This window comes from Thamnophis sirtalis, unplaced genomic scaffold, assembly GCF_051295495.1.
Source record: "Thamnophis sirtalis isolate CommonGarterSnake01/CBP01778 unplaced genomic scaffold, rThaSir2_p1.2 scaffold_9, whole genome shotgun sequence".
Lineage (NCBI taxonomy): Eukaryota > Metazoa > Chordata > Lepidosauria > Squamata > Natricidae > Thamnophis > Thamnophis sirtalis.
Genome location: NW_028261389.1, coordinates 27,716,132 through 27,942,421, shown reverse-complemented (window position 1 = coordinate 27,942,421; position 226,290 = coordinate 27,716,132). Strand labels below are relative to the sequence as shown.

The following is a 226,290-nucleotide window of genomic DNA, read 5'->3' as shown; positions in this document are numbered from 1 at the left end:
TGGGTCGCCCGAAGAGAAGAGGAGTCGTGGCAGGCGGTTTTTCCCCCCCTTTCTTGGAAAGACAAGCGTTTCTGCCAGGAAACCAAGCAGGGCAACCGACACAGATCCGTGCTGTAATACCAGAATTTGGTGCAATCCAAATGGGCGGGACGGGTGGGGGGGGGTGCTAATTACAACGGGCGACTGTAGAAAAAACTATGTTGGGTATTAAAGAAAGAACGCCTGGTAAAGCGCAGGAAGTTTTCTTCTCCCGCTTCTGTTCTTCCTTATGCACCTCTCACGCATAATAGACATGGAAGGAGCAGCGTGGGGGAAGGGAATCTGAAGCGTGGAAAACCTTGGTTTGGGAGTCTGCAATTCCCATAGACCACCCCTTTCCATTGTTTTCCTGGAACTTCATTCAACCCCCTGATGGTAAGAGCATCCATCCCTCCTGCACCTATTTGGGTCTTCAACCTGATGCATTAAGCAGACTAAGCAGGTGCTTAGGGCACCAGGCCCAGAAGGGGCACCACAAAGTTGAGAAAGGGGAAAAAAACCAATGAAGATTTGTACAGTATGTACAAAGGAGGTGCACTAAGATTTGTCAGTGCTTAGGGCACCAGTGAGACTTAATCCACCACTGACCTGATGCACTCCAGAATTGTCATCCAGACCTTGGAAGAAGGTGGGAACCAGATCTTCATGGCCCATCTTTATCCTTCATATACACACACAAACATTCACCCACCATTCACACTGCTTTCTTCCACCTCATTCTTTCTTCTGCTGGTCTTTTGAAGCCAGTAATCTGGAAGTGTGTGTGTAAAACCTAAAGACTGGCATAACTCTTGGGATTATCTGTTTGAATTGATTATTCGCCTTGAGTACAAAACTCCTCTGGATTAAGACAGCAGGGCAGCTGTAGGGGCAACCATCCCTTCCTCCAATTAGCAATACCAGTTCACAGATTTAAATTTCAACCGGACCCTCTTCATCGGCCTTTTTCTCCTGATTCATTCCAGCCAATCTCATAAAACAAAGGCTATTTTTCAAAGATCCTTGTTTGACTTTTGTGGGTGAAAACTTGCAAAAGTTCTCATTTGGCTGTCTCTCTTATGACGTGTATCTTGAACTCTGATAAATGTCAAAGTCCTTGCTGCAGTTTTATCAGAAGCCATAAAAGAAATGAGGTGAGTTCTCCAGGGATTCCATTTTATTAGGAGCCCCCACGGCCCTACTAGGAGTTCATCTTGTTAAGGCTCCTGTAAGTCAATTGCCTCTCTATTAAGCATCTGCAGGGAAAACCATTTTGCAACTTTTAACAAGTGTGTGTGAGTGTGTGTGTGAGAGTGTGTGTGTGCATGAGCGTGCACAGGCACATACCTTTGAGCCAGTTTTTGACTTGTGACAATTGCTTGGAAAAATCCCTGCAGCTTTCTTAGCAAGATTTTGCAATTAATTTACCATTGCCTTCCTTGGGTTGAAAGAGACTGGCCCAAGGTCACCAGATCTGGCCTGATGCCTTCACCACTACAATAAATTGCTCTCTTTTCTTACTTGATTTTTCTTAATTTATTAGCAATTTACAGAAATATTTATCCCTGCAGTTTACAGACATCTTGGTTCATTTACTGCATTTTCTCTCCTGGTAGTACTCAATGCATCCATCTCTAGATGTGCTTTTTCAAGAGGCAACTGGACTTTCTGGGGTGTTTTTTTTTAAAGGAGATTTTGCTTCTCATCCAAGAAGCTTCTTCAGTTCTCAGAAGCTTCTTGGATGAGAAGCAAAAGTCTCCAAAGAAAAACCAGAAAGTCCATTTGCCTCTTGAAAAAGCATCTTTGGAACAACCATGACCTGGATGACTGAGAATCTCCATAGACATCTGTCTCCAGACAAAAACGTAAGTCTGTCCTCTCTCTCTCTCTCTCTCTCTCTCTCTCTCTCTCTCTCTCTCTCTCCCTCCCTCCCTCCCTCCCTCCCTCCCTCCCTCCCTCTCTCCTCCTCTCCCTCTCCCTCTCCCTCCCCCCCTCTCTCTCCCTCTCTCCTCTCTCCCTCTCCTCAACAATCCAGTGATTGTTGGGTTAAGAGAGAGTGACTGGCCCAAGGTCATCCAGTTAGTTTTCATATCTAAGCTTAAACCAGAACTCACAATCTCTTGGTTTCTCTTAACCAATACAACAAACTGGCTCTATGCATTTAAACTGGAATTTTTGGTCATCGTATATTTATCTTTTTAATTATTTGTTAGCTGCCCACAGTAAGCAAACAAACAAACAAACAAATATTGAGTAAGGCTATACCCAGATGGGTCAAATTTGAAATTTGAACAGGAATGTCATTGTGAACTACAGATGAATTATAGAGATTAAGGACATCTTTGATCTTGGTGTAGTTTAATGGTTAGAATACTTGACCAAGATGGAGAAAATTTAGTTTCAATCTCAAATATAATACAAAATTTCAATAAAGCATATGAATGTAGAATAGTCACTATTTTGCTATCAAATGCCTTCTTATGTTCATAGATAGAGTAAAATGGTGGGGGAGGGGAACGGACCCTGTTTGGAGGGAAGCAGAATATCTATAGCCTGGATTAGGATATAATCTTTTGGCAAATAAGTAAAAGCAACCAAGATTATAGGGAAGAATTCACATGAAAAAGACCATTATATGCATACCGGGCATGCCAAATTCATGGTCTCTACATACATTGCTGAATTACAATTCCTATGAGTCTCAACAATTTAGCTATTGTAAAAGAATATTGGAAAATATAATATAATTGGAAAGTGTCATATATTGCTGCTCCTGGCATACATAGATACCTGTGCATCAGATCCAAGGTAGGAGCATGCAAAAACTTGGTACGTCAATAATCTGTTGACTCTAAATGTATCAATACAGTAGAGCTTTCACTCTAGAAAATGACGCCCAAAGGACACAAAAAGGGTGGTTTCCTTTAAGTAAAAATACAACAAATGTCAATAAAATTATACAAGCATCTTTACAGAAACACTGTACTGGCATGACTAGCACTGAAGATGTTATCCAGTTTGGATAATGAAACATCTGCAAGAAAACAACCAAGCTTAGAAAGCAGCAAGGACCCCTCAGTTCAACCCTCAGCTACAACTATTCTCCTTTATTAGAAAGATTGGAATCAGAAATACTAGTGTTCCACCCACTCCCTGCACACATGCACACATACACACACTAATTCTAAAAAGATTTTAGCCATCTGGCAAACTTTCTGAGAATAATTTTGAGGTACAAAGCAGGAAGATATAATTATGATTTCCCTGAGTGATCTCTAAATGATCAGCATTTTGCAAATGGTGCAGCATACTTTACTTTTTGTTCTTTCTATTTAGACTGGTTACGGCTTCCCTTTGCACGCCCCACTGGCTTCTGCAATTTGAGCATTATATTTCAGAGCATTATGCTTTTGATCTCTTTATCTTTTATCTTCTATCTGTGCTTTTTTCTTTATTCTAGAGTGTGTCCCTTTTGTTCCAAGAATGATCAGCAGGAATAATGTATTACATTTCCTCAAGTCCTTACTTTTGTAATTTTCTTCCTACTGAAAATTGGTCTGATACTCTTTGTCCTTGTTTAAATGACTTTGTAAGATCTATGTTTTTCTCAGGTTTTCTTTGACTGGTTTTTACCCCCTTTTTATTGTTAAGCACATTTATTGAAATTTCTCGCACTTTCCATTTCCACCTTTTCTTTGTGATTAATGCCATCTTTAACGCTTTTGTTTTCTCCTGATTTTACAGTCCCTAAAGCAGGAATTGTTGTTATAATTATTATAGAAGAAGAAGAAAGAAGAAGAGAGGAGGAGGAGGAGGAGGAGGAGGAGGAGGAGGAGGAGGAGGAGGAGGAGGAGGAGGAGGAGGGGAGGAGGAAAAATACCTGATCATTTTAAGTAATATATATATTCAGGATCCAAAAGAATATATTGGAAAGAGTGAATACTAGGAACATGTATTAAGCTATACATCATATTGAGCGCAGAGGCCTTGTTTTGAGATAGGTGACTATAGCTGCAGTTTTAGAACAGAGCACAAGGGAAGATAATCTATTGGGCTAAGTTCTGAATCCAACTGACCAGAAACTATTAGAAAAGACCTTTTCAGCCAGTGTGTAAAAGATAAATTGCTGAAAGCATTTAATAAGATCATATGCAACTTTAGGAAAAAGACATTTGAACAAACTCAAGATGTCCTTACAATGAAACCGAAAGGGGTATTTGCAGCTTATTTTAAAGCACTACAGTGGCTCATTCACAATATATGTGAAAGAAGGGAATTGCAGGAGGAAGGTGCCTTAGAATTTGAAAGACCAACTAAAGAAGGGAAAATACGTCCTATATTACAGATGTTTTGATTAAATGAGAAGCAAAAGCATAAGATCTAGTAAAATAAATCTAGATTTTTTAACCTAATTGGTTTTTGGCATGGGGCTGAATATTGTTTCAAGAATTAACCTTTTGCATAGTCTTGCTGCCATATATAACCATTCTATATTTTCCTACAGTTTCCTCCATCTATTTTCCTTCCATTACTAGAAATAATCCATTAAGCAAGAGAAGCAGGAATGGAAGCCAAGTGGCTTGGATAGAGTTGGGGAAGCTAGGTGGAGCCCATCCTCTAAAAACCTGAATGGTGGGGAAATAAGCAAGGGCTACTTATGGAAGGCAACCTCTTTTGACCTATAAACAAGTGAGGTGGCTGCACAATGCAAGTCTTGTCTGGAACAGCAAAGCAGACCAAATGCAAGACAAGCCCTGCTTCCCACTGCCCTCCCCCCTCTCCTCTCGGCGGTATTTAATTCACAATACAAAAAAGATGAATGGAGAGGTACAGCTCTGTCTGCGGAAATGGGAAAAGCTGAGCTCCTCTTTAGAACTAGCCACTGAGAGAGCGGGATTTATTATTTACAGGGCGGGAGTCAGGAGTTTATTCATGGGGTGACCTTGGGCAAATTCCTTCTGCTGTCTTGGAATCTGCCTTACAGATTAATGCTGAGAATAGTGTGGAAGAAGGGAGGGAGGGAGGGAAGGAAGGAAGATAGGAAGGAAGGAAGATAAAAAGGAGAGAGGGAGGGAAGGAAGGAAGGAAAGAAGATAGGAAGGAAGGAAGATTGGAAGGAAGGAAGGAACTTTGCTATCTCTTTGCAAGGATCTTCCAGGCTCGGATGAAAGATAGGAGCGATCTTACAACTAGTCCCTGATTTTTTTAAAAATAGTGCTGGTTTTGGCATTGGGCCGTTTTTTTCTGCTGCACTGCTTTCCCCACCTCACCTCACCCCCTCCCGTTTCTCCGTGCCCTCAATGGCCGCCACCCCCATCCCCCCCCCCAAAAAAAACAAGTCTTGATTCTTGACCGGGTCTTGGTCTCTTTGCAAAGTGGCGCGCCTGGCCGAGCGACCCGCAGAACTGTGCGCGCCTCGTCGCACTTCTGCCGCTGCTGCTGCTGCTGTTGGCAGTGGTGGTGGCTGGCACGGGTCCAGCCTTATCCCGGTGTGCCATCCCCGCCCAGCACTGCAGCTCTGGTCATATGAGCACAAGCGAGGAGAAGGGCACTTTCCCCCTCCCCCTCCATCTGAAGTCTTCCCTTGCACTTTCTCTCCCGCTCTTTCCCCCAAACAGTTGCGAGGATGGCGATGGCTGACTTGTTCGCCGGCGAGGAGATCAAGAAGATGTTGAGAGCCTTTGCGGGTGAGCCTTCCCAACGGGGCAGGAAGGGATGGGAGCGGGAAGGTCCGGGTGGCTGGCAAAAGTGGAGCTCCAGGGAGGCGCGGCGGGGAGAAGGGAGAGAGGGCTGGGTGGCGCCCAGCCTAAGCGGGCACAGCCGGGACGAGTCCGGGGACGAGTCTCTGCGCCAACTTCCTTGAGTGGGAAGGAAAGCTTGTCCAAGGGGAGACGCTGGGAGGCTGCTGCTGCTATGCCGCGCTAGCGGAGACCGCATGTTTTATTTGCCCAAGGAAGAGAGTCCAAAGGAAGTTTCTGGCTTTACCCTTCACCCAGGGACGCGCTACATCTTGTGCACTGCAGCTTCCGCAAAGCCCGACTCTACCACCCCCGGACATGTAAAAGTTGCCCTGCCAACAAACCTGGAGAATGCGAGGTTGCTCCGTTTTTAGTAATATTCTCTTTTGTTTTCCAATCTTTCCAAGAGTTTCAATATCTTGTCATAGACTTGGTTAATTTTTATTTTATTTGCTTTCCAGAAGACAGCTTATTTTTAGGGGGGGGGGTCAATTACTTTCAATTAAGTCACTTACAAGGGCAGAATGAAGACATGCATGGTCAAATTTCCTTGCCACTTGCCATACTTATTTGATGTTGGCATCGAGTGGTTAGTTTTTGTCCCGAGATGGGGATTCTGGGCACAATAGATGCCCCATGGTGACCATGAGCTCAAGAGGCAGAAATGTCAGGTTAAAACACAACCAGGCCCAGGGTCAGCTTATTCTACTTTTGGGGGGGAGGGGAGGAAAGAATCCACAGAGGTCTGGTGCAAGAAAGAAGAATGGCAAGCTCCCACACATTGCCAGCTGCATCAGAAAGATTATTTCTCCTTAGCATGCAAACCAGATCTGCTGGATTTCCTTCGATCAAAGATGCAAGAGATCTCGTCTCCTGGCTTCTTCGATATCTTCCCACACTAATGTCTCAAATTCTCACTTCAGTGAACATGTCTTCGATGTATTATGTTCCTTTGATATTATACGTTTTACTACACTTTGGTAATACAATTATTATTCCTTGGTTTGCTTCTGTTGTATGAACTTTTAAGTCACACAATTCTCTGGGAAATTCCATTTAACTTCAGTGTGCCCAGACTGCAGATGGCTGTACCATTGTCAAGTAATACCATTGGGCATGGCTGAACATAGAACTGTCTGGTTTAGCATTATGAAGTCTGGTGCCCTTCAAATATATTAGACTGCATGGTCAACATTGTCTGTTTTTCCCCCTCCAAAATCTGGATTAGTTTACCGTAGAAGACAAATCTGGACTAGAAGTCTCATTCCAGCAAGCCACTGCTATTTCACCCAAGTGTTTTCAGGGCTCTTCACTTCTATGGGATTTTATTTTTCTCTGTATTAGTTATATCCCACCTTTATTTATTTTTACAGTTCAGGGTATGTACATAATGTTCCTTTTTCCTGCTTTTCACCACAACAACAATCCTGTGAGGTAGGTTGAGTTGAAGGGAGTGACTGATCCAAAGCCATCCGCAAGGCTAGAACTTAACAGTCTTACAGTTTTGGTCCGGCAACTTAAAGCACTGCCCCAAACCAGCTCTCTGGAATTGTCACTCTCTCAAACCATCTGCTATCTTATGGTCACGACAGGAATGAGCAGACATCAAACTTACAAAATCCACTTCATTAAAAAAAAGACCCCTATGATCTATAAATCAACTCCAAATAAAAGCATAGCAGCTTCATGGCTGGACAGATGCTTGCGATTAAAAAAAAATTCCTTAATCCATGAATTTATTTTCAGCAACACAACTGAATTCAGAGTTTAGTTATGGAATGATTTTTCTTCATCCCCTAAATTGGGAAAGAGGAGTCTGTTTCATTTTGAGAGGCAGAAATCTGATCATTCCACCAGAGAAAGAGAAATGGGCTTCCATTGTCCAGTTGTGGGATAATGTATGCTTCTCTGTGTATATTTGCTTAATGCAAGTAACAGGCTAAATGGTATCCTTCCCCCTTTTTAGTTAAACACTGCAATTTTTGTGTGATTTTTTTTTGCTGTGACCTTGGGTAAATGCCCTGAATGAAACAGTAGCAATCGCACAAGGAAAGTGTGCCATAGAACAGATTCCTCCAGGAGTGGACTGATTTCCAACTCACATCTTCCTCCTCTTTCTGTTCATTGATTTCCTCTAAATTTACATGCAGTGCCAGAAAAAGAAATTTGTCCAAATGAAAGACATTGCCAATCAGAGCACCTCTTAAAGGCCCTGGATCAGATTTCCCCATTACCTCTCCTGGATGTAAAAACCAAGGTGACAATTATTTCAGTATTTAAACTGAGCCATTTAAACTCTTGAGGATTATATCAACATTATTAATGTTCTTACTGTTGTTGTGTGAGGTGTGTGCATAAGAGAGAGGGGGGAGGGAGAGACAAGCTCATGTCATGGCTGTGATATAGTACAAAGCCTGTTTTATAGCAGTCTCCTAAATAGTATCTCACCACCTCTATGCACACCGTGAGATAATTTATACAAAATGTACACTGGAGAAAACCTTAAGCAAATAGCTATTTGTCAACCCCCTTTAATTCTAGCCTTCCCTCCTGTTTAGGATGTAGACAGCAATTTTGAAATATGGAAATTAAGGAAACAGTCTTCTGCACTCTTGATTGACAATGGGAAATTCTCCCAGGACTTTTTTTTTCTGCTACAGAATGATGGTTAAAATATCTGTTGCCTTGTCTTCCCTTCTCTTAGGACTCATAATATGCTGATTTAATAGAACATTTCTTACTTTCTTATTTTCTTGCAATGACTACGTCTTTTCTTGTAGAACTCTGGACATCCAGTGGACTTCAGAAAAACCCCTTTCTTGTTCTCTGGGCTATAACCAGGCCACTGAACTGCTAGATCCTATATCCGTCCATTTCCCCCCCCCCCAAAAAAAAACCCTTAAATTCTTGGATTACAGTTTAAAGTACTTCTTTCTTTACAACCTGAAGTGTCTGGAATCTTTTGTGTGAAACTGTGTGAATATCATGCAATCATGAATATATTAATCTCCTGTGTTACATCTAGTTTAGTCCTCATTTGCAAATGTTCACACATAGCTCTATTAGGCAGCTGGGACATATCTGTAGAGTGCAAGGGGAGGGGAGAGAGAGACAGAGAGATGACAGACAGAGAAAGATGAAGAGAAGTGATGATTATCTTTCAGCATCTTAGGCTGGATTCCCGATCAGGTCCTAAAATGTAACTGAAAGCAAGTAAGATGACCTGGATGACTTTGGGTTAGTCAGCCTCTTTTGGCACAGCCCACCTCTCAGGATTCTTGCAGTGGGGGACATAGGAGACTAAAGCATTAATTATGGTACCTTGGGTTTTATAAAATAAAGATGGAATATAAACCTATTAAAAATTATAACAACATTACTACTGGCTTTGGACTTAGTGGGAAAGCACTTGTGGTACTTAAGAAGTAAGCAAAAAATAAAACAAAAAGATAAAACATTGGCTGTAAATACCATGAAGCAGGGATCTTCACTGCAAATGGTACGGTACAATTACCGTGTTGGCGCAGTGGTTAGAATACGGTATTGCAGGTTAATTTCGCTGACAGCAGTTCGGCAGTTCAATTCTTACCGACTCAAGGTTGATTCAGCCTTCCATCCAGTGGTGGGTTCTGGCAGCCACTACTGCTGGTTTGCTCAGGGATATGCTGCACAAGCATTCACAGTACAACAAAAATTGCTATGCGCATGCACAGAAGCAAAAAACAACATGGCGGCACCTATGGCAGCACCTGGAAAATCGGTTTGGGCCTGGCAGGCCTGGATCACTGCTGGTTCAAGCAACCCAGGCTGCCAAGCTACTACTGGTTTGGCCGAACCCAAACCAGTGGTGGTAAGAACCCACCACTGCTTCCATCCTTCTAGGGTCAGTAAAATGAGGACCCATATTGTTGAAGGCAATAAGCTGACTCTGTAAACCACTTAGAGAGGGCTGTAAAGCACTGTGAAGCAGTATATAAGTTTGCTATCGCTATGTAAATAATTCAGAATAACAATACATATATGCCTGGTCAATAGAATAGAATAGGATTCTTTATTGCCCAAGTGTGATTGGACACACAAGGAATTTGAGAGCATATGCTCTCAGTGTACATAAAGAAAAAATAAAATATATTCATCAAGAATCATAAGATGCGACACTTAGTGATAGTCAGAGGATACTAATAAGCAATCAAATCATTCTAGGAAACAATAAAAACAATATAAGTTGTAAAGATATAAGCAACATGGATATAGCCATAAGTGGGAAGAGATAGGTACTAGTAAGGATGAGAAGAAGAATAGTAATACAGTCTTAGTAATTAATTTGACAGTGTTGTGGGAATTAGTTGTTTGGCAGAATGATGATATTTGGGACAAAACTGTCCTTGTGTCTTCTTGTTTTGATGTGCAGCGCCCTATAGCGAATAGATCATGGATTCTTACCATTCCCGTTTTAACACTGTCTTAACTCTCTTCCTTCTTAAAAACTAAAGTTACATTTGCATCCTTTTCAGTTTCATGTTCCCTACTGTGCTTTTCAAAATACCACAAAAATAGTCTTATTGTCTCCATTATGGTTGTGTAGTGCTGCACCAAAAATTTAGAGATGGTGCCTCAATCAAGGCAGAAGATGAAAATAGTATCCAATAGACAACAGCAATTCTTTAAAGCAACTACATCATTTCCTAGGATTGTGACGTTGCCCTCTGTGGTTGTGGTCTGATCTTTGGGAAAGACATGGCTGTTTTATAGAACTGAAGATATGTGTTATCTTCATAATCCTGTGGGCACTAAAGCACCCTTTTGGAATAGCAATAGCACTTAGACTTAGTGCTTTATAGCCCTCTCTAAGCAGTTTACAGAGTCAACCTATTGCCCCAACAATCTGGGTCCTTGTTTTACCAACCTCGGAAGGATGGAAAGCTAGTCAATCTTGATCCTGGTGAGATTTGGTCTGCCAAATTGCAGGCAGCCAGCAGTTATAGCCTTCAGTACTGCATTCTAACCACTGTGCCACCACGGCTCTTTGAATCACATCCAAAGTCTACTCCCTGATATTCATAGGTTCATTTTCCCAATTGCAGTGTCAATTGGCATGAGGATGTAACTGCAAGCTAATGGTCTCTTTTGTTCACATATTGCTGGCCACATCTAATTTGTAAGGTAATCAATTTGCAGTCATCCCTTAGCAGTCCCAATTAAAAGCAGTTTTATTTCATATAAAGTGACAAGGTCCTGCCATAATAAGATAGGTACAATCCATGCCTGTGTTCAAAGCAATTAGATAAGAAGTCTTGTTTCTGGAGTTGTCAAAGTGTGTATCTATCTACGTGCATCTATATGGTCGTCTATTCACTATCTAGTCCATGATGCTTTCCAAGGGAATATTCAAGCATTTTGTGCTATGTAAAGTACTAGATACTCCTAAAAATAAATAAAACAAGGAAGAAAAGCAAGGAGCAAAGTGAATCTGTACAAGCTAGAAAGCAGGAGATGGTGAGTTCAAGTCCTACCTTAGTCATGAAAGCCAACTGGGTGACTTTGGGCCAATCACTCTCACTCTCAACCACACCTACCTCAAAGGGTTGTTGTTATGAGGAAATAAGAGGAGGAAGGTGGTTGAACGTGTTCACTATCTTGAGTTATTTGTAAAAATAATAAAAATAGGACACAGATGAACAATAGAATAAAAATAAATAAATAAATAAAATGTGTCAGATTACACACAGCAGCATCAATTTTGCTAGTTACAATCACCTATTTTTTGCATTCTTCCTGCCAACAGATGACCTTGATTTGGTGATGTCTCACACTATTGAGTTAAAGTACTATCCATCTATCCATTCATCTATCCATCCATGAATCATAAACTTTGTTGCTTGCATTGCCAATCCCTACCCTGTCTCCACTGCATCTGTTTCAAATCACTGCCAAATTCTATTTGGTTATTTATGAGCATAGCAATCATTAAAGGCAAGGTTAACATTATTTGCTTTATCTTGCTTGCTTCCTGTTTCAGCCAGTGGGAAAAAGATACATCAGGGCACACTAAGAGGAATGGGATTGGTTTGCCTTCAAGACTTTGTGTAGGCTAGTCCAGTCTAGCTTTTCTACCATTTTTGCACAAGTTGGGTACCGGGAGGGAGGGAGGGAGGGAGGGAGGGAGGGAGGGAGGGAGGAAGGAAGGAAGGAAGGAAGGAAGGAAGGAAGGAAGGAAGGAAGGAGAAACCCCTTGAAAATAGGAAGGTAGGGCAAAAGCAGAGAGAGAATGCTGGATAGTGACTACAGGGAAGATGATTAGCTTGCACTTTCCAGTACTCCCCAAATATATTTATCATCACTTCTGGCAGTCGGATAGGGTTTTCTAGAGTTATGCTCTGCTGTAATATCCTTACAATACCAGCAAAATCATATCAGCCATCACTTCCTTCTCTTTTCTCTTGAATACATGTTCCACCATAGGGTTGCTATTGCTCAGCAGTGGAAGCAATAGATCAGAGATGCGAGAAATGGGCTGCCACAAAGAAGGAGGAGTCAAGGTATTCTCCAAAGCATCTGAGGGTAGGACAAGAAGCAATGGGTGGAAACTAATCAAGGAGAAAAGCAACCTAGAACTAAGGAGAAATTTCCTGACAGAACAATTAATCAGTGGAACAATTTGCTTCCAGAAGTTGTAAATCCTCCAACACTGGATGTTTTTAAGAGATTGGATAACCACTTGTCTGAAGTGGTGTAGGGTTTCCCGTCTAAGCAGTGGGTTGGACTAGAAGACCTCCAAGGTCCCTTCCAACTCTGTTATTCTATTCTATTCTATTCTATTCTATTCCATTCCATTCCTATTCCTATTTCTAAATTTCTTGTTCATTATATATGATCTATATGATCCCTGTATAGGTAGGTATACCATATCTTCACAAAGTTCTGTCCTCAGTCAACATGTTATTTACATAAATCTTATTTATATAAATGTCTCTATTTACATAAATCTCATCAGCCAGATAGTGTTTCTCTCTCTGATTCTCCGAAGACGTGCATGGATGGATCCCATTTTCAAACACTATAGTCACAGAATGGGACAACTCACCGTGGTCAACTCTCCGCAGCCAACTCACCATGGGCCAACTAACAATGGCCAACTTGCCATGGGACAACAATTACCCCCATATATAAAAAATGGTGGAAATGAAGAAAGGATGCCAAGGGAGAGACTAAATGAAATGTGAATGACAAAAATTAAAATAGTGTTTTAATTATTTTAAATAATTAAATTGAATTGCTGAATTGTCCTGTGACGAGTTGGGCGTGGTGAATGGTCCCACAGTGAGTTGGCTGTGGCGAATTGACTGTGGCAAGGCAGTTGTGACCATCGTGATGCCCAGGTTTCTGCAGGTATCCCCTAGCCTGCAGACCTCGGATCATTTGAGTAACACAGTGAAGTGAAGGAAGACAAGTGACACAGAGGTTTGGTTAAACTGCCCATTACTACCATCTGTCATGTGGAAATAACATGTTTTAAAACAGTGTTTAGTGTACTGTATTTTTATTTACTACTGTTTACGTTGTTTGACAGCTGCTTTGGGAAGATTGATGTCCTCAAAAGAAGATCAATCTATCAATCAATAACAAAAAAAACCAAACAACTCAAGGGCGAAGTGAAGGCACAGGGTGTAGTACAAGTTAATGTTTGGCTACCATAGATTAACAGGGCTCTCTTCTTACTGTGTGTGTGCGTGCATGCGTGTGTGCATGCATGCATGCATGCATATAGATTGGATTTCTGCAATCTGTATGAGAAGCTGCAGTCCTAACGTATCTGTAAGAAACTTGAATAAGTAAAGCTGAGATAGGTACTAACAGCTGGTCAGTTTTGATTACAATGTTATTTACATTTGGAGGATGAACTATCTCCACTGAGAAGTATTCCATTTACAATTATTTGCTCCAACTAAGATTCCACTCATTGGCATAGTTAAATCACCTAACTTTGCTTCCCCCCAAAAAAAGAAAATATTGAACAATCATGCATCAATTAATTGCTCCTATACTGTGACAATGAATGGACCATGTCTTCTACAAAAAGGGGAAAAAATTGCTCATGCAAACTGAATTCTGTTCATCTTCCTGCAGCTACCAATTCTTTTGACTACAAGAAATTCTTTGAGATGTTGGGATTGAAAAATAAAAGCCTCCAAGAACTGAAAATGTTTTTTAGCATTCTGGATACAGATAAAAATGGTTATCTTGAACCCGGTGAAATACGGTAAGCAAAGATTAATATTCCTTTCATAACATGTACCAATTGAAATGTGCTATATGCTAGTAATGTGGAATGCAGATTGATATTTTTGACGCTGTTTGGCGACTATCAGAAAAATGCAGGCAGAGTTGATAATCTCCCATAATTCTAGCCATACTGAAAGTATAGCTATCTATACTACTCTCTGTTACTAATAAATCAGATGTAATATTCTCATTAAATAAATAAAATCAGAACAGAATCTGAATTTAAAATTCTGAACTAAATTAAAATGTTATTTCTAATACAAATTCTAACGAATGTAGAATGAATTCTGCTGTTGATCACAATTTTCTATTTCTTAAACTACCGTAATTAACTAAATTAACTACACATGTTTGCATATTGGTTTTTAACTTGTTTTTTTTTACCTGTTATGAACCACCAAGAATTACTTACATGAAATGGGCAGACATAAAATCAAATAAATCAAAATAATGTTTTTTCCCTGCAGCCCATCAAACAGGTAAAATCTATTATTTATTTGTGTTGACTTTTCAGACATTTCTCATGATGTTGAACTAAAATCTATTCTCCTGAAACTTAACTCCATTAAATCTATTCTGGTTTTAAGTCCATTAAGAGTCCATCTACTCTTTTCTGTGGAAAAACTCTGTAGGGCAGCTTCAAGCCAATAGAGCTTGAATTACAGATACTGAGAATGGCTCGAAATAACCACTATAGCATCTGAAATTGTGTTTTTTCTAGTTGCATTCTCTTCCTTGTTAAGTACCTCACATGTGACAATGTCCTTTCCTAGGCAAATTTAAGGTCATTCATTCAAGGTTTTCCCCCTCTAGTCTTGTACTAGAATACAAACATAAAATAAAGAGAAAGCACGTAAATCTAGACAAGTCAGAGAGGAAGATGTTAAAGGTGATCTAGTCATCTAGTCACAAACTGAAGAATATTCCTGGATTAGTGTATTCTCATGTTTAAGTCATTCACTTACTTAACTCCTAGTCAAGTAAGTGAATGACTTAAACATGAGAATACACTAATCCAGGAATATTCTTCAGTTTGTGAATGCAGCAGAAGTATACTTTCCCATCAAACCGCTTTGCATTCTGCTGTAATCCACTCCACTAAAGAACCAAAGTTCCTTTTCTAAAAGGCAACTGGACTTCCTTGGTTTTTTTCCCTTGAAGATGTTTTGCTTCTCATCCAAGAAGCTTCTTCAGTTCATGATTAACTGAATGGATGAGAAGTGAAACATTTTCAAGCAAAAACCAAAAAAGGTCACTTGGAAAAGCACCTTTGGGACAACCATGATCTGGATGATTGAGAATCTCTATAGCAGTGTTTCTCAACCTTGGCTACTTGAAGATGTCTGGACTTCAACTCCCAGAATTCCCCAGCCAGCGAATGCTGGGAGTTGAAGTCCAGACATCTTCAAGTAGCCAAGGTTGAGAAACACTGCTCTATAGACATTCCACTTGAATATCAATTTTCCACAAAGATGACCTTCAGAACAATTTAGAAATTTGAGGTGATCCAAAATGGAGGAGGGTGCTCTTTATTGGGTGCTGACTTCTGCAAGCACAAAAGCATTTGTCCTATAAAATTCAGTCGTTGCCATTAGTCCCAGGGTGGTCAATCATTAAAGTCCTCTGTGCTTTATGTCTTACACACTGAAGAACCTGTTTCATTCCTTATATGACTTCCCTCCTCAATAAGCTACGATGTAGAGAAATATTTTTTTCTTGGAAACTAGACTAGACAGATGAGATGTATTTTAAAAATCAATTTCATTCTATGACTAAGCCTGCATTTAGAATACAGTGCCTATACCTGCCTACTAGATATGTTACACTGAACCCTTTAATTTGCGTGGATTTTTTTTTAAAAAAATACAATTTGTTTCTTTCTGTTGTTCAATCATACGGATGTTACTGACTCTTAAGATCCAGATGAGATCAGTTTTTATATTTTTTTCAGTTTTCCCCCCAAAACTATTTTTACCATTTTTTGAAAGGAAATAAAATTTTATAGGTATATAACAAATATAAATGTTTATAAAACCATTACCTCTGGAAATAATTCTTCTGTTATTTTCCTTTCCATTCACAGGGTGATGTTGCAGATTTTTTCTCCCAATAGCAGGCGTCTCACTGAAAAAGAAACCCAGGAATTCATGGGTGCTGGAGATAAAGACCAGGATGGCAAAATAGGCATTGATGGTAAGTGTGCTGTCCTGGACTAATCACCATTTGTACCAGAAGTTCAGAATTAAATAACCTGAACTAATAAGCATTATGCATTCAAAGACAGTGTTAAAATCATAAGGCTAGAAGGGGCTGTTCAGGCCATGAAGTCTTGCTCAGTCCAGAAATCCAAATTATAGTATCCCCCAAATATTATAATTTAGATTTCAGGGTATTTGAACAGATGCAATGAAAGGATTTGACCCCTCTCTCATATAATGGTTCTACTATCAAGCCGCTTCTGTGTCAGTAGATATGTGTCAGTTCAGTTTTATCAATTATTTTAGTCAACAAAATGTTACTCTAATCTCATTTTCTCAAGACTAAATATTAGGCCTGCAAGGGACAAGACAGATTGGTTTGTGATGAACCACTTTGTACCAGAGACAATGCAATTCCCTCTGAGATAACACAATTTCTTTCAAAGAGGCACCTCATGTCAACTCACAAATCTTCCTGACCTCATGCTCTCCAGAAATGTTAGGATTACAACTCCCAAAATTCCTAATCAGCAACGGCAGCCACAGATGGCTGGGAATGAAATAGAAATAGAAATAGAAAAACATAAGAAACTGCTTTGTAAGTTTCATCCTTGATCTAACTAGCCTAGTACAATGGGACCTTGGGTGCCAACCAGGACTTTGGTCGGCACCCGATTAGTTTGTGACCAGAAGCAAGACTGACTGTGCATGCGCGCGCACAAAAAAAATGGTGCAGAAGGTGAAATTGCTGCGGCAGGGAAAATCGCCGCAGCTGTGTTTATTCGTCACCCATGGATGTGTTCGTGACCTGAATGCAACATTTAGCAGATTTTTCGGTCAGCACCCAAATTGTTTGTGGTCTGAGCTGTTTGGAACCCGAGGTCCTACTGTATAGTCAACACTAACTCAGACCTGGTGTTGCTAGATGGATTGATGTTTTCCCACTCCTATCTGGACAGTGTAGAAATTAAATATGAGACAACTTTCTGCACAGGAAATGCGTGATATATCACTTACCCTAGTGGTGGGTTCCTGCCGGCCTTATTACTGGTTCAGCACCCAAAAATTTTTGCGTGCATGCACATTTGCACTCAAAAAGGTCTGTGCATGCGCACAACATTAAAAAAGAAAAAAAATTACATTTTTTCAATGAAGATTGTTCTGTGCATGTGCAGAACAGAAAATCAAGATGGCGCCTCCAAGGATCGAACTGGTACGGTCATATGTCCAGCCGAGTTACTACCTATTCAGCCGAACTGGTCCGAACCTGGAAGAACCCACCTCTGTCTTACCCTTGGTTGCTGTAAGACAGGGAAACCAACGAACTTGGTTGCGTCTGTCCTAGCTATCTCTTCTGTATATTAACCATTTATTTCCTTCTTGTTTTTATCATTCCTTCAGAATTTATTGTCCTGGTGAATCAATCATAAAGGTTTGGAACCATCCGAGTCCTTATCTATCATTTACTACCTGATTCCACTTGTTTGTATGGGCCTCTTTAGTTCTCCACCTGTTCATCTATCTTGTTCTATACTTCAACTGTCCGCTGCAGTCCTGTAACACTGTAATTGTGCTGGAAATGCTCTTAAAATAATAAAGGTCACATCAATCTGGATTCTTGTCTCACTGTTTCTCTTATGTTATTTTGGCAGGAAGGGGAAGGGACACTGTGAGAGGATTGGGAAAACATTATTTCAGTAAAGGTATATTGCAAGTGGGCCTAATTTAATCTCATCATATCTTGTTATTGCTTTCTGGTAAAGCTGATTTCTTCTTCCAGAATATATACATATACGTGTTCATAGGAACTTTACAAATCTACAGTGATAGCAGTTACAAAACTTCATTTGACAGCCAATTCCTTTAAGTGAAATTGTCACAATACTTTACAATATTTTTTACCTGTTTTGGATTTTGCTGATTTATAAAAAATGATCGGTGACTATTTCCCCAATCATATGTTCAGGGAATTTTGCATGTCTGGAAGATACCTTATGCACAGCCTTTGCAACTATTTCAACCAAAGGCAGTCAGACAGTCAGTTCTAGAATGGAAAATGTCTAGCAGCAGTGCCAGTAAGTAGCTTGTATGGGAAACAAAATGATTCATACTACTTCCCAAAAATTCAGATGAACAGAAAAGAAACAGCTTTACTGAGATTTTTGTGCAGCTAATACCATTCTTGCCTTAGGAGGGAAATGCTGTAGAGTTTATCCTTCCAAAGCAACAGAATTTTATTCTAGATGTTATCCATTGCAAGAGAAGTTTTCATGTGAAACACAAACATTTTTCTTCCTCCTGAATCATTGCTGTTCTCTGCAGCAAATTTCTGACACTGTCAGAAATTTCTGACACTTATCAGAAACTGAGAAGTGCCTGTTATTTTCTGTAGATATTTATGCTCACAGCTGCTTGTGTCCTGATCACTTCCTGAATGGACTACTGTAATGTCTATGGAGATTCTCAGTCATCCAGGTGTTGGTGTTTTTCCAAGAGGCAACTCCACTTTCTGGTTTTTACTTGAAGACATTTTGCTTCTCATTCAAGAAGCTTCTTCAGCTTCAACTTTGCATGCCACACAATGCTGGCAAGCACTTGCAGTGGTGGGAATTTTACATGCCATGATTCAGCTGCCAATCTGTCACTTTTCTATTGCTGTAAACATTGTTAAACGTGAACTGTCTAGGTTAGAAATTAATTGTATTGTGACATTTTCATATTCCAATAGAAAACAATATATGAGCTCAGGGTTGAACTGTGGAAACCTTGGTGCTCTCTGAGCTTGGTTGTTTGCTTGCAGACATTTCATTAGCCAATTGGATAACATCTGATGATCGGTATCACTACTTATGTTACTAAGTAGAAATAGAAAAACAGAGTTAGAAGGGACGTCAGAGGTCTTCTAGTCCAACCCACTTCAGAAAAATGATTATCCAATCTCTTCTTTAAAACTTCCAGTGTTGGAGCATTTACAACTTCTGGAAGCAAATTGTTCCACTGATTAATTATTCTAACCTGTGGTGAGATTCAGCCAGTTTGAACCTATTTGGGAGAATTAGCTGTTAACTTTCTAACCAGTTTGGAGAACCGGTTGTTGGAAAAAATCTCATTTTGTTTTTTCCCCCTATACAGGGCTAATCTTGTAAGGAAAGCAGGAAGGGAAAATTCTGGTGTTGTTACTAGCCTAATCTTTATTTCCCTGCTTACAGAAACTGCCTCTCCGGTTAACCCTTATTACATTGTAACAGCTAAGATGAAGTGCCCATCAATGTGAGTGACATTGAGTTGGCCACGCCCACCCAGTCACATGACCACCGAGCCACGCCTACCCAGCTAGTCATTAGGGCAGAGAACCGGTTGTTAAATTATTTGAATCCCACCACTGGTTCTAACTGTCAGGAAATTTCTCCTCAGTTCTAGGTCGCTTCTCTCATTGATTAGTTTCCACCCATTGCTTCTTGTCCTACCCTCAGGTGCTTTGGAGAATAGCTTGACTTCCTCTTCTTTGTGACAGCCCCTGAGATATCGGAACACTGTTATCATGTCACCCCTAGTCCTTCTTTTCATCAGACTAGACATACCCAGCAGTGGTGGGTTTCAAAAATTGTTCGAGCCTACTCTGTGGGTGTGGCCTCCTTTGTGGGAGTGGCTTGCCACCCATGTGACCAGATATGAAGATGCTGATGACACTTGTCAGAACCACCTTAAATTACCTCACACACAGCACTGGCATGCATAAGAATATGATGTAAAATTGTTTTTTAAAAGGCATCTTTGGTTTGCGTTAAAACAACTTCAACACACGCAATATTCTGATTGTACCACAAATGCAGTAGTCATCCTTACCTTTCACAGAGGCACTGAGTTTTATAAATATGAGCTTGATAGGGTGTAGAATAATCATATCCAAGGACCAGTGGTGGGTTTCAAAAAATTTTGGAACCTCTTCTGTAGATGTGGCCTGCTTTCCGGGTCCACTGGTGGAACCTCTTCTAACCGGTTCGGTAGATTTGATGAAACGATTCTACCGAATACGTGCGAACTGGTAGGAACCCACCTCTGATACCCAGTTCCAGCAACTGTAGGGTAATGAAACATCTGCAAGCAAATAACTAACCTCAGAGAGCACCAATGATTCCAGAGTTTTTGTATTTTCTGCAATTTGTATGCAGAGGTTCCCTGAGAGTTCAACATTATTTCATGGTTTCCTCTATGGCGAACAAATTGAGAAAAGCTGTTCTAGGGGGCTGTATGCAAAACCAAGGAACTATCAATTTGCTGGAAAACCAGGTAGACATGGTGCAGGCTTCTGCAGAGCTCTGAATAGGGAATAGGGAAAGCTTATGTGTTATATTAAAGGTGGGGAAAAATTTGAAATGATTTATCTTGATCTGACTTTTTTTCCACCTCAAAAATTGGCATTTTAACAGAGGTATGTAGATTTTTTTTTTATATCCACTGTAACTCTTTTCTACAATAATTCTAGAGACATTCAGGATATTATTGATGTTTTTCTATCACAAGATACTGGAAAAAAATCAAGCTACAACCTTGTAATAGTTTGGGTTACTGGGAATGTGGCCATTGAGAAGCACTGGTCACTGCAAATTTTGCAGAACAAATTAAGGTGAATGGAGTGGATAGGGATAAAGGAATCTGTCTTGCTGTCTGCACACCCATCTATCCGTTTGGGGAGGGAGGGTTAAGAAAGAAACTTCATATTTTTTCAGATTAAATAACATTGTATTTACATGTAAAATACATTCATCCAAAAATGGAAGATGTAAACATTAACATTACTTTAATGTCACCTACCACTACAATGTTCCTTCTCAATTATTTCTGCTGCCTCACCTTTGAGAAATACTACACATATTAGCATGTATTTTATTGAATACTATAGTTCACTTTCCATTAATTTTCAGCAATTAGTGGGATTTTATTTTTCATTTCAGTTCTCTTCTATGTAATTCTGGGACAGAAGGAGAAGGTATTAGGAAACAGTTTCTGGACTCTGTGGCACTAATATACATAGTACTAGGGCCATAATATATCCTCTAGTTTAAAATAATGGCTATGGATAAAGGGTTACCATGAATCAATATGTGACAAAAGTCATGTAGAATTCCATTGGATTGTCTGCCAAGAAATAATTGCACTGCCCAGCCAATTCATTTATCTGCCACCATATCTACGATGCCATATATGCACAATACAGAAGAGTTATCTGAATGTTAGCAGTGATATATAATACTGTTCAGAAATCATTCCCTGAAATAGGATGAAATCTATGGTGGAAACAGAGTTGTGTCACCACTGAATATTTTGATTTATATGATACATGTTCAAAAACCCAGATCACCTTCCTTCTCTCTAACCTCAGTAGATTACCTTGGGATCAAATAATTTTCAAATCAATGCAAATTGCCTTGAACTCCATGGAAGAATAACAAATAGAAATATGGTAAAAATTCAACAAGATATCACTTTCACAGTCATTTGTGAAATGGCTTATCTAAGCAATGGCATCAAAAGCACGCTAAATGTTGTTCTGTAATTATGTAATTTATTTTTCTCCATTGAGGATTGGGTTGTCACTGAATAATAGGCTATGAAAAACATCAATCTTTCCTAAAATATATTTCTAGTTTATAAATAAAGCAACAGAACAGAGAGAAAAGTCTTTCTGGCATTCATTTCATTTCAAGTTCTACATGTCGTAGGAATCATAGGAAGGGGAGATGGGAAGGATGTTAATTGGCTTTACCCTCCTCTGGATTGATTCATTGGTTCTTGATGTCAACATTTCAGCTGACAACCCAACGAAAGCAAGTACGGCTGAGACGATCCAATCTCTTTCTGCAAAAACTTTATTGAGTACATCATATCGGTACAGATGAGGGCAAAACAGAGGTGGATTGCCATTTTTTTTACTACTGGTTCAAGCGCACTTGCGCAACACTTCTGCACATGTGCAGAAGCATCTGGGTGGGCGAACAGAGCCTCCTGCCACCGCTACTACCGGTTTGGCCGAACTGGGAACAATTACCACTGGGGTAAAACCAGATCTAACCATTTCCCGTGCAAACCCTATTAAAGTTAAAGTCCAGGTCTTCCCTTCCCACTATTAAACCAAGTCACATTGTCCAATGGAGTTCCCCGGTATTGTTGTGAGAAAGTCTTTTGGCTTTGGTAAACATTTCCTTGGTTCTCACGACTGACGTCTTGATGTCTGGAAGCTACCGCATTTTTCGGCGTATAAGACACTTTTTCCCCTCTAAAAGAGGGTGAAAATTTGTGTGTCTTATAGACCGAATGTAGCCAAAAACGCGAGGCACAGAGGAGGCGATGGTCTGTGGCAATCCCTGCAGCCTGGAACAGCTGATTGGGGGCATTCTGGGAGGCCAAGCCACCCGCCAATCAGCTGCTCATACTGAATCAGGCTGCCATAATGTGCTGAAGCTGACCTGGCTGTTGGCTATTTGCTGCAAGGACATGTCAGAGTTTGCAGCAACAATCACATTCAGAAAGCACACACCAGTAACTGATTCAGCAGGATTCAATCACTACTCTTTATATATACTGTATTTTTCAGAGTATAAGATGCACCTTTTCCACCTCAAAAAGAGGGTGAAAATCTGGGTGCATCTTATACAATGAATACAGCATTTTTGCCTTACCAAAACTGCTCCTGGGAGGCTGGGGAGGGCAAAACCGAGCAAAAAATGACCCATTTTTGCTCATTTTTGCACTCCCCTGCCCAGCCTCCAGGAGCACACTACAAACCTCCCAAAGCCTCTGCGTGTCCTTTTTTTTTTTTTTTTGTGCAAAAAAACACAGTTTTTGCAAAAAAAACAGGTCGTTTTTTGCTTGTTTTTGCTAGCCAGATGAATACCATGGATGCTGGTAGGCAGAGGTAGAATTTTTTTTCTTATTTTCCTCCCCAAAAACTAAGGTGCATCTTATACTCTGGTACATCTTATAGTCTGAAAAATATGATAAGTTCTATCTCCCCTTTCCCTCTCCCCATAGTCGGTTGGCAAGCTGAGAAGCAATAGTAGTTGCAACCGCAAAAGCGCCTTTTGAAGCTTGACACTTGATACCTTGGATGGATCTCTCCTGGAAGGAAGGGAATCTGCTATCCTCCTCCTTTTCTGGAGTCTATTCTATTTCTGAAGAGTCTACATATAACTTCATTCTGTGACTGTATAATTCTAAAACGAGAGCGAAATATAGGTGAATATCTACACTCTCTGTTGCACATGTTCACCATATGACACATGAGATGATGTAGCATGGAAACCTATATGTTCTCTTGCCACAATTCAAATCAATAGAAAGGGGACCATTAAAAGCATTGAACTTTCTTTTTCCTGTGGCACATAAAAAGCAGGCTAAAGCAAAAGAATTCACTTTGAAAATGCAATGGAGATTTTTAAAAAAAATAAGATCTTTGATTGGGAAAAAAAAAAAAGAACTCCGTGTCAGGTAAGTCTCCATGAAAACAGTCTTCCACAAGTCCACCTCCTCTGAGAAGTCCTTTTTCTGGCCTTATTCCGTTCAGAAAACAGACTCTCTAGAGACAAGCTTACCCAAAACTATGTCTTCCTGATGCAGCATAAGCCACTGAATGCCCTAATATTCTGCCTTAGAGGAAAGGAAATACCAATATGTCATTGGGCTAATGCAACTCACAGCCAAATTGTTCCTTGTGCCAATTGGAAGCCCTTCGCTCCAGTGAGTACGTGCGGCAGTCGTATATGCTGCACGCACACACTCCTTTTCAGGATTGGTTCAGCTGGCTTCTATCTAACAGAGTATCTACATCACAGATGTAGATACTACTCATACATCCCAAATGCTGACACAGATCAGCGTACGGCTATCTTGGACAGGTTCGTGCAACGCTGAGGCCCTGTTGGGCCACTTTAACATCTAATCCACACACTGCCTCAAAAATCGGAGATGATCACCCCTTAGTTCTTTAGGCTGACACATACCAGCAGCTTTCCTCTCTCTCCTGTGATCAAGACTGACATCTCAGGTTTTGAAAACTAAATCTCATTTTCTCAATACAGGATTGTGAATTCAGAAAGTGTCTTAAAGCATCTTTTTCTCAGCAACCACTGACCTCCCATGGCCAAAAGGTGGCACTGCATTATCTTTAAGTCAAATTATTGGCCTTTGGCAATAATTAACAGTACAATGTAAAATGCTTACAATCAACAAGCCTAGGTTAAATTGTTAACGCAGTTGGTGTTTTTATCCCCATTCCCTATGGACAATTCTAGAGAGCGTCATCTTTCTCCCATAGCAATAAATAGGTTCTGCCTGAGTGCAGTCCAACTGAGCAGAACGTTTACAATAATAACAAACACAGAGATTACCTTTATCTTTCTTACTTTGCCGGAGGTATTGAAAACAGCTGATTTTTCCTGAGTCATACTGAAGTTTGTTCTAAGTCCAGCATCATCAATCATGACTAGCAGCAATTTCAAGGGAGCCAGTGAGGTTAAGGCATTTTCCCATCCTGCTATCTGAGATCAGAACTGGCATAAAGTTGAACATATAGCAGGAATGGGTATTGAGTTGTGGAGTGTTTTTTAAGGTAACTCTTGTTCATTAATTTTAAGGCAATAATTAGGTGAAGCAGTGTTATGCCAAACTCAGCATTATTTGGATTCCTTCCCTTTAAAATCATGGCAATGGGATAGGTTAGTAATAAAGCATGATTTTACATTTCTTGTAATAATATGCAAGGGAGAAAAACCAGTCCCTCACAAGCTGTTTCTGGTTTCTTTAAAGATCTCTTAATTTGATGGAGAAAATCCGAATAAAAGCTGGTCTTTCTTATATTTTAGAAAATATTTTATTGGTGAAATATAACAACTACAACAGGAACAAAATGCAATGGTGACAATATAAAAATCCTACATGCACCATCATGATTAAAATAAAGAGAAAAGAAAACTAATACTATAGAAATCAGGTAGTATTGATTTGTATCAATACGGGATTCTTTTAACAATATTCAGTATGGATCAAATTGTTACTTTTTACGGTAGCTACCAGCATTAATGGGAGCAGGTAGACAGAAAATCTAGGTCTCCTTTGCACGCATGCCCAATCTGAATTGCAATATTGCCCAATTGTTTGATATCACATGTGTGCATAATGTTCTGACCTGGGTCTTCGCAGAAGCAAGAAACAGACTCCTCGCAAAGAAAAAATCCTCTTTAATTACGCCTTGGGATTTGACTGAATTCACCAACAGAAAGTCCAGGCAAGAGTCCTAAGAAGAGTTAACTGAAGCAATAGTCCTTATCAGCTTGTTAAGATAAATGCAAGATTGTGAGCTCCCAGCCAGAAGGCTGCAAATTAAGTCAAAGAAATAGACAAACCTCAGTTCCAGCAAGGCAGTCTTTGTCCCATGAAACATACAAGGAGCAAACTTTCTAGAAATACAGTTGTCTGCTACAACCACTCCTCCCTTTTCCTCCTATTTATTCCCCAGTCAGGGAGGGGCTATTCAGCATCCATGTTTGTTTTCCTTCCCGAGCGGACTCATTGTCCTCCATTGTTCACCTCTCCTATCAGCTCTGCACATCCGCACATCTGGAACAGGCCGCAGCTGTTCTTCATTTCTGACTCCAAAGGCAGCTGCCTCTCCAGTGGCTGGGAAATGCTGGACAGCCCTGGGTTTATCTCTGTGTCTGACGCTGAGCATCCATCAGAGCTCCAGAACTGGCCCAAGTTCTTTCCCAACCATCATCCGAGTTTGCCGCCAGCTCTGCTGGCAGGTGGTGGGCCACAACACATAGTAGGAGACAATAGTGCACACATATTGTTAATAGAGGAGGTTCGTCCTTTCGGAAAGCTGCCTCTGGAAGTGAGACAGGGCACTCATGTAATAGTGGTGAGGAAACTGTTCTTCTCTGCTGTCTATTTTTTATGGATAATCTGGTTTCATACAGTAACAACAGTCTGAAGTCTTAAACATATAGCCCTGTTGTTTGGCTGCTGATCCTTCCCTAGTACCCTAGACCAGGGGTGTCAAACTCACGGCGTCATGTGACATATTTTTCCCTTCGCTAAACCGGGTGTGGGTGTGACCAGCAGGGGGCACATCTGGTCCACAGTCTGTGAGTTTGACAGCCCTGCTCTAGACCATCCCTCTGCGGACTTGGGATATTACGCATACTTCTACTGAAAGTAATATAGAACTATAGCAGGACTGACTTCCACATCACTTTGCACAAACTTCTTAAGTAGGATTGATTCAGACCTGCAGCTAAGTTTATAGGATAATAATTATTCATTAATCAAGTTATGCCTATAAATATATAAATTAGCTCCATACAACTTTCATTTGATTTTTTTTTCAATGGCTCTAAATTGTGGTGTTATTATTTGTTCCACACTGGTCAATAACAGGTTGATTTGTCCTTTTTAAAAGTCAATTTATAATCAATATTCTTGAAATTAACCTGATAGAAAAGACATTACAGCGAGCATTAATTAAAGCAGTATAAGCCTGGGACTATGGTACAATGCATTTCCTAGACCCTACTGAGCATACACATATCACATGGCTTGTCTATGAGATTATTTAAGGACAGCATTGATTCAGATAAATGCTCCCTTGCCACTGCCATCCACATAGCAAGACACCTGCCCTACCTGTCATATATATGATCCATCTGGCACACTATATTGAAAAGCAAAGCAGGTAGTCCTTGAAACACAGTCAAGAAAAACTCTTGGTTTTTCTTGGGCTTGCCAGAGCTGACACCATGCTTATCTTCTAGTGGAAAGAAAGCAATAGGGAAAAAAATAACATGTCCAGATGATTAAGCAGAAAGGTGCAACACAGCATTCATTATGAGATAAAAAATAGAAAATCCACCCCACACACCCACTTCAGATCATACATCCAAGTTATCTGCACACTTTCAAGATAATCAGCTTGCTTCTTTATAAGTAGCAAAATTATTGTCTCCCTGTTAACGGTCTCCCAAGCCCTCATACATTTTCATGAAATGTTTACAAAGAAGGAGAAATGGTATTTGGAGGCATCATTCAGTATTATATTCAGTAATTACAACCTGCTATTGTAGAATTAGTAATCAATTTCTTTGGAAGATGCAGGCAGTTCTAAAAGAAATGTAGGTCAAACTTGCTCACACAGGGACTAAACTATATTCTGACTGTTAGGCACATAAATTAGGCATCGTACTTATTGCAATAATCTATTGATGTGTGATTATGCAAGAACAAGAGTTACGCTTGGCCTAGCAACCTAAACACAAAACTTGCAAATAATGGGGAGTGTGGAACCTGGAACTTTACCCTGAATATTATTTTCAATATTTTCCAGCTGTGAGAATCAGTATCTAATATAACAGAGTCATAGAGGGAAAATAATAAGAAAATTTATTCTATCCAGTGAACCAGATACCTCATAATTTTACTGAGGTAGAAATTTGCTGCTATTCCATTAGCTTTTGGATAATATGGACACATATCTTAACACCTGTGCAATGCACATAAAAAAGAAGCAGTGCCTGGCTGCATCTTGATTTTTTTTTCAAAATGCAGATACCCTCTTCCAAGCATAAAAATGAATGATTGTAGCATTGAATAAACAAATGTTAAACTAAATAAAAATTTATATCTTTATAATCTGATCCAAATGCCCTTTGGAATCCAATAAACCCTATTAGGCATTTGGGGTGGACTAGTAGAACAGAATTCCCTCTCTGCAGAGATCTGTTACAATGAACCCCACAGAAATAAGAGATTGTGCTATACATTTGTAAACCTGGTGATTTCTACTCCCCTGCAGAAATTTCTCCTATTGTTGTGTTCTAAATTTCATATCTCAAACAAAGAATGAAGACACATTAGAGAAACACTAAATAGCATTATTTCATTTGGCTGCTAAGATATGTTTCAATGCATCTACCTCCTTGTACCTGTCTAAATCAAAGGATGAATTACTAGTAAATGAAAATAAAGATTTTGTGCTATTGTCTTCCAAGTATTTTATTTTGCTGATACTTTTACAGTTGGCTGCTTGTCCTAACATTTGTGATTTACCGTACTCCAGCTTCAATTCATACTCACCAACTTTAGAATTCACATTGGATGGTTTTCTCATTAGAGAACGTTCTGGGCAGAAATGTGATCAGAATTTACATAGGGTTTTTATTCTTTTGGCTCATGAAAATACATCTCAAATTCTGGACATGTAGCAGTTTAGATGATACGTGGCATTTTTTGCTGTATCAGAACTGTCCTTCTGCCCTTGCCCTTTAATCTTCAATGATAATCAAGAAAAGATTATTAGTAAATGCTATCCTCTTTATATTTTATTAAACAGCTCCCAAGTGTTACAGTGATATTAACTCTTGCTTCCTCTACCTAGCACTTCTACAGTATCAAAATATAATTCATAACTAAATTGATGATGATGATGATGATGATGATGATGATGATGATGATGATGATTCTCCTTCATCACTCTACATATGCAAGTGCAGGGATAATGTATTTGCAACTTCAGATAGCTTGAAGTAAAATTTCTATGGTATATCCCTTGACTTTTTGTTCCTTTATTTTTAATCCTAAAGGCAGAGCTGTTCAACATAATTTTACTGTGAATTCCCAGTCTTCTTTATACTTAATCATAGATCCCTTTTCAATGTGCTCCTTGACTTTCAATACTAAGATTGGAAATCATTCATATTTTCAGCTATCAGAGTAGTATCATCAGTACAGCTTAGCTTATTGATGTTTCTTCCTCTAGTTTTAAAAAATGATGGTCATCTTTTTCCAATTCCTCAATATACATTTAGCATATAACATATAAGTGGAATAAATCGGAAGAAATTATAACTGTGGTTTAACAAACCATAGATAAACAAGCCATGGCTTAGACTGAAGTGTCTATTTAGTTTAAATATTCTCTGCAGGTGCTTTTTCTCCTGTCTTTTCTTTTTTACTAATCACACTGTTCATTCTATGACAGCCTTTTAGGTATTTGAAAACTGCTAGTCACATTTAATCCAAAGTATTATTAAATGAACCTGAAAAAATTGAAGGCAATAGAAAATAGAAAAATCAAGGCAAGAATACAAGACAAGATGTCTTAGAGTCTCAATGAGATTATGACCATAAAAATATAGGTGAACTGTTGCTCAGATCAGTTCAATTCAGGCTACAAAGAGATGGAGCAAATGAATATCAAATATCCAAACTATGGACATTATGTCATGTAAACCCAAAATTCAAAGCTAAATAGCTGAATAAACTATGATTAATTTACCCACAAGTATGCCTTTGTAGTTTCTCTTGTATCATATTCAAACTCACGTTTGCCTTTCATAAATGTATAATCCCTGCAAATAAAATTCTTAATATAAATTTTATTGGTAATAGCAAAAGTTATAAACCTTGCAGAATGGTTTCATCATCAATGATTTTCATGTTTTGTTTGGCTATTGTCCTTCTTTTGGAATTTCTTCTTTTTTCCCCAGTGTCATTTTTTAGCACTGACTGACTGCTTCTTAGAGTGGACTGGCAGGTTTTTGAAGACACTGATTTTAGAGTAATGAAAGAAATGTCCTTCTGGGTTTGGCTCCAAGTGGGGAAAAAGTCACTGGAGACATGGAGGCTGCATGGAAATAGGGTTTATTGTTGGACAGGACGACATGGCTTGAGTCCTGAACAGAAAAGGTGATTGCATGCTTCAATGTTGGTGGAGAAGAAGAGAAGGGCTGAGGAAGGGGCTTGCCAGGCTTTTTATAACCTGTTCAGTCCCACCTCTCTGTTTCCTGTTCCTGTGTAAGAAATGTATTCTGATTGGTTGTCAGACTCCCATGGGGCCATGCAGGGGCAACTCTCTAGGCTGTGTTTTGAATCTAGGTTTGGTTGAGTTCTCAGATGCCATGTGGTCAGTTGGGGCCAATATTATCATGCTTTCCTGTAGCTGAAGTGGAGAAGTCTTTATTATGTAAAGTGGACTAGCTTGGTCTTCTTAATGGCCCATTAACAAAGTGGGGATGGGCAGGAAGCTACAGGCAGCTATTCTGTCTTTTAAAACATGTTTCTTTATTTTCACATCCAGAGAAATATTCTGCCTTTTCAATATTTCCTAGGATATTTCATTTTTCTGGGAGAGGGCTGGATGATAACTTCCTACAAGAGCATACTCAGAGAATAAGTTATACTGGGACTGTAATTATGCCCTTTTTTTGCTAGCCTTGTGTCTCACACTGCCTCACCGTTTTGTAAAATAAAAACAAAACTGTTAACTTCTTCAGAAAAGAAAGTGAAGTATAGTGTGAATTGAATCTTAAGAAATGAGTACAAGAGGGAATTGAACTATATCTTGGAGGTTCCAAGGGAATATCATAGGCAACTTTTCTGTTATGCCAAGCTTTTCCCAAACTTCCTTGAGAGCTGCTACCTTGACCCTGTCAGTCAGAGAATCAATGCATCTTAAAAGGTTTTGCTACCGCAGAACTGTTTCCAATTTGGAAAAAAATAAACACTGCGATGCCGGATAAAAGGAAGCATCCATTTTACAATTCAAGAGATTCATTTTCTTATTTCAGCTGTTATGATTTAATTTCACCATCCAAAATGCATTACTTTTATGGCATTTGGCTTACGTAAGAGATCCAGCTTGCTGCTATGGTCTAATTGAGATCAACCCTGGATTCAGGATTTGAGGAAGACTTAAATCATCTTCCATTCTGTCCCCCACAAAGGATCTTGACAATAAGGGCAGCTTTCCAGAAGCTGGAACAGGTAAAGAAGTTAGGAAAAAATATTCCTGCAAACAGATATGTTGGCCTTAGTGTGTTTTGTGAGATCAAGATCAACTGTTCCATTTTGAACTCCTTCAAGAAAAGGAAATTATTCTGGTAAAATAATACGAATAATAATGGTGATGGTGATGGTTTCGTTTCGGCTTTTACTTAGGAAGCCATGAAGGGAGCCCTGGGTGGGCTGATAGCAGAGGCTGCTCAGCAGATAAGTCAACCAGAAGCCGTTTCTGCTCCTCACAGATTTGAGGGCAGTGGCTTGCACAAGCTTTAAATGGGGCTGTCAGTCAATCACAGCGAAAGGGAGAAAGAAGGCAAGAGTGGTTGAGGCCAACGGTCGTTGGAGAAATGCCTCGAACGCGGAGCAGCCTCAATCCCTCGCTGCCCTTTCCTAAAGCAGGAGGGGGGGAGGGGGGAGCGGCTGCAGTAGAGTACGCAGGCGTCAAAAACTCAGTTAACCTTGCGTGGAGCGAGCCAGACGCGAGAAAGTACATGAGAGCTAAAGAGCGGTGTGAGAAAGTCCATTATTGAGAACGGCGGGGGGCGGGGATGAAAGCGACGGTTCATTCTATTCTCCATCGCTTTGTGGCCTACCTGGACACTCCAGAGAAAGCACAACTAAATATGCAAATGGTTCTCTCATCAATCACAACAAACTTTTATTTAAAGATTGATAAACAAGCAAAACACTCTTTTTATCCAAATGGTACAATCCATCTGCATTTTAACCAATCATAAAATACTCTCTTAGGGGTATCATAAATTACCGGGTAGAACTAAAACGCTAAGGCCAACGCACGCTAAGATTGTAGCTTTGAATGACATCATCCTTTTGCCTGAGAGTCGGAGGGGGCAGGACGGCGTCACGCCGCTGGAGAAGAGATTGACCATCGACCTTATCAATCACAAACTGATTTTGTTTTGAGCGGCATATGCTGAAAACCAATGCACCGAAGCCATGGACGGCCCTCTTGGCCCAAAGGCGGGAAAACATGAAAGTGACAGCCAATGGAAACGGTCTGGCGAAGCGCTTAACCAATCGCCTTTTGCTATTTGGAATCCTCCGATGGAAGGCATCGGCGAATGAACGGAAGGGTAGCGGGGTCCTTCGTGTGCTGTTGCTAAGAGAGCTTCGGCTTGTGTTTCCCTGCGACTGAGAGGAAAAGGCGGTTTTTGTGTCCTCCACAGTGGAACTCATAACAGCCTTTTTTTCTAGCAGGATCTCCAGAGGGACTCACACTCTCTCTCTCTCTTCCCTACATCAAACCCCCCCCCCCCCGGATTTCCATGAGTGCGTGATGTCTCGGGAGTCCATTTAATTTTCAAAATCTCAGTCCTTGTAAATGCACGTCTCTTCCTCCAGCTTCCCCGAAGGCCCATTTTTATGGTGAAGATCAATACAGGTCATGGTGAAACTGGCGGCCAAATGCATCGTGGCGGGTGAGTCCCTAAACTGGCCACCACGGTTTTCAGTTGTATCATCATCATCTTTTAAATAAGGCCTGGATAATCCTAAATCAAGACTTGGGTCAGGAAACTCAGTTACTTCCCAGCGGTTTCCTATCTTAAACATTGCACTTAAAATGAATTGGGTAATTTGGAAATGAGGATTCTGCTTGATTCACAGTAGGCTGAGATTCCTCCTAACACTTAAATTGAGCAGCCGAGTGATAAGATTGGCTCCTTTGGCTTAGTGTCAGTACTGGTATATTCAGTAAACTATTAACACTTTGCTTAGTCTTACTCAGGGGAATTGTGGATCCAATCGTTTGCTAGTTGCTACTTTGAAACAATTCAGGCTGGAGTTTTTCCAGTCTTAAACCTAAGGATGCCAGCACTCTGAAACTTTTGAGATTTCCTTCACGCAAGTCATGTGTTCTACTGTTGTGCTAAAAATTTTAACCAGTAAGGATTACTTGCAAGGCAGGTGGATGGAGCACACATAATTTCCTTACCTTTGTAGGACAGTGTTCTTTCCCTACATGTCTGTTAGTTTGAGTGTCTTTTAGATGTCTCTAAATCCAAGGTTTTTCAAACTTAAGGCTGCAGAACCTGTTAGCTGAAAAATAATTCCCAGAACACCAATAAAGACTTTTTTTTCCTGGTTTCTATTAGTTTCTCTCAAAACCTATCAAAATATATACATTGCCAAGATCTACACTGCATTGGCACAGGGTTTGCACTGCAGTGGGTGATGAGAATCAGGGTGAATTAGAACAGTAAATTAAGACAGACATAGGGTGTGTTAATGGTGGAGAAAGGTGGTAAGGGTAGCTGGGTAAATGTCTGTAGTATGACATAGGCAATTATATAAGAAAAATACCTCAACCCCAAATTGTGGGATGTATATCTGTTCTAAGTAAGGTCTGTACCACATACAGGCCACGAGGTCATTGGCATTTTTTTTTAAAATCACTAGAAAAAACTGCCACCCTAAAAAACACTGCTAAGCACCTCTTTTTATTATTTGTGCCCTTTTTTGCCCATTTTCAGCTTCATAGTATCAGTTCTGAGGTATTTGATGATTACAACTACTGTCAAGTCATCATAGATTAAAATAGTATTCTAATGGGAGCTTTATTGTTTAATTTTGTTCCTAATTATTTCAAGCATGGAATTTGTCCCACATACTGATATTAAAGAGGATACTGGAGGTTGGTGCTTCATTCTGTAGCATGCCTGCTAACTATTTAACATCAAGCTTCTTTTTTAAAAAACTAAATTAAATTCAAATCAGCCAGGAAACCTGGAGGGTATTATACCCTTGATTCATCCTTGAATTTCTATGGGTTTCCTTTTCTGTGGAAAGCCTAATATAAATATAGGCTTGTTTAACATAGACAATAATAATAAAATGGAAGATAACTCATGATTTCTTAAGTAGAAATGGCTTAATCAAAGAGCTTTTTCATCCATTTGTGATGCAGGTGATTCAACTGTGGGGAAGACTGCTTTGGTCCAGATGTTCTGCAATGATGGGGCTCATTTTCAGAAAAACTATACTTTGGTGAGCCTTATGATAGACTGAGAGATACTGAGGAACTAAGTATTAATTATGATCCTTAAAATCAATATTAGAACAATTTTTTAAAAATGCTAGAATCAGTTTATACCCAGTTATTTTCAGGTGGGAAAACTATTCAGTTCCATTTTTACACATACACACAAACACACACACACACACAGAGAATGGGCATCCCTACAGAGGCCTGTTTATATAGAAGCTCAACTGGATCTGGCAAATATAATGCCGATCTGATCTGTATACTTTATACCCATACTCAAGTAATATAGAATTAACTTTAAAGGCTTTTAGTAAAGAAGATATTTAAATTAAATGAATAAATCATTTTTTCAGCCTAATTTTGTTTTTTCAGCCAAGATTTTAGAATTAAATATGAGTTTCTCTGACTGAAAAATATCTAGCACTGGGTATTGTAAAGGGTCACTTGAGAGACCTAACAAGTTGTAAAATAAACTGATTTTATTATTGATATATTTTCCATGTTCTGATCGTTAAGACAGTGGGAGTGGAACTATTGGTGAAGACAGTACCTATTCCAGGAACAAATGATAGCGTGGTAAGATTGGCTATGATATATATATATATATATTAAAACTCCTTGAACAGACAGTTTTCTCAGAAATATTATTTGTGTTTTGTTACTTTTAGCTATTTGTGTTCAGCTGCATGTGGAACTTTAATATTGGCTTTGTAGAATGACCCTTCATTGTCTATGAATCTTTTAATCTGAATTTCTCCCAGATTAAAAAAATAGAAAAAGTCAAAATTAATTGCATTGTTATTTCAAATTTATTGAAATTTGAAATTATAAATTTCAATAAACTCCCATGAACTCTGGGTGACTTATAAATACCAAAACAGTAACAGCAGTTAAAAATACAAAGTACCATAGGGACCACAAACTAAGGCAATCATAACAATAACAAATCGAACCAAAACAGGCTCACAAACACATCATCCTAAAATAATGGCCAAAGCCAAGTCTTAAAGGTGTTTCATATCTCCAGGAGAGAGGGAGATGTCTATACTTCTGGAAAGATGCTGTCTAGAGAATAGAGCGATAAGAAGGAAGGCACACTTCTTAGTCCTATAAAACAACACCTTTTAATAAAGATCTGGAGCATACCCACTCTGCCAGAACATATTGGTGGTCCCAAAAAATTGGAGATAGGCAGGCCCTAAGATATCGAGGCCCTAAGCTATTAAAGGCTTTATAGGTAATAACCAGCATATTAAATTGCACCTGAAATCTATTGGCAACCAATCACCATAATAGCAATGGTGGTGGGTATCCTGAGAGGCATCCATTAATGTTTGCAGTTCTTCATTTTGTATCAACTTTAGCTTCCAAATGGTCTTCAGGGGCAATTCCAGGGTACAAAGGAATATAATTATTATTGCGATTACAATAATCCAGTTGTGCAAATTACTTACTTCATTTTTTGATGCTATAGAGGTAGTCCTCGACTTACAACAATTTTTAAGTGACCATTTGAAGTTACAATGGCACTGAAAAAAGTGACTTATCACTATTTTTCACACTTACGACCATTACGCATCCCCACAGTCACATGAATAAAATAGAGATGCTGGGCAACTGACTTGTGTTTATGATGGTTGCTGTATCCCAAGGCCACGTGATCCCCTTTTGCAACCTTCTGACGAGCAAAATCAATGGGAAAACCAGATTCACTTAACAACCATGCTAATTTAACAACTGCAGTGATTCGCTTAAGAAAAGTGGCAAGAAAAGTCGTAAAATGAGGCAAAACTCACTTAACAAATTTCTCACTTAACATACATTTTGGTCTCATTTGTGGCTCAGTTGAGGGCTATCTGTATATTTGCCTTCTCCAGTCTTTTTTAAATACAAATTGCATTATGTAAGCTTAATAAATATTATAACTATCTCAATTTGCATGGAATATTCAACATAGTATTTTTGTTAGAAGTATTTTGGCTTTTGTATATATTTGTTTGAGCCAAATGTTTTAAAGGTGGTTTTTGTGTCATCAGAAAACCCAGTAAGAGGAGAATGCATGAATATATTCACAACACAACCTATGTGAATTTTTTTTACATCTTTTGTGCCAAATTTATTTTAAGATCTCATAGTCATTGAAAGTCTTGTATTTTTGCACCAGAAATATGTAACTGTTAAATTGCTATTTTCATTACAGTATGCATTAAGTTAACTGGGAATAATAACTGGACCTATTGGTTTATGTAAAGAAAAGTTGTTCAAGATCTATGGACCATTCCTTGAACTCACTCCATTGCAGCTGTGTATTGTGGTGACTCAGCACCACAGGCTAGCTCTTGAGGGAAGAGGGGGCATGCGAGAATGGCATCTTTGCAACTTAGGTATGGCCTGGAGCTATTCTGTCTATGGAGTGTGAATTTATGATTTAACTCAATAAATTACATGTATCTTTTATGCTGCAAGCTGATTAGCTGCTTGCGGAAAGAGACATTTCCCCACAGCTGTGGCTGAAAATTCTAAAATTCAGAAGCTGTTCTGAACTATGGAATATTTTTTAATTAAACAATATATTTGTTCTCTTTTCAGGAATTCTTCCTCTTTGATTCAGCAGGCAAAGAACTCTTTTCTGAAATACTAGATAAATTGGCAAGTGTAAAAATCTTTATTTACCTGTCTTTTCTCCTGAAATATCTGCTGTTTACTTGGATGCTATGATTCTTATTTTAAAATGTTTCTATTGTATTTGTTTTATTTCAGTTATAGTATATGTCAGTTATAGTATATATCACTTAATTTTTGAGACTGTACAATATAGAAGATATAGAACAATTTTTTTCACAAAATAGAAAAATGTCGGGAGAAAATAAGTACCATCTCACAAATCAGACAATCTAGCAGGAGGTGCACCTACTCTACCCCAAGGCCAAGGGAAAAAGCTTGATCTTAAGGGCTTGTCTAAACAAGGTTGGGGAAACAGACATATGACTCTCTAGGGGGAATGTCATTTCAGAGCACAGCCACTGTCACAAAGAGGCTCTATTTTCAGAGTTCCATTAGGGTGGAATTGCTTAGTAGACTCTTGAGTATGCCAGATCAGCAAATAGTTCCTAAAATATCTAGTCTCTATGCCATGAAGGTCCTTATAAGTGATAACCAGCACCTTCAATTCTACATGGAAGACAGTTGAAGCTTCCAAATGGTCTTTAAGAACAACCCCAGATAGAGCACACACTGCAGTGGCTCAAATGCAAGATTACCAAAGTTCAAGTCCATTACCAAAGAAATTAGATAAACTAAGAAATTCTGTGTCTAGGGGGGTGGGGTTTGGCCCATCAGGACTCCCATCTGACCTATGAAACCAGAAAGCTCCCGGAAAGCAATACCAGTTCCTCACTAGGCAGTTCCCAAGCCTTTGTTCATGTGTTGCCTTTCCCAGTATAAAAAATGTCAAAGAATAAAACTGGCTGCTTAAAACTGCCTTATTTGCTGAGTTTCTTACCTGAATACATTTCACTCCTTTCCTCTGTCTGTGTAGAAAAAAAAAGGGCAGAGATGGATTGTTTTAAGGGGTGCAGCTTTGTGGAAGAAAACCATAACCCATCATTTGGAGGTGTCCTAGAGAGCAAATATACCTGTTTAGAAGAAAACATGCTATACGTCTCCATGCAGTGGTAGCTGGTCTGATACTTGTGCTAGAAAGTTCAGTTGTGTTATTTTCTATATCTTAATTGTTCAGAGATCTTGAATATGTATTCTTGTTTTGCAAGTTTAAAACACAGAAGTAGCTGTAACTGTTTTAATTTGTTTTTCTTAATTGATAATTCAAAGAGTAAAGGTAACCCACATTTACTTAACAATGTCTCTAATTTTTTTAAAAAGTAGAAAGTTTAATTGCAATTAAAGGCATCATTTCTCTTCCTCTTAAGTTATTTCTATCTTGAATCAAATCACTTTGTTTCCTTGAACATGGTTGATATTCCAGACTTTAAAACAAATGAACTCTTATTAAATGTTGTTTTGTTCATTCCTACATTTTTGGATACATGTTCCCTTTTATTAAATAAATGATATTTCCAAATGGAATGGATTCTGGATTTTTGTAAAAAAAAAAAAAAGACTATTTTAAACTGGATTTTATTATGCTTCTTCTACAACAATATTTTGTCATTTTTCATACAGGATATGGATGATTTATTTCAGCATAATTTATAGTGTTTTCCTTTTACTATATAGTGGGAACAGCCCAATACCCTGTGCATTGTGTACGATGTCACCAATGAGCAATCTTTCAATAACTCTGCTAAGTGGCTAGAAAAGCTGAGAATCCAAACATCAGGCATTCATACTCCAGGTAGAAAATTTTAATATATATAAAATGTATATATATTATAAATTTGCATACATGCATATATATTTTGTTTCTACATCTCATACTCCTCAAATATGCTGGAAAACAGAACCTTAATGCCAAACAATTGCTTTCTTCAGTTTACTCAGACATGCATTGCAGAATTGTTAAATTTATATTCTAGCTTATTCCTTTGTGATCCTTTTCTCTTGATAAATGTCAGACAACTCTTGTTAGCTTGCTTATCTGTAACAATCCAATATTTTCTTTTCTTTTTCTTTTTTTTTAGGTGTCCTGGTGGGCAATAAGATTGATTTAAGTGATAGGAGAGTTGTAGAGCGCAAACAAGCACAACAGTGGGCAGAAGCAAATGGCCTGGAATACTGTGAAATATCAGTAGTGAGTAGCTTTACTTTACTGGATCTATCTAAATGCATTTATTTTCATTTTGAGGAAAGGCTGGATTACTTTGGTTGATTTATGCAGTAGCTTGATGAAATAATTCTATTCATCCATTTGTAATTGTTTCTTTTTCTCTTTACAGAAAGAGATGGAAAATTTTGAAGCTCCTTTTCACATTGTGGCAAATTCTTTCCACCGATTGTACAAAGAGAAAGTAGAAATTTTTCATTCATTGGTATGAGGGGTCCTTAAGTACAATATGGTGAATTTTAAAATAAAACATACTGACTAACAGGCAAAATCATATGAAAATGGAAAGTAGGTTTTTGTTGAATGGTCATTGAGAATTATAATTCTTCAATTATTATTTCAGATCTCATCTGCTTATTGTTTTTCCTGTGATGGATCTTTTTACAAGAAACATTGTTTTTGATTCTCATTTTTGCATGTATTCAGAGTTTAAATACTTTGAAATATTTGACAAATCTATCAAGGAGAAATCTATCAAAAATTAATAAACATGCCATTACTCTGGACATTTCAACAACCCGGACAATCTGTTTCTTACAATTGAGTTATATCAAGAAATTGTTATTCAGAAATCAATATAAAAGATATATTTCAACTTTAGTTTTCTAAAGGTAGAAATTCATAATCCTTAAGAATCTTTTCTGCAACTTTTTTCTGCCATCTCGAAATATCATTTGCTGGAGTTCTATTTGAATGTTAGTAACTAAACCATTGTTATAGGCCTTTTTTGTTGCCTTTTGTAACTGCAGGGGTACCAATTATTTTAATGGAGGAAAAAGGTTGAAATGCCACTTTCCACAATGTCATTCTTAATTCTATATTCTAAAAACATTGCAGGTTAGTAGATCAATTTGCCAGGTTTTTTTCATATCTTACTAATATTGTTCATATCATGAAACACTAACTGGTGGACTTTTTAACATCACCATAATGGTATACAAAGAATCTGCTGGGAATAATAAAGAGTGATTGTATTTTGAACTGAAAATTATACTGAAAGACTTGTCATAATGAGCTGGGGGCTCAGAGCAGGTCATGACATATAGTTCTGAAAGATCCTATTGTTGTTGTTTTTTAAAAGCCTTTCAATAATGATTCTGCCAGCTAGAAATGGAACAGAAATCCATCATAGATTTAATTTCACACAAAAATGATAGAAATCCACAGATACTGAATTTGGTATCTTACTACATACAAAATGAGTGAACCAAAAATGAGGTTGGTGCATTGCTTGGGTAAATTTGAATTATATGAAAAGGGTAGGATTTCAAACTATCAGGTCTTCAATGCTACCAGAGGGGAAAACATTTTATTCTGTTGCAAGAAATGGATCCTTCTGCCTAAGTTTCCTTGCTTCTAATTTACTTGAGTTGCTTTCCAAAACTGTTGCTCTTCTTGAAATAGCTTTCTTTCTTTCTTTCTTTTTTTCTTCTTGCTCAGTGCTCTTTGCAAAAGGTCATCTGGCTCATTAAGAAAGCAAAATCTGCAATTTAAAGACCATATCAAACGTTTTTCAACAAGTTTGAGTTGAATAGTTAGGTCACAAGCTACACTATTCTGAGTGTATCAATATTTAATTAAATGTATCTTTCAGATTTAAATCTGGTAACTCTACCCTAGGGCTGTGCACCTTTCCTGACCACCTGAATCTGTATGTTTAGACACACAGCAATTTTAAATTACCGTTGAAATTGCTGCACAAAGCCTTTGAAAGATACAGCTTTCTTGACACTTGAGCAATAGGGTTGATGGCACGCCTTGGTTATTTCACGAAGTGCTTTGCACAGCCCAGCTGTACCCTGCTGTATCCCACACACATACTTATTAATATTAACATTGCTACATGTTGCTGGATGCTTAGGAGACATCAACAGGTAACGAATACATTAATTATTTCAGTATATACAGTTAGCTATGTTTGGGTAACTCCAAGAGGATATTGCATTCCTCTTATTCCTACCATTGTTGACTTTCATATTCTAAGTGCACTTTAAGCTGAAATAATTGTTAGAGAAAATTGCAAATTGAGAGTGTTGGGCAGTTTGGCAAATACTATATTTCCAGTCCTGCATTGGAAGTTAGAATTGTGAAAGATTTTCCATTCATGGTCTTGTTATGATGATCCTGAAAGAAGATTTATTTATATTTGGGTTATTCAGATATAAAGTTTTCTTAACCTTTGTGAGCTACTGTCCTATTTGTACTTGTCAGATGGCAGCGTAAATGAAAAAAGGTGCGATTGTGTGTGATGTTCGTTTGACGATACTGCTTTTCCAAGGACTAAAGGAACAATGGTCAAGTTCAGGTCAGCAAGCAAGTAGGCAGGCATGGAATCTTTGGTGGATTTGATGAATTTGTGCTTTTAAAAATCCATGCAAGTTTTTTTTAAAAAACTGGCAGATCATTTCTTAGAATTGATCTATTATGCCCACTCGTATAGTAAAATGTATATGAATTAAATCCAAGCCATTGATAACCATTGATTGTGATTGCAAAATGAGCTCAGAGGCCACATGGAACATTGCATGTAGTTAATGGCAGAAATAACACAATATGATTGACAGAGCAATCTACGCCTGAAATGGCTTATTTCATGTCATAATGGAGACAGCCCAGTCCAACTTCATACTTGGTTCTGGATTGACATTAAGAAAAGCCAATCCATAATCTAACATAGGAAAAACATAAATATTTGTAACTTGAAATATAACATCTGTATGTAACCTAGACTCTACCAAGATTCACATCAATATGTGAACATACTTTTTTTAGCCACCATTCTTTAAAAACTTTTCTTTAAAATGTTTGTATTTTGTAGGAACAATTAACAAGTAAATGATGCAGCAATAAAAGTCTTTACATTTCTATTCCAAATTTTGTTTATGGCTAATAAGCCCGCCCACTTTTTGATTAATTTCTAGCATTCCTTGCCTCTTAAATTTTATATACTGATTTCAATATTTTATTGCACAGACTTCTTCTGTGAGACTGACACACAGCTCTTAAATATAAACAAATGTATGATTGTGTCAAAGGGGCAGATTAAACTCTGCTTTAGTGGGAGAGTGTTACATACACAAGGTGAGTCTAAACAAAACTCTTTCTATTCTCTATATTATCATGGTTGGAGATCTAAGAATGGTTTTCTTAGGCAAGAATTGAACCACAACAGCTGCCACTGCTGTTGATAGTTGATAGTGCTTGAATTCAGCCTAGTACTGAACAGAATATAGCAGTAATTTTGACAATTTTTAAGATTAAAATCATAATCCCTAACCCTTCCTTTTTTTAGGATATAATAACTCAATATTGTTCCCTTTTGCATCAAAGAGAATCAAAATGAGATATTCTTGAATTTACTTTTTTTCACTCTCTCTCTCCCTCCCTCCCTCCCTCCCTCCCTTCCCCCCTTCTCTCTCGTTGCTGTTTATGTAATCATTCTTGCAATGCTCCTTTAACATTATCTTCATACTACACTACATATGGTGTGGCTTTCATTCCTTACGGATAGGAAAAATGGCTAAACAGAAGTGACAGCTAGCAGAAGAGAAGGGATAGAGAGCACATAGTTAAAGAAGACTTCATGGGAGCAGGCTACTTTCGATAAACTTGTTTTTCTTCACCAAGCAAAAATTGTACTAATTTTTTACTGGGTCTGGTTTATTACTTATAAATGTCATCTTTTTGGAAAATATTACAAATTTTAGCACTGGGCATGAGTCTTTTACCCTGTTCATAAAGCCCATCATCTCTAAATGTTGTCCTGTTTTTAGCTGACCAAGAATATTTTTATATAAAATCCTAGATAGAGTTTAGGATTTCTCCAGCCAATGGTATGTTCCAGTTGATACTGACACCAAAATTATTATTTACTTCACAGTCCTAGGAAAGGATTGAAATGTGATAATCAAGAGTATTAATATGAGTTAAAATATATTTGAATTAGGGTTATCCTAAGCAGACATCCCCTTCATTCTCCTAGCAAGACTGCTTTCATTTATTTTACCATCTGCTCTTCAGTGCTGGAGATGATGCTGGAGATATGTGACTTGGGGCACTCAGGCGGAAACTGGCCTGCACAAGGCCAGGCATGTGTTTGTCTCCTAGCAATGCAGCGGTCAGCAACAAAAAAAAATTGCTGCCATATCGGAGAACAAGTGCTTGGAAATATTTGAGATGCAACAAGATGGGCTGTAGGAAGGCAAGATTTGGGGAAGATCAGGAGACAAGAACTGTGGTACGAAGGCAGGATGATAGGCTACATGCAGATGTAGTAAAAGATTAAATAACCAGATCATTTAAAGATATTGAGATATTAGAAGACAGGGATACGTGGAGTTGGTAGTTGCTGACAAAATGACTTCATCTGTCCTTCTAGCAATGAGGAAATAGGAACAGTATTGAATCAAGACTGATGGTTGGAAATGCCATTACAAAGCAAGAACAATTCTACCACATGTGGTGGTTAAAAACCTCAAAGGTACCCTAAAGAAATAATCAGCATATTCAAATGATTCCAAACAATACATTTCAAACTGCAGCCATGTTTTTTTTATTAGGTATGATTCCAGAAACAAACAAACAAAAATCACAGCTTGCTAAGATATTTGTTAACAATTGCAAAAGCAAACTTGTCACAACACACTAAAAAAGAAATCTTGATGATGTCAGATTGGAAAACTAAAATTGGAGCATGAGCTGTAATGGCAAAATGGACAGTATATCTGGGTCAACTACTACATGACCCAGACAGCAGGTCTTTTCGGAATTTCTGTATTATATGAGGATATTTTGTGCAAATGGTTCTTGTGGCTGTAATATCAGTGATAATTCTCACATTCTTCTGAAGTAAGGGTACCACCAAGAAAGCCTCCAGAGATGTGGCTTTAATGCACAGGTAAACAGGAAGTTATTATCAAGCATTGGGTGGTATCAGCAGGGCCCCTTCTGTTAACATGTTTTCACCATAATTTGGGGACCTCACCATCTTCCCAAGCAATTGGAACTTCATTAACAGGAATGAGCATGTTTGGATGGACTATATGGCTGATGAAGTAAAAGCAGATCCAACAGTTAGTTTGATTGCTGACAGCTGACTAACATTGAAAGATATTCTTTCCTCCTTAAGATCTCAGTTTCCATGAAGGAGCAGGATGAAATGGGTGAGCTTCATAGCTTCTTAAACACCACCTGCCAAGGAGCCAAGAGAAGGTGTTGGAATTGGAACTGAGGCTTCACCACAAGTCCTCAAGCTGTTAATACATCAATTTAATGCATCAGATGATGCCTATTGACAGATCTGTTAGGACATGTATACAGATGTCCTAACATGATTTTATATAGCATGAGGAACTGATAGCCAAAGGAACTGCAGTGATTTGCTTAATGACTGGTAACGTTGTATAGCAGGATGAAACTCACTTAACAATTGTCCTGCTTAGCAAAGGAAAATTGAGGCTTAAGTGTGGTCATAAGTTGAGGATTACCTGAAACAGCATTGCTTTTTATTCCTCTGCAAATGCAAATATGTAGGGAATATACATACTTATATCTGTGATATATCTCATGTTTATATTAACTCTCCACAAAACCAGTCATTTCCTTAAATATGGACACTTATGCATAGTGTGATAATTCATTTTTACTTAAAATTTAATTGTTAACCAGGTTTAGATTCCATGAAACTTAGTTTTAATATCAATCAAACTATAGGAACTAGCAGAAGCTAAAAATGGTTTGTCTTTAAGGGGATGTTGTCTTGTTGCTTATGAATAAATACTGATCTCTAACTAGTAGAGTTTGTTTTAGCTAATGTTGTTTGTAATGAAATTTAGCTTTATGGTGCATTTCTTAGCAACTAATGTCTTAGAAACTGAAGTCTAGCTAGGATTATGTTTCATAAGCTCATTTATCTTTTCGATTATTTTCTTTGAAGATAGTGTATGTGTGTAGTGTGCTATTAAGTCTTTTTTGACAAAGCAGTTCTGCTTGCTTTTGTAAATCCACATGATCCGTCCTCGTTTACTCAAGTTTGCTTTTCATGCTTGTGTATCTTAATATGCCACTCAACTGTATAGAGGAGACACATTAACTCAGCTGTAGTTTAAAAGGGTAAAAGTAATTAAGGTTCCTCTTTTTAATTTTATAGATGTCATATCAGTTTGGTCATACAAATAATTGATGAGTAATGGCAATTTCAGGGAGAAATATTTCCATCAAATCCATATTAGTTGGTCTGTATGCAAGTTACAGCAGTCAAAGAGACTCTGTGGCAGAAATGTTGGCATTCTGAACAAATTAGACAGCACTTTGTAATTGGTTATGATGTGTTGATATATGGTGTTATTCCTGCAGCCTGAATGCATTTTTTTTCAAAGCTGACCCAAAAAATTTTGCTATCAGAATTCTACATCCCCCTCTCTCATTTTAACATACTGAAAAGTCCATCTGCACTATTTACACAACAATTCCTGTCTTCATCTAAAATATGGAATTCCTTTTATCAGCTTTACAGAAGCAGCTCCAACTTGGTTTTAAATGTGCTTTATTTCACTATTTTTTAAAAATCCATGACATGAGAACCCAAGGTAGCTTATACACGAAGTTCCCTACTTTTATCTCAGAACAGGAACTTTAGGAAGTGAATTGTACTAAAAGTGATAGTCACAAAACTACTGAAAGATCTCGTGTTAATTGGGACATGATTCTAGGTTTCTCTGGTTCCAGTCCAATATTTCAATCACTTGATTGCACTGGCTTATGCATCTGAATGAACAATACTACTGATATGCTTATTGCCTGTGCATTTCAAACTGCAGTTCATACTGGTTACTTTTAAATGTTTCATTCAGAGGAACATTGTGAAAATGTTTTCTTTTTTCTTTTTGTGTTAATTTATTAGTATTATTTTGTCATTCTTCCTGGTTTCTCTTCCTCTGTACTAATGTACAGTATGTCACTTCTGTTCCTTTATATAATGCTTCTAGTATACAGTATTACTCTCAGCTCTGTATTTACCCCTTCTAGGTCCCTTTTACCTCCTTTTAGTCCATCTCCTTCTGTTGCTATTGAAGTAAAGTGAGAATACTGTCAGCATCATAAGGGGACAAGCTGTAAAACTGCAAATCCCAGCGGGTTAAGTTGTGATCCATTTCATTTCTACTTTGTCCTTGAATGTGCAAAGGTGTTTATTCAAGGGGGAGGGGCTGTACTGTATTTGTGTCAAAAGAGAATACAGCCCAGAACAAATAGAGCTAACGATGAATATAGGCCAATTATAGATAAGACTCTGTGTAAAACTGGAGTATCTTGTGGTTTTGGGCAAGCTACCAAGAACATGGCATATAGCAGAAATCACATGGATAAAATATATTGGATGCTTCATCCTTCAGTTGAAGATGTGTTACTTGCATGTGCAGCTATTATAAAAGGACAATCACTACTTTTCTGCAAAAGGCAATCATAGCAGTTCTTTGATTCATTGCATGTAAGATAAAGATTGTCTCAAGATTAATTTGGCTTCTTACAACAGCATGAACACTTTCTGACTTATGGTTCACTCCAAAACATGACTATGGATATCTTATATTCCCCTTTTCCAGTAAGAAGGTTAAAAATGAAAAATAAGAATAACTCAGGATAACCATTAAAATTCAGTTAAAATCACAATCAATTAAAAGGTGTTGCACCCAGTCAATATTCAAAATAACAAAACATAATCCGTCAAAGGGGGACTTATATCAGTCGTTCCCAGGACCTGCTTAGTCTGGTGTTAATGGCTTTCTTAGATGGGAACTACAACTGAGACACTTCAGCTTCATGGCCCTGAAGATGATTGTTTTTAACAAAACGAACCCAGAGCCTGCCTAACCCTGACTATACGTTATGAAAAATTCATACAGCATAATTGGTAATTAATAGGGAGGGCAATTTTTCGTGTTTTACCACTAGCTATATGGAGAAGCTCCATTGAAACCAATATATATGGAAGAAAGGTAGGTTATAAAATATGAATAGATATGATCCTGGACACTATTTGATGTTATGTCTATCAACAGAACAGTTGGAATGACATATGTTTTTCATTTCTTATCCCTTTCTATTATATTTAAGACTGTGGCCCTGAAAACAGTAGATAATTTTGAATATGTAGAGGTTTACTTCTGAGTAAATACATATGGAATTGTAGCATAAATTGGGAAGGGAGAACATAATCAGTTTTTATATATACAATATTACTGATTAAGTTTCTGACTATTTTGTCATAACAGTAAATATGATTAGTCACAGTCAGCCAGATGTTTTGGTTGGATTTGGCATTTTTATCCACCAGAGTCCTTCCCAAGGACCTGGGAAAGGCAGTTGTGGATGTTTGATGGTGTTAAAGATACGATCGTAAGATGTAAATTGTTCCAAGTAAAGCTGCCTTTTGCAAATCACTGTTGGTGATTTGTCAATGTAGATGATGTTCAAATGATGCTCCAGATGTTTTGGGATTGCCTATTACCTGTTGGTATTATCTTTGATGTCTGGGGCACAGTTGTTCTATTTGCAAGTTTGTGTATTTTGTTATTTTTTTTAAATACAAAAACTTGCAAATAGAGGTAGAAAAACTGTGGCAAATACATCAAACATACTACCAATGGTAATGGGCCCTTTGCATGCAATCCCAAAACACATTTACATTTTTCTTCCATTCTGTTGTCTCCAGGCACTGCAACATCCACAATTCAGACTTTCTGCCTGTTGCTAGTCTGATTTTTGAAATCCCAGGGCACTTTATTTTCTTTATTTCCTATTATTTTGTCTATTTTATGGTTCCACCAGTTTTTGCTTGCAGACAAATAGTATTCCTTGCAGATATTTCAATCCACCATGGTTGCTAGTTTGTCATCCATTGTTTGTAGTCGGTCTATAGCTGGTTGTTCTTGTGTTGTAGAAAAATGTTACATATTTGTGAAATTTCATCTTTTGAATTTTTTACTTTTGAAAATGTCTCATTGCAAATAGACATATTTTTGTGTATTTATGAAAAGATGTAGCTTTAGAAAAGACATACTGTTCGAATTCAGAGATAACTACATATAATACTTCATCTGATAAAGTAGTTTTCATTTTCCCACATTCCCATCCAGTAGATGGGTTAGTTACTTTGTAGGTTGTAATTTCCCATCCAAATCTTCAAAAATTTGTCTATTCTCCCTTACTATTCTCCTACAATACCTAGCAGTTCCATGGATATTTCAGTAAATTGGCAACAGTAAAGATCTTGATACACATACATTTTTTTTTTACAAAATGTATAAACAGATGCTGCCAGATTTTTGGCCTCCAGACAGTTCTGCTTAACACATACCGCATTCTTAATAACATGACATAGCACAATGGCCTAAAGAGGAAGAGTGATAATGACAACAATTGATTACACATTGAAACCCAGCAACTAAAATTCTTGCCACTTTGTTAACAGGATTGCTTAAAAACTGCCCATGAATAAAAACCAGCTACGTCAATATACATTGTGATGCAAATGTGGAATCAGCTATTATTTTCTGTAAAATTAGAGGGAATTCCACTTGCACTGACATTTAACTATTGAGTTCAGATTCATTTCCTTATTAATTTGTATAGACCATTTCTTTCCACTCATGGTCCTTACACCAATTTAGAGTTTTATACATGGTAAACCATGCGTTCAGAAGCATCTGGAAATGAACTGAAGTCAAAAATAGATTAGACAAATGAATTTAAAAAAAATCAGGTGCTTCAAAGGCAGAAAGCAAGACACTGTTTCGCAGAGCTTCAACACACCCTTGATCTCCCATCCATACTTATGATATTAATGAGAACAACTGTGAGAACAACACTGGGCGTTCTGCCTATTTCTTAGGATTACAGCCAACTCTGAACTGGATTTAAATTAAAAGAATTCAGATTTTGAAAAATGTGGTAACTTTCTTTGGCCATATCCTGGCTTCCTCTCACCCCTATTATCAAAAACTAATCACAAATATTGAGCCAGTGGGATTGAAATGACTTCCAAGTTGATTAAAAAGATAGTACTTTTTTAATTTTAGAAATTCAGCACTGCCCCCATTTTGCTTTTAATGCAAATCAGTTAAGTGGCAACATTATAGAAATAGCATTTTCTATTTATTTTCTGCTTCTGCCTTACAGGGTTTTTGTTTTCATTTTTGTGATGTGATCTGCGGTTTCTCCTGTTATATTTTTCTTACAACTATTACCCCAGAAGTCTCAGAAAGAGCAACTGGCCCAATGTCACTGGAAGGATGCCATTTATGGTTTGCTAGTTCAGTGTTTTTCAACCACTGTGCCACGGCACACTAGTGTGCCGTGACATAGTGTAAGGTGTGCCGTGGGAAAAACACTTTATATATAGTCAATATAGGAACAGAGTTAAATTTTTTTAACATTTTCTAATGGTGGTGTGCCTCGTGATTTTTTTCATGAAAAAAGTGTGCCTTTGCACAAAAAAGGTTGAAAAACACTGTGCTAGTTCATAGTCTTAACAGCTCAACTAATACACCAGACTGCTTTTTGTTATATCTTTGAGTTTCCTTCAGTAGCTCTTATCTTAATTGTCAAGTTTCTTATTTTAGTTAGTTTGTTAAGGGTTAGTTTTCCTTGGTATTGTATCTATGTTTAGATGCAAAATCAGTTTCCTATCAGAATACTACAGGTAGTCTTCATCTAATGACCACAATGGGGACCTGCAGTAAGTAAACATAATGACTTTACAAACTTTCCTTCACTCTGCAGATTGTAAATACAATTTTACTTTTTTGATCACCTTTAAAATTGTGAACGGTTGCTAAATGAGTTGGTCGCTAAATGAGGACTACCTGTGTGCTATTTGTCTTCTAAGTGAATATTGCTTGTAGAGTCCTCACTGAGTTTATAAAGTTTTGATTTGTCTGCTTCTTTTACCGAGGTTGTTTCTGTCTCTGAAAAATCAAACATAGCTAATGAAATGCAGAATTACTATTTTGTTAGGTAAAGATTCTATTGAAACAAACTCAGCTCCTGGTTTCCATGTTGTTCGATTGTGGGAGAGGGGGGGGGGATGCCAAAATGATTGGCTGCTGGTTTCCCAATCTATTCTACAACCCTTTTCCGATTACTAGGTCTTGTCTCTTTAAATGTTCACTGCCACAATTCTTTTTGACCATTGGGATTTTTATCTAACAACACTCTAGAAATTATGTTTTTAGGCTTAGGATATCAGAGAACGAGAAGAATCTATAGCAGGGCTGCCGTGGGCCGGACACATCCCGTGCTTGCCATGCTCACACACCACCACCACCACCACCCGGTTTAGTGAAGGGAGGAAAACAGAGGTGGTATTTGGCAGGTTCTGACCACTTCTGGAGAACCAGTAGCGGAAAGTTTTAATAGTTCAGAGAACCAGTAAATACCACCTCTGACTGGCCCCACCTCCATCTATTCTCTGCCTCCCGAGTCCCAGCTGATCAGGAAGGAATGAGGATTTTGCAATAACCTTCCCCTGGAGTGGGGAGGGGATGTAGATTTTACAGTATCATTCCCTTGCCACGCCCACCAAGCCACGCCCACAGAATTGGTAGTAAAAACATTTGAATCCCACCACTGGGAGAAAAATCCTAGTACGTCATGTAACAACAATGTGACGACGTGAGTTTGACATCCCTGATCTATAGCAACTCACTCCTCCAGCCTAAGCAGGTTCTGCATCTGATGATCAAAGACAAAGAATGGGACCAAGCAATAACCTTTTGATTAGAGTTTTAAGGAAGGATGTAAACAGGAAAGTTGATTTGTTGCTATTAGCTACGATGCTGTAATAATGCAGGCTTGTTCCTAAATTTTGAAATGCCAGAAGGTGAGAGTGAACAAAAGTCAAGAGTTTTTAATGTTTGCCTTATAGTTGTCTTGGAAAAATATTCAGGGTTAGCCAGCGTCTATGATAAAATTGTAAGCTGAGTTTCAAGGACCAGTGGGCTTCTTTGTGGTGGCAGGTTTTTTTTTTTATTATTACTCCCCACAAGCTGTTTCTGGCTGGCAAGTGTGCTTTGCACAGAATTCAGGTAATGAAGTTTCTTAGAAGGGGTTCTAGTTTGTAAGTATTACGCCGAGATGGAAACTGTGGGAAGTAGCTTCAGCAAATCAAGAAACACCTGATTTGTCTTTTTCTTTGCCGTCTGCACATGAGAAATAATCAGCATTTTGTTTTCATTTCATTTTATTCTGGTCACAAGACCAGTGCTGCCAACAGTGTACTTAATTATAAGAAACTGAATAAAATACAAAGTACTGAAATTAAAACTAAATTAACAGCAAAGGGATAAAAAAGTGACAGATCAATGACTGCATTCAGCATTTGAACAATTGTTAACAGGTAACAAACTGTAACACAAAACTTAGCAATTTTGGAATTGTTCATTGCACATGTATCTACTAACAGATGAAATACATAAAAGTGCTGGCAATTGAGCTTGTAATGAAAGTAGGCTTAGTATACTTGTAGTAACAGCAACATAGAAAGGATTTTTATTTAAAGAGTAGGGACAGTTTCAGATTTGCACATCACAGAACAAAAGAAATGTTAAATAAAAAATGTATGCAATGTCACTGCTCTGTAAGACTCATTAGCCCAATTCCAGCTTTAATGTATTTGCATTTTCATTGCCCTCACATTGATATATAATATCCTCTCATTTTGTGATTCTCTCATTTTTCTTATGTCCTGCCCTTTAGATGGAAAATTCTAAGCTTCGCTGCATCATAAATATTTATTTAATCAGAAATTATTGTCTTACTTCATTCTATCAGCATGTTGAATAACATGGCTAGCAAATTCTGCTATTGCTGGAGTCTTCAAATTTTGTTGGACTTTTTTTTTTTTTTAAAGGAAAGAAGGCATTTATGGGAGAATGCAGAAGCAATCCTCTGAATTATAAAAGATGTCTCTACTGGAAAATCAAAAAATATTCCAGAGTTCATGTTTATCTTTTGCATTCATACCTAAAACTCCATTTCTAATATCAGTACATTGCTTATTTTTACAACCTAGGGTTGACTTAGCTGTATGTAATGTACACTTCAATTCTTAGTTTGAAATGCCAACAAGCTTGCAAGAAAAGGTACAATGAAGAGCTTTAAAAAAATAAACATTAGTTTCTGCTTGATTTTTCTTCCTCATTTTCTGATTCCTTTGGTATTAAACTGTCACAAACAATAGTTTCTTTGGAAAAGATTATCAACATTTCTTTTCCAGAGAAAGAGGTCTCCACCTCTCCCTGCCTGCCTCCCTCTCTCTCCCTCCCTTCCTGCTTCATTCTCTCTCTCTCTCTCTCTCTCTCTCTCTCTCTCTCTCTCTCTCTCTCTCTCTCTCTCTCTCTCTCTCTCTCTCTCTCTCTCTCTCTCCCTCTCCCTCCCTCCCTCCCTCCCTCTCATAAACACACACACACTCACACACAAACCCTCCCTCACAGGGTTGTTGTTTTGGGGACAGTAGGAGAAGTAAGCTGTGTTTGACATGTTTGCTGCCTTGAGTTATTTATAAACATAATGAAGACTAGATACAAATAATCAATTAATAAAATCTGTCAATTACCTTGGTATTTCAATACATGACATCACCTCTTTGAAAAACATCCATGAGATATGCTCCTTAATGTTTCCCCCTCTACAACAGTGTTCTTGGGCAAGGGTTGCTCTAGCAAATACTGATAACTAAGTATATATACTGTTTCCAACCTTGCCTCTTCTACAATAAGGCCATCAGATGTCTGAATCAAGGCATAACATCATGCAGCTTGTTAGATAATAAGTCATTATATTTGCTGCATTGTATTATCGTTAAATCATAGCTATATGTCTCTTACTACATCTAACAAAGCCTGATATATTATGTCACAATCCAAAAGTCAACACTATTTATCAAGGCTCACTGTTCTGTTTTATACTCAAGTTCTGACCAGTTCTGGAGAACCGGTAGTAGAAATTTTGAGTAGTTCAGAGAACCAGTAAATACCACCTTTGGCCCCCTCCCTATCTATTCTCTGCCTCCCGAGTCCCAGCTGATCGGGAGGGAATGGGGATTTTGCAGTAACTTTCCCCTGCCATGCCCACCAAGCCACACTCAAGCCACGCCCACAGAACCGTTAGCAAAAAAAAATCGAACCCCACCACTGAACCTAAGTATTTCTTTGCAGGGATAAAACTCCCTAAGATTTCCATGTCAGATATTTGTAATAAGGATGTTCTGATTATGGGTGTATCAACGTTTTTCAGCAGTGCATAATAAGTTGAGAGTAGATTTTCCTCCAGTTTCAGAGCATTGTACATTACAGATAGCTTCATTTAAAAATAAGAATTCCCTGCTTAATTTGATTTGCAGCCAAAAAAAGTATTTTATTTGTAAAATATCTCTCTTTTCCTTGTATGTCTACGGATGAGAGAAAGACCATAGCTTTTGGCATAATTGTATAATAATTCATAAATATGAATTTTAATATTCAGTCTGATTTCTCTCACAGAATTTACCTATATTCCTGACAAACTCCCCCCCCCCCCCATATACACACACAGAAAACCATTATTTCAGCTGGTATGCTTTATTAACAGGCTGCCCTCTATTTAGAACTAATGGCTGACAAGCATTGATTTATTCCCTTCTCTTATTGATTAGGCAGCTGCTGAATGTTCACATCCCACCAAAACATGCAAAGAGAAAGGAGATAAAAACAGTTCAGAAACAAACTCTCATGCAGATAGTGTGATTCATTGTTCCAAAACTACACAGAACAGAACAGGACTCTCTGAACTCCACTCATTAGGGTGCTCAATCACAGCGGCCACAAGAACACAACTTTCTTGGCAACAACATAGAAGTGCTTTGCTATTTAAAGGGAGGGGGGAAATAGTGGGTAAAAGTCTCATTTGGGATAGGTATTTCATGGGATAGATAAATTTTACATTTGCTAGTTCAAAATACTTGCTACGTTCCAGAATGCTCATTAAATTATCTGTATCCCACTGCCGAGTCTCAGTTGACAGTAATGAAGAGTCTATTCCATATAACAATCCACTGGTAATTGTCTCCACAATAAAACAACATTGTCCCAGTGGACATTTGGAAAACGCTGAAAGAATTTCAACATTTTCTAGTCAAGTTAAAAAAATGTTTACCTACGTTGTTTGAGGTTATGCAGTAAGGGGGTATTAAAAAGAGTAGTTATTTGGTTTTTATGTGGGTCTACTGAGCTCCTATTTCTAATAGGTTAAAAAGCATATATGATTGTCCGAATTTGGAGAAAGATAGACTTAATCTTTTATCTTGCCTTTTCTCTGTAATTATTACGCTGTTTATTACGATGGCTAATAATTAAACTTCTTAAACTGCTATTAGTAGAAAATAGCACTCATATAGTAGCAAATATAAAAACCTGTGTAATCTCAAAAGTAGGAGAAGACAACATGAATCTTGCTTGCTAAAACTTAAAATCCAAAGCACTTATGGGGACTTCTTTACAAGTAAATCTGTGCATAGTATTGTACATATTATGCAGGAAAAGAAAAATTGAAAAAAATGTAATTTGAAAAGGGGACATTGATATTTGAAAAACTATTTGTTTTAGAATAATTTAAGAATGAGAAAAATGTTATTAATTTATAAATGTGGGAAGTAATTCAAGAAAAGGAATCTAGGTAAATTATGGAAGAAACCAGAGTGACCAAAGAAATAAAGTGTGGCACTAAAAACATTTGTATGAATGGCAAGGAAAATTCTGCAGTGAATTATGATAAGAATTACCAGCCAAAATTGACCTTTCAGATATAAAACTGAATCGGTGAACTGAAAAGCTGAAATGGTGGGTGAAAACTCTTAAAGGTCAGAAGTTCTATCCATTGGCAGATAGCAATATGAACAAATGGTGTTGAGAAGACAATTATGGATGGGGAGATTGAAATGTTTTCTCATTATTATTATTATTACATAAGAATTATTATTATTATTAGGCATATACTGTTGAGGCCTCTTGGTAATTTATTAAAAATGTTGGCAGAAACGTTTGTCTTACACTGCTGTATTCCTGTTCACTTCAGCAGAATTTCAGAAATGGAAAGGGCCACTGAAAAGCAACAAAGCCAATAAAATAATTGTATTATCTCTCATCAATTCAGTTACTACTCTTAAATTCAGTTACAAGCATAGGTTCAACCTACCGGTATTTGCCAGTACTGTGAAAATGTAGATGCTGTTAGACTTGATTCTGGTATTTGTTAGACCTGACAAATGTCCTGCCCTGTTTTATTTAATCAGTCAGAGGAATCCCTAAAATATCCAAATTAAATCATAGCATTTTACATTGCACACTTAACAGACAAATTGAAATAGAAGGGATTGATTTAATTTTTTGTTTAATCTTAACCCTCATTTGTCTCATCCAATTCCTTCCTACCATAACTATTTGAAATAAAATGTAACAGCACTGCTTGAAATTACCCCTTTCAAAAGAGAAATCATTTGAGATCATTCTTTCCTTGATCTGCATTTTAGATGTACCTATAAAACTACCCTAGGTTCATGGTTTGGTTTAACAACTATTGAGTGCATATTAGAATATGCATTCAGATCTGAGAATGTTTTCAGACTAGGCAAAAGCACATTAAACTTATATGGATATTATGAAAAGGTCCTGAAGTACTGCATATTTGCTGCAATTGATTTGAGACCACAAATTTAATGGATTCCAGTCTTTGACGTTTTGGGATTATGTGATCCCATTTTCTGGCCATCTCTCTTTGAAAGCTAATGAAAGATCCATCAATAAATATTTGATGTAGAATTACACTGCAGAATTGCTCTGAGTGTGATCAGAGTAATTGTCGCTGTTTCCTGTCTCAGAAATCTCTTTGCACCCTATAATCTTTTTTGGGAGTACCGTATGTTTTTGAGAGAACAAAAGATATTCTGTTCATTTTCCATAATTGTGGAGGTTAGAACGCTAATATTCTTCACCTAAACTTCTGAACTTACTTGATTTTACTGCCAAAGTGGTCTGTCTCCTCTTGCTCCAGAGTTTATTATTACCTTTGGCTCTCTTCATTAAGAATTTAATTAATTATTGCAACCAAAGGCAACAAAATTATTTTTAAAAGCACATTATATAAATTCTATTGACCCTATAAATTGTTTTTGATATTCACTGTTCTTCACTGCAATCCCATATTCTTCTTTACTACGATCTCCATTTCTGCAGTTAAATTCAGATAAGTAACAGTTTTACTAACAGTAGTAATGATTTCTGTCAACTTTTAGAGTCATCCAGACATCACTGTGCTAAAATAATAACTGTGTAGATAGCTTTATTATTTCAGCAATAATGTAAAGACGCTGAAGGTGAATAATTCAGAAATGTCAAATCATGGATCCAGATTTATTTATTTATTTATTTATTTATTTATTTATTTATTTATTTATTTATTTATTTATTTATTTATTTATTTATTTATTTATTTATTTATTGGGGCAGGAGAGGATGAAATTATGTAGTCACCCATTTTATGCAGCATAACCATGGGCATATAACAAACAATAGTAAAATAGTAGTAAGGATGATAATAACAACAGAACAACTGTGGCAAAAGAAAGCAAAGATAGTACCAATTATAATAGTCTCATACTAAATCAATGTTTGTGAATTGTGTGGAAAGGCCTTTAAATCTCTGGAGAAAGCTAAGAGGTGAGTGCCTGCCTGATCTCAGGAAGAAGGGCATTCCAGAAGGAAGGGGCAGCTACAGAGAAAGTGCAATGCCTGGGTCCCACTAGATGGCATCATGTAACGGAAGGAACCAGAAGTATGCCCACCCTTTTAGACCTAGTGGAACCCTTAAAGAGAGACTGTCCAACAAATCACCTGGTCCTAAAGCCACTCTGGGCTTTATAGATGATGAGCAATTTCACCTGTAATATAACAACAAATGTATAGGATTCATTGCTATAATTAAAAGTTGGTGAATTCTGACAAAGATTAAGCATTTCCTATTTTAACATACAGTTTACATGCACTAAATCATGCTGATTTTCTGTATATGATAAAGGAGGATACCTCCAGCAATGGATAAATAATATAATACTGTATATACTCAAGTATAAGCCTAGTTTTTCAGCCCACTTTTTGAGCTGAAAAAAGCCGCCTCGGCTTATACTCGAGTCAGTGAAAAATTTGCCCGAAATGGAGGAGAAAAAGGGGCGGGGCCATGCCGCTGGGTGACGCTCGTGAATGGCCCAGCGCCCCTGAGTTTCCCCTCCCTCTGTGTCAGTTTGCCGCGCAGCGTGCACCGCACCATCCCCCCTCCTCACGTTCTAATGTAATGCAGGGCTATCTTACGATTCTCCTTCCTCCCCCTCCTGCCGCTCTGCAACGATGTCCCACCTCCTCCTTGTTATGGCAAGCAGCCACATAGCGATGTCCCACCTCCTCTGGTACAGTGATCCAATGATAGGAATCAATGTGCCGTGTGTCATAGGAGGCGGGACATCATCATCACAGCGGGACATCAGCATCATGAGGTGAGTGAAGTATTTCATTGAATACACCGGTATTGTGTGATAATAATTTGTTATGCAGAGCAAATTTTTACAATGGCTACTGTATATTTAATGGGCACAGGCAGGCTGTATATGTTATTCAATGGGCAATGGCATTATTGGTATCTATTTTTATTTTTGAAATTTATCGGTAGCTGCTGCATTTCCCACCCTAGGCTTATACTCGAGTCAATAACTTTTCCATTTTTTTGTGGTAAAATTAGGTGCCTCGGCTTATATTCGGGTCGGCCTATACTCGAGTATATACGGTAATTGCATCTGGAGGTGAAGAGAAACATTCTCACAAACTCCTCTTAAGTGGGATGACACATTCCACTCTAACACTTGCCTGTGTTGTGGAATTGGAGTAATTCCACACTTGGATAACTTGCGGATGTATAGTACTCAGATTCTAATTTCCAGAATTCCTAGCAAGAATGATCAGCTGACCCCCCTAGAGTATAATTGTGTTGTTGAACTACTACAATAAGCTAGGCTGTATATGTCTGTATATCAGATTCAGGTTTTCAGTGAATAAAACAAGTCACTGTTTTAAGTAGACCCAAGATTTTAAGGAAATCTTTTGGGGCTGAGTCTCAGATCCTATTGAGTGCTCAACTGCAGATTGGCAGAAAAGGCTCTTATTTTTTTTATTTATTATTAAATTTATATTGCCACCTATTCACCCATGGCAACTCAAGGCAGCTTACAAAATATAAAAACCACATCTAAAAACAATAAAACTAATAAAAAATCAAATACATTAATGTAATGAAATCACCCCCCATCTCCCGCCCCAGCGACAGCTGATCACACGAGCCATTGAATGGGCTCCATCCCGCTCTGGGTTCTTATGAATACACTTTGGTTTGTACCAATTCTATTCATTCTATAAATGGTGGCTAACTGAGTCTGCATTTCTAAAACAAGTAGGGAAGAAAGAATGGCCTTAAGGGACAAAAGGAGGAGCTGCTACCAAGGCCATGATTAGATAACAGAAACCTGAGTCTGGGGCAGGAATGTAACCTGAGTAAATGTCTCAGATAAGACAGCCTCCCTAGTTATGACAAAGATAAAGAGAGGGAGACGTGTACTCAGACTTGCAAATTTCCTTTACTGTAGCCTTACAATAAAAATAGTACTGACCTACATGATATCATGCTAATCTGATCTACCTTGAAGGGTTGACACATCCAGAGAATGTCAGATCCAGGAATATCTCAAAAGATCAGAATCCTCTGTTTAGCTTTGATGTACCCAGAAGCGCATTCCTCCTCAGGGAACTCCATATCCACATGATACTAAGGACCATACTGACTGGGAATTATAGCAGCCCTATATATTACACCCAAAATAAAGAAAATCAGAGCGTGCTAATTTAAAATATGCATACCATGTAACAATTCTCTCAGGTTAAGCCCAACTCCTAAGAACTGCATCCATGCAGTTTTTTAAGCAGCATTATGGAAATGATTTGCCATGGTCTTCTTTCAGTTTTCATTTCCCATTCAGATACTAGCAGGGCCTTTCCTGATTAGGTTCTGACATCAGGTAATGTCAGATGCATGCTGTCACTATTAAAGCAAAAAACAAACAAACACCCAACCAAATATTTTATTATAGGATTAATTAAAAAATGAAGTGAAGCAAAGGAAAATAATCTAGGTGGAAAAATGGGTTGATTTCCAAATATTTCATTACCAGGCAAGGTAACATTTTTAGTGGAGTTCAGGGGATGTCAGTGTTCTCTTATTTATAAGGGCTTCGTGTAGTCAGTAGGTCTTTGTGATTGTCAGGTGTGGGTGTGTCAAGTAAGGGTCTTGTAATGGGTCAGGTGTGAGTCATCAGTGGGAGTCTTGTGATGGGGAGGTTGCTTCAGGTGTGGGTCATTGGGAGGTGAAGTACTGGTCATAGGGGGAGGGAACGCTTGCATGGGTTGGTTGAGGATTGGTGCTGTCTCTGGCTAGCTGTGCATTGAATTTGGATTTGTAGTCTGGTTGTAGAAGGACACTGACATCCCCTAAACTCCACTGAAGATGTTACCTAGCTTGAGAATGAAATGTTTGGAAACCATCTCACAAGCTCAGAGAATGAACCTTCACTCTCTTCCTATACCGGAGTTACAGATATTCACCATTATTGAAAATAAACAGACAGAATAGAAGAAAAGCAGAGCAAAAACATTAGAAGCTGTGGGTCTCCTATTTTCTTATTCGCTTTCTGAGTTCCTCTTCTTGTTTTGGCATGTGCTAAGCTCAAAAGGAACACACTGCGAAACCAGGCCCCAAATAGCATGTGTTCTTGTAGTTGAAGTTTGTGCAAAGCAATATAAGATGGCAAAATTAAGGCACTCCTGACGTGGAATTGGCATAGCTCTCATGTACAAACATAATGCCAGTTTCATTACAGGTAGTCCTCAATTTATGATCACTGTTGGACTGGAACTTCTGTTCCTAACAATGTGGTCATTTAGTGAGTCATTACCTGGCCACATCTGCTTTTATGACCTTTTTGCTATGGTCATTAAGTGAAATGTGATCATTAAGTGAATCCAGCTTCTCTTATTGACTTTGCTGGTTGGGCGGGTCACAAAAAGTAATCACATGACCTTGGGATGCTCTAAACATCATAAATATATGTTGGTTGCACAGCACTCAAATCATGATCACATCACTGTGGGAATGCTGCAACAGTGATAAGTGCAAGGATACATCAAAAGTCACTCTTTTCAGCATCATCATAACTTCAAATGGTTGCTAAATGAATATTTTTAAATTGAGGACTACCTGTAATACTTTCCTCTAAATGAACCTTTTAGAGTGGTTCCTGTGGAGACATACACTTAGAAAAATAGACTTAGATATTGATCAGCTATATTGATTTTTTTTCAAGGACTGCCCAGTGGACTGGATTATTTCTACTTGTATTTGTAGTATTGCACGTCAGGAAAAATAATGTTTTCATGTATATAATCCCATAGTATCTTTCCTAGTGGTCGTTCCTTGGGAACAAATACTGAATCAGAAGAGTCCACTGAATCATCAGATCAAAGTCTGTTTTAGTGTGGGAAGTGAAATCGAGACCCTAAATTTAACGTTGAAAGAGGCAACTTGATATCTGCTCCCAAAGATAGTTCTTCCTCAGTCAAAGAGAACTCCAAATATCCTGGACACCTCTGGCTTCCCAGAGCACACTCACCAGGAAAAACTCAACATAAAAGAATATGCTAAAGTTCATGATGGCAAGCTCAAGAGCTCATATTTTAACCAACATTTTTCAATCATGGTTGTAAAACCTGGGCAAACCAGAGTGAAAAGCAAAGAAATCAAGATGTTTTATGAAAATAACAAGAGTTTGGATCACTCCAAATACCTGGGCATCCTTAAAAGTCCAACTCAGTGGCAGAAATGCCATTAAGACAATTAACATCTGGGGAAATCCAGTCATTAGATACATAGAGCTAGAATACAGCACTGGACTCAAGCTCATTGAGAGGCACTGGGTAGGAAGACTAGAAAAACAATAACAATGAACCATGCCTCTCATCCACACAACAGTGTTGAAGATTTGTCTTACCAAGGAGCATAGGTGAATGTGGAGTACACCAGACAGTGTGCAAGTACACCAGACGGTTGTGCAAGTACAAGTACAACCAGACAGGTTGTGCAAGTACAACCAGACAGTTAAATGAGATAAATGGTCATTGGAAGATTATCTGAAGGACAGTGAAGAAGATGCACTGTAGCTAGTACACTAAGAAAGTTTACTGAATATCAGAGACAAGAATAACCTACTAGAAGAATATAAAAGAGACAAGGCAATGCAAAGTATCACATGGCCAGTACATACACACATTAAATTAAAAACTAACAGGAAAAGCTGAGAATTGCAAAATCTGGGAATAGCTAAGAGCAGTAAAGTTTAAGGAGAGAGAGGGCTACTCCTGCCTGCACAAGATCAAGTCTTAAGAACAAATACGTACCAAGCCAGAATTGAGATGACAGCAAGAGACAGCAAATGCTGCCTCAGCAAAGAAGCTGAAGAAACAGTGGGCCACCTAGTTAGCTGCTGCAATGCCAAGCAACTGGTCTCCATTTTCCAGACTCCCTGTAAAGCCTATCGCCTGGGAATGGAACAAAGCTAAATAGAGCAGTTATGAAATACCTCCTCCCAATTTTTCACTGTGTTTGATGGTGTGAATTGTAGGTGAATATACCACCAATTTGGTGGGTGAGAACAGAACAACTCAAGGATACAAAAAACAGTATTGTGATTTGACGTCTCCTTTATTCCCCTTGTTCCTTATGGGAGCTGAAGTCGGCAGCTTTCCCCCAAAAAAGTGATGGTATTTGCCAGGACTGAAGAATGGGGCTCCCCCACCCACCTACCTTCCCATGCTATAATATATCTTAGTTTATGAACAGAGAAATGGTGCTTAGCCAACAGCAAAGAACTCCTTGGAAAGGCTGGCACCTCTGCGAAGCAAGTGGGATCAGAAACTATTTGCTTACTAATAATTTTGCAAACTGGGTAAGAGAATAACATCAGTTGTGAAAACTGGCAAGGTTAATTGTGAAACACAGATATAGAAAGGAATAATAGCAATTTTGAAAAGCACACCAGAATGTTAGGAAACATAGCCCTGTCACAGAAATTATGCTTATACTAAAAGTTTGAATTCTGAACCAATATTTTTTAAATGGCAGAACTGGGATTTCTTTGGATGTTATTGATAACCTGACCATTCAATGTCAACAGTTTAGCTGTTCATGAGTTTCCTATCTTAAAAGAGAGAGTGAAGCTCATGTGCTCAGATTGCTACAGGATGTGGTCAAAAAAGTCAAATGGCAGTGTGAACTGCCAGTGTAAATGTGTGAACATAAAAAAGAGGAAGTTTAAAAACACTATTCTGACCTCTAAACTTTCCACTAATTTTGTCTTAAAGTAAAGATAAAGGTTTCCCTCGCACATATGTGCTAGTTGTTCCTGACTCTAGAGGATGGTGCTCATCTCTGTTTCAAAGTCGAGGCAGCGCTGTCCGAAGACATCTCCGTGGTCATGTGGCCGGAATAACTAAATGCCAAAGGTGCACAGAACAGTGTTACCTTCCCACCAAAGGTCATTCCTATTTTTTTCTACAAGCATTTTTACATGCTTTCGAACTGCTAGTTGGCAGAAGCTAGGACAAGTAACGAGAGCTCACTCCATTATGCAGCGCTAGGGATTCGAACCGCCGAACTGCCAACCTTTCTGATTGACAGCTCAGTGTCTTAGCCAGTGAACACCACAACCCTCATTTTGCCTTGGGGTTGTGTATATTTTAAAACTCTGTACATTTTAGAATTGTCCAGCTGTCTTTTTGTGACACTTGGTTAGAAGACATCCCTCTAAAAGAGAAATGTACACTTGAACAGTATGAAATAAAACTATTTTAAAAAAAAGGAGAGACAAAGTGATGCATCTCCTCCTCATAGCATCACACTTCACACAAAAAAAAGGACGATAACTTCCAAACGGAACAGGTGTCAGTAATAGTTCTTGTTGTCAGTGTCGTGCCAGCCCACGGACTTGAAGTGTGTTTATTATTTCAGTTTGGCATAAAGGTTGTCCCTCCTGCTGACTTCAAAATGCCATTCAAGTTCATCAGAGTTATCCCAAACTATAAATCTACCCAATTCAGAATTCTTCCATTTAACAGAATGTGCTGAACTAAAATCTCAGGACAGGTATATTACCTTGCGTTCAAATGGAGGCTTTGTTACAATAAAGCCAATCAGGCTTCTGTTGGCTCAATCTATGTGATACATCTCCCAAATCAGGAACAGTTTGATGAGTGTCAAAAGAATTAGAAATAGAGTGCTGGGTAAGATGGAGAAATCTGCTCAGAGTTAACCACTCCAATTTTTACCTTAAACTACACAATTCTTCTGTTCAGCTATTATAGGCCATGACCTAGTCCTGACATACATCTAAGCTCATCCACGGATAAAGAAAGGGTTCAACAGAACTGTTTTTAGATATGTCTGCTACATAGCTTCTTCAGAATCTTCTAGCCAGTTCAATGAATAGCATTTACACCACCAGCATAAAAAGGAATTAATACAGCAATTCTGCAGTCATGATCTTCTACATTTTTATTTAAGCAACTATTCAACTTCTGTAATTTCATCAATACGCAAATTCCTAGAGGCATTTAGAGAGCATCCAGTGATGATGTGATATAAAGTTTCAAGCCAAAACTCTGCAAAACTATGCTTTATGGTGCAAAAATTCATTATGTTATTTAAATAATCTCTTTCTCTGATGTAAGAAAAACAACTGAAAGGAGAGTTTTGTACTAGTGTGATGATAATTAGAGGAACTATTTAATCCTTTCAAAGACTTTTAATTTATTCTTTTATTGCTTTCAAAAGAGTGACAAAAAACAATTAGAAAAATGCACAGATGAAAATACATACCTTGTCAAAGGGGAAAAAAACACGGAAAGTGTAATCCTTTTCAAATCTGTTTTCTCCTTCCAATTACCTCTCCCACTCGCCAACAAATTATTCTCCTTTTTAGATTCAGATGTGTGCTGGCACTTCTGTTTTGCCATGTTCTTGTTTTTATATATATATTTATACTAAAGGTAAAGATTTCTCTGTCCCATCATGTCCAGCATGGTGTTCATCTCTGTTTCTTAGCTGAAGGAGTCAGCATTTTCTGAAGATGCTTCCATGGTCATGTGCAGAAGTGGTATTCTGCCAGTTCAGACTGGTTTGCCTGAACCAGTAGCAGAAATTGTGGGTGGGAATGGGCCAGCCCACCCATCCTGGCTCTATGACATCCCATTTAGGCACTTTTTTTGGTCAAAGTGCATGCGCGGAAGGCTGAGCACATGCACGGATGGGCGCTCACATTTGCGAACCACCCCCGGTCATGTGGCAGGCATGACTATATGCTGAGGCACACGGAATGCTGTTACCTTCCTACTGAAGTGGTACCTATTTATCTACTCACATTTGCATGCTTTCAAACTACTAGGTAGGCAGGAACTGGGGCAAGTAATAGAAGCTTACCCTGTCGCAAGGTGCTAAGATCTCAGACTCAGGCAGGTCAGCTTCCCTTCTGTCTTAGATCAAACAGAATTAAGACAGAGTCAGATTATGTTTTTTTTTTAAATAGTTTTCTTCCCAGACTTAATTCATGTTGTATTAAATTTTTAAGCAAAGAAATGGTGCATATCCAACAGCAAAGAACTCCTTGGAGAGGCTAGCACCTTTGCAAAGCAAGTGGCATCAGAAACTGTCTTGTTCCTCTCAGTGGGTGGACCATATTTGTTTACTGATAATTTTGCAAACTGGGTAAGAGAATAACATCAGTTTTGAAAACTGGCCAGGTTACATTTGAAACACAGATATAGAAAGGAATAATACCGGTAGCAATTTTGAAAGGACACCAGAATTTTAGGAAACAGCCCTGTCACAGAAAGTAAGCTTATACTAAAAGTGTGAATGGTTCCAAAAATCTCACTGATGGTCCAGAGAATACCATGACCAGTATTGATTTATATCAAATGCAACCAAGCAATCAAGCAGGGCAAGGAGATGTGTGCTCCCTTAATCTAGATCCTGCTGCAATTCATCTACAAGAACTATTCAACCTTTTTCTGTTTTCTACCCTGTACCAAACCCAGACTGGAAGGGCTCCATATAAATTGCTTCATGCATGGCCATTTGTGGCTTCCACTCCAGTGCAAGGATCATGTATGTAGCTGATGGAGTTCATCTTGCAAACATTTCCTCAGAGTTCACAAGTTTGAATCTCAAATCACCTGTCATGAGACTTCACCAACCCAACTCAGAATGAATATGGGTGGTTTTGTTTTGAAAGTGTTTTGCAAATAGGTCATAGTACCCTAAAGAAAATTCCCACTCTATTACTCCCCAAAAGGAAATAGGTAACCCTAAACAGAGTATTTGCTTGCAACCCAAAGTTGCAGTAACTGTAGGGAGATGTCAACCCTTACCTCCTGGTTACAGTCAATTATATTTGCTCTTTGTCTTTTTCCTATAACTCTGCGTGTCCCTTATGACATTTAATTTTCTCAGTAATTCAAGAAATTCCCTAGGTTGATTACCCACAGAGGCCACTCAAGAGAAATCCTGTTAAGCACTTTCATCCTCTCCTTACTGTCAGCCAGACATCTGATAGAACAGTATGTCAGATTGTTGGCAAACTCCACAACTTCATTCTGAAAATGATCAGAATCCATAAAGCAACTCATACAGATCCTCCTAATTTATCTTCCTAACAGAGTCATCTAACCAGGAAGTTGCATATCCATGACAAAGGAGATGACCTCCATCTCCAAATCAAACTCCTATTATTTTACAGTAAAAGATGGATCCCAAGTCTGTTTGTTTGTTTGTATCCCACCTTTATTATTTTTACAAACAACTCAAATATCCAACACAACTTCCTCCCCTTATTTTCCCCACAAGAACCCTGTGAGTTGAGTTGGGCTGAGAGAGTGACTGGCCCAAGGTCACCCAGCTGGCTTTTCATAGCTAAAGGATTAGAACTCTCAGTCTCCTGCTTTCTAGCCTAGCCTAGACCAAGCTGGCTCAAACTGGTTCCCCTATGCAGTTCAGGCTATGATAATTTGGGATGAATCCACAGTTGACATGAAATCTATGACATCTAAACCTATCCTGTTCTCCTACCGGGGTATCAAAATTAAGAATTCCCTGCACCAGGGGCTGGGGGACCCATCATTATCCTAAGCATGAAGTCAAACAACTTTACTAAAAGGATGCTGAAGCAGTACATCAACAACACCTCTACCTTATCCTGGCATCCAAATCCATAAATAGGATGCCACATCCAGCTACTTGTGGAATGCAACAACTGCCCACTAATGATTAAATGGGGTTTAATCATTATATGGGTAATCCTCAAGATCTTAAACGAGTAATCTTAAAGAATGATGAATATTTCTCATATTGTATACGACAGATCATTGTATATGACTCTGGCAGGTAAATCATTTATCTTTCACATACTGATTAATGGAAATCAGATCCTTGAATGATTGTTTAACCAAACCTGCTCAGCCTTTAAAGAGAGAAGGAGAGAGAGCAAGAAAGGCTAACGGGATTATGAAAATGTAACACAACTCAATCTCATCTACAAATTCACCTTCCCCACAAAGTCTTCTGACAAAATTGCACTGGTCTTTCCAGTCTATTTAATTTTCTGATGTATTAAATTATTTAGAGATAAATAAAATAGATTGGATCAGAAATCCCAAAGGTGCTTTTTCAGGAAGCAACTGGACTTTCTTGTTTTTTCTTTTGAAGACATTTCACTTCTCATCCAAGAAGCTTCTTCAGCTTTACAGGATAGTGGGGAATGGAAGGATTTATATTCCTTGCAGACAACTGATCATTTACATCCTTTTAGAGGGTATTGAAGCACTTGTAGGTTTATCTGTGTCCTCAGGGTCACCTGAGTAGTGCTCCTGGTCTTGTAGTCTGCAATTGGATCAGAAAGCAGATGAAAACCATATAGTGTCCTTTACTGTTATATTAATTAGTGTTTATATGTTTTAGAGTTTTCACATATTTCTTGGGTCCATTATTAACTAATTACAATTGGAAAAAAGATGGAAAGACAATGAACTATAACAAATTTATTTGTTAAATGTTTTATGATCTAATGGTTATCACCTTTGTTTAGAAGAAAGAAATCTCAATGTTGGAATTTCACAAAATAGTTTGTTATACAATACCCACTGTTGAGGCAGCATGTCAAATCTTAACATGGCTTAGGAAAGGAATGCAATTATTGTGTTCATGTAACTTTCTATAACCAAACGAATGAATTACATTAGGCTTTAACTTTGGGGTAAGCACATAACACTGAATCACAATCAGTCTAATGTTATTTTATCCTACTACATAGTTAGAAATTAAAATAACCTCCATGGCCTTAAAGAGGGAGGAGTTTAACTACTTCATGGAGGATACATTTAGTTATGATCGCTCTATGCTACATCCAGATTCACTAGCACATATGTTCAAATTATCATACACGGATAACTTAAATGAGGGTAAGCTATTATCCCCAAATTTTACTCATGGGTTTCCCAGGCCACTTCAGGAAACAAAGTAATGGGATTGGTAGTGATTTGGTCTGATCCTGCAGGGTTCTTCTTATCGCCTTGTGCTCTCCTCTCTCTTTAAAAATGTAAAGGTGTTTCAAATACAATATTCATATTTTTTTTCTGCTTTATTCTATATTCTACAAAGAAAATATATCTGGGTTCTTACAAAATCTTCTAAATTGTGGGGTGGGGAGACACACACACACACACACACACACACACACACACACACACAGAGAGAGAGAGAGAGAGAGAGAGAGAGAGAGAGAGATTTCCAATTATTAAAGAAGGAATGAAACAAACATTGAGCAATAGTAGCTATCTATTCTCCCCCTCCCGAAACACACATTGAAGAATGATTAGTATTGATTTTTTTCTTGCTTTTATTTTGTTTTGCTAACACACATAATGCGCTATATCTTTCTCTATTTCATTTTCACTGTCTTCTAGTTGAAATTTTTTCCTCGTCTAATTGTGATGTGACAATTGAATTTAGAGCATTAGGCAAGTTTGACTGAAGTGCAAATAAAGGGGGGACAGAGAGGGGGGGGAATCCAGATATGCTTCAGGGACTGGGAGAAGAGGAGTGAAAATGGAAAAGGACAAGCAGGAAGGCTAATAGCCCCGCCCTTCCTGCTTCTGAGAGCTAGGACAATTATTCTCACTTACAGATGCTGGCGAAAAGGATCTAGGAAGTGAAAGATTCCCCTCACCCCCACCCCACCCCAATCTCCAATGCCTCCTCGTTTTCCCGGCAGCACCCCGGGCAAAGAGGTAACAGAGCTGTTCTTCAGCACCGCGGAGTGATCAGTGCAGGGGAGCTGTCCATTTCAGCACCACCACGTTAATGCAGTAGGTGGAGAGCGGAATTCACACGGAAAGCGAGGCGAGAGACATTGACGGGCAGCGTATCCTGCAGCAAGCCTTTCTGGTTTCCTTATCTTCAGAAGCTTTGCAGAGAGGGGGCAGGAAGGGGAAATCCATCTCGAAAAACCATCTGGCAGAAATTCCCCCCCTCCCCTGCCCAACTGTTAGCTACTACCACTCCTGAAGCTCACCATCTAAAAAAAAAGAGTAACAACTACTTCTCTACCACTGCCTTGGAGGAAGAGCCATGGAAGGCAAATGCTCAGCACCTGTTCAGTTGAAAGCAAGAGCTTACAAGAAACTGGCAAGTCTGGCTTGGTGGTAAAAAGAAAAAAAAAAGGAGAAGAAAAACGGGGTCAGAGAAGAAAAGAATTGAAACCAAAACCAGCAAACAGGCAAAGTAAGGGGGGAAATCCAAGGAATATACACTGGGAAGAAAAGGATTGTTCATGGCGCAGGCTGCAGAGCTAAGCAAGAAGACTGAAGGTTGCATCTCTACTCTTACAGTCTCTAACTGTCTAGGTCCAGATAATGAGAGAGTGTGTTGAGAATGCTGCTTCGGTTGCCGCTGCTGCTGCTGCTGCTGCTCCCCTGTTCACTGTGGAAGCCATCTCCAAATTAGCCATCACATATGGAAACTGGAGACCAGAATTTTAGAAAAAGGGATTAAGGCATCTCATTTTGGGGGGAGGGTTACCTGTTTTCTTTCTTATTTTCTTTATAATATTATATAAAATATTAACAACTGGAACGGTTTTTTTTTCCTTTTGAAAATCAAGCCTCTTCTGTGTGATTTTTTCCCCCATTTACACTGATTCGGTGGGCTTTCTTACCTCTTTTTTTATATATAGATTCTCTCTATTGATCTCAAATAGTTATTAAGATTATCATTTCTTTTACTAACATTACACCCACAAACAGAGAGAGGGAGAGAGAGAGAGAAAGAACGAGAGCCCAAGAATCAGAAAGCAGTTGGGTATTTGTATAATGAAGAATTATGGGGCTCTTTGACAGAGGTGTTCAGATGCTTTTAACCACCGTTGGTGCTTTCGCTGCCTTCAGCCTCATGACCATAGCTGTGGGAACCGATTACTGGCTTTATTCCAGAGGGGTTTGCAAGATGAAAGGAACCGGAGATAATGAAACCAGCAAAAAGAATGAAGAAGTCATGACCCATTCTGGATTATGGAGAACCTGCTGCTTGGAAGGTATTTAAATCTAGATCTCTTCAATTATTTCATCTTTCTTTTCTCCCTATGCTCCCCATTCCACCATTTTCTCACTTCAATCCCAACCTCAAAGAAATCAGGGTGTTTGATTTAGTTACAGAAGAGAAACAGTCAAGTTGTCAATATAAGGCAGACACGTTCCCATTATCCCCCTCTGCCCTCCCCCCGTCCCTCCATTTGTCTCAGTATGCCCTGAATTGCTTTGTCAGTTTCTGGTTTCTGTTGAGTTCCTTTATAAAATGCAAGTCAAAAGTTGCATGGTTAGAATGGGTTATTGGGGTTATAAAAACAGGAGGAAATAAGTGGTCTTCTTTTTTGAACTGGATTGATGGAGTCTGGGACAGGGAAACCAAAGAAAGAAAGGCAAACTTCCTATCTAGCTGATTTTCTTTGCAACCATTGATATCCTTAAAGTCATTCTCCAACTGTAGATTTTGTTATGTCTAGGCAGCTGTCTCATTTGGTAAGCTCAAGTGTCCCTCATTGCCTTGGTCCAGAAGAGTTTCTTTTTTTAAGCAATGGGAGGGGGAGCTTTCATAATGGTCTCCAGGCAACCGTCATACAGTTTGGGATAGATGTGGTTTTGTTTGCTCTCCTTTCTATAACTTGGGGCTGGTGAAGGGGATATATACACTAAAATATCCAAATGAACAAGTGGTAGAAACAGGAAGGGTGAACACCCTTTCTAACTCTTTCCTCTCCTCCTCCTCCTCCTCCTCCTCCTCCTCCTCCTCCTCCTCCTCCTCCTCCTCCTCCTCCTCGTCTTCCTCTAGTGGGAAAGTGAAGAAGAACATGGCAAGTCTGCTCTCACCCGTAATATGCCGGGATGGCAGCTGAAGAAGCCGCAGGCAGCTGGCTTCTGAAAAATCAGGCACTGGAAGAGGAGAGAATCAATTTGCAAGAGATGTAGGAGTATTAGTGTGCAAGAGGAGGAGGAGGAGATGAGGAGAAGGAGGAGGAGGAGGAGGACGACGACTATGGAGAGGAAAATCGAATGTTGACCATTCAGATACTCTATAGAATAGGGGCGCTTGATAGGAGTTCCTAATACCCCGTGCTCTTTAGGATTAGAACTAGCATGGGGAAGGGGACGGAGTGGACACGCGTCTACAGGGCTTGCGTTGTGTCCGCCTCAAACGCGAGCTAGTCCTGAGAACTGCCAGTGATGCCAGGGTTAAGAACGGAGAAGCATATCCCGCAAGATTGCAAGCGGGTTCGTCTGTAGAAGCAGGAACAAGGACATCAAATGTGCCAACCTGGCCTAATAGTCCCTTTTTTCTCTCTCGCCTAAAAAACAAAAAAAAAATTGAAAGGGGAAAAAGAGAAAGCAAAGGCTGTTCTTTGGAAACGATTGTAGCCAGGAAAGAGAGCATCGTCCCCCCTCCCCCCCAACCCGCCCCGCGCGCCGTTCTTGGTGCAAATGGTTGAGTGATGGCAGAACATGTTTTGAATAGCTAAGTGACTTCATTGAGCGATGGTCTGTTTGACGCATACTGCATTTGGTGCCCTTTCTCTCTCCAAGCCGCTGCCTTTTAACATATTCTGCAGAGGACCTTCCGCCTGGGTATCTTCAAGCCAGGGGTAGGGGGGGTGGGGAAGCCAAAGCAGCCAATTAATCGAGGGTGTTTCAAATACACCCCCGAGGGCGCGCGTCCACCTCGAGGGAAGTGAGATTATACGTTCCAATATTTATCCATCCAGCCAACCAACCCGACAGCCTATCAGGCAGGCAGCCCGTTCCTTAACCGCGAAATGAAAGCGCGATGTGACCTCTCGATGAAAGAATAGCGTCCGCTAGAAAGCTCAAGAAAGGGGGGCTTAGAGGAGGAGGGGACCGAGGAGGCGAGGAAGGAGAAAAGCCCCTTCTTCCTTCGGTGCCCTTCTCTGGATTTAGGGATTCTTAGGCAGTTGGCTGATGGGAGAGAGAGAGCGCTGGAAACAGTCGGGAAGGAGCCAAGCGACCCTTAGCAGAGATATGGGGGAGGAGGGGGCTGTCGCCGTGTTTTGTGGTTGTGCGATTGCGCTTCTAGATCCTCGGACACGTACCTCTGGCTCCAGGACATTTGGCGCGGAGCGGGGAGGTGAGGAGGCGGGGTGTCAAGGAGGAGGGGGGCTTTCTCCTTTCGCCCATCTTTGTAGGAGTCTCTATTCCCCCCCCTTCCTCCTCCTCCTTTTCGCTCACTTCCCACCCCCACCCCTCCCCCACTCGCCTGGACTTTGATCGCCAGGAGATTTAAAAAAAAAAAAAAGCAAGGACGTTTTAATTCAAAGCCCCTAATGGTCCCCATCTCAAGAGGCGCCGCCTCGCCAGGCTCTTGAAATCCGGGGGGGGGGGTGGCTCATTGGGCGTACGCCTGGTTCTCAGCCGACTTCGGGCTCTTCGTTCTAGCACAGCAAAATGGGTGTGAGAGAGATGTACGAGCAGCAGCCTTGGCTCTGGGCCTAGCCGGTGCTTCCCCCGCTCCCCTCGACCGGGGAACTATTTTACATGCGCGCGACCGCACGCCATCCCGCAAAGCCTTTGCAGCCCGGGCTGAGGAGCAGCGAACGAGCCAAGCGTGGAAACTGCTTTATTCGCGACTCTTCTTCCCCAAAACTCCGTTTCCTTAAGACCCTAGGAAATAAGCAAGAGCGGGCGCCCCCTCCGCCTGTTGCTGCCCATTCCCTAAAGCAATGCCTAGGAAGAGTGTGCCCTACACCAGCCTCGGGAGTCAGGGAGCTTCTCTGCTTTTAATTTGCTCTTAGTTCTGCACAACTCACCTGAGATCCAAGTGGATCTCCAGACCCAGGCAGTGTGTTTTCAGAACCCAGAACTTGTCTTACCATGTGCAGGAACTTTACTAAACCATCATCTTAAACCACAATGTGATTTGTGGTGAACATCAAAATTGTGCTTCATTAACCCGGATGTAGGCTTTAGCATATTGTGTGAACTTGGCTAATGCCTTTTTGTACAGTTGACCTGGTTTGTATAATAATGCATACACATGTTAAATACATACCATGCCTTACTTTGGTTTTGGATGAGCATGAAGCAAGTCACTTTAGTCTGCAAATTTCGTGGTAGTTTAATGTGTTGTTTGAACCCAGGTCATTGTGATTGATTGAGTAAAACATGATTAAAGAAGCTTCGCCTTCATTGTGAATATCTGAAGGAATATTGAAATAATGTCTTCAAGCTGGAACTTCATTTTTAAAAGTAGCCCTGTAGGTTGTTATAGAGTCTGTGGTTCCTTGCAAGAGGGATTTAGATCTTTTGAAATTTAATTTAGATTTCTGTTTTAAGGAAGAATCTGATTTTTCTCTAAAAATGTGCACACACAAAAACCCACACAAAAACTCTGAAATGCAGTATATTTATGCCTGTGCCAAGGTACAGATCTTCTTGGGTATTTCTTTTTTAAGAAGCTGCCAGGATTGTGCTTTAAAATATGGGATAGGAGTTTGTGGTTAGCCATTGAGGTCCTTCTGTCTCTCCCCTCAACATTAGAGCTAAAGTAAGGTGACCTCTGATTGGCCCTAGTGGTCTTTCCAATTCAAATGAACAAGAACAGGGATTGATTAATATTACTAGTTAATAGTGACATCAATCTGTTCCCCTTTTAGAGCTGCAGTCTTCCAGAAATAAGCCCAATCAGACCCAGTGGGCTTATTGGTTCTTTTTTTCTCTGCAAAATATACTCAACAAGAATATGATTGTCCCTATCCAATTATTACATGGCAACTTAATATTATACTATAGGAGGCACTGAATTGGGATTGGCAGGACAGTGAAGTAGAATGTAAGGTCCCTGTGGGTTAGACAGGGTTAGACAGATTGAAGTATGTACTGAACTTCAAACCTTAGAGTAGAACCTATGCCCACAATTTTATCCATAAGGAGAACACATATTTCTATTCAAGCTTTTCAAAATTATGTTGTATTTCCTTTTTGGAATCTGAATGTAACATATACATATTTGTACATAATGTTCTGATTCAGCACATGTGCTCCATGAAGGCAAGCTGCCCATATAGTTATTATTATAACTATATATTATAGTAGGCCTATATATTATGATTGGCCACACAGTCAGCCAGATGTTTAGACTGGATTTGGCATTTTTATCTGCCTAATGAGTCCTTCCCAAGGACCTAGAATAGGCAGATGTTGTCTGATTATCTATCTTTCTATCTATCAATCTCACCATTTATCTCTCTCTCTCTCAGTATCTATCTTTATGGCAAGCATACCTAATACTCCTTCCTCTTCCTATTTTCCCCACAACAGCAACAATCCTCTGAGGTGGGTTGGGCTAAGAAAAAGTGACTGGCTTTTTCAGTCAGATTTCAAGCTTAAGCAAGCCCTCATGCTCTCCTTTTTCTAGGCCAGCACCTATCCCATAAGCTGCTTGCTCAAAGATTGAAAAGAATGTTCAGGAATGCATAATTCACAGAAAGGGAATTGCAATATTTAATGCCTTTGCTCATTTTTTTTCTTCCTAATCAAAACTCAAAATTGTTCTTCCATCTGTACATTCAAACACATCTTTGTATGAACATAGGATCATCCCCATGTGTGTGGGGATTGTCATGTCTGTTGGGCCTGGTCTCTGAGTGTTATGTGCATTTCGTTGTATGGGTATACGTACAGTGATAATAAAGTATTCTTATCTTCTTAGGAAGCTACCCAAGTCCCACTCAAATCATCAAATAGCTTTCTGTTATGCTTTTTAGACAATTATTTTTTCTACCTCTACCTAGAGATGCTGTGAATAAAGTCTGAGATCTTTGGCTCGTAAACCAAAGTGAAACCAGCAAACATTTTTCTGCCAGATATTATTAACTTTAGAATGGATATTCAATATTTGGAGAATAGTCATATTTTTGTAGCTAATAAACTCTCTTCCTTCTGCCATGCCTGAAGGACAGAATGAGAACCATTCCAAGTTGAAGAAGCATCTGATTTAGAAACTCCTAGAAAAATAGGCTGAAAATATTCTGAGGAAAAAAATTATTTTAAAAAGCAATTACCTTGATCTGTCAGACAAAGTTTGATCCCAGCTCCTTATGAAAAAATCTGAGGGGGAAAATCTTTAAAAATTACTGAGGTAATTTTGAATGCTGATTACAGATATGTAGAAAACACTCAGAGCCATTAACATCTATATCCATGCATTATATGATCTTCCTACAAATGAAGATAATTGGAATTGACTGATAAGCAAGTTAAGAATTTATGTCTAAAGCAGCCTTCAGTTCAACTGTAAGTCAAGAATCCAGGTAGAAATTCTAAGAATCGCAATCCCAACAATTATGGAGGTTACTAGGTTGAAAAAGGTTGCTACAGGGACTTACTTAGGTGTAAGTTCAGCTGCATTCGAGAAGCCTTATTTCAAGTAAGCTTTGAGCTTCTTGCTGTGTAGCAGATTTTTTTTTGTTTTTTTGCTGTAGCAGATTAATTTTCTGTACTTGTTCTAGGAAAGGATCATTTCAGTTTTTAATTGCTCATTTGCATGTCAAGGAGATGAAATCTGCAGCCTTCCTTCTGCCACACTGTTTGTTCTTGCAGAAATTGTTTTCTTTCTTTCTCATGGTTATTTCTCAGTAGCTTTTATCTATTGTTTTTGTTTCATGCTAAATCTGAGCTTTTCATAAGTAGATACTAATGTGGTCCCCTTCTAAAGAGATCCAGAAATAAGAAAAGAAGGATAACTTTGTGCTTTCAGAAACACATAGGAATAAATGTGGGGTTTTTTTCCTAGTTAAAAGCTTTGTCATATCATTGCTATCAGAGAAAGTTTGGTTACTGAAACCTGTATATAAGCAGAGGACAGAAAGAACATCTACTAAGAGGAAATATGGGAGATGTAAAGCAAGTTAGACATCACAGGTGGATTGTCTAGAGTGATGGCAAGAAGCTGAATGCAAAACCTGGTGTTGGAAAGAAATGTCATCTAGGAAATTTTCTTTTTTGAAGAATACTAACCAACTCCCTGCTTCCCTTTTGTGAGAAATTTTGACCATGAGAAAAGTCAGTTTTGGTCAGAAACTGGGATAGAAAGCAAACAGCTGTTAGCTAGTTCTTTCTCCCTTTTCTCACATTACTGAGCCCAAACCCCTATTATTCAGCTTCAGTCTCTCATCCTTTTCTCTTCATTTCTTGCATCTGTCATCTGTGTCTTACACACACACACACACACACACACACACACACACACACAGAGGCCCCTATGGAATTCTGCCACTGCCCTTCAACCTCAGTCTGTTCTCGGTTTTCCAATTGCTTTTCAAATTAATCGGTCATCAGCCTTTTTTTCCTGATAGACACCAGTTGTAACTGGCGACGGGCATGCTGTTCCAGTTTTGTAACCTGCTGTGCTTGGCTTCCTCAGTTTTGCCATTCCCAAAACACCTGCAAATAGTGCTAAGACTTGCACAGCTTTGCTCTTGCACATCCAGGCGGATTTATAATACAACCTGCTGTTCCAGGCTGAGATCTCCTTGCAGCACAACATTCTCAGCTGCTGTGGATGAAGGCAGGATGGTTGTAACTTTGCTGCATACAGCACTGTGTTGCACACAGAGCAGCAAGCCACTGCTGAGCACACTGTGCACACCAATGGCTTGTTGTCCAGATGCAGCAGAGATTGGGAGGAGATGTAGCTCAATCATGCTGTGCAGGTATGAAGTCCAGTCGTTGACATTTCCAGTTGAAACAATGTTCTTCAACATCAGGACTGATTTGACGAGCTGCTGTTAGAGCGGTGGCCTAGATGAACAAGCCCTCTCTCCGGCAGGAGAATAAGCTTGCTTGCAGAAGATCTGTTGTATTTTCCCTCATTCTCCCAAAAAATGCCTGATGGTAGAGAAAAGACAGGTCTCTTTTTGAAAAACTGAGGTGGAGGTACAGATTTTTTGTCAGCTTGGTGAGCATCTGCACATATAGTGCCTGATTTGATTTTATAAACAACTCTTACTTCTGTAGACCAGTTGGAAGGGTAGAAAGAAACCATCACAGGGCAATATGCAGCCCCCCAAAGATGGATCGTACAAAGAGAAATTCAGAAAAAAGATCAAGGTTTTTTTTTGCACAAGTTAAAATCCTGAAATGTACCATCCAAACAAGTGTGTGAGGTTAAGATAGGAAAGGGGATGTCAAAGCTATGTTGTAGTAGCATCACCACCACCAACAACAACACTCTTGACAACACTGGGTGAAAAATAATGGAAGCTTTCTAATATTTTCAGGAATGTTGAAGGACACCATCTTTGATAACCTATGGTTTTTCACTTGTGCACCTGATTCAACCATCTTCTCTGTGTGTCTGTCTGTCTGTCTGTCTCTGTCTCTATCTCTATATCTTTATTTACATACATACACACACAGACACGATTTTACTATGATCCAGGAAAACTAAGACAATACATTTCCAAAACTCAGATTACTGAAGTATTTGCCTCAGCATGCTGTTGTTGTTGTTAACCAGTAAGTCATCAACCCAATGGGTAATGGATCTAATTTCATGGAGATCTTCTCCAGATCTAAACTATTCTTGCATTGTTATTGAATAATCCACATTCACTTTTTACAAAGGAAAATTGTGTTTTATATTTCTTCCTTCTTTTCTTTCTTCAAGGCTATGAAAATGAATTGATAGATTATGGAACGTTTTTAAAACATGCATTTAATAAAGTTAAGGAGAATGCTCTTTAAGCTCTACCCCATTTTACGCCAACATATAAATATTTTACAGCAAGATTTAAAATGAAGGAAATGAAGAGGCGGGCAGTTATATTAGAGTCCGTTGCATCCCCCCCCCCCTCTTTAATGCATGTCTTTAAAATGACCTGGAAATCCCACAGCTGTAGGCTAAACTGGGAATTGAAAAGCAGCCAGAAAAAGACAATGGCAAAATATTTTTATACTGTGGACAAGAAAGTGGTTTTTTAAGTGGTTGAGCATAACTTGGGGGAAATTATGTCTTTACTTTCACTTAATAGAAAGACTAACCCCACTTCCCTCCCTGCCTTCTACAACTTCATTCCTCCATCTACATTTTTATTTCTTTGCTGCTTTTCTTAAACCCTTCTTTATTCCTTTGTATCTGTGTTGGCTATTTATACTTTTGTATTCAGCTCCATGACAACTTTCTTTTATTCTCATCTTCTATCATCGTTCTGTAGACTTTCCATCTCACAGTTTCTCACTATTGGTGCCTCTATCTCTTTCAATGAACTCTTTTCATTGTTATTATGACACTTCTTGCTATTGTTCGCACCTTGTTTAAAATTGCTTTTTTGATGCCTATCTTCTCAGCCAGAGTCCTTTTTCTTTCTTTCTTGCAACTGAAAAATAGGGGAACTGCTTTTGCTCATAAGGATAAGGAAAGTTATAACACATATATCTATGCACCACCACACACACTTCCTTTTTTCAGCTCATGGCTTCCACTCCCACCACCTCTGAGAAGAAATTGGACCTGGACCTTTTTTCTCATTGTGACCCTGGCTTTGCTTGGAGAACACCCTTGTATCTTATATCTGAAGGCCACTAATTAATATGTAAGAAAATATCATGACAAATACAGCTGGGTAGACATTTAGCTTTGCTGCTTCAGCTACGCAATCCCACCTTCCCAAAATCTGATCCATTCTAGATAAATAGAACATATGGATAGTTGGCTGGGAATTATGAGAATTGTCATTCCCATCTGAATGTACCAAGGAGGGTGTCAACATCGAACTTAACATCTGGCAGAAGCCATTTTTCCTGTTTGCCATTGCCACATATTGTAGGGAGGGCAGAAGGAATGTGCTACTAGACACAACACAAGGCTTTCCCATGAAAACCAAGGTCATCTCCCAGACAATGGAAGGAGGAGGAGATAAATGCCTGAGAAACGCGCCAACCAAGCTAATTGGCCAACATGACAAGTAACATTGAAAGGAAGGGTTGTTGCTGGTTTGAACTATGCTGAAACCGTGGGAAAGAGTCAGAGTTGGTTTTACACTAAGGGTGTCAATATGGTGTGCCCAATAAAGAAATTCTTTGCGGAAAGCATAAGCCTCGGAGTTCTGGTTTCCTTGGGTTCATTAGTCGGAACATTGACAAGGGGATAATGAAAACATTGTTTTAGAAGAAATTATATGCACTCCTTTGAAACAAATCTTTGCTACCATTTGCATTTGGCAATAACAATCTAGAGAGACAATATATACCCCAAACCATTCAGAAGTTGTAGTTGGCTAAACAGCCTTTTCTCCTTATACAGTATGTATAGACCCATTTATATTTACATGAATATAGGATAATGTCCTCAAATTTGTATTTGCACAGTCATTTATGTTCCATGTTATCAGTGCCACACAGCTTTATCTTGAATTTACTTCCTTTGCAATGATACTTAATTGGTTTGTATTGCAGCGTCTAAGAGATTCCTGAATACAGTAATTCAGTGGTTTTTGATCTTCTCCACACTATGGACTGCTTTTAAATACCTTTTGTGGTCATGGACCAAGATTTAACTCAAGATTTAAATCATGATATTTCTTTAAGCCTTTGCAGACCCCCCCACTCCCGTGATGACATCACAGCTCCCCCCAAGCATCAGTGGACCACAGATTGAGAACCACTGCAGTAATTGGCTGACTTAATACTTTGGTCACGTCCAGTCAATGTTTCCCAGAGAAGAAGCAGACGTGAGATAATGTCAAAAAGCAAAACTCTAGTACCTTTTCGTGCATCATGAAGTTCTTAATGCAGAAATTCCTAAAATGAAATAGCAAATGGTTCAAAGTTTCATTCTTCTGATGGAAAATATATATTTTAACTTTTTTTCCCCACAATGATAATTTGTTTAATCATACATGACAACCTTTCTGGTGCTATGATTTTTACATCTAATGCAAATGCCTTTACAACATCTTCCTACGATGACATGCACAAAATACTGGGAAGGGTCTTGATCGTTCTCCTTTATCGGTACAAGTGGTTCTGGGTAGTAATATCAGAAATTCCTACCCTTTCAAAAAAAGCAATCAAGACACAGTACCTATCAGCTAATTAAATTTGACAGGAATGCAGCTATATCTATCTATAATTCATATCTGGATTAGCCATATATTTAAAATTAAATGATGAATCAGAGACGATATTGGATTGCTTTATTGAATTTTTAATACAGTAACGGCTTTAGTGTAGTGGCATGCTGTTGTGTTTATTTATATCTTTTATTGTTTCTGTTGTAGTTTTTAATTGTTATAGCTATCCAGAGTCACATTGGTGTGATGGACAGCTATAGATATCTGACAAATAAAGGAAATGTCAATTTCCTCATGTTGGCAGAAAGACAGAGAGACATTTAAACCAAGTGATATTAGGGACTGCCTTCTACCATATATGCTCCAAGGTGACTTGCTCCAAGGTGGTAACTAGAGTCATAGGAATCAACCAGAGGTAAAGTTTATCCATTGTTTGACAGTTCATAAAAGAGGGAAGCTGTCATGGCCTTTTTCTTCACCTTGTCATTTTTCTATGTAAACTTTTCCTCTTTTTTCCCAATTGCCATGTTGGCATTGAGGCAGTTTTCTTCATGCTGATTCTCTGCCTTCTCTATACAACAAGAAACTCAGGTAACAAATATTGACCCACTGAAACAAGCACGGAAAAAAATAAGAAGGGCATAAGGGCATACTTTATGCATCTCAGGTTTGCAGGAGTGCAAAGATAATAATTTATGCAACATAATAGGTTTTTGAAAGAACAGAAACAAGAAAATCTGAAACTAACCTAAGGGGACTAAGCAAGCTCAATACTGTTAGTGAGAGGGGGGACAGTGGAATAGCCTGCTTGTGCATACAGCTGATTTGGATCACTGAATAATTATAATTACATAACTATTATGAAGTGACTGTAAAGTTTTACTGAGAATCCATTTTTATTTTGATATCCTATGCATGTATTTGTTACCCTCCTAGACTGTGCTGCTGTTCTTAACTATCCTCTAGTTATCTCAACTGAGCAATATGTGTCTATGGAGAGTTTCAGTCAACCAGGTCATGGTTGTCCCAAAGGTGCTTTTTCAAGAGGCAACTGGACTTTCTGGTTTTTCTTTGAAGATGTTTCGCTTCTCATCCAAGAAGCTGAAGAAGCTCCTTTGCCTCTTGAAAAGTACCTTTGGGATAAGTGATATGTGCCTCTTCAGAAATGAATTACATATCTTGCTTAATTACAGTTCGTCTTTGTTCAGACCATCATAGGAACGTTGGAAGTTATAGTTCACAAACATCGGTCTTCTCTGTCATTCAGTAACATTCTTTAACATGGTCACCTCCTGATATTTTCAGTTCCTAGCTGATCCTAACCTACACAGCCATGATTGGGCAAGCTGTAACAAGCCAACATTTCAGAGAATGAAGGTAGAATGAGCCAAGGTGGCGCAGTGGTTAAATGCAGCACTGCAGGCTACTTCAGCTGACTGCAGTTCAGCAGTTCAGCTGTTCAAATCTCACCAGCTCAGGGTTGACTCAGCCTTCCATCCTTCCGAGGTGGGTAAAATGAGGACCCGGATTGTTGGGGGAAATATGTTGACTCTGTAAACCGCTTAGAGAGGGCTGAAAGCCCTATGAAGCGGTATATAAGTTTAACTGCTATTGCTATTGCTATTGCTATTGCTCTTTTGAATGTTACTTCTCCAGGATTTATCTTGGGAACCTGCTGAAATAAGTGAGTGAGTAATTGATAATGTGGCATCAAGTCACTGTTGACTCTTAGTGATCACATAGATAGATTTTAGATCTTCCAATGGAACATTCATTGGAATGTTCACTGGATTCACTTTAAATGAATTGATCTAGTTGGCTACTCTTCTTCTTTTTCTTCTGCCTTGTCCAGCATTTGATTCTTCTCCAGAAAGCTAGGTTTTCACATAATGCAGCTAATGTAAGATAACTGGAGTCTGATCATTTGTGTTTCGACTGACAACTGCTTGATGATCCATTTCTTTTTTCGGTTGTCCACCATATTCTCAGGAGTTTTCTCCAACACCAACCTCCAAAGCATCAATACTCTTCCTATGCTGCTTTTCAAGATTCATCTTTGGCTTCCACGGCAGATCAGAAGGATCACTATTGCTTTCTTGAATCTGATAGAAACATACACATCTGGAATTTGAATATATTTTTGAAGGCCTTCATGCAATGGGGAAATTCAAAATTTTTACTACTGCTTCTGTGGGTGTGGCTTGGTGGGCGTGGCAGGGGAACGATACTGCAAAATCTCCATTTCCATCCCACTCCTGAGGAAAGGATATTGCAAAATCTCCATTCCCATTCCACTCTGAGGCCAGCCAGAGGTGGTATTTGTTGGTTCTCCAAACTATTCAAAATTTCTGCTACCGGTTCTCCAGAACCTTTCAGAACCTGCTGAATTTTACCCCTGCCTTCATGGGTATATTACCATGCGCCATCTTGTTCCTTCACACCTTGGGGCAATTTCCATCTTATTTCTTCAGCCAATCATTCCTCATGTTTTGTCCCTATCTTCTTTTTGGAAAAATGTCTAGATGGAAACAATTGGCTGTCTGAGAAAGAGTAATAAATAAATGTCTTGTCCCGAGTATCTACAGGAAGTGCAGTTATTTTGACTTTCAAGCTTGTAAATATACATATTTCCTAGTAACAATTATTAATGTTTCTAGGGGCATCATACTTATACTCCTAGTAATAATACAGGCATAATAATTTTAAAAATGACACCACTAGCCACAATAAAAAGATGGATGTTTCTGCCTAACTGAACATAGGATCAGGCTAGGACATCTTTTAAATTTGAGAACTCAAATCAATCCACGGATTGCTGAAACATGGTTTAATAACAATAATGCAATTGGCTAGATTAACACATTATGTTATAGTATAAATCATCTGGACTCACCCTTGAATGAGATGCCAGGACCAACCTCTAAATTGTAGGGAAGGCCAGGACAAAGTGAATGGGAACAAAATAAAAAGTACTTGTATTTAATTTAGTTTGAATATAATCCAATAGATTATAATATCTCTTGGCTGTTTGCAGTTAATTTCTTTTTTTATTATATTTTAATTGTTTTGTTTTTATAATTGCTTACCACTATACACATTTGAGATGAGATTATTTATTCAATACAAATTGAATAAATAAATAAATAATGGGAATTAATTACATATAGTTAATTAAAAATTTACATTTGGGTGGCAATGATTGGAACTGTTGTATAGTTTATACTCAGGAAGAAGACAATACAAAACTCTTTACTAACCAGGTTTATACTAAACCATAGTCAACCTCCATTATAGCTTCGTTTAATGGGTCAGTGAAAAGTAAAGGTTTCCCCTCCCTCTCCCCCTCCCCAGACTCTATGCAGTGGTGCTCATCTCCATTTCTTAGCCAAAGGAGCCGTCGTCGTCATCCAGACATTTCCATGGTCATGTGGCTATCATGACTATATGCTGAGACACACTGAATGCTGTTGCCTTCCCACCAAAGTGGTACCTACTAATCTACTGGTGTTTGCATGCTTTCAAACTTCTAGGTGGGCAGGATCTGGGACAAGTAATGGAAGCTCACCTGTTGCCTGGCACTTGGTTCTTTCCAGCTGACAAACTCAGCTTCTTTAACCACTGAGACTCTGTGCCTCTTAATGGGTCAGTTATTTGTAATGTAGACAGCTATAGATAATAATTTCATTTTTTATCTTCTCATCTTTACCCTCAGAACCTTAATTTTGGAGTGGAGAGTGCATTTTGTCTCTATAACTTACCCTCATAATTAATACGGAATAAATCTGTTACGTACAGTCAACCTTTCATCTATTTTGGTGCAGTTCATGGTAACGGCTTAGCTTGACAATAATGTCTTTTTTCCTAGTGTGTTTTTAATTAAACAAAAATTCCTTTGAAATCAGTGAGAAACTGACTATTGGAGAAAATTTCAGCAATTCTACTGATATGTGGTGAGAGGTCCAGGCAGTTCTCCTTGGGGTGACAATTTGAATTTTATGAACTAGACACTTACAGTTTTCTAAGGGTAGGATAAAAGCTTTTAAATAAAGCTTGTAATTATGCCATAGCCATCATCTCTCCTCGTTTAATAGACTTCACTGACAAGCCAAGAACATAGGAAGATTCCTACTTGATCAAACCAATGGTCCATCTAATCCAGCATTCTGTATTGACCAATGTTCTTAGGATCTCACTGGCATTGGATGTTTCTACTGAACTGTAATCTAGGGATGAAATGTAAGTAAGAATTTTTCATGTGGACAAAATGCTGCTATCTCAAAGGCAATTACTACTGTTCCTCTGAGGTATTCTTTGAAATCTGGAGTCTTTAAATTTATTGTGGTTACAATTCCTACAACTGGTCAACACTACTAATACAGCATAAGAGACAAGGTGGTGCAATGGTTAGAGTGCAGTACTACAGGCTACTTCAGCTGATTGCTAGCTGAAGTTCGGCAGTTCAAATCTCACCAGGCTCAAGGTTGACTCAGCCTTCCATCTTTCCGAGGTGGGTAAAATGAAATCCCAGACTGTTGGGGGCAAAATGCTTAGAGACGAGTGTAAAAGCACTATGAAGTGGTATATAAGTCTAAGTGCTATTGCTATACCTAATGGACACTAAATTGGCCAATTTAGATCATTCAAAATATATATGAACATATCTTTATTGGAGTAAAGATGAGTATGCCACATTGTTTCAAAAGTATCTTTCTTTTCACATTCCTTGGCTTCTGATGTTAAAACAGATTCTGATCCTGAGCTTAAACACAAAGTAAATAATGTGTATTATCTGGATGCTTCCACAGAGTCCCACTTTGAACCTGTCTGATTAATCTGAATTCTTCCTGGAGATGCATCATCCAGCTGAAAATTATGACTTTGTATGAAGCTTATCCCATGGAGGTGCAGTGGTTAGAATGCAGTATTATAGGCCGTCTCTTCCCACAGCCAGGAGTTCGATCCTGACCAGCTTAAAGTTGACTTAGCCTTCCATCCTTCCAAGATCTGTAAAATGAGGGCTCAGATTGTTGGGGGCAATATACTGACTCTGTAAGCTGCTTAGAAAGGACTATCCCTCTAGTAGAGGCAATCATGCTATTTCCTAGATAAAAGGATTGATGCTGCAGAAATTATATGCTGTTGGATGAATTGGCTAAGTTAAACTTCCTACTTTTATTCATTTAGCAGACATGTAGGAGTCTGTAGAATCAATGGTGAACTTGGAATTAGTGCCATTGGAAGGCATATGTTGCTTTTGTTGTTCTAAATACCCGCAAGGCAGAGTATGTGTTGTTTAGTATGTTTTTGTTCTTCTCACAGATTAGTATAAATCATGAGTCACTCTGCTGAGGAAAAAAAACGATTGAGACAGAGAGAGAGATGATTTTATGTTTGCTGTTGAAGAAAACTGGATACTTACATAAGAATTACTGGCATACATCGAATCAGACCAATGCTCTATACACTATTCACCTTAAAATGCATAGCATTAATTTGCTACCTGTCAGGTCATCACTGCAAATGCTGGGGTTTAATCACTAGATTTCTATTGTTGGATGGAGGAGGGAGGGAATAGTCTTTGAACTATCTTCCCTTCCTCCATTATTGAGAAGCATTTCAATATTTCACAAGACTTAGAAAGACACAGCGACTCAGATCTCAGTTGTTATTTTTTTGCATGCTTCATTATAAAAATCCAGGTCATCCTAAGTGGCAAGCTGTTTCCTTCCAAACCGATGCCCCTCTGGATATAGGTTAAGAGAAAAAGAAATATCCTATTAGTCAGGTATGCAAGTAGACAGCGTTTGAGAGACAAGCACATTTTGAAATATGAGCTAATAAGGCCAGACTACATCAGGGAGAAGTGACAGGTGATATACTTCCACTAGGAGCTACCTTAGACTCTGTTGATGATGAAAGGTTATTTGAGGTCTCTCTGAACCCTTCCATGATATCTCAATGGCCAACGTGACTGCAATATCAGCTATTTTTTTCCTGCTTTCAGGACACAAGAGGACGAAAGGGCAAACATGATAGAAGAAGGTCTGTCTGATGATTACATTAACCTCAGCGGACATACTGTTGCCAACTGCTAGTTAGAATATATACTCCCAAACAACCATTTAAAAAGTCTAAATAGCATGTGAATGAAAAACAGCAACATGGTAGCCTATGTGGCCCAAAAGAAGACTAAGCTCCACCATATATTTAATATATAAATTCTTCTCATGTTTGGTGGAATTTTCTTGACTCTGCATCTCTGCCTCCAGATTCCTCATGCCCCCCCTCCATTTATTTTATGCTTAGAGAGAGAAGGAAGGAAGGAAGGAAAAGAAAAAAGAAAGAAAGGCAAACAAAAAAGACAGAAAGAAGAAAGAAAGAGAGAGAGAGAAAGAAAGAAAGAAAGAAAGAAAGAAAGAAAGAAAGAAAGAAAGAAAGAAAGAAAGAAAGAAAGAAAGAAAGAAAGAAAGAAAACTGCTGGACACTTTTAGAAATAAATGTACACGCTATCTTTTCTCACAGTTAGCATCGTCTCTAATTTCCAGAATCCTTTGCAATATCTCGAATTCACTAGACAACATACAGGAGTTTTTCATTTATTTAATACATTTCTAACCCATCCTTCCCCTATCAGGATACAAATTAGCATGTGTAGGGTTTCTACATCAGGCTGATCCATAAGACCTCCTTGCCTAAGCATGAGTATGGACTAATGGCTATTTTTCTGAGGCAGGAACACATGGTACTGTCCTCTACCTGTACCCAGCTCCCCAGGAAAGCAACTCCTGCCTGTCATTTTTTGCTATGAGTTAAAAGTAGGGCTTCGTGCTTGTGCCAACTCAAGCAGTGCTGTCTGGTTCACCTGCTGTGCTTCATTTTTTGTAAGCACAAACTACTCTATTCCACTTGGTTGGCGTGACAGGAATACCTCCTCCCCTCAAATCGCCAGTCACTGCCCTGCTTAGGTTTTTTGGTTTTTTTCACACATTCACTAGTATAATAGTGAAAAGCTGTTTTCTTCAACAAAATAATTGGAAGAACAGTGAAACAAATTCTCCTTGTGCCTATCTCATTGATGAGGAACAATTGTCAATAGTTCTGCCACTTTCTCCTTCTTTTCCAACTGACAGAAAAAATGGTGAATGAGGCAAGAAAATCCACCTATCAGGGGCTAAGGTAAATGTGATCCCCAAAAACCCCCTCATAGGGCTGTCATTATGGCCTAAGTGGAGAAAAAGCATTATAATTAGGAAAGAGGTTTCTTAGATTGTTTCATTTCCAGCTGATTTATTCACAGGAGTTTCATTTAAGGTTGCAGTGTGAACAAGCCTAGGTTCTGTCTTCCAGGAATCAACCAGATCTCCAACTGCTTTAGGGGATCAAAGCATGTCAAAGAACATTCTGTGGGGGATGAGGATTCAGCTATTAATAAAATACAGGCTAATGAATTTCACGTTGTTTTATATTTTCTATATTAATGAGGCTAAATAGTCTGGGTGTTGTGGCAAGATACCGATCTCTCTGTGTACATATTTGTGTGCATGTCCTTTATGTTACCAAATTTTATCAGAAGATAAAATTAAAAAAAACAACACTTATAATCATAGAATGACTTTGAAGATAGGGACAAAAAGAATGTTAATTGCATGTTTCACAGATGAAGTTAATATTCTAAAAGAATGTCCCATAAGGCCACTGGGTCTGATTTTTGCAATTACTTAATCACATCACTTGCTAATTTTTCCTGTTTGTTATTTTAATCAAAATCTTGAAGACCACATGAAGTGCACCCAGAATCATTAGCAATCTCTCTCTCTCTCTCTATGCAGTCTATATGCAAACTATTGAATTAAAGCAGTGATGGAAAATTAGTGACACTGCAATTATTGTTGCACTGCATCTTCCATTTTCTTTCATCAATAGATAGGTTGCCTTGAAGATGTGTGGACTTCAACTCCCAGAATTCCCCAGCCAACAAAAGGCCACACAGCTTCAAGTGACCAAGGTTAAGAAACATCATTATGGACTTTGGACGTGCACAACTTGTTTGCTATCTTTGCATTGGAGAACTTTTGGCATTAGCCCACTGTAGCAGTATTTCAGAGAAAAGTTCAAATAGGTTTCTTTAATCACAATTAGAATGGGGGATTTATGAGACCTTTCTATGCAGCTACTGGAGTGATTTGCTATCACTTTGGAAATGTCATCAAGCAATGAGATTGCTTATTTCTACTCCCCAATACTCTGCTGACTTTCCCCCCATACCCTCCCCCCAAAAATCAGATGTGGAAGATAGACCTGAAGGAAAAAAAACAGGTTCATTCTCACCAGGAAGGTCCCATCCTTGGAGCAAATAGTTTCAACAGATAGAATAAGCCCTTTTGTTTGCATGAAAAACAAATCTGCAGCTAATTCAATAGTTGTAGAAATTTGCAAAGAGGAGCCCCTCTTAATTAAATAGAACAGGGGTGTCAAATTGGAGGCCTGCGGGCCAGATGCATCACGTGCAGGCCACACCCACTCCAGCTCCGCGAAAGCAAAAAACAAACAAACATCATGACACGTCATGTGACGTGATCGGGTTTGATGCCCGTGAAATAGATTTTTAAAAAAATCAAAGAATATTTTTAAAAAGGTGACTGTTATGAGGGTACTTCAGTTTAAGTACTGTTTAAACTCCAATTTAGAATTCACTTATTTATTTATTTTTACAGGGAATTCCCTTAGTCATCAAGGATGCTTAAAATTTCAGGTTTGCACATTCTATTGTTTGTGACATTTTAGTTGTTTATTTCTTAGTTGTACACATAGTAAGATGGTGCCACGCAGAGCTGGGAAACAATTGGAGCAGCATATAAACCTAGTAAAATAAATAATGGTTTCTGGAAGCTAAAGTAATTGGACATTCTTTCACTCAAAAAGCACAAATAATCCAAGAACAGAAGGAGAGAAATGGCATATGCAGAAAACTGGGCCATAGATGCAGAATAACATTTGTTGGAGTGTTTGTTTGGCTAAGGGGGAAGAACAATGAAGGATTCACAGATTCTCACTCAAATTAAAAGGCAGCCTGTGCTTTGATCCATAGAAAGCCTTAGGATATGCTTCCACTAGTAGGAGAAGGATGAGAGCCATAGAATACAAGAAGCCACCAACCCCATTTTTGTGGCCTTCAAAACTCTCAAGATTATATCCAGGAGTGCTATTCACTTACTTTCCTGACTGGTTTGCAAATATAAGTGCCCATCCACGCATGGGCTCGGCCTTCCATGCATGCACTTTGGCTTGAAAAAGTGCCTAAATAGGACAGTACGGGCAGGCCCACCCATGATTTCCACTATCAGTTTGGGTGAACCAGTCCAAACTGGCTGAATACCACCTCTGATTATATTGTTGAAAGTCATTGGCAGGAGGGTAATTATCTCTAGCCCTTTCTTCCTGGATTTTCTTTCAAAATAAAACTCAGAGATGTTTCTGGGAAGCTCAACCTCTTCTCATAAGTAAAATAAGGGGAAATGTTGTAATTCATCACTGAAAGATCTCATAATGGTTGACCATAACCCCTCCAATGACATCATCATCATATCCCTACTGCCTTCAGAAGCAAAAATGGAAAAACAAAATTAAAATAAAGAACAATTATTAAGCCCAGAGTTCCTCACTCCTAATATAACGTATATAGTACCTCATTCTCTTCCTAACATGTTATTTTTAATAAAGTAATAACTCTGGAGAAAGAGAAAATAATATTCTTAAAACATATGACCACCAGAAAGTATTGAGTCCTTGTTCTATTTTTATTTATTTATTTTTCTTTTTAACATTATGAATATTTAAAATGCAAGTTTATCCACCATCCCTTTAGAGATGCTCTAACTTCCCATTTTACTGAGTGCTAATGAACATCCTATACTTCTTTATGAAAAGTAAGTTCCTTCTATGGATTATAACTGATGTGAGGATCTTTGCCTTGTGCTGCAGCTTCTCTATTCTTCCTGTGTTGTTTATAAATGCTCAGAGCCCTTGAGGCTCATTCTCTCAGCAGTTCTGTAACATTTTATAAAGGATAGGTAAGAGGGAAGGCAAAGCTGCACTGAGTTTGAGAAATGGAGGCTTGCCTCAAGGCCATTCGGTGACTTCACATCTTTGTTCAGTTTCTTTCGATTATGCAGCTCAAATTTAATTTTTCAGAGAAAGGCACAGTGGCCTTTTACAACTGGAATTCCTGTTCAGGGGCAGACTGAAATCCAGTGGCAGAAATGATTTAGGCAAGAGTCCCAGCCACTCAGCTATGTCTTTGGCTGCAAGGAAGTTCTCTGACCAAATACAATAATGCCTCTGATTCTCTTTTTCTGCATCCCTCCCACTTTTAATCTAGAACTGGATTTCCTCCACTTCTCCAAGTACAGGTATCCTTCACTTAACACCAGTAACTGGAACTGAGATTTCCATAGCTAAGCAAAGCATTCACAGGGTGTGAAATCTACCTGACCATGCCACTTAGTGATGGCAATTCTGATTACTTCCTGCTATTTTCCCCCATTGAAGATTCTAGTAGAAAAACAACAAAGAAGATTACAAATGGCAATCCCATTGGGGATGCTGTGATTGATGTAAGTATTACATCATAACTACTACTCGTACTACGGTTATAACATCAGTCACTAAATAAGTGGTGGTCAAATGAGGATCACTTGTAGTAGTTAATAAATATCATGGCTATCCAAATATGCAAAACTTGCTCTAGCCTTCTTTGAGCATTTCTTGTTGATGCTCTGTGTTTTTTTTCTGATTCCACAGACTAGCCATCATCATAGACTACTACACCAAACCTAGTCTATACTGATAGACTACATTTGGTGGGTGCTAAGTTGTGTGGGTCTGATTTAGATTTTAGGCCACTTGGGTAATCAAATATAACAAATGTCAGTTCTGCATTCCCATTCTTATTCTACCAAATCTGAGAGGAGCAACCAAACCACACCAAAGAAAGAGGTACTTGTGAAACATCCTAAGATATAGCATAGCATAGAAAAATGTGGTTAATGTGAGCCATGGGTAACAATTTAGGATTTGCTGTTCATGGGAAAGCACAAAAGGGAGTCTGGTGCTGGGAATAAAAAGTATGTTTTTATGTCTGAAAATGGCCCATCTGCATTTGTTTGACAGCCTTCAGAGCGGTAAGAGACCAAATAGGTATTTTAAGTCTTACTTCAACCAAGCTTCAAAGTTCCTGAGCTCCCCAAAGAATGTGGTCTCCCCTCCGTATATTGCACAGTCAAATATGGATTTGAAGTGATGGAAGTTCTAGACAGCACTAAACACATCATAGGAAAAGGCAGGGCTAAGAGCCACCGAATCAGAGGTGATATTCAGCCAGTTCTGACAGGTTCTGGAGAACCAGTAGTGGAAATTTTGAGTAGTTTGGAGAACTGGCAAATAGGCTGGCCCCGCCCCTGCTGCCTCCCAGCTGATCTTCTTTTGTTGCCCTGAACAGGAGAACGGAGCGGGAAAGCAGGTTAGTAGGGTGGGGTGGGCAGGAATGGGGATTTTGCAGTATCCTTCCCCTACCACGTCTACAAAGCCACACCACACTCACAAAGCCACACCCACAGAACCGGTAGTAAAAAAAATTGAATCCCATCACTGTACTGAATGTATATTATTGGAGAACCTGGAACAAGAGACATGCACTAAAGCCCTCTTCAGTCCGTTTGAAATTATGCAAACTCTACAACAAAGACGGAAAGTGGAATAAACAATTTTTACTGGCATAGAATAAACATGCCAGTTTCACCTGCCCTCTTCTCATCATCCACCAGCACTGATTTTCCTGTTTGCATGCTAAAGACATGTCCACTCCTTGTGATGACAGAGGGCAGGCAAACTCCCATTGGCATAGTGTGAGTGGTTAGGCATGGCATGGTGAATTGGTCTTCCAATTCTTCTGGCATAGTCTGGTGATTAGGTCTTCCAGTTTAAAAATATGGAGCTCATTAATTTATGTTGCATACAAAAATATCTTGCATAACAGCCATTCCTTGCCCTAAATTAATTACGGTCAATAAAACAAGGTAGAGGAATGGAATTCGTTGTTACTTGTTCAATAGCTACCAAGCAAATCATCTGGTGATGACTGATGGTGATCTATGAACCAACTTTGTGATTTCACCTGCTGCTGGTTTACAGGAACAAATTAAAAGGCCAAATAAAAATTTAGATTAGAGCAGGGGTGTCAAACTCTAGGCCCACAGGCCGGATGCAACCCATAGGGTGCTTAAATCTGGCCCGTGGGTCTGTCCTGGAAGCAGCGAAGGACTGGCCCACTGCAGGCTTCCCAAGCTCCATTTTCACTGGGTTGCAGGAAGCCATCGCAACTAAAAATGGAGCTCGGGGGCCCGTTTTCGTCACCAGCATCCCCGACATGAGTGACATTGAACTGGCCACACACATCCCGGTCACACACATCCACACACCCCAAGGTCAAACACAACTCAGATGTGGCCCTCAATGAAATCAAGTTTGACACTTCTGGATTAGAGAGATGGGTGAATCCAGTGCCCCCCCCCCCCCAAGTTTCTCATTTTCACAACTCTTGAAGTTTCTGTTTGGCAACTCTTTATTTTTCCATTCATAATATTGATTCATCCCTTTCATGAGGTCCTTCTCATAATATCCTATTATCCCATAGTTTGGGATCTTTTTATATTTTAAAATGTTTATAGCCTTTGTACATATTTTATAGACATTTTCCAAATGCATGCATTTTTATTTGCAATTTTGCCTAAGGTATGGTGCTTCTTAACTATACAGGTAGTCCTCAACTTACAACAGTTCACTTAGTGATCATTTGAAATTACAATGGCACTGAAAAAAGTGACATGACTATTTTTCACACGACCACTTCAGCATCTCCGTGGTCATGAGATTTACATTTGGATGCTTGACAACTGCATTTATTGCAATGTCCCAGGGACACGTGATCTTCTTTTGCAACATTCTGACAAGCAAAGTCAATAGGAAAGACAGATTCACTTAACAACCATTTTACTAATTTAACAACTGCAGTGATTCACTTAACAGCTGTGGCAAGAAAAATTGAGCAAAACAACAAATTTCTCACTTAGCAACATAAATTTGGGGCTCAATTGTGATCGTAAGTTGAAGACTACCTGTAATGTATTTTTACATTATATTCATTCTTATGCAGTTTTTTTAACTGAGAACTGCACAGCAAGATCATAACGCTTTAATAATTAGCATAACTTGATTGTTTTAATTAATGTATTATTATTACATTAATAATAAGTTATTACTAATTAATTAATAATTTGAAGGAAGGACGCGGTGGCTCAGTGGCTAAGATGCTGAGCTTGTAGATCAGAAAGGTCAGCGGTTTGGCAGTTCAAATCCCTACCACCGCGTAACAGCGTGAGCTCACATCACTTATCCCAGCTTCTGCCAACCTAGCAGTTCAAAAGCACATAAAAATGCAAGTAGAAAAATAGGAACCACCTTTGGTGGGAAGGTAACAGTGTTTGTGCGCCTTCCATGTTGTGTCATGCTGGCCACATGACCACGGAGTCGCGCTGTCTCCTCGGCTTTGAAACAGAGATGAGCACCCCCCCCCCAGAGTCAGGAACAACTAGCACATATGTACGAGGGGAACCTTTACTTTTTATTAATTAATAATAAACATACCTTAATTAATGAGCCATGGTTGCGCAGTGGTTAGAATGTAGTACTGTAGGCTACTTCTGCTGACTGCCGATAGCCAGCAGTTCAGCAGTTCGAATTTCACTGGCTCAAGGTTGGCTCAGCCTTCCATCCTTTCAAGGTCAGTAAAATGAGGACCCAGATTTTGGGTGGCAATAGACTGAGTCTGCAAACCACTTAGAGAGGGCTGTAGTGCACTGTGAAGTGGTATATAAGTCTAAGCACTATTGCCATTGTTATCTATCTGGAAATAAAAATTATATAAGTTTGTATTCACCAGCAAATTAAATAATTACCTTAGTAGAGTAAAGCAGGTTCTCCCAATGTGGTGCTCTTCAGATGTGTTGATTTAATTCTCATAGGGGAATACAAGGGACTGTTTTAGATCTGTTATTATCTCAGATAAGATACGGTTTCCAAGTATTGCTTTGGCTTTGAAATGAGTTTTTTTTTCTTACCCACAAATAACAGATTTTCAATAAATACAGGTCAGTAAGGATTCATAGCCATGAATGAATCACCTTATGAAGGGGAAAGGGGAAATGATAAAAGCAAGCATATTTAATGAGAGCCTGTGGAAAATAACAGAAGCTATGGAAAGCTACCTCAGACAAGAGCAAAACAAGAGAAATGGAAGAAAATAAAAGAGCAGGAACAAAGATGAATGGGGGGGGGAGGGAGAGTGAGAGAGAAATCTACTGTATTACTACACCGAGACAGTAGTTTGTTTACTGAGTGTGGGTTGGCCTTGAAATAATATTGATCATAGATACGGATGGACTTACAATGGTGGGGGAAGGGTGTTGATGGATTAGGAGTTAGGACAGAACGAAATGCTCCTTCAAGTGGAAAGGCTATTTAAAAAAATCTCCAACGATGCTTCTGGATTTGAAGGGACCTAGCTAGTTAGGTCTACATAAAGCCCTATCCCAAATCTCCCTTCCTGGTGTAATTTATGTATTGCTTTGTTTAATTTCTTCCTCTACTTTAACAGAACTGGATGCATTTCTTCCTTGGTTGTTGTTGTTTTTTCTTCTTTTTAAATGCACAAGACTCTGAATTGGAGACCTCTTTAAACCACGGAGGTCTTTTTATTTGCTTTCATGGTTCCCATTAGAGGCCTCGGTGCCATTCTAGCCTCTTTAAAATTGATGGTTTGGTGTAGATGTTCCTGCTGTGTTAAACACAAGTTTGATCAGAAGCGAAATTTGAATTGAAGCCCTATTGGAGATGCAGCTTGTTCCCCTTGGGGAGCTCATATTCAGTTTGGATCTCTTTTCAGGTAAGATGTTTCCATGCTAGTCACCCTCCCTACGTTCTACTTGTATATCTATAAATGTATAAATTGCAAAGGACTCTTTGTATTTGTATTATTCTATGTAAACTGCCAGAAGTCAGTCTTAAGGTGGCCTGTATAGAAGCATCTCTAAAAAAAATAAGTAAATTAATGCATAAAGGTAAAGGTAAAGGTTCCCCTCGCACATATGTGCTAGCCGTTCCCGACTCTAGGGGGTGGTTGTCATCTCCGTTTCAAAGCCGAAGAACCAACGCTGTCTAAAGACATCTCCATGGTCATGTGGCTGGCACGACTAAACGCCAAAGGCGCACGGAACGCTGGTACCTTCCCACCAAAATGGTCCCTATTTTTCTACTTGCATTTTTTTTACATGCTTTTGAACTGCTAGGTTGGCAGAAGCTGGGACAAGTAACACGGCGCTAGGGATTCGAACCGCTGAACTGCTGACCTTTCTGATCGACAAGCTCAACATCTTAGCCACTGAGCCACTGTATATAAGCAAACCTAAAATACTACACATATACTGGAAGACTTGCCTCCAAAAGGAAACCAGATTCAGGCACGCTGTCCTGGGAATACCTTGCTGCTTTGAGAAACAGGAGAATATAAAAATTGTTAAGTTTTTTGAAAGAAAAAAAACACTAACACAAAATATTGTACTCTGATTTCCAGCATTTCTCTCACAATCTAAGCAGCTGTTACAAGTGTCCCTTGATGGAAGCCATGATAATCAAGTTAGGTTTTCCTTTTGGGTTTTGGCAGTGTTTTAGGGGGGGGGAACATTAGTAATATAAAGGCAGCCTTCGGTGTTGACAGCTGGCTGTCATGTATTATATAATTTCTACTTCAATAACAACTCCTGTTTTTGCTACAACTGAAGACAGAGCACAACAGAGTGCTCTTGGGTACTAACAGGAGCTATTACCCAAGGTGATATGATTGTTCTTATGATTACATTTAGTACATCTACTACAAGCAGGCACAAATGAGTTTAGCCATTATTATACCACACTTGCCAAAAAGTAAGCAGAGGCCTAGGAAATGATTTGGAGTTTTGGAACTCCAAATCAAAAATTGAATTTCAGTGGTGAAATTCAATTTTTTTTACTACCGGTTCCGTGGGCATGGCTTGGTGGGCATGGCAGGGGAAGGATACTGCAAAATCCCCATTCTGTCCCCACTCCTGAGGGAAAGATATTGTAAAATCTCCATTCCCACCCCACTCTGGAGCTAGCCAGAGGTGGTATTTGCCGGTTCTCCTAACTACTCAAAATTTCTGCTACCGGTTCTCCAGAACCTGTCAGAACCTGCTGAATTTCACCCCTGCTGTACATGGAATTTTAAGTGCAGCAATTATTTTTATGGCTTCTGCATAAGGCTAAAAGCAGATATGGCTGCTTTAAAGAATCACCTTAGAGATGAGTTTCTTAACGAGTTAAGTCTTTAATGGTTTTTTTAAGTTGATATGGAAGCCTGGAAAAAAGATATAATTTTTTAAAGAGGTATTCTGTTTGTGTTGCCATGCAATTCCATAACTTTTTCCAAACCACTTTCAAAGTCTTTACCATCCTATTATGTAGACAAGTGTGCAGACGGGTTTCACATTTCAGTCCGAAACATGGGGAATACTTGAAGCAATGATGGGAAATGAATGAACGTGCCAAATATTTTCTTGATATGAACTATGGCTTTGGCTTCATTGAAATAGAAATAATGTTGGAACTAATTTAGTACTTAGTGGCTTAACTATCCTTGGTGTTCAGATGGAAATATCTAATTATTCCCATGATTTGTTAAGTCTTTAAGATTCCAGTAATATGTAACTATACTTGGGAATTAATCCCTTTTTCACACAATTGCCCGAGGTAAACATGTTTCCAGATCACACAGCACTAAATATTGCAAAGCATTCTACTTAGATATGCCCCCTAATCAGAAGCCTGGACTTTTATTTTATTTTTTTTCTCAGAGGATATTCTGTAAAGAAAATATTAATCCCCTCAGGCTGATAGGATTAAAATTCTCAGATATATTAGCAATCTAGTATATTCAGGTAAAGAAAACAGAACTGTATAACTGGGATTGGGCCATTGGTTTCTATGAAGTGTGTGTTTCTATAGAATTGGTTTCTATGAAGTATATTATGCGGACATATTATACTTGAATTTCAGTAAGGTATTTGACAAAGTAGACCATAACCTACTTCTTGGTAAGCTAGAAAAATATGGGCTAGACAGCATCACCACCAGATAGATTTGTAACTGGCTGACAAACCACACTCAACAAGTAGTCCTTAATGGTACTTCGTCTACATGAAGGGAAATATGGGGAAATGTCCTAAGAGTGAAAACTATTAACAAGTGGGACAGCTTGCCTGGAGGCTTTTAAAAAGAGACTGAACAGTGACTTGTCTGAAATGGTATGTCACCTGCTTGAGCAGGGGGTTGGACTAGAAAATCCAAAGTCCCTTCCAAGCCTATTACTCTGTATTGTGTAAGTAGATACTCATCTTTAGAAATAAAAAATGGAAGCTGGCCTAAGCAAGCCAATATTGTTCAGATGTCTTTTAATTTAACAGCCAATCTGCCTGAAGATTGGATGACCAATGACAAGAAATTGTGGAAGCTGTTATTCAAAATATGTGGAGATTAATTTTCTTCAATTTACGTTTGTAAAAGACCATTTAAAGGAACATTTATGAATCCATGTAATAGTTGTCTTGCATATAGAAGGCCTGATGTTCAGTCTCTGGGTCGTAGCTGGTAATAATTTTTCTGCAGATTCTAGATAGCTGCTGCTTGACCATTCTCTGCTGTCTGGATGAATAATCTGATTTCGTATAAGGGATGTATTCCCCATATCCCAGATGGCTATTGTTTTCTTCAATCCAGCATGGCTGAATGTTAGGCAAATAGTCATTGATTTTCTGTTCTGAGTCAACTGATTATCATTTTCATTAATGAAAACTCATTTTTAAAAATTCATATAAAAGGAACTTCCTGTTCCATTGCTGCTGCTGCTGCTGCTGCTTCTACTCCTCAATGTCCTTTCCTTCTTTCTTTTTCCTTTTCCCTTTTCTTTTTGCAGAGCTGAGAGGTAGACTGAGAGATCCAAATCTTCCATGATCTCCCTTGGGGTTGTGACTCAGAAATACAGCTACATTGCCTGTAGCATTTGTGCTTGGTTAATAAATAGAAACTTCCTGTGTATAGGATTGCTGCTAAGCTTATTTTCATATTTTTTAAAAAAATAATAATAATGCCCAACAGGAATTAATAGCAGGGTAAGCTTGATGTTATGGCTGCTGTTTAAAAATGTATAATTTATTTCAAACCTGCATTTGCCTCCATGCAAATAAGGGCTGAAGTTCAATGCAAAGACCTTGCTTTTTTTGTTCTTTCATTTACTGCTGTTCTCTGCCATCCTAAGATCCTGTCTTGCATTCCAGGCAAGAGACAGGTTTAATACAGCTTTAATCTAAATAGGAGAAGCAGGGAGGAGCGATTATGCAATACTTTTTAAAAAAAAATCTCAGAGAGTTAAATAATCAAATGTGCCTATTATGGTCTAAGACAGAGGTATCAAACTCAGGGTTGTGGTTGACCTCAGGGGGTGCGCTAGGGGGCGGCACCAATACAACATCACTAGTATGGGGGGAGTGGCCAAGTGCTAAGGCAGGGCTTCCCTCAGACCCTCCCTCCCTCCCTCTCATTATAATTTCCTTCCTTCCTTCCCTTATTTTTCCTTCTCCCTTCCTTCTCCTTCCTTCTTCTTTCCCTCCTTATTTTTCATTCCTTGCTCTCTTCCCATCTTCCCATCTTTTTATTTGTCTTTCCTCTTTCCCTTTCTCCTTTTCTGTCCCTTCTTGCATGCTCAAATGCAAAAGGGAAAACATTTCTCTACCAGTGAAAACGGAGCCAGGGGCCTCATGTGTGGCCCTCTGGGCCCCATATTCAGCTGTGACGGTCTCCTGCAGCCATTTGCCAGTGAAAATGGAGTTCAGAAGGGGCACCTGCAGTCCTTCAGAGCTCCATTTTCACTGGCAGAGGCACTGCAGGCCGGTCCTTTGCTATGTCCAGGGCGGGCTTGCGGGCCGGATCTAAGTACCCCGCAGGCCAGATCCAGCCCACAGGCCTTGAGTTTGACACCCTGGTCTAACATATTCAGTGTATGATCCTCATCTTGAGACTAATTTTGTAGGCTGCAGCAAACAATATGTACATGCCTATTATCTTTCCCTTTTTCTGGTTTCTTTAGTGCAAGGATATATGGATTAGTTTGGACTAAAACCACAAAGCTTCTTCATCCCTCCTTTTAAAGAAAGGTTTTTGCATATAAACAGGCCTGGGATATATTTTTTAAAAATCTCTATTGGTGTCAATGAAAAGGGGAATGTCTTCACACACAAACTTGTTAATCTTTCTTTTAAAAGGTATGGAGAGAATCCTTAGATTTTGCTTATCTATCCATAGTTGTGCAGATCCTGAATTGGTCATTGTATATTTACTCTGGAGAAAATGGAACTAGGATATAAGATTGCTCAATATCCCCAATATATATGCATTACTTATTTTATTTAGCCTTGAGCTATACATTCCATGTCCTAATTTTGAAACTTTCTTGCTTTTACTTCATGTTGCTGGATAATGAAGAACTTTCAGGACTCAAGAATATGCAAACTCTTGGAGTAGTTAGGTTGACAGAAGGTTATTATCCAGCTATGGATTTTTGTCTTTATTTTTTCTCATGAATCAATGCAGCTATAGGATGAGATGAGATGAAATTGAGATTGAGATGAAATAAAATAACCTTGATTGTCATTTTTTCTGTGGACACACTGATACATTTTAAACATGTACTGTTGTCTGCTCTCAAAAGAAAGTATTTATCTACCCATACACATAGATACACATGCTATTATACATATACATATACATCACAGAAACACACACAACACACAAACATACACACACATAAAATCACTGCCCATTTTGAATACATAGTGGAAAAAGGAAGCTTGAGAGTTCACAATGTTGATGCTATACGGTACAAGCGAGGGTACTTGCGAGACCGCCTACTGCCACCAGTAGTCTCCCACCATCCAGTACAATCCCACAGAGTTGGCCTCCTCAGGCTGCCATCGGGCAGGCAGTATCAGCTGGCGACCCCCAGAGGGAGAACCTTCTCTGTGGGAGCGCCTTCCCTTTGGAATGAGCTGCCCCCGGAGCTTCGCATAATCCCCGACCTCCGGTCCTTCCGGCGCGACCTAAAAAGTTGCCTTTTTCAGCAATCTGGCCTGGCCTGAATAGGATAAATTAAATTATTAATTTAAATTGTTAATTTTAATTTAATCCTAAATTTGATTTAAATTGTCAATTGAAGGTTATTGGATTTCCTATTTAATCTTTTTTAACTTTGGTCATATGTGTTTTTATGTTGTTCGCCATCCTGGGTCCTTTGGGAGAAGGGCGGCATATAAGTCCAATAAAACCAAAACCAAAACAAAACAAAACGAAACTGACTGAATCTGAATTTTCTGTTTCGGATACCACGAAACCTCCTCCCAAAAGGTAGCAAGGAAACCAAGGTCATGAAGAGGATATGTAGCACACCAGACAATACTGAAAACCCTACTCAAGCATTGCTTCTATGCTATGTCCTGAATAGAAGGAAAGGAACTACCAATAATTCTTTTTTTTCCTATACTATTTTTCTAGAAGAGAAAAATGCTATTATTCTTTTTAAAAACTGCAGTAGTTAGGACTTGATCTGTACTTCTAGACAATCTTTCTGGACAGATTCCAGAATTTTTCTGGAGGCTTGGCACTGCTGGGTGAGTACAACTAATAACATTTATTACGGTTTTGATTATGTGCCATTGCGTTGGTGTGGACTCTTAGGAACTACATAGACAGATTTTCTCCATTACAATCTGTCCCTAACCTGTTCTTTGAGGTCTTCACCCTACATCACTGCAACTGAGATTTTCCACTTGGTTGCTGGTCATTCTCCTTCTCTTTTCTTCCACTTTTCCCCAGCATTAGAGCCTTCTCCAGAGAGCTGGGTCTTTGCATAATGTGACTAAAGTAGGATACATAGTTGGTTTTTTTTGGAAATAAATAAATAAAAATTATTTTATTTTGATTCAAACATCATCTTCCATTAAACAGTGTGTCATCTGGGTATATACGCTGTTTCCCTGAAAATAAGACCTCCCTGGATAATAAAGCCAATTGGGCTTTTGAGCACATGTGCTAAAATAAATCCTCCTCCAAAAATATTGCAATACAGCAGCAGCCAACAAGTGACCACCCTCACTGCCTCCTGCACCTCAAAAATAATAAGACCTCCCCAAAAATAAGGGCAAGAGCTTATTTCAGGGGTCAAAAGAAAATAAGACCTTGTCTTATTTTCGCGAAAACACGGTATATTTTGTGCAAATATTTTATACAATAACAATTACAATTTACAGTCATATTTATTATTTTATCTATTCTTAACTTAATACTAATATTAATATATATCATACCTAATACTATAGCAATCCTCTTAATTTATTTAACTTTGTTAAAATGTTTTCTCTATTTCACTCCTCTGCTTTTTTCCACCTTTCATATTTATTCCCTAACCATTGATAAAATAATTCCCATATGTTATAATAATCAGATTGTTCCTTCTCTTTAATTTCAAGTATTAACATATTCATTTCTGCACATTCTAATATTTTCCTAATCACATTCTCATCATAGGGATATCTTCCTTTTTCCAATTTTGTCCAATTTTTTGTTCCCCCTGAAGTAGGATACCTAGTTTTGATCTGGTCATTTGTGCCTCTAGTGAAAACTCTGGCTTGATTTGTTCAGTGTTCCATTTGTTTCCTTGATTGTCCACAGTATTCTTAGGAGTCTTCTTCAAAGATTTTAGAAGGTCAACATATTTGCTGTCCTAAAGAAAAACAACAAAGGGCCTTGTGACACCATAAAACCAGGTTATAGATTAGGTAGGTTTGGGTAACTGTTTCATTCTGACTCCCAACCTCTTGATCCAGGTTGATGAGGTGCTTTTAAACAAAGAGAAAAGTATTGTTCAAAGCTTGAGCAAAGGAAACAAACATTGTCCAGCCCAGACTTTAAAAGAGTGTTCTCTTTTAAAGTTATTATCATCCCTGACCTGTTGACCATTTAGTTAGATGTGCTGGAAGTTAGAGTTCAGCAATACTTGTCAAACCATAGCTTCCCTATCCTTTCTATAAATGCTAGGAAAGTATTCCTTTATTTCTTCAAATGGGTTATTATGCTTCAATAAACTTCACATATAGCCAGCTGTATTCTGTCTCACTCCAAAGATTTAGAACAAATGTATACATATAAGAAATGATGATGTCTGTCTAGTCAAATTAGTCAAGCACCAATGTTAAGAACGTACATTGATTCACATACAAACAATATGAAGAATTTTAATGCAGCCCGGAATAACTTAGAAGCAAAAACCACATTCAGTCAACCGCACAGCTGGAAGCCTCACCATTTAGCAGAAGAAAGGCTTATTCGGTGCTTTCTTTGAAGTACTGTAAATTGCTTTGAGATACATAATGGGAAGAAGTATACAAATGTTTTAAATAAATAGAGTTATTGCATATTATCCTGACATTGCATCAGATTGACTTTAAATCCTGTCCATATGAAGGATCCAGAAATGCACAGATGGGTTTCAAACACAAACTTAGTTTGCTCTGATGCAATTATTCATTCATCAGGCCGCTAACTCACAACCTGTTCAATTTTGCTAAAGTGTGATGTATGCAGGGGCATCTTTCGGGAGGGGGATCAGCAGCATCAAAATTGTGGGTGCGACTAGGATGATCAAAGCTCTGCTCCTTTTTATACGCCTGCATGTGATACTTTTAATAACTATTTTTAAAGAGTGTGGATTCAATGAACTGGCAGTGCTTACTTTGATGCTGTTCACTGCCAATGATATCTCCAGCTGTATGAATTGAGTGGCTCTACAAAGGCTTCTAATTATGGTTTGTTCTCTAAACCATAGTTAAATAAGCACAACTGTGTATCAACATATGTGAATATTTTTTACAGTGCTGTAACACACCTGTTCTTCAAAATAATAATACTTCACCAGTCTCCCAGATACTCACTTGTTCTTGTTGATCTTGGTTGTCTCTAAATTCTTCAGGGAAAATTTTTTAGCATCTTTTTATGCAGATATGTTATTACAAGGGACATGGTGGCTCAGTGACTAAGATACTGAGCTTGTAGATCGAAAGGTCGGCAGTTTGGCAGTTCAAATCCCTAGTGCTGCGTAACAGGGTGAGCTCCCGTTACTTGTCCCAGCTTCTGCCAACCTAGCAGTTCAAAAGCACATAAAAAATGCAAGTAGAAAAATAGGGACCACCTTTGGTGGGAAGGTAACAGCGTTCTATCTGCCTTGGCATTTAGTCATGCCAGCCACATGACCACAGAGACATCTTTGGACAGCACTGGCTCTTTGGCTTTGAAACAGAGATGACCACTGCCCCCTAGAGTTGGGAACAACTAGCACGTATGTGGAAGGGGAACCTTTACCTTTATTTTTTGTTATTACGACTTGCAGTCACAACAATAGTTATTACTTATTAATCTTGTGATTCCAAATTTTTCAACTATATCACATTGGGGAGGGCTGTTCCAGTTAACCGAGAAGCCTGATTATATAACCATTCATGATGAATTGCAATTATAATTTTTTCTACATGGCAATAATAACTGATTTGGTTAGCAGTTATTTATCTAGAAGTGCAGTATCTGGGGTGCAAAAATTTGGATGATTGCTAGATGGCCAGAACGAGGTACAAAAACATTCTAACATATGGTAGCTCTCATTTTTCCTATCAGAAGTTTTGGATGGATAAATAATCTTTATCATTTCTGATTCAGTTGGCTAGAGCATAGAAGACAGAAAAAAATCTTATGTGTGTGTGTTTAAGAAATGTCCAGGCCTCAGAAGTGGATTGTTTAGCCAAATGTGAATACAGCCAAAACCAGCTTATTAAAAATCTGACTGGAATATCTCCTGCACCAGGCCGGGAAGTTTGGAGGGGAAAGGATCCTTTTAATGAATGACAAATGATCTTCAGAGATTTGTGTGGAGAGGCAGATTATTTCAAATGTTGCCAGCCTGCTCCGTGTTGTTATTTTTTTTTTTAATGGTTATCTTTCTAAGGCCAATCTAGCAGTTTCTACAACATACTTTTTTGGCAAGGGTTCTTTCCATCTAATGAAGAGCAGGCTATCACCTATGTCCTATTGTTAGTTTATTTCCAGGATCCCTACATCTGGCTGCAGATAACACTATAGCCCTAACTTTCTCGAGGACACTAGATTGGGAAAGACTGCATTAGCCAACGAGATGTAATGTGCCTTCATATTCAAAGTGTACAAGTAATAGTATTTAAAGATTTTACACTCGTGCATATGAATCTATGTAATCCTCACACTATTCAGCAGAATGGACGTTCGCTTACCTCAGACTCAATGTTTCATAGAAATATTATAACATATTTTATGGTATTATTTCCTTTCTTCTTTTTCCGCTCTTGGTTGGGCAGGAAGAGGAGAACAAAATATCAAAGGATCCAATTAGAGCTACCTGACAACAGTCTAAGGAGTAAACTGTATATTGATGGTAGGACCAATAATCAGGTTAATGCTTTAGAAATCAGGTTTGTTTCCTTTTGAGATCAATATTAGCTATCATGGATTCACATCCAACAATCAGGAGGAGGGTTCACCCGTTCCATTTACTTGATTACTTAATAAAAGATGGTTACATGGTTTTTGTGGGTTAGTGAGCCATTTAATTGGCTCAATCATCCAATAGGTATACTGTCAATGCCAATCAGAGAAATCACCCATAAAGCTGTGGCAAGCCATACTGCCATGTCATCCAGCATTGTCTCTTAAGAATGATTCTATCATTTACAATAATTAGTCAGCTATAAGATCTGTACAATAGGTGAGTCGTGATGTAGTACTGACTTTCTATTGGCCATTTTAAATAATGTAGTGCCCTGCATCTTTCTACTGAATCACAGATTTACAAAAGAGATACAATGCTTAATTTTTTTCCAGCAAAAGAGAAAAAGAGACCATGGGGATGTTTCACAATATTTTGTATTTGTTGGACTTCTCTGGGGCCATGTACACAAAGGCCATGATAGCAACAACATATCACACACTGTTTCCATCAAAAATCATTTGCTGTCTTCTGTTCTAGGTGTGCCTAAAATTTTGGCATCAGCAGAGCTAAACACTGCATGTAGTCTTAAATTTATTAATTTAGGAAGGAAGGAAATTGAATCTTATCATAATAGTGAACAATTATCTGAAAATCAGAATACAATTTAAATTTTAAAATTGGGAGCAGATAAACAAACTATGTAAAAAGGTTTACCTATTTTTTGATGCATAAAAGCATCAACACATATGCTAAAACAACTTTTGGATTGTACCACTTACCTTTGCCCATAAATTACTGTATTATTTCCTTATATTCTCTACATTTTCTAACCATCCAAAGTTAGACCCTAGTGTTTCATATTTGCTTGAGTGATTCCTATTATATTCAGTGGCATTTATGTCTGAATAGGCAATAGTAGGGCTATATTTAAAAAAGACATGAGAAGGAATCCAGGCGGATTTTTTTCCACATGTATGTTCATAGATATGTATGAATTAAGAACATACATTCATTCTTCAATTGAGTCTGGTTCTCATAGCTTGCCTGGATAAATCCTTGTGGTTTTCTTGGCAAGGTTTACCAGAAGTGGTTTGCCATTGCTTCCTTCCTAGGGTTGAGAAAAATGACTGGCCCAAGGTCACCCAGTAGACTTCATGCCTAGTAAGTAAGTGAGTAAATCTTTATTATGGTCAAAGACCAGCAATACACATTAGTTTTTACAATATGTTAAAAAGTACTGACATTAAGATATAATTAAAAAGTATTGACGTTAAAAGTGGAAAATAACATACATGTTCTCAGATTGTTCGGGTCGCTCCCTAGTTTACCTGGGTGCAGCGCTGTTAAGTATAGGATTAAATACAATGGTCCAAAGATTGTTAGAGATATTCCAGATTGGTACCAGATGACAACTATACTTCTGTAGCCAATTTTTTTCTTATGGACATTGCAGCCGCACAGAACTTTGCCACTGCATACTTGGTAACCGGGTTAGTGTCCTGAAGGAGAAAGCCTAGATAAAAATTGTCTGCCCTCCCTGGCAATCTCTCTAATAAGGGGAGACTATGTGCAGACCTACAAGCTCTGTATAGCTCGCAGTGACTTCATGCCTAAGGTGTGAATAAAAGTCAGAGTTTCCCAGTTTCTAGCTCAGTCTGGGCCACAACCCAGAAGAGGAGCTGCCCAGGGGCATGCTTGCCCCAGAAATGAACTTCTAGCTTCCAGCATGCACATGCGCACTGGCCAGCTAGACTTTCAATTCCTGGCACGCGTACAACGATCAGCTGGCCGGCTTGCATGCTCATGCCAAAAAACAGAAGACCAGCTCTTCCAGTTTCTGGCATTGCCACACACACAAAGGCCAGCTGTTTGTCACGCACATATACATACCAGAAACCCGGAAGAGGAACAGGCGACACTCCATGTGCCAGGCAACATGACTCTACGCATGCCATAGGCTTGCCATCACAGCTCTAGCTTGTTGTCTTAACCACTACGTCAAACTGACTCTCTAAGTTAAATTAATTAGTTAAATTAATCATAATTATAATAAAATTTAATAAGACACAGCAAATTAAGTACAACATAGAATCAAAAAAGCCACATTTAAATACAGAATAGTAGAGGAAGACAATTCTACATTATTAAATTAAAGACAAAGACAGAGGAATCAAATTCACAATGTGATATTAAATTAGCATATATAAATGGAAATAGTTGAGAAAACAATAATTGCCTTTTTCTGGAAAGACAGAGATATAAAGTATTTTTCTCAGGGGTTCTAGAGTGATGGGGCTTATTAACTGTTTTTGCAGACCAGACTTGTTTGTTGGATCACATCAAACATGGTAGGCTCATAGAAGTAAATATACATATACCATACATATACATATACACATACAAATGCATGTATGTATGTATGTATGTATGTATGTATGTATATATATGTGTGTGTTTTATTTGTGCTGATAAATAAATAAAGGGAGACTAGTATAGATCTATTTCAAGCTATTTAGCTCTCATCAGCTAGCCATGCCCTTACGGGGTTCGAACCTGTGCTGTATTGCATCTTAGGCAAACGTCTTAGCCATTAAGCCACAGGTCTCCTCCTTATCAGCTGAAGCCAGGGAAGAAGGTATATATTTAGGCTCACAACCCCTGGTAAGCCCCAATTATGGGAGGAAGCTAAGTGCTTCCATCATCTGTCAATTGGCTCGTCACAAGAGTCCATCACGACAGAAACCCAATATTTTTACTGTTGCCTTTGTTATATTTGTGTTTTATTTGTGCTGATAAATAAATAAAGGGAGACTAGTATAGATCTATTTCAAGCTATTTAGCTCTTTATTTATCAGCACAAATAAAACACAAATATAACAATGGTAACAGTAAAAATGGTGCTCCGGAGGGCCCGCCTACCCGCCCATGCTCCTTACAGGTATTTGAGCTCTTTGGCGCTTCTGCACATGCGAATGGACCATACGGCGCCTGTGCGTTGCTCTGCTGAGCAGCTGGAGCATCGGGGAGTGTCGCAGGAGGTAAGGACGTGTGCGTACATGCTGCACACATTCATGTGGAGAACACTGGGCCCTGTTGCACCATACCAGTTGCATTGGGATCCGGAACCCACCACTGACTGGGGATGATATGATAGCAGTGTTCCGATATCTCAGGGGAAGAGGAGAAGAGGAAGTCAAGCTATTCTCCAAAGCACCTGAGGGTAGAACAAGAAGCTATGGGTGGAAACTAATCAAGGAGAGAAGCAACTTAGAGCTGAGGAGAAATTTCCTGACAGCTAGAACAATAAATAAGTGGAACAACTTGCCTCCAGACATTTTGAGTGCTCGAACACTGGAAGTTTTTAAGAAAAGATTGAATAACCATTTGTCTGAAATGCTATAGGTTTTCCTGCCTCAGCAGATAAAGGTCCATTCCAACTCTGTTATTCTATTCTATTCTCCAGGTCTAAAATAATATTTTTGTTTTAATGTTAAAAAAATGGTGGCAGAAAATAGACGTGAGGAAGTGGGAAATAATTTTTGAGTTTGGTTTCTAAAATTGTGAGCCACTGCCTAAACCTTGGCCATTATTTTTCCCGTCTTGACTTACAGAGCAACATGTCCTTCCTTCTTAGATTCCCAACTCATGTTTCATTCATTCTAAAAGTGTATCAACATGGGCTTGTTTTGATGTTTTCTCTTCTGAGAGCCAAAGAATCTAAAACCATTAAAATTTACTATGCTACAGAGAAGCAATTGATTTGTGTCCTGAACCAAGAGAGTGCTAGACATGAAAGCTCTTTAATTTCTTTTCTGCAGCAATAGTGCCTTCACACACAACAGAGTATTTTTTATCATGAGAAAGCCTTCAAAGTTCCAATAGTTGGTTGACTTTTTTGATCTTGTCTATAGGCAGAATATTCAAACAATATTTAATTCATCAAGACAATAATATGGTCAGCTCAAGATGATTCTGAGTCAAAGGTAATAATTAATAAGATGTTCCAGCATTATTATTTATGCCATGATAGAAGAGCAGTAGAGGTGAAGACACTCACCTCCCACTCAAAAAGTTGAGAGTTTAATCCTAGGCAGTGGCAGATGTTTCTCTATCAGGTTGCAAAGAGAAAAATCTGTTGCGAACTCCAGGTTAGGTGTCAGGAAGGGCATCTGGCCAGTAAATCCTTAGCTCCATTGAGTTGCCCCAACTCCACCCCAAAACAAAGGGATTAAAGGGTCATAAGAAAAATATATATGCCAAGATAGAAAAAAAGATGCTTTTTTTCAGCTGTAGCTAACTTAGCCAGAAGACAAAGCAAATAATTAACACTGAAAATCCAGTTAAAAAACGCCTAATTGTCATTTAAGGCTACACAAGACAAGTTGATAGTTTTATTGCTCATTGTTTCTATTCTTTTGCTCATAGTTAGTTGTTAGTTACGAAGTCGTCTCTGACCCATCATGACCCCATGGACAACATTCCTCCATACCTTCCTGTCCTCTACCATCCTCTGGAGTCCATTCAAGCTCACACCTACTGCTTCGATGACTCCATCCAGCCACCTCATTCTCTGTCGTCCCTTTCTACTTTTGCCCTCAATCTTTCCCAGCATTAGGCTCTTCTCCAGGGAGTCCTTCCTTCTCATTAGGGGGCCAAAGTATTTGAGTTTCATCTTTAGGATCTGGCCTTCTAAAAAGCAATCAGGATTGATCTAAGACCGACTGGTTTGATTGTCTTGCAGTCCAAGGGACTCGCAGGAGTCTTCTCCAGCACCGTAGTTCAAAGGCCTTAATTCTGTGGCGCTCAGCCTTTCTTAGGGTCCAACTTTCACAGCCATACATTGCAACTGGGAAAACCATAGCCTTGACTATACACACTTTTGTTGGAAGGGTGATATCTCTGCTTTTTAGTATGCTGTCTAGATTTGCCATAGCTAACAGGCAATATGTACAGCTGATTGGGAATATTTGGGCACTCCGATCCACCTGCCAATCAGCTATGCTGAATCAGGCTGCAATAAGTGCTAAAGCTGACCTGGCTGGTCAGAGTTTGCAGCAGCAATCACATTCAGAAAGCAAACACAAGTAACTGATTCAGCAGGATTCAAAATAATAATAATATGCAATACATTACCAATAGCAGGTTTTTCCAAGGTAGCAGTAAATACAAGCAAAACACAAGCAGTTCCACTTCCAGTTCTCAGCTCAGCCAGGCGCCTTCCTGTCTCCTTGTTATTCACACAGGGAATACTGTTTCAGAGTCCAAATAGCCCTCATTGGCTGACTTAGTTGCTATGCCTATTCATTGGCTGACCAAGTCATGAACTTTCACACACCGACAGGAAGCTAGCCAGCTGAATACCATGGATGCTGCTCAGCAGAATTTTTTTTCTTCTCATTTTCCTCCCCCAAAACTAAGTTGCGTCTTATACTCCGGAGCGTCTTATACTCTGAAAGATATGGTACTTGCTTAATTTTTTTACACATAAGTTTTACACATAAACTTATGTGTAAAAATATTTTTTTTAGGAATATTTTTTTTAGGAATATTTTTTTTAGGAATATTTTTTTTAGGAATCTTTTTTTTAGGAAAGTTCATTGCATTTTATCATTTAATAATTTGCCACTCGTGTAAAAATAATTTAAAATGTGCCACTCATGTTGTATTTAGAGTAGAATGTGGTCTTTGGAGATCTTATGAGACTATACCCAGCTTTTGGGGCCCTCATAAGGTCTTGAAGTCAATGGAACTACATATTCATTTAAGAATATATAAAAAATGATTCCTATCATCACTATTCATATTGGCCCATACCCTTAGTTCAGTGGTGGGTTCCGGATCCTGTTGCAACCGGTACGGTGCAATGGGGCTGCGTGTCCACCACATGCATACCCACAGCGTGCACATGCGTCCTTACTGCCCCGATGCTCCATGACGGGTCCACGACGCTCCAGCTGCTCGGTGGAGTGTCGCGCAGGTGCCGTACACTGTGTATGTGCATGAAAGCCCCGATCAGCTCAAATACCGGTAAGGAGCACGGGCGTGCGTTCGGGCCCTCCGGAGCACCATACCAATTGGTCCCTGGTGCTCTCAGCAGGTACAGGTATGTCCGTACCGGGGCGTATCAGTTGTATTCCACCACTGCCTTAGCTCTAGTTTTTCCTAGCAGTTTTTTTAAAAACTTTAGCTAATTATTTCATCTTTGCAGCAAAAGCTGTTTGGTTTTCTTTGTTGTTGGAACGAAAGAGGAAAGAGAAGACACTAGAGTCCTGCTTTTGCTGTAACTTCGGAAGGAAAGAGGAAAGAGATCCTTGATTCTCTGAACAGCCGGAAGTCTCAGAGCAGCTTTACCGAGTCAGCTTCCTTAGGAAAAAGTAGAACTGCAGGCAAGAGACTCTGCTGTTTTGTAATGCTTGTCTACTTACAAACCTCAGCAGCCAGCATACCTCTTATGCAGCACATTTGCACTGGTGCTTTCTTGTCTCCCCATTCATACACACTCAGTGTAGAGCTGGCAATCCCCGCCCCTTCCCCCAATAAATATTCCTGGAGACAAAAGTAGGTGGCATTACCAAACCAAGGGATTTGCATAATGTTTACATGTGCTACTTTTACACAGAGAGCTGCAGATCTTGAAAGGCTGGCTGAGGCAGGTTCCACGAGCATCTGTGTGACATCAAGCATGAAAGAGGCCTCGTGGAGAGGTCACTTTGGATCGCTGGCCCAAGCAGTGGAACCAGAATGAAAGTGTTCCAGAAAAAAAATAATGGAGGCTGTAGGAAGATTTATGTTGAAGAAGGGCAGGACAAGGCTGAACGGAAGATTTTAAGAGCTGGAGTTAGTTCATTTGTTCTTTATCTTAGGCTATAATTAGAATTTTATTAGGTTGAGGACTTTTTTTTTCAGAATACAAACTATACAAAATGTAGAAAGCCCTTCAATATACTTAAAAAATAAATAAAACAATCTGAGGTGAGGATTTGTTTTAAATGACTGACTGGTTATTAGGTTGAAGATGGGCAAACAAACATTTTGGATAGTGAGGAAAAATTGTACCAGCTAGAGCTTCCAGACCTGTACTGCAAAAATCTGGATGACTATTGGTTTCTTGCAACCCAAATCTGACTGTTTTGATGTTGATAAACGTTTATCTTTGTTTCTTTTCCTTTTTTAACAAAACAATCTTTAAGAAAAAAAGAAAATTAAAAGTACAAAGTAAAAATACAAATTAGACTACCTTTATCTTGGTTTCAAATTTCAGTAATTAAAACCAAATTCAAAATGAAATGTATCTTTTTCTCTCTCTCAGTCTTTTTACTAGCATATGTAAAATGAAACTTTTTTAGCTTCGAATGGGCTTGCTGCTGGAGCTTTTTAAGAAGAGATCGGACAACCACTTGTCTCAAATGGTATAGAGTTCCCTAAGGTGTTTTTTCAGGAGGCAACTGGACTTTTTTTTTCTTTTGAAGACGTTTCTCTTCCAAGAAGCTTCTTCAACTCTGACAGGATAGAGGATAGTAGAGCTGAAGAAGCTTCTTGGATGAGAAGCAAAACGTCTTCAAAAGAAAAAAACAAGAAAGTCCAGTTGCCTCCTGAAAAGGCACCTTTGGGACAACCATGACCTGGATGACTGAGAAGCTCTACAGATTTATAGGGTTTCCTGTATCAGCAGGGAATTGGACTAGAGGACCTCCAAGGTCCCTTTCAACTCTATTCTTCTGTAATTCTGTAAATATGTAAAATAAACAATTGTATTAAAGTGACATGTTAGATGCATTATTAGAGTATATTGCAATATGCATTTAATACATTGACATGCTACTTTTCTAAGTACATTGTCTTTCCAACTTCCTCACAATTAATATATTCTGATTTAGTAAATCATTCCATTAATTAATATAATTTAAATAAGTATAAGTAATTCTATTATTATTTCAGTGGTATTTCTTGTAATAACGAATGCATGTGTGCTGCCCCATAATAAACAAAAGTTTTGAAATACAGCATTGAAATTGAACAGCGGATCTGAGTACTAATGATAGATAGATAGATAGATAGATAGATAGATAGATAGATAGATAGATAGATAGATAGATTCAATGAAAAGCAGGACTATAAGAATAAATAAATGGCATTCCTCTTTACTATACACAGACAACAATTCCATGAAATATGATTGGAAACCTATTTCTAGGTGGGGTTCCTCACTATAGACATACAGTATCTACAACTGTATTTGCTTGTCCTTTAATAGTATTTATTCCAAGCGAGCAAGTCATACAAAAAACTAATAGAAGGTCATCCATCCATCCCTCCAACCATCCATCTATCCAGTCATACAATATTTGTGACTCTGACAGTTCACACAATTAAAATATAACATTCCCATACAAAAAAAAAGAAAAAGAAAGACATTTTTCTATAGAACATTATGTTTCTTTGTAAAGAGGAGCTTTGGGTCGAGGGCAGACACTTCACTACTGACTTAGAGGTTCTGGCATAATTTAAGAGCACATTCTGGGTCTTATATTGACTGAAGGTCTTTTCTCAGATCCCTTTTGAGAAGGCAAACATCATTTCACAGGTCACTCTTTGGCAAAAGAAATTAAATGCACTTTGTCTTTCATTAATTGTCAGTTGTATGATTTTGGCTGGCCTGGAAATCTCTTAAAATATTCATTCTTAATCTTTTGGGGGTTGGGGGGTTGGGAACTTTACTGTAAAGACCTGGTATGAGAATATTAAATCTGCAGGATGCTATTTTGTTTTAAAAAGGACTTTCTCATGAGCATTTTAACTTCTATGGATTTTATTTTACATGGGATTATTTTATTTTATTAGTTATTAATTGCCTTTGAAGTTCTTCAATAAATATATGAAACAAATGGATCTCTTGTAAAAACTTTTTAAAGCCTTTCCATTAATAAAATAAAAAGTGCCTCTCAAAAAATAATATAATAGTTATTATAAGTAACTACTTTTTCTACAAATACTTATAAAAACTGCAGGTTTATAAAAGTAGATGCTTTCCAAGTATTTTGAATTACAAATCCCATTGGGTTCAGTCAACACACTGAACTTTATTACTAAGACAAACCAGACTGTAGAATAATAATATTGATAAATAACCATATTGATAAAGCCAATATGTATATATTTACTATTAATATAGTACCTACTTACAGAGTTTGTTTCTATTTTGAAATAACTCTGTACACGGAATTTGAAGAAATAGTTCTATGCTCGTACCATTTATTCTATGCCAGTATTTAGAATACATAAATTAGCACAGGTAGTCCTCAAGTAAGCCCATAATTTGGACTGGAATTTCTGTTGCTAAGTGAGGCAACTGTAAAGTCCTACCCAATTTTTTTGATTCATTAAGTGAATCACTGCAGTTGTTAAGTGACCACTGCAGTGGTTGTTAAGTGAATCCAGCTTCCCCCATTAACTTTGCTTGTCAGAGCTGACTGGGAAGGTCACAAATGGTCACCACATAACCCCAGGAGGCTGCAACTGTCGTAAATATGAAGGTTGTAAGTGCAAGGATTGATGCAAGTCATAATTTTGAATGATCATTAAATAAATGGGTCAGTTTAGACTGGTGGTTATTAAGATACCAGGGTAGAAAGCAGGCTGGATGACTTTGAGCTAGTCACTCTCTCTCAGTCCAACCCACTTCACAAGGTTGTTCTTGTAGGGAAAATAGGAGGAGGATGGTACACTGGATATGTTCGCTGCCTTGAATTATTTGTAAAATTAATAAAGGCAGGAAATAAATAAGTCAGTGAGTGAGTGAATGAATGAATGAAAGAAAGAATGAAAATGGTCATAAGTCAAGAACTACCTGTATCCTTGTGTTTGTGTACAAAATATTACACTGAAGTTTCCCTCCATTTCACACCTAAACTCACTTTTTTCAGACTCATTGTTCCAGCATTTTATTCTATCCTTCAAGCACCATAAGATGGTCAATTTGGTTCACTTTCTCTATTTCCTATTAAATACACACCAGATCTTGCATGTTTTCCGTCCAAAGATACTTTATGCATGACTAAACCTTTTCCCGCCTGAATGTTTTCTAGGAAAAGTAGATGAATGAACTTCACAATAGATGTAAGGTAGCCGTTCTGCACACTTTCCCTTTGAATTACTGGCAACTCTTGAGTACCCCTGTACTGTCTTTACGCTGGTTCTACATGCATACTAGGATGTTTTCATCAACATCAAAGGGTGTATTACTAGGCTAACATCTTCAGGGACCACTGTACAACTTTTGTGCCACAGAAGATTAAGATAATGACTGAGCTGGAAAGAATATAGAAGGTGTAGGATATGTCCAGTTATCTATTATGGATGAGAGAAGCCTTGAACTCTAAGCAATGTAAAAATATTTTAACGTTACAGATTTAAAGGTCATAAACCCAACCAATTAATGAATAATATATAAACAAAACCAGAAATGAGGACAACCCCAAACTTCTTGTTAGCTACAGGACGATTCTTTCACTAGCTAAAGAATAGACACACTCACCATTCCTTTCTGGCAACAACTTCTGTTGTTCTCGGTCTAGTGTTTTCTGTTGTCTGTTCTTCCTGAGTTCCACCCTCCCACTCACCTTTTACTCAGTGCTCTCTCTCAGATGCCTTTTCAGCTTTACCTTGCCAGCTGTCACAAGCCAGCCTTCCCCTCCTGTGCTCCCTCCTTTACTTTGCCCCAGTTTCTAAGACCTCAAAGCATCAGGCATCACACTTGCATGCATATACACAGAGAGAAATTACATGTTCCTCTATTTGATCGAGGCATTAAAGGGCTTTTTCATGTTAAGGTGAACTGTCTGTCATATAAAGCATTAGAGCAGGGGACCATTGTTTCATCCTAATTTAAACACAATTTTGAGTTAAGGTTTTGGAGAGTTATAGGAATAAAGGGGAAAAGGGAACTGCCATTCTGTTTAGACAAAAAAGAAAGAAAACCTGTGGACAGGCTTAGGAATAAAGATTGAAGTCAGTAATATTTTGCCTAAATAACTAAAGGTTTCTTTTTCTTACTGCCCTTCCTCAGCTAAATCTTCCATGAAATTGTGTTTGCGTTTTTTTAACCATTCTTCTGATCCAGTATGAACCCAAGCGCTAGTTGTATGTAAATTGCATGGCAATACTTTGAATAATGAAAATTGTATTTATGTCACAAAAGGAGAAATGTCTGTTCCAAAACAGCCTCTCCCAATCTTGTGGCACCAGAGGTGGGTTCCTATTGGTTTGGACCAGTTTGGATGAGTAGGTGAGTTTGGATGAGTAGTAGGCCATAGGTGTCGCCATTTTGTTTTTTGCTTCTGCAGCGGCCGAAACACATCCCTGAGTGAACCGGCAGTAACAGAAGCCAGAACCCATCCCTGTATGGCAGCTCTGTTGATTGGAAGGGGCTGATCCAACATTTCTGAAGGTTACCAAGCTAAAAAAAATCTGGCCCAGCCTTCACCAGAGTGAAGATGATGATCTACTAAATCCAGGAGGCCCAAGATTACAAAAGACAGAAGAATATTTTTATCTGTGGTATCAGATCACCAGCAGTGGTGTGCAGGTAGTTCTTGACTTACAACAGTTCATTTAGTGACCATTCAAAATTACAACAGCAGTGACGTATGACCATTTTTCACAGTTACAACCATTGTGTCATCCGCATGGTCACATGATCCAACTTCAGATTATTATTATTTTTTTGACAATTAGGTAGCAATTGGTTCATATTTATGATGGTTGCAGTGTCCTGGGCTCATGGGATCAGCCTTTGTGACCTTCTGACAAGCAAAGTCAATGGGGAAGCCAGATTCACTTAACAACCCTGTTGCTAACAAATGTAATGATTCACTTAACAACTGCGTCAAGAAAAGTCATAATAGGGGACATTAACAAATGTTTCACTTAACAACATACATTTTGGCCTCGTTGTAACTCGAGGACTACCTGTATTATGGCTGGAGGTCTTTCAGAAGCAGCATGGCTATGAAAGGAGCATCTTTATTGAAGGCCCTCTTCATTTGTTGTAAACACCAAGCATGGGGAATTTATTCCTAATTAGCATTATTGTTGTTTACACAGCGCTATCTATATACAAGATTGGTCTTTTCATTACGCAAGAAGAGGAGGCCGTACCATGAAAGCTGTTTCTTCATAATTTGTTAATTTTTATTGAATTTTAGCTGCCACAGAACAGGAGGGATTTATTTATTTATTTTTATTTGATTTGTCAATCGTTTACAAGATAATAGGTATAAAAATAAACATGAGTGTGAATGAAATGGGTACGAATAAATGGGGACAATAGGAAAGGGATAGTAGGCACGATGGTCCACTAATGCGTGTCCTTTACAGACCTCTTAGGAATGAGGTGAGGTCAATAGTACACAGTTTAAGGTTAAAGTTATAGGGATTTGAAGATGTAACAACAGAGTCAGGTAGTGCATTCCAGGCATTGACCACTCTGTTGCTGAATTCTGGATTCTTAGGGGATTTGACTCAAAAGCCAAGTGGGTTGAGGAAACAATCAGATTGTTTCCCACAATGTCACTGTTCTGATAGGTCTTTACAGAAACTACTGCCATTTTAAGATTGGGTGGGTTGGTGGGAAACATCTCTGTTACTCACTGCTCCTTTGAGCATTTTCATGGTGACTTAGCAAATTCTGTACTGACTTCACTGCCTATATCAGTCCTTAACAATGGTTGGATTGAGACTGGCAGTCCACGCATACTTCTCCCTTATTAAACACGCAGCTTTCAGACTCTCTCAGAATTAGCTTTGCAGGAGATGAAAGCACTTCTCCCTTTGGAGATTTCTGCTATAGCACCATTTCTTGACAATTAGGTAACTCATCAGTTTTTCTTTCCAGCTGCCAGCAGCTCTGAAGGAGGATTATCTCCGAATTGCTAACAGGTGCTAGTTTAACAATTATATTTCATCCAAGTTTTTTTTTACTCCACTCATTCCTTTTCAAGCAAGTTACTAAGTGAGCCACTGGGCAAATCTCTGATCTTGGATTTTGCCCCAGAAAGCTTTCAAAGCCTAAACATCTTATCTTCTAGGGCAGGGTTTCTCAACCTTGGCAACTTGAAGATGTCTGGACTTCAACTCCCAGAATTCCCCAGCCAGCATTCGCTGGCTGGGGAATTCTGGGAGTTGAAGTCCAGACATCTTCAAGTTGCCAAGGTTGAGAAACACTGTTCTAGGGCCCTTCATACCTTTATGAACTCCATCTCATTTTGTGCCTTCTTTCCAAAGTGTTAAAAGTGCTTGCTAAAATATATCTGGAAGACTTTTCTGTGCTTGAAGAGTATTAGCACCTATAAGGAAGCAAATCAGTTCATAAGCATAAAGCATTTCCCTATTTTCCTATGCAATGCATAGGAAATAAATTGTTATTTGAGGCTTGCATTATTTGATGCTTTATGTTTGGTTGATAAACCAAGAAATAACAATTGCATTTGCTTTTAGTCTTTCTGTAAGCTTGATGTGTAGTAAATTTCATAAATGCAGTGAACTTACTCCCATATGATATTTTTAACATACGAGCAGGGGTGGGCTGCTACAGGTTCGCCCAGGTTCGAGATAATCCGCAGCTAATGTTATGGTCAGTTCAGAAAACCTCCAAAATCCCACCCTTGGCTGGCCCTGCCTAACACGCCCCGTCCCGCTACCTCATCACGCCCCTCCCAGGAGTCTCCACATAGCCCATTTTGTTGTAAGTGCAGGGCCTGTGTAGAGGCTCGGGAGGGAGGAAAACGGGCCTCCTGGAAGGCCTCCAGAACTGGGGGGAGGCAGTTTTTGCCCTCCCAGACGCTCAAGACCTGAAAATGCCCCCCCCCACTGCCGTGTTGCAGGAGGGTGACTAGGTCACGCCCACCCAGGAACCAAGCAGAGAACCTGTTGCTGAAATTTTTGAAGTCCACCCCTACATAGGAGGCATTGGAGCAAGCACCCCTAGCAGAGGTGGTATTCAGCAGGTTCTGACCAGTTCTGGAAAACCGGTAATGGACATTCTGAGTAGTTCAGAGAATCGGTAAATCCCACCTCTGGCTGGCCCCACCCCCTATATTCTCTGCCTCCTGATTCCCAGCTGATCGGAAGGAAATGAAGGTTTTACAGTATCCTTCCCTTGGAGTGAGGAGGAAATGGAGATTTTACAGTATCCTTCCCCTGCCATGCCCACCAAGCCACACCCACAGAACCGGTAGCAACATTTTTTGAATCCCATCACTGATCCCTAGCAAACTGAAAATTTAGTGCTGATGTATGTATATCTGGTCATACAGTTTATCCTTCTAGCCTAGTGTAGTCATCTCTACCTGGCACTAAGACTTCAGTGTTCCAGCAGAAGCCTTTCCCCTCTATTATCTCCAGCCTGGCACCAGTTACAGTGGCCCAACTATCTTTGGACAGCACTTTGTCTGATGTAATGTGATATCTAAGAAGCCTGGAGTGCTACAAACAGTCATAAGTCATGTGTTGTAGTTACATAATCAGTAGATTTTGTAAACATGTATCAAAGAAATCCTTTTTCAGATTGAATTGAAAGATGTATGGATGGACTTTTGTAGAACATTCTAGTGCTTACTAGGATCTGTTGGTTTTGATACCTTAATTAATATTAATATAACAGTGTTTATTCACTCTAGTACCTTCCATGTGGCAAATGTGTTCATAGCACAAAAAATAGCCAATAGCAGGGGGGAAAACCGCCCTTTATACCAAAGCAGATTTCTCTATGTTTTCTCCTTACAAGATGAGAAATCATAAAAATATGATCTTCTTAACTTTAGGAAACCAGAAAAGGAATAAAGAAAACTGAAGATTTTAGTTTCATTTTAAACAGTTACAATTATTTACCACAACTGTGTCTTTAAAAATGGGATCAACAGCTCCATTTGATTTTTTTTTTTTAATGTAAGCTTTCTTGGAAGAGGGAGGAACAATGGTAGCCGAAAGAAAACTGTGAACAAATTGTAAATTAATAATCAGGAAGCTAATTTTTTAAAAAAATATAATTGTTAGCAATGTTGTGACACCAATGCAAGGCTAGTCTCAATATTTGGATAAACAAGACTACAGTCAGACCTGAAAATCTGTTCAACCAAAGCTGTTGTATCAATAAAGCAGCCCAGTGAGAGAATGCAATAAGAGGCATTTGCCTTACTATTTTTCTCTTGATAGTAAACTGGTCATTTGTCAGCATTTTGAATGGGCTATAACCAGGTTCCGGCTTCTTCTACTGCCGCTTCGCTCAGGGATGCGCTTCTGCACACGTGCACGCACTTCAGGCACACATGCACATGCTTGATGCATGCTATGTGCTCGTGTGCAGTAGAAAAAAAGTTGCTTCTGCACATGCTCAGAAGCAAAAAACAAGATGGCAGCGCCAATAGAACCGGTTTGGGGGCGTGGCCAGCCAAGTTACTACTTACTCATCCAAACCGGTCCAAACTGGTCCAAACCAGTAGGAACCCACCTCTGGCTAGAACATAACCCAGAAGCCGTATTTCGAAGTGAGATGAGGAAGCCATTTTCATCTGCTGTAACAGGGCAAGCAATCTGGGGTCTCCCAGATGTTTTGGACTTTAGTTCATGGTAGTAGATGGTAGACAGTGGAAAGGAAGCCAGGCTCAAAATACCTGGATGGTATGAAGTTATTGAATGCGATACCATGAGATGGAGAAACTGATGTTATATTATAGGACAGGGGTGTCAAACTAAAGGCCTGCGAGCTGGATCCAACCCACGGGGTGCTTAGATCTGGCCCGCAGGGTTGCCCTGAAAAGAGTGAAGGACCAGCCCATAGTGCCTCTGCCAGCAAAAATGGAGCTCAGGAGGGTACACACGGCCCTCCCAGGCTCTGTTTTTGGCCATGATGGCCTCCTGCAGCCCTCTGCCAGCAAAAACAGAGCTCGAGGAGGCTGTGCAAGTTGGCCACACACAGCCCAGCCAGATCAAACACAACCTTGAGGCAGCCCTTAATGAAATTGAGTTTGACACCCCAGTTATAGGGTATATTCTCTGGCAATGAAAAATGATAGCAGTTAGCATAGCAAGGAATGGGAACATGGGAAGCTGAGGGTTTTTCAACCAAATATCTTTGTCAAGTTGGTGTTTGTTGAGTCTGATGGTGCTAGTTGGCTTGGCATCCCAGCCCAGCTCTGTGAGCCTGACTTCTTTTGCAAAATTTTACAATATGTATCCTCTCAACTAACTTTTGGAAAGTTCAAATTCATCGTTCCAGGTAGGTTTTTTTTATTATTTTGCAACCCCCACCCAATTTTGTTCATGGATTTCTAATGAATGTCCAAACAACAACTTCTATTTTCATCCCTCCCACATTTTTGTATAAATTAAAGAGAAAAAGATTGAATGGCTGCCCAAGGTATTCTGACCCATAAAATTAAGGGTTTTCAGTTTTCAAATCCCAAATTGAGCAGGAGTTTCTTGAGATCTGGGATTATTCACAGTTGATAATTAAAACAGCAGAGTGTACATTTTCTCACATTAGGTGTTTAACTTGGAATGGAGATTGTTCAAGAATGTCCTCACATTCTTTTAAGCATGTTATAGCATTGAAGCACTTCCCCACCCCACTTAAATTTGGAATGGGAGAAGATAGCAGAAACTTTATAGAAATTGTGGGTCATTTTTAGAATGTTCTCAGCTACTTGGATATATCAGGGACTTATACAGTGGTGGGATTCAAATATTTTAACAACCAGTTCTCTGCCCTAATGACCAGCTGGGTATGTGGGGCTCGGTGGTCATGTGACTGGGGGGGCATGGCCAACTCAAAGTCACTCATGTCGATGGGCGCTTCGCCTTAGCTGTTACAATGTAATGAGGATTAACCAGAGAGGCAGTTTTTGTAAGCAGGGCAATAAAAATTAGGCTAGAAACAACACCAGAATTTTTCCTTCGTTACAGGATTAGCCCCATAAAGTGGGAAAAAAACCAAAATGAGATTTCTTCCAACAACCAGTTCTCCGAACTGCTTAGAAAGTTGACAACCGGTTCTCCCAAATAGGTTTGAACTGGCTGAATCCCACCACTGGATTTATCAAGTCACCAGACTAGAGACCTTTGCCATCAATGTAATTTGCCAACAGATGCTGCAGAGCTGTTCTGTATTTCCTTCCTTAATAGGGATATAAATGTTTAAAGATAAGACATATGAGATGGAGGGAGGGAGTTATAAGAGTAAGATGATATTATTTGATGCTCTCCAATCAGCCATGAGAGTCAGGCAGAAAATTAGAGCTCCATCTGGAAGCATGTTGGTCAGGGGATAAACAATGTAAGATTCCAGAAAAGCCAAGTTTCTACAAAAAGGCATGAGGCAAATTTCAGCAGAGTATTTGTGATGCCAAATGGGGTTGCCACTTTTTATGCCAAGCGACAGTCATTGCCCTTTTAGTTTCCAAATGGGTAAACCATGTCCATCTGTTGAAGTCATTTCAGTGCCAGGTAAAGATTTTTCCCCTCTCTTGCCTAGGAGTTTTAACTCAATTTGGTGGTAGCTGTTTCCTAAAATGCTGCTCAGCTGTGCATTTTTAGTCTCTTTTAATGCACCTTACAGTGTCTCTTATTATGATGAAATTCATCTTTGACATTTTATAAAACGTACCAATATAATGATGGCTAAAATAAAAACCAGTTTATTATGACCTGAGGCTTCATAAAGAGAGATTCACAAAACCTCCTTAATTTAAAAATAATTGGTAGAACACACGGGGCTATCATTTATCCACTCAGCTCAGAATAGTCCTCAGTTGGATCCAAAAAGTTCAGCCAGAGCCACCAATTGGTAGAAGTTTCTGATTTCCAACTATTGAACAATAAAAAAGTATCTCCCTGTGATTATATTCACATATTTAACATTGTTCCTAAACAGGATTGCACAATGTACGGAACTATAGACTAAATGGATGATTCACACAATACATATCTAATCAAAGTCAGTATTAATAGCCTTCATACGTGATGCAAATGCAGCCATTTGTATTAGCTGACCTAATTAAGCATTTGCAGAAACATTTTACTGTGCCTTTTTCTCTCTTAAAGTGAAATGAAACTTAAAGAAAGTTTTGTTTCTCTTGGGGAAAGTCAAGATAAGTTTGTGCTAAATTTTAGAGCTCAATTCTGATAATTAAAACAATTAATTGGGCTGTTCAGAGATCCATATCTAATTTTGCAAATATTATAGCTCCACTGAGCTTCACTATATAAACAATTAGCTCCAATTGGTTCATTTTGGAAACCTAGTATACTTGCTTCTAAAAATGCTACTCCCAAGCCTGTCTGCCCATTTCTGGGGTGCTGTGACTGATAATATTTCCAGATGTTTCGTTGAGAAACTTACTACCTCAGATTCAGTCAAAATGAGAACTTGAATTTGGGAATATTCCAGGGAATTTCTCACGAGAAAAGTGCGAGTTGTACTTAAAGTATAAACCGATACCTCCATAGGTAAAGGGAAAGGTTCCCCTCGCACATACATGCTAGTCATTCCTGACTCTAGGGGCGATGCTCATCTTTATTTCTAAGCTGAAGAGCCAGCGCTGTCTGATGACACTTCTGTGGTTATGTGGCCAGCATGACTAAACGCCAAAGGCGCATGGAACGCTTTTACCTTCCCACCAAAGGTGTTCCCTATTTTTCTACTTGCATTTTACATGCTTTCAAACTGCTAGGTTGGCAGAAGCTGGGGCAAGTAACAGAAGCTCACTCCATTATGCGGCACTAGGGATTCCAACCGCCGAACTGTCAACCTTTCTGATCGACAAACTCAGCATCTTAGCCACTGAACCACCGTGTCCCCTTCCATAGACAAGAGTCAGCTCACAAAATGGAAGAAAGATAGCAGAAATCCCCTTACCTGTTCCTTCCAGAGTCATTTGCCTCTCCCTGTCGTAATCTCCTCAAAGGACTAGGTCTACTACAGAGCTTGAAAGAAGAACATGGCTGCCTTTTGCTCACTTCTATTGGAGATATCCCTCTTCTAATATTAGTCTGCTTTACTCAGGCCAGCTACCTTACCACAGAATAGGCAACCCATATTTTGGACTGCGGCTGCCTCAGTTATGGCATTTCTGCCAAAATCTCTGTAACTGCTGTCAAATATTCACTCTGCAACTATTTTCAATAGTAGTAGCAGCTGTAGGGTTATTACTATTTACATACTGCAGATGTTAATTGTTTCCAAGTGCTCTGACATAATCACACAAGCAGTTAGTCATGGCAGTTAACCTTGATTATTGTGCATAGTGAATCATTGCCATATCCTAGGCTCACAAATAGGTTGCCTTCTGGCAAGTTGAACTCTGTCAACTTGGGCAGTTTGAAGGGCTGGTTTTACTTTCGAATTGATTTTCTTCTGCAGGTTTTTTTTGTTTTGCTAGTTTGTTTGTTGGGTTGTTTCAAAGAACACTGTTAATTAGTAATGTTTTCAATTGAATTCTTTGACATATTGAAACTAGAAATTGTTAGCACAGCTTTCCTTTTGAGAGAGCTGGACTACCAGAGTTGCTATATAGTGTACAACAAAAGCTTGAGCCAAACCAAATACAACTTTATTGTCATCATTTATTTCATTAATATCTTCTGATCAGGGGTGGGTTCCGGCAGAGACTAGTGCTGGTTCGCTCAGGGACGTGATGTGTGCACTCTTGATGCCTGCTGCGTTTGCATGCGCAGTACAACTAAAATTGCTCTGCTCGTGTGCAGAAGAAGATGGCGGCACCTACAGCGCCTCTGGGAGAACTGGTTCAGGGGCGTGGCAGGTCTGGGTCGCTGCTGGTTCCAGTGACCCAGGCCACCAAGCTACTACCGGTTCAGCCGAATTGGTCTGAACCAGTAGGAACCCACTACTGCTTCTGATCCCCTCTAATGGAAAATGGCACATCCAGCTGAAGTTTGCATTTTGCTCAATGATAAAAATTAATTTTTCATTGGTGTGCAATGCTCAGAGTTGTTCTCCATTTTTTGAAGAGTTAATATTGTCTCCACCCAGATTTGCAATTAAATGTGGTATAACCCAAAACTTTAAAAATCTGTTAAAATAGTTAAACTTGTGTAATGGAAATTTGGATGTACGATGAATTATTTGGGATGCTGAAAAGCGCACGTGAAACGTTAACTGGTAAAAACAAAAAAACCTAGCAAATCAAAGGGAACAAACAGAACAAGAAATAGATGAAGAAGAGGTAAAAGAGGACACAAATTAGGTACAAGAAGAAAAGGAGGAGGAAAGAAGAATCGAAAATAAAACACAGATAAAAGATTTCACTGGGATTTATAGTCACAAAGAAAAGGTAGACAATGGGGAGGTCCCCCAAAAAGGAAAACACAAAATAGTAAGGAAAGGAGGAAAACAGGGGAAACCCTGGGAAAAGATACTAGAATAATAAAAGTAAATACTCTGAAGAAAAGATACAATAACCACAAAAATAGGCAAAGGAAAAAGAAGAAATTAGGGGAAAGGGGGAGAAGAAGAAAAAGAATTAAAAGTGGAATTTTTGAGAGCCCAAAAGAAAATGTTTGAAAGAGGAAGAAAGGGATAAAGAGTTACATTAGTAGACTAAAGAGAATAATAGTAAGATTGTTATTGTTATGTAACTAATTAAGAAATAAAGAAATTATAGTATACTGTTAATTGTTGATTGTAGAAAAAATTGAAAGAAATGCCCTCTATGTTTAAATTGAATTAGAGTATGTATGCTGTTTATAGCAAAATATACCAATGGAGAAAATAAGAAATGAAAATTTGGTATAACTTTGAAGGGGCAATTGAAGATATTGTTTATGTATTAAGAAAAAATAACTATAAAGATGAAAAATAATGGAAGAGAATAATTTGGCTGAAAGTGAAAACAAAACTATGATGTAAAATGGACTATGCAAATGAGAGGATGTAAAAGAAAAGACCCAGACAAAGCTTTGTTCCTATAATATGCATAATTTGTATTAAATTTTTTTAAAAACCCTTGAATTAAAAAAAGAAAGAAATTTGATATGCAAAAGCTCTATGGCAGAAATTTTAAACAAAGTAAATGGTCTATTTTGCAATCTAGAATGGCTGTGCTCCATTTCTTTGCCTTCCTAATTCCATGTGTTTTCTTTCTACACTGATTCTGCACTAATTCAGTATTTTCTCTTTTTTTAAGCTTTGTATGTATTTCTCTATATATGAAAAATGCAATTTGGCACAAGCATTTTTTTTCTTTATATAATGCAAAGCAATTGTAAATTATTTCTGACATATAGACACATACACACATTTTTATTAGAGACTTGCACTTTAGAAACAGAGAAAATCATTAATATTGATATAGGGAATGTGATTCAGATAAGCCTGCTTTAAAATAGCAATTAAGCAAATTTCCCCCCAATGAGGAGAGCTGAACTTGTAAGAACAGAAGCACAGCCACAGATGGCAATTTTTTTAAAAAAAGGAAAAACCAGCTAGAAGTTGATCAGTTTTTGCAGCCCAAATCTTGAGCTGGATTTAAGTAGCTCTTGGCAGTGGTGGTTATGACTGGTACGCCTAGTATGGGCGTACTGGTGCCTGCCGGAAGCACCGGGTACCATTCCGGTACGGTGCTCTGGAGGGTCCACCTGTCCGCCCGCCATCCTTACCTGTATTTGAGCTCTGTATTTGTGCACGGAGCATACAGCGCCTGCGCGGTGCTCCGCCAAACAGCTAGAGCATCGCAGACAGTAAGTACGCATCCGTGTGCTGCACGCACACTGCACATGTTCATGTGGTGGATGCCGGGCCCCGTTGCATCGTACTAGTTGCAACGGGATCCGGAACCCACCACTGTATACTGTTAATATACCCTGATACATTTCAGAATAGCCTTATTCCTTATTATATAGAGAATTCCTGAGGTGTAGAAGATTAAAAAAACAGTGGTCATGCAACATTAGAAGCAAGAAAAGAAATGGAGGAGTTTGGTATTATTTTGTTTATGCTGAATATCAGTAAATAAGAAACAAGATGAAATAAAAGGAATGGACGAAGGTTGGTTAGTTGTATTGCATTAAGTTATTTGAAGGCAAAAGAAATTCTCAGGCTTCTTTACAAAGCAAAATGGCAATTTCCCTACTTGTTACTTATATAGTCTTCCAAAATCGTCTAACCATCTTTGTGCTGATGTAACATCAAGGAGGTCAGGCTTTATATCATCTCCGCAATGAGTGACAGATGCTAAAAGATGCTGTAAGTATATAGTGAAAAAATGGCCTGTAGCTACAGGACTTGTTATGGAAATCCTGTGGTTTTCTTTGTGATATTCCAATGAATTCCTTTTGTCTGTGTTCTTAAACACACCGGGTGTTTACAATAATTTGGGACATACAGTAATATTGAAGACTAACCATTGTACAATTCACTTCAACATACAAATCCAGTCTAGGCTTGTGGTTAAAATAACTTTGTTTTTTGCTGCACCATTATTTATTTGTTTTCTTGTTTAGTTATTTAAAGAATTTATATTTCATGCAACTTGGATATTGTGAGCCTGGATAGCATAAAATAAATGAAACAGAAAAAAATGGACAGTCAGCCAGATGTTTTGACTGGATGTGGCATTTTTGCCCATCTATCTAATCATTCCCAAGGACCTGGGATAGATGGAAGTTGTTGTTTAATAATGTTAACAATGTTGTCACAAGATGTAAGCCGTTTTGAGTACATCTCCTTTTTGCAATTGACTGATGGTGATTTTGTCAATGCCAATGGGTTGAAGTAGTACTCCATGTTTTGGGATTGCACCTAAGGTGCCTATTATTATTAGTATTATCCTTGCTTTCCTTTGCCACAATTGTTCTGCTTATATTTTCAGGGTTTTGTGTTGTTTTTTTTCTATTCTGTTCTGCTGTTTCAAAGTACTGCAGCACCCACTATCCAGACTTTCATCTTTCTTATTGACAATTGTTAGATCCCGGATGTTATGTGGCAAATGTTTTTGTGTTTGAAGTCTAAAGTCCAAAAGTGCTTTAGCTGCTTTATTTTCTATTACTTTGTCTTTTTTGTATAGTTCTTGCTTGGCAAATGATATTTCTTGCAGATCTTCCAGTGCATCATTATTGCTACTTTGTTATATCCTTGTTTGTAATCAGACTGTGCAATTTCTGCAGAAACTAACCAGGTGGCCTATTGTTTCTATAGCTTATTAACATCATTTACATTTACAAGATCTATATGGCTGCCTCTCTCAGAGCACAACAACTATAAAACCACAATATGGAAAGCTGGTAAAACAAAAAAAATGTGTTTTTTTTTAAATGTAAAAGACACCTCAGCCATTGTCCCAAGATACTCCCAGCAAACTATCCACAAGCTCCCATCTCACTCTAAACCAGTGCAGGGAGAAAGATTCATTTCTTTATGGCCCTGCATCATGTAATTGGATTATATCTGAAATTCTTTATTATTATTCAATAATAAAAATGTGTTAAAGCTCAAAACATGAATAGGCAAACAGGAAATCACATTTCTCTCTCTCTCTCCCTCTCTCTCTCATTTCCTCCCTCCCCTCTCGCCCTCTCTCTCATTCCCTCCCTCTCCCCCTCTCTCTCAATTTTTCAATTTCAATTTAATAAAATTTGTATGCCGCCCACTCCCTTGGGACTCTGGGCAGCTTACAGGCAGATAAAAAAAGCATTTAAAAATTTAAGATAAAAGATACAATTATTAAAATTTCACACCATCCATTCTGTCTGAGTGGGGCTGGATATTGATTAACAGCCCCAGGCCTGCCAGAACAGCCAGGTCTTGGTGGCTTTACGGAAGGCCGGGAGAGTGGTAAGGGTCCGGATCTCTATGGGTAGATCATTCCACAGGGCTGGTGCAGCTACAGAGAAGGCCCTCTCCCGGGGGGCTGCCAGCCGGCATTGTCTGGTCGATGGCACCCGGAGGAGGCCCAACCTGTGCGATCTTATTGGTCATTGGGAGGTAAGTGGCAGGAGGCGTCTCTCAGGTAGCCAGGTCCTAAACCGTGTAGAGCTTTAAAAGTAACGACTAGCACCTTGAAGCGCGTCCGGAGACCAATGGGGAGCCAGTGCAGCTCGCAGAGAATGGGTGTGACATGGGTGTATCTAGGTACACCCAATATCGCTCTGGACCAACTGCAGTCTTCGAACACTCTTCAGGGGCAGCCCCATGTAGAGCGCGTTACAGTAATCCAGTAATCTCATTCCCTCCCTCCCCCTCTCCTCCCCTCTCTTATTCCCTCCCCCTCCCTCTCATTCCCTCCCTCCCCCTCCCTATCTCATTTCCTTCCTCTCATTCCCTCCCTCCCCCTCTCTCTCCCTCTCATTCCCTCCCTCCTCCTCCCTCTCTCATTTCCTCCCTCTCATTCCCTCCCTCCCCCTCCCTCCCTCTCTAATTCCCTCCCCCTCTCCCCCCTCTCTCTCATGCCCTCCCTCTCTCTCCCAGCCCCAAAGCCTGAGAATTACTTTCTTGAATTCACCTCCTGGCTTCTTAAGGGACGTTCTGCAGACCTTGTTTCCTGTGCAGAAACTGGCTGAGCTGAAGCTAGATTTTAAAATCCCTTCTGGATTTGAATCCCTTCCTCCACTTTGGCCTCAGTCATGGCCAGGTGATAGTTCTCTCTGAACTATGATTAACGGGACTGCTGATCTGTGAATTCCCCTTCCATCCTTGCAGGAAAGCAAATAGGATGCACCCATGTGCACACCTGGGTCACAATAATAGTTTCTCTCTTCAATTTTTCCTGCTTTTACAAGCAAGAAAATAATAGCGGGCCCTTCTCCATGGTTATATCCTTTTTACCTCCAACTGGTAGAACACTTCTGGCAGACTTTTTAATCTCATTCAGGGACAACACTTATATTTCACTTTTTCGTTTTAACTATTCCAAAATCCAAATGTTAGGCTGAAGATTAAGGTTTGAGGGGCAAATAACATGGGTTTTGTTATTTGTAAACTAACATAGTTTGTATTTTAATCTGATTTATATTTTTTCTTTTAAAGTGATGTTCAAGATTTATTAGTTTTTAACATCCCTATACTGATAAACAAGCTGGAGACTAGTTCCTGATAAGAAAAGTTTGTTAGTACAAATTGGATTCTGGCTTATCTCTTGTGAACCCTAAACAACCTTTCTCCTTACAATTTATTCCCCTTCAGACATCATTTTAATAAACTTGTATGCTATTATCCTGTCCAATCAACTTTCCTCTTTCCAATTTCTTTGTTATGTTAACTATAAAAAGGGATGCAAGCTAAAGATCGGGGTTCCCTCTTTGAATGAGGAATCCCTTTTGTCTGAATATTGTGATAAATTGTTAATAAAATGATTTTCCTGTCTCGGTTTGTCTCATTGGAAAATATGCACACCGAGGCACGAGCCTGAAAAAGCCATATTTGGCCATCAGGCTGGATGCAACAGATTCGCTTTGCTTTAACTAGCATGAGAGCATCTTCCAGTTATCTGAAAAGATAAAATGAACTTGCATAATAGATGAGAATTTATGTGATGCTTGGTTTAATTTACCTCTGCTGGTCTTGAAACAAACATTTATCACTTCCTGCAATGGAAAAGAGAAACTCTCCTGACGGGATAGTATGATTTGTAGCACAATAGGCAGCAACAGGCCTTTCAAAACATTGAAAAAGTGTAGTAACAGCAAGCGTTGCACATTACAATACTGTACAATTTGCAACCTAAATAGGTAAATTTAGCTGATTGAGGATTTATTGCTGGCTCAAGCAGATTAATTGATCTCTCTGGAGGTGAATCCATATTTAACATGCAGTTTGCTTCTCTTAGTAGAAAATGTAGATTAGCAGCTGTTAATGCAAACATTATTTCTCCCACCATGAACAGGGGTGGATGAGTGATTCTGTAATAACAGGGAGCAAAGTTAATCTGTTATAGTCATTCAGGCATTGGACTAGGGCAGTAATAGCTAACCTTTTTGTCGTGGGGTGCCAAAAATGCAAGCGTGCGTGTGCGATAGCGTATGTGTGTGCCACACCCATAATGCTTCCCCACTTCCCCACATGTGCATGCGCTCACAGCCCCCACACACATGCCGAACTGCTCGCTTCCTTCGGGGTGCCAGGGGAGGCTGTTTTCACCCTCTCCAGGCTCCAGGAAAGCCTCTGGAGCCTGTGGAGGGTGAAAAAAGGGCTGAACAGGTCTACTGGAAGTTTGGTAATGGCATCCATCAGCCTCCCAGAGGCCCTCTGGAAGCCAGAAATAGATCGTTTCTGAACTTCCGGTAGCCCCTTTGGGCCTGTTTTTTGCTGTTCCCAGCCTCAGAGGCTTTCCTGAAGTCTGTGGAGGGTGAAAACAGCCTCCCCCAGCTCTCCGGAAGGCCAAAAATCAGTTGGCTGACATGCACATGCCCGCTGGAACTGACAGGTTGCGTGCCGGCAAATATGGCTCCGTGTGCCATCTGTGGCATGCATGCCATAGGTTTGCCATCACGGGACTAGGGGTTCATCCCTAAGATAATTCCTGCCTTACCACAGAGTCTCTACAGCACTTGTCAGATTTACAGGCTACGTTTAAACTTAAATTCACTGCTTTTTAAGAATCCCTCTTTATACAGTAAATAGCTCTAAAAATAGCAAAGGGTGGTGGTGGAAAGCTGGTTAGAAAGGTGGGAGTGTTCTGGTCCCATAAGCCAGTGGTTCCCAAACTTGGCAACTTTAAGACTTGTGGACTTCAACTCCCAGAATTCTCCAGCCAGCTCTGCTCCACAAGTCTTAAAGTTGCCTAGTTTGGGAACCACTGCCATAAGCTGTTCCCCATATCCGAAGGAAGTAAGCGAGTTAGGCTTTCTCCAATCATGCTAGGCCATTTGTCTGCCAAAAAACGTTTTTCAAAAATCTGATGTCCTGGAATTTATAATAGGGACAAAAGGAAAGAAAAGAAAGATCCCCATGATCTTTTTCATTTTTATGTTTTTCATATTTTCTACTACCTGCTCCAATCAGTTTCTTATGATTATATTACTTTGTTGTCTATATGTACAATGAGAGCTTATGCACCGGAGAAGGTGCTTTATGTGTCCAATCACACTTGCCCAATTATTCTCTTCTCTTCTGTTCTGTTCTAATGGTGCAGTGGTTAAAGTGCCGTATTGCAGACTAACTCTGCCCACAGCCTGGAGTTCGATCCTAATGGGGCTCAAGGTTGACTCAGCTTTCCATCCTTCCAAGGTCAATAAAATGGGCACCCCGTTTGTTAAGGGCAATACGTTAACATTGAAAACCACTTAGAAAGTGCTATAAAGCATTGTGGGGCAGAATTTAAGCCCAAATGCTATTGCTAAATGCTATGAAGCTCTTGAAAGCTCCAAGATATGTGGAAGAACAGAAAATTCTCTATCTTCCTCAGTATCAACAATCATCTAGACTAGAATTCTGAAACAGTGCTAAGAAGATTTCCACCATCTTGATAGAACCGGTTCCACCACAAAACCGCGTTCGACTAAACCGCGCTCGACGAAACCGCATAGCTGACATCATCAACAGGGCGACAACAGCGCGGAGACAGAAGCATGCTGTAAACGCTAAACCTAAAATTAACCCCTAAACCTAAACCTAACCCCCTAAACCTAATCCTAAACCTAACCCTAAACCTAACCCTTAACCTAACCCTAAACCTAACCCTAAACCTAACCCTTAACCTAACCCTAAACCTAATCCTAACCCTTAACCTAATCCTAAACTTAACCCTAACCCTAAGCCTTAACCTAACTCTAAACCTAACCCTTACCTTAAGTTGAATCGGCTTGCTTTCAAAGCGCTATTTAAAGCGCCCTTCTTTCTCCGCGCTGGCTGTTGTCACCCTGTTGATGATGTCAGTGGCGCGGTTTAATCGGGTGCGGCTTAGTCGAGCGCAGTTTTGATGGGTCACAGATAGAACCAGCCAGTTGGTGAATTCTTGGCATGTGCAAGAAACAAAAGGAAACTAATTGTCCTTGACAAGGTACTGGCTGCATTCCCATGTCATGCCAAAATCTGAATACCTAACATGCAAGAGAGGAAGACAGTGGTTGCAAAAAGATGGGGAAAGGAGTTCAGCCATTGCCCTGAGCAAATGCTGCCTTGCCCTTCAGCTGCTTTTAACACAGCTGTTGTCTCAAAAAGCATTTAACATGTGGTTTAAAGCAAACTCCCCAAAGGCTGACAGATGCAGAATCTTTCACTGGTGACTTCAGGACTTTTCAGCTATGGGTGGAGGAGGGGGACCTGATTGAGATGCTGAGCAGCCTTGAAAATCCATAGGTCATTAGGTAAGGAAAGGTGGGAGGGGCACTGGAGAAGGATGGCTCTCTGTTCTGCCAGGCAGCCTCCTCTCTGTCCATGCCCAGTGATCCATGGAGTGGTAAGCTAAGTGATAAGTCAGAATCCACCCCCAAAAATTCCAACCTGCCTTAGAGTTGAATCTGCAGAACCACCTTCTTCAGCACAACTGCTTCCCTCTACTTCTGTCTCTACCCCACCTCTTCCTTTACAAAATAAGCATAATAATAATAACTAATGGATGGAGATGTCATGGAGATGAGAACAAGGAGGAGAGGCACAGGTTCTAATCTCTAGGTCAGATCAGCAATCTTGGTACCAATAGCTCAACATATGGATCATCCCATGAATCTAGTCATCTGTCAAAATTCACTTCCTTCCTAATTGCAATCCAGATTAAGAAGAATTTTCTTGCACTAGCTGGTGATGTTTAGGAGGGGTGATTTTCTTAAATTGTACTGTATCACATCTATGAAACTTTTCAGGAAGAAAATGTTATGCCAACAAATTTTCCAGCCAAAAGACAGCATGGTGGATTGCACTTAACAAAGGTGTGAGCAAATACTCCAGGACCTTGGAATTCATCACCCAAAAAATATATTGGAGGAGGGAGTGTTATGTATTTCACCTTGAAGTGCTGCAGGAAAAGAAATATAAATGTAACAAATAAAATAATAAGTTTAACTATTATGTTGAATTGCACAAATAAGATCCTATTTCCATGTTTTCTACATGTTAAGTAAAAAAAATATGAGAGATAAACTTGGAAAACCTGGCTATAAAAATCTTGAAATTGTTCTGGTTTAATATAGTACACCTACAGTACAGTACTTAATTTACAATATATTGTCCTTGTTAATTCTCAAATAAGATATGTTAAGACAGTGACACACTTTTTCTTGCATTACTCACTGAAGACTGCGAATTCACAGGTTTAGCAGATAAGTTTGATAAAATCTACAAGTGACTTTCTTAAATACTAATTAAACATCATGCCTAATTCTAATCCCCCATGTGAAATATTCCATGTTTCCAAGATTGGCTGTTATTTCAAGATATTACATTTGAGGAATGTATATGTTTTGATGACACACTCTTTTTAACTTCATTTGCACATTTTCCTTCTGTAAAGTAAAGGTGTTAATTGCAAGTATACTGGCCATACTTTACTGTTTATTTGCTGAAATAATTACAGGGCATTAAAGTCCTAAACATCTGGATGATTTCAACTTTGGTAATTTCAAATTGTGCAGACTCTTAACTCCAAGAATTCCCTAGACAGCATGATGGTTAATGAGACCTCTAGGAGTTGAAGTCCACACATCAACTGAGAAGTGTTAATCTACCCTCTTGGAAATGTAGGCTGGGGGGGGGAGTTCATCTCCCAGATGTTTCAACCATCCCACCAAACTGGTCAACTTGCTAATTGAATCAGATTTCAACGTTTTGGGGTACAATATAAATCTGGGACCTTGGCAAGGAGATGCACGTACTCATCTTCAAAATGTACAAAAATGATGTTCAACTACTTAGATTTGCAAGTAAGATTCATAAAACACACAATATTTATTTTTCTATACCTCTGAGCCCATTTGCTTATTCCCTGAATGGATTATATATTTCTTGAACATGTCTGTACTGTATATTGTTAAACCACCAACAGTTCCTTAATCAATGACAAGTTCCAATGGCAACATTCACTCAGATTCTTTGGAGCAATCACTGAAGATTTATTCTATTTCTAAAATTCCATTTCTTAAAAAATGGAGATAGCATAATATTTCTGTAAGTAGTTTCAAAGCCTAGGAAAGGGATCCGAGTCCTCAGAAGTGCCATGGCCTACTCTTTCCTGCTCTTCTCCTTCCAGATCTTCCATTTTAGGGCTCTGTATTAATCCAAAGCAATTTCAGAAGTGTGAGACCTCCTGTGGTCAGAAAGGGTCAAGAGATGAGATGATCTAGCTCACTGGTGTGGTGTGTGGAAATCACACTTAAAGCTATTTTTCCTTTTATTATGTTGAAGCATCAGCACAGTTGTGGGCACAGAGGTTTCACACTGTTAAGGAATTCTCACATCCTTCCACCTTCAGGCTCAGCTCCATCATTTTTCCCTTCCACTAGTGGGTCTGATTCCACAGCGTTTTGCCAAGGCATTATTTCAAAGCCCTTCAAAATACAACAAAACAAGAGTACTTTGGTAGCAGTGCAGATCCTCTGCTTTCCTAGCTTTCTTTCCATATTTTAATTTTATTTTGTAGAAATCACTGAACGAAAGCATGAAATAAAAATACGAAGAGGAATAGAACAGGGGGAGGGAGGGAGGGAGGGAGGGAGAGAGGGAAGGGAAAGAGAGGGAGGGAGATGGACAGAAAGAGAGAGAGGGAGAGGGAGACAGACAGACAGACAGACAGACTGATTTTGCATTCTCCAGCAGGTATTCTCAGCATCTTGAGATCTGATGGCAGTGAACATGACCGCAGGTCACTTTCAATTTGCTTTTGAATAATTGAAAAGTGGAATCTGTGTGATGTGGAAGTACTTGATTTCAGAGGACAATTTCTCTTTTACTATTTTTGAGAAACATATAGAAACACTAACCGGTCCCTTCTCACAGAGGGGCACCAAAGCTGCAGCAACATCCTCAAAGTTCTGACATTGCTTTTTCAAACAAAGGTTTCCTAAAGGACCAGCTATCAAGAAACTATTTTTAAATAGTTGGAGATACTTTCTGCCAATGAAGGCATATCCATTTGTTTGGCAAAAAATATGTTGACAACTATATTCATAACTTTTTTCCCCACTAATTGATTGATTGATTGATTGATTGATTTTATCGTGCTTCTATGCCACTTGAATTACCATCAAGTTGGAGTTGCTTACACACCCTATTCTGTAAACCAAGATTTCAAAATATATCTTCCACTTGGACTAACTGAACTGGCTAAGAATTGTCTTCCAAGGACAATTAATAGACTCAGTTCAAAAAACAAAACACCACACAACAAGCAAGTTAAAGGTTCCCCTCGCACATATGTGCTAGTCATTCCTGACTCTAGGGGGCAGTGCTCCAGTGGTGGTTTTCTACCAGATTGGACTAGTTTGGACAAGCCGATACTAGTTTGGTGGCCTGGGTCGCTGAAACTGGCAGTGAGCCAGGCCTGTCACGTCCACGAACCAGTTCTCTGGGCAGCACTATAGGTGGCGCCATCTTGTTTCATGCTTCTACGCATGCACAGAAAATTTTCATTGCACTGCACATGCCCATGCATACATCAAGTGCACACACCCACGTGCACAAAGCACCCATGAGCAAACAACCAGTAGTGACTGGTGGAACCCGCCCTTGCAGTGCTCATCTCCGTTTCAAAGCCCAAGAGCCAGGGCTGTCCGAAGATGTCTCTGTGGTCATGTGGCTGGCATGACTAAATGCCAAAGACATACAGAACGCTGTTACCTTCCCGTCAAAGGTGGTTCCTATTTTTCTACTTGCATTTTTACATGCTTTCGAACTACTAGGTTGGCAGAAGCTGGGACAAGTAACAGGAGTGCACTCCATTACGCGGCGCTAGGGATTCAAACCGCCAAACTGCTGACCTTTCTGATCGATAAGCGTCTTAGCCACTGAGCCACCGCGTCCCTGTTAACAAGAATGCTTCATAATACATCAGTCCCAAAGCCTTCTGGAAAAGGCAGATTTTAATGACTTTAAAAGGCCAAAACATCCAAACACAGGAGCATTGGTATCTTTTTCACAGCAGTTCAACGGAAACAATGTCCAGTGGAACAATGTGAGATAAAAAGTCTTTTTCTTCCTATTGTAACTTTTGGCTCCAAATTACAGCCACAATTCTTGACAACAGGAGAAACTGAAACCATGAGGCACTGTATGTAATTTTACTCTTTATCAACATGTGGTGGAGGAAACCGTGTATTCTCTGATTTTCTTAGGCTTTACTTTAAAACATTGCTTTTGCATAAATTAGTAATCCTGTGATTCTCTGGACCTATCTTTTTATCTTCTGATATCGCTCGATGCATTATCTCTTTTGGTAGCTTTATTCTTTTCTCTTTTTTTCAAGTTTTTTATTTTATTTTACAACCTATAAAAACTCCATTTTCAATTAAACAGTGTGTTGTCTGGGTACAAATACTTTTAGGATATCTTTATTCTTGTGTGTTATTGTCATTGTCACACGGCTTAGTCTGACATCATTCTAGACCTATTTGCTAAGACCACAGTGCAGCTAAAATAGCAAAAAAAAGAAGTTGACAACCAAAATATTGCCATTCTAAATAATGTCCCTTGTTATAAGGAAAAGCTTGAGCTATATATTACTAGAAGGCAGAGATCCTTAAATTTCTAGTGGCATACAGCATAAGCAATGTTCAGTTTTTAATCTAGCGATTCATGAGTTATCAGACCTTGAAAGTCACCCTGATTTTGCAGCCAAGCAGTTCCTTTAAGTACTGATCCATGACAGAAGATCACAAACTCCAAATCAGCCTTGCCTAAACTGTGCATATGTAGCCAGCCAGCCAGTGGAAGCACTTATTTTGAATTTTGTTGAGATTAGCATATTGCAGCAATGAAAGAATATGCTGAATCACAGCCTCAAGGCATGCACCTACCATGCCAAAATCCATCCATTACCACCTCACATAGAAAGGCCTCCATCTGTTGGCTGGGCCAATACACAAATTTTAAAACGTAAAAGGTATTGTGTTTTTTTTTTAAAAAAATAGACTGATGTACAGATGCCTTACGGGAAGCAGCTGAAATGCTGAAATACGAATGAATATGGTAGAATAGAATAGAATTCTTTGGCCAAGAGTGATTGGACACACAAGGAATTTGTCTTTGGTGCATATGCTCTCAGTGTACATAAAGAGAATAAAATTCATTCGTCAAGAATCATAAAGTACAACACTTAATGATAGTCATAGGGTACAAATAAGCAATCAGGAAACAATCAATATCAATATAAATCGTAAGGATGCAAGCAACAAAGTTACAGACCTGCAGTCATAAGTGGGAGGAGATGGGTGATAGGAATGATGAGAGGACTAATAGTAATAGTAATGTAGCCTTAGTGAATAGTTTGACAGTGGTGAGGGAATTATCTGTTTAGCAGAGTAATGGCGTTCAGGGGAAAACTGTTCTTGTGTCTAGTTGTCTTCGTGTGCAGTGCTCTGTAGCATCGTTTTGAGGGTAGGAGTTGAAATAATTTATGTCCAGGATGTGAGGGGTCTGTAAATATTTCCACGGCCCTCTTTTTGACTCGTGCAGTGTACAGGTCCTCAATGAAAGGCAGGTTGGCAGTAATTGTTTTTTCCGCAGTTCTGATTATCCTCTGAAGTCTGTGTCTGTTTTGTTGGGTTGCAGAACCAAACCAGACAGTTATAGAGGTGCAGATGACAGACTCAATAATTCCTCTGTAGAACTGTATAAGCAGCTCCTTGGGCAGTTTGAGCTTCCTGAGTGAAGCTCAAACTGGTGAAAATTTGCATTGTCATGTTTCTTTAGAGATTTTTTTAGTTTTACCAGCTAGGGGTAGCAATCCTATACCTAACCCTTCTCACTTTATCCAGACTTGGGCCTGGCTGGGTTACCTCAAAAGAAGAGATGACCCAGGTGGAGTTGGGATGATGCCAAAAATTCTGTGAATGATTGAAATCACTGGAAAACAACTTGCTGCCCAAGGACATAATGGTGGTGGTAGAGATGATGATGATGATGATGATGATGATGATGATGATGATGATGATGATGCAGCAAACTGATACAGAATAGTACAGTACTGAATATTATAACAGATAACAGATTAACAGAATTGGAAGGGAGCTTGTAGGTCATCTAGTCCAACACCACCACCCCCATACAAGCAGGAGACTCTACACCATTTCTGACAGATGGCAGCCCAGTCTCTTCTTGGAAGCTTCCAGTGATGAAGCTCCCAGAACTTCTGAAGGCAACTTCTGTTCCATTGGTTGATTGTTCTCACTGTCAGAAAATGTCTCCTTATTTCCAGGTTGAATCTCTCCTTGTTCAGTTTCCATCCGTTATTCCTTGTCTTGACTTCAGGTGCTTTGGAAAATAGCTTCACCCCCTCCTCTCTGTGGCAGCCCCTCAAATACTGGAACACTGCTATTATGTCTCCCCTGATCCTTCTCTTCACTAGACTAGCCATGCCCAGTTTCTGCAAGCGCTCATTGTATGTTTTAGTCTCCAATCCCCAAATCATCTTGGTTGCTCTTCTCTGCATTCTTTCTAGATTCTCAACATCTTTTTTATAGTGTGGTGACCAAAAATGGATGCAGTATTCTAGGTGTGGTCTTACCAAGGCTTTATAGAGTGGTATTAGTACCTCACTAATGTGATGTTATTATGTGATGTTGCACATAGTGTACCATACTTCTAGATAGCTAGGAACTGATGGAATTTTCCCTGCACAGAGGATCTCCTCCCTGGGTAGATCTTCGGGAAGGTCTTCTTTTCCATATCATTCTGTGTTTTGAATGCTTGCTGTACAGGCTGAAGTTGCCACAGTGGAACCAATAATTTTCAGGACAGGCAAAACCATTATGTAAACATAGAACAAAATATTTCCAAGTCTCAGGGCAGAGGAAAGTCTGGCAAAAAGACTATTAATTCAAAAGGGTTGGAGGAAGGGTTTGACATATACACAAATGGTTTAATGCTAATCTTGATTGCTGTTTTCTGCCTCAGCATTTGCTTTGCACATAGTTGACTTCTTTCTTATTGGCAGTAAAGTACCTTCTATGCTAAGTGTGTGAAGCCTTTGCTGTCAGTTACCCAAAATGGAGCTGCATTTGTAGAGCATTGAAGGTTTATTGCCATGCTTGATGTGAAATCTGACCGCACGGTCTGTCTACTCATATTATGAGCAGATAATTCATGCTCCAACTCCAAGATTAAACAATGGCTACAAATTCTCTTGCAATGCTGCTGACCACAGATCAACTTGTCAATGCTTTCCCACAATACCAGAATCAAGTTGCAATCCAGATGGACCAGTTAACCCAGAAAATGAAACATTTAGCTCAGCAAGTGGAGCAGAATCTGCCATAACGGTGACTCCAATCTGTTCTGGCCTAATATTCAGTAGCTATTGCTGTCTTAATACCAGTCTTCCTCAACAGTGTACCTGCTTCCCTGCCTAGATGGAAATCCTAGTGAATTTATTACCTTCTCCACAAATTATATGTCTTCCTGAGCAATTTCCCATGGATCAATCTCATGTAGGATTTATAATTGGCCTAATGACAGAGGCAATCCTCCTTCCGATATAGAACAGCCCAGATTTGGACAATTACACCAATTTTGTGACACCTCTGAGGGCTAACTTTAATGCTATAAGTGACCACCAGCCACAAAATCTATCACCTCTGACAGGATAAGCACACTCTGTGCAAAAATAGACAGCAGATTTTAGTCATTAGCTCAGGATGAGGGCTGGTATGAAATAGGCTTCATTGACCAGTTTAAAGAGGGACCTGAAGAAATATGGGATGAAATCATCAGGAACCCCTCAGGTGTTTTTTTTTCCTGTATTAATGCAGGTATGCCTAGATATCAGTGGTATTCTGAAAGAAATGCAGCAGAGTATTGCTTTTAATGTGCTTGAATTGGACTATTGGGGCCTGTATTTCCTTGGAAGGAAATCAGAACGATCCAGCTAAGTTCAGTCTGTTCTGTTTTGCAGAGTGAGGGGAAAGGTGTACACTGTTTTCTGAGCTTTGCTAATTTTTACCATAAATGTGTTCTACATGTTGTAGAACAAGATGTAGAACTGTACTATCTGACCAAAACAGGTTTCCCTTTAAGTGGAGTTCTATTGCCCGCTAAAGCTTTATTCAAACAGGCATTTACTTACCAGTCCAATCCCTAGGCTCCAGCTGCCTCTTTAGTGTACAGGCTGATGCTTCCAGTTTTGCCATGGGAGTTTTATAATTTGCTCCATGGTTTGTGGACAGTCTCATTCCCCACCCCCACCCCTCCCCACCCCCGAACTATGCTTTCCATTTGTGGCAACTCTTTCCAGGCAAGACGAACTATATAATGTTTTTAACAGGAAACTTTGGGCCATTAAAGAAACCTTTTAGCACTGGTGCCCTTTTGTTGAAAGGGAATATTCTCTAAGGTCTGCATAGACAAGAATTTAGAACACAAATTCTAATAGAGCCGCAATGTTGTGAGCATTATTCTTTTTCTTATTTTAACTTTCATCTCTCTTATACTCCCAGTGTGTGAAAAACAAGCAGTAAGATGTCCTATCACAAGAATATTTCTGACCCATGAATACTGCATGGGGGGAAAACTTCCCTAAACACCTGCCTTGCCATGTAAGATTCTTGTACACGCAAAGGAGGCTCCTTTCTTTACCAATCAAAGCATTCATGTTTGGGGAGGGGGAAGAGAAAGAGACAGAGGCTTGATAAAATCTATTTTCACTAAAAGAACAGATGTATGTATGAAGGTTTGGATAGATGAGGTCCCTTTTCTACTTTGTACCACTTGCCTTCAGAATGAGGAGACCCACGTCACAACAATTGGAAGCCAGTTTGGTGTACTGGTTAAACCATCAGACTTGAAAGCAGGAGACTGTGAATTCTAGTCCTGGCCTTAACCATGAAAGCCAATTAGGTGACCTTGGGCCAGTCACTCTCACTCATCCCAACTTAGCTCATGGAGTGGTGGTTGTAAGGAAAGTAAGGTGTGTTGGACATGTTCTCCACCTTGAGTTAGTTTAATATAATAAGCCTGTAATTGGATACTTCGGTATATTCAAAATATTTCCCTTCTCCATGACTTTTGATGGTCTCGTGTTAAAACAGGCATCATGTTAGTCTATAGGCTTTGATGTCTATTCTAACAAGCCTGCAGTTCCCTCTGCGCTGTAATTTTCCTCTAGTCCTTGAGATAGGAAGAATTAATTTTGGTCTGAAAACTGCTACCACTACAGCATTCCGATTACCATGCCCACAAAGCAATTCTGTAACTCATGCAAGATTCTTGGGGTGGCAATATGGAAGAAAAGACTGGGTAGGTCATGGCAAGTTAAGAACACCCCATGAAGGTAGAAGAATGTTGGGCCTTGTAGTGTCACCCGTCTACAAGGAAGCAGACAGTATAGAAGCAGGCAGTGAGAATCTAATCTGCCCAGAGAGCCTCACCTGGCAATAGATATATGTCAAATGATGTTGTTTGTTGACAGTTGGCTAAGGAAGGAAAAAGAGGGCTATAGACAATGGTTCCAGTACCTCCAGTACCTCTTTGTGTACAACTGAATTGGGAGAGATGCCACTACTACACACCAACATGCAGCTGCAACTTAGACCTCATGCCCTTGTGACCTCAAGACTGGATTATTGTAATGCGCTCTACATGGGGCTGCCCTTGAAGAGTGTTCGAAGACTCCAATTATCCAGAATGCAGCCGCGCGAGCAATTGTGGGTGCACCAAGGTACACCCACGTTACACTATCCTCCGCGAGCTGCACTGGCTACCTATTAGTCTCCGAATCCGCTTCAAGGTGCTAGTCGCTACCTATACAGCCCTGCATGGCATCGGACCTGGGTACCTGAGAGACCGCCTCCTGCCGATTACCTCTCTCAGACCAATTAGATCTCACAGGTTAGATCTCCTCCAGATTCCATCTGCCAGCCAATGTCGGCTGGCGACTCCCCGGGGGAGAGCCTTCTCTGTTGCAGCTCCGGCCCTCTGGAACGAGCTCCCTGTTGAGATCCAGACCCTTACTACCCTCCCGGCCTTCCGCAAAGCCACCAAGTCCTGGCTGTTCCAGCAGGCTGGGGGGAGCTGAGAAGCATCTACCTCCACGGAAATTGTGAATGTTGGTTTTGTTTTTAATATGTTGTCTTTGTCTCATTCCCCCCTTTCCCTTGTCTTTTGTGAGCTGCCCGGAATCCTCCGGGAGTGGGCGGCATACAAGACAAATAAATAAATAGATAGATAGATAGATAGATAGATAGATAGATAGATAGATAGATAGATAGATAGATAGATAGATAGATAGATAGACCAGAGTTCTCTAACCTTTCTAGCTTTACGGACCAGTGTGGGCAGGGGAGAAGGGATGATTTCACGTGAGTGGCCGCCAAGCACACAAGCATATGCAGGTCCATTTGTGTGAGTGTCGTGCATGTGTGCCCACCACTCACACAAATGGGGATGTGCGTACCTGTGCACACGTTTGCTGGCCACAGCCCGATTGCAAACAGTTCATGCCCACTAGTGGGCTGAAGCCCAGAGGTTGAGGACCTCTGACTTTGATCATCCAGTCCCTTAAATCATTTTTCACTCATCATTTTATGTTGCAGCCTACCCTCCATTCTTAACACAGCTCATACATTGGTTCAATAAGTTTTCTGAAACCATAATTTATCCAATTATTGTAGAGGAACACAGTTCACAGCATATTTAGTATCGAAGTTCTATTTGAGAGCCAGTGTGGTATAGTGATTAATGCAGCAAGTTAAAAACTGGGAGACAATGAGTTCTAATCCTGCCTTAAGTGCAAAGCCAACTTCTGTAAAATTTTGCCATGAAAATTTCAGGACTTCTCTAGGCAGTCTCTGAAAATTGGGCATGATTAAATGGGGGAAAAGAAATAACTCTATCCATCCTATGTCCATCCCATGCTCTCAGGTGAAGAGAGCAAAAATCACCTTAGAACAATATTTTTTTTCTATATAAACTACCAGCAAAATAATTGACCTAGTTTGTTTACATGTGGTTGAATTATTTATAGTAACTCAGAGTATACCTCTACTCAGAGGTTATTCTTTCAAGCTCCTTAACAGTTACAACTGTACCAATTGTCTATTGAGATTCACAGTCATCCAGGTCATGGTTGTCTCAAAGGTGCTTTTCCAAAAGGCAACTGGACTTAAGGACGTTTCGCAAAGCCCTTAAAACCTGGCTGTTCCGACAGGCCTGGGGCTGATGAGTTCCTGTCCCCGCTCGAATGGTGTGCCTGTTGAGTTGTTTTTAAATTGTGGTATTGTTTGTCCATGTCTCTCTTTTTTTCCCTATTTGTATCCCCTATCCCGCCCCCTGACTTAGGTTGTGAGCCGCCCTGAGTCCCTTTCTGGGAAAAGGGCGGCATAGAAATATGATAAATTCAATTCAATTCAATTCAATCTCATCCAAGAGGCTTGTTCAGAACTTTGGGGCAACCTTCACCAAATATCATGTTCTCCAACTCTATGCTCTCTGGAGTGTTCTTATTTTTTTAGGAACTGGTAGCCAATCACTTCCTCAAGGACCATCTGGATCTTGCCACATCCTTATATCTTTGGGTCTCCCAAAGATTTTTGCTGACTATTATCACCAGGAGATGAAGGGATGCAATGGCTCAGTGGCTCGTTGATCAGAATGTTTGACAGTTCGGTGGTTCAAATCCCTAGTGCCACATAACAGAGTGAGCTCCTGTTACTTGCCCCAGCTTCTGCCTACCTAGCAGTTCGAAAGCATGTAAAAATGCAAGTAGAAAAATATGGACCACCTTTGGTGGGGAGGTAACAGCATTCTGTGCATCTTCAGCATATAGTCATGCTGACCATATGACCACGGAGATGTCTTTGGACAGTGCTGGCTCTTTGGCTTTGGAACAGAGATGAGCATTTTCCCCTAGAGTCGGAAATGACTAGCACATATGTGCAAGGAGAATCTTTACCTTTACCTTTACCTTATCAACAGGAACTATACCCCCCCCAATTGCAGTAGAAGACCATGTGATCTCCTCCCCTCCATGACATTCTAAAGAACTGGACGCTAAGTTAGTGGACTGTTTTCTAGACTTGTACAGATCAATCCTATTATGTTTTGTCTGCAGCTTCCAGTTACACTGATAATATTTCACCATTCTCTCCAGGTCCTAGGTATCTTTCTTGGCTGTTTGGCATGGCATTTTGGTAAAGGAAAAGAGGAGAATGAGGTGGAATGAATCCTGGATTGAAATGGTAATTGGAAGGGCTACTCAAATACCATACGATTGCGAGAAACAGTAGAAATACACTCTTCACCAGCTCCACTTGCAATAACCTTCATAGGACCAAATCACTGGATTAGCCAAATATTTTGGCTTTGGTAGCTGACATTTCTAATTTAGATGAAGAAAGGGACTACTTTGAACATTTGAACAACTAACAAGAGAGATCCAAAGTGAACAGATAAAATTCTAGAGAGGAGGGCAGGACTGTGTAGTTCCACAAAGAGAAGGGATAGAAGGCCCTGAAATAGGGAAAACATCCCCATTTCAGCAAAAGAGTGAATGGTTGTTTGAGGAGGGGGAGGAGGAGTTGATATGTCCTCATGGTGAAGTGTCACAGGAAACATGGAAATCACATTCACCTACCAGAGGGGCAGGAGGGTGATTCTTTTCCAGAAGTGAAATAGCTGGCACTGAAGAGCTTCTAGCATCCATGCCTCTTCCCCTTTCCAATCCTAAGGAATAGAGATAAATCAAACATCAAAAGTACAGAAGCAGTAAGTAACTGAGGCTAAAAGCTTTCAAGACAAGGACAACCCCAGGAAATTGTCTAAGAAGCCCTTTGGGGAGATATGCCCCACTTGGTAGATTTAAGCTAGCTGCCTGCATTTCTCATTGTTGCTTACGAAATCTTATCCTAAACCTTTTGAACCTTTTGAATCTTTGATGCCAATGGTGACTCTATCCAGGGCTGTCTTAATGCAGGGGCCTGATGGGCACTTGCCCATTGGCCCCAAAAGCATAGGGGCCCCATACTAATCTATGTATGTTAACCCTTCAATGCACCTTGTATCATATAAATACAGCAACATATTTACATTTTACTCAGGCATGAAATAATCTTACCTTCGCTACCAGTTTGGAACCAGGAATGGGCGTGCCGGCGTGCTCACTTTGCTCACACGCGGTGCTTCTACGTCCGTGATGAAGTTTGGATGGGTGGGTGGAGCCTCCCACCACCACCGCTACCGGTTCACCTGAAACAATTTTTTTTATTATTAATATTAACATGCAAATATAAGTTTAATTTTATCGACCCTTTATATTTTTATTCCTGTGAGTAGTTGTGGCAGGGGCCCCAGTACACTGCTTTGCCTGTACCCCATTGGCCTCAAACCTTTGGACCATCGATAATGACTTTTTCTCACTTGCTTCTTGGATTTGATGTTGCTATAAGAATAACGATTCAAATTCTTTACAACTTTCTCTCCCTATTTCTCTGCCTGCTGCTTTCTCAGCACCTCTCAGTTCTAGACATGTTACTTCCCACTAGAGGGATTTATAGCTATTGCAGCTATAAAACAGGATAGCACCATAAATAAATATGAAATCACTACAGATGAGGACAAAGTGGGGAAAATGGGTTGGTTTTATAGCAGTTTTGGTATATGTTACAACCCAGTAAACGGTAGCATGGTACAGTTCAATAAAAGCCATGTCTACAAAACATCCAAACATAAAAGAATGTGATACAAAAACATCAATCTATACAAAGGTGTGAGATAAAACAGCAACCTTTACCCATTGTGCTTTGTAAATCAATAAATATGCTGAGGCACATCTAGAAAGTATGCATGTATGCATTTTTATTTAACTACATTTATATATTACCCCAATCCACTAAACAAAAAGAACAATTCTTGCCACTGGACTAATTTTTTTTTTTTTGGAAGATATATCATTGGCCATTTTTTTCATTAATGATTTAAAATATTTTACATTATTTGTCTAATATAAATCCTAATTATTGCTATATATAGTAATGTGAAACCACAGGTGCCACTTCTTGGACTTAATATTCATTGAGTTCTTCCCAAAAGCCTAGGGTGTCATAATGTCATAATTGGTGTACGTGGATTCAAGCAGTGCTGCCTTTTGTAGTTGAGAGGTGGAGATGTTGTCAATGTGCACATATTCTAAATGCCATACAAGATGTTTTGGGTATCACACCCAGTGTGCTGATAGCCACTAAAGCTAATCTATTTCATGATCTTTAAACTTTGATTTTCAGATCTTAATATTTGGTGATCTTCTCCAATTCTTTGTCTTCTATTCTACTATCTCCTGGTATTGCCACATCAAGTATCCACACTTTCTTCTTTTCAATCACAGTTCAATTCGCCATGTTACAAGCCAAGACTTTATCAAATCCCACAATATTTTAACCTGCTCTTTTTTTACTACTTTTTCAGCTACATGTTCCCACTCATTTTTCATTACTGACATATGTCAATTTTTATAGATGTTACAGTGAATCACTTTGGGGACTGTATTACGTAATTGTTTATTATCAGTTTGTGCAATTTTGCACAAGCTAAGTATATGATCTACTGCTTCTTCTGTTTCTTTACACAATCTGCACTTTGAGTCATTTGATCATTGTTTCATTCTGGCCTTGACTGTGTTAGTTGAAACAGCTTGCTCTTGCACAGCCTAAATCAAGTCTTCAGTTTCTTATTTTAATCTGCAGACCCCAACATACAACGGGAATAACGCAAAGAACAAGAAGTGTTTCTTATTCTAATGTTCAGTTGTAAGCCATTGTGAGTTATCTTTATCTGCTTTCCCCTCGATCTTTTGTAGAAATTGACCATGTAATGTTTTGGAGCACCAGCTTGGAATCAGATTTGGAAATTAGTTAGCAGTCTGCTTTATTATCATTTTTTCTTGGTAGTAGCAATGATAGGAAGAGCAATGTTTTTGCTGGGTCCTACCACTCCTAAACCGGAGGATAGCAACGCACCCCAAGCTCTGCTAGATGAAGACTTGAGGCAAAATGAGGCTGAAAATGCATTTGCATTTCTCCAAGACTACTCCCTTAAAAAAAATCCCTGCGATTGCAAACAATGAGACAACCATTTAATCTAAATATCTCACCAGTGGGGAGACATTGGAAATTCTTAGCAGCCTCTACCTAGTCTCTTGAGATCTTTCTAGGTTCTGGTGTCAGATCAAGACACATGCTTCTGTTAAAGTTGGAAAGGAATCAGCAGATACTCCAAACAATCTTATGGCCCCAGGAATGTTATTCTGAGGTTATTGTCATTTTTATTTGCATTTCTTGAAAACTGTGCATCTGAAGGGTGAAACACAATAAATACACTAAATATAATAGATAAAAATATACAGCCACCAGATTCTAACGTTTATGACCAAATGGGAAGTAATATGTTATTCTTCAATTTTAGGGGAGTGAAAATTCTCTACATAGGTCATCAATCCTTTGCTTTTTCTAAAGCATGCAAAGAACTTCATTACTGTATTAAATGGATGGGGGAGATAATTGTCTTCTCTATGCTAAAATACTAGTTCTGCTGTGAAACGCAGGGTCCCCTCGGGCAAGTGAAAGATTTTTAGATTCCTGTCTTGTAATGTAGGTCCCTGATGTTACTGAAATATCTTTATGCAATCAGATCTGTTTGGCTTTTTGCACTGCATTAGACAATAGTCCCATCATGCAATGCATAGCTGCATTCAATTTCCCTAGCAGGATAGTGCAGACCTAACAGCAGCTGTACAGTGCAGTCAGGAGGAAAAGGCACAAAGTGTCTTTTACAATGCTTCAAAGCCCCCATTTGGAAAGGATGGAAGGGCATTTCTTGATGGTACTCAAGATAAAAATGTATACCATCCCACTTGTATCACAACATCCACATGTTCACATGCTATTGGCATTCAAAAATATTCTCTCTCGGAATCTATGTGAGTCAAATGTTGATGGATTATTGTCTGCTTAAGGGAACAACAAAGTAGAAGTTGTTTGAGACCATCTGGTGTGGCTGGACAATGGAACTGTTAAGGAATTCAAGGAGATAAAGCAATAACATAGAGAGAAGTTGCTCAGGAGGATCCTTGGTGCTCACCAAACTTGTTTATTTGCTTGCAGATGTTTTATTATCCAACAGGTAGCTTATTGGTGCTCATTTTAGGCCAACCTATTGCCACTCCTGTGGTGCAACCAGAGTAGACACATTGAAAGGTTTCTCAATCAGTAAACTCCTTCAGGTGGAATTTCAGATAAGACTATTCTGGCCATTCATGCAAAATGTTCTACCCACATTTTATACCCAGTATCTGGCTTTCTCATCCATTGGGACTCCTCTGCCATTCTTTCCTTGTCCATTGTCTTTCATAGGTACTTTGGAAATCAGACTTCTTGGAGGAACGCAGTGGAAAGTTCATTATTTGCATTTGCAAAGGGAGGCAGATGACAATTAGAAAATTGCTATGGTTTGTACCTGCAGCCTTAATTCTGCCCAATAGTGCGTGTTCATTATGTTGCAGTCTAAAGTTGTCTTGACAGGCCTTTACATCATTATATTTTCCAGATGTGCAGAATAGAGCTCTGACGAGCAATTGTAAGTCTTCAAGCACTTTTGAACATTTGCTGTTATGGATCTACTGTCTATAATAGCTTCTTTTCTTTTTTAACATAAAGTGTTTGAGACAATAAAAAACTGATACATTATGTCAAATATGGTTACAATCACAAACTTTCTTACCAAGCCTAACTGTAAATCACTAGTTTTATTTGAATGGTTCCTAAAGTAACCGAGATGAATCATTGCACATTCTTAATTAAGAACAGACAATGCTGTTTCAGACTTCCATGCTATGGGGAGATACTGAAATATTAATAGTAGATTAGTATCAATGGAAAGCATCCAAATCTTTGCTGGTATTTTCAAATATAGTTTAGGATGCACTGTTAAAGTCTATGGGGAGATTTCTCAGGACTCTTAGGTTCTCTGTCAGATAGGCAGCATGTGGCGAGAGATTTACTCCACTGTTTTTCTTTTGTCTGCGCATTAAAACTCTCCAACTCAACTCCTGTCCTGCTAGTGGCATTTAAGGAAGTCACCAGTTAGCAATATTCTGTGGACAGAGCAGGAAGAATTTTGAATCCTCCAAGTGTAAAGTCCAGCCCTGAGTCCACTTCAGGGGAAAAGGGCGGCATATAAATAAAATAAACATTCAAACATTCAAACATTCACTTGTTTTGTGGGCATAACTTCAAATTGGAGTGTATGTGGACACCACATTTGTTTCAGACCTATGAACATCCATCGTCCTTGACTACTGGCCATGTTGGCTAGGCTGAGGGAACCCATTGAGTGACAGCCTCTGAAGGATCATCTTGGTCTGGAGAATAAACAGAATACTTGTGGTCTTCTCCTACCAGGCTCCATGTCCCTTCTGACTTCTTCTTTTTTTAAAGTTGAATTAAAAACAGAGAGGAAATGTCATGAAGCAATATGAAAAACTAAGATATAGAATAATGTTTAATAAATTGAGCAGGAGAGTATCATGCAGCCCACGGGCCATATGAAGTTGCAAGCTCTCCAGAGAGCTCAGCATTTGTGCCAATGACATTTTTTAGTGGAAACTAACAAGTAACAGCAGCATGATTTCCTAATTATTTTCATTGGGTGTCTAAATAAAATAAATATGTGAAGCTCAAATGGGTTTGACGCATCTATAGAACAGTATTTGAAAACGTAGCCTGTCAAAATAGGAGACTGAGATAGGCAAAAGTCTTTCAGACTTCAATCGCAAAAAGAAGAAGTGAAACAAGATCCAACTCCTGACTTACAAAGGTTAATAGAAGGCTAATAGAAAAAAAAATTGTAGCTCAGGGTTGAACTGTGGGGTCCTTGGTGCTCTCTGAGCATGGTAATTTTTTTATAGATGTTTCATTGCCCAAATACCTAGTTGGATAATGAAACAGCAAACAATGGAACTCAGAGAGTACCAAGGACCCAGAGGTGGTATTCTGCCAGTTCAGATCAGTTCGCCTGAACCGGTAGTGGAAATTGTGGGTGGCCCTGCCCGCCCACCCACTCTGCCTCTACGGCATCCCGTTTAGCCCCTTTTTTTAGCCAAAGCGCATGCACAGAAGGCTGAATGCATGCACAGACATGGGCGCTCACATTTGTGAACTGGTGGGGAAGGTAAGTGAATACCACCCCTGCAAGGACTCCATAATAAAAAAACAACTGCTATTCCCTCATTTATAATAATACCTAACTCTACAAAGATTCCATAGGTATTTTTGGAAATCAAATCTGATATATTGGCTGCAACCCAGAAATATGCCCAACTTGGTAAGAAAAATAAATACAGTGGTAAGCTAGGGTGGTAGAATATTCTTGTTAGCTGGTTTTCAGTGATTTCAGTCATGTTGTGATATACATCACAGCAGCCTTTTTATAAGAATGCTAGGGAGAGGCTCTTAACATTCCTAATGTGCCCACAAGCCTGAAAAAATTGCCTGTCTCCAGCCTGTCCAATTAAAAGAACCACTTCCTAATTCTCTCGCTTTTCTCACTTTCTTTTTTGTACAGAATAACAACAATGCTCAAAGAATTTGTTCTTTTACATGTCAAAGGATACAGCTGCTAAGGAAGGAAACAATTAGTCTCAGCTTTACAAGGCAGAATCCTTAGTCATCCTTCATGGTACAGTCTGGTTTGCTATTGTCTTGACAAGAGATAGAGGCTTGCTAAGGTAAAAGGAAAAACAGAGCATCTTCTTGGACAAGGAGGATAGTGTGATCTATTTAGCATTATTACTGTTTTTTCTTTTTCAAATGTTGCATTCCATCTGGTTTATTATCAGGTATTGTATTCTGTATGAACTTGCAAGAGAAAGGCTGAAAGGGAGGCACACACCTGCATACACACACACACACACACACACAAAATATGGCCATCACATCTAGAATCAGGCAAGCCAACCATTCCAAAATGTATTGAATGAGAAGAAATGAAAATGTTATATAACTTCTTCTCATGAAAAATATTACCAGTCCCATAATCCCCCTTCGGCTGATGGTGTGATAGAGTTAAATGCTATAAATGTTTCTATCCAAGAGAAGAGCTTATGAAAAGTTAGAATGTTGAAAAATGGTAGGATTGCAGGTACAAATAATATAATTGGAGAAATAATAAAATATGGGTGTAGTTTGCTCTCTCTGAATGTGTGTGAGGTGTGTTTCATTAGTATGTAAAGTATGCATTTGAATTGATTTATGCTGGATAGGGATTGAGCAAAACAATTCTCACTCTTTAACAAGTCATTGAGAAATGTATGAAAGCAAGAGTATCATTTATTGATTTAGAGAAGGTGTACAATAAGATGAGAAGTTTCATTGCATATTTTGAATGAATATGGAGATGAAAGTTGCTAAATATGTTATGATGGAAATAAATATGCTTGTGTAGGTGGGTTGTTGAGCAAAGGGTTTGGCAGAAAAGCTTATGTGAAGTCTTAGTTGTTAACTATATTAATTTACGTATAAGTGTATGAAGGCTTGCAGTGATGTTGGAACAGTTTTTATTGGGGACATGAAAGTACAGATATTTTTATTTGCAAATGAACCCTATTGATGACTGAGAACCCAAATGATTTGCAGCAAATGTTAAATAGCCTGCCTGATGCAATGAGGCATATGGATCTATCAAATGTATCAAAGACCATAGTAATGTGTTTCATAGGGGAAATGAGGTGAATGATTGCGAGTTATGCATACATTTCACAAAACTGGAACAAATAGATAGAATTTGTGTACCATGATAAAATGGTTACTAATGGTGGGAAAGAGATGGGTAAATGTTAAATACAAATGTTGGGAGAACGATCATGGTAGCACAGAGTTGTTATGGCAAAACAAAAATTTCAATGCAGTACAAATGGGTTACTTAAAGTGTGAGTATTGCAAATAGGAGACAAAGTCAAGACCAAAGGGTGATGGATGAACATGGATTCAGTACAAAAATGAGTGGTCACACAGAAATAATATTAGAAGAATGAATTGTAACCAAATGATGTGTGGACCTTGAGCTTGTTTGGGGGTTCTAGCAGGGGAGCGCAGCTATCGTATACCCTTGACCGAAGATCGGTACACTCCTTCTATCTGGGATGGTCGTCCTCTTCCACCGAGCGCGCAGCTTCGGGAGGGATGCACATGGAGCGGTGAGGGAGGAAGGGGACACCCGCCTAGCCAGCCAGATCAGCCAAATCAACCCTGGCGATCAATGGGGTGACAGATGTCGCAGCCAGATCGCCCTCACATCCCAATGATGTGTGGACAGGTATAGAGTAGTACAATGAATGGTGTGGTCTTAAACATGATTTGTTTGTTCATCTGAACAGTTTATATAACCATATCTACCTTACCAATGACTCTGGGCAGTATACAAGAAGTTAAACAACAATAAAACTGAACAACTAATAATTCGCATAACCAAATTATGCGGTCAGGAAAAGTAATTCTCAATTCATCACAAAAAAACCAGCAATAAAACCAATCAAACCAACAACTAAATGTGGTGGCACTACTGCCATCCCAATGTCCCCCCAAAGTAATCAGCAAGTACAATCAATGCCATGTTTGTTCTATGGGCAGGTATGAATTTAGACTGAAAGGTTCCAGATCATTTCCTTTCCCCAATGCCTTTAGAACTGTACCCTGAACCCCTTCTCCCAAATTTCCTTTAAAAAGGAAGGTTGGAGATTGGAGTGAAACCACCCAGATCTGATTGATTAAGGAAGGGGCAGACTATTGCCTTTTAGTCCATCCCCCCCCCCACAAAGAAGCTTCCATCATTACATGGACCCAACCATAGTTCATCTGGAAAGAAACTTTAATTAGTCAGTAGGGATATGTTTTCAGTTTCTTATTCTTTCTCTATTCTTTGTATAATGATGCCTATCCCCAAAAGGTATAATGTGATAGGTACACAATTATATTTTTTTCTCTGCCTGCCATAGAATGAGAAGTTCATTCTTGAGGTTCATTGAATTGCTGGCATCCTAAAAGTAACAGCAATATGATTGGAGTCTGTAATGTGTTGGAGAGAATGTAAAAATTTAATAACTTAACATTCAGGGCAAAAGCTAGTTTTTTCAAGATGTTTCATTGCTGGACAAGTATAGTCAATTTGTTTCTCAATAGATTATACCTTTATATTTGCAGTTTGAAGTGCTCTTATCATCCATTTTATTGCCGGAAGGATAGTGGTCTCTATTGTAGTATATACTGCAATATTACTATCTGTAATAATATGTGGGAGCTGTGGAAGCTCAGTGGATAGGGTGCAGTACTGCAGGCTACTTCTGCTGATCAACGGCTGCCAGCAATGTGGCAGTTCGAATCTCACCAGGCTCAAGTCAACACTCAGCCTTCCATCCTTCTGAGGTCGATAATATGAGGACCCAGATTGTTGGGGGCAATAGGATAACTCTGTAAACCGCTTAGAGAGGGCAGTAAAGCCCTTTGAAGTGGTATATACAACTGAATGCTATTGCTATTGTATTGATATGTGGGAATGGCCTTGGGAGACAGGAGGAAGAGCTACAAACCAGACAGCAGTCAGACAAGAGATAGCTGAGCCCAGAGAAGGAACGGGCATGGCAAATGTCTCTGAAGGGGGTTTCCCTGGTTTCTTGGACTCTAAAGGTGAGAAGGGAGAGATGTACTTTCAGTACTTACTTGGCTTCTTGCATATCAGGATTGGTAAGTGTCACAACTGTATTTTTCCCAGAGGGAGAATGCAAAAGAAGAACCACTATCTCCTGGTTTCTAGCTGCTCCTGTAACTGCTACACCACATAAATTGCATTGAACAGACTTGGAAGGCTTGAAAGCTGCAACTATCTGGTCCTGGCTGAGGTTGCCATGATCAGGCAGCTGGCAAAGGCTGCCAGGTAGTCCTCGAATTAAAACAGTTCATTTAGTGACAACGGGACTTGAAAAAGTGCCATGATCATTTTTCACACCTACAATTGTTGCAGTCTTCTCATGTCAAGTGATCAAGATTCAGACTCTTGGCAACTGACTCATGTTTATGACCGTTGCAGTGTATCGGGGGGTCATGGGATCCCCTTTTGCAACCTTCTGACAAGCCAAGTTCATGAGGAAACCAGTTTCGTTTAACAACCATGTTATTAGCTTAACAACTGTAGTGATTCACTTCATATCTGTGGCAAGAAAGGTCATAAAATGAGGCAGAGCACACTTAACAAATGTCTCTCTTAGCAATAGAAATTTGGGACTCAATTGTCATAAGTCAAGGACTACCTGTATTTATGGATTGTCACTCTTTTGGGACATGGTTTAAAGGACTCGTCTTAAAATTTTTCTGTCAAAATGAATTGATTTATTCTGTATAAATCTGCCAATTGCACCTGCTTTATGTTTTTCCAGGAATACTATCTTGATTTAATCATTGTGATTTCTAGCATTATTCTGTGTGTGTTTGTGTGTTTGTGTGTGTGTGTGTGTGTGTATGGCTGTGTGTATGTATGTTCCAGCATAACTCTGGAACGCCTTGAGCAATTTCAACCAAACTTGGTACACAGATGACTTACTCTCTGGAAACAAATACTGTGGGGATAAGGCACATCTAATATCCCTCAGGGTGAGTGTTCTGTTAAGATATAGCCTGTTGTGCCTTAAAATGACTTCTACTGTACTGCTGTAAAATAGCTTCTACTGTACAGTGCAGTGGAGTTGCCATGGTAATGGTTTCACAGTATTCTACAAGGGGGCTCCCTCTGGTAAGGGGGAAAATCCAAACATATAGAAATCACATTTGGTCTGGACATTTTCCCCATATAAATAAATAACTGGGCAATGCCAGGTTATCAACAAGTACAGAAATAAAAAGAAGACCTAGTCAATAACATCTCCCTCACAGCAAAGGTTGCTTCCTAGGCATTTTTATATAAAGTCTTACATTTCATTCAAAGATAAACTTGTCTTCCCTTGCCTTTAGTATTAATAACAGAGATAATTTAATTGATTTTAAACCTTTGTTGATATTTCTTAAGATCTTGTTGGTTGTGGTTTTTATTTGTTACATTTAAATTTTATAGTGCGGCTATTTTCATCCATATTACTGTAAAGCCATATTGGACCCCATTGCTAATCATGGAAGTTATGCACTTTATTAAAAAATTAAAAACTTGTACATCTCTCCATTCAATGGTTTTAATGTTTCGGGCCTCTGAGACAAAATCAATATGCAGTCTATTAAGGGCTGTAATTCTATAGCAAAGGGCTCAATAACTGCACTGTTGCTTCCTCCACTCCAGGATGCCAAATATACCTCTCACAAACTTTAGAAGACAGCAGAGCTATAAGTGTTACTTTCATTTTCAGAGTCTCAATGCTTTTTTAATGCACATGGGTGTGTAGGAAGGCGTAACTGGTAGTTCAGAAAAGAAGTTAAAACTTGCCTAAACTTGGCAACTTTTAAGACTTGTGAACTTCAACTCCAAGAATTCTCCAGCCAGCATAGCTTGTGGACTTCAACTCCCAGAATTCTCCAGCCAGTATAGCTGCCAAGTTTGATAAGCAGTCTGTCCAATGAAAACTAAAAACTCTGGTCTTAGAAGTCTAGGGAGATTCTCAGTCATCAGGTCATGGTTGTCCTAAAGCTGCTTTTGCAAGAGGCAACTGGATTTTCTTGTTTTTCTTTGAAGACATTTCAAAGCCATCTATGTCAAAATTGAACAGTCCTTTCTCAACAGAGGGGGAATAATATGACATCATCTATCTTCAGTCTACAACACAGTCTTTCAGTAGTTCCAAGAAGGCTCCACACCCATTTGCACTACTCAGGTGATCCTGAAGACACAAATAAATCGCCAAATGGCCTCAACAACTCTCTAAAAATAATGCAAAATGACCAGCTGTCTGCAAGGAATATAAATCCTTCCATTCCCCACCATCCAGTCAAAGCTGAAGAACCTTCTTGCATGAGAAGTGAAATGTCTTCAAAGAAAAACAAGGAACTCCAGTTGCCTCTGAAAAAGCATCTTTGGATCTGTTCTTAGAATCATAGAGTCCTAGAGCTGGAAAAGACTTTGGAGGTCTTCTAGTTCAACCCCCTGCCCAAGGCAGGAGTCCTTATGCCATTCCATACAAATGGTTGACCAATCTTTTCTTGAAAACCTCCAGCAATGAAGCATCATAACTCTAGAAGGCAAACTGTTCCACTGATTAATCATTCTCACTGTCTGGAAAGTTCTCCTTATTTCCAGGTTGAATATCCCTCTGACAAATGTTAAGAGTGGTGAGGAAGTAGGACTTCAGAGATTTTGCATTGGGTTAATGCCAATCTGCTCTTGACAGTGGAGGATTGTTTCAAAGTTGCAATAGTAGTATTGTGCGGTAGACGTATAGGTTGACATGGTGAAGCTATAAAAATGAATGACAGCTTTAAAATGCACCAAAGTAGCAGTCATCATAGGTAAAGGGCATAATTATGTATGAAACATAATAGAATGTAAAAAATGGAGTAAAGGAATTGCACAAATGAAGGAAAAATACTTACCAAAGGAGGAGGAAATTCAACTAGACAGAATAATTTAATGAACTATGCAAGAAGAAACGAGGGAAAAAATAGATATGTGATATAGTTGCACTTTGGTCTTGCCCTAATTTAGACATACTCTCTCAACTTGGGGGGAACAGTCTACTGCAATAGAAAGGACTTGCAACTACCTCCTCAAACTATCACTAGGGGGTCTTTCAAAAGAGCAGGCAACATCCATTTATTTTGAATATGTTTGCAATAGGGACATGCTTTCTGAGATCTGATAGGTTTGAAAATGAGCACCCAATTTCAGAAATGCTGTTCTGTCTTGTCCTGGCTTCAGTGATCTCTTGAGAAAGTAACATTCCACTATTGAAGGCGATAATTGCACCTTGGAAATAAAACTCTCGTACATTTGCCTTGCCTTCTCATTTAAATACCCTCACTTCCTGCTTCCCATCTTTTGTAGCATCGTACTACTCACAGTCACCTTCTCTGCGTTTAGGCGAGAGACTGATTAGCAGCTGTTGGTTCAAGCACTGAATGCATAATTGATGATGCCAGCGTAGCTGTTTAAACTTGCATCAGTGTTGTTTATATTCATTTTAATGGCTTTTTTTCCAGTGGAGTTAAAGGTGCATGACTGCATAATGCATACCGTGATACATCTGCATATGAAATCATTCAAATATGTGCAATTGCTATGCTTTGAACTTAACCCAAATATATCTAGGAACTAAATTAAGGAAAATGGCCCAAAACAGACATTTCAGTGGAGTTTCTGTCACTCACTTTTTCCTAATCAGAATTAAAAATTCTTAACAAGATCAGTGAAGGAGACTTCAGTGGAATCAGTGGACCAGCCTGCCTCCAGAAGTTGTGACTGCCCCAACACAGTCTTGAAGAAGATGTTGGATAGCCGTTTGTCTGAAACAGTATAGGGTTTCCTGCCTAGGCAGAGGGTTAGACTAGAAGACCTCCAAGGTCCCTTCCAACTCTATTATTGTATTGTATTGTAAGTAATGTGCAATCTTTACTTTCATAGAAACACAAGATTTGCTTTAACATTCTAACTATATAGCTATATGAGAGTACATATTCAAAATGTATAGTATGAAATATTTTTTAAAACCTACCAAAAACTTTCAATATCTCCAGATATTTCCATCTTGGCTGCATATCAAACCCAACATAAAGAGATGAGGAATGAAGAATGGAAAAAGTTGGCCTCATGTTGGAATTGTGTCCGTGGAATCTACATATATTTTGAATTTTAAGAAATTCCAGGCAGAGTGTAGAAAGAGATAGCAATCTTGACTAGAGAAAGCTGTATCAGGTGCAATGCATATTTCAGGTTACACCTTGGAAGTCCTGTAATATTACAGGAAAAAAGAAGCACGCTGCACCTGACAGTCCATCAATATATAAACACAGACGTATATACACATACATATTCCAGCTGTTCATTTGTCCACTTCTAGGCCTCCCAAAGGTCTACCTAGGAATGGCAGTGACTTTGCCAGTTGTGAGCAATTTTGTGTCAGCCCCAAATTCCACCGAGGCTGATACTGCTCCACCCTTCTTTTTCAGAAATGTGCTAAAGGAAGGGGCAGAAATTGGCCAACCAGACACATACAGAGTTGCACATTTTTATTTTACCATTTTATTTTAAAAATTCCCTTTCTGTTTATTGGCCCAGAACAGTGGTGGGTTCCGGCCAGTACGCCCCGGTATGGGAGCAGCAGGCACTGTTCCAGTACAGTGCTTCAGAGGGCCCACCTGCCCGCCCACGTTCCTTATCTGTATGTGACCCAACTGGGCCATTTGCGCATTTACACACACTGTAAAACGCTTGCGCAACGCTCCACTGAGCAGCTGGAGCATCGCAGGGTGGTGGGTGTGCATGCATGCACAGCACGTGTGCACATGGTGGACACCTGAACCTGTCACAACGTACCAGTTGCAACGGGATCCAGAACCCACCAGTGGCCCAGAGACACCCATCTAATTCTCATGATTGAGGGAAGCCTGGAATCCATGGTTTCCTAGTTGAAATTTCCAAGAAGCTACGGCCAAACAAACTCAAAGTCTCAGGAGGGAACATAACAAAAACTTCCAGAGAACTATTAGAGGAGATGAGAATCAGTGCAGTATCACTACTTATGTAAAAAAAATTGAACATAGAAACAGACATAGGAAAAGAAGGGAAGTTTTCTAAAAGATTATTGAACTCAAAAATGTGTCCTAATCTCAGATGGGAATGGTAAAAGATAATAATGGACTCAAGATCATCAAGGGACTATGGAAGGCATATAATAAAATTCTGCAAACTAGAGAAGTCAACGCCAAATATACTTAAGAAGATATTCCTTATTTACAAGTACATCTAGTACCAGAAGATGGTTCAGTTATTATCAAATCAAAAAGCTTGAGGAATTGATGGAACACCTATAGAAATATAGCAAGCAACAGAAAAAGAATTGGTCAACTAGATCATACCAGCAAATTTGCAAAATAGCACAATGGCCAACAGATTGGAAAGAACCTTTTTATAAACAAATGCCAAACAAAGGAGATTTAACAGAGCATGCAAACACATTATCCTTAATTTCACATCCTAGCAAAAAAATGCATGTGAGAACCCTACATGGAAATGAAATGTCAGTTATTCAAGCTTGTTTTAGAAAAGGCTGAAGAACAAGATATATTATAGCTAATGAAAAACCCAAAGAATTTTAAAAAAATCAATGCGAGCTTTCTTGACTGTACAGTAGAAAGTTCTTAGATTGTATTAACTAGTTCAAGCTTTAGAATGACCTTATGAAAATAGGTATCAAAGAACATCCAATTGTCCTCATGGAAAATCTATACACAAGATATGAAACTACAATCCAGATTGAACATGGATTGTGAAACAGCTTAGACCCATGTCAAGTTGGTTCCTGGTCAGTAAAGTGGGTCAAACACAATCATGTGCTCTCTTCAAATTTATTCAGTCTACATACTGAATATATATTGAGTGAAGCTAGATTGGAAGACTCGTCTGGTTAGAAAATGGAGGAAAAACATCTTTAATAATCTACACTATTCCAAAACTGCTACTCTGGTAACTGAAAGTGCACACGAGCTGAAAATTTAGTAATGAAAGTCAAGGAGTACAATTTAAGAAAAATTGAACTACAATTCAATATTAAAAAGTCCAAAACAGGTTCGGCAACTAGCCTTAGAACTAACATTGAAAGGTGGATAGTATCAGTTGCTCAAGGTAGCCAGGTGAGGAAATACTGTAGATTCAAAAAAAAATCAGAACTCTACTAATCTAGACTACCAGAACATAATCCTAAAATCCTAGCAGTGTTTTTTCCTTCTCTCCCTCTTATACTAAAGAACATCAAGGCAGGGCCATATTAAGTTTATTTCTAATGTTTTTTTCTCTTCCAGGTTTGGTTCATGCTTTGCTAACTGTCATATATACTTTCTCCAAGAACATCTCCATAGTTGGCCACGCCATTTTTTCTGTTAGACCAGGGGTGTCCAAACTTGGCGACTTTAAGACTTATGGACTTCAATTCCCAGAATTCCCCAGCCAGCTGGGGAGTTCTGAGAGCTGAAGTCCACAAGTCTTAAAGTTGCCAAGTTTGGACACCCTTGTGTTAGACTCAAACTCCTCTCCCACCCCAAAGAAAACCTGGAATGATGTTCTGGAAATAAACTGGAGGCATGTCCCAATCTCACCTCTTTGCTCGGCAACACATCAAGATCCCTAGACAAATCCTGCAGTGCAGAATTAGAATGAATTAGTAGTCCTCCCTTCCCTTCCTGCCCCCAAATGTCTTTACTCCATTTCTTCTCACCTATATAATTTTTATTTAAAATTTTGATTACAAGAGTAAAAACCACTACAAATTCAACTTGGAGAAAGAGAGTGTGGAACAAAAGTATAAAAATGTAGGAAAAAAAGAAAAAGAAAACATATATAAAGGAAATTTCTACCAATCTTCTTTACAAGTATAAACAAATTGAGTAACATTCACTCCCTATAAGGTTACAAATTAATATTTTTTCATCCTATATCCCATCCCTTATTTATAAGCAAATCTATGAAACATCATTTTTTTCAATCATGGTATGAATAAAATGTCCATAAAGTATTGCAAGAACATTGGAAAAAATATCTTCTTTTAACCTTTTAATCTTTCCTCTTTAATTCAAAATATTTTTATAGGACATGATTTATCTTCAATTCTTTATTCCATCACACATTTTTTTTTCCCAAGGCTTTAACAAACCTCTTTTGTAAGTCCAATAAGAAACATTTTTCAGGTCATTCTCTTGGTTTATCATTTGTATTTCCCTTATCTTTGTTATAGCTTACAATAGCCAAGATAAGCAAAATAAGTCTGTTTCTCACAAGAAACTTAAGAACTTAAATAGAAATTTTGTGTGCATGGCATGGAGTGTGTATAATTATTGTGCTTTCCCATAAACTTTCCAATTCACAGTAGCCTTACAATGAATCAGATGCATCAAAAGCTCAGAACACATTTTACTTCAGATAGCTTCTGCCTTTTAAGACCAAGGAACAGGACCATTTAAGAACATTATGTTAATATCTTTCAACTTGTTCTTCACACTGTTTTCCTTAATGGTTTATGCCAATTGCATGATGAACATGGGTGTTGACCAACAAGTCTTTAACTGTACTTTGTTTCCATTTAAATGAATCAGATGTTTATTTATTTTAGTGGGATGTCAATACTTTCCTTAAGGTGATGTTATATGTACAGTATGCACAATCATCAATCAAACACCGATTTATTTTACTGGGATGTCAATAAGTCCTCTAGGGTACATTTATATGTATAGTATTTACCACCGGTGTTTCTCAACCTTCATAACTGTAAGAAGTGTGGGCCTCAATACTCAGAATTCCCCAGCCAGCCTTGCAATCTAATTTGGGTGGAGGGGAGGAGACTGTAGAAAAGTGAAGAATAAGGCATCTGGTTTATCAGAGAAGTGGCAATTTAATCCAAACGTGAGAGACATGGGAAGAAAATGTTTCAAAAAGACTCCATCGCAATTAATTCACTCAAACTGAGTGGGGAATTTTCTCTTACAATTTTCAGGATCCTGCTTGTATCCCAGACTGGTATTAAAGATACCTTTCTGAAATCAATGCTGGCCTTGCTTCTTTGGTTTTGCCAGCTATGTGAGGCTTGACAAGTAACTGTGCAAATCTTCCTTATTTATAATTATGTGCTGATCTCCTCTAATGACAGAATAGCTCAGGAATATGCTGAATGAAGAATTGCGTCTTTCTATTGTTTATTGTAGGATTGCAATCTTTATCTCCCTTGACAGGCACAGTATGCTGAGTATTAAATAAAGGAATGCCACACATAAAAACAAACTGTATCACTATTGAGAAAACACAACGATGTCTACAATTATTAAATATATCTCAGAGTTGGTAAAACTCTACTTAAGCCAGATAATCACAACTTTAATCATTTTATATGTTTTATTCTTAATTTTGCTTCAAAGTTAATTACAAAATCAAAAATGGAAATCAGTTTTATGCAATGTTACATTTACTTTAAGGTTAGAATCATAGGCTTTTATTGTTTTATCAACTTTTATTTGACTTTCTTATCTCTAATATTAATTGCAAAAAAAATCATTTTTCAGTTACATAAAAAAACCTCACTCTTAAAATAGTACATCTGCATTAGGCTGTTTTGGCTATGATGATCTTTGAGATAGAATTTTAGATAAATTATCCCTTTTAGACACCTAATGTTATTTTTCCATACTATATTAATTCAGTCAGAGTTTGAATCTTGTATCTTGATTTTTAGCATTTCAAAAACAGGGTGAAACTCTGTTAATTATGAAAATTTACCCAGTGTGATGCTGTTCATGTCTATTCAAATGCCAGGCTTGTCAAATTCAGTTGGTTTGACTGCTAGAAAATCAGTGCAAAACTGCAGCCAATAGGAAACTATATGAAGGCCATTGTATCTCACAGTGATCTGTCAAATTTATTTATTTGGTTTTGACTTAGCATTTTGTATAAAATCAGAAAATTGGGATTTATTCAGCAAATTAAACCATCCCTCAGTGCAATATATAATTGAGTCAGTGAGTTGGATGCTGACAAAATTCAGTGCTACGAGGATTTAGGAGAATTTTACACAACTGTTTTCCTTCCCCTCCCCCATCCTTTGTCTGACTGTTCTTCTCCCGTCATTACAATTTTGCAGTTTTCACAGTAAGTCTTAGTTTTGCAGTATTGTTTTTGGAATGGATCCAGAATTGCCTCTGTATCTATGTCAGTGATTATTCCATGCACAGAACTTCCAGCTAAGTGAGGGATGTTCTTTGATTCTCTGCTGGAAATCTTTTAATTCAGGCTTTCTACAGGAATACCATGGTTAAGCATTATTTTTGGAGGGAATTAACATCTCTGCTCTTAAAAAATATAGTTCTTCACTGAGACAGCAGATCAAGAGAGGAAAAAGGGAAAGAAGACAGTCCTGAATATATGTATATTGAACTTGGAAAGATTTCATTTGAAAATTTGAAACAAATTTGTCATTCTGATTTTGTGAAATATTAACTTGAGTTTGAAAATGAGAAAATAAAGGAAAAGACATGTGAAAGAGAGAGAACATATTCATTACAACAGAGAACCACAGAAAAACTTTCTGACGTCTCAAATTCTAAAAATTCACTACAATTTTAAACTTGTATTCTATCTTCAATTTTGGAAATTTTACCTTTTTAAAAAAATTGGGAGATGTTTGAGATAAATGTCCAGCAGCACATAGGACTCAAACAACGCTGAGAATATTTGCAAGCTGTTGCACAGAATTCAAAACTAGGCATCTATGCTATTTTGCAAGTCACATTGAAAAAGTATCTTTCAAATATTTTAGAAGGAAAGCAAAGTTTTTAAAGCCTGTATAGTTCTTAAAATAAAAATCAAATCAAACAGGATGGTTCCAGATCTGGAAATGTGGGCTTGAACTCACTAATTGTATTGCAGTTGTGAGAGGGAGAGGCAGTCCCAAGGAATGACTAAGATGAATTAAAATGTATACTGTAGTACAGGAATTGTGAATCTGTGTTAATTCAGTAGTCCCAAGGGGCACACAATGCCCTAGATTCTTGCAAATTCAGTTTTGTAATGGAAATGGATAGAACAAGGCACCTCTTTGAACAGTCTATAGCTTGCTGCATGTATAGCAAAACACAGACTGTTTGATAGACCCGCAAGAAAATGTGATTTTTGGATATTCTTGGAAAATAAAAAATAAAAATAGCTGGCCAGATCTACCCTGTGCTTTATTGTGCTCATCTATTTACAAATAAAGCTAAAGTTATGTAGGGAGCTGATAGTGAGTAGGTAGTGGCATGATAGAGACATTAATAAGAAACACTCTCACCAGCTTGTCTTGTGGCAAATTTGTATTTTGTGACTCACCGTACCAACTGCAGCAACCATTTTGTGAATGGACAGGTCCACTCCCCATGGGGAGGTATTTTCTGCTTTCCAAATGTAAACTACATCCACTCAGTTGGGGACTCCTGCTGAAGCAGCAGTCCTTTTTTCACACAATACATTAATTGCTGGCAGCTATCAGTTGATCTCAAAAATACCCCCAGGATTCGACCTAGAAAGCACTTGGATGGGAGATGAAGCTGAAAAACACTGTAGAAGAAAATAGCAAACTGGCTCACTGCTGTCACTAAGAAAACAACATGAACCAATTCAAAGGAGAGACTGCTTTTTTCTGTTAAATTTTACCTATCGCTGGAATTCTAAAGGCAACTATCCTCAGTTAACTTCTACTGTCACATTTATTTTCTCTTTTTCTTTTTTTCTTTTTCGTTTGTTCTTCCTGCAATATTGCTCCTGTGCCTTTAAAACTGTTTGGCAGACAAACATTCGGCAGGTGAAACTTTTCACAGGATGGGAAAAATGATAGAGAAAAATATCACCCACCGAATTTATGATTGTCAGACAGTTTTTAAAGGCACAGTCTATCAGGGAAAGTGTCTGTCAAGGAAAGTGGCAAACTTCAACTGTCTGCCAAGGTTTCGTGTCTGTCCTACTTGGGCCCTGAATTTCACAACTTCACTGGCATGTGCTGGGTTTTGGCATGCTGAGTATGTGACAAGTGTGTGACAAGTGAAAGGATTACTACAAAATAACAATTGTGGTTTTCCATCTATATCTGAAAATCTGCCTTCTAGACTATAGCAAGATCATTATTTTGATTTTGAAACATTCATTGGCAAGACATTTATAAAGCATTCAAACAGGTTATCATTTTGACTTGAGCTTCTCTTTCAAATGTAATTTATTCAGACAAGATACTGCTTGCAGCACTTAGAAGTACCTTTATATATAAATATAAAATAATGCACAGCTCTAAAACCTATTTCTTCCTCTCCCTAGTTAGGGATATGTGCATTTTTTTTCTAGTAGATATCCACCTTTAAAGACTGACAAATTGAAAGTTGGGGAAGAGGCTATCATGAGGTGTCCTTACTTCAGCCCTGTGAAATTAGTGTGGCTGAATAATAGCTGCAGGGCCACTGTTGCAGAGCATAATCCATCTTTGCTATAGAGCAGGGGTGTCAAACTCAAGGCCTGCAGGCCAGATCTGGCCCGCGGGTGCTTAGATCTGGCCTGTGGGACAAGCCTGGAAACAATAAAGGCCAGCCCATGGTGCCTCTGCTAGCAAAAATGGAGCTCAGGAAGCACACACACACCCTTCCCAGTCCCATTTTCAGCTGCAATGGCATCCTGCAGCCCTCTGCCAGCAAAAACAGAGCTCCATTTTCACTGGCAAAGGGCTATCAAACAAACTATTAAAAAAAACAGAAGGAGAAATGTTTTCCCTTTTACATTTGAGCATGCAAGAAGAGATAGGAAAGGAGAAAGGAAAAGAGAAAAAGAAAAAGAAAGAAAGGTGGGAAGAGAGCAAGGAAGGAAAAATAAGGAAAGAGGGGAAAGAAGAAGAAAGGAGAATGATGAGGGAAGGAAAAAGAAGAAAAGGAAGGAAGGAAGGAAGGAAGGAAGGAAGGAAGGAAGGAAGGAAGGAAGGAAGGAAGGAAGGAAGGAAGGAGATTATAATGAGAGTGAGGGAGAGTTTCAGGGAAGTCGTGCCTTAGCACTTGGCCACCACAGGTGCTCCCAACATGAGTCCTGTGTCACGTCCACCAGGACCATGCCCACCCCCCTGGCCACACACACTGGGTCACTGATGCGCCCACTGATGCACCAACCCTGATGTGGTCTTCAATGAAATCGAGTTTGACACCCCTACTATAGAGTATTGTCTTGCTTGTGCACAAATAATAGGCATAATAATGACCAATCTTCAGAATAGGAAATGTCAGATTAAGAATAGAGCAAAGAAAACATGTATTCAGTTCACTTTTTGTTCCAGTAGCTGAAGCAGATGGGGGTGGGAGTGGGGGGAGAGATTGCTGAACTAGGGAGAAGAATCATAGCTGGATTGTATCTGTATGGAATGCTCTGTGAAAAGAAAATTTTATAGAAACACTGCTGATTGCCTGAGATACCACATTACATTTGGTTGAATGACTTTGAAAATCACTGCATGCAAAACAAAGAATATGCATGGATGGCTGCTCTAGGAGTATGCGGCGCACTCATCTCTGGCTATTATCATTCAGCTAAGCTCATTTCATAGCATTCCATGTGTAATTTCATACATTGTACAGCTGTCCTTATGTTACTCCATTCTATAGCCAAAAGTCTCTGATTTTCCAAAGCAACAAAATCAAAATGCCTAGTATGAGAAGAAACCGAAATAAACTATGTATTTCCAAATTTGAAGACAGGACAAGGAAATGCATAATAAAATGAAGTGGATTTTTGTATGCTTTCTCCTAAGCAGTCTGGTGGCTGAGAATTCTAGTTGTAATGGTGGCTGCCTGGCTGGGTCAAGGGGCAAAATCATGAAATGGGTGCAGCCACAGAGCTCCACCCCTTTTGTACTTGTATTGTAACATTGCCACAAGATGAAGTTTCACCTTGACACAGAAACCTCTGGTTGTAATGCAACATGCTCAGCTATACTGTGGTTGGAGGGAATGCGGAGGTTAGTTCAACACATACAATGGGTTTCGGTGTCTGAGAGACAAAATGGAGACACTGTGTTTATGCTGTAGACTTCTATATGAGCTGTTGGGTGTGGAATTAAAGGCAGAAATTTTGTATTCATTCAGCAAAAGATGAAATGACACTCAGCAGATGGCACCTTTTCAGATGAGAAATGCTCTTAAAAGACTGAAGGCTAAGTTATGATATACACAGATGTCGATGCCGAAAGAAAGAAAAAGAAAAAACATTGCATATTCATTTGGATTTCCCCAAACTTAAATCTCTCATCTGATCAGAAAGATTTCAGGCCGGTAATGAATGAGGTTAGTTGCTGTTGTCTTAAACAATGCACCCTGAAAAATGCATTGGTATTTCTGTATTTCCCTATTTCTACTCCCCAATCTCTCTACACAGTTTTACAATTAGCTCTGCAATCATCTTCAGTGCTGCAAACCTCAGAATGCAGAGAACAAATTAGAAGATGATCTTGAGCCAATTTGTGCTCTCTCTCCAATCGATCAATTGCGGAGTGCAAAAAATGTCATCAGTCAATGCAAAAAAACCTGGAATAACAATAGGAGAAAAAGAGAAAGAAAGGAAGGAAGGAAGGAAGGAAGGAAAGAAAGAAAGAAAGAAAGAAGGAAGGAAAAGAAAGAAGGAAAGAAAAGAAAGAGGGAGGGAGGGAAGAAAGGAAGGAAAAGAGAAGGAAGGAACAGAAAGAAAGAAAGAAAGAAAGAAAGAAAGAAAGAAAGAAAGAAAGAAAGAAAGAAAGAAAAAGAAAAATAATAAGAAAGAAAGAGAAAGAAAGGAAGAAAGAAAGGAAGAAAGAAAGAGAAAGAACAAAGGAAAAGAGAGAAAGAAAGAAAATAAAGAAAGAAGAAAGAGAAATAAGAAAGAAAGAAAGAAAGAAAGAAAGAGAACGAAAGAGAAGGAAGGAAAGAAAGAAAGAAAAGAAAGAAAGAATGAGGGAGGGAGGGAGGGAAGAAAGGAAGGAAAAGAGAAAGAAAGAAGAAAGAAAGAAAGAAAAATAATAAGAAAGAAAGAAAAAGGAAGGAAAAGAGAGAAAGAGAAAAAAGAAAGAAAGAGAAAGAAGGAAGGAAGGAAGAAAGAAAAAGAAAGAAAGAAAGAAAGAAAGAAAGAAAGAAAGAAAGAAAGAAAGAAAGAAAGAAAGAAAGAACAAACACAGTAAAGGGAAACAAGTAAAACCCTCAGGCCATCTTTCTGCTTTAAGGAACAGACTCATGTGACATCTGATGCCTGGAGGCAAAGTAAAGAACAAATGCCCACTAATAAAAACCAGATTTCATTTCATTCTGCAAGGTCATGACTACAATAAGTTGACAGGGGGAGGGGTAGAGCAATTTTACATTGCTCTATATACAATATAGTTGAATTAATGATTATTAACTCAGCTATAATTATTAATTTAGCTATTGAACACAGGATGGTACAGGAAGACATATTCTGGCTCTGATTGGAAATCAACAAAAACACTGCCTGTAAGTGTTTTACGAAATATCCAAACAGCAAGGAAGACATTTATTGCTCCGTTGGTAAAATCACACCAATTTTAAACCTGTAGCAGCCTCCATGGAGACCTTCTTTTCTTGAAACTTTTGGGGAATATGATATGAGGTCAATGCCCACCCCAATCAATATTTTAACTTAGAAAATACATGGAATGGAAAGTTATATTTCATATATCATGGAATGGAAGATGGTTTTTCCATCTTCCATTCCATGATACAGGAAATAAATTCTTTTCCTTGGTCTCACAATGCTGTAGTCAAAGGGGAGACATATGTTGTCTATTCCCTACCCCCAAATTCTAAATCTTGGTTTAAATCATGGAAATACAGTAAAATTATGCTACCATGAACATCTCCCTTGGAGTCTTCAAATGTCAGAGCAAAGTATCTGCCTGTAGAATCATCTTTATTTCGGAAATGACTTGGATTCCATTCACATACTTAAAAAATAAAAATGGTGCGTGACTACAAATTAAAGCTTTGCTTGGTACCCATCTTTCCAGAAAAAGAGACCAGGGAGAAGATGGGGAAAATTGTGGTAAATTGATATTTTTAATGGGAACCATTGTAAATTGGCAACCATACCATAGAAGCCATTTTGTAAAGCACCCATGGCATGCCCTCGAATTTTCACATTTTAATTGACCCCGAAAATGTGGCTCTATCTCAATCTTTAAAGTTGCTCTCTTAAAATATTTAGATTAGGTTAGCCAACTAACAGTCCCTGAAGCTGCCACTGTTTCCTATACCCAACCTCAGTTAATTAATACTCATTTAGAATTAGCATGCTCTGGTATTTTTCAGAAGTGTCCCATTTATAGCCTCTGAATTGCTCTGCCTGGCCAGGAATCCAGAAAGAGGTCAAATTCAGGGCTCCTCATTTATTTTTAAAATAACTAAAGCTGAGTAAGTGCCCTACTCTTTTTTTTTCCCTTCCTCAATGTATGATCTGTGGCATTCTACTTCATCCCTCTTCTGGCTTTCTACTTCTCCCATATCCTAAATCCTTTGGTTTTCCAATATTTTATTCTATTTCCCTGCAACTGCTTCTCATCAATATGCCCCAACTCATACTTTACACTCAATATCAGTTCTACTTCCTGCCTCAACTAGGATTCAATCATTCCAGGTTCCAGATTTCCTTTTGTTATTGCTATTATTCCTACTATTTTTTACTATGGTAAGAGACAGACAGCAAAGGAGATACGGTTAATGAGCAGAGAATATGATAGCATGCATATATGTTTAGAACGGTATTTGAATGATTCATGTGTATGAATGTGTTGGGCTTTGACATGGAATTTGTTCCCTTTTAGTGGATGAATTTGGGATTGTCATTCTGTCAGCCCAATGTTCGGTTTGGGGGCTAAAATTATGACAATTCCCCCCTTCCCACATAGATTGCCTACTGGAAAGGAAGAATATAAATGCAATATATGCATTCTTGTTTACTACACAACAACTAACTATATAGTACACCTTCTGTTTAAAAAGTTTAAATATGATCATCCAAATCTAAAGATTTCCCAAATCTAAAGGTTTCCCCTGTCCAGTCGTGTTTCTTAGCCAAGGGAGTCAGTGCTGTCCAAAGACACTTCCATGGTCATGTGGCCAGCATGAATGCTGTCACCTTCCCACCAAAGTGGTACCTATTCATCTACTCATGTTTACATCTTTCAACCTGCTAAGTGAGCAGGCATGTTACAGGAGCTCACCTCATTGCACGGTATTGGATCTTGAACCAGGCTGGCAGATTTCCAGCTGACAAAACCCAGTGTCTTTAACCACTGAACCATCGTACCCTCCCCACCCAAAACTACCTGATTAACAAAAAGAAAGAAGTACAGCAGCAACTGAGTGATCAATCTTGACCTTTTCTTTTAAAAAAAGTACCTAGCAAGCAATATCCAGGTTTTGAGCCTCTTAGAATACTCAGCCTTTGGGGAAGTAGTACCCTTAATAGAACAGGCTACCTTCCCTGCCCCTCTACAGCTATTTCAGCTCTGTTCAGAACCTTTTGGCACCTCCAACACTTCAAATCTGATTTACAGTAAACCAAGCATGACATTTATTTAGGATAGTTTGGAATGGGGCAAGATTACACAGATGCAAAAAGCATTTTAAGAGATGAAACATTACGTAATGCATCTTCAGCTCTAATGCATTAGACTTCTGTCCTTCACGATAAGTTTGTTATCAAATGTGTTGTCATGAGAAATGCTATTAATGATGAACAAAGTAAAAAGACAGCTTTTCTCTCTGGGCTTGATTTGGCTTGGTCATTGATGGAGAACAACAGACACCAATATTCAATTTGGCAGCTCTTAGGGTAAAGCCAACTCGCAATGTACTTGAGTCATGCCCATCTTGCAAGGCAATACTGTGGAGCAGAAATTGATCTATTCTGCAAATGGGATATGGGCTATGATGGCATCAAAATGACACTTCAAATGATACAATTTTTTAAATAAAAATTTTTGCACATTGTTTTTTTAGATTTTTTTTTTAAAAGATTTTATTCAGTTTGTATGCCGCCCTATTCCCGAGAGACTCAGGGCAGCTAACAATCAGAAAGGGGAAGGGGGGTACAAAAATAAAAAATAAAAAGACAAACAGTTTAAAAACACACAACAGTTGTAACCTCGGCTGGGGCTGCCCCAGGCCTGCCGGAACAGCCAGGTCTTAGTAGCTTTGCGGAAGGCCGGAAGGGTGGTAAGGGTCCGGATCTCAACAGGGAGATCGTTCCAGAGGGCCGGAGCAGCCACAGAGAAGGCCCTCCCCCGAGGAGTTGCCAGTCGACACTGGCCGGCAGATGGAATTCGGAGGAGGCCTAATCTGTGGGATCTGATAGGTCTTTGGGAGGTAATCGGCAGGAGGCGGCCTCTCAAGTACCCAGGTCCGATACCATGAAGAGCTTTAAAAGTAACAACTAGCACCTTGAAGCATGTCCGGAGACCAATAGGCAGCCAGTGCAGCTCGCGGAGGATAGGTGTAACATGGGTGTACCGAGGTGCACCCACGATCGCTCGCGCGGCTGCATTCTGGACAAGCTGGAGTCTCCGAATACTCTTCAAGGGCAGCCCCATGTGTAGTATATGCTTATCTAGTACATTTTTAAATGGTGCAGACTCCTAGCTATCTTTCCCTTTCCTCCCTCCAAAGCAAAGTTTTGTTCCCATAAGCCTTCCACAATGATGCATGAACAAAGGGAGGGGGAGGGGGAGAAGGACAGTCATAAAACTGGTGTGATAGGACTTCTAGTTGAAGTCACAGCAAGAACGGCTGGAAAATAGTGGAACTCCGCTGGATTCCATGAAATGCAGCCAGCAACTGCTTGCCAGGAGACCCTAACTTCTAACATTGTGATTGTATTAAAAACTAATAGAAATAAGTAGAAAATATAAATTGGGAAAATAGTAACACATATATAGATATATAACAGAATTCATTATAACCACAAATATACTAAGGATAGGAAGACTATGATTAGGCATATTTAAATGTATTATTATGATTAACAGTGTGCAAAAAACATACTGGAATTTATAGCTTTTAAAAACCATAAATTCGGGGGACTTAGAGATATAATCCCAGGACTGATTAAATTTTATTAATAATTGGTTTTATTGGTGTTTATAGAAAATTGAGATATTGGAAATATGGTGGAACTTTGAGTAATATTTAAAATATTAGTGATTTAATATGTGTCAACAAATACATTGAATGAAGAAAAGCAATTGATGATTAAATATTTTTCTGAAAGTAGTAATGAATCATAAAGAGAGAATAGTACAGTTTAAAGACAAAGAGGTGAATATAGAAGAACCCCAACAAGTGGGAAAAAGAAAAAAAAGGGAAAAAAAGAAATAAGTACAAATTGGGAAAATCATATTATGTACATTGATACATAAAATAATATATTGTAATTTATAATGAGCATATTAAGGTTTGAAGTTGGAAGACAAAACTATGCATATGTACTTGTATTATTATTGTTAGCATTGTGTAAACAATATATTGATCCAGCCATTACACTGTCCACAACATATTCTGATTGTTTAAAGGAAAACTACAAATAAAACATATATATATATATATATTTTAAAAACGGTGTGATAGGAAAATCCCCAATGTGCAACATTAAATGTGGTAGCCTTCCCCAACTTAAAAACTCTCTCTGAGTATAATGGCCATTGCTCCAACATATGGTGAAGCTGAAATATGAGAAAGCTGTTTTGTTGTTGTCGTTGTTGGACACGGTAACTTCCTTGCCCCTGATTACTGGGAATGTCCTAACTGACACTTCAACTGTAAAAACAGTATGGTTCATCCAGTTCTCACTTCAGTTCCTATAAAGTGGCCAATATATATTGGGTAGACAATTGCTTACATCTAGACTCTCCCTGATATCACGCAGCTCTTCTGCACTTGAAGAAAGGCTCTCCCCCATTTCCCTTACTGAAGACCCCAAAGTGCAATTCTTGGGTACAGAGAGCAGACCCCAACTCAAAAACATCAAATCACATCTTTTTTATTTTTAACTAATCAGAATTGAAACATTAGAAATAGCCACTATGATTGCATCTAATAGCAGATTTTCTGCTGTCAGCTTTTATAAGACTGATCCAGCTCAGTAACAGGCAGTCAAGTGACCTTTAACTTTTTGGTTTGTTTTGGTTTAGTTTTGGACCTGTTTGGGCCTGAGAATACATGGCTTTCTTGTAGTGTGCTATTCAAAATATTCTTTTTTATTTATAGAAATGACCAGAGGCCTGTAGGAAAAATATGATTGCACCCAACAATAAGTGGGTGTTTTAAGAAAATTAGTTCTTGTTATTAATCTTTAAACTACACATCTTGTAGTAGTCAAGATCTTTTTTTTTTTTTTTTTTGCAATCATGCCAGAAGACAGGCCATCCACCAACATTCTACATCAGCTTTCATAAACTGATATTTTTCAAGCACAGAAATTACACATTTAGGAGATGCCAGGTTCAAGAAAGATATTGACTTGCAGTTTCAATCTTTAATTAGCATATAGACATATCTTAATTTTTGCTAATGATTAGAAAGGCTTATTCTCAGAAGTACCTAAATCTATTAGGCTTTTAAAAAAAGGCATTGCCTTTATTAGAAATCTTTGGAACTTTTCAAAAGCAAATTCGTTATTCTCATTCATTCTCTCTCCTTGGAATCATTATCCCCAAAGTCCCTTAGGACTGAAACGTTGTTTTCTAAAGTTCATCTATCGTTAATACATTTACTTTTGAGAACAGTTTGCTCCCTGTCTATCCTTCTCTTGTGTTATTTGTACCCAATAGATTTTGGATTGTAACATAAACAACTATTAGCTAGTGAATATGTTACGTGCATGCAGACAAATGGACACACAATATTATTTAATGTTGTGAGACAATTAGTGGGGAAGGAGAAGTTGAATTTCTTTTGAAAATAACTAATAAATATACAAGAAATAATATTATTTCCTATAAAGTAGTTGCTCACTAAAGTTAGTATGCATTCTTATATAGGAAAAGCCCTATCAAACCCAGAACCTATGCAGTGTCCCCCAAGGTAGCGTTTTAGGACTCACATGCTTTATACTTTACATAAATGACCTTTGTGATCATATTATAAGCAGCTGCATTCCCTTCACTGATGATGTAAGACTATTCAACACCACCAATAATGCTGCTACCCTACAAAAAGACCTTGAGTGTGTGTCAGAATGGTCAAACAATTGGAAACTCCAAATCTCAACCAACAAATGCCTTGTCTTACACATTGGCAAAAAAAAGTCAGAACACAAAATACAAGCTGGGCAGATATGACCTCGTAGATGATCCCCACTCTGTCAAGGACCTTGGAGTACTTATCTCAAATGATCTAAATGCCAGAGCTCACTGCAACAGCATTGCCAAAAAGGCATTAAGAGTTGTTAACCTAATCTTGCATAGCTTCTTCTCCGATAATATTGCAAACTAGGGCATACAAAACTTTTGCTAGACCAATTCTTGAATACAGCTCATCTGTCTGGAACCCGCACTGCATATCAGACATAAATACAACAAAGTCCAGAGATATTTCATAAGAAGAGTCCGCCACTCCTCTGCTCACAACAGAATACCTTATGCCACCAGACTTGAAATTTTGGGCTCAGACAACTTAGAACTTCGCCGTCTTTGATCTGACCTAAGCGTAATATACAAATTTATCTGCTACAATGTCCCACTTGTCAATGAATACTTCAGCTTCAACCACAACAACACACGAGCATTACCTGAAACTGTGGTTTCTTCCCCAAAACTTAGACTATCTACTGTTGACCACATGCGTGCGCGCGCACACACACACACACACACACACACACACATATCTTTAACAGAGGATATGTCATGTCCCTATAACCAGGAGAGGCCTGGAAAGGACTTCAGTGGGAAAATCTTTTTCTGAATCTTCTTGGATAAACATTATCTGCACAATTTCCTCTGCTGGAATCTAATGCTTCAAAAATGATGTCAAGTCCTAAAAGATTAAAATCAGCATCAAGCTCTGCCTCAGGTTCATCTTGACCCTACCAGCTCTCATAAAGAATAGAATAGACTAGAATAGACTAGAATAGACTAGAATAGAATAGAATAGAATAGAATAGAATAGAATAGAATAGAATAGAATAGAATAGAATAGAATAGAATAGAATTCTTTATTGGCCAAGTGTGATTGCACATATAAGGAAATTGCATTTGGTGCATACGCTCTCAGTGTACATAAAAGGGGGGAAAAGAAATACATACATCAAGAATCATAAGATACAGCAGTGAAAATCATAGGTTACTAATAAGTAATCAAATCATACTAGGAAACTAATAGAACAATATAAATCATAAAGATACAAGCAACATGGTTATAGTCATAAGTGGGAGGAGCTAGGTAATAGGAAGGATGAGAAGAATAATAGTAATACAGCCTTAGTGAATAGTTTGACAGTGGTGAGGGAATTATTGGTTTAGCAGAGTGATGGGATTCGGGGGGAAACTGTCCATTTGTCTAGTTGTTCTGGTGTGCAATGCTCTGTAACATCGTTTTGAGGGTAGGAGTTGAAACAATTTATGTCCAGGATGCGAGAGGTCTGTAGATATTTCCACAGCTTTCCTCTTTTTGACTCGTGCGGTATACAGGTCCTCAATGGAAGGCAGGTTGGCAGCAATTGTTTTTTCTGCAGTTCTAATTATCTGTTGAAGTTTTAGTGGTGTATAGGAAATTGCTGGAGCAACACCTTTTCTACTGAATGTAGTCCAAGCTAGTAAGTATACAGTACCTTACTTGCAGCAAGATGGGTGGCAAGATAGATAGATAGATAGATAGATAGATAGATAGATAGATAGATAGATAGATAGATAGATAGATAGATAGATAGATAGATAGGCAGGCAGGCAGGCAGGCAGGCAGGCAGGCAGGCAGGCAGGCAGGCAGGCAGGCAGGCAGGCAGGCAGGCAGGCAGGCAGGCAGGCAGGCAGGCAGGCAGGCAGGCAGGCAGGCAGGCAGGCAGGCAGGCAGGCAGGCAGGCAGGCAGGCAGGCAGGCAGGCAGGCAGACAGACAGACAGAAACCCAGCTCACTATACCAAAGTTACATGAGAAACTCAAGCCACAGAGTACCATTTAGCCTTATAATTAGTAATCAGCACTTGCTAAGCAAATTTGTTTTGCGGGGGGGGGGGGTTGTCATTGTGTATATAACAGTTCCACACTGAATCACTGCACTGTAAGGTCTTTTCTGAATGTTACATAAGGTCTTTGGAATCTGGAGTACAAAAATCCTTGGCTATAACCTTTTTTTTTTTTTTTTTTTTTTGCATCCCCCAAATAGGAAATTGTGCCACAATGGAGCTGCTACTAAAATCATAGCCAAAGAATAAAAAGTGCATTCTGCAAAGGTGCTTCTTTATGTATGGTCAATGTTTGTTTAAGTTGGAGGTGGTATTATAAAGCATAATTTCCCACTTTGCACATACTGCTGCCCCTGTTCATTTGTTGTTGTTGTTTTCAAGATCAACCAAGGTCAGCTAAGTGCTGCCATCTTCTGTGACAGGAGAGACATTATAAATCACTACAGAAGTTGCAAAAAACCTATGGTCTATAAAGACTCATTTCTTATTACCATTCCTGAATTTCCCCCAGTAGCTTCAGTGGATAACCCTGTATACAATACTTCCTGTGTTCGTCTCTTTCTTTCTAACCCCATCTGGAAGATATTAAAATTCTAAGCTGTTTCTTTTCTTTGGCTCACTAGCAAAGTGGAAGGAAATAACCACTTATTCTCAGGAGGATGTTAGCCCTTATAAAAGAAACTGCAGCAGTCGCAGGGTATACAACATTTGAAATCAGCCATATTTTGATTGATGTGAAAGGTTTGTCAGAAAATTCCTATTGGATTCCGCCAGTATCAATAAAACACAGGCAATTGGACCCAAAAAACATCCAAATTCCCTCAGGATTTATAATCTTCCAATGCCATTGGCAGCCAAATTTCAAAGCAAGCATAAAAACACCAGAACATTGAAAGCTGTAATAGATGTTCAATTCATATACAACCAGGAGCAGTGAGATAAAATATCTTGTAAGAACTATTTAAAAACTTGAGTGCTAACTTATTTATTACTCAAATAAAACAAAACTGGGGGCCAGGCAAGTGTATTCTCCCAAATATTAGATCCACTACACAAAAGTACTTATCCTGGATCAAAATTCAACTCATAATAAATAGCAGGGTATTGTTCTAAAAGGGTTTCTGAAGAAAAGCTCAAATATCTGTCCATGCACACCAAAGCAAGTAAGGAAACATGTTTTGGATTTTGCCCATCCCACACAATTTAGTTATAGTGTAAAACACACTGAGGAACAATATGAAGAACTTAAGATCTTGCTAAATTGCAATTTCCAGTGGCTTGCATAAGCTTGGCCAGTGTTGAAGATGCTGGAATGGTTGAACGATAGCAATAATAGGTACCAGACATGCAGACAAATACTGTATAAGAATCTGTATTCTTAGGTGTTGTAATATAAGTGTATGTGTTCCCAATTTGCGTTGGGGTCTCAGAATAACTCAAGGTACCGGGTTAAAATAAGCAGACCATCAACTCTTAGAGATCTACCAATTTAGGAAAACATACCACAGTCTTATGATCTAGAATTCTAGATGAAGAATGGAGATGAAAATGGGTGAGCTTTAATAACCATAATCAAACAGATCACACACATCCAACAAAACCATTTTCAGAAATGCAGCTGGCATGAAAAATATGGCGCCACCTCAATAGAATCAGGATGAGTCTTGCCAGACCTATATGTTTGCTAGGGCTTTACTTAAATCCATATTTGTGTTTGTATGTGTAACATGTTTTATTGGTGTTGTATATCAGTGATTGCATGACCACTTTAGGCGCCATGTACTAAATAAATAAATAAAAGTCGCCAGGTTGACAAAAGTTGATCTAGATGTATGATCTGAAGTTCCTGTCCCCAAAAATTGGAACAATTTGTACAGATGGCAGAGACCCCTGAGTATTCTCTGTGTGTGAAAGTTGGAAGAGGTGGCTTTAAAACCTATCATTTATTTCAAATGTGGTCCCTTTCTCTTGCTTACAGGTGTAAAAAGCTGCAGAATTCAATTTGAATAAAGTTATCATACTAGATCACTAAACACTAGGTTACCACAAAACAATGCCATTATGGAATAAAATATACTTCTGAAATAACAGCATAAAGCTAAAAAATGAAAACAATTATTCCAGAATTACATCTTTCAATTGAAGTAAAATTTGCTGTACTTGGAAACAGTAATTATCTGTCTGTCTGTCTGTCTGTCTGTCTGTCTGTCTGTCTGTCTGTCTGTCTGTCTATCTATCTATCTATCTATCTATCTATTTATCATCTATCATCTATCTATCATGTCTGCTGTCTGTCTGTCATCTATCATCTACCTATCATCTATCCATCTTTATAGAATTAAAAGACGGTTTGGAAAAGACATTGTAATTGTAATATGTACCAACTTCTCATTTTTCTCAGATACAAATTTCAGGATTTTGTATTGTTGCCCCCCTAAAGACACATTTCTTTGTCCAGGGGTCAAAAGATGCAGGAAATTCTACTAGTTTAAGAACAAACTCCAAAATGTGCAGACTGAGCAATATCCATTTTGACTGACTAAAAATTGCAAAGTAGTAAGGAAGATTTTATTTTTATAAAACTCATTAGGATGTTTCTATCATTATCAGTTTTTTTAAAACTGCTTTGGTTCCACACCCACACCCCCAATTGCTTTTTCCAATTTCAGAAATCTAGAAAATTAAAAGAAAGTGTGGGGGAGCACTGTTGCAGAAGTGTTACTATGAGTGGGCAACCTTCCTTTATTAAGGAAATTGCTTGCTGATGGTTCGGAATGACTGTCTAATGTTTGTTTAATTAGAATGAATGGGAGATATAAACCCACTTTAGCAGTGCTTGAAATTCTACGGAAAGCTGTATACATTTTACTCCTGTTTGCTGTATACCCCATCATATGTATATGCCCAGAGAATAGAGGTCTAGCACCATGTGAATGGATCTTCACTGATAGGTTCTTCAAATGCGGAGATCATCTGGGAATGTGGCTTAAGTAGACAGGATTCTGTCATCAGCCTTTCAACCCTGGTTTGATGATGGCAAGGAATATGCAAGAAGGTGGACCTTGTTAGTAAGGCTATTCTACGTAATTATAGAGACACATTTAATAATGAGATGGGTGGCTATATAAATATGATGAATAAATAGATAAATAAATATGCACTGTACACTCTAAAATAAATGGAATCAAATCCAACCAAGTTCAGGCAATATACTATTCCTCTAGACTACAGTAGATTACATTTCTGTGCTAAAAATAGAATAGAATAGAATAAAATAATAGCAGAGTTGGAAGGGACCTTGGAGGTCTTCTAGTCCAACCCCCTGCTTAGGCGGGGAATCCTATACCACTACAGATAAATGGATATCCAACATCTTCTTAAAAACCTCCAGTGTTGGAGCATTCACAACTTCTGGAGGCAAGTTGTTCCACTGATTAATTGTTCTAACTGTCAGGAAATTCCTCCTTAGTTCTAAGTTGCTTCTCTCCTTGATTAGTTTCCACCCATTGCTTCTTGTTCTACCCTTAGGTGCCTTGGAGAATTGTTTGACTCCCTCTTCTTTGTGGCAGCCCCTGAGATATTGGAACACTGCTATCATGTCTCCCCTAGTCCTTCTTTTCATTAAACTAGACATACTAAACCGTTCTTCATATGTTTTAGCACATCTGCTTCAGATAAGAAGCAGATGTGCATAAAATACAAGAATACCTTGACATTCAAGGTGCTTCTCTCTGAGGATCTGAAGTTAGTTTGATGAACTAACTAACATGAGTTGAATGCATATTTCTTTACTTCATCTATTTGCATAGGATAGAAACAGAGAGTGTACCTCAGTACAGGTAGTCCTCGACTTAAGACCAATTTTTTAGTCACCGTTTGAAGTTATGACAGTGCTGAAAAAATTGACTTACAACTGATCCTCATATTTATGCCCATCACAGCATCTCCACTGTCACGTGACCATGATTTGGGTGTTTGACAACCGTCATGATCTGTCTCAATGTCCTGTAGTCACTTGATCACCAGTTGCAACCTTCTCAGCTAGCTCCTGTCAGGCAAGGTCAATGGAGAAACTGGCAAGGAAGATCTCAAAGTGGGATTATGTGATGTGATGTGATGTCTCACTTAATGAACATAGGGCTTCACTTAATAATGGCAAAAAGGTTATAAAATCAGGTCCAGGAACATGATGCCTTATTTAATGCATACCAATTAACAACAAATTTTCCTGTCCCTATTGTCATCCTAAATTGAAGATTGCTTATAATATAGCTGTTTTGCTTTAAGGGGATACTATATTCAGCCTCTGGAACTTTCAGGTAGTGATAGGAAGCCTGTTGCTACCCTGTTTCCCTGAAAATAAGACCTCCCCAGATAATAAGCCAAATCAGGCTTTTGAGTTCATGCACTAAAATAAGTCCTCCACTGAAAATAATCCCTCCCCAAAAATATTGCAACACAGCAGCAGCCATGAGGTGACCACACTCTCCACCTCCTGCACCTCAAAAATAATAAGATTGCCCCAAAAATAAGACCAAGCGCTTATTTCGGTGGTCAAAAGAAAATAAGACCCTGTCTTATTTTAGGGGAAACATTGTAGTCAATATTATATTGATATACCAGCTTGTAATCAGGGGTGGTATTCACTTACTTCCCTACCAGTTCGCAAGTGTGAGTGCACGCACGCCATCAGCACATGCACTCAGCCTTCTGTGCATGCGCTTTGGCTAAAAAAGGGGGCCTAAATGGGATAGGATAGAGCTAGGGCGAGTGGGTGGAGCCACCTGCAATTTCCGCTACCAGTTCAGGTGAACCGGTCCGAACCGGAAGAATACCACCTCTGCTTGTAGTCCTCCACATATTTTGACTACAGTGGTTTGGATTGATAGGTGTCAAAGGTCAAGTAGATCTTCATCTCTGATATAAATAATGATTTAGATGGGCCGATGTTTGATTGTATGCTGCCATTTCCTGGATTCCAATGAACATTTACAAACAGATTGTAATTCATGCGTGCCTTTCTCTTCTAAAGGAAAACCAATCAAATAATGTAGCCCCAGGAATTTCTCATGGCACAGGGAAGCAGCTAGCACAGAATTAATAGATACTAAAGAAAATGTGCCCATGTTTTGTTTGTTTGTTTGCTGGTTTAGTTATCCTTGGTAAATGCTAACGTGTCTGTGATACCAGGAGGACAATAGACTTTGTTTTCCAAGTTCTGTGTCCTCTTCAGGCCCTTCGTTAAATTGGGACACAGTTATAGAGTTGGACCAGAAAGCCTAGTTTAAGCAACTATCGGGGGAGGGTATTTATTTATTTATTTATATGAATACCATGCTACTTTGCACAGAATGTGTGATACAGCATTATATACCTCTTAAATATGCCTATGAAAACGTTTGCCTAAACTTCAAGTTTAAGAAAGCCAGGCCTTATAGAACCCAGGGATATCTGCATGTCACTACTTTCTGTTTCATTCTGGGTTGTCGAGGTACAAATGTTGAAAGGTTTTGGAAGGAGGGATCTGAATCAAGAACAGCTGTTATATCGTGCCATTATCATGCCAGTTCATGTGTAGCAAAACTGATCTCCCTATGCATATAACTGACTTTGCCACATATATTAGCAACTAACAGCATAACCAAGTTTTTAAAAAATACAATGGCAGCCCAACAATTCTTGCCTTTTAGAACAGGGTTCTGCAATCTTGGCAACTTTACAACTTGTGGACCTGAACTCCCAGAATTCCACAGCATTCCGCCCACCCATGCCCAGCTCTATGGCATCCCATTTTTGCCAAAAGCACATGTGCGGAAGGATCTGTGTGTGTATGGAGGTGGCATGTGCAAGCCAAGCAAGTGTGACGGCTCATATTTGTGAACTGATAGGGAAGGTAAGCGTTGATTTGGGGCCCCAGTGAGTGAGTATCACACTGGAGGTATAAACAAAATGGACTAGATAAAGGTTTGAACAAAATAGCATCAACGCAACAGAGTCTTTGCAAATATAAATTTGGGATAGGATTCCTGATTGCAAAAAAATGTATTGTATTCTTCTCTTTCATATTCTTCTCTTTCATATGATCAGGATTTAAGTTCATGATTTAGTGTATCTTGTTTGAATTACTATAGTAGTTTGCTGTCAGGACTTCCTAAAGTTGTTCCCTCTCCTTTGGTTCAACTTCAGGATTGCACAGTTCATGAAATTCTGGACTTTTTCCATTTTCCTCTTTGCCTTCTTTTCACCAGTCTTTAGATTTGCAGAGTCTCCAAGAGCAAAATCAGCTTAAATGGTGAATGTTGGCTTTTAGGGTCCTGCTTACAAGAACACCTAGTAATTTGAATCAGCAGATCACGATTCATCTTCCAATTCATTAGGGTTTGTTAGGATTTTTTAAAAAAAAATATTTTACAGCATTTTCCCATCTAGCACCATTTTTTTTGGAAAGAACTCCCCTTGGAATCATGCCTGGAGAGTAATCTCCTGAAATTTAAAAAAAAACAACACTTAAAATGCTTCTTTTTTCAGAACTGTTATGAGGTTGGTTGGTTGAATTATACTGCTTAAACTAGGAAAACATTGTGATAAGAAAATTTTTGTCATATCTGATTGCTTTATAATTTGCTCATGCACGCAAAATCAAAGTAGTAGTAGTATTACTATATTGCCAAATTTTAGTTTCCTGCCATTCAGAGATGCAAAATACAAAAAGTAAAACAGTTCCCTTCCCCCAAAACCCCATCAGTTCCCATCATGTCAAAATGCATGATGCTATCCTAACTGCTTTGTAGCACTCATCCACTCCCAGCCATTAAAGTAGCCCTTGGGTATAAAAACCTTTTTCCCCCTCTGCTTTATCACTTGCAGTTAATTCCTTTTTTTATCTTAGATGGATTGCAGACAATCATGCACCTAGAGAAGCAGAACATTTGCATTGCCTTCCAACATTTCAAGCACAATGTGTTTGCAATTGACACCTATTCAACAGCAAAACTTGAGATCCTGAGTAATAAAAAAAATGATAGGTCACCCATACTCCCATCGTGACCCGTCAAAAGCGCGGACGACAAAAGCGCGATCGACAAAATCGCGCCTTTGACGTCATCACAGCGCGACGAAAAAGATCGAAAAATTCAAATAAAAATTAATAAAAATTAAATTAAAGCAAGCCGATTCACATAAAGGTAAGGGTTAGGGTTAGGGTTAGGGTTAGGGTAAGGGTAAGGGTTCGGGTTAGCTTTAGAGCGTTAGCGTTAGCGTTAGGGTTAGGATAAGGGTTAGCGTTACGTTTTTCGTTACTTTAACGGTTAGGTTTAGGGTTAGGTTTAGGGTTAGGTTAAGAGTTAGGGTTAGGGTTAGGTTTAGGGTTAGGTTTGGGGGGGTTAGGGGAAGGTTTTAGCTTTATTTTTACATTTTTTCGATCTTTTTCGTCGCGCTGTGATGACGTCACAGCGCGCTTTTGTCGAGCGCGATTTTGTCCTACGCGCTTTTGTGGTGGAACCTACTCCCATAGGTCACATGTCATCCATACTCCCAAGTACTGCTATGGTAGCAGTAACGGCTAAGTAGAAACCAGGAGGCCTAGTTTAGTACTTTAATTCTTATTTTTGCAAAGAAATCTAGATCAATTACAAAGCTCTTATTTATTTTATTAAAATAAATATTAAATAAAATAAATATTAAAATATGATCTGATTTTTTTCAGATAGCGGACTGTCTATAAAGGTAGAATTCCTTTATAGATAGTCTTCAACTTATCACCATTCATTTAACAAAATTACCCTGGCACTGAAAAAATCAACATGACTGGCCCTTGCACTTACCGCTATTACAAGATCCCCATGGTCATGTGATCAAAAGTCAGGCGCTTGACGACTGGCATATATTTATAACAGCTCTAGTGTCCTGGAGTCATTTGATTATTTATAACTTCCCAGCTGGCTTGCGTCAAATAAAATCAATGGGAGGGAGCCATATTTGCTTAACAACCACATGATTCACTTAACAACCATGGCAAAAAGATTGTAGAATTGAGCATGAATCACTTAACAACTGCCTTGCTTAGCAATAAAAATGGGCTCAATTTTGGTCATCAGTAGAAGACTGACTGTATATAAAAAGCCATTCTGTCAAGAATTGTTTCAGTGCGATTATAACTGAAGTCTTTCTGTTTGGTTTCATGGCTTTCAGGGTTCCTTGTTAGGCATTTAGATAAGAAAGGTTCATCTTGTTGATGAATATTTGTCTTTTTTGGGATATCTTATACAACTAATCAAGCCGTTTCCATTTAATCATACTTGTTCTCAGGTGCTCTCTTGCAAAGAGAGGCTGTAATCATAATCATAAGTGTGTTTCGTAAGTGTCAGTCTCTGGTTTATCTTACATTTATATGTATGCATCTATAAGTACAGTGTGTGTGTGTGTGTGTGCGTGCGTGCGTGCGTGCGTGTGTGTGTTCCAATTATGCCTATTGTTATCCCTAATTGGGTGGAGAATTTGGAATGTCTTTAACACAGAGGTGTCTGCCTTAACTCGCATTGTCATGTTGTTATCAGGTGACGTATCTTGACTTTTTCCCCCTTCGCTATAATGGGGTTGGGCGTGGCCAGCACATGATGCATCCGGCCCACGGGCCATGAGTTTCACACCCCTGCCTTTACATATTGTCTATATCTGCTGCTCTAAAGTCTGTAACCTCCAGTCCTCGCTATTGGATATCTCAAAATTTAATGTTTGAGAAACAAACCATCATAATCACAACTCAAGCCAACAACATAAACGTATTTTTCTCAACACAGAGAAAACAATATCAAATTATGCAGCACGTGCTAAGCAGGAATAACCCCCAAACTAATTGCTATCTAAGGAAAAGCACAGGATGTCACTCCTTTCCCTTTGGGTACACAATATTGCAATGTATAAAAATTGACTGGCGTGGCAGTTGAGGAGAAAACCTCTTCTTCATACCAAAAGGCATCAGGTGAGCTTAGAGAGATCAGAGGCAATAGATGACTCCCTTGACTCTCTCCAATAATGTCTCATTGCTCACTCCAAGTAGCTGCTTCATTTTTCTTAATTCGTAGATTTTCACGGGTGTAGGTATGCTGGTCTTGTTGTATTTTTTATGGTCTTTTCCCATGTAAGATTGAGATTGTCTTGGCAACGTTTTGGCGAGGTCTCACTCATCTCATTAGGTTGGTAATTGTTTTTCTTTGGAATTCGTTGGAGATTAAATCCTAATCCAACCTAATCCAAAGGGAGACTCCCCCAAAAAACTGAGACACAGAACAGGACAACGGCATCGCCCTCCTCCCTTACATCAAAGGCACCACAGATAAAATCAGCAAAATTCTCCACAAACACAATATCAAGACAGCCTTCAACACTGACCAAAAAATAGCCAACATCTTAAGAAACCGCCAAAACAAAACCCAGCTAGAAAACCAAGGAGTCTACGAAATACCATGCAAAATCTGCCCTGCAACATACATGGGACAAACGAACAGAAGAATAAGTGCACACATTGCAGAACACAAGAACGCAGTAAGAAAAAAAGAAAAAACTTCCTCCCTTTTCCAACACCTTAAAGCTACAGGACATGAAATTAATTTTGAAGGAACCAGGTTAATCTCCGAAACTGAACACTTCAACAAGACAATAATTATGGAAGCTATCAAAATAGAGAAACACCCCCACAACATGAATAAATGTGATGATATCTCCCACCTACCAGACATCTGGAAACCAGCCCTGGTAAACAAATGAGCCCCACCCACTACCCAGGTCGTTACAACACGAAACAACAATAGACACACAGCCAGCACCAATCTATCAATCATGATACAACCATGTAACCAATCATTCCACTTACTGAAACAAAGCCAGCACTCCACACCCCCACACCAAGATTTATAGAAAGACGGCAGCTCCGACCACGCTTTAAGGCCAAAACCCAGCCTGAAGATGGCCAGTGAAACCTCACTGAAACGTTGCCAAGACAATCTCAATCTTACATGGGAAAAGACCCAAATACAACAAGACCAGCACACACACACACACACACATGCACGCACGCACACACACACACACACACACACACAATTTTAAAAGGCCATAAATTAATTTTTTGACACTGAAATAACCAAATGAAATAGCACACCAAAATTGAGGACTATCTCTGAAAAGTTCCTCTCTTTATAACCAGCTATTGTCACTCAGCAAGAGCATTTGGAGTCAAGATTTCAAAGTGAATCCTTCGTCATGGAAAATTCAGAAGTATGGAGCCCAACAGGGAGGAGTAGAAGACATATTTATTGCAACTATCATTGAGGACCTGCTTTAAAAGGAAGAGGGACCAGGAAGAGAGGGAAAGCAAATATTTTTATACAACATGAGGACTATAAGGCAAGAAATTCTAGGGCTCTGGTTTGCTGGCCAGTTTGGGGACTTTATCCTTATATCTGAGGTTACTTCTATTGTTAGGCAAAATGGGTATTTCAGCAACAGATCTCACCATTGTGAGGAAGATGGAATGTTGTGTTGATGAGCTGATTGAAGATGGAGTTTAGACTTAGAATAACTTTATTGTCACTTTGAATATACACTGATCGTCATACATTAAAATGAAATTTCATTGCATACAGCTCTGAAAGAGTCACCACTTCCAATACACACTACATAAACATGACAAAAATAAAATAAATACAAAATTATGTGTATACCCACATATATTATATGACACAGAGAAACAACATAGGCTAGTTTGGATGTATACATGTATATGGCAAGAAAAACTAATCTTGCAAGTTTACCAGATGGAAAGCATAGGGAACAAAGCTGTTACAGAATCTAGTAGTCCTGCTAGAAATACTTCAAAACCTCCTCCCAAAGGGGAGCAACAGAAACAGATCATAAAGTGGGAGTGTGGGGCCTCTAACAATGCTTTCAGCTCTAAACACACAGCGCTTATAAACTGTATCCTTAAAATAAGGTGAGCTTCCTATAATCTTCTCGGCTGTCCTTACCACTCTCTGTATGGACTTTCTGTCTGAGGCACTGCTGCCATAAAACCAAACAGTAATGCAGTTTGTGCCTCAATTGTGCCTATGTAAAAAGTGATCAGAACAGAAGGAGAAAGATGTGCTCTCCTCATCTGACACAGGAAATGCAGACACTGATTGATAACGCTTCACTAAGGATGACGTGTGGAGAGACCAATTCGGATTGTTAGTTATCTGCACCCCCAGATACTTAATACTGTTGACCACCTCTACAGCTGCATCCTTGATACTGAGTGGAGTATGACTATGCCAGCTCTTTCTAAAATCTACAATGATCTCCTTTGTTTTATTAACATTTAGAACCAGGTTACTTTTATTGTACCAATCCACCAGAGCCTTCACCTCTTCCCGATAAGCATCTTCATTGTTGTCCCAGATAAGACCCACCACTGCCGTGTCATCCGCATGCTTCACAATATGATTCGTAACAGATTTGGCACAGCAGTCATGGATCAGCAAGGTAAACAGTAACAGACTCAAGACACAGCCCTGTGGGGAACCTGTACTCAAGGAGATGGAGTGGAAACTTTTCTTCCAACTCGCACAAACTATCAATAAGGAAATCCAGAGTTGAGGCTTCTCTATGTTGCAAAGCCTTTGTTAGAACTCCCCATAGACTGTACTATGAGCTAGTAAAAAGGCTTCTCTTCTTTGGTATAGATGGGATTTCAGGGAGGTAGGGAGGGTCCATTAGGAGATCATACAATTAGAAAAAGAGATGAGTTGACCTGGTCATTGCTAAAAGGCATTGAGGAAAAATGTGCATAGTCCATTTATTTTGTACATTTATTCTCTCCACCACATTTACATTTGGAAAGACAACCTCTAGCTCAAAGACTTGACTATGATGAACTGTAAATGCTAGGATAGATTCATCCTTTCCTCCATTATAAGTCTAGCTAATTAATGTTTCTGAGAGCATTTGGAATGCTTCTATTCTATGTAAAGTAGAACAAGGCTCATTGTGAAATTAACACTCAAAAATGTAGGTGCTTTCAAAATTGATACCATAAACTCACTAAAGTCTACCTTTCTGAAGCCAGTGTAGGATAGGTATTGAGATTCCCAGAATAGAAAGTATAGTTTGGTGGCTGGAAGTAATAATAGATTTGGTTCAATACAATTAGAAGATAGCATGAGCACTGAGATACATTTCAAAGCTGGATTTAACATTGAGTGGCATCCTCAAAAATTTTATATAAATCCAAAGTATTTGCAATGGACTACCTGAGCATATTAATGTCTGATCAATGTCTTTGTTGCAGAGTTACCTTCATATCACCTGAGATCAAAACTAATAATACATCACTTGCTCTCCCATACAGAATTTAGTGGCAGGAATGGTATATGAGCAGAATCCTGACAAGAAAGGAAATATCCAGGCACCATATCTCTTCTATTAAGATGAAATTAAACTCTGATGGGTACTGTTCAAAATGGGAATCCATTGATTAATTTGCCACCCAGCAATATTTCAAGAGATAGTATTTAGGAGTCTTAGGAGTGAGTCAACTGGTAGCATTCAGAGTAGTATGGTCTTGTCTAAGTGCAAGAAGAACATACTGATGTTATATTGATGTTTAATCACAATGGGGATCATTAGCAGGCAGCAACTTTGGACTATCAGTTTGCTATCTTGGCCTAGTTGGATTTGCAAGTTGAAGCTCTTGCTTAGGATGTACTCTTGATATAGCAACTTTCTTTTGTTCTAATATACTATGGACTGATACAGGTTGTCATTATCTGAAACTAAACAAGATAGAATCGATCTGGACTGGTTTGGAACAGAAGGACGTGTAGACTTTCTGGGGTGTAGTAGGTTGATTTCCTTCTTTGGCGGAGTCGTTTTCACAATTCAGAGGATTTATTATGATTTTCTGCAGAGCTGTAGTCAGAGGAGCATCCAAAGATATCAGTCAATTAAAGGTTTGGCTGCTGCTCAGCTTAACAGCAGTGTTTGCTCCAGTTCATCCACTTGACTCAATATTTTTTCTTGTTTGCAATTTGATAAGCCTTCAAAAGAATTAATTAATTCTGTTTCTAGAACTTCATCAATGTCATTTTTCTTCCATCATCTCAGTATAATTATTTGAGCAGTGTCTTGTCAAGGAGCTAAAGGTGCTAGGTTGCTGTGTTTTTTATCATTTGGCATGCTGCCCATAGCATTAGACACAGGCTTTGCTGTCTGATATGTTAAAACAAAAAGTGCAATCTTTTTCCATCTGTGCCATGGGTATCTTTGAAAAATAGAAAGAAAAGATTTCATTTGTGCAAAGGATGGTGGAAAGCAATAGAATTCATTTGTATCCTGTCATGCTAGGAAACCATTCGACACCACTTCGATCAATCATATCACAATGGCATAAAAGTGATAGAACGATAGCTCTCCTTATAAACCAACATCCAATGTTCGGTTGAGTGTAAAGCTTAAAGAAACTCGATTTGTTTGAAGGTACAGTTGTATTAGGGACATGATGACTCAGTGGCTAAGACACTGAACTTGTGGATCAGAAAGGTCAGCAGTTCGAACTAGCGCTGCGTAACGGAGTGAGCTCCCGTTACTTGTCCCAGCTTCTGCCAACCTAGCAGTTTGAAAGCATATAAAAATGCAAGTAGAAAAATAGGGACCACTTTGGTGGGAAGGTAACAGCATTCCATGCGCCTTCAGAATTTAGTCATGCTGGCCACGTGACCATGGAGACGTCTTTGGCTATGAAACAGAGCGCCACCCTCTAGAGTTGGAAATGGCTAGCACATATGTGTGAGGGGAACCTTTACCTTTACCTCACAGTTGTATTTGCTTGGGTTTGTCTCTTTTGTGGAAAGTGAGGCTTAAATTCTTCCTGTATTTGGATGTCCTTTCTAACTTTAATTTGTTCCCTGAACAATCTGACTGATCAAGGTTTTCAATTTTCAGTAAAAATTGCTAGCCTATCTGCATAATTTTGCACAAAGATTTCAAAGGCTCTTTTTAAAGAGTCCACCTTTGTGCTTTACCATTTGTGCAGTTAATAGACGTTGTCTAGCAGCAAAGCCTATCATGAATTCCTTGGATGATTGCTTGATTAACTCTCCCCCCTTCAGAGATGTATTAACAGCAGGGGGAGGCTGATAAAGGCAGGAATTCAATCAGATAGTTCAATTCCTCATGAAAAGTAGAGGAGAAGTCTAATACAGTATTTGTTGGATATCATATCTATTGGAGCTAGGGAATGATTGGAGAGGATGCCTTTTGTTGTTATTTGTATTCATAGTTTTCTTGTACATCATGTAATCCTCAATTTTTGATCGCTTTGTTGCTTTAGATGGAGTCTGTGAGCTTTGACCTGTCTGTTGCATTTCTTGTTTTTCCCCATTGTTTCAATGTCTAAAGCATCTAAAGCTTCATGATGTTTTGGTAGAATATATTAGAATTAATATCCATATATATACATATATGTGTGTGTGTGTGTGTGTGTTGTATTTGTGCTGATAAATAAATAAAGGGAGACTAGTATAGATCTATTTCAAGCTATTTAGCTCTCATCAGCTAGCCATACCCTTGCTGGGATTATCAGCACAAATACAACAAATGTAACAAAGGCAACAGTAAAAATATTGGGTTTCTGTCTGGATGGTCTCTTATGACAAGCCGATGGACAGAGAATGGAAGCAGTGAACTTCCTCCCATATTTGGGCATACCCAGGAGTTGTGACTTTATATATAAAGTTATATATATATATATAAAGTCTCATTCGTCATCTTCAGGCTTGGTGCTTCCAGGAGCACCAAGCCTGAAGATGACGAATGAGACTTCGTCGAAACGTCGCCAAGACAGCTCCAATTTTACGCGGGAGAAAACCCAAATAACTAGAGACCTACATACCAACACCCACGAAAACCTCAGAAAACATATATATATATATATATATATATATATATATATATATATATATATATATATATATATATATATATATATATATATATATACATACATACACACACACACACACACATACATACATACATACATACATACATGAATAGATTTCAAATATATCTCGGAGAGAATGTGTTTATTAAATAGAGCTAGATAGAAATTAAAATCTTAGTCAGGGTATTTACAAAAATTAATAAGACAAGCAAAATATCACAAGGAGCTCAGCAGAGAAGCTGCTGCTTCATTCCCATCATGGCTCTGTCTCAAGACGGGGCTTATATAACTAGATAAGTTAGAATAAGTTAGAAAAAAATGAACCACTAGATCTAGTTGGGAACCACTGACTTTCAAAAACCTGAGTAGAAAAATGACAAAGATAAAGATTTATCATCTGCACAATGAAATTGTTTTCATTCCCATTGTTTTATCATTTACAGTACATGCCTGTGGATGGAGAGGAAATATCACTCTTATAAACAAGGTGGTTTTTTTTTAAAGGCACCCAAATGCCATTAGCATTTGATTATTGCTAGTGTCTTTCACTGCAGAAAAATTCAAAAAACAGAATCTCTTTCTCCTATTGAAATTAACTACCAGGATACAAGTCCCATCTCAGGGATTAGGATTTCCAGATAGGTTTGAACTCTAGTACTTCTCAGGTAAGGAATGCCTGAGGGAGAAAGGGAAGCCCATTTGCAACTTCAGGATGCCTTCTCTCACTAGAGAACAATATTTGTGTTTGTGTTTCTCCTTTCAGTGCTGACTCTTATGTTCTGCAAAAAATATTTGGCACCATAATCATCATAATAATCAATAGATATTACATTATGACTAATGTTTCTACTGTTAAACCAATAAAATATAACAAGCCTTCCTTTCCCAAGAATGTTAGTATATAACATAGACTCAGGAGAGCTAGATAGGGTTGGTAGAAGGTAGATGGGGATTAAAGGGAAGAAGTTGGAGTGATTTTTTTTTGGGGGGGGGAGAATAGGTTCTGAATTGTTTCACAGTAGCAATACACATACTTAGACTAAATTAGGGTTAGGAAATTAAAAACCTTAATATAACCAAGACTGGACTTCTTTGTCAAATGATTGTGAACACAGCTGATTTTGCATTAGGAAACAAATTCCTAGTCTTGGAATGTTCTGAAAGATATTCAGGGATCAAAGATCCTTTTCCCATTTCACAGACCTGACAATCCTTGCCAGTATTGCAAAGTAGGTTTCTGATATGCCAAGCTGACAACTTTGCCCCTCAAAAGGTAGAGGAGAAGCAGTGGATCAACTATACTCAACTTAATTCTTACCAATAAAGATAAAATAATAGAAAGAGTAACAGTTGTAGGAATCATGTGTGAAAGTGATCATGTTATACTAGAATTCAAAATTCAAAAATGAAGCAAAGCTGCTTCATTTCATCCCTCCAGCCCTTGGTTTAAATGTCCTTAAGTTCTCACTTCATGTACTCTAACAAAAGTACTTTGGCTTCCCCACCCCCAACTCCCTGAGGATATTCAATTATAGAGCTTCAAGAGATGCAAAATCTATAACATTTTGCTAGTCATGACCTTGGAGGTAGGTTCTCTGACCTATTGCAGGATAAAGGTTTGGGACACATGGGGAAGTGCAGGAATGCCCCTTCAACCCTTCACCTTCCTGCTCCCAATCTTCTCCAAGGGTCTTCTCTTTAACTAATGGTATGCTTACTGACTTCCTGACGTACCATCCATCTCCCACTTTTTGAAATTAACTCCTTCTCAAATTTCCTACCAAGAAGAAAAGAACAGAGATCTACACCTTTGTGTAATTCTAAAATGATAGAACAATGAGGACTGTAGAACTGAGTTTTTGTCAGTTATGCTCAATTTCATTCACTTCACTCATTCAAGTCCCAATGAGGCTGTTCAGTAGCTGATCACTGTCAGTTATTCAACTCTACAGAACGTCACTAGCTACCAAATCATATCAGGATCTGTTTCCCTCCTCTCTTTCCATTACTCTCATGCTGGCCTACATTTAATTACACCTGTCAAATTAAGATGCCTGGTGCTTCTAAGTTAATAAAAGAAATTCATGGCCATGTTTTTCTTTAATTAGACTAGAGATAGGATAGGATAGGATACGACAGGACAGGACAGGACAGGATAGGATAGGATTGGATATAATATGATACAATAGAATGGAATGGAATGGAAAGGAATGGAATGTACATTTGAAGCCTTCTAATCTAATTCCCTGCCCATGGCAGGAGACCATACATCATTCTGAACAAATGGTTGTCCAAACTTTTCTTGAAAATCTCAAGTGATGGTACACCCATAACTCTGGGAGGCCAACTGTTCCATTGATTAATTGTTCTCACTGTCAGGAAATTTCGCCTTAGCTCCAGGATGGATCTCTTCTTAAGGAGTTTCTACCCATTGCTTTTTGTCCTGCTCTCAGTAGCTTTGGAGAATAATGCAACCTCCTCCTCTCTGTGGTAGCCCCTCATATATCAGAAGAAAGCTATCATGTCACCCCCAATTCTTCTCTTCATAAAGCTAGGCATATTGTATCTAGTTCCCTTAACTATTCCTCATGATTTATCCTGCAAACCCTTATCATCTTAGTTGCTCTTCTCTGCACTCTTTCTAGGGTCTCAGCATCTATTTTGTATTATGGTGACCAGAATTGAATGCAGTATTCCAAGGTCTTAATAGTGCAGTATAAAGCAGTACTATCATTGCTTATGATCTTGCTATCCCTCTGTTGATGCAGCCTAGGACTGCATTGGCTTTTTTTTTTTTTTTGGCAAATGCAGCACACAACTGGCTCACACTAAGGTGGTGGTCACAAGTACACTTAGATCCTTCTCATATTTATTACTGTTGAGCTAGGTACTACCTATTCTATACCCATGCATTTGACTTTTCTTGCCTAGATGCAGGGTCTTACTTTTCCCACCCCAAATTGCATTTTGTTGGATAGGGCCCAATGCTCAAATTTGTTAAGTTCCTTCTGAACTTTGAGTCTATGCTCCAAAATGTTAGCAACTCCCCTCAACTTGATGTCATCTGCAAATTTGATGAGCTCCTCCTCTATTCCCTCCTCTAGATCATTTATGAAGATATTGTAGAGCATTGGCCCCAAAACACAGCCTTGAAGTACCCCACACTGTAGGATTTCTTCCATATAAATATAGCATTGAGGGGTACATGCTGAGTGTAGTTGGTCAGCCAAGTGGTGATAATAGTGTATATAACACATTATTCTACCATACCAAGAAAAAGGCTGTGGTCTACTTTATCAAACGGCTTACTGAAGTCTAAGTATACTATAGTCCCAGCATTTCCCTGGTCCACAAATTTAGTCACTTTATCAAAGAAAGCAATAAGGTTTGTCTGGCATGATCTGTTTTTTAACAAAAAAAACCAAGCTGCCTTCTGGTAATTGCTTTGTTCATTTGTAGATGTAGATATAGATCAGTGATGGGTTTAAAAAATTTTAAAACCTCTTCTGTGGGTGTGGCCTGCTTTGTGGGAGTGGCTTGGCAGTCATGTGACTGGGTGGGCGTGGCCAACTTGTAAAATGTGGTGAAACTCACTTAACAATGCTCTTGCTTAGCAGCCAAAATGTTGGCTCAGAAACTCTAGCATTTGAAGCATGCAAGTCTTAAAGCTGTCAAGTTACAAGACTCTTGCACCCCTAACCCTTTAGAAAAAAATCCCAGGGGTGTTCAAGCTTGACAGCTTTAAGACTTGTGGACGTCAACTCCCAGAATTCCTCCTCTCATTCTTCATGTTGATGATGTCTGGACAGGCAGAGGGAGGGAGCTGGAACCAGTAGTAAATGGGACTGTAGATTTGTGGAACCTCTTCTATAGAAGAGGTTAGAACTGGCAGAAACCCACCCCTGAGGTAGATGTAAATCTGCTGCTTGATTATCTTTTCTAGAATTTTCCCAGAAATTGATGTCAAGCTGAGAGGTCTATAGTTTCCTGGTTCTACCTCCCCCCCCTTTTTTTTTTTGTAGTTTGGAACCACATCAGCTCTTTTCCAGTCCTCTGGCCTTATACCCCCATGCTCCAGGAGCTGTGTGCCAGGGAACTGCTCTTCTTGTTTCCAGCGCTCCTGCGCATCCGCACCAAGGAGTTGCTCTTTCAGTTTCCGGGGCTCCCACCATGCATACCCACGTATGCTCCCATTTTGGCACTCAGTACTGAAAAGGTTCACCAACACTGATCTAGGGTCTCTTGTTTTTCTTTCTCTGTGGTATTATGTTTGATTGGACTTTTATGATCTCATTTTTCAGAGTTTCCCAAGCATCTTGAATTGTTTTTCCCTTTAGGATTTCTATCCATGGAATATTTCCGAATCTCTCCCTTCATTTGTTGAAATCAGTTCTCTCAAAGTCTAAAACACTAATCTGACTTGGTTCAATTACCTCTGCCTGCATTATGTTGAATTCTAGTATAACATGATCACTTTCACACATGATTCCTACAACTGTTACTCTTTCTATTATTTTATCTTTATTGGTAAGAATTAAGTTGAGTATAGTTGATCCACTGCTTCTCCTCTACCTTTTGAGGGGCAAAGTTGTCAGCTTGGCATATCAGAAACCTACTTGATCTTCCACTTGCTGCATAGTTTGTCTCCCATTTGATATCAGGATAGTTAAAGACCTGCATTAATTCAGTTTTATTATATTTACTATATATTTATTTATTATATTTACTAATTTTGTCAAACTTTGGGAGACAGGGGAGGATAGGGGAGTCTGGCATGCTATAGTCCATGAGTTGCGAAGAGTCAGACATGACTTAGCAACTGAGCAACAGAGCAACAATGAATATAGTAGTGTGTTTTTGAATACCTTAGCTAATTGGATAGTAAAAAAAATCATCAATTTCCTCTGCATCATTGGGTGCTTGTAATATACACCTATAGCACTATCATTTCTTTTTCTTCTAATTTTCACCCAAATCCATTCCCGGAAGCTTTTGTTGTTGATGTTGTGCATTTCTATAAAGGTGTTATGATGCCTTTCATAAAATGCAATTCCACCTCCCCTTTTGTTAGATCTGTTTCTTTTGAACAATTAATATCCTTCTAGCAGCACATTCCAATCATGGTTTCCACCCCACCAAGTTTCAGTGATGATAACAATATTATACCTGCCCTCATATTCTAGGACTTCAAGTTTACTCTGTCTGTTCCTCCTTACTTTGAGTGTATCTGAGCCGTTATGTTGCATCCTATTTCTGCTGTTTTATACCTGAGTTCCCCTTCTCACCATTCCCTTCCTCGTTGTCTGATTGGTTATTGTGGGATTTATGCTTGGGGTTAGATCCTAAAGATTCATCTCCTTCCCCTTCCAGTTTTGGTTTAAAGCCCTTTAGATAAGTCGAGGCAATTGTTTTCCAAACAATTCCAATTCCAATTTCAAACAATTGTTTCCCAAACAACAATATTCCCAAAGTCTTCTTCATTTTACGAGGAAGGAAATACAGATTAAAATTGCACATACAGAAAAAGGGCCAGTTGTACTATTGATCAAAGGCTGCCTATCTGGGGAGGGCCACAAATAGTTATTAATTTCATTTACTATTCTTGTATCTTTATTGCAAGTGCATGGGTTTTTCAGCTCCCTAAACCAAGATAATTTGCCAGGTTTCAAGACTATAGCTTGCCTTACAAGCAAGGGTGTTTCTGTGCATGTGTTGCAATTATTGTTCTGTCTCATGCAGTAAAATGGTTCTGGTCAGCCCTGGAGTGAAGTCAACAATAATGGAGGAAAGAGGTCTACATGTCTTTTGCCAACCTTTGCTTCAGCAAATGATAGACATTTTGTAATTTGTTGAGTCAGGATACCAGAAGGTTGTGTTAGATTTCAGTAACCATGATTCACTATTGATGTCACATAACATTTATAAAACTTTTTTATTGTTTGGCCAATGAAATCTAAAACTGCAGTTTTCAGTCCCGGCTATACTTAATTGACAACTCTTCAAAATGGCTACCAGCCTCCTCAGAACCTATGAGGATTGGCCAGTGAAATAGATCCACTGCCACCTAGAGGCCACTTTAAACTGGTGCGCAGGACAAGCCATTTTGCTGCAATTCAACCTTGGATTCAGACTTCTTTTGTATACCAAGTGAATATTTCTTTTTAAACTTGATTCACATGGCAAGTTGCTGCACAATATTAATACATGGGGTCTACTGAGATCCTTGGATCTTAGCATACTTTGACCTTGAGCAGTAACTGAATTACTAGTTAACTATAGGACAAATTAACTTTGGTTGGATTTGTCAAGCTATTTCTGGAGTTTTACTTAAATATTCTTTTTGCTTTATTTTGCTAAAACATTCATATCCAAAACTCTCTTTTCCAGAGTATGCCTTTGTTGCAGAAGTACTGTATTTACAGTTGAAAAGGAAACAAAAGCTCAGGAAGCTCAATCATATTGACAATATTCAAACATTGGCACTGTGCTCATTTCCTTTAAAAATAAAGAGCTGATAAAAAGTACTGTAGTAACTGAGTTGGGGTTTTGTATTTTTATAAACTGATATATCATTGGAATATGACATAAGAGAAACTATTAAAAATGTACAAAGATATTTCAAGTCAGTGTTGGAAACGTGAAAAACATGAAGGGACATTTTATCAACCATACTTGCCTTATGAAAAAGCTATGAAATGAAAAAGCTATATGATGTTCTAAAAAACAGCATATTCCCATGGGAAGAATTCTTATAATTGGTTTCAAAATCTTATTTCAAATCCATTAGTCCATTTATAACTTTCACCTTTTTCTATTTATTTCATCCAAAAAGAATTTTGTTAAATCTTTAAACTTGTATGAAACTTTCACTAAAAATTAAAGGAAACTCGCCCAATGTAGTAAATTATGCCATTATGACAGTTTGTAATAACCAAAAAGCAATTAACAAGCAATTTCCAAAGATGATTAAGAAAGGAAATATGTGAACCTTGTGTCCTTTTAAGAATAGAATACAGCTGGAAGGGACCTTGGAGGTTTTTTAGTCTAGCCCCCTGCTCAAGGAGGAGAATCTTTACCATCTCAGACATTTTTTAAAGATTCGAACTGCCATTTGGGCCACAATGGCTTTCCCCTCATCTCTTAGTACTCTAAATTTATCAGAGATCGCTATTTTGTAATCTCCTCATGAGGAGCAACTGTCTGTAGCATGTCTTGTGGGCGATCTCGGTCGTCGTCTTGTCCAGGGAGGAATCACTCAGGCCATGGGTAAAATTCAGCAGGTCCTGACAGGTTCTGGAGAACCGATAGCAGAAATTTTGAGTAGTTCGGAGAATCGGCAAATGCCACCTCTGGCTGACACCCGAGTAGGGTGGGAATAGAGATTTTGCAATATCCTTCCCCTGGAGTGGGGTGGGAATGAGAATTTTGCAATATCCTTCCCCTAGAACAGGGTTGGGATGGGGATTTTGCAATATCCTTCCCCTAGAATGGGGTTGGGATGGGGATTTTGCAGTTTCCTTCCCCTGCCATGCCCACCAAGCTGTGCTCAATGAACCTGTAGTAAAAAAAATTGAATTTCACCACTGACTCGGGGTCTTTATTTCATGTCAGTCTCTGCTCTCATTGAAGCCATATTCATGTCATCATTTCTTCCCTGGAAGTTTTCAGAAAGATAAGAAAATTTGGTTATAAATTGACATAACGAGGCAAAGGAACTTAAAGATTAATATTGCTAATTGGAACTGATAGACGATAAATTTAAAAAGACACATGGTAGATTGATGTTGCACAGGTAACTGCAGCAGGGATGTTTTATGCAAAACAATGGAAGAGTTATAGTATTCCCACAGTGAAGAAGAATTTGATTTTGAAAATGTCCAAACTTGCTGAAAAGGTGAAATTAAACAGTTTGGTCAGAGAACAAAAAAAAATTTTTTTTTGAAAGACAGGAATCCTTATATGGATTTTTTGCTGAAAAAAGAAAAAAATGATTTGTGGATTTGAAGACTAGGAAAGATGTGAATTAAAGGAGGGGTGTGTGGGGATTTGCAAAATATTTAAGAGGACCAAGGGACAAATGTGATTGTATTACTCTGTTTAAAAAGCTGGAAGTCATTTATATGCTTCTCAACTTTAGTTTTTCTTTTCCTGCATGTTTTTGATTATCTTTTATAATATGAAAACTCTTAATAAATATAAATAAATAAAATACCCTAGCAAATGGCAGGAGAAATTTTTAATTTTACCTCAGTTGCAGTCCTTATGAAAACTGGGGGACGGTTGTATCTACACCAGCTACTTGTAACAGAAAGAAAGCTTCCATTATCACCAAAGCACTCATTTCTCTTTTATTACAAATAGACACAGTATGAGACCTTAGTTCACTTTGGGGCCTATGATTTAATGAAATTAATTTTGCCATTTCCTTTTTATCTTAAATCATGGTCACTTTAGGTACAAGTGTGAATAAGGAGGCCTTGCTTCTCCATTAGTATTTACTTGGCTGGCCTTATATGAGCTTGAAAGCTAAACACAATTAGGCTTGGTTAGTATTCAGATGGGAGATTTCTATGTAATAACAGGCCTGTAGATTAAACATAACATAAAAGAAACACACAAAAGAAAACCACATGAATGTGCCCATGAATTCAGCAAGACTTGAGTTCAACTCTAAGGATGCTTCTTAGGTTTCCAAATATTGCCTCTTAAAAATGTATTTTCTTGCCTTCAGGCTATATCCACACAATATACTAATCCATGGCAAATAATACCCAATCACACTGATCTTTATAAGATACATATTGATGGGGCCCACACAATATATTGGACCAAAATTATCCAACCACAATGTTTAATTAGAAAAGCCATCTCACAATCTATGACTATTCCTCAAGGTAAAATTAGATCTGTATTCATGCTAGATCTCGAGCCGGCAGACTACAAGATTCTTATATTCTCTTTTGTCAGATATCAATCAAATCTTTACTATGGTCAAAGACCAGCATAATTGTCAGATATGCAGTTTGCCACCTCTGTTGCTAATTTGTTGGCCACTTGGACAGGACTTTTATAGCTCCTGGGCACTTTTGCCTTCATGGGCCTCTTCCTCTATAAAATAGAGTTATTAAAAATTATGCTTCCATTATTTCCACAGTGGCATTTAATATATGACTGAGCTTTTAATTTGAATAGTGTATATATTTTATTTGTAATTTATGAGCTTGCATTCTATTTATTGTGTATATTTTCAAGGCATGAAAATACTTCATTTTTATTCTTGCAGATTTTTAAAAATTAAAATATTTTCATGGCCCCTAGGCACTGTACCAACTATGCCTAATGAATAAGTTGGTCCTGCAACTAGGCAGTCATTTCCTTTACACTTAATGTTTCTAGTGTGATAGTGAATTTAATCTGGATTCTTTTATTTTAAAATGTACATTATGCATAGCATGCTTGTCTTCTTGATGTCTTTTGAAAATATGGTAGAAGCTCCCTAATTCCTACACAATCTTTAGCCAGGTTGTCTGGGAATTATGGAAAATGAGATCCAACAACTGGTAGGATACCAGCTTGGATGAAGCTGATACTTACCAGTAGTAAGGATGACAGCAATGAAGTTGGTCATCAACCTAAAGTGAACTGTCTTCTCCAGCAATTCCCAACTGAAACTGTAGTAGTAACTGTAATCAGAGATGGGATTGTAAATACTGGGAAGCAGACTCTGTGTCTGTTTTCATATAACATGATTAATCCATATCAATTTAAGATCTAGTGATTGTATAATAGATGAAGTCTGCCTAACCTTAACTTTGCTGAGGTTTATTTTTTTGGAGAGAAGGTCTGTGTGAATCCATCCCATGTAATTACTTTATGATTCAGTGAATTCTATGAAGCCAGAACATAAATTAAATGAGTAACTAAAGTCAGTGTGTTATATGAACATTTCCTCTGTCTTAATGCCATGTATAGAGTTGCCATATTCATTAATATTAGTGTTAAATCCTGCATCAAGAAAAATGACTTGCTACAGGCATTCACAATTACAGCATCTGAATATAGGCCATAGATTTAATCCCTATGTATATGAATATGAAATGGGTGTGTATCGGTGTACGTGACTAGCATGCTATATCACCAAATAATTATAAGTAGGAGTGGATGGAAGGACATCATACCCCACATCATTTGCATTTGGTTGTTTGATACGTATCTGGTTAGGGATGGAAAAGAAGTTAAAAACAAAACTTATATTTTATTCTTAGCTGAAATATAATCTTATTAGTTTCAATGGGTCAATACTGTATCCGATGCTATTCATGCAGGGAAGACACCAAGAAGGTAGCTCTGAGTTTTGAGCTAGGAGTTAGACTGATTATCAAGCTGCTAAGGCAACACAGAAATGTTTATAGAACAGCTGGTGTGTAACCTTCAAAGAAGTAAAAAGGAAGTCTTAAATTATTGTCTTTTGTTATATAGCATTCGCAAGTCCTCGCACTTGCGAATGACAGCTCGGCAACTGACAGGCGCATCTGATTGGCTACGACGCGCCTGTCGAGTATAAAAGGCAGAATATTTCCAACGACTCCCCGATCTACTTCATAGCCGCGGAAGCTACCGGTCTACTGTTCAGACCTCCCTGTCTACTGTTTAGACCTCCCTATCTACCGCGCATCCTGCCCGGTCTACTTGTGTTACTTGTTACAACGTTACTTGTTCATTAAATGGTTACAGTTACCTTCGAGCCTCTTGCTTCTTTGTGAAGTTATAATATCTTTAATGAATTGGATTTCTGCAGAAAACTGTGTATGTCCCCATGTCACTCTGTGTGCGCATGGGCTGTTTTAAAATGGATGCCTCAAACTCAGCACAATAATGCCATGAGCCTTATCAAATAGGTGACTTTGATACCTGTGTAATCTCCTTCCACATTCTCTTCACTGTAATGAATATAAATTCTTGCTGAGACAGATAAGGGGAGAAAGTTACATTTCCTCAACAGCACACTATTTGCAGTCAGAAAACATACTAGTATAGCAGGGGTAGAACATCTGGATGCCCTATAGCAAAAAATGGGGCATTTGGTGAATGGTGAAATAACATTAAATTAATCAAATTAAATAAAGAAGACTGAAAGGAAGCTCCTCCTCCAATTTCTGGTGTCCTCATTTATTGTTTCTTCTCTTGTATTGTAGGGAATTTTAAAGGTCTGTGTAAGCAAATCGATCACTTCCTCGAGGACACAGAGTATGAAGCCGACACAGCAGAATATTTCCTCCGTAAGTCTGCAACTTCTCTTTCTGTTTCTTCTCTGAGCAGAGCAGGGGTGCCCTTCATTCTCTTCTGATGACATTAGACAAAACGTATTACCCTGGTTGAGCTACCTGAATAGAACACCTCTCAGGCTTTCTGGGTATTTGCCTTAAAATGTTGTGTTAAAATCCCATGCTGTGTCTTTTGCAAGTATGTTCTCGTTTGGTTCCCTGATAATTTATTTAAAAGAAAATCTTTAAGGGGATACTTTTGCCTCCATATGCTCTGAAGATTGCAAAAGCCAAGGGCATGACATTAATTTCTAAGATGGGTTATTATTCCACAACCCCACCAGTTGTGCTATCTTTTATTTATGGAAATTGTCAGCACCCCAGAATTGTCAGCCGTAGGACAATGTCTAAGAAGAAACAGCAGGGTGTAGTGGTTCATGCATTTGTGGAGACATCCAGCTTTGAGCTGACCTAGTGAACTTTGTACCAGTCATCATGTCTTACCCCAAATTACTTTACAGGGTTGTGGTCGTGGGGGCAAATTAGAAGAGGAAATATGCCGCCTTGAGCTCCTGGAAGAATGGGAGGCTATAAAACTAATATAGATAGGCATAGAATAATATAAATTAAATTGGAGGGAATCCATTTCATATACTGTTGTTTTAAGCTCAATCAAAAAAGTAGTAAAGTTGACTGGCTGTAGTGAATGGTGTATATGCATGAACACAAACGCATGCACACATATTCTGCAATAAGCACAAGAGGAATTTCTGTCCCAATTGTTTCTTTTGTGTGCTCTAGAACGTAAGATATCTTGACACACCACTAGCTCCCAAGAGGGCAGAAAAATATGCCAACATAATTTGTAGTGCCCTGATAATCAAACCCTAATTGGCCTCAGTAGCAAATCTTTCAAGTGATCTTGTGTGTCTAGTTCCTCTGGGGAATCATTTAAGGGCAGGGATCCATACAGTCCTTTGGCTTTCTCTCCACTCCACTCCAAATCAATTGTCAACAAAAAAGAAGTCACCGATTTATGAGGCTGAAACTCTCTAGTAGAAACCTCATTTGGGACAGAAGCAATACCCTTTTTCCAATTTAAATTGACTAACAGCCAATCTTTTTACTGACCAGTTTTTGAAAGACCATTAAACATATGTGTAATAAAAAGGCTAGTGGTCTTCCAGAAGACCAGTATACTAGTGTATTTAAGGAACCTAAGTAATGTCTGAATATGAATTGCAAAAAAAAAAACCAAACCCCAAACAAACAAACAAAAGATATCAGGCAGCATTAAAGTAGGTATCACCATAGAACAGATATCTGGATTCTTTTGCAGCCCAAACCAAACTGCCCATGAACAGCAATGATTACTGGTAGTGAATGGAGGAAAGAGCACCCTGCAGAGCATTAACCATACAACAGGAACACCAAGGATGCCACTCCATCATCAGGTCAAGATTTTTCATGAGGCATAATAGATTATCTGTAAGCAAAAGCGTAAATTGGCAATAGACTGAAATCTTAAAGCTAGAACAGCTGAAGAAACATATAGACTGACTTTCTGAAGGGCAAAAGATAACAAAAAGTGTTCAGTGAGAATATTTCACCTCTTTAGCACACATTGTGCATCGTATTTATTACACTGTATCCTTTTAATACAGTGTCTTTCTTCTGGGGTTAGAAAGATATCCTGATGAATCCAAATTATCAATATTATGGTTTAATATGATGGCCTGGTTTATTCAACATTCTAAATAATAATGGAATGATGAGTTCCCACAATGTAATTTGGAATCACAAATTATCCAATCCCATTACAGCCTAATCTGGTGAGTTGTATACTTCAAGACTGAATGACTCTAATTAGGTTAGGACTCTAACCTAATTTTTTTTCCAGGCTCAATTTTCCAGACCCACTCTCGAATCTAGCTTGCTTCAGTGTGGAAAATCTTCAGCTCCATTTTGTTTCTGAGCCAGCATAGCCTGCTTGGCTGGGGATGATATGGTAGCAGTTGAGCCCTTGGTTCAAGCTGACATACTTGGGTATGTCAGGTTAGAGAAAGCTGCAGTAAATTTGAGCTCCAAATGTATTCACATATTTTTCTTTAAACAGAGGCGAAACCCCAACTGCAGGTTTGCTTTGCTTCCTTCTGAGGGACATTATATTGCCGTGATTCTGTTTATACATTTGGGAAGAGGTAAAATACTATTGGATCCAGTCTCCCAGGCTGCAGAAGTCAGAGGTGGGTTGCTCCCGGTTCAGCCCAGATTGGGCAAACTGGTAGTAGTAGCAGCGGGAGGCTCCAGCCACCCGCCCGGACACTTCTGCGCAAGCACAGAAGTATTGCAAGCGTGCAAGTGCGCACAAGCAAACCAATAGGAAAAAAATTAGAAATCCACCACTGACAGAAATGTACAACGTATAATCAATCATTAGCAATATAAAACTATAACAGTTTGACAGCAAACTGTTTGTTATAGAAAAATTATATTTTAGCCTTTCATGTAGCCAAAATATTGAGCATATGACTTCATTCATTCATTCAAACTATTTACCCAATCCAATAATTGCCTGGGTTCACACATTGTATTAACCCATGTTTTGTGGCTGAGATTCTGGAAATTTTTACCCAGGGCACCTGCAGAGGACAAGGCTTAGGCAAATCATCTTTGAAAGCATGGATTCTGTCAGTAAGCTATGGCACTTCCCCTTTTGTTTCTCCACTAAAAGCATTTCCACCCAGTTGGCAACTTCCTTGCCACAGGTCCAGAGCCAGAATTGAGTGTCTTCCAGTGCTCTGTTCTCCCAATGCTCCCTTCAGCAGTGCAATATGAGAGTGCCAAAAAATAATGTCCTGCAAGTGCTTGTTCACATCCTTATTTTCCCTTTGTTGTGTTTGCTTTTTGGACTAAGAGGAGAAATTTAGGAAAAGGCCCACTTGCCACAGTTGATGCTGAGTAGTAAAGCCACTCTTCTGAGCCATCAACCCCAATCCACCTTGACTGTAGAAAAGAAGGGGAAATCTCTGGAATAATTAGGTGGGGTAAGGCAATTATCTTTCTTTCAATATTTCTGCAAAAGTGGAAGCTCGCCTAAAATTAATTGTGCCACTTTCCCAATCTCCAAACAAACCTCTTGATGTCCTGGGCACACTAGAGAGTAACGTTGGTCCCAGACAGTATGGCCTCCATTTGTAGTAGGTGCCTAAGAAATAAATACATCCTGAACATAGTTTGACCTTGAGACGTCTGCGATGCCAGATTCCATGGTTTTAATAGTAATCATATATAGTCTGGAAGGGTGCAATAACAGCAACAATTATTAATTATTTGTGGGGTTTTCATTTGATCGAATAGTTTGTGTTTAATTAATCTGTCCACCCCTCATATATTGAAAACAACAGGTGAAAACTTGTGTAGTTTGAGTATCAGGAGATCAGAGGTGGGTTCCTACCAGTTCGCACCTATTCGGTAGAACCGGTTCATCAAATCTACCGAACTGGTTAGAAGAGGTTCCACCAGTGGATCCGGAAAGCAGGCCACACCTACAGAAGAGGTTCCCAAAATTTTTGAAACCCACCACTGGTCCTTGGACATGATTATTCTACACTATCATGCTCATATTTATAAAACTCAGTGCCTCTGTGAAAGATAAGCATGACTACTGCGTTTGTGGTGCAATCAGAACATTGCGTGTGTTGAAGTTGTTTTAACGCAAACCAAAGATGCCTTTTAAAAAACAAGTTTACATCATATTCTTATGCATGCCAGTGCTGTGTGTGAGGTAATTTAAGGTGGTTCTGACAAGTGTCGTCGGCATCTTCATATCCGGTCACATGGGCGGCAAGCCACTCCCACAAAGGAGGCCACACCCACAGAGTAGGTTCGAACAATTTTTGAAACCTACCACTGCAGGATATACTGTGCAGCTCCAAACTTCATAAGACTTCACCTCGTTTTCAATATATGAGGAGCGGACTGAAACCATAACTGACATTTCAGCAGAAGAATGGAAGCTTTCTTGATAAATGCCAAATATCCAGGGAAGATGGAGTATAATTCTTGAACCTTCACCAAATAATAATATCCTTATATCAATGAATTATTTTCTCTAAAGCAAATTATTCTCAGGGTGCTTTGTATAAATATGAATGACACAAAAATTAAAATCTAATGAAAGCCACATCCAGAAAAGTACAATCAATCATCTCAAAGCAAAACAAATTAAAATATGTTAACTACGGACTACTAAAAACAAAATGCAAGAAGCGGTTTTCCTCCATTCCCCCCCCCCAGGAAAGAAACCGTTTTAATGTAAAATTAGGCAGCAGGTAAACACAACTATTTAAAAAGCCCCACAAAATAACAAGCATAATCAGTCAATTTAATTGTTTTTTAAAAGGTGACAATATGAGCTGAGAAGAATTTGTCTCTCACTAAAAAATATACTAGTCAGGCACTAGTTGGGTTTATCTGGGAACTGTGTCCCATGAGTGCTTGACCACAACTGACAACTTCTTGCATTCCAGTATGTGAAGATATGTGGAGGAGATCAGGGGAAGGCAACAGATAACCTTTCAGATAAAAAGTGTCCGTCAATGTCAGCGCCACTCCTAGTCATTTAATGAGCAAGTAGATCTATCTAATTTTCTTGTATTTATTTATTATTTATCAAATGTAGACACCATCCACCTCACTGTCCAAGTGACTCTAATTTACAAATAAAAGCCATGAAACACAGTTCAAAACACAATTTAATATAGATATCAAAATACAATTCAAAACAGAGTTAAAAAGCAAATTAAAAGGCAGAGGGAGTGCCCTCAAGCTACCAGACACCCCCCAGGAATGCATGCCACTCTTCAATCCCCATGCCAGTTGGGAGAACAAGGTCTTCACACCTTTCCAGAAAACCAGAAGAGTGGTGGTCAACCTCACTTCTGGAGGCAGAATGATCCATAAGGTGGGGGTAACGACAGGAGAAAAAAACCCTCTCTTCCTGCACGCCCAAAACTTCCAAGACTTATGGAAGTGGTTTGCCACTGTCACCTTCTAGGGTGCTTTTGACTTTCCTGTTTAGTCTAATACAGCAGCCCAAACCAAAACTATGAATTGAGTCTGGAAATGAAACCAGAATGAATGAAGATGATGCATTGTTGATAAAATATTACAGACGTTCCATATTCTTGCTACCATATTTTATAATAACTAAAGCTTGCAAAGTATTTATATGCAGCTCCATGTTGCAATAATCCCACATTATTTATTATTTTCTACAATACCCCACAGTCAGCAAAACCACCTGTGCCTTTGTAAATCATCTGCACACAAATATGCAAATTGTAAACGCCAACAAAGAATGTTATTTTGCCTACCTACCTTACACGGCCACAATTCTATATTATGGATTAAATGAAGCCCACTCTTTGCTACAGTTTAGATGGGACTCAAAACATATTTATTTTCCCAGGCTTTCTAATTGAAAAGCTTTAGCTTCCATGCTTTATATCTGTTGCTTTTTTGATGAATTTAATGTATTTTATCAACTGCATAGAGTGGCTGAGGGTGTGTGTGTGTGTGTGTGTGTGTGTGTGTGCATATACACATACACATATAAAGTAATAATAATGGGATGTGCAGATAAGTGTGTTTGTAATTAAATTTATGCCCTGCAACAGCAATAAATCATGCAAATTAAGCTTAGTTTGCAGCAAACAGCTTATTTTTTCATGAAATGGCTCTTTTCCAGCCAGTCAAAACTGGTCCAGAAAAAGCCTTATGTTACTGTAAAAGAGTCTTTATTGTAATTGTGTTGGACTAATTAAAATGTGTGGAAAAAGGGGAGATTGTAGAATCCACCTATGTTCTAAAAGACCTTTGATCATGAGCCTCTCCTGGCAATTACTGACATTCCTTGGTGTTAAATCTCATTAGTGTTTTCTAGAGGTCGTTAGTGAAGCATAGTTCCATCTCTGAAACATGGCCAAAGATAGTTATCTAATGCAGACTTGAAATCAGTGGATTTTAAATTCTCTGGAATGGAACAGAATTATGTCCATGATTTCCACAAAACAATTATTTTGTTTGTTTCCAATAAAACAATTCTTTTCAATTCTGAAAGCAACATTCTTAGCACTTACAGTCTATTACATCCATAGACTCTAAGTGCTAAACATTAAGTAAGTGTTCCGTTGTAATTTAAAGGTTTCTCCCCTTTTCCATCATTTGTTGACTCATGCATTCTTCAGCAAAACCCCTGAGAAACTGGTGACAAATAGAATTGCATTGCATGTGAGTGCCACCCTCTGGGTAACCAAAAGGCCAAAGCAGCATGAGAACTAAAATTCACACCAAATAAAGCAGGTATCATGACCCAAGAATGGAGATATCACAGCAGTGTTGTGTTCATTTTGTTTTCAAATAAATAAGTGTTTCTTCTTAGAATTCCTAGGGAATTGGCACTGCGAAAATAAAACTATCCATTTAAAACCAGGATTTCCCAATCTTGACAATGTTAAGATGTGGGGGTTTCAGCTCCCCATCCAGTCACAGTCTGTATGACTACTCATTGATGGTTTCCCATTAGCAGTCACATTTCTTGTTGCATTTAGACCTTTTGCTATATCCAGAGAGCTTCTCAGGGCAGGCACAACTGCACATAAAGCTCCCCTGATAGAATACACACAGATCATCCTGCTTCAACATCCATATGACTCTTGTTATAGCAAGGAGGATATGACCTAAATATGTACTGAAAACTTTGGTTAATTGGATTTAAACAATATACTAAACTAGTTTAAAACTGGGTTGGGTACAGTGGTGGGTTCCAGCAGGTATGCCCCAGTACGGGCGTACCGGTGCCTGCTGGGAGCAGCAAGCACCGTACCGGAATGGTGCTTCGGAGGGCCCACCTCCCACCCACATTCCTTCCCTATATTTCAGCCAACCGGGCCATTTGCAGCTGCGCATTCAGCGTACGGTGCCTGTGCAATGCTCTGCCAAGCAGCTGGAGCGTCACAGGACAGTGGGTGTGCATGCGCGCACAGCACGCATGCACGTGGTGGACGCCCACCCACATTGCAGCGTACCGGTTGCAACGGGATCCGGAACCCACCACTGGTTGGGTACTTTGTCATCCAGCATGTTGTGGGAATCACAGCCTTTGTTTTAACACGTATGAACCGAGCCATTACATCAAGCTGTAAGATTTGTTGAAGTATGCGATGTGATGTAAATACAACCACCAGATTTTGTAAATTGAGGATTCAGTTACTGTGTTGTATAACCCACCCACTAGCCAAACTTAACAGTTCAGTTTAGAATCACATGGCCCTTTCAAGAAAGAAAGTTGCTATTAATTAGTTCCTTGGGCCAAAGGTCTCCTGTGAACTTCTTTGTCGTGACACTTGTCTTGCTATTGCATCTTGCAAAGTTTTCCTGTAGAGGTGCAGGAGTTAATGGGGATGGAAGACTGGATACAAAGGAACATTTAAGGAGCCGAGGTGGCGCAGTGGTTAGGGTGCAGTACTGCAGGCCACTTCAGCTGACTGTTATCTGCAGTTCAGCGGCTCAAATCTCACCGGCTCAAGGTTGATTCAGCCTTCCATCCTTCCGAGGTGGGTGAAATGAGGACCCAGACTGTGGGGGCAATTTGCTGACTCAATTTGCTAAAAATCTGTAAACCGCTTAGAGAGGGCTGAAAGCCCTATGAAGCGGTATATAAGTCTAATAAATAAATAAACAAATAAATAAATAAATAAATAAATAAATAAATAAATAAATAAATAAATAAATAAATAAATTTGGATACAGATTTATGAAAAGAAATCAGATGCATTAAAAATCTTGGTGGGGCTATTTATTCCCTGTCCCTAGATTAAAGAATTTTTTAAATCTTTTAAAAAGAGAAATATATATTTCATCTAATTAAGCATAAGACACCTAACAATATATTATATTTTGTTATGTTTTGCTTATACATTTTAATGTATAAACCATCCCATGGTGAAAGAATTGTAAATTGATGGATTTTGTCCACACTTTCAAAGTGTATTTCTGATTATTCTAATTTGAATGAATTTATAATTCATTCAGATTGCTCTTCAGCTTTCATAATTTCCAGCCAGGATAGATTTAGAGAACAGCAGGTTTAGGGAAGCAATCAAGCTGAGGAAGACTGACTTAGATACTGCTATGTTTTACACTGGAAATAAAAACTATTGAGTCTATTATACGGACACCCCATAAAGTGCATGTTTATCTTTTAATCATCAATATACTGTACGTGTGTGAGACCATAGATGAGTCAGATTTTATATGTGTACAAGCTTACAATTGTGCACGAGAGAGTGCTTTAATGTTTCCTAGAAAAAAGTCATACTAGTCACGCACATTTTTTGCAAGAGCTCCCCGTTCTCCATAATGCTTAATCTGAAAATCATTATGTCTATGTGCATTTATGTACCTGCATGCTACTGCCATCTATTGGCTAGCGTCTGTGAAGAGTGAAGTAGTATATGGAAGGAAGTTAAAATTTACCCAAATATTTTACCTTTAAAAGGAGAAGGTCATCTTAGATTTCCAGGGAGGGTAATAATACACTAGGAGTTGCAAGACATTTTTTCCTGTCTAATTTTATTTTCTGGAGGAAACCTTAAATCAGTTGTCATCTTCCTTTGGGGTAAATACTGTAAATGAGTACAAACAATTATAACAGCCTTCATTAATTTGCAATACATGTACACATTTCCAAAGCATAATGTGCTTCTGGGGAGTTAGCGTCAAGTGTTAGCAGCTGAAAGGCAATTGGGCAGCAATTCCCTGTCTTCCTCCTTAATGCATTTTTTTGTGTGTGTGGAAAGAAACAAGGCCCAAAAAGCGGGGACTGGGACAAATGGAATCTTCGTAAGATTCCATGCTTGAGGCACAAATCCTGGATGATAAAAACCTCCTCTGCTCCCCACCCCACCACCATGTGTCTGTGTGCAGGCCTGCCTGTGAGCAAGGACTGGGTCCATCTGGAGAGTCTTCCATGCCCACTTCTGCACAATATCTGTGTTTATTTTCAGGACATCTCCTGCTGATTGCAATTTGTCAACAATATGCTGAATAAGTACATGGCATCGTTTTAATTTTCTGGCCTTTAGAGTTTCTGTATGTTCAAAGGGATGGCACTGTGCTTTTGTTTTTGTTTTGGTTTTGGTTACCAGACGCCATTTGACTGTCCCCAGCTCTAAGTACACTGCTCTCTTCTAATATCCAATATGTTGATAGTTCATTTGTAACAGCTTTCTTCTTCTGTTGATGCTCTGTTTCATTCTCCTCCTCTTTCTCTTTCCTTATCACTGGCCTTCCAACTCCTGTGCTTCTTTGCTGTGTCTTTTTCGTTCCACCTTGCTGCACCCCTCACCAATCTTCCACACTCTTCCTTAATTCCCACCCACCCAACTGCATGTCTTCCCTTCTCTCCTTGTCTTCCACACTTGCTGTCATCCTCCCCCTCCCTTACCTTCCCCTACCCCTCTGGTTTTCTTTGCTTACAGGGGCTGTAAGAGCCTCTAGTATTTTTCCGATCCTGAGTGTGATTCTGCTTTTTATGGGTGGACTCTGCATTGCAGCCAGCGAGTTCTACAAAACCCGACATAACATCATCCTTAGTGCCGGCATTTTCTTCGTGTCTGCAGGTAAAAGGGCTGAGGGACCAGTGGGCTGCCTCTCTGCACAGGGATAAAATCACAGAAATCAAAAAGGAGGGAGGGACCCAATGTGTTGGGAGGTAAAGGGAACAACCGGCTCCCAGAGCATTGGGATGGGACATAAATGAAAAGGAAAAGACCGGGAATGCTAATATTTCCCAACTCCAATCACAATTATTCATTTCCTCATCTGAATTAAATCATGCAAAATGAAAAAGGAGATGTTCTACTCTTAAGTGATTGCAGGAGAGGAAGAATGCATTGCAGTTGCATTCAATGTTTCAGAGTTGCAACCTATTTTAGGGGAAGTCCAACTAGATTTGACAGTGGAAGAATAATTTGTTTAAACTTGTGTCTGTCTCACTTGTGCATAGAGCTGGGAACAGGAGGTCCAATCATAGAGCAACACATGGATATGACTAGTGCCCTCTATTTTCTTCATTGGAATTTCTCATTACTTCCCTCCCCCACCCCTCCAAAACCCAGCCAGATTCAGTTCTGTGCTGGAATTCATTGGAAGAAAAAAAAAATAAACAAACTAAAGTCACACCAAGCAATAGCATGATGAACGATAATGTATCCACAATGTTTTCAATATATGGTGAGGGCAGGTGGAGTATATATCTCACATATTCACCTGCTCTTTTGCTCTAAAAACCAGACTCTTCCACCCTCATTTGGAAATCCTGAGATGTAGTTCCACCTTCACTTTAAATCTCTCCTTGCGTGAAACTTGGGCTTCTCAATCATGTCTAAACAAATAGACCTTCTGCTGTCATACTTAGTTTGACCCTGGCAAGGCAATACAGTGCCTCTAAAATTTCAGAGAGAATTCAGCTGCCTTGCATACATTGTATTCAGACAGGATTTTTTTTTTCAAGTGCATTGTTTGTAATGTGATTTCATAAATGTTAAAAGTAACACTAATGAAAGCAAACCCAAGATCCTGGATGACAACCTACATATTTGGCAAAGAACATCAGACATGTGTCCCTCCTATTCCCATTCTCCTGATAGTTCCCTATCAGTGCTTTCCTAGGCTGAACATGTTCTTTTTGCTCTAGGAAGGAAGTGGCAAGTCTGTTTAGGCATGTGCCAAATATGGTACTTTATACAGAGAAACGACTCTGTTGGCCACAAGAGAGAAGCCTAACTGCTGCCTCTTTTTGTTTTTACCCCTAGTGTAATGTTTCTCAATCTTGAAGTCTGCCTATCTTAAAGTTGCCAAGGTTGAGAAGCAGTGCCCCAGTAGAAGACTTTTCATCTTTTCTTTGACCATAGATTGGATGGCGATGTGGATAATCTTTCACCAGAAGAAAAGAGCATCTTAACACATAAAGTTTTTTTTTTTTACATTAGGCCCTGTTTACTACCGGTAGGTTGTTTTAAGAAAGAGCAGCTCAGAAAAACGAAGAAATTTTATTTGGCCTCCTATGCCTGTTTACTATTGAAAGAATAAGCCTATGTTTGGGCTTTACCACTGCAGCATGCAGGTGAAGACTCACAGGATTGAATTTCTTCCATACCAAAATAAATAGTAGGAAAAGAAATCCCTCCATATCAAACAATAGATATTTGTTTATTATTTCAATTTGAATCTTGCCTTTCCATTCATAGAACTCAAGGCGGCTGACAGACACCAACATTACTGTATGTACATCCATTTAAGTTAGGTAGGCTGACCTAATAGCTAAAGTCATCCCCAAACCAATTAGAAGATCCTGGCTGAAGACCAAAGATTCATTCATTTTCCAAAATGCATTTCCTAAGATAATTTGTATCATAGCTTGGGAAAATGCAGCAGACCCCACTCAGAGGGCCTAGAAGTCTCTTAAATCAGGGACATGCTTAAGGCTGTCTTTCTTTAGAAGCCAAATTAATATCTACACAAATAGAAAGTTATTCAGATAAAAGAATCTAAGCTCCTGTATCCTATAGTCAACAACATAAAATATAACTTCCTACGTTACACTTAGAAAACAACCTAGAGATATGTTAGGACTGGTATTTTGAAGTGTTAAGTCACATAGCAGCTGCATTTTGCACAAGTTAAAATTAATTTTGTATTTACCTGATGACATACGTTGCCTTTATGTTCAAAGAACAGCTTTAAGACTGCCACATATGAAACATGTTGCAGTACTTTTAACTATAATGTAACAAAAAGGACAGGTAACTATTGCCGAATCTAAGCAGCTCAGGAAGAATTGCAGCTATGCATTAGGCATAATTTTGCAAATACAGTCCTTGGTATAGCCATTATCTGCAAATCCAGAGACAATTGGAGGTGGAGGGCTGCCTGATCTTTCAAGAGAAGTAGAATCCCTCCAGAATATATACTCATTGGCCAACATTACAGGTTAGAAGGAATCTTGGGAAAAATCAGATGCCAGGAAGAAAAGTTCTCGCTTAACCTTTCTTCCAATCATCTTCTTTCCTAGGTGTAAATATTTCCAGATACAGAAGCGCATTTTTTTTTAATGGAGGAACATTTGATCATGTGAACCCTGGCTGCAATAAGAAGTGGTACAATTTAAACACAGGTTTTTACCTCAGTGAACTAGGCCAAAATAAGGCCTAAGATATATACCCTTTGTGTAAAAAGTCCAGCTTTATAACATCCTCTTTTAAGCAATGAAAATGTTGGAGTGTGTATGTGGGCTTCTTTAAGAGCCTGTCTCTCTATTTGTGGCATTTGTCTCTTGTTTCAAATTATTCTGTTCATATGTTGATTGTGGCAGCATCTAGTGATGAAAGTCGGTTATTAATTTTTCTCCCAGAATGCCTGTAACATTATACATACACTCCACATGGTAGGGGAAAGTTATCACCTTCACACATTAGGGGTTTCCTGAAGATATTTGCCTGAAGAGAATGCTGGATTAGATCAACCTTTGGCCCGATCCATCAGGGATCTCATGTTTTAAAATCAATGAAGAGTCTAGTTCAACATTTGTGATGATACTTGTCCATTCCTTCCTATTTCCACTATTGGCTAAATTATATCAATGTTCTGCATGGGGCTTTCATGCAGTACTTTGGCGCATCTGATTTCAATGAGACATCCAGGATCTCGTGGTGATCTCCCCAGGATGAGGGTCTAGAATGCAACCAACTTTGGGAGTTTGAATTAAAGATGCCCATAAACATAGCAGGCAAATCATTATTTCAATATTCATATAAGCCTTAGCTTAGTTAGAAACTGTACAACATCTGTCAATGAGAGTCCATGCTGCATCTCCTCTCACATAAAAGGGCTCAGGTTTTGTACATGTAGGCTCATGATAACTCTAAGATTAGGTCTTCTGCAAGTAGGCCTCCAAAACCAGATAATTACAACAGAGATACAGAAAATCTTAATGTTGGCTGCCATCTGGTGGCTGTCCAGAGATTTGCAATCCTAGTAAGGTATGCCAAGCTGATGTGTAATTCAGCAGTTGTTTCACTTTCTTTATATTTTAGTTTGCTAAAGATCAATGATGACCAGATAGCAATATTTTATTTAATGCCCATTTGCATAATTTCCCAAGGTGGCAAAATTTAGGTCTAATAAATTCCAGTTTAACAAAAGACATCAACAAAACGGAGGCACTGCAATATACCCTCTAACCAAACTCTAGATGTAGAAGTTCTCTGTTTTTTTATCCCTTCGACTCTAAACTCACAAAAACTACCAAAACAGGGTAAAGTTGTTTGTTTAGTAAAATGGCATCGTAATAATGATTTAATCAGGAAAGAACCTCTGTCTTGAGATTCCAGCAAATCATAATAGGTTTCTGTGGACAAAAAAAATGTATAATTCTGTTTTAAACACAGAACCTTAAAAAAAACAAATAGTTTTCCAACATACAATGAAATGTATCTCCAAATAGGATAAGGAATTCAAGTTGGTGAATGTTATACTGTGGATATGGCAATGTCTGTGTTAAGTTGGTGCAATATAGCATATAAGAAATCAGTACAAGAGTGCAAAAATATTTGAATAATAATCTATATGGCTGAACATATTAGGATAGTACTTACAATAATAGATAGTGGGCAAGGATATTTTGGATGCAGATGTATTACTGACAGGCACATAATAGATGACCCATTTCAGAGGTCATCTAGCTTGTAATGTATTGCCTCTGAGCTTTAATCTTAGAAAAATCCCTCAAAATATATTTTTCTATGTATTAATAAATAAGCTTACAACCTATCGAAAGCATCAATTTAAAGCTGTAGAGAGAAAAATCAATGTCATCAAATGGTGGAGGCAATTACTAGTCCAAGATAACACAAACACAGATTCACATATTTGCTAGAATTGTGTTGTGTTTCCTCTACTGCAGTTCTATATTTTTGTAATCCAAAGTAAGGATTTTAATTGTTAATATTAAGCAGAACTGAGCTTCCTAGCTGTGCTGGCTAAGGATTGTACAACTTGAAGTCCAACGTGTTTGGAGAATATAAGGTTGGGGAAGGCTGCTCTAAAACTTTTTTCAAAAGGAATCTGAGTCAGAAAGTGTCACCGTGATGTGAATACATACAATATTAGAACATTCAGAATCTCAGAAAAATCCCCAAATGCTATCTTTCAATGGCTGTCCTGTACTATTAAGCTTTTCAAACTGGCCATGCCATTGATCCTAGCAGGAAATAGATCAAAACATCTCAGTAGCAACAGAATAGTCCCCCTTGACTACAAAGCCTCTTCTAATTATATTAGTTATGCATAAGACACATTTTATAACTTTTTTTCTCCTACTCTTTGTCCACAGGTCTGAGTAATATAATTGGCATCATTGTGTACATATCAGCCAATGCTGGAGACCCCTCAAAAAGTGACTCCAAGAAGAACAGTTACTCTTACGGATGGTCCTTCTACTTTGGGGCCTTGTCCTTCATTATAGCTGAGATGGTTGGAGTGCTGGCTGTACACATGTTCATTGACCGGCACAAACAGCTGCGTGCCAGCACTCACACCACGGACTACCTCCAGTCCTCTGCCATCACCCGCATACCCAGCTACCGCTACCGCTATCAGAGACGCAGTCGCTCCAGTTCCCGTTCCACTGAGCCTTCACACTCCAGGGATGCCTCTCCTGTTGGGATCAAAGGGTTCAACACCCTCCCATCCACGGAAATCTCGATGTATACCCTGACCAGGGACCCCCTGAAGGCTGCTACTACCCCCACAGCTACCTACAATTCAGACAGGGATAACAGCTTCCTCCAGGTACACAACTGTATCCAGAAAGAAAACAAAGACTCTATCCACACTAACACAGCCAACCGCCGGACCACCCCTGTATGAAGCTGTCACGAGGGGCTGAAACTGGGGGACAGGGAAGGTGGGAGAAGGACTTGGGTGCAGGAGGGAGGAACAGTAGGGCGGGCCTGTAGGGGCAAGAAGAAAGCAACCATAGGAACCTTCCAAAAGCAAAAAACAACAACAACAGCAAGCAAACTTAAGTGAAACATCCAAAAAGAAAGAAAAAAAAGTTTTAAAAAAAGGAAAAAAATAAAAAATAAAAAAATCAAGAGAAAGAAATTTAAAAATATAAAAAATAGAAAATAAATTTAAAAGAAAATGCATGATTTCCCATGTACCATTATTTTAACATTTAATAAAAGCAGATTTAAAAAAGGAACCAAGAAATAAAAATAATAATAATAATTTTAAAGCAAGTGGGAAAAAGAGGAGGCAGCTCTTTGGATTGGAGGGAGGGGAGGGGGGGAAGAACTACTCTTTTAATTTCTTAGTTTATTTTTATTTTCATTTTTAGCCCATTGTGAATTTGCAACTCCCTGGCAGCCTCCAGCCAGAAATGAAATGCAGTGACTTTGGTGTCTACCCTATTTGTACATGCATTGGGGCTACCTAATTTTTTTGAACCCGCCACCCCAGGAATGACTGGGGATTCAACGTGTCCTTGTTGGTCCATAGAGCTTAACAGTCACCTTCTTTGTCCTTGGGGATTGGCAAGGTTAGTGCCAGTGTGCTGATCTCCAGGTCTCAGGATGTTAAAGCTAAGCAGCTCAGCCTCATTAGCCTACGACTATTCTGGGGTTAACCGGGACATTGCAACAAAGAAAAAAAGCTTAATATAAAGTGGCATTTTTTAAATAAAACAGCTATAAATAAATGTAAATATAATGAGGGGATTTACTTGCCAGAAAGTGAGATAGTATTTTTATTTTCATCTTTTTCCAACTTTAAAACTACGAAAACTAAAATCTTAGAAGAAAATCAACAGCACTTTTTTTTTTAAAGATACCCTGGTACTTGACGTGTTCTTTGACATTAATAGCATTCCCTCCCTCCCCAGTTCCCTTGCCAGTCATGAGAATTATGGACTAAGAAAACAATCTCCCCATGGAGAGAATGAGGCCACTATCATTTGGTTTAGAGAAATTGATAAAATATCTAGAGATTGTTCTCGCCCTGTAGCAGGAATATCCATGGGGCATGGTAAAAAAAATTGTCAGGATGGTGGCTGCAATGGTGTGATCAAAACACCACCCTTTTTTAAAATGTGCATTGTATATAAAAGCAGGCAGAACTCTGCTATTTTGACTTTTTTTTTTTTTTACCAAACTCTGTGGAGACCCCTGTCTTGCGGTCATTTGCAAGCTTTAGAAAGATGCTAGGCAAAGTAGCTACTATTTGCTCACTGACCTCAGCTTCATTTACATCGGTAGCTTTTCTGCTTTGTGGATCAATCTTGCCAAAACCATTGAAGTTCCTCTCATGTACACTGAACAGGCTGTCATTGGCTGAAATTCAGCTCCGGTGCCAAATCCATAACACTAAAAGAAATATGCTCTGGTTTCCTTCTGTTGCTAGTGCTAGCCAGTCCCTGGCTGTACATTCAGTCTTGCCTTTCTCTGAGGCCTACTTATGGTGTTGCCATATGTAGTACGGGACAGTTTTATCTTTTAAATGAGCTTTTAAAAATAATTCAGAAGAGGAAATATTTGGTAAGTGCAGCTTTCCCTACCTCTGGAGCACAACATTTGGAAGAAACTGCAGCTTCTTCTTCTCTCTTTTTTTACCCCTGGTTTAAAGGCAGAACAGCCAAAGTGCTCCAAACATGGAATCTGGCAGCTTTATAGATTTCAACCGAATTTGAGAAAGGATCTCTACCTGGCCTCCCCTCACTGAAGACGTATCTGACAGGAAGAAAGCGGGGTGTATGTTCTATCACAGAGGTTAGCTAGATCATGTTAGGAAAGGAAGCTCTAGAAAATGCAGTAAGATAGAAAAGGAAGATGGTTGCAGGAAAAGAGAGATACAGAATACCTACCAAAACTCTTCCTTATTTTAGGGCTACCATACAACAACAAAGCATTCCGTATATTTGCATCTCTTTTTTGCATCTAGACATTGTCCAGATTTTTGCACCTCAGATCTGATGGTGTCAGCTCTTTGTGGTAGGTCAAGTCAAGAAACAGCATAGCGAGTATTCCAAAAATGTTCTTTATTACTGTCGAATAGAATAACAGAATCTTGAAAATTTGTGAGGGGCTCTTTCTGTCCATACTTATGCCAAACAAAATCAAGGTGGAGTTATTTTGAGTTTCTTTCTTTCCTCTTTCTCAGGATTATGTAAGCTTTTTCTAAAATCCCCCTTAATTGGCTTGCTAATTTCCAAGGCCAGGTCTCCATTCCTTTATTGGTGCCCTGCCTTGTTTATGGCCTTAAAGAAATATTGAAAACTTTACCCCAGAGGTTGCTAGAATCTTATGTGAAAGGAGTTCCTTTGACTTTACTAGTGAGTAAGAAACTGATGTTGGCAGGTTCCTACTGCCAGGTGAAGCCGTGTCTCCTATGTCTTGCACAATCTTAGCAAAATCTAAGATAAGGGTAAAAATAAAGCTATTAAAATATCTATTAAACATTCTTAGTTAAACAGTTGAAAAAATGAGCTTCCTATCTCTGCTGCTAGGCTTGGATGCTAAATTCTCAAAATTGCTCACTTCAGAAATAACTTTCAATATTTGACCCAGGATGGGAACATAAACTCTGCAAGGCAACCTTTACAATCTGAAGGTCCTCCAGGTGGCCACTGTTAAACAGTCTGAGAGTAAAAGTTGACATATCTGGAGGTCTTACAGTTGAAGAAAACTTTGTGGGGCAATAGTGATACTAGCTTTCCTTTTCAAGTATCTGATTGTCTTCCTCATAAATCATGTCATTGCTTCTCCTATTGCCTAACAGCCCAAAAAAGGACATGTTCCCTTTCTCATCTTCAATCCCTCTTAGATTTCAGACATAACATGCCCACAGCATCCATTTAAATCATCATGAAACTTGTTAAGAACATTTGGCGCTGCAGCAGCTGAGGGATCAAGAGTGTAGTACCTAAACAAGGTCTTGGGTCAGAGTAGAGATGTGGTTATACTGTTGGTGGCACTAAGTTAGCTTTAAGATGCAGATCAAGCTTTAGAAAAAATATATATAGAATTAATTCTCTGTGGTCTTGCAATATCTGAGCCTTTTATGTTGCCTTGAAAGAAGATTGGGGGTTAAGTAAACCTGACCCAGCCATTATATCCAGTACCTTTAGGTTTCTGCTTGATTTTTCCTGCTCATGCTGGTGCTGCTTCAAACTCAAAGAGCCTTCATACCCATAGCTACCCTGTACCTGCTGGGATCTATATAGCGTCAGAGAAAAACCTCTACCCACCCAATTTAATGCTGCTTCCTCCTAAGTTTATTCTCTTAGATACAAAAATGGAGTCCCACTCAGGGTAGGATGAGGAGCAATATATGAAACAGTGAGACAATAGCAGAATCAGTTCTTCCCCAGGCATTAGCTGATAACTCATTCAATACAATCCCAAAATAACTGGACAGGAACAAATTGAAATAAATACCAAGACACAGTATTGTTAGTAATCAGTATGGTGGTCTCCCATTCAGTACTGAGTGTTTAAATCTGCAACTATAGCCCAAGCCTCAGCCTGCCCATCAACGATGAAAGGGTTGGGAGGAGTTAAATAAGCTAATACCCAAAGCCCAAGAAATGAGTTAAAAATTGGCTTCCTATACTCCAGCATAAGCAGAGGACAGTATTTTGATTGAAATCCCAAAATTGTTATCAAGGACTTTGCTACTGTGATGTTCTTGAGTATTTCTAATAGAATACCATTGAATGAATATTTGTGCATATGCGAATGAGCATGTAAATGTGTATGAGAGGAGATGAGATGAGATGAGAGAGGGGGGGGGATTGGGACTGGTGAAGGTTTTGTTTTACTCCCAAGGGTATTGCTTATGTTCATCTCAAACCAATTCAACACAAATCTCCATTTTCTTTTCTTTTTTTTCAGACTGTTAAAAAGAAAAATTTTAAAAAGAGGAAAAATTTAAAAAAATCCTGGTACATGAAATAAAGTTTTTTTTAAAAAAAAATTATCACTTGGTCCTTGTTTATATGAATTTATCTTGTAGTTTGAAGTGAAGGCTTGTTCTTCCTTCCATTCTTCTGTGGAAAAATGTCCAAGAAAACAGGATTCAAGTTGAGGTGAATGGAAGCTATTTTGCCATGGTTTTGCCAAGTCCGGTTTTGCTAGCAGTCTAGATATCTAGTAAAATATGTAAAAGCAATAAGGTGCAATTGACTGGAATGGCTCGTTTTTCTCTGGCAGGCAGAGAAATATATTTCTTTGCCTGTCAAAGAATATAAATTTCCACTAATAGATTCATTTTGCAAATTATAAGAGCATTAATTCATACTATGAAAGTATCCATTCGGAACAAGTCAGAACCTAGAGGTGCAAATAGGTATCTTCCTATAAAAAATGTTTCTATCTATAGTCAATTTCACAAAGGTTTTCTGAAGTCAACGTTTAATTTTGGTTATGATGATTATTTTTACGCTGATTTATTTACCAAATTTAAAGAGTAGTTCAAAGTAGAAAAATATGATAAATTGTGAAAATATTAAGAATACAGAAAAAGTAAGCTGTCTACAATCAATAAGAAATACAAATCTAGAGTCAGTGTTTTTTTAAAGCCACTTGTACATCATGAGAAACATTTAAAGAAACAACATAATAAAAAACCAAAGAAAATTCTATAAGATGGAGTTCCCTTGACATCTTAAAAAAGAAGGCACTGAATACAACTTTCTTAATAAGCAATTTCATAAGTGTGACTCAATATGCCCTCTCTCCTATCCAGAGAAAACATTTTGATGATCTTAATTGCAATCTTTCAGGTATCTCTTACTTTTCTATAACTACATTTAAAGGTTTTTTTTTCAGATCCTGTGATAATATAATGTTTGTATGATCTAAACATTCATATCATCCATAATGGACCAAATCTGAGCCAGTCAGAGTTGCTTCAAATGGCGAAATGGGCAAAAACAGAAATAGAACACCTGTGGGGAAAAAAGATAATAACAATAGTAATGGGCACCTTGGGTACAATCCCAAAACAACTGGAACATCACTTGAACAGCATCATCATCAACAAATTCACTAACAATCAAATGCAAAAATAAAGGTAGCTTTACTCAAAACAGCTTACATCCTGTGAGAATAATTTAACACCATCAAACATAAACATATGCCTATCCAAGGTCTTTTGGAAGGACTCAATAGGTGGACAGAAATTCCAAATCCAGTCTGAAGATCTGGCTGACTGTGCGATGGACCATAATAACAAATTGCCAAAAAAACAAAAATCTCTGGATAATGGAACATGGCAGTATCTGGAGACAGCAAAAGAGAAGAGAAAGAACTGGAGAAGACAACAAATTAGAAAGACCTGCAAATAAAATAGAATGACCATGGCAAAAGAAAGCAAAAAGTAGTACCAATAGTAATAGATACCTTGATGCAATCCCAAAACAATTGGAAGCACCACTTGGCAACGACAAATTCACCATCCTAAATTGCAAAAGGCAGCTTTACTCGGAACAGCCTACATCCTACAATGATTCCCCTTATACAACAAAACATCAACATCTACCTATCCCAAGTCCTGAAAAAACTCCAGAGGGGGATATAAAAATGGCAAATCCAGTCTGAACATCTGGCTGCGATGAACCATAATAAATATGCTTTGTGGGGGAAAGTGATCCACTACAATACAAAGTGAAGCATGGAAACCTGAAACAAAGTTTCATTATTAACATTCTTGGACTCCAAGCCAAAGTGACTGAGTGCCCTGACAATAGATTGATATCAATAATTAATTGCATAGCACAGACAGGAAAAGCCCCCGACTCAATATCAGTAATAATGTCATCAGCCAGACTCAGCCTTAAGGCTGGCGTCTTGCTTTCCCTTGTCATCCATCCTGATCTGTATCTCTTTCTATTTTATGACCAGGTAGCTCTTTTTCATACTTCTCCACAAAATACAAGCCAACATCATTGCATCTGCCTTTTGCTTGGTCTTCAAAGTCACTTTAAACTGAATTATGGTGTCGTGAGGCTTTCTGAATCCCAACAAAGTTCTTAGTTCTGTGTCATTTTCTGCCGACCCTGGAAACGTGATTCAAACATAAAATACCAAGTCTTAAAAAAGAAAACCTACTTTTAAAGAATTTTACCTTTTCAATACCACAGCATGACAAAGCATGACCAGAAAACCAAGAACAAGGTTAAGAAGCATGTGGCACTCCTGTTGTTGCTGCAGTTCAGCTCTCTGGACTCCCAGCTAGTCCAACCAATGATGAGAAATCCTGGAAATTATAGTCCAAAAAAGCACAGAATGGTGCAACACATGAGGAAACCCAAACAATTTGCATTTAAGTGTAAGTACAAAATATTGTGCCTTTTGGTGTTTCTTAAAACATTAAGATTGCCTGTGCCATTCATTTCCTGACTTAGAAGTTTGGCCTTAGTAACATCTGATGTGCAATAGGTTTTTCTCCCCCCCTCCCGCCCAAAAAAACCCCCTGAATGTTATGTAAAAATGACTCACAATCAAAAATCATTACTTTAACCATCAACTCTTTTCAAAGGAATTAAAATTTTCTTTTATTTTAAAATTCTGTGTGCTACTTTTCAGAACCATATTTTCTCTGGCAGTTTACACTATGTTTATATCTAGGTCTCTAAAAGAGGACAAAGGTATTGAACATACAGTATACTATTACATTTTCCCAAACAAATGTAGCTTGCTAATTAATAAAATCCATTTCAAAAGTATTTTAACTCGTACTAAGGCAATTTTATATATTCATATAATAGAATCAACCCATAGCCTGTGAACCATGCAACTAAGCATCCTGTTCTTAATAAAATAACTATATAGATATATTTTCTATGTATCTATTTTCCAGAAGAGAAAGACACATTGTTTCCTGGCTGGTAGACTGTTAATGTGATGGCATCACTTTGCTTTGGAGATAATCCCATACAGATAAATTTTTCCTAACAAATTTAGGCCTAAATACTATTGTCTTGTGCTACTGCAAATCAACTTTTAAAAATTATTTTGGAATAGATATTTATTCAACTATTATCTTTTAAATAGCTCAAATCATGTTTAGATAATTGACTAACCTTTTTTTGTTTAAATTGACTAACGTTGCTTAATATTTGAATAAGAGGAGTCTTTTATGCACAATATTCCAAAGAAAATTAAAGAAAACTAATTTAAAAGGATCCATATGTTTTCCTTACCCAAAGAGAGAAGCAGACTTCCTAATGGCTTCCCCATTGACTTTGGTTGTGAGACGCTGGCATGGACAGTCAGAAATCAATCCTCCTCCTTGGATGACCTGTGAAACAAACTGCCACTTTGAAGTGGGGGGAGGGAACAAAAGTAGCCACAGACTGCAAGGAAAGCTATACTGCTGCTGCCCATTCTGAAATGTTCCCAAGCTTTTTCTCTCTTCTGGGGAAAAAAGGACTTAACCATTCACTTACTAGTGTCTCTCCCCCCACCCCACAACCCTGTCCTCCCCTCCAGTCAGCCCTCCCTTACCAGTAAGCATCCATGTTGCTCCCTTTTCTTCCCTCCACCCTCTGCTGTTAAAAGATTTCAAATTTCACCCTTGATTCCAAAGCTTGCTGATCAGGCCTAGCTGCCAGCTGATTGGGTGCAGGGGGCAGAGGGAGGCAGGAAAGAAGGTGACGATACAGCCTTCCCATCTTCCTTTGTACCATACAAAGCATGGCTTTCTGAGAGGTGTAGTGGGAAGACATGGTGACGCCGAACCAGGCACAACTTTCCCAAATGTATTCCTACAGCAATCAGGATCTCAGCATTTTGTAGGTTAACCCATTTAAGTTACCTTAGTTCAATCATTGTTGCCCTATACCAGAAGTGTCAAACTCACATCATCACGATGTTGTCAAGTGACATATTGGGACTTTTTTCCCGCTTTGCTAAACCAGGTGTGGGTGTGGCCAGTACATGACTTATCCAGCCCGTGAGCTGGGAGTTTGACAGCCCTGCCCTATACCTTCCAATTTCAGTCACTGAAGGTTACGGGCAAACAGAAATAAGAGTTTTAGTAGAATATAGATATGAAATTGAAATCCAATATAGACATGGATTTAACAATTATTTGTTTAGCAATCATCTAAACTTACAAAGGCAGGAGAAACAGTGACTAATGACTGGTCCTCAGACTTACAGCTGTTGGAGCATCCCCCAGTCAGGTGATCAACTTTGGCAACCAGCATGTATTTACAAGGGCGACTGTGCTTGTCCCACTCTCACATACACACACCATGGGTGTAAGGAGTCCTTATTAAGACTTCAGAGCCTGAATTTCCCAGCAATTCCCTGTGCTGACACCAGCTCAACCCCAATGTGTTCCACAGGCTACTCAAATGAAGCTAACACTCAGGGGTAGGTTCCTGCCAGTTCTCACCTCTTCTATAAAAGAGGTTCCACAAATCTACCATGCTGTTTAGAACCGG

At 38.9% G+C, this 226,290-nt stretch overlaps 3 protein-coding genes and 1 long non-coding RNA gene across 6 annotated transcripts; 3 read left to right on the top strand and 1 right to left on the bottom strand.

The window, feature by feature from the left end:
- The first annotated feature begins 5,490 nt into the window (after positions 1-5,490).
- Positions 5,491-17,852, top strand: PVALB (parvalbumin). Its single transcript, XM_014072635.2, has 4 exons — positions 5,491-5,705; positions 13,884-14,016; positions 16,123-16,232; positions 17,639-17,852. Exons 1-4 carry the CDS (start codon positions 5,645-5,647, stop codon positions 17,665-17,667), a joined length of 333 nt encoding a protein of 110 aa, XP_013928110.1. The 5' UTR covers positions 5,491-5,644; the 3' UTR covers positions 17,668-17,852.
- Positions 17,853-32,133: 14,281 nt separating this feature from the next.
- IFT27 (intraflagellar transport 27) lies at positions 32,134-39,373 on the top strand. Of its 2 annotated transcripts, XM_014072633.2 has the most exons (7): positions 32,139-32,508; positions 33,996-34,075; positions 34,590-34,649; positions 36,663-36,722; positions 38,310-38,427; positions 38,714-38,823; positions 38,969-39,373. In XM_014072633.2, the coding sequence occupies exons 1-7, from the start codon at positions 32,475-32,477 to the stop codon at positions 39,065-39,067; spliced, it is 561 nt and encodes a 186-aa protein (XP_013928108.1). In that variant the 5' UTR covers positions 32,139-32,474; the 3' UTR covers positions 39,068-39,373. The 2 variants fall into 2 exon arrangements, with proteins under 2 accessions (XP_087579271.1, XP_013928108.1); XM_087723145.1 differs by lacking the exon at positions 34,590-34,649 and having other exon boundaries at positions 32,134-32,508.
- A 29,008-nt stretch (positions 39,374-68,381) lies between these two features.
- Positions 68,382-218,079, top strand: CACNG2 (calcium voltage-gated channel auxiliary subunit gamma 2). Of its 2 annotated transcripts, XM_014074539.2 has the most exons (4): positions 68,382-69,673; positions 202,647-202,730; positions 212,261-212,401; positions 217,174-218,079. In XM_014074539.2, the coding sequence occupies exons 1-4, from the start codon at positions 69,463-69,465 to the stop codon at positions 217,707-217,709; spliced, it is 972 nt and encodes a 323-aa protein (XP_013930014.1). In that variant the 5' UTR covers positions 68,382-69,462; the 3' UTR covers positions 217,710-218,079. The 2 variants fall into 2 exon arrangements, with proteins under 2 accessions (XP_013930014.1, XP_013930015.1); XM_014074540.2 differs by lacking the exon at positions 212,261-212,401.
- A 3,614-nt stretch (positions 218,080-221,693) lies between these two features.
- Positions 221,694-225,497, bottom strand: LOC148044071 (uncharacterized). Its single transcript, XR_015697714.1, has 4 exons — positions 225,347-225,497; positions 225,043-225,140; positions 223,965-224,096; positions 221,694-221,986 (listed from the first exon to the last, which is right to left on the bottom strand). It is a non-coding gene; the product is annotated as an uncharacterized LOC148044071 (long non-coding RNA).
- Positions 225,498-226,290: the final 793 nt, after the last annotated feature.

What these genes read in the sequence shown, in the direction of transcription:
- PVALB (XM_014072635.2), top strand. Translation starts at nt 5,645, where the DNA reads ATGGCGATGGCTGACTTGTTCGCCGGCGAGGAGATCAAGAAGATGTTG. An exon ending in GATGTTGAGAGCCTTTGCGG is followed by an intron (nt 5,706 to 13,883) that starts GTGAGCCTTCCC and finishes ATCTTCCTGCAG; the next exon opens with CTACCAATTCTTTTGACTAC. An exon ending in TGGCAAAATAGGCATTGATG is followed by an intron (nt 16,233 to 17,638) that starts GTAAGTGTGCTG and finishes TCATTCCTTCAG; the next exon opens with AATTTATTGTCCTGGTGAAT.
- IFT27 (XM_014072633.2), top strand. Translation starts at nt 32,475, where the DNA reads ATGGTGAAACTGGCGGCCAAATGCATCGTGGCGG. An exon ending in CAGGAACAAATGATAGCGTG is followed by an intron (nt 34,650 to 36,662) that starts GTAAGATTGGCT and finishes TTCTCTTTTCAG; the next exon opens with GAATTCTTCCTCTTTGATTC. An exon ending in ATCAGGCATTCATACTCCAG is followed by an intron (nt 38,428 to 38,713) that starts GTAGAAAATTTT and finishes CTTTTTTTTTAG; the next exon opens with GTGTCCTGGTGGGCAATAAG.
- CACNG2 (XM_014074539.2), top strand. Translation starts at nt 69,463, where the DNA reads ATGGGGCTCTTTGACAGAGGTGTTCAGATGCTTTTAACCACCGTTGGT. An exon ending in GAGAACCTGCTGCTTGGAAG is followed by an intron (nt 69,674 to 202,646) that starts GTATTTAAATCT and finishes CTTGTATTGTAG; the next exon opens with GGAATTTTAAAGGTCTGTGT. An exon ending in CACAGCAGAATATTTCCTCC is followed by an intron (nt 202,731 to 212,260) that starts GTAAGTCTGCAA and finishes CTTTGCTTACAG; the next exon opens with GGGCTGTAAGAGCCTCTAGT.